Source organism: Mobula hypostoma, chromosome 14 (assembly GCF_963921235.1).
Source record: "Mobula hypostoma chromosome 14, sMobHyp1.1, whole genome shotgun sequence".
Lineage (NCBI taxonomy): Eukaryota > Metazoa > Chordata > Chondrichthyes > Myliobatiformes > Myliobatidae > Mobula > Mobula hypostoma.
Genome location: NC_086110.1, coordinates 20,436,134 through 20,724,491, shown reverse-complemented (window position 1 = coordinate 20,724,491; position 288,358 = coordinate 20,436,134). Strand labels below are relative to the sequence as shown.

The 288,358-nt window shown below is 44.1% G+C and overlaps 4 protein-coding genes across 13 annotated transcripts; 1 reads left to right on the top strand and 3 right to left on the bottom strand.

The window, feature by feature from the left end:
• Positions 1-23,105: 23,105 nt before the first annotated feature.
• LOC134356463 (tubulin polymerization-promoting protein family member 3-like) lies at positions 23,106-36,478 on the bottom strand. 2 transcript variants are annotated; one of them, XM_063067419.1, is made up of 4 exons: positions 36,458-36,478; positions 35,179-35,330; positions 30,286-30,439; positions 23,106-23,294 (listed from the first exon to the last, which is right to left on the bottom strand). In XM_063067419.1, the coding sequence occupies exons 1-4, from the start codon at positions 36,476-36,478 to the stop codon at positions 23,106-23,108; spliced, it is 516 nt and encodes a 171-aa protein (XP_062923489.1). The 2 variants fall into 2 exon arrangements, with proteins under 2 accessions (XP_062923489.1, XP_062923488.1); XM_063067418.1 differs by lacking the exon at positions 36,458-36,478 and having other exon boundaries at positions 35,179-35,369.
• A 19,127-nt stretch (positions 36,479-55,605) lies between these two features.
• Positions 55,606-67,486, bottom strand: LOC134356462 (tubulin polymerization-promoting protein family member 3-like). The gene is made up of 3 exons (XM_063067417.1): positions 67,293-67,486; positions 59,194-59,347; positions 55,606-55,917 (listed from the first exon to the last, which is right to left on the bottom strand). The coding sequence occupies exons 1-3, from the start codon at positions 67,484-67,486 to the stop codon at positions 55,729-55,731; spliced, it is 537 nt and encodes a 178-aa protein (XP_062923487.1). The 3' UTR covers positions 55,606-55,728.
• Positions 67,487-91,066: 23,580 nt separating this feature from the next.
• LOC134356133 (palmitoyltransferase ZDHHC1-like) lies at positions 91,067-183,856 on the bottom strand. Of its 9 annotated transcripts, none has more exons than XM_063066778.1 (8): positions 181,644-183,856; positions 136,552-136,755; positions 131,924-132,099; positions 129,907-130,008; positions 125,735-125,859; positions 119,683-119,838; positions 116,531-116,631; positions 91,067-91,343 (listed from the first exon to the last, which is right to left on the bottom strand). In XM_063066778.1, exons 2-8 carry the CDS (start codon positions 136,753-136,755, stop codon positions 91,155-91,157), a joined length of 1,053 nt encoding a protein of 350 aa, XP_062922848.1. In that variant the 5' UTR covers positions 181,644-183,856; the 3' UTR covers positions 91,067-91,154. The 9 variants fall into 9 exon arrangements, with proteins under 9 accessions (XP_062922848.1, XP_062922849.1, XP_062922845.1 ...); XM_063066779.1 differs by lacking the exon at positions 181,644-183,856 and adding an exon at positions 181,160-181,233; XM_063066775.1 differs by lacking the exon at positions 181,644-183,856 and adding an exon at positions 180,785-181,151.
• On the top strand, positions 180,440-278,146 carry LOC134356132 (11-beta-hydroxysteroid dehydrogenase type 2-like). The gene is made up of 5 exons (XM_063066774.1): positions 180,440-180,851; positions 237,130-237,342; positions 241,994-242,179; positions 272,959-273,096; positions 274,348-278,146. Exons 1-5 carry the CDS (start codon positions 180,551-180,553, stop codon positions 274,698-274,700), a joined length of 1,191 nt encoding a protein of 396 aa, XP_062922844.1. The 5' UTR covers positions 180,440-180,550; the 3' UTR covers positions 274,701-278,146.
• The last annotated feature ends 10,212 nt before the right edge of the window (positions 278,147-288,358 follow it).

The following is a 288,358-nucleotide window of genomic DNA, read 5'->3' as shown; positions in this document are numbered from 1 at the left end:
GAAACATTCTGAATGTTAAAAAGCCTGAACAGATTAGATATGGCAAAGTGATTTCCCATGGTAGGGGAGGCTTGGACAGGGGGGCACAACTTCAGGATTGAAAGACGTCCTTTTAGAACTGAGATGCAGAGAGATTACTTTAGTCAGAGGGTGGTAAATCTGTGGAATTTGTTGTCACAAGCGGCTGTGGAGGCCAAGTCATTGGGTGGATTTAAGGCAGAGATAGATAGGCTTTTGATTAAGCAGGAAATCAAAGGTTCGGGGTGAAAGCAGGGGACTGGGGATGATTGGAAGAACTGGATCAGCCCATGATTGAATGGTGGAGCAGATTCGATGGGCCAAATGGCCTACTTCTGCTCCTATATCTTAAAGTCTTATGGTCTTTTACCTTTTCCTTGTCATACACATAAAAACAATGAGACAGAAGACACACTGTAGGAGCAGATTTGGGCACCTTGGTCCATAGAGTCTCCTCTGCCCTTCTATCTGGTGGGATAAAATCTTTCCTGACGAAGGGAATCACTCTGCTTGGCAGGTGAAGCTTGTGGCTGTGAAACAACCTCAGGTTCTGGGGCCTCCTCAGTGGTTATAGGAGTTGATTCTGGGACTGCTGGAAGTGGTTCTGATAGCAGTAGCGAACTTTCTTCTCTAACAATTGACTCTGCCCTCCTCAACTGACTGACGTTTCCTCTCCAGATGGTATCAGACACAACCTCCACTGTGTAGGAGAGTGGTCCAGTTCTATCCTTAATATTTCTGAGCACCCACCTCCGGTCAGCTCTACAGTCCCTCGCCAGAATGGCTTGTCCAGGACAGAAACATTGAACCTCAGTGTTTGAGGGGTCTTCAGTCTGACTGAGCTACTTGTCCTGTATACTCCTGACATTATGCTTGAGCAGATCCAAGTGTGAGTGCAAGGGACGACCCAGGAGCAGAATAGCTGGTGAGTTGTTGGCTGTGCAGAGGGTGGCATCACAATGTGCAAGGAGGAAGTTGGAAAGCTTCTGATTCAGTGTTGGTGTAGTGTGTTCTGCTGACATTGCTTGCAGTGTGTTCTTTAAGTTCTGAACAAAGCTTTCTGCCAAGCCAATTGTAACTGGGTGGTATGGTGCAGATGTAATATGTCTTATTCCATTTATTTTCAGGAATGACTGAAACTGTTCCACAACAAACTGTGGTCCATTGTCACTGACTAAATGTTCTGGAACACTAGTCCTTGAGACGAGGCATCTCAATGCATGAACAGTGTGCAAGCCTGTAGCGGAGGCTGTCGGGAGCACTTCTGGCCACTTTGCAGCTGCAAGAAATTTGTGCCCATGAAAGGTCCAGTAAAATCCACATGAATCCCCTGCCAGGGGAGTGCAGGCCAATCCCAGGGCCGGAGGGGTGCTGCACTTGGCATCTTCTGGACGTGTTGGCATCCTGAATGATGCATGACAAGCCAGGCAATCTGCCAGCAACACTTCCATTTTGACCACACCTAAAGTCATAGAAATGTACAGCACAGAAACAGGCCCTTTGGCCCATCTAGTCAGTGCTGAACCATTTAAACTGCCCGGGACCTGCAATGGGACCAGAGCCATCCATACCTCTACTATCCATATACCTATCCAAATTTCTCTTAGATAGTGAAATCAATTGTGTATGTACCACTTGTGCTGGCAGCTCATTCTACAAAAGTTCCCCTTCATGTTCCCCTTAAACTTTTTACCTTTCACCCTTAACCCATGACCTATAGTTGTAGTTCTAACTAACCTCAGTGGGAAAACCCTGTTTGCATTTAACCTACCCATATCCCTCATAATTTTGTGTATCTAATCTCCCCTCAATCATCTACAATCCAAGGAATAATGTCCTAACTTAATTAATCTTTCCTTATAACTCAGGTCCGCCAGTCCCAGCAACATCCTTGTAAAGTTTCTCTGTGCTCTTTCAACCTTATTTACATATTTCCTGTAGGTAGGTGAGCAAAACAGCACACAATATTCCGAATTAGACCTCACCAATGTCTTATACAAATTCAACATCCTATCTCCTGTACTCAATACTTTGATCGATGAAGACCAACATAGCAAAAGCTTTCTTTATGACCCTATCAACCTTTGATGCTGCTTTCAATGAATTAGGGACCTGTATTCCCAGATCCCTTTATTCCACAACATTCCTCGGTGCCCTACTTTTCACTGTGTGAGACCTACTCTGGTTGTGCAACACCTCGCACTGTGAGCATTAAATTCCTCCTGCCATTTTTCAGCCTATTTTCTCAGAATTTCTGGCAAACTGTGAAGGTCTTCCTTGCTGTCCACTACACCCCCAATCTTGGTGTTATCTGCAGATTTACTGATCCAGTTAACCAGAATACATCCAGATCATTGATATAGATGACAAGCCACAATGGACCCAACACCCGGTCTCTGCAGCACTCCACTAGTCTCAGGCCTCCAGTCAGAGAGGCAACCATCTACTACCAATCTCTGGCTTCTCCCAAAAAGCCAATGTCTAATCCAATCTACGACCTCATCTTGAAGGCCAAGCAACTGAAACTTTTTGACCAATCTCCCATGTGGGACCTTGTCAAGTGCCTTGCTAAGGTCCATGTAGACAACATCCACTGCCTGGTCTTCTTAACTTACCTGATAACTTCTTTGAAAACCTCTATAAGATTGGTTAGACAAAGCCACGCTGATTATTCCTAATCTGTCCAGGTCTATCCAAATATTCATACACCTCGTCCCTTAGAAAACCTTCCAATAACTGTCCCACTACTGATGTCAAGCTCACTGGCCTATGATTCCCTGCTTTATTTTTAGAGCTTTTCTTAAACAGCAGAACAATATTAAAGATTCAAAGTATGTTAATTATCAAAGCATGTATAAATTATACAACCTTGAGATTATACACCATTGGCTATCCTCGAATCCTCTGGTACCCCACCTGTCGCTAAGATTGATTTAAATATCTCTGCTAGGACCCTTGCAATTTCTACACTTGCCTCTCACAGGGGAGTCTCAAGACAGCAAACATCTCCTCCTCCTCTGTAATCTGTTAGGGTCCATGAAGTTGATGCTGCTTTGCCTCACTTCTAAAGACTGTGTCTGTCTTCTGAGTCAATACAGATGCAAAAAAAGCCATTTTTGATCACCCCATCTCCTTTATTGCCACACATTCTGATCTTCCAGTGGAGCATTTTGTTCATTTGTTCTTAACATACAGGTATTGTATGTTCTCCTTAGGATTTTCCTTTACCTCGTCTACTTGGACAACCTCATGCCTTCTTTTAGTACTCCTGATTTCTTTCTTAAGTGTTCCCTTTCATTTCTTATAATCCATAAGCACCTCATTTGTTCCTACCTGCCTACACCTGCTATGCACCTTCTGTTTTTCTGACAGGCACATACAAGCTTTGTACTCTCAAAATTTCACTTTTGAAGGCCTCCCACTTACCAAATACACCTTTATCAGAAAGCAGCCTGTTCCAATCCACACTTGCCAGATCCTTTCTAATACTATCAAAAGTGGCTTTTCTCCAATTTAGAATCTCAACTTGTGGACCAGACCTATCTTTTCCATTTTTACTTTGAAACTATGGCATTAAGATCACTGAATGTAAAATGTTCCCCTACACAAACTTCTGTCACCTGCTCTGTCTCATTCCTTAATAGCCAATCAAGTATTACACACTCTCTCATTGGGACTTCTATGTACTGATTAAGGAAAGTTTCCTGAAGACAGTTGACAAACTCTATCCCATCTACTTTTACCATGTTCTTTTACAGTATGGGATTCCCAGTCAATATGTGGAAAGTTAAAATCAACTACTATAACAATCTTATGTTTCTTGCAATAGTCTGTGACCTGTCTACAAATTTGTTCCTCTAAATCCCTGGGACGGTTAGGAGGTCTGTAATATAGACACATTAACGTGGTCATTCCTTTCTTATTTCTCAGTTTCACCCATAACGCCTCACGAGTCGAGTTCTCCAATCTGCCCTGCTGTGACATTTCCCTGACTAGTAACGCCAGCACTCCTCCTTTAATGCCTCCCCTCTATCACGCCTAAACCAGAATCCCAGAATATTGAGCTGCCAATCCTACCCCTCCTGCAACCAGGTCTCAGTACTGGCTACAATATCAGAATTCCATCTGTTGATCCATGTCCTAAGCTTATCTGCCTTTCCTGCAATACACATTGCATTGAAATATACCCAGCCCAGGACATTAATCGTACTATTCTCAAACCTTTCATTCCTGACTGTGTCTGAGGTCTTAACAACATCTGTCTCCACAACCCCTTCTCTACCTGACCTCCAGCCGTTCACCCTCCCACTTAAGAATGCTGAGGATTTGATCCGAGACGTCCGGAATCTTGGCACCCAGGAATCATGTTCTCATTTGCACAAGTTCCTTTTTGTTCCCCTAAGTAATGATTCCCCTATCCCACAGCTCACGCTCTCTCCCACCCCCAGCCCGAGTCACGGAGCCAGACTCAATGCCAGAGACCTGAGGGTTGGGACTTTGCTCTGTCAGGTTATCTCCACTGACAATATCCAGAGTGATATACCTGTGGTTGGGGCAGATGGCCACAGGGGTAGCCTGCACTGATGTTTCATCCCTTTCTCCTTCCTGACTGTCACCCACTTTCCTGTGTTCTGCACCTTGTGTATAGCTACCTCTCTATATGTGCTATCTATCACCCCTTCAGCCTCCTGAATGATCCAGAGTTCATCCAGTTCCAGCTCCAACTCCTCAACACAGAGTGTTAGAAGCTGCAACTGGATGCACTTCCTGCAGGTAAAGTCGTCAGAGACACTGGAGGTCTCTCTGCCTTCCTACACCCCACAAGATGAGCTTTCAACTATCCTACCTGGTATCCTTACTGTTCCAACTGAGCAAATATAAAGAACGAAAATCAATAAATAGACTGTGGGGGATAAAAATCTACATACAGCTTTTTCACCTTCTCTCACTCAAGCCTCTGGTTGTTGAAGCCTCGAAGAACTATAGCCTAAAAGTCCCCACTCTAATCCTATCCACTCCAACAATGGCCACTCCACTTGCTCTTGCCTTATTTTAGTTTGTTCTTGCCAATCAATCTGGCATGTAGTTCCTTCAACACTTTTGCTCTCAGCTTGGATGGTGCAACAACTCTCAATCTCCACACAAGGCAACCCTGGTGCTGGTAAAAATGTGGAACTTGGATTTCTGCTGTACATTTCTGCCATTTTGGTGGCCATGTAGACCTGAGACAGCATGGAGTCTTTTCTGGTTTCCCTTTGTATCATCTCCACCTCAAAATGGAGACTTTCAATTTGCTTCAGGGAGAATACGTCAAGGGGTGTGTCTTTGTAAACGGAATAATCCTTCAGAATTTCCATGATTAGTCGCTATCCTGAATTCAATCTTGTAATTGTGTCCTGGAAGAGACAGGGCCCATCTCTGCGACCATGCTGCTGCTGTCTATGGATTGAAAATGGACACTGGTGGTTGATGGTTGGTAATAAAGGTAAACTCTTTCCCTTACAAGTATTGGTTGAAACATTTTACATCCCAAACAGGACTCAAGGCCTCTCTGTCAATCTGCGCATAATTTTTTTCCTGCAGTGGTAAGGGAACATGATGTAAAGGCTATGGGGCATTCACTTCCGACACTCATAACACGTGGCATGACTGCATTTACTCTACTATAAGGCAAGGCATCACAGGCAAGTTTCACTGGACGATGTGGAACATTATCTGTGAGTAGTGTCTGATGTTCTGTACCTTTTTGAAAGCCATCTCATGCTGCTTTGTCTATCGCCGTTTCTTCCTGATCTGTGGCAATGATTTGAAAGGGGTGGAACACAGTAGCCAGCTTTGACAGGAGGCTTTTATAGTAATTGACAAATCCTAAAAATGACCACAAGTGTGACATGTCCTTTGGCCTTGGGGCATCCACCATTGCTTGAATTTTCTCAGTGCACTTGTATAATACTTGTGCATCAATTGTGTGACCACAGTAAGTGATGCTTGGTTTAAAGAATTCACTATTGTTGCATCATGCTCTTAACCCATAATCTTCTAATCATTTTAACTCTGCCAAGATTTTGAAGATGTTCTCTGCATCGTTCCTGGTAACAATGATGTTATCCAGGTGACACTGAGTGCCTTGGCAGTCTTGCAGCACCCGGCCCATAGCTTTCTGCCAGAGTCCAACTGCAATAATAAGCCTATTACAGTGGTAAACCCCGTTGTGAGTGTTTATGGTGAGGAACACTTCAGACTCATCTGTAGGTAAGCCTCAGCTAAGTCCGCTTTGCTGAAGTGTTCCCCTCCAGAAAGGTTTGCACAGATATCGTCTCTCCTGGGCAGAGGGTATTGACCCACTTCCACTACTAGGTTGATGGTAACGTTAAAGTCGGCACAGACCCTGACAGACCCATTCCTCTCGGCTACTGAGACCACTGACACTGCCCATGGGCTCCACTCAACCTTGGAGATAGTTCCTTCAGCCTCCATGCAATCTAGCTCAGTGGCTCCTTTATCATGGATGGTATAAGCAACTGGACAGTCTTTGTAAAACTTTGGTGCGGCATTTTAATTTAACACTATTTTACCCTTGATATGTTCAAGCTTTCCAAAGCCACTCTGGAGCACCGCTGTGGCGTCATCCAGTACCTTTCCTAATTTGCTTTCAGTTGACTCTGTTGCAGGGGATGTTCCGTGCAAATGGTGGATGGATCTCCACTCAAGTTGTAGTTGTTACAGTCACTCACTTCTTCACTATGCCTGCCCTTTTGTTTTTACCACATACAAGCCTAGTGTAGCTTGTTGGTTGTTGTATTTCGCTGTTACAACTGTTGTTCCCACTAGCACTCTCTCTCTCCAGTTTAGGGTCTTAGGTGGAGATCTGCAGATTTCACTTCAGTATCTTAGAAAGGCTGTTCAAACTCATTTGTGGAATGACTGAAACAGCCGAGCCAGTATCTATTGTTATTTTTCACATTGCGTCTAGTCCTGTGTCACTCTCATCATCAGATTTTTTCATCAACAGCATGCAGATCAGTGCTCTTTTTGAAACTGCAGCTTGATTTTTTCACTTTTCCTCTTCTCTGTTCAGTCCATTTATTTTTGTCTGCCCAACATGCTCTTTGTATGTGAATTACTTGGTTGCATTTCTGCAAGTTTCGCCTTTAAACCTGCATTGATCGGGTGTTTGGCCAGACAAGTTTCTGCTTAGACTTTGCAATTTTGTTTTGTTTGTTTTTACACTCATTCCTGACTGCAACTCAATTCCGTCTCTGTTTCCTGTTTTCATTGATACAGTGATTTCAATTGCTCTTTTAAAGGTAATTTGTGCTTCAGTTCGAAGCTGTTTTTGAATGCTTTGTTTGTAAGATACCGCAAACTAAATGATCTCTCAGTGCATCATCAAGCTCGTCACTGAACTGACAATGCCCAGATAATCTCTTCCATTCAGCCACATCCACTGAAAAAATTGACTCCCTTTCCTTTTGATTCCACTTGTGAAACCTAAAGTATTCCGCAATCACAATGGATTTGGCTCTAAATATTCCTGCATTACTTTCATGATATCAGCAAAGCTCTTTTTGGCTGATTTGGTTGTAGCAGTCAGACTTCTAAATGAACTAAGCCTTTAAACCCAAAGCATTCAGCAAAACTAGCACTTGTGTCTCATTGGCTACTTCATTTGCTTCAAAATACTGTTCAGTTTGTTCCATATACAGCAGCCAGTTATCTCTGTGCAGTTGAACTCCTCTGTCTTTCTGACGTAATCAGCCGTTTCTGCTCTTAGATTAAATTTATGCTTATTATCACTCAGTACTCACTGTTTATGAACCAGTGAATTTGTCCAGTTTTTTGTCTTTTTTAACTTTCTTCCAGAGAGAGACATGCTGTACTGTTTTTTTATAACTTCAAACTTCTCGCTGCATTTCAACAGATAGGCAGCTATCCTGGGTTTGTTTTAAAAATATCTTGTCGCCACTGTCACGTTTTGTAACTGCAAGACATGAAAACTAAATGTGGCACAGTGACTTACGCCATTCATGTACTAGTACATACAGTGTTGGGAAATGTATTGTTAATGCAGCTCGGTAAAAGGAACAATAATGCAGACTATTATCTAAATGGGGAGAAGGTTCAAACATCAAGAGTGCAGAGGGACTTAGGCATCCTCGTGCACAAAACGCCCAGAAGGTTAATTTACAGGTTGAGTCTGTGGTAAAGAGGCAATTGCAATGTTGGCATGTACTTTAAGGGAAATAGAATATAAAAGCAAGGAGATAATGCTGAGCCTTTATAAGTCACTAGTCAGGCTACACTTGGGGTATTGTCAACTGTTTAGGGCCCCATATTTCAGAAAGGATGTGTTTTCATTGGAGAGAGTCCAGAGCAAGTTTATGAGGATGATTCCAGGAATGAAGGGGTTAACATATGAGCAGCATTGGGCAGCTTCAGGCCTGTACTCACTGGAATTTGGAAGAATCCAGAGGGTCTCATTGAAACCTATCGAATGTTGAAAGGACTAGATAGGGTGGATGTGGAGAGGATGTTTCCTATATTGAGGGTATCCAGAGCTGGGGGGCACAGCCTCAAAACTGAGTAGTGATCCTTTAGAACAGAGGTAAGAAGGAATTCTTTACCCAGAGAGTAGTGAGTCCGTGGAATGCTCTGCCACAGACTGTGGTGGAGGCCAAGTCCGTGGGTATATTTAAGGCGGAAGTTGATTGTTTCCTGATCAGTCAGGCCATCAAAGGATATGGTGAGGAAGCAGGTGTATGGATTTGAGTGGGATCCGGGATCAGCCATGATGGAATGGTGGAACAGACTTGATGAGCTGAATGGCCTAATTCTGCTCCTTTGTCTTATGATTATGGGAGGGAGAAGGGGAGGGAAGCGAGGAGGAGAGGGGAAGGAAGGAAGGAAGGAGGGTGGGGAGAAGGAGAATAAGGGGGAAGGGAGGGGGATGGGAGAACCAAGGAAAGGGGAAGAGAGGGGGAAGGTGGAGGGGGGAAGGGGAGAGAGGGGGAAGGTGGAAGGGGAAGGGGAGAGAAGGGGAAGGTGGAAGGGAAGGGGAGAGAGGGGGAAGGTGGAAAGGAAGGGGAGTGAGGGGAACAGTGGAAGGGAAGGGGAGAGAGGGGGAAGGTGGAAGGGGAAGGGGAGAGAGGGGGAAGGTGGAGGGGAAGGGGAGAGGGGTAAGGTGGAAGGGAAGGGGAGAGGGGGGAAGGTGGAAGGGAAGGGGAGAGGGGGGAAGGTGGAGGGGAAGGGGAGAGAGGGGGGAAGGTGGAAAGGAAGGGGAGTGAGGGGAACAGTGGAAAGGAAGGGGAGAAAGGGGGAAGGTGGAAGGGAAGGGGAGAGAGGGGGAAGGTGGAGGGGAAGGGGAAAGAAGGAGGGTGGGGGGAAGGGGAAGGAGAGCAAGGGGGAGGGGAGGGGTATGAGAGAACCAAGGAAAGGGGAAGAGAGGGGGGAAGGTGGAAGGGGCAAGGGGAGAGAGGGGGAAAGTGGAAAGGAAGGGGAGAGAGGGAGAAGGTGGAGGGGAAGGGGAGAGAGGGGGCAGGTGGAGGGGGAAGGGGAGAGAGGGAAGGTGGAGGGGAGAAGGGGAGAGAGGGGGAAGGTGGAAGGGGAGAGAGGGAGAAGGTGGAAGGGAAGGGGAGAGAGGGAGAAGGTGGAAGGGGAGAGGGGGAAGGTGGAAGGGGAGAGGGGGAAGGTGGAAGGGAAGGGGAGAGAGGGGGAAGGTGGAAGGGAAGGGGAGTGAGGGGAACGGTAGAGTGAGGGGAACGGTAGAAGGGAAGGGGAGAGAGGGGGAAGGTGGAAGGGAAGGGGAGAGAGGGAGAAGGTGGAAGGGAAGGGGAGAGAGGGGGAAGGTGGACGGGAAGGGGAGAGAGGGGGAAGGTGGAAGGGAAGGGGAGAGAGAGGGAAGGTGGAAGGGAAGGGGAGAGAGGTGGAAGGGAAGGGGAGAGAGGGGGAAGGGAAGGGGAGAGAGGGGGAAGGTGGAAGGGGAGAGAGGGGGAAGGTGGAAGGGAAGGGGAGAGGGGGAAGGTGGAAGTGGAGAGGGGGAAGGTGGGGGGCAAGTGGAGAGAGTGGAAGGTGGAAGGGGAGAGGGGGAAGGTGGAAGGGAAGGGAAGGGGAGAGAGGGGGAAGGTGGAAGGGAAGGGGAGAGAGGGGAAGGTGGAAGGGAAGGGGAGAGAGGGGGAATGTGGAAGGGAAGGGGAGTGAGGGGAAGGTGGAAGGGAAGGGGAGAGGGGGAAGAAGGAAGGGAAGGGGAGAGTGGGAGAAGGTGGAAGGGAAGGGGAGTGAGGGGAACGGTGGAAGGGAAGAGGAGAGAGGGAGAAGGTGGAAGGGGAGAGAGGGGGAAGGTGGAAGGGAAGAGGAGAGAGGGGGAAGGTGGAAGGGAAGGGGAGAGAGGGGGAATGTGGAAGGGAAGGGGAGAGATGGGGAAGGTGGAGGGAGGGAGGGGAGGGGGGGAAGGTGGAAGGGAAGGGGAGGGGGGGAAGGTGGAAGGGAAGTGGAGTGAGAGGGAAGGGGAGAGATGGGGAAGGTGGAAGGGGAGAGGGGGAAGGGGAGAGGGGGAAGGTGGAGGGGGGATGGGGAGAGGTGGAAGGTGGAAGGGAAGGGGAGAGAGGGAGAAGGTGGAAGGGAAGGGGAGAGATGGGGAAGGTGGAAGAGAAGGGGAGGGGGGAATGTGGAAGGGAAGGGGAGAGATGGGGAAGGTGGAGGGAGGAAGGGGAGGGGGGGAAGGTGGAAGGGAAGGGGAGAGGGGGGAAGGTGGAGGGGGGAAGGGATGGGGAAGGTGGAAGGGAAGTGGAGTGAGGGGGAAGGGGAGAGATGGGGAAGGTGGAAGGGGAGGGGGAAGGGGGAGAGGGGGAAGGTGGAGGGGGGATGGGGAGAGAGGGGGGGGAGGGGAGAGGTGGAAGGTGGAAGGGAAGGGGAGAGAGGGGGAAGGTGGAAGGGAAGGGGAGAGAGGGGGGGAAGAGGGAAGGGGAGAGAGGGAGAAGGTGGAGGGGGAAGGGGAGAGAGGGGGAAGGTGGAAGGGAAGGGGAGAGATGGGGAAGGTGGAAGAGAAGGGGAGGGGGGAAGGTGGAAGGGAAGGGGAGAGAGGGAGAAGGTGGAGGGGGGAACGGGACAGGGGAAGGTGGAGTGGGGAAGGGGAGTGAGGGGGAAAGTGGAAGGGAAGGGGAGAGGGGGAAGGTGGAAGGGAAGGGGAGAGAGGGAGATGGTGGAGGGGGAGAGGGGGAAGGGGAGTGAGGGGGAAGTGGAAGGGTAGGGGAGAGAGGGAAACATCGAAGGGAAGACGAGAGAGGAGGAAGGTGGAAGGGAAGGGGAGAGGGGGGGAAGGTGGAAGGGAAGAGGAGAGAGGGGGAAGGGGAGAGGGGGAAGGTCGAAGGGAAGGGGAGAGGGGGAAGGTGGAAGGGAAGGGGAGAGAGGGGGAAGGTGGAAGGGAAGGGGAGAGAGAGGGAAGGGAGAGAGGGAAGGGGAGAGAGGGAAGGTGGAAGGGAAGGGGAGAGAGGGGGAAGGTGGAAGGGAAGGGGAGAGGGGGAAGGTGGAAGGGGAGAGGGGGAAGGTGGAAGGGGAGAGGGGGAAGGTGGAAGGGAAGGGGAGAGAGAGGGAAGGTGGAAGGGAAGGGGAGAGAGGGGAAGGGAAGGGGAGAGAGGGGGAAGGGAAGGGGAGAGGGGGAAGGTGGAAGGGGAGAGAGAGGGAAGGTGGAAGTGGAGAGGGGGAAGTTGGGGGGCAAGTGGAGAGAGTGGAAGGTGGAAGGGGAGAGGGGGAAGGTGGAAGGGAAGGGAAGGGGAGAGAGGGGGAATGTGGAAGGGAAGGGGAGAGGGGGAAGAAGGAAGGGAAGGGGAGAGTGGGAGAAGGTGGAAGGGAAGGGGAGTGAGGGGAACGGTGGAAGGGAAGAGGAGAGAGGGAGAAGGTGGAAGGGGAGAGAGGGGGATGGTGGAAGGGAAGGGGAGAGAGGGGGAAGGTGGAAGGGAAGGGGAGAGAGGGGGAATGTGGAAGGGAAGGGGAGAGATGGGGAAGGTGGAGGGAGGAAGCGGAGAGGGGGGAAGGTGGAAGGGAAGGGGAGAGGGGGGAAGGTGGAGGGGGAAGGGATGGGGAAGGTGGAAGGGAAGTGGAGTGAGGGGGAAGGGGAGAGATGGGGAAGGTGGAAGGGGAGAGGGGGAAGGTGGAGGGGGGATGAGGAGAGAGGGGGAAGGTGGAGGAGGGAGGGGAGAGGTGGAAGGGAAGGGGAGAGAGGGGGAAGGTGGAAGGGAAGGGGAGAGAGGGGGAGGGGGAAGAGGGAAGGGGAGAGAGGGAGAAAGTGGAGGGGGGAAGGGGAGAGAGGGGGAAGGTGGAAGGGAAGGGGAGTGAGGGGGAAGGGGAGAGATGGGGAAGGTGGAAGGGGAGGGGGAAGGGGGAGAGGGGGAAGGTGGAGGGGGGATGGGGAGAGAGGGGGGAGGGGAGAGGTGGAAGGTGGAAGGGAAGGGGAGAGAGGGGGAAGGTGGAAGGGAAGGGGAGAGGGGGGAAGAGGGAAGGGGAGAGAGGGAGAAGGTGGAGGGGGAAGGGGAGAGAGGGGAAGGTGGAAGGGAAGGGGAGAGATGGGGAAGGTGGAAGAGAAGGGGAGGGGGGAAGGTGGAAGGGAAGGGGAGAGAGGGAGAAGGTGGAGGGGGGAACGGGACAGGGGAAGGTGGAGTGGGGAAGGGGAGTGAGGGGGAAAGTGGAAGGGAAGGGGAGAGGGGGAAGGTGGAAGGGAAGGGGAGAGAGGGAGATGGTGGAGGGGGAGAGGGGGAAGGGGAGTGAGGGGGAAGTGGAAGGGTAGGGGAGAGAGGGAAACATCGAAGGGAAGACGAGAGAGGAGGAAGGGGAGAGAGGGAAGGTCGAAGGGAAGGGGAGAGGGGGAAGGTCGAAGGGAAGGGGAGAGGGGGAAGGTGGAAGGGAAGGGGAGAGAGGGGGAAGGTGGAAGGGAAGGGGAGAGAGAGGGAAGGGGAGAGAGGGAAGGTGGAAGGGAAGGGGAGAGAGGGGGAAGGTGGAAGGGAAGGGGAGAGGGGGAAGGGGGAAGGGGAGAGGGGGAAGGTGGAAGGGGAGAGGGGGAAGGTGGAAGGGAAGGGGAGAGAGAGGGAAGGTGGAAGGGAAGGGGAGAGAGGGGGAAGGGAAGGGGAGAGAGGGGGAAGGTGGAAGGGGAGAGAGAGGGAAGGTGGAAGTGGAGAGGGGGAAGTTGGGGGGCAAGTGGAGAGAGTGGAAGGTGGAAGGGGAGAGGGGGAAGGTGGAAGGGAAGGGAAGGGGAGAGAGGGGGAATGTGGAAGGGAAGGGGAGAGGGGGAAGAAGGAAGGGAAGGGGAGAGTGGGAGAAGGTGGAAGGGAAGGGGAGTGAGGGGAACGGTGGAAGGGAAGAGGAGAGAGGGAGAAGGTGGAAGGGGAGAGAGGGGGATGGTGGAAGGGAAGGGGAGAGAGGGGGAATGTGGAAGGGAAGGGGAGAGATGGGGAAGGTGGAGGGAGGAAGCGGAGAGGGGGGAAGGTGGAAGGGAAGGGGAGAGGGGGGAAGGTGGAGGGGGAAGGGATGGGGAAGGTGGAAGGGAAGTGGAGTGAGGGGGAAGGGGAGAGATGGGGAAGGTGGAAGGGGAGAGGGGGAAGGTGGAGGGGGGATGAGGAGAGAGGGGGAAGGTGGAGGAGGGAGGGGAGAGGTGGAAGGTGGAAGGGAAGGGGAGAGAGGGGGAAGGTGGAAGGGAAGGGGAGAGAGGGGGAGGGGGAAGAGGGAAGGGGAGAGAGGGAGAAAGTGGAGGGGGGAAGGGGAGAGAGGGGGAAGGTGGAAGGGAAGGGGAGTGAGGGGGAAGGGGAGAGATGGGGAAGGTGGAAGGGGAGGGGGAAGGTGGAGGGGGGATGGGGAGAGAGGGGGGGAGGGGAGAGGTGGAAGGTGGATGGGAAGGGGAGAGAGGGGGATGGTGGAAGGGAAGGGGAGAGAGGGGGGGAAGAGGGAAGGGGAGAGAGGGGGGGAAGAGGGAAGGGGAGAGAGGGAGAAGGTGGAGGGGGAAGGGGAGAGAGGGGGAAGGTGGAAGGGAAGGGGAGAGATGGGGAAGGTGGAAGAGAAGGGGAGGGGGGAAGGTGGAAGGGAAGGGGAGAGAGGGAGAAGGTGGAGGGGGGAACGGGACAGGGGAAGGTGGAGTGGGGAAGGGGAGTGAGGGGGAAAGTGGAAGGGAAGGGGAGAGGGGGAAGGTGGAAGGGAAGGGGAGAGAGGGAGATGGTGGAGGGGGAGAGGGGGAAGGGGAGTGAGGGGGAAGTGGAAGGGTAGGGGAGAGAGGGAAACATCGAAGGGAAGACGAGAGAGGAGGAAGGGGAGAGAGGGAAGGTCGAAGGGAAGGGGAGAGGGGGAAGGTCGAAGGGAAGGGGAGAGGGGGAAGGTGGAAGGGAAGGGGAGAGAGGGGGAAGGTGGAAGGGAAGGGGAGAGAGAGGGAAGGGGAGAGAGGGAAGGGGAGAGAGGGAAGGTGGAAGGGAAGGGGAGAGAGGGGGAAGGTGGAAGGGAAGGGGAGAGGGGGAAGGTGGAAGGGGAGAGGGCGAAGGTGGAAGGGGAGAGGGGGAAGGTGGAAGGGAAGGGGAGAGAGAGGGAAGGTGGAAGGGAAGGGGAGAGAGGGGGAAGGGAAGGGGAGAGAGGGGGAAGGGAAGGGGAGAGAGGGGGAAGGTGGAAGGGGAGAGAGAGGGAAGGTGGAAGTGGAGAGGGGGAAGTTGGGGGGCAAGTGGAGAGAGTGGAAGGTGGAAGGGGAGAGGGGGAAGGTGGAAGGGAAGGGAAGGGGAGAGAGGGGGAATGTGGAAGGGAAGGGGAGAGGGGGAAGAAGGAAGGGAAGGGGAGAGTGGGAGAAGGTGGAAGGGAAGGGGAGTGAGGGGAACGGTGGAAGGGAAGAGGAGAGAGGGAGAAGGTGGAAGGGGAGAGAGGGGGATGGTGGAAGGGAAGGGGAGAGAGGGGGAAGGTGGAAGGGAAGGGGAGAGAGGGGGAATGTGGAAGGGAAGGGGAGAGATGGGGAAGGTGGAGGGAGGAAGCGGAGAGGGGGGAAGGTGGAAGGGAAGGGGAGAGGGGGGAAGGTGGAGGGGGAAGGGATGGGGAAGGTGGAAGGGAAGTGGAGTGAGGGGGAAGGGGAGAGATGGGGAAGGTGGAAGGGGAGAGGGGGAAGGTGGAGGGGGGATGAGGAGAGAGGGGGAAGGTGGAGGAGGGAGGGGAGAGGTGGAAGGTGGAAGGGAAGGGGAGAGAGGGGGAAGGTGGAAGGGAAGGGGAGAGAGGGGGAGGGGGAAGAGGGAAGGGGAGAGAGGGAGAAAGTGGAGGGGGGAAGGGGAGAGAGGGGGAAGGTGGAAGGGAAGGGGAGAGATGGGGAAGGTGGAAGAGAAGGGGAGGGGGGAATGTGGAAGGGAAGGGGAGAGATGGGGAAGGTGGAGGGAGGAAGGGGAGAGGGGGGACGGTGGAAGGGAAGGGGAGAGGGGGGAAGGTGGAAGGGAAGGGGAGAGAGGGGGAAGGTGGAAGGGAAGCGGAGAGAGGGGGAAGGGGAGAGAGGGAAGGTCGAAGGGAAGGGGAGAGGGGGAAGGTCGAAGGGAAGGGGAGAGGGGGGAAGGTGGAAGGGAAGGGGAGAGAGGGGGAAGGTGGAAGGGAAGGGGAGAGGGGGGGAAGGTGGAAGGGAAGGGGAAAGAGAGGGAAGGGGAGAGAGGGAAGGTGGAAAGGAAGGGGAGTGAGAGGGAAGGGGACAGAGGGGAAAAGGTGGAAGGGGAGAGAGGGAAGGTGGAAGTGGAGAGGGGGAAGGGGAGGAAGGGGAAGTGGAAGGAAAAGGAAGACAGGGGTAAGGTGAAGAGGGGGATAGGGAGGAGGGGGAGGAGGGAAATGGAGGAGGATGGTGAAGGGATATGGAGGAGGAGGAGGAAGGTAGGGAGGGAGTGGTGGGGGGGGGTGAGGACAGACACTCCTTTCTTTCCCCCTGCCTTGCCAACACGAGTATGAACATGTCCTTTAATGGCTGCAAGCCGGCTGCCGGTTCATCCTGAAGTGAGTGGGACAGCAGGTGTGCAGTATCAAGTCACTAATGATCATATCTCGCACGCTAACAACTTAAAGGGAGTGTTGCACACTCAAAAAGTAAGACACTTTTATTAGGGTTGTGATTAAATGCTGCATATAACCTGAAATGGCATACATAGGAGGTGCTTCAGTTTCCTCCCACCTTCCATAGATGTACGGTTAGGGTGGGGTTAGAGAGTCATGGGCATGCTATTGTGGAATTCTTCATCAAGATGGAGAGTGACATAGTTAATTCAGTAACAAAGGTTCTGAACTTAAAGAAGAGTAACTTTGAAGGTATGAGACGTGAATTAGCTAAGATAGACTGGCAAACGATACTTGAAGGGTTGACGGTGGATATGCAATGGCAAGCATTTAAAGATCGCATGCATGAGCTACAACAATTGTTCATCCCAGTTTGGCAAAAAAATAAACCAAGGAAGGTAGTGCACCCGTGGCTGACAAGGGAAATTAGGGTTAGTATCAATTCCAAAGAAGAAACATACAAATTAGCCAGAAAAAGTAGCACACCTGAGGACTGGGAGAAATTCAGAGTCCAGCAGAGGAGGACAAAGGCTTAATTAGTAAATGGAAAAAAGATTATGAGAGAAAGCTGGCAGGGAACATAAAAACTGACTGTAAAAGATTTTCTAGATATGTGAAAAGAAAAAGATTGGTTAAGACAAATGTAGGTCCCTTACAGTCAGAAACAGGTGAATTGATTATGGGGAACAAGGACATGGCAGACCAATTGAATAACTACTTTGGTTCTGTCTTCACTAAGGAGGATATAAATAATCTTCCGGAAATAGTAGGGGACCGAGGGTCTAGTGAGATGGAGGAACTGAGAGAAATACATGTTAGTAGGGAAGTGGTGTTAGGTAAATTGATGGGATTAAAGGCAGAAAAATCCCCAGGGCCAGATGGTCTGCATCCCAGAGTGCTTAAGGAAGTAGCCCAAGAAATAGTGGATGCATTAGTGATAATTTTTCAAAACTCTTTAGATTCTGGATTAGTTCCTGAGGATTGGAGGGTGGCTAATGTAACCCCGTTTTTTAAAAAGGAGGGAGAGAGAAACCAGGAAATTATAGACCGGTAAACCTGACATCGGTGGTGGGGAAACTGCTGGAGTCAGTTATCAAAGATGTGATAACAGCACATTTGGAAAGCAGTGAAATCATCGGACAAAGTCAGCATGGATTTGTGAAAGGAAAATCATGTCTTACGAATCTCATAGAATTTTTTGAGGATGTAACTAGTAGAGTGGATAGGGGAGAACCAGTGGATGTGGTATATTTGGATTTTCAAAAGGCTTTTGACAAGGCCCCACACAGGAGATTAGTCTGCAAACAAAGCACTCTGTATTGGGTATATGGTATTGATGTGGATAGAGAATTGGTTGGCAGACAGGAAGCAAAGAGTGGGAATAAACAGGACCTTTTCAGAATGGCAGGCAGTGACTAGTGGGGTACCGCAAGGCTCAGTGCTGGGACCCCAGTTGTTTACAATATATACTAATGACTTGGATGAGGGAATTAAATGCAGCGTCTCCAAGTTTGTGGATGACACGAAGCTGGGCGGCAGTGTTAGCTGTGAGGAGGATGCTAAAAGGATGCAGGGTGACTTGGATAGGTTAGGTGAGTGGGCAAATTCATGGCAGATGCAATTTAATGTGGATAAATGTGAGGTTATCCACTGTGGTGGCAAGGACAAGAAAACAGATTATTATCTGAATGGTGGCCGATTAGGAAAAGGGGAGGTGCAACGAGACCTGGGTGTGATTGTACACCAGTCATTGAAAGTGGGTATGCAGGTACAGCAGGTGGTGAAAAAGACGAATGGTATGCTGGTATTCATCGCAAGAGGATTCGATTACAGGAGCAGGGAGGTACTACTGCAGTTGTACAAGGCCTCGGTGAGACCACACCTGGAGTACTGTGTGCAGTTTTGGTCCCCTAATCTGAGGAAAGACATTTTTGCTATAGAGAGAGTACAAAGAAGGTTCACCAAATTGATTCCTGGGATGGCAGGACTTTCATATGATGAAAGACTGGATCGACTCGGAGTATACTCTCTGGAGTTTAGAAGATTGAAGGGGGGTCTTATTGAAATGTATAAAATTCTAAAGGGATTGGACAGGCTAGATGTAGGAAGATTGTTCTCGATGTCGGGGAAGTCCAGAATGAGGGGTCACAGTTTCAGGATAAAGGGGAAGCCTTTTAGGACCGAGATGAGGAAAACTTCTTCACACACACACAGAGAGTGGTGAATCTGTGGAATTCTCTGCCACAGGAAACAGTTGAGGCCAGTTCATTGGCTATATTTAAGAGGGAGTTAGATATTGCCCTTGTGGCTAAAGGGATCGGGGGGTATGGAGAGAAGGCAGGTACAGGGTTCTGAGTTGGATGATCAGCCATGATCATACTGAATGGCGGTGCAGGCTCGAAGGGCCGAATGGCCTACTCCTGCACCTATTTTCTATGTTTCTATGCTATGTGGTGCCGGAGGTATGGCGACACTTGCGGGCTGCCCCAGCACATCTTCATCGTATGTTGGTTGTGGACGCAAATGTCGAATTTCACTGTATGTTTCAATCTTTTGATGTACATGTTACAAATAAAGCTAATCTTAAATCTTTAATTTTTAATAAAAAGAACTCCCAGTTTTAACCAAGTAAATCAGAGTTGCTGTGAATAATTATTATGATTAATCTCAAAGTAGCTGGCTTAGGAACAGATCTTTTCTTAGAAAGTACATTGTTTGCTCTTGTTGATGTTTATCTCCATGAAAATAAAGGGGGCATACGTTAATTTCAGATCGCTGCCTGGCGAGGTTTATTCATCTCTGCACTGAACTGCGGCTGTGGCCTGCAACTTTCACAGTGTGAACTTCAGTTCTGAATGCTATTTGCTTACTTTTATTGTTGGTATGTTTTTTCTCACTTCACACTGGTTGTTTGGCTATCTTCTTTTGTTTCAATGAGTTTTGTTGGGTTTCTTTGCTTTGAGGCTACCTGTAAGATGAGGCTCAAGGTTGTATAATGTACGCATACTTGATAATCAATGTACTCTGAACTTTGTCATCTGTCATAATCAGGTTGAATATGACTGGTTTTTAATTTTCTGCATTATTGTATTTATTTTAAAATTCCACCACAAAGAATTGTGTAAATACTATGGGCCCCTGCTGTTGTAAAAGAGAGTTATTGATCAGCATTTTTCACAAGCGAAGGGAAGTACTTGTACTTTCTCCACCACAGCAGATCATGTCATGTCCAGTCTATTGCTCAGTGCACTTTCAGCATGGCTGGTGTCAGGGTCAGTTCCCGAGTCACGCTCTTGATTTATTTTATTGGAGCTCTCTTATGCTGATGCCATGGACAGAGTCACCGATCAGGCTCTGGAATCCAGCTCCTTTGTCTAAGTTTCGACCAAGACCATAATGTGATCTGGAGTACATGAGTCTGCAGATGCTAGAATCTGGTGGAACAAACAAAATGCTGGAGCAACTCAATGGGTCAGGCAGCATCTTAGGAGAGAAATGGATAAGTCAACATTTCAAGTTGAGACCCTCACATGTACTGCCTGTCCAGACCCAGTTCAGATGAAGGATCTCAACCCAAAACATCAACTGTCCACTTCACTCCACAGTCCCACCACATTCTCCAGCATGTTGTTTGTTTCGCTGGAGCTCGGTAACTTCTAGCAACACCCAAGTGATAACTCATCTTTTTTGGTTGGTTTATTTTTTTTGTTTCCTCCCACAGTCCAAAGATGTGTCGGTTTGTAGGTTAATTGTTATAGTAGGTTGTCCTGTGATTAGGCGAGCATTCAGTCAGGGGATAGCTGGGTGGTGGGGCTCGAAGGGCCTATTCCACACTGTATCTTAATAAATAATAAATAATTTTTTAAACATTTGAAGATACAGCACAAAACTGGCCCTTCTGGCCCAACAAACCGCACCACCCAGAAACCCACCGATTTAACCCTAGCCTAATCACAGGACAATTAACCGACTAACCAGTAAGTCTTTGGAATGTGGGAGGAAACCAGAGCACCCGGAGGAAAGCCACATGGTCATTGGGGAAGACATACAAACTCCTTACAGGTGGGGCTGGAATTGAACTCTGAACTCCGATGCCTCACACTGTAACAGTGTCATAATAACACTTTCCATTACTTTGGTGTTCTGATTGGGTGGTAATTAACTGGATGGATTTTTAATGATGATCTAGTAGTTTAATGGTTGCTATTACTTAGACTAACTTATTCTTTTGAAATTCCAGATTATTTGGCTAACCATATTTAAAAGTCACAACCACTGTGATGGAATTTGACCTCTTGTCCACAGGTCATCAGTGCAAGATCCTGGTCTCGGCCCAAAACATGGACCGTTTATTGATTTCCGTAGATGCTGCCAGACCTGCTGAGTTCCTCCAGCATTTTGTGTGCATTGCTTTGGATTTACAGCATCTGCAGAATCTCCTGTGTGTATGATCTGCTGCTCCACTGTGAAGGCTCTACAAGGGACTTCTACCCTGAAGAACTTTAGATTGTTTCTTCAACATGAGTTCAGTGAAACACTTTCTGACCGCTCCCCTCTTCTGCTCTCCAAGTCTTTGACCATGTACTCACCCAAAGCCGCCACTCCCCTATCAGATTCCTTCCTCTCCAGCCCTTGACCTTTCCCACCCATCTGGCTTCACCTATCACCTTCCAGCTAGCTCCCTACCCCTCTCCACCTGTTTATTCTGGCATCTTCCCCCTTCTTCTTCCATCGTGAAGGAGGGTCTCGGGCTGAGACGGCCACTGTTCCGCCCGCATTTTGTGTGCCTTGCTTTGGCTTTCTAGCATTGGCAGACTTTCCTGAGCTTCTGGCTAATCCTGTTATTTCACCAGCATACTATTTGCTTAATATCCTCTGTTAATAAAAAGTGATCAAATTTAAAATTGGCATTGCATCATCCTTGCATTAATGGCATATACTTGCAGGATTTATTTATTTTACTTAATTGACACCCAGCGTGGAGTTGCTCCTCCGGCCTTTCAGAGCGCACCACCCTGCAATCCCCTGATTTAATCTCAGCCTAATTAATCCAATTACAATGATCAATTAGCCTACCATAACACCCCAGGAAAAGTTTTACTGCTAACGTAATGGTCTTTCAGTGGAAGCAGTGTTTGGTTTATGGTTGGAGATAACGGGGGCTTTGGAATGTGAGCCGTCCGATCAGGGGCGTGGTTTTTTGTGTTGTGTGCCTGACGCCGTTGTGAGCTGGGTCCTTTGTTTGGCGGGAGAGGAAGAGAAGACGCTGGAGAGAGCCGGTCGTAGGGTTCGATCCGGTGGGGGATCATGATTCGATGGAGCAAGGAGCTGAGGATCGGTGAATCTTACTTTTGGGGAAGAACTGAGCTCCAACTTGTGCACATTTGACTGTTCAAGTACAAGGGGTGATTGATAAGTTCATGACCTAAGGTAGAAGAGTCAATTTTAGAAAACCTAGCTCATTTATTTTTCAACATAGTCCCCTCCTACATTTACACACTTAGTCCAACAGTCGTGGGTCATACGGATCTTGGACCTCCAGAAAGTGTCCACAGCAGGGGTGATTGACAAGTTCGTGGCCTAAGGTAGAAGGAGATGCGTTATTGACTTCAATCTTCCTGCAGTATCACTGAAAGAGTCGAACTGCACGTGCATGTAAAGAGAGCTGTATATCTCCTTCTACTGTAGGCCACAAACTTATCAATCACCCCTGTTGTGGACCACCTGGAGGTGCAAGACGCTCTCAGTACATGCACGTGCATCTCAACTCTTTGAGTGAAAATGCAGAAAGCTTGAAGTTAATAACTGATCTCCTTCTACCTCAGGCCACGAACTTATCAATCACCCCTGGTATAATGGGCCCTTTTCTTTACTGACCCTTTAGTTATGATTCATAAATATAATTCCTTTAATCGTATACAGTCAGCGTGCTCTCTGTTGTTTGTAACAGGGTAGCAAATTGCACAGTGTCCACACAAACTGGAGTTTGGGATGGGAGAACTGTCTCAAAGTCGTGGAATTGATGAGACTGGAGTGTCTCTTACGCAGCCCAAGGAAACCAAGCTTCCACCAGCTGCTACATCTTTGGACTGCGGGGGGACCTAAAGAAAACACACATGGTCATGAGAAGAATGTACAACCTCCTCACAGGCATCAGCGGGAATTGAACCTGGGTCATCTGCACTGTAAACTGTTGTGCTATGCACCGCCCTTGTGCTACGGTGTTTTAAAATACTGTTGCCATAGGGACAGATAGGTTCTCCAAAACTTCTTGACTCTCATGTAGAATTCACACAAAGCTCTGTCCCCTCTGTTGCTACATATTATCTGCTCCTGGTTAGGCTTTTTTCCCTCAGTTACGTCATTCCTATGCCGTCAACAGTAGGAGCACAACCAGGCCACCAGGAGAATGGGCAAACACTGTACAGGTGAAATGGGGTCAGTCTGAAACCCAAGCAGTGAGGCAGGAGCAATACCTGTTGCTCCACACTATCACTCCCTCCCCTGCATCACTGAGCTGCCTTTATATTCTTCCATATTCCTCTCAGCCTGTTTCCCACTCCCCCAGCTGTCAATGATCTCCCTTATGTACACAAAGGCATTCTTCCTTCTGTCTGGCCTGGTACTTTTCCTCAATCCTGTTTCATGTGGCAGACTCCTCCTCCCCTCAGCTCGCACTGGTATTCCAACCCCAATCTTTTAATCGCATGGTGACATTCTCTATTGCCCTCAACCTCCATGTTTGCTAGCATTTACGATTGTTGCCATTGTGGGTGAAAGTGCATCCTTGCCATTGTGGGTGAAAGTGCATCCTTAAAATATTTCATCCCTTGGAACAGAATCAGAACAACAGAGCACAGCTCGCCGCCTTAGGACAGGAATGATGAACCAGGAGCAGTGAGTCACACTTTCTACCAGTAAAGAAGGCACTTAAAAGTAAAAGTAGAAATGTAATTTATTCCTTTAATGTAAACGCTAGAGAAGTTAAGCAACTGAAGAGGGTGCAGAGAGTGCAGGTGTCCTTCTGTCCTTTAGTGGAAGCATCTAATCGACTTCTACTTCTTCACTTTCCGGTCATACGTTCCAGCACCCTGGTAGTTTGCAACGTAACCTGTATTTTCTGCTATGTACTCCCTGCCACTGATCCCTTTGCCTTTTCCGCTTTCGTCAAAGCGTTCTTTGTGGGAACCCGTGTACTTAGAGGTGTCTGTCAATCTTTCAATGCCACCTCCTTTAGTTGCAACCTAGAAGGAGAAACGACATTGAAAAGGTTAGATTTTTAAAAAATATCTGTCGTTTTCACCATAAATTTGCATTGAGGTCACTGGTCAAATGGGTGAGATTACATTTTTATGTCCGAAACAGATGAAGAGGGACTGCAAACTGCTGCATTCATACAAGTTCCACAGGAGATTATGATTACATTTGAGGAAAGGTTTGAAGATAATGGAAGTATTAGGACCTTGTGCTTCACCAGGGTTATTAAAATGGGAATATATGATGCAGGAGCCTCAGACGGTTAAAGCAATTTATGGTCAAGGGGAAGTTTTGGCCAATCAGCCAAATGTTCTCGTCATTGAATACTGCCAATGAGTAAGGAGGGATTCAAACACCACCTGCTATTGACAGTACTGGGATGAGCCTTCAGTGTCCAGTGTCCAGTGTCCGGATCAATATTGTGAGGAGAGATTGAGAGACTGAATGGAATATTCCATCCACTAGTCTTTCAGGAAGTATAATGTGTGATATGGAAAAAGTATGTTTGGAATATGCTGCAAATGAAACAGTAGGAGTCAAACAGTGAGGTACTGTACTTAATGAAATTGGCCGGAGGTAACTAGGAGTGATATCAGTAAGTTTTTATTCCCGTGCCAAGCCTAGTCAGCGTTTGGGAGAAAGAAACAACATTATCAGGCAATGAGTGAGTTTAGGGTTTTGAATGAATAAATTAAAATGATCCAGGACATTTTCAAACTCTCACCTCTATGGGTAGAAGTTCCCACTTGCTTCAAAAGGACAACAATTCTACCAGTGCCTAAGAAGAATAATGTGAGCTGCCTAAATGACTATTGCCTGGTAGCACTCACATCAACAGTGATGAAATGCTTTGAGAGGTTGGTCATGACTAGACTGAACTCCTGCCTCAGCAAGGACCTGGACCCATTGCAATTTGCCTATTGCCACAATAGGTCAATGGCAGATTCGATCTCAATGGCTCTTCACACAGTCTTAGACCACCTGGACAACGCAAACACCTATGTCAGGATGCTGTTCATCGACTATAGCTCAGCATTAAACACCATCATTCCCACAATCCTGAATGAGAAGTTACATAACCTGGGCCTCTGTACCTCCTTCTGGAATTGGTCCTTGACTTCCTAGCCGGAAGACCACAATCTGTACGGATTGGTGATAACATCTCCTCCTCGCTGACAATCAACACTGGTGCACCTGAGGGGTGTGTGCTTAGCCCACTGCTCTACTCTCTATATACACGTGACTGTGTGGCTAGGCATAGTTCAAATACCATCCATGAATTTGCTGATGATACATCCATTGTTGGTAGAATCTCAGATGGAGACGAGAGGGTGTACAGGAGCGAGATATGCCAACTAGTGGAGTGGGGTTGCAGCAACAACCGAGCACTCAATGTCAGTAAGACGAAAGAGCTGATTGTGGACTTCAGGAAGGGTAAGACGAGGGAACACATACCAATTCTCACAGCGAGAACAGAAGTGGTGAGAGTGAGCAGCTTCAACTTCCTGGGTGTCAAGGTCTCTGAGCATCTAACCTGGTCCCGACATATCAATGCAGTTATAAAGAAGGCGAGGCAGCGACTATACTTCATTAGGAGTTTGAAGAGATTTAGTATGTCAACAAATACACTCAAAAACTTCTACAGTTGTACCGTGGAGAGCATTCTGACAGACTGCATCACTGTCTGGTATGGGGGTGGGGGTGAGGAGCGACTACTGGACAGGACTGAAAGAAACTGGAGAGTTGTAAATTTAGATGGCTCCATCTTGGGTACTAGCCTACAAAGTACCCAGGACATCTTCAAGGAGCGATGTCTCAGAAAGGCAGCATCCATTATTAAGGACCCCCAGCACCCAGGGCATGCCCTTTTCTCACTGTTACCATCAGGTAGGAGATACAGAAACCTGAAGGCACACACTCAGCAATTCAGGAACAGCTTTGTCCCCTCTGCCATCTGATTCCTAAATGGACATTGAATGCACAAACACTACCTTACTTTTTTGAATATATATTATTTCTGTTGTTTGCATGATTTTTAATCTATTCAATATATATATACTTTATTGTCGCCAAACAATTGATACTAGAACGTACAATCATCCCTGTGATATTTGATTCTGCACTTCCCGCTCCCTGGATTACAAATACTAAATATTAAAAATTAGTAAATTAGTACTGTAATTGAGTAGCTTATTTATTTATTATTATTTTTTCTTCTTCTTCTATATTATGTATTGCATTGAACTGCTGCTGCTAAGTTAACAAATTACACAGCACATACCGGTGAGAATAAACCTGATTCTCATTCTGATTCGTCCTCATCCAATGTATTAAAGCAGAACAAAGATCATGAAGCAGAAGGTTATTTTTCCAGAGTGCTAAATAAGAAGGAAGAATTCTCCCTGTCCAGCAGGGGAACACATTCCCAACTTTTTTATGTCTTTACCCTGCCTGGGTGGAGGTTGCTTAAGGACCATGGGCTCAATTACTGTCAAGGGGTGAGGAAGAAACTAGTAAAATCAGTCAACCTTCAGTTTGCCTGATGTACTATTTGTGGATAAACTACTGGCGTCCCAAGTCGGTGAAGGACCATGAAAGGTTAATACACTGCAATTTGTGACTTTGCAAATGTACCGATGGGCCTACATTTTGGCAAGGGACTCTCTGTTGAAGCCATGCTTTGGACCGTTACCTATTACATATGGCATCCTGAAGAATACTGAGCATGTATTCAAATCAAAACGTACAACTGCAGCAGATTCAGGGATGGACAATGGTTCACTGATAGGGGGGATTGTTGGGTCGCACACTTACATTCCTCTATCAAATTCTCTTATTCAAGAGAGGGAGTAGAGATAGCCCAGGAAATTATAGACCAGTGAGTTTTACTTCAGTGGTTGGTAAGTTGATGGAGAAGATCCTGAGAGGCAGAATTTATAAACATTTGGAGAGGTATAATATGATTAGGAATAGTCAGCATGGCTTTGAAAAGGGCAGGTCGTGCCTTACGAGCCTGATTGAATTTTTTGAGGAAGTGACTAAACACATTGATGAAGGAAGAGCAGTAGATGTAGTGTATATGGATTTCAGCAAGGCATTTGATATGGTACCCCATGCAAGGATTACTGAGAAAGTAAGGAGGCATGGAATCCAAGGGGACATTGCTTTGTGGATCCAGAACTGGCTTGCCCACAGAAGGCGAAGAGTGGTCGTAGATGAGTCATATCCTGCATGGAGGTCGGTGACCAGTGGTGTGCCTCAGGGACCCTTACTCTTCGTGATTTTTATAAATGACCTGGATGAGGAAGTGGAGGGGTGGGTTAGTAAATTTGCTGATGACACAAAGGTTGGGGGTGTTGTGGATAGTGTGGAGGGCTGTCAGAGGTTGCAGCGGGACATTGAGAGGATGCAAAACTGGGCTGAGAAGTGGCAGAATGGAGTTCAACCCAGATAAGTGTGAAGTGTTTCATTTTGGTATGTCAAATATGATGGCAGTATTAATGGTAAGACTCTTGGTAGTGTGGTGTATATCAGAGGGATCTTGGGGTCTGAGTCCGTAGGACACTCAAAGCTGCTGCGCAGGTTGACTGTGTGGTTAAGAAGGCGTACGGTGTATTGTCCTTCACCAATTGTAGATTTGAATTTAGAAGCCGAGAGGTAATGTTGCAGCTATATAGGACACTGGTCAGACCCCACTTTGGAGTACTGTGCTCAGTTCTGGTCACCTTACTACAGGAAGGATGTGGAAGCCATAGAAAGGGTGCAGAGGAGATTTACAAGGATGTTGCCTGGATTGGGGAGCATGTGTTATGAAAACAGATTGAGTGAACTCGGCCTTTTCTTCTTGGAACGACGAAGGATGAGAGGTAACCTGACAGAGCTGTATCAGATGATGAGAGGCATTGATCGTGTGGATAGTCAGAGGCTTTTTCCCAGGGCTGAAATGGCTGCCACAAGAGGGCACAGTTTTAAGGTGCTGGGGAGTAGGTACAGAGGAGATGTCAGGGGTAAATTTTTTACTCAGAGAGTGGTGAGTGCATGGAATGGGCTGCCGGCAACAGTGGTAGAAGCGGATACGATAGGGTCTTTTAAGAGAGTTTTGGATAGGTACATGGAGCTTAGAAAAATAGAGGGCTATGGGTAAGCCTAGTAATTTCTAAGGCAGAGACATGTTTGGCACAACTTTGTGGGCCGAAGGGCCTGTATTGTGCTGTAGGTTTTCTATGTTTCTGTGTATCTAATATGTATAGTTCTTAATGTTGATCCTCTTCAAGGATAATGCTGGAAGTAGCAGGGGATTCATTCTGTCCAATATATCTGTATTTGATTCTCCAAATAGTGAGCTGGCTAAGAGACTGAGTGAGTGGTGGGTGGAAATGGCTGGAAGACGCAGAGAATCCATAAGCTCATGCCAATCATTAGCCTTTCTTCTAATATTTGACTTTCCACTTGTATTTTTTTCTCTCTCTGACTTACAAGTCTGCAAATCTGCTGTTCAGCACCCAAGAGAATCTTTCCAAAGCTTCGTTACAGTGCACATTTATTTGGCTGCTTTCAGAAATATGGTTTTGTCCATCTTGGGGCTGAAGATGGTTTGCCCTGTATGAAACATTTCATGGTCACGCACACAATGGCAAGCGCACAGTCCAGGGGATTCAGGGGCGGGATGAATTCAGCAGCACAGGAACATGGACGGACACATGGAGGTGGAAAGAAATGCTGTAACCTATTTTCTGGAGGATATATTACAGGTACTCGTGAGCAAGCGTTCCAGTGGGTAGACTCGATCTTCAAGCAACCACCTACCACACGACTTGCTTTGTGAAACCACAGAACTATAGCCTGGTGGAATCATGCAGTTACCGGAGTAACTAGTACTTGTTTGTGGGATATGATACACTATGGTCATGTGGCAGCTGAGTTTCTCTGGCATGGGAAATATTGTTGTTCCCGAGCGGGGTATCATTTAGATGGATCTCCACATTTCCACTCAGGCCCACACCCTTGAACGCTGCTGATTCCTTCAACACGTACACGCAGCCAATAAAATCACTTGGTTTGGGAAGAGCCACCAGCATTGTAAAAGTGGTGTAGATGGCCGGTTTCCATGGGAAATGGCCAACATTCTTGGCCTGACTAATCAATGCATCTGGCATCTTGTGTGTTACAGCTGTCGACTTCTTACAATGAGATTTTACAGATAATTCCTAACCTTTCCATGGATAGAAAATGCAACAGAGAAAAAAATCACTGAACTGAAATATCCTTGTACTCAAATTAGATTCAGAATCTGGATCTTGGGGGGGGGGGGCGCTGGTGTGCTGGTTTTAGATCCCATCCGATGTGTTGTTGCAGAGCCCACTGTCAGCTTGGACAGTGTTCTCAAGAATTCAAGGTGATTTCATTTAAAATTTATTCATTGAATGCCTGTTCTGATGTTCATCCACAACATCTTATGTTCTGTTGGCTGAAACACCCAAGATTACCATTGAATCTTTGACCAATTGCACCCAAAGTGTTGGAGGAACTCAGCAGGTCAGACAGCATCCACAGAAGGGAATAATGAACTGACGTTTCGGACTGAGACCCCCTCATCAGTTCATGAGTCCTGATAAAGATCTCAGCCTGAAATGTCGATACTTCATCTCTTTCAATAAATGCTGCCTGATCTGCTGAGTCCTTCCACATTTTTCTGTGTTACTCCGGATTTCCAGCATCTGTAGAATCTCTTGTGTTTTTTTGACTAATTGCAATTGCTGGCAAGTACTCCCAAGTGATTTGAGCTTTAAGAATTCCCTCAAAGTGAAGTCAAAGGATGGCAACAAATACATTCAAAAAATCTTGGAGCATTTCATCGCATATTGTACTGGGCAGACTTTTCAAGAAGGAGTACACAACATATTTTGAGTAACTACTGTTCAATGCTCTGCCTCCATTGAGGGTGGGTGAGCACATCAGTCGTACAGAAGCTCAACACTGTAGGAACTTCCCTACAGCTCAAAGAGCAGTACACTGATGCAGTGGGTAGAGCTGCTGCCTTCCAACGCCAGAGACCCCGGTTCAATCCTAGTCTTGGGGAATTTGTTTATACTCCAGGTGCTCTGCTTTCCTCCCACACCCCAAAGAAGATTAAGTGGCCATCACTAATTGCCCCTAGTGATCGGGAAAGAGTGAATGAGTCCAAGCAATGCAGGGATAATAGGATCGATTAGGATTGGAATAAATGGGTAGTTTATGATTGAAGCTCACCTGATGGGCTGAAAGGCCTGTAACCAAGCTCTGAACCACTTTGTAACATGCTTGATTGTAGTGTGTCCTGGGTGTAAGCTGGCTAAATTACCAATCTGCTTGGAGGGACTTCATCTGCCCACCATGTAAAGCCTGCCATAGCATAGTTTGATGGTTTGACCTGAATGGAAAATAATGGCCCCAGAAGTCTCTTTACAGAGGGATTGATTTAAGCATTTCATAAAAAATAAGTTCCACGTCTCATTTCAAGCTCTCTGCTGGAGAGTGCTCTCCAGTTGAACATTTCATCCATTAGAAATTATGATCGCGAATTGGGTTGCCCAGTATTTTGCTGCAAACACACACATGGTTGTTTTGAATTGATACCATATACAAATGTGTCTGTGACAGATATATGTTTCTGTGAGCACATACAGATGTACAAATGTGTGTGATGTGATCTATATTATCTCTGTGTTCTGAGTATACATACAGTAGATAATATGCTCAGGAAGTCGATGACATGGCTGTATATCTTCTGAGAATCTGACAGAAATGAACCAAAGTCTGCTTCATTCATATTGGTTCCAGTTAGAAGAAGAGAATGAGTTCAGGAATTTTAAGTGTTCAATATCTCAATATAAAAGCCAAAAACTCGAGGGAAGTTAATGGAATCTTATGGAGACATTTGAAACTGCATGATTCAACTTCAGATCTGAGTTTGTAATTAGGTTGGGTCAAGACACTTACTGTTACTCCGAGGTTAGCTGGGTCTTTTCCAGCTATTAAACCATAAATTGACTGAAGTGCATCTTCTTGACTTTGTCCTTTGAACCTCTTTGGAGCGAGTTCTCTCAGAGCCGCATTAAACTCTTCAAAGTTGATTACCTGAGCTGATTTGGCCCTGGAATTAAAACATAATTGTAGATTAACTTTCTCTTATTGTTTCCGGATTGGACTGGCATTAAAAATTGTAAATACAAAGCAGGAGATGTTTTAAATACTGAGCAAGTCAAACAGCGTTTATGGAGAAAAAAAACTGAAATATGATTATTGCTCAAGAATCTATAATGTTAAATCTGTTTCTCTTTCATTTGATGCAACCTGATATATTGAATGTAACCAGTAGTTCTAGACTCATTTTTCTAACATCTACAATATAATTATTGTTCAGCAATAACAACTGGACAAACCAGCAAGGCCAATATTTATTGGAAATCCCTGTTGGCCATTCAGAAGTCACCTTGTTGAAATGTTGCCGTTCTTCAGGTGATGAGATTCCAGCTGTGCTGTTGGATAGAGAGAAACAAGATCCAGCTGCAAAAAAGAAAACGTTTCCAAAGCAGGTTGGTGTGCAATTTGCCAAGGAACCTGGAGTTTGAGATGTTCCCATGTGGCCATGGAGACCGAGATAGCCTGTCTGGAAGGTGCAGTCAGAGTAGATTAGAGCAGTAACGACTGTACTTTCTATAGATGGACAGACTGTGTCCTCTTTGAGACTGTTGTTATTCCCCTACGCACCTTATGGCAACCTTGCCCTTTTTTTTAGCATTTAGATAGATAGATAGACATACTTTATTGATCCCGAGGGAAATTACCCTCAGTCTGCTGCCCCAGCACACAACAGCAAACATGATCGCACTAGCCACCACAGACACGTAGAACATCCTCAGCATCGTCCGGCAGATGTTAAAGGACCTCAGTCTCCTCAGGAAATAGAGATGGCTCTGACGCTTCTTGTAGACAGCCTCAGTGTTCTTTGACCATTTTGTCTGTTGTTTATGTGGCCGAGTTGCTAGCTTGACGCTCAACCCAGCACGGATGGAAAGCGTGCAAGGAGCCGGCCGGATTCGAACCGGGGACCACTCACCTCAAAACCTGGTGCTGATGCCACTACACCACCGGCCAGCACATGATCCTGTGGCAGAGGGAATAAATATTTAAGGTGCTGGATACAGAACGAATCCAGTGAGCTGCATAGTCCTGAATGTTGTTGAAATTCTTGAGTGTTGTTGGATTTGCATGAACCTTGCTAAATTCTGGTAGGTGATGGAAGGACCTTGGGGTATCGGAATGTGTTTTGTTTGTTGCGGGATACTTGGCTTCTGATGAACGGACTTCTTGAAGTGTCTCAGCTCAAAACACTGACTGTTTATTCCTCTCCACTGATGTGCCTGAACTGCTGAATTCCCCCAGCATTTTACGGTGCGTGTTGCTCTGGCTTTCTAGCAACTGCAAAATCTCTTGTGTTTATTAACTTTTTAGCCTGTTCTCACAGCTGTAGTATCTATGTGGCTGGTCAAATTCAGCCTCGAATCGATGATGACCTCCAGGATATTGATGGGAAATGTGTTGCTGAAGATAATGCCTTTCGATATCAAAGGTGGATGATTGGGCTCTGTATATGGAAGATATTCATTGCCAGGTGCTTCAGAAGCATAAGTGTCTCCTGATACCTGCGCCTGACGTTTGTCCAGATCTTGCTGCGTACAGACAAGGATTGTTTTGTATGCTGAGGAGTCGTGAATGGAACCGAACATTGTGTGGTCAAATAAAGATACAAAGATTCAAAAAAACTTTATTGTCGTTCTAACCGTACATCAGCTCTGCAGGGCAGAATGAGACAGCGTTTCCCAGGAGCAGTGCAATCATAACATAACAAACGCAACACTAAATAATAAACATAACAGTAAATAGTAAAACACAACAGCCACATGTCAGTTAAAATCAAGTTATAGTTGTCCAGTGCAAGTTAAAAGTGTCCAAAGCAGAGTCAGGTAGAGCAGCTATTTAGCAGTCTGACTGCCTGTGGGAGGAAGCTGTTTAGTAGCCTTGTGGTTTTAGTTTTGATGCTCCTGTAATGTTTGCCTGATGGCAGAAGAACAAACAGTTCATGGAGAGGGTGTGAGGGGTCTTTAATGATTTACCGTGTCTTCTGGAGGCATCGACTCTGAAAGAGGTCTTGGACTGAAGGTAAGGAGACCCCAGTAACCTTCTCTGCTCCCCTAACCACCCTCTGCAAGGCTTTTTTGTCAACAGCGCTGCAGCTGGGGTACCAGGTTGTGATGCAAAAGGTCAGCACACTCTCAACCACGCCTCTGTAGAATGTAGTTAAGATGTTAGTGGGGAGTGATGCTTGTTTAAGCTTCCTCAGAAAGTGCAGTCTCTGCTGGGCCCGTTTCACAATCCCAGTGGTGTTCCTGGACCAGGTGAGATTGTCCGAGATCTGCACCCCAAGGAACTTGATGTTTTCCGCTCTTTCCACTGTGGGGCCGCTGATGCTGAGGGGTGTGTGCTCAGGCTGTGACCGTCTGAAATTGACGATCATCTCCTTGGTTTTGGTGACATTAAGCATCAAGTTGTTATCACTGCACCAGCTCTCTAGGTGTTTGACCTCCTCCCTGTACATTGTCTCGTCATTTTTGCTGATGAGCCCCACCACTGTGGTATCATCAGCAAATTTAATGATTAGGTTCCCCTTGAATCTGGCTGCACAGTCATGTGTTAGCAGTGTAAACAGCAATCGGCTAAGCACACAGCCTTGTGGGGATCCAGTGCTCAGTGTGATGGAGTCAGAGATGTTCCTGCCAACACGGACTGATTGTGGTCTCTCTGTCAAGAAATCCAGAATCCAGCGACACATGGCAGTGTTAAGGCCAAGCAGCGACAGTTTCTCCACTAGTTTCTGCGGGATGATGGTATCGAACGCTGAACTGAAATCAATATACAGGATTCTGGCATAAGTGTCTTTGTTGTCCAAGTGAGAGAGAACTGTGTGCAGTGTGGTGGATATTGCCTCCTCCGTAGAGCGATTTGGACGATAAGCAAACTGTAGAGGATCCAGCGATGAGGGGAGGCTGGCTGTGATATGAGGCTTGACAAGCCGTTCAAAAATAGACCTCTAGACTTTATGATGCAAGGAATGCCTTCAAGAAAGCTGTTGAAGATGGTTGGGCTGAGGATACTCTCCTGCAGAGATATCCTGGCACATCACAATTTTTCTCAAGCTGCCCTGGTAATTTTTTGCCAATGCCTTAAATATTGAACCATCTGCTAATGGAAATAGCTTCCCCATATTTACCTTACCTAAACCAGATGAAACCTTGTACACCTTTAACAAAAGCCCTCTCCACTGAGTGCAGAACCAACAATTTCTTCAGTCAAATCTTGAGGCCAAAGGTCCCTCCTCCCTAGAACCATTCCAGTAAATCTCCGCTGTATTTTCTCCAGAATCTCCATCTGTGTGGTTATCAGAATTGGATGCATGATTATAGTTGTGACCTAACTGGTGTTCTGTATTGTTCAACATTGCTTTGTATTGCTCTATGAATTCTGAATCACAGATGTTTACCACTCTCAAGGATAGGCGGCCATCTACACCCAGGTCCTTTGGTACCTGCATATCCCTTTGAAACCTGGCTGGATTTATCCCTGCAGTCTATCATTTCTCCCCAGACACAGCACTAAAATAAATGATGTTGCATAGTACAGGTGTATATGCAGACAAGTAAACACTCTACAGCGCACATTACAGGGAGTTTTTCTGATATTTCATAGTCTGCATCTTCGCTCACTGTCCCTATAGTTCAAACGCTGAATACTCTATGAGACCGAACGTCCAAATCGCTAAAGCGTTTCTATAGTCCACAAGGCACAATCAGATGATAAATGAAGCATGAAGGTTGGCAACATCCAAGACAAGGTGACTGACAGTTTGCTCTCTCAACCCTATGTTGTCATCATTGACCTCGATGCTTGGTTGATTGCTTTGCTGGAGTGGGTGGATTAAAATGATGGATAGGTTAAACTTTGAGAAGTGAAATAATTTTATTATTTACTGTCCTCAGGTATTCCGTTCTGTTGGTGGCCTTCAATTGCTCAGGACTTTATGATTGTCTCAGGGCTCCTGGGAGTTGTAGACTACTGCGACTACAATATTTAGTCCAATCTGATGGGAATGGAATTGTAAGTGCTATCCTCGAGGATAAACTGGATGATAGAGAATTATGTAATAACATTTAATTAGTATTTATTACTGTCACATGTACCGAGGTACAGTGAAAATCTTGTTGTGCATACCATCCATACAGATCATTTCATTACAGCAGTGCACTGAGCGAGTATAAGGAAAACAATAGCAGACTAATCATCACATTGCTCGGTCCAAGATTTGCATTGTCAAATTGGCTTGTTGTACTTTCTATTGTGAGGAAAATTTCAGCAAATTTATGCAATAAAATGAGTACAAGCAGTTTTATTGAGCTTCACCCAGGGCATGCCCTTTTCTCACTGTTACCATCAGGTAGGAGGTACAGAAGCCTGAAGGCACACACTCAGCGATTCAGGAACAGCTTCTTCCCCTCTGCCATCCGATTCCTAAATGGACATTGAACCCGTGAATACTACCTCACTTTTTTTTAATATACAGTATTTCAGTTCTTGCGCTTTTTAAAAAAATCTATTCAATATATGTAATTGATTTACTTGTTTATTTATTATTTTTATTTTATTTTTTTTTCTCTCTCTCTCTGCTATATTATGTATTGCATTGAACTGCTGCTGCTAAGTGAACAAATTTCGTGTCACACGCCAGTGAGAATAAACCTGATTCTGATTCTGACTCTGGAAGTGGCTGCTACCTACTTTACTTTGGAAAATAGAATATCCACATCGGTTGAGGTGACTATTTTACCATCGATTATGTTGCAGTCTTTGCACAGTTTGCACCAGTTTTTCCCATTCATTTCATTCCCAGTTGACTTAGTATCCCCATGCATTGCAAATTTTTTGAAAGACTCATGCAGAGCTTGCGTATTTGTTGATGTTCCTGCCATTCTTCAGTTTCTGTGGTTTATTCAGTTATCCTGTGTAAAATAAAAAGAGGGATTTGAAAGGAAATTATCTAAAACTATTGGAAAAGAAATTGTATTCTACAACTGAAGAGATGGAAATATTTCCAATCTTTACACTGAAGTTGCTTTACTGAGTAGGGAGTGCTGATGAATGGGAAATACTGTCCCTCCACCAAAACGGCTGATTAAACGTTAGCAAAGTTTAAAAGGCATTTAAACAGACACATGATCAGGTATTCCTTGAAGGGTAAGACGTGACATTAGAATGGCATTTAAAACTAGTGAATAGATGTATGTTAATTGGAGGGATATAGGTCATATATGCCCACCATTGAGAACATCTACCATAAACGCTGCCTGGGCAGGGTGAAAAGCATTATCAGGGATGCATCTCACCCTAACCGTGGACTTTTTACTCTCCTCCCATCTGGTAGGCGCTACAGGAGCCTCCGCTCCCACACCAGCAGGCACAGGAAGAGCTTCTTCCCTGAGGCTGTGACACTGCTGAACCTCACATCACAGCGCTAAGCAGTATTGCATCCGTATTGTACTGTCTCAGTACTTTTATATTTGTGTGCTGTAGCACTTTTTTATTCGCAATTATTTTGTAAATAACACTATTCTTTGCATTTCTGATCAGATGCTAAATGCATTTCATTGGCTTTGTATCTGTACTCGGCACAATGGCAGTAAAGTTGAATCTAATCTAATACACAAATGAATGTGCTGTTTAAATGAGCGTCATGGTTGGCACAGATATTGTGGGCAAATGGCCTGTTTCTGTACTGTAGTGTTCAGTATTTCGTGTTCTGTGCTAACTGGTCAGACCTGTTCGAATGAGCAAGTACATCAGCGAGGAGCCTTCCTGCATTCCTTTGCTATTCAGCAGTGTTTGAAGAATTCTCAGACTCAGCCAAGCCAAAAAAGAACTACAGTATAACTTAATTCTTTAATTTTAAAACCGATAAACTTGAACTATATTTTATACCCCTGAAATGGCTCACCTAATATCCTAAAGCGTCTACAGAAGGATCATTCCTCTTGTTTGAATTTTTAAGGGCAGCATTGACCTTCCTTGCTTCTGCAGCCATGGCAACATCAAAGCTGTGCAATAAAGTCAACAATGCCCATTATTATCATCTGAATCCTGAGATCTGATTGGTGGAAGGATTTTTTAATAAATATTATGATTTGATTTTTGCCAAATAATTTTCCAGATTGTATAATATTTAATAATGATAATGGTGATAAAGTCAAAGGTCACCCATTAACCTTCAATTGGCCCAGTATTGCTAGTAATCTCTTCAATGTTCAACCTCCTTACTTCACTGCCCAGAGAGGTTATTGTAAATCAGATTGAGGGCTTATGCACTTATTTGGTTTCTGAAAAAAAGATGCACCCTGTTTTCTTAGTAGAGAGTGCAGAAAGGAAGCTAATGAGCTCCAAACCCATCCAGATAATAAAGAAATCAACTTCATTGTCATAGAGTCATCTCTCTGTCTCACCACCCACAGCTCCAATCTGCTAATTAAATTTGCTGACAACACGACACTGATTGGCCTAATCTCAAACAAGAACAAGGCAGCCTACAGAGAGGTAGTTATCACCCTGACACAGTGGTATCAAGAAAACAATCTCTCCCTCAATGTCGCAAAAACAAACGAGCTGGTTGTGAACTAAAGGAGGAATGGAGACAGGCTAACCCCCTATTGACATCAATGGATCTGGGGTTCAGAAGGTGAACAGCTTTAGGTTCCTCAGCATAAACGTCACCGAGGATCTCACGTGGTCTGTACATAACGGCTGTGTTTTGAAAAAGGCACCACAGCAGCTCTTTCATCTCAGACGGTTGAAGAAGTTTGGTATGTGCCCCCACATCCTAAGAACTTTCTACAGGGGCACAATTGAGAGCATCCTGACCGGCTGCATCACTGCCTGGCATGGGAACTGTACTTCCCTCAATCGCAGGACTCTGCAGAGAGTGGTGCTGACAGCCCAGCGCATCTGTAGATGTGAACCTCCCACTATTCAGGACATTTACAAAGACAGGTGTGTAAAAAGGGCCCAAAGGATCACTGGGGACCCAAGTCACCCCAATGACAAACTGCTCCAGCTGCTACCATCTGGGAAACGGTACTGCAGTATAAATGCCAGGACCAACAGGCTCCGGGACAGCTTCTTCCACCAGGCCATCAGACTGATTAATTCATGCTGACACAATTGTATTTCTATGCTATATTGACTATCCTTATTTTCACTCCTCATGTATTTGAAGGAAGTTAGTAATAAAGTCAATTCAATTCAGTAAACCATTTGTAAGATGACCACTTTTTCCATCTGCACTAATCTTCATTTGCTGTACTGTAGGTCCAAGTCTCTCTGTGCCCTGCCCTGTCCAGGTCCCTCTGAAACAGGATTATTGCAATCAGATACACTGCCTCCTGTGACAGTGTGTTCCTGATATCAATCGTTACTATATATATCAAAAACTTTCTCCTCAGATCCCCTTTAACATGCCTTCCTCTCACCTTAAACCTATGCCTTCTTGTTTTTGATGCCCTGTCGATGGGAAAAAGATTCTGAATATCTACCCTATCTATGCCTCATAATTTTATATCCTCCAGATACATACACTCAAGATTATTCAGGACTTGATCCTGCATACAAAAAAAGCACTGAAATGGAGTAAATCAATTACATTTAGGAAAAATTGCTTCACGCGTGATTAATCTATCAATAGTGTAATCATTTTTCAGTCAGCTTGTATTGAAATTCAAAGGTTCAAAGGTCAAGTTTAATGTCAGAGAAATGTATACAATGCACATCCTGAAATGCTTTTTCTTTGCAATTGGTCATGATAATAGCTATGACAGCCTGCAATATTTTAGTCGAATTGCCAGAAAGGAATCAAAAAAGATAAATTTTTTACTCCCATATTTTATGATGGCACAGACAGAGAGCATTCATCCCTCTGACTTTCTACTGGCCGATAGAGCAAACCCTTTCCTCCACTGATCTCCTCTAACCTATCCTCCCCACTTTCCCGTCCGTTCCCCACAGATTTCAACATTGTAGGTGTGATTTACGGGGCCGCTTAACCTCCCAATGAGCCGTCGTTGGGATGTGGGAGAGAGCACGGGAGATGATGCAGACAACGGACCACAGCGGAGGTCAGGACTGATTGTAGATCACTGGGACAGTGAAGCAGTAGTACTGCAAGCCACTCATGCTCGCATTGAGAAAAATCCAAAACCTGAGCTTATCTAAAGAATCATCTCTTTCTGCCTCCAGTCCTGCCAAAGGGTCTCGGCCTGAAACGTTGACTGTACTTTTCTCCATAGGTGTTGTCTGGCCTGCTGGGTTCCTCCAGCACTTTGTGTGTGTTGGTCAGAATCAGAATCAGTTTTATTATCACCGGCATATGTCGTGAAATTTGTTCAATTAGCGGCAGCAGTTCAATGCAATACATGATAATATAGAAAGAAAAAAAATAAGTAAATCAATTACACTAAACATGTATTGTGTATTAAATATTTAGATTAAAATAGTGCAAATCAGAAATAATATATATTTTTTAAAAGTGAGCTGGTGTTCATGGGTTCAATGTCCATTTAGGAGTCGGATGACAGAGGGGAAGAATCTGCTCCTGAATCGCTGAGTGTGTGCCTTCAGGCTTCTGTACCTCCTCCCTGACGGTAGTAATGAGAAGAGGGCATGTCCTGGGTGGTGGAAGTCCCTAATGACAGTCACCGCGTTTCTGAGGCAATGCTCCTTGAAGATGTTCTGGATACTATGGAGGCTACTCCCAACATGGAACTGACTAGATTTACAACTTTCTGTAGCTTCTTTCAGTCCTGTGTAATAGCCCACCCCGATACCAGGCGGTGTTGCAGCCTGTCACAATGCTCTTGTAGAAGTTTTCGAGTGTTCTAGGTGACAGACTTTACTACAAGTTTTACATTAACACTCATCAGTTGCAGTTTTTTTCTTTTGGTTGATGATCACAGAAATCTTACATTACATTTGGCAGCAATTTTTACTGGTAGCATCTCACCATCACTGCTTATTCCTTGGCAACCGGCTGTAGACCTTACATTCAATTTCCAAACTAGGAGTACACATCCATTTTGAAGTACAACATAAACTATGTACCATGATAAGCCTGATTAGGCAGGGACCAACCCTGTGTTCAAAGTTCAAAACAGATTTATTATCAAAGTATATATGCAGTATACAACCCTGATATTTGTCTTCCCACAAGCAACCACAAAACAAAGAAACAGCATGGAACCCGTTCAAAGAAAAACATCAAACACCCAACGTGCAAAAGAACAAATCGTGCTGTGGAGGAAGATATGAGTTAAAGATTTTGATGGACAAAGGGTTAATATTGGTTTTTTGAGTCTGGAAACCCATTTGCAGTTTACTTTCTTACAGATATGGCCGAGCTTTCAGCAGAGATGATTCTTTTAGAATAAATACTTGCAGTTGCCCATCTTGTAAGAATTAGACTCTGGGATATGAGAGAAATTGTTTGTTGATATATAGTTGCACACAGGACTGTTGTAATGGGTATAGTTTATCACAAGAGAACTGCGTGTGAACCGAGCTTTTCTAATTCACTAGGTTAATCAAACAGCCTTTGCTTTGGCAATCGATTTGTACGTGCAGAACAGGAGCTGTGCTCTCTGTATTATTTGGAGTTCAAACCCACTGTTAGTGGTTCCACTCCCCATGATACAGTGAATAAATCTCTCTTTACTTCATAGTCCATGTCTAATTTACTTGCGATCAACTTCAGTCAAATTTCCTTAGTAAATTAATTTCCCTAACATGTGCAAACGGCAAAAATCGAGCGAGAAACACAGAATAAAAACCATTAAGCCTCAGAGTCAATTAAACAGTCTAGGGATGTTCAGTTTAATTTCATGCTGTGTTGTTTGTTGACTGCAGGTCACAGAACCACCCCACCCACATTAAAATAGGACAAATAGCCATAAAAAAGGGGTAATCAGAAACACATAGAACATGAACTGCAGAGTCCAAACCACAAACCATCTCAATTAAACCTTGCCCCAGACCTAGGACTCCGGGAGCTGAGAGTGAGAGGGAGAGAGAGAGTCCTGTCAAACGCAGGCAGCTGCCACTGAACACCCACTTGCCTTCCGTTTTTGTCCTTGTCAATTTCAATCTTGCTCAACGCTTTAATTGGCAAGAAACGGAGTTGATCATGGGCTGACACCTCATCTCTAGGCTTTTTGGTCTCCAGCCCATTCACTTTGCTCGAAATCTCGCCAAACTCCCTCGGAGATAGCAAACCGCCAGATTGCTCAATCGACCGGAAAACACACCATCAAAAAATGTAAATCACAGGTTCCAACTGCTGCTTAGTAGCAGAATCATATTTGAAAGAAGATGTGTCAAAGTAGTTTTGCAAACAGTCTGAAGGGAGTCGCCTTTGGTCATGATGTTTGCAGGCACCATCTTCTTCCATATCCAGAGAGAAGACCTACTCATGCCTTCATTGACCAAGTGTGTTCGTCACAATGCATTTTCACTTGTGTTGAGAATAGTTGATTAAACAAATGGAGACAAATATGTGAATCATAAACACGAGGTAGTCTGCAGATGCTCGAAATCCAACGTCCATGGCCTCCTCTTGTGCCAAGATGAGGCCACCCTCACGGTGGAGGAGCAACACATCATAGTCCATCTGGGTAGCCTCCAGCCTGATGGCATGAACATCGATTTCTCCTTCTGATAAATAAATGTGCCCTCCCATTCCCCTCTCTGACCTTTTACCTCTTCTAACTTGCCTATTCCTTCACCCTGGATCCCCTCTTCTTTCCCTTTCTCCAATGGTCCTTTCTCCTCTCCAATCAGATTCCTTCTTCTCCAGCCCTTGACCTCTCCCACCCAGCTGGCTTCACCTATCACCTTTCAGCCAGCCACCTTCCCCCACCTTTTTATTCTGGCATCTTCCCCCTTTCTTCTCAGTCCTGAAGAATGGTCCAGGCTTGAAACGTCGACTATTGATTCATTTCCACAGATGCTGCCTGACCTGTTGAGTTCCTCCAGCACTTTGTGTCTGCAGCTGGACATAACTACGTGGTCTATTTTGAGTGGGAGCTCACACCTGGCATTAATCAATTTCACTCTGCCAAGGAGTTCCTGGAATTAATATGGTAATATCTTGTTTATTACGTTGCTTCCAGCTATGAATTTTGATATAGATACCATTTGTGAAATTGTAGCCCATTGTAAATTATGAATTATATCATATAAAGGAATAAAGGAATATATGCAATAAAGGAACAGCAGTTATAATGGGTGACTTCAATCTACATATAGACTGGGTGAAGCAAATTGGTAAGGGTGCTGAGGAAGAGGATTTCTTGGAATGTATGTGGGATGGTTTTTTGAACCAACATGTCAAGGAACCAACTAGAGAGCAGGCTATTCTAGACTCGGTATTGAGCAATGAGGAAGGGTTAATTAGCAATCTTGTTGTGAGAGGCCCCTTGAGTGAGAGTGACCATAATATGGTGGAATTCTTCATTAAGATGGAGGGTGACATAGTTAATTCAGAAACAAAGGTTCTGAACTTAAAGAAGGGTAACTTTGAAGGTATGAGACATGAATTAGCTAAGATAGACTGGCAAGTGACACTTAAAGGGTTGACAGTGGATATGCAATGGCAAGCATTTAAAGATCGCATGGATGAACTGCAATAATTGTTCATCCCAGTTTGGCAAAAGAATAAATCAGGGAAGGTCGTGCACCCGTGGCTGACAAGGGAAATTAGGGATAGTATCAATTCCAAAGAAGAACCATACAAATTAGCCAGAAAAAGTGGCTCACCTGAGGACTGGGAGAAATTCAGAGTCCAGCAGAGGAGGACAAAGGGCTTAATTAGGAAAGGGAAAAAAGATTATGAGAGAAAACTGTCAGGGAACATAAAAACTGACTGTAAAAGCTTTTATAGATATGTGAAAAGAAAAAGATTGGTTAAGACAAATGTAGGTCCCCTACAGACAGAAACAGGTGAATACATTATGGGGAGCAAGGACATGGCAGACAAATTGAATAACAACTTTGGTTCTGTCTTCACTAAGGAGGATATAAATAATCTTCCGGAAATAGTAGGGGACAGAGGGTCCAGTGAGATGGAGGAACCGAGGGAAATACATGTTAGTAGGGAAGTGGTGTTAGGTAAATTGAAGGGATTAAATGCAGATAAATCCCCAGGGCCAGATGGTCTGCATCCCAGAGTGCTTAAGGAAGTAAAGACCTTTTCAGAACGGCAGGCTGTGACTAGTGGGGTACCACAAGGCTCAGTGCTGGGACCCCAGTTGTTTACAATATATATTAATGACTTAGATGAGGGAATTAAATGCAGCATCTCCAAGTTTGCAGATGACATGAAGCTGGGCGGCAGTGTTAGCTGTGAGGAGGATGCTAAAAGAATGCAGGTTGAGTTGTATAGGTTAGGTGAGTGGGCAAATTCATGGCAGATGCAATTTAATGTGGATAAATGTGAGGTTATCCACTTTGGTGGCAAAAACAGGAAATCAGATTATTATTTGAATGGTGCTTGATTAGGAAATGGGGAGGTGCAACAAGACCTGGGTGTCATTATACACCAGTCATTGAAAGTGGGCATGCAGGTACAGCAGGCGATGAAAAAGGCAAATGGTATGCTGGCATTCATAGCAAGAGGATTTGAGTGCAGGAGCAGGGAGGCACTCCTGCAGTTGTACAAGGCCTTGGTGAGACCACACCTGGAGTATTGTGTGCAGTTTTGGTCCCCTAATCTGAGGAAAGACATCCTTGCCGTAGAGGGAGTACAAAGAAGGTTCACCAGATTGATTCCTGGGATGGCAGGACTTTCATGTGATGAATGACTGGATCGACTAGGCTTATACTCGTTGGAATTTAGAAATTGAGGGGGGATCTTATTGAAATGTATAAAATCCTAAAGGGATTGGACAGGCTAGATGCAGGAAGATTGTTCCCAATGTTGGGGAAGTCCAGAACGAGGGGTCGCAGTCCGAGGATAAAGGGGAGGCTTTTTAGGAGCGAGATTAGGAAAAACTTCTTCACACAGAGAGTTGTGAATCTGTGGTATTCTCTGCCACAGGAAACAATTGAGGCCAGTTCATTGGCTATATTTAAGAGGGAGTTAGATATGGTCCTTGTGGCTAAAGGGATCGGGGGGTATGGAGGGAAGGTTGGTACAGCGTTCTGAGTTGGTTGATCAGCCATGATCATACTGAATGGCGGTGCAGGCTCGAAGGGCCAAATGGCCTACTCCTGCACCTATTTTCTACGTTTCTATGTTTCTATGTTGCAACATGTGTTAGATTCTTCATATCATCAGTGAGGCCATGTGGAGTTGATTCAACACAACTCTGTTCCACTGTAAGGGAGAGGTGGGATATGCTGTGCAATTGGACAAAAATAAGCAGCATGGATGAGCTGGTGAGAGAGTCTTTTGTTGTACAGTGTACAAAATATATTATCAAGCCGTTCAATTTACAATGATTAGAAATGGTCCTCCAGTCCTGGCAACATCCTTGTAAATTTTCTCTGCTCTCTTTCCATCTTATTGATATCCTTCCTGCCAGTAGGTGACCAAAAATGCACACAGTACTCCAAATTAGGCCTCACCAATGCCTTATACAATTTCAACATAACATCCCAACTCCTGTACTCAGCAAATTGACTTACAAAGGCTTCCTGCCTGTCCCTGTTCTACAGCTCCTTCATTTTCTTAATCAGGGCCTTCGTATCTGTTCTAAGCCAAGGTTTCCTAAAGCTGTCATCCTTGCCTTTAATTCTGTCAGGAACGTACAAACTCTGTACTCTCAAAATGTCACTTTTCAAGGCCTCCCACTTCCCTGTCCCAATCTACACTTACCAGATTGTTTCTGATACTATCAAAGTTGCCCTTTCTCCAATTCTGAATCTCCACCCAAGGACCGGACCTCTCCTTTTCCATCATTACCTTGAAACTGACGGCATTATGATCACTAGATACAAAGTGTTCCTCTACACAAACTTCTGTCACCTGCCCTGCCTCATTTCCTAATAGGCAATCTAGTATCTCACTCGCACTAGTTGGAAACGGAAACAAGAGAGTCTTGGATGAACAGGAAGGGATTTTATGTGTGTTGGAGCAATGTAAGTCTGGTGACCAAAGCACAGTGATAATCATTTTTTCAGAGATGCACAGGTGATTTGGGGGGGGGGGCAGGGTAGAGGTGTAGGTGGCAGGAGGTAGGCAGATGGAGGTTAGGGTGCATAGAGATTGTCTTGGGTGGGGTGCAGTGTGGCAACGCATGGTACTGGAGCGTGATCTTCAGAATGATCTCAGGTACAAACAGCGTGATCCCAGGCTTGGACTGAAGTCATACTTAACCGATTATCATCTCCTGGTCAGTTAAACCCAATAAATGTAGAAATGCTATGCTTGTTCACCGTTTTAACTAATCTTGGCCCAGCAGTTTCATTATCCAGCCATAAACCCGGCACAGTTCCTCTGGATCAGATAAATCGGTGCAGATACAAAGTTCAAAGTGAAGTTTATTATCAAAGTACATACACATTCCACATACAAACCTGAGATTCCCTTTCTTGTGGGCATACTCAACAAATCTATAGAATAGTAACCATAACAGGATCAATGAAAAACCACCCAACTAGGGTGTTCAACCAGATTGCAGAAAACAACCAACTGTGCAAATGCAATTATAAATAAATAGCAATAAATAACAAGGATATTAGATGAAGAGTCCTTGAAAGTGAGTCCATTCGTTGTGGGAACATTACAATGATTGGACAAGTGAAGTTGAGTGAAGTTATCCCCTTTGGTTCAAGAGCCTGATGGTTGAGGGGTAGTAACTGTCCTGAACCTGGTGGTGCGAGTCCTTAAGCTCTTGTACCTTCTACCTGAGGGTAGCAGTGAGAAGAGAGCATGGTGGTGGGGATCTCTGATGAGGGATGCTGCTTTCCTACGACAGTGTTTCATGTAGAATCGCTGTCTTGCCTCCCTTATAACTGCATCGATATGTTGGGTCCAGGTTAGGTCCTCAGAGATCTTAACACCAAGGAACTTGAAACAGCTCACTTTCTCCAATTCTGATCCCTCTATGAGGATTGAGATATTTTCCTTCATCTTACCCTTCCTGAAGTCCACAATCAGCTCTTTTGCCTTACTGACATTGAGTACAAGGTTGTTGCTGCGACACCACTCTACTAGTTAACATATCTCGCTCCTGTACACCCTCTCGTCACCACTTGAGATTCTACCAACAATGGTTGTATCATGAGCAAATTTATAGATAGTATTTGAGCTATGCCTAGCCACACAGTCATGTGATATAGAGAGTAGAGCAGTGGGCTAAGCACACACCCCTGAGGTGCACCAGTGTTGATTGTCAGTGAGGAGGAGATGTTATCACCAATGCACACAGATGGTCTTCCAGTTAGGAAGTTAAGGATCCAATTGCAGAGGGAGGTGCAGAGGCCCAAGTTTTGTAACTTCTCAATCAGGATTGTGGGAATGATGGTATTAAATGCTGGGCTATAGTCGATGAACAGCATCCTGACATAGGTGTTTGTATTGTCCAGGTGGTCTAAAGCCGTGTGAAGAGCCATTGAGGTTGTATCTGCCATTGACCGATTGTGGCGATAGGCAAATTGCAATGGGTCCAGGTCCTTGCTGAGGCAGGAGTTCGGTCTAGTTATAACCAACCTCTCAAAGCATTTCATCACTGTAGTGTGAATTCCACAGGGCGACAGACATTAAGGCAGCTCACATTATTCTTCCTAGACACTGGTAAAATTGTTGGCTTTTTGAAGCAAGTGGGAACTTCTGCCTGTGGCAGTGAGAGGTTTAAAATGTCCTTGAATACTCCCGCCAGTTGGTCGGCACAGGTTGTCAGAGCCTTACCAGGTACTCCATCGGGACCTTCCGCCTTATGAGGGTTCACCCTCTTTAAAGACAGTCTAACATTGGCCTCTGAGACAGGGATCACAGGGTCACTGGGTGCAGCAGGGATCTTCACAGCTGCAGTTATATTCTCCCATTGTAATAGCATGTTGTAATGGCCAGGAAGAGGCTATTGAATACCTCTTAAACACAGACAAGGTATTTCTGATCCGTTAAAACATAGAAACATAGAAAACCTACAGCACAATACAAAGTAGGTGATTGGAAATTTCAATTCCAAATTTCACAGATGTTGCTGGGTAATTTCAGGGATACTTTGGCTAGAATTATTGCCTTACCACAGAATATATACTGTATAGAGGAAGAAGAAGCCTTCACCATTCCTTTTGTAAATGGTCTGTTGAATGTGTATTCAGAGCGTAATGCAAAGACATAATGCTAAGACTTTATAAGGCACTGGGCAGAGAGCATTTGGAGTATCATGACCAGTTCTGGGCCCTTATTTAAGAAAGGGTCTGCTGGCATTGTAAAGGGTCCAGAGGAGATTCACGAGAATGATCGCAGGAATGAGAACCGTTTGATAGCACTTGGCCTGTACTCACTGGAGTTTAGAAGAATGAGGGGCGATTTCATCGAAACCTATCAACAATCGAAAGGCCGAGATAGAGTGAATGTGGAGGGGAGGTTTCCTACAGTAAGGGAGTCTAGGACCAGAGGGCACAGAGTCAGAATTGAAGGACATCCCTTTTGTAGAGATGAGGAAGAATTTCTGTAGCTGGTGGGTGATGAATCTGTGGAATTCATTGCCACAAATGGTAGTGGAGGCCAGGTTATTGGATATATTTAAATTGGAGTTTGATGGGTTCTTGATTAGCGGGGGTGTCAAAGTTTATGGGGAGAAGGCAGGAGAATGAGGCTGAGAGGGAAGGTAAATCAGCTGTGATGGAAAGGCAGAGCAAACTTGATGGGCTGAATCACTTAATTCTTCTCTTTCGCTTTATGAATTACTGAACACTTATAGATAGTTGCACCATTGTTATTGTTCTGAAGAGAGGAAGGTACTTTCCTGAAGGAACTACTGAGTCTATTAACCATCTACAGGTGGTGGGCAACCTTAAGCACAAATGATTTTCTAGCATGCGTTATTCATTAATTTGAGACCAAAAATAACCAGATGTATTTAAATGGATAATTCCCATATTTCAAGTTCTTTATGGCATTTATCTGGCCCACGGTCTGCTCATTAATATGTGATCCGGCCCACAGAGGCAAAAAGGTTGCCGACCCCTGACAGTCATTCATGAACTGGAAGCCAGTTAATTCCTTTGTATACAATCAAGATAGCTTGTGTAAAGGGGTTCAGCAACATTTAGAAGTGAACACGCTCCAATGTTATTCATGGTAGTTTTCTGTTTTCCACTTAGCCATTTATCTGAAATATTGTGAACTCTGTTGTTGTTCGTCCTTCGTAGTCGAAGATGACCATGGCTTCAAAGTCAAATGGGAGATTGGTGGCTGTGGGTCCGGAGGTGACTGATGAGGCCAATCCGGGCCCTGAAGGCTCGCCCACATGTGGGACACAAGTGGGTGGGTGCTGTGGTGGCAGTGGATGCTGCTCGGGCCTTGCGCACAGCACGTTTTCGTTGCGCCTCGATGATGCGCCTGACTTCAGCTGCACGGGCTCCTGTGGTGATCTTGCTGCGCCAAGCTGGACGGTTGAGGGCAAGCGTCTCCCACATGTTAATGTCGACACCCAGGCCTTTGAGAGACGCTTTCAGGCAGTCTTTGTAACGTTTCTTCTGCCCCCCGACCGAGCGCTTGCCCTGACACAGTTCTTCGTACAGCATCTCCTTAGGCAATCGGCTGTCTGGCATTCTGACCACATGTCCAGCCCTCCTGGCTTGGCCTTTCAGCAGGAGGGTGTAGACGCTGCAGAGCCCAGCTCGTTCCAGGATTTCCGTGTCGGGGACTTTGTCCTGCCACCTGATGTGGAGGAGTCTGCGGAGACAGCTCAGGTGAAAGTGGTTGAGCTGTTTGGCGTGTCTGCTGTAGACAGTCCAGGTCTCGCTGGCGTAAAGGAGGGTGGTAAGGACCACTGCACAGTAGACCTTCAGCTTGGTGGTAAGGCTGAGTCCTCTCCGCTCCCAGACGTTCTCACGGAGTCTCCCAAAGGCGGCGCTGGCTTTGGCAATCCTGTTGTTGACCTCAGCGTCTATGTTCACTGTGCGAGAGAGTATGCTGCCCAGGTAGGTGAAGTTGTCGACTGCCTGGAGGTTCTGGCCCTTCACCGTGATGCGCGGCTCCTGGTATGGCTTTCCTGGGGCAGGCTGGTACATAACTTAGGTCTTTTTGGTGCTGATAGTGAGACCGAAGTTGTCGCAGGCTTGTGAGAAGCAGTCCATTTCACGCTGCATCTCCTGCTCTGTGCTGGGGTTGAGTGCGCAGTCATCAGCAAACAAGAAGTCTCTGATGACAGTCTCTCGCACCTTTGTAACTGCCTGCAGGCGCCTAAGGTTGAACAACCTGCCGTCAGTCCTGTACCTGACGTGGATTCCTTCTTCATAGTTACGGAAGGCATCTGTCAGCATGGCAGAGAATACCATACTGAACAGAGTCGGGGCAAGAACGCAGCCTTGTTTGACGCCATTTGTCACTGGGAAGGCCTCCGACTCGTCGCCGTCATCCAGAACTATCACCATCATACCGTCGTGGAACTGCTGGACGATTGTGATGAACTTGCTGGGGCAGCCAAACTTCTCCATGATCTTCCACAAGCCTTCTCTGCTGACCGTATCGAAAGCCTAGATTGACAAAGGTCACGAAGAGGTCGCTGTGTTGCTCCTGGCATCTTTCCTGGAGTTGGCGCGCAGCAAAAATCATGCCCGCGGTCCCACGTTCAGCACGGAAGCCGCACTGGCTTTCTGGGAGCAGACCTTGCTCAAGATGTTGGAGAAGGCGGCTGAGCAGGACGCGGGCCAGAATCTTCCCCGCAATGGACAAGAGGGAGATGCCTCGGTGGTTGTCGCAAGACTGGCGGTTGCCTTTCCTCTTGTAGATGTGGACTATGCTGGCATCTTTCAGCTGTTGCGGGACCTGTCCCTCTTTCCACATGGACTGGAAGAGTACAGTCAGCTTTTGCATCATGACAGGGCCTCCTGCTTTGTATACCTCAGCAGGGATTGCATCGGGTCCTGGCGCTTTGCCACAGGAGAGTTGCTTCACTGCCTTCCTGACTTCATCTACTGCGGGGAGGGTGTCGAGGTTCTTGTTGATCTCTCCCTGGGGCAGGCGGGCAATGGCCTCGTCGTTGATGTCGGCAGGGCGGTTAAGGACGTTGTTCAAGTGCTCAGCCCACCGATCCAGAATCTGCTTCTTCTCTGTCAGCAGCTGCGTCTCATCTGCGTTGAGGAGGGGTGAGGAGCCGGAGGACTGGGGTCCGTATACAGCCTTAAGCGCATCGTAGAAGCGCTTTATGTTGTGGCTGTCTACATAGCCCTGGATTTCATCGGCCTTCTTGCTGAACCAGCTGTCCTGCATCTCGCGAAGTTTTTTCTGCACCTTTCTTCTTGCGTTGGTAAAGGCATCTTTCTTGGCTAGCGACGTGGGGTCGTTCTGATGCGCTCTGTAATGTTGATGTTTCTCCGTTAGTAGTGCCTGTATTTCTTCATCATTCTCATCGAACCAGTCTTGGTTTCTTCGGGTTGCTGGTCCGAGATGTTCGAGGGCAGTAGTGTAGACAGCGTCTCTGAAGGCCGTCCACTGTTCCTCAACGCTGGTCCCGTCATCCTGTGGTGTGTCTGGCAGTCTGCCTTCAAGGTCATCGACGAGTTCTTCTGCAACCCTGCCGCTTTTCAGCTTGGAGACATTCAGCCTCTTTGCAGTCTTCTGCCCTTGGGGTCTTCTCATGGGCAGAATGCGAAGCCTGAACTTGGACACAATGAGGCGGTGGTCGGTCCAGCAGTCGGCACCACACATGGCTCTCATCACTCTGACATTCATCCTGTCCCTCTTCCTGGTGATGATGCAGTCAATCAGATGCCAGTGCTTCGAGCGTGGGTGCATCCATGACGTCTTCTTACGGGTGGGTAGGCGGAACAGGGTGTTGGTGAGGACAAGGTCGTGTGTGGCACATGTCTTGAGGAGCAGAAGGCCGTTGCTGTTACACTTGCCAGTGCCGTGTCTTCCAATGATCCCTTCCCAGGTTTGGTAGTCTGTCCCTACTCTGGCATTGAAGTCCCCGAGAATGATGAGCTTCTCTGACTGTGGGATTGCTGAGATGAGGGCGTCGAGTTCTTCATAGAACTTGTCTTTAATGTCACCTGGGTTGGTCATGGTGGGAGCGTAGGCACTAATCAGCGTAGCGCTCTTCTTGTTTGCAAGTGGGAGCTGAAGTGTCATCAGGCGGTCGTTGATGTTCTCTGGGTGCTTGTTGAGTTTACGGGCGAGGTTAGAATTGATGGCAAATCCCACGCCTGCTTCTCGTCGTTCAGCGCTGCTGCGACCGCTCCAGAAGAACGTGTATCCACCACTACGTTCTGTCAGCTGGCCCTTGTCTGCCAGGCGCGTTTCGCTGGGAGCTGCTATGTCCACGTTGTAGCGAGCTAGCTCTTTTACAACCAGTGCGGTTCTTCTCTCTGGTCTGTCTGCCTTGATGTTATCTCGCAGAGTTCTCACGTTCCATGTGCCGAGGTTGAGCACCATCACTTTCTTCTTCACTGTTGTAGGCCGACCGCTATGAGGGATCCCCACCAGCCGCGGTAAGCTGGCCAGGGTGAAGTGAAGCAGACTATGTTTGAGGCACCTTTTCCGGCCCCTTCCTCCATGGAGGTGAGCAGAGCGATCCTAAAGAGGGCTGCTCAGACACCCAGGGGGCTGCCGAACTCAACTGCTGCTTCAGTCCAGTAGAGAGCGACCCTATGCCCTGGGCCGCCTGTGTGCAGGTTTGTGACTACAGCTTCCAGTGTCTCCGTACCTGCTGCTTCGCCACTCCCCCATCGCCACAGGACTTTAGGTTGCGCGTTGGGTTTGAAGTCATGACTTGCGCTTGACTTGGAATAAAGTGAGGGAGAGTTGCTCAGGTCGTCAGCCTCACTCTCTCGTCCCGGCCTATCTGGACCCAGTGGCAAGACATAGTCGAGACGGCTGGAGATAGGTCAGGATGCAGTGGATCCCAACGGCGGAGCAGGCGGAAGAGGAGACATCTCCCAATGGCTGCAAAGGCGGATGAGGATGCCCAACAATGGGTAGGGTGAAGCCTGGATTCGGCGGACTGCGCGGAAGAAACGGGCAGAAAGGCGATTCTCAGCAATGCGTCGTGGAGCGCTGAGGGCACAGTGAGACACACAGAACACTGCTGGCCATCCACTGCATCCTGACCTTGTGAACTCTAGCGTGAGAATAATAGGCATAATTCCAGACTGGTCAGGCATCTTATCGGATCCTTGAGGAGTTTTAATGTGGTGAAATAATTGTTTACTTTTCTTGTCCCCACTAACAAAATTAAAAGGTTAAAAATTGGACAGCTTGATGGTTTCATTAGCTGTTTACAATGGATGGATAGGAAAATATATTGCTTGACTTGTGTATTGAGTAAGTCCTTCCTTAAGTCAGTCTCTGTACTGTTCGAAACAAAGATAACTTTATTCATTATGCTGGTGTAATTGTATAGTCCTAGGAAGCCTTAGCCAGTTAAAGTTAATGTTGACGATTATTATTGTACATTATAGCACGGCAACGGCAGGCTGCAAACAACGGGTACTTTGAAACCATGCTCGGCTGTAGACGAAACTTTATTAAAAGCAGCTGTTTTATTGTTTAGATGAACGTGCAGTTTCCATGGAGAAACATGTGTTTACCAGCGTCACGCCCTGGATGTAGCTGAACTTTGATTTCCTTTGGGTGCTTCACCCATAAGTATCAAAGATGCCAAGGAATCTCATACACTTTACTGATTCTTCAAGTACCTTATCTTTGAAAAATTCTCCTAGAACAAGATATACTTAGCTTTGAACTGACACTACAGTCGCTGGGTTAAATGTTCCCATTCTGGATGCCATGGTGAAATCACAGATGCACTGCCAAGTGTTTCCTGTAAGCTGCCTGCTGCCTGCAAGGAGGTGTTCATGATGGATAACGACACCACAATGTAAATTCATCCTGCTGTCATGTGAACATTTCCAATCATTTATAAACAATAATTATCAATCCAGGTTGTTAAAAAAACAGGGCAAGAACTCTTGGTGAATAGTACTGTGGTTTATTAGCATCATAGTAATGTTTGTGTATGTCATTTTTTAATTCAAACTTATTTAGATGAATAACATCAGGGAAGCAGCAATACAGTTGATTATACTGCACGCTATTTTAGCTTTCTGTCCGTGTGATGTTATGGAATAGGATACATGGTGACAGCAGAAGCAGATACACTCGAGACTTTTCAGAGATGTTTAGATGGGCACACGAGTGTGGGGAAAATGGAAGGAGACAGACATTGTGTGGACAGAGAGGATTCACTTAGTTAGCCATTTAGATTACTAATTTAACTGGTTCAGCATAACATCATGGCCTGATCCTGTGCTGTACTGTTCTCTGTTTTATGTATTTTGTAGTTTTACTCTGGACACAAAGCATTTAGGATGTGCAACAGAGCAGTCTATTTCCAAACTTAAAGTGTGCCAAAGAGGGCGGAAAGTACTTGTACAAAGTTTCAATACTAAAAGTATTAATTGATCCTACTATGCTCCTATATGGTTATCAGTCAGTCAGCGGGTGCCGTCCCGAATCCGGGATCGGCGGCTGTGCACCTCCATCTTCTTCCATCTTGCGCTCTTTCTCTGGCCTCAGCATCACTCAACCCAGTCCATTGCCTCACATTCTCGTACCAAGTGGCTGGCTGCCTTCCTCTTTCCCTCTTTCCTTCTATCATTCCTTCCAATAACAACTTCTGCAGTCCACCACCTCTTAACAAATGCCCGGCATATTCCAGCTTCCTTTTCTTCACATTCTTCAGCAACTCCTTTTCTCTCCTCGCTCCCTTCAACACTTCCATATTACTGACCTTCATCACCCATCTAATTTTCTGCATTCTCCTTAAACACCACATCTCAAATGCCTCCAGTCGTCGTTGCGCTTCCTTGCATAAGGTCCACGATTGGACTCCATACAACAGACTGCTCCAGACGTAGCATTTCCAAGTTCTACAACACAGCCCAAAGTCCAACCTCTTGCCACACAGCACGTCACTCAGGCTCCCGATCGTTGATCTTGCAATCTCAATTCTTCGTCTAATTTCTGTATCACATTTCCCATCCTCTGTGACCATCTGTCCCAAGTACACAAACTTCTTGACTTGCTCTATGCCTAAGCCATTAATTTTGATACTGATTTTGGGGATTTCTTTCTTCCGTGATACTACCATCATCTTCGTCTTTGCAGCATTTATTTTCATTCCAAATCGTTCTCCTTCAGCATTTATCTTATCTACTATTCTGAGTAACTCGTCCTCAGTCTCGGCTAACAACACTGAGTCATCTGCATACCTCAAGCTGTTCACCGTCACTCCACCAATTCGGACACCAGCTTCATTGTTCAACACCCTGAAGATTACCTCTGAGTAAATGTTAAGTAATAAGGGGAGATAATGCAGCCCTGGTGAACCCCTTTTTGGATCTCAACTTCCGGTGAGGTATCAGGATATCGTCATCAGAAAGATTTAATTTTCCGTAAAAACTATCACTATCGAAAATCTAGTTAAAGTAGTATAACTCATTAATCTACTAATAATCTTATTAACTGGGTGATGCCAGGTTATGGTATCTCACTGAGTCCCATTCCATTTACAGAGGCATACTTATGAGGTTCCCTCCCAGTGATTTCTGGTGATTATTCATTACACAATGGCTAGAGCATGAACTTTATTCTCACATGTCTGTTTTGGTATCCAGTGCGATACCATTATTTGATGTTAATCTAAAAAGGGTGCAAGAAATGAGGTGAGGACATTAAAGATAGTGTACAAGGGGGATTCAGATTTTTGGAATTGGACTCTATTCCAGGGGAGCTGGGACCTGTGCAGACGGAGTAGTTTGCACCTGAACTGGAGGGGGACCAATATCCCTGAGAGAACGTTTGCTTGTGCTACACAGGGAGATATAAACTAGAGTTGCAAAGGACTGGAAAGCAGAGTGCCAGGGCAGGTAGTAGAGTGGCTGTGGGGAAAGTAGATGTTCAGCCCACATACAAAGACAGGTACTGAAAGATTGAACGTGGCAGGACTAATATTCTGAGTTGCACCTATTTCAATACAAGGAGCATTGTAAATAAGACAGGCGAGCTTAGTGGCCTCACAGATAGACAGGGGTGTAAAGAGATCTTTTGTTACATCAGCCTTCATAAATCAGAGTACTGTGTCCAGGAGTTGGGATGTTATGTTGAAGTTGTATAAGACATTGGTGAGGCCATATTTGGAGTATTGTGCACAGTTCTGGTCACCTACCTACAGGAAAGCTATCAATAAATCGAAAGAGCACAGAGAAAACTTACAAGGATGTTACCAGGACTTGAGGACCTGAGTTGTAGGGAAAGGTTGAATAGGTTAGGGTTTTATTCCTTGGAGCATGGGCAAATGAAGAGAGATGAGACAGAGGAATACAAAATTGTGAGGGGTATAGATAGGGTAAATGCAAGCAGGCCTTTTCCACTGAGGTCAGGTGAGACTAGAACTAGAGGTCATAGGTTAAAGGTGAGAGGTGACATATTTAAGACGATCTTGAGGGGGAGCTTTTCTACTCAGAGGGTAGTGCAAGTGTGTAACGAGTTGCCAGCAGAGTGGTGGATGTGGGTTCAACGGCAGACTAACAGTTCAGCACAGACCGGATGGGCTGAAGGGCCTGTTTCTGAGCTGTAGTGCTCTATGACTCTAGCACTCTATTCTGCTGATGCTGGAAATACTGAGCAATGCACAAAACGTGCTGGAGGAAACCAGCAAGTTGGGCAGCATCCATGGAGAGGAATACACAACTGACGTTTCAGTCTGAGAGTCTTCATCAAGACAGATCATCAGTCCTGATGAAGGATCTCAGCCTTAAGCATCGATTGTTTATGCTCCTCCAAAAATGCTGGCTGACTTGCGAAGTTCCTCCAATAGCTTGTGTGTGTTGCACAAAAACATTCCATTTATGTTTAACATAGGCATTAAATGTTTATTTTTAAAGGACTAATTTTTACATAAAATACAGAAAGATTTAGTATAAATCTGGTGTTTCCATACTGAAAATCATGTTATATATTATAATTACTTTCAACTAAAAGCTTGTTAAAGCTGAATGATTATACATTTTACTAAGTCTTCAGCAGGTTAACCAAGCCAAATAAACCAGAAATCACGTTTAACATTTTGCCTTTCCATCATATGTTCCAGCTCCTTTGTAGGCTCCCACATAACCTGTATTCTCCAATACGTCCTCTCGACCAATCTTCCCTTTGCCTTTTCCACCTTCATCAAATCGTTCCTTGTGGGATCCTGTATACTTGGACGTGTCAGTCAGCCTGTTAACAGCACCAGTCTTCGTTACTTTCTAAAAACAAAATAAAACTTGGTTAAAAGAAGAAAATTAAGTTAGAAGTTCATTTCATCCACTTTGTTATTTTCTGATCCAGTCAGGCCCATACCTGAGTTCATGACCAGCTCATAAGATAGTGACAATTATAGAACCATCATAATCAGAATCAGGTGTATTAACTCCGACATAAGTTGTGAAATTTCTTGTTCTGCGGCAGCATTTGGCTCTTTGAGCCTGTTCCACCATTGAATACGATTGATTATTCAGTCAACTGATAAGGGATTTTGATCCAAAATGTCAACTGTTCATTCCCCAGTTCAGATGCCACCTGACCTGTTGAGTTCCTCCTGCAATTTGCTTCTTGTTCTAGGTTCCATCATCTGCAATCTTTGTGTTGCTATCCAAATTCAGTAAGGTATGTATTCCGTTTTCTCCCTATATACCTTGACCCCTCAAGCCCCAAGGAGAATATCTAACTCCTTCTTAACTCTGTTTAATGATAAGACTTTGGCTATGCTGCAGAATTCCTTTGTCTCTGAACAGCCTGTACTCATTCAAATAATAGATGCAATGTACATGTATTTTAATCCATCATCGTAGGGATTTTATTACGAAATACAACGTCTGTTTGATGAAATCACATAAAGAATTGGCAACAAATGTCACGGATACATGATTTCTAAAACTGACCAGCCTTTATGAACTTGCAATTTTAATTTAAATAATATCTAATCTTATTTTAACATGTGAATGAATTGAACACACACAAAATGTTTGAGTAAACAGTCGACGTTTTGGGCTGTGACTCTTACTCAGGATTTCCATCATCTGCAGATTTTCGTCTGTTTGTTGAGTCACAATTTGATATTTTCACACTGTAACCAACAGAAGTGATCCATTTTTGATCAATGCAATTTTAATTATATTTCACATACGTGAATATGTCGGGTTCAGAGTAACCAATCATTTAAACATACATAAACACAAGAGATTCTGCAGATGCTGGAAATCCAGAGCAGCACACACATAATGCTGGAGGAGCTCAGCAGATTAGGCAGCACCTATAGACAGAGTAAACAGTTGATGTTTCGTGCCGAGACCCCCCCTCATCATTATTTAAATATATATTCACGTTTGCCCAGACAATGATGTGCAGGTTATATTTTTTCTAGCCGTAAGAAAACAGCAGAGAACAACAAGAGAATCGAAGCTCAGCAGACCGAAGGTGAAACAAGATGCATGTTTCAGCTCCAAAGACCTTCATCAGAACTCAAAGAGCAACAAGATAAGTTAGTTCTCAGTAGTAGAAAAGATAATGGGAGGATGGGTAGAGCAAGGGGAGTCTTTCCAATCGGGAGAGAGAAAATTGATGAATGGGGCAGTATTTGAGCTGCTTTGTCTGTGTTTAGTGTTGTTAATAGTGAGGTCATAGAGTATGCCCAAAAGGAGATATTTCTTCTGCTTTCATATAATTCATGCTTAAAAAGTCCTGGAAAATAAAGGAACTAAAAGCAAACTCCCTGTGAAAGATGAAGCACACACCATAAAATTGCCGTTTGCTGATGAAAGGGAGGATTAGATGGCCAGAAGGCTAGATATTGTTCTGACCTGAAAAAGGCAATACTGCTCAGGCAACAACTCTTCTGTGGGTCAAAACATCACCGCAAGATGAAGGAGATGCCCCGTGCTGTGGCAACCCCCTGCCAGTCACCTTATGCGGGCACCCGGAGATGAGATGGGTGAAGGATGGTCCACTATAGACAGTGAGTTGAGGAAGATCAGCGGCTCCATCAGAGGGGATTTGGGATCACGACCTGAATATCGAATTACGGAAATGGGGTGAGTTAACATTCACCTACTGTTGGGAACGTCATAATCTTACAAGATCTGGTCACAATGTTCGTGGTGTGGGCAGGCAGCAAAGATGATGAAAGTGTCAAGGTAGACTGGTGACACCCACCTTCCCACTCACCTGGTTTCGTCTGTCATCTGCCAGCTTGTACTCGTCCCCCTACCCCCAGCTTCTTATTCTGACTTCTTCCTCCTTCTTTTTCAGTCCTGATGAAGAGTCCTGGCCCAAAACTCTGAATCTTCATTCCAGATGGTAGCAGACCTGCTGAATTCCTCCAGTATTTTGTGTGTTATTGGTGGGAGCCTCCATAGATACCCACAGAACAGACAGAATAAGTCAGTTAAAGGGGACCTACCCATCAGTCCCAAGCGCCAAACTCTGCTGCCTCCACAGCCTCAGGAACCGCATGAGACCTGTTATTCAGACTCAAACTCATTGTGTTGATCCCCTCTGTATGAATAGTCTCTGCTGTTAGCAAACCATACACGTACAAAGCAATGTGGAGCTAGTGTCCCTATGAGATCTCATCTCAAATCTTCTTGGGACACAGAGGGAGAGAGAGCAATTGGAAAGGTGGGGAGGCCTATGTAGCCAGAGAGATAGTTTCTCTGTATTTTATTTGATTTCATGGTGCTAGCAAATGTATCTTTAGAAGTGTCCAAAACTAAGCATTTGGACGTACCCTCTCAGGGGATAGATAAACCAGTGCAACACCTCCTAAGACTTTCGTGGGTACTTTTATAGAAGCTACCTAAGCTAACAGTTTCATATGATGTAGGAAGCACAGTGCTTTCAGTTATTTCAGGATAGCAGGCCAGCCAGCCTTGGGGAGCTATAGATGCAAGGGGGACAGAATGGTGTGTTTAAAGTAATGAACCTGATTGCAGTTATATGTTTGTATGGATGTAAACTTACAAAAAGACAAGGCAAGATTGTTCGTCAGCCTGTTCTTTTCCAGCTAAATGCCATTAGACACAGTTATCATACATGTGGATTCACTGTTCATCTTTAACATAGAAATGGACAAGTTAATGTCTGTAAAAGATATACTGTGCATAAAATTAAGATAAAACTAGATAAATCGATCACGATTAATGTGGTGTACTTTGATCATCTTACGAATTTTTCTGCACAGAACCATTCAGGGTATTTTTTTTTGCAACTGCAGTGAGAGTGGATCATCAGAAATTCAGATGCACAAGGCACTAAGGCAAATGATGACTGTAGTCAGAAATTCAAATTCACAAAGCATTCAAGACTTTGCGGGGCAGTTTTGGTGAACCGCCTTACGTTTTCCTGCCCTATTATTTGATGTTGCCTCATCCCCTGTCCTCAACAACAATGGCCTGTGTCTGCTGATCCCATGATGCACGAAAACAGTTCAGACTTGCTAGCTGGCATTCTTTCCCTCACTGGAGAATCTCTGCAGATTCACTCACCGTCACACCAACATTTGCTGGATCTTTCCCTGCAATCAGCCTGTAAGCTGCCTCGGTAGCTTCCTCCTTACTTCGGGCTTTGAATCTCTTTGGGGCCAGCTCTGCCAGAGCATCTTTAAACTCTTCAAAGGTGATTATGCGAGCTGTTTTGGCCCTGTGTGCATATGTAATTAAAATACTTCATTTCTGGTTTTTTAAATGGCGATAAGAATTAAATCATTATATCATTATATTATGTTTAAAATGTGCATCAGTTAAACTTCCTCATGTATAGAATTTGGAATTTGCAAATCACTTGAACAATTAATACTTTTCTTTATTGTATACACTTTTCAAATGAGACATCCATCATACTATTATAATAGACCAATTTCAGAAATAGTATTTGAAGTTTTAAGGAATATGATCTGATTTATAGATATTGACCCTAATGTACAGATGAAGAGATAGAATCTGAGGGGAGATAATGGGAAATTAGAGAGAAAAGGTAAAGATTGAAAACCTTTAAAGATTAACTTTATTTGTGTAAGGGAAATTAATTGGTAAGAAATTTCAATTAAAGTTGGTCACTAATAAGTTGGACATGAATATTGAAGTGACTAGAGAATATCTTTATTCGTGAATAAAGGAAGAATGGTTCGCTAACAGTGCGATTGACAAGTCTTCAAAAGAAAGATAGTCACAGCCTTTTCTATACTGTGATGCACACAGAAAGTCAATTACAAAGGTCAAACAAAATTGATCTTGTGTGTTTTATCAATTCCCTTGAAAATGCTAGAGACAGTCTCTTTTCTGCCCACAACACACACAGATAGGTTATCAGAACAGCCTTGAAACTAAGATAGGTTATTGCAAGCATCCTGAGAACCCAGGCCAAATGGTGAGTCGTTATTTATGATATAAAGAAGGTTTATTAAATCCTTAATTGGACTAAGTCATCAAAGTCATCATCATCAGGTGCCATGCCCAGTTTGAGCTTTGACTGCCGTGGCCCACACACTCCTGTTTCGGGTCAAGTGGATCAATTCATTGGTATTCATTTCCAGTTCTCTGGCTGCTGTCTCCATCATCATTGGCCTTTGCCTTCCCTTTGCTTTCTTCCCTTCAATCTTTCCCGTAATTACCGTGCATTTTAACTCCTCTTTCCTAATCACATGTCCGATGAAGTTACGTTGCCTTTTCATGATCTCATACATTATTTCTCTTTTTGTGCTTGCTCTGTTCATGACATCCTCCTTAGATATTCATTTTGTCCATGATATTCTTTGCATCCTCCTCAAAAACCACATCTCTGCTGCTTCAATTCGTTTCCTCATTACTAGATATTGCCCAACATTCTGATCCATATAACATAACTGGGTAAACGTAACATTTCAGTACTCTGAAGCAGATTGTCATGCCTAGTTTAGTATTGGTCAGTATACTCTTCATTCTCGTAAAGGTGTCTTTTGCCATCCCTATTCTTCTTTTGATATCCATGTCGCACCTGCCATCTGATTTCACCCAGCTTCCTAAGTAGCAAAAGTTCTGTACTTGTTTGATGTCTTCCCTGTTTATTTTCAGCCTGCAGATAGGATTCTCCTTCTTTGTGGCTATCACTATACATTCTGTCTTTTTGCAATTAATAGATAGACCCATTTTTGCACTTTCTTCAACAAGTATATCAATTAAGTTTTGCAGTTCTTCCTCTGTACTTGCAATTAACACAGTGTCATCTGCATATCTGATATTATTGATGTTTTCATCGCCAACTTTGATTCCCAAGATGTCTCTTATTTTTTGTAACATTGTTTCACTGTACACATTAAACAAATCAGGGGAGAAAACATGCCCTTGTCTAACACCTCTCTTGATTTTCGTAAACAGACTAACTTCTCCATCTATTCTTACAGTGGCAGTTTGTTCCCAGTACAGATTTCTGATTAGATGGAGGTCTTTCGAATCTAGATCTAGAGTTTCCTGTAATATTTCAAATAATTTATTGTGCTTCACTTTATCAAATGTTTTTGTGTAGTCGATAAAACAAACAAATAAATCTTCTTGCACTGGAATAGCTCGTTCTGATAGCATCCTTCACATCAATATCGCATTTCTTGTACCTTCGTCTTACACAAAACCACATTGTTCTTTACCTATTTCAGCTTGTGTCTTACTTTTAGCTCTTGTCATCAAAATTCTTAGAAGTATATTAGTGATATGAGACATAAGTATAATTTGTTTTATATGTTTGTACTGCACACATGAAGGAAAACCAAACTGTTTAATTGTCAGAAACTTGACTGCCCACAGGGTCCTCCCTGCAATGTACGACCCTCACTGTCTCCATCTTGTTTATACTGATGTGTTATGCGCTAAGATCAGCACTAGGCGTATTGCTAATTAAACGAAGGTGCAGGGTGGTAACAACCCTTGATTCAGAATTTTCTTCCACAATTAAGTCACGGAGCCTCGTGGTGTACAGCAGGAGGCTGGAGGGCAGTACTGCGTAGTCTTGTGTTTACAGCAGTAGACTAGAGGGCAGTACCATGTAGTCTTGTGTTTACAGCAGTAGACTGGAGGGCAGTACCACGTAGTCTTGTGCTTACAGCAGTAGGGTAGAGGGCAGTACCACGTAGTCTTGTGTTTACAGCAGGAGGCTGGAGGGCAGTACCACGTAGTCTTGTGTTTACAGCAGTAGACTAGAGGGCAGGACCACGTAGTCTTGTGTTTACAGCAGTAGACTAGAGGGCAGGACCACGTAGTCAAGTGTTTACAGCAGTAGACTAGAGGGCAGTACCACATAGTCTTGTGTTTACAGCAGTAGGCTAGAGGGGAGGACCACGTAGTCTTGTGTTTACAGCAGTAGGGTAGTGGGCAGTATCATGCAGTCTTGTGTTTACAGCAGTAGGGTAGTGGGCAGTATCATGCAGTCTTGTGTTTACAGCAGTAGACTAGAGGGCAGTACCACGTAGTCTTGTGTTTACAGCAGTAGACTAGAGGGCAGTACCATGTAGTCTTGTGTTTACAGCAGTAGGGTAGAGGGCAGGACCACGTAGTCTTGTGTTTACAGCAGTAGACTAGAGGGCAGTACCACATAGTCTTGTGTTTACAGCAGTACGCTAGAGAGCAGTACCACGTAGTCTTGTGTTTACAGCAGTAGGCTAGAGGGCAGTACCACGTCGTCTTGTGTTTAGAGCAGTAGGCTAGAGGGCAGTACCATGTAGTCTTGTGTTTACAGCAGTAGACTAGAGGGCAGTACCACGTAGTCTTGTGTTTACAGCAGTAGACTAGAGGGCAGTACCATGTAGTCTTGTGTTTACAGCAGTAGACTAGAGGGCAGTACCATGTAGTCTTGTGTTTACAGCAGTAGGGTAGACGGCAGTACCACGTAGTCTTGTGTTTACAGCAGTAGACTAGAGGGCAGTATCATGATTCTCTGCTGATCTAGGCATTAAGCAATCCAGACACCCAATTCTTTCGTCTCGCAAATGTTTTTACCCGACCCAGTTAGCCAAGATCCTCCATCATTTGTCTCATGTACATCAAAGCATACAAGTAAGCGTGTCATTTACATGAAATCAGATCAGTGAGGATTGTGCTGTGCTGCCTTCAGGTCTCGTAATGCCTCTGGCAACAGGATTGCATGCCCACAGCTCAGTAACTCTAACCACACGTCGTTGGTATGTGGGCGAAAGCCAGAACACATCGTACAGTTGGCACTGACTGCCCTGCTTCCAGGGAAACGTGGTGTGGGAATAGCACACCTCTGGAAGTTAACATTGTCAATGGGCTGAATGGCCTTCTGTGGTGTTGAAAGGAGATACAGATAAGTAAATTAGGCTATTGTATCAGTCATGATCAACTTTTATGCTAACCTCAGTAAATATAACCTCAGTCTGTTTGGTAACAGGGAGAGAATGTGCATACTCTTAAAACACGTCGTGCTGAAAATTTACAGAGGATCAGGCATCAGCTCACAGAGCAAGGAGGATTATTTTCATCAGATAACGCTTTATGCTCTGCTTTGTCAGACACACTGGAGCATGAACTACTTTTGGTCAACTGCTGATATTTCTCCTTGACCCTTTAAGTTACTTGTAAGAATATGAAATACTGGCATACAGAACAGACAGTGCAAGTTTTATATTTTGGGTGGTGGGTTGCAGAGTTATCTCTACCATAAGACACAGGAGCACAATTAGGCCATTTAGCCCATCAAGTCTGCCCTGCCATTTAATCATAGCTAATCATTTCCCCCCCCTCAGCCCCACTCCCCAGCTTTTTCCCCATAACCTTTAATGCCACATCCAATCAAGAACTGATCAAGCTCTGCCTGACATACACCCAACGACCTGGCCTCCACAGCTGCCTGTGGTAACATATTCTAGGAATTTATCACCCTCCGGCTAAAGAGATTTCTCTACATCTCTCTTTTAAATGGGCGCCCCATTTTCTTCAGCTGTGCGCTCTTGTCCTAGACTCCCCCACCATGGGAAACATCCTTTCCACATCTACTCTGTCGAGGTCTTTCAGCGTTTGAAAGGTTTCAATGAGATCCTGCCCCCCCCCGCACCAATCGCTCTAAATTTCAGCGAGATATAAGGAGGTACAAAGTGGTCCTCCCTCCATTAGCCTGCAGGTCTCCCTTGGGCAGGGAGTAGCAGTTGCTTAGCCCCCACCCAACAAAATATCAGGGTCACATGAAGCCATGAGACCAGGTAGTGGATGGTCGTATGAGCAGCTGGTGCATATCACAAGTCCTGGTTATGCGACCACTGACACCAGGCAGACAGTCTCTGAAGAGTATTGATAATGGCTGGGGTCACCTGTCTTGCAAAGGCACTGTCCAGAAGGAGACAATGGCAAGCCACTTTGATCGAAAAATTTATCAAGAACAATCATGACAGGACAAAGGGTTTCAGCTGAAATGTCAACTGTACTCTTTTCCAAGGTGCTGCCTGGCCTGCTGAGTTCCTCTAGCATTTTGTGTGTGTTGATAGGAGACGAGATTAGCTCATGGGAGAAAGGAAGGAGGAGGGACATCAGAGGCAGGTTAGAAACATAGAAACATAAAAAACCTACAGCATAATACAGGCCCTTCAGCCCACAAATGTCATGGTCCGGTCCGTGAAGTCCGCATTCCGGTTCACGGTCTGGTCCATCGACCCTTGCTCCAGGTTTTCCTGTCGACCCTGTTTCTGTCCCTGTTGAGCACTAATTGAGGCAGCTGATCCTGGTTGAGGTTGGCTGCATAAATACCTCCAGAGACCAGGGCGCGGCAGCTGGATTGTTCTTGCTCCTTGTATCCCTTCCCCTGCCTTCTGTTTCCTCGCCTGAAGCCTGGCCTTGCCTGGTCTGTAACTCTCGCCTCACCTGAAGTCTTGTCTTGGAGCCATCCTGTATCTATGTCCCTTCCTGTCCCTTGCCTCCGTTGGGTAAGTCAGGCCAGTTTGCCATTACCCTGCGGTGGGTTCTGTCCCTCGCCTGTGTCAGGAGGAGTACTGCGCCCTGCCCAGGAGGAGCTGCAAGACCTCAAGACTCTAGCCGAGCCTCACCCCAAGCGAAGCTTCAAGACCCCAAGCCTTGAGCCTCGCCCTAAGCCAAGCCCCGAGTCTCTAGCCCCGCCTAGTTCTGGGGTCTGAGCCAGAGGCAAGACCCAGGTACTGGGTCCTTGTCCAGTCTCTGGCTCAGAGTCCAAGCCCGGGCTCCTAGCTCTCTTGTCCAGTCCTGTTCCGGGTTCCCAGTTTTCGTGTCCATGTCCTTGCCCTCACCCTGTATCCTAGTCCTGTCCCTAGTACTTCAGTGTCTGTGTCTTGCACTTGGATGGGTTCCCTGCCGCCTCCTTATGACAACAAAGCTGTGCTGAACATGTCCCTATCTTAGAACTACCTAGGCTTTACCCATAGCCCTCTATTTTTCTAAGCTCCACGTACCTATCCAAAAGTCTCTTAAAAGACTCCATCGTTTCTGCCTCTAACACAGTCACCGGCAGTCCACTCCACATACTCACCACTCTCTGCGTAAAAAAAACTTACCCCTGACATCTCCTCTGTACCTGCTTCCAAGCACCTGAAAACTATGCCCTCTCGTGATGGCCATTTCAGCCCTGGGAAAAAGCCTCTGACTATCCACGCAATCAATGCCTACCAGTATCTTGTACACCTCTATCAGGTCACCTCTCATCCTCCGTCGCTCCAAGGAGAAAAGACCGAGTTCACTCAAACTATTCTCATAAGGCATGCTCCCCAATCTAGGTAACATCCTTGTAAATCTCCTCTGCACCTTTTCTATAGTTTCTATGTTCTTCTTGTAGTGAGGCGACCAGAACTGAGCACAGTACTCCAAGTGGGGTCTGACCAGGGTCCTACATAGCTGCAACATTACCTCTCGGCTCCTAAACTCAATCCCATGGTTGATGAAGGCCAATGCACCGTATGCCTTCTTAACCACAGAGTCAACCTGCGCAGCAGCTTTGAGTGTCCTATGGACTTGGACCCCAAGATCCCGCTGATCCTCCACACTGCCAAGAGTCTTACCATTAATACTATATTCTGCCATCATATTTGACCTACCAAAATGAACAACTTCACACTTATCTGGGTTGAACTCCATCTGCCACTTCTCAGCCCAGTTTTGCATCCTATCAATGTCCCACTGTAACCTCTGACAGCCCTCCACACTATCCACAACATCCCAACCTTTGTGTCATCAGCAAATTTACTAACCCATCCCTCCACTTCCTCATCTAGATCATTTATAAAAATCACAAAGAGTAGGGTTTCCCAGAACAGATCCCTGAGGCACACCACTGGTCACCGGCCTCCATGCAGAATATGACCCATCTACAACCACTCTTTGTCTTCTGTGAGGAAGCCAGTTCTGGATCCACAAAGCAATGTCCCCTTGGATCCCATGCCTCCTTACTTTCTCAATAAGCCTTGCATGGGGTACCTTATCAAATGCCTTGCTAAAATCTATATACACTACATCTACGACTCTACCTTCATCAATGTGTTTAGTTACATCCTCAAAAAATTCAATCAGTCTCGTAAGGCATGACCTGCCTTTGATAAAGCCATGCTGACTATTCCTAATAATATTTTGGCCTCTCCAAATGTTCATAAATCCTGCCTCTCAGGATCTTCTCCGTCAACTTACCAACCACTGAAGTAAGACTCACTGGTCTGCAATTTCCTGGGCTATCCCTACTCCCTTTCTTGAATAAGGGAACAACATCCACAACCCTCCAATCCTCCGGAACCTCTCCCGTCCCCATTGATGATGCAAAGATCATTGCCAGAGGCTCAGCAATCTCCTCTCTCGCTTCTCACAGTAGCCTGAGGTACATCCCATCTGGTCCCGGTGACATATCCAACTTGAAGCTTTCCAAAAGCTCCAGCACATCCTCTTCCTTAATATCTACATGCTCAAGCTTTTCAGTCTGCTGCAAGTCATCCCTATCATCGCCAGGATCCTTTTCTGTAGTGAATACTGAAGCAAGGTATTCATTAAGTACCTCTGCCATCTCCTCCATTTCCATACACCCTTATCCACTGTCACACCTGATTTGTCCTGTTCTCTCACATCCTATCTTCTTGCTCTTGATAGGCAGGGGAGGAGAAGAGGAGGGGTAGGATGGAACCAGAATGGAGAATGGGAAAAGAGAGAAGGGGAAGGAGGCAGAAATTAAAGGGAATCAGAGGAATGGATGTTTATGCATCCGGCTACCTAGAGAGATTATGGGACGTTGCACCTCCAACCTGAGAGTGACCTCACTGTGGCAGTAGAGGAGGCCACGGACCGACATGTTGGGTTGGGAATGGGGATTGGAATTAAAGTGGTTGGCCAGTGGAAAATCCTGCTTGTTGTGGATGGAGCCACAGTGTTCCTCTTATAGCAGCTGGTTGATACTTTCACAAATGTTTAGCACTGGTAAAAGAGTAACAATGGGTTTTCCTTCCAGCTGTTTCAACTGAACAAGCATAGCCTTATCAAATTTAAAAGTACTATTTCGTATCGCGGAGGTTTGTCAAAAGACTCAGCTCGGCCATGTGGGCAATACATAATTAGTCAATGCAGGGAGTGGTGTATTTCTGATTTGTACATTATCAGCTACTTACTTCACTTTCGAAAAGACTATGTCAATGTCTGTTGAGGTGATGTTTTTGCCATCAATGATTTTGCAGTCTTTGCACAGCTTGGCCCAGTTTTTTCCAGTCATTTCATTGCCGGTGGCTTTGGTGTCTCCATAGGCCGCAAACTTCTTGAATGACTCATGTAGCATTTGCATGTTCACTGTGCCTCCCTCAGCCATCTTCCTGATGAATACAGAAAGAAATGAAGTCGTCTACTGCAGAGCCTACTGCCGGAAATGCACAAGGCCACTGTCAGACCCCTCCCGTACCTAATGAAGAGGCCACTCAGTGTGTGCTGATGGTCTTCTGCTGCTGCAGCCCATCCACTTCCAGGTCCAATGTGTTGTGCGTTCAGAGATGCTCCTCTGCACACCACTGTTGGAACGTGTGGTTATTTGGGTTATAGACACCTTCCTGTCAGCTTGAACCAGCCTGACCTCTGATTCGCATGATGTTTTCACCCACAGAACTGACACAGTTTGGAAGTTTTTAAACCGTAGAGGCTGTTTTACACGAAAATCCCAAAATTTCATAGTTTCTGAGATACTCAAGCTACCCCATCTGGCACCAACGGTCAAAGTCACTTAAATCACATTTCTTTCCCATTCTGACATATGGTCTGTAGAACAACTGAACCTCTTGACCATGCTTGTATACTTCTATGCAATAAGTTGCTGCCACATGATTGTCTGATTAGATATTTGCATTAATGAGCAGCTGTAGAGGAGTATCGGATGAAGTGGCTACTGAGTGTAAAAACCTTATTTCACCGCCTTTCCAGTGAAAAGCCAAATTTATTCAAGATCCACAGAGAGTGTGAACAGCTTGCTGTTCATTTGTCAGCAGAGAAGCATAGGTCCAGCACTTGGCCACGTGGTGTGCCGACAACAACCTGGCCCTTAACACCCAGAAGACCAAGGAGATCATTGTGGACTTCAGGCATGCTAGGAGCCACACTCACATCCCCATCTACATCAACGGAGCTGTAGTGGAGTGTGTAGCAAGCTTCAAATTCCTTGGTGTCCACATTTCTGAGGATCTCACTTGGGCCCTGAACTCCTCCATCCTGATCAAAAAGGCACAACAGCACCTTTATTTCCTGTGGAACATCAAGAAAGCTCACCTCTGTCCCAGGATACTGACGGACTTTTACCACTGTACCATTGAGAGCATACTCACCAACTGCATCTCAGTGTGGTGTGGCAATTGTCCCGTATCAGACCACAAACCACTCCAGCGTGTGGTGAAAACTGCCCAGCGGATTATCAGCACCCAATTGCCCACCATTGAGAATATCTACCATAAACGCTACCTGAGCAAGGTGAAAAGCATTATCAAGGGTGCATCTCACTCTAACCATGGACTTTTTACTCTCCTCCCATCCGGTAGGTGCTACAGGAGCCTCCGCTCCCACACCAGCAGGCACAGGAAGAGCTTCTTCCCTGAGGCTGTGACCCTGCTGAACCTCACATTACAGCACTAAGCAGTATTGCATCCGTATTGTACTGTCTCAGTACTTTTATATTTGTATGCTGTAGCACTTACTTTTTATTCGCAGTTATTTTGTAAATAACACTATTCTTTGCATTTCTGGTTAGATGCTAACTGCATTTCATTGGCTTTGTATCTGTACTCAGCACAATGACAATGAAGTTGAATCTAATCTAATCTAATCAGCTCAGCAGAAATGGAGAGAGGGTCAGACCCGGAGGACAGCATTGAAGAGAAGATTTCACCAGAACCCCAGCGGGGCAGTGGAAGTCAGTCCTCGAGACTAGCAGGATAATAAGGATCGGATCAGGAGATCACCAAGTCATTGATTGTTGCACTGGAAATAAACTGTACCTTCATTATTTCGACCTTTCACCAACTGAAAGCTACTGAGAATAACCAAATAAATGTGTTCTGGGAGGAAAAGAGCTAAAGCTTTTCTAAACAGAATGGATTCTAAACTGATGCAAGTTCAAACGTGATGGGGAGAGTAGATCTGAGCCTACTCCTCATTTTACTGAGACTCTGATTTAATTTACTGGATAAAACTAGATGTGATTCATGTTTGAACATATTTATTGCTCTGCTGAACGACAAACAGTTCTCTAAGTGCAATCACTTCCTGGAAATTACTTATCCCTCTGAACTGGTAACTTCTTTTCCATTGACACAAGAGTGTAATGCCGTACAGTGTCAGTGACCTGGGTTTATCGCTGCCGCTGTCTGCAAGGAGTTTGTACCTTCTCCCCATGACCGTGTGGCTTTCCTTGGCGTGCTCCAGTTAACTCCCACATACTAAAGATGTACCGGTTAGCAGCGTAGTCAGTCACGTGGTTGTAATCGGGCAGTGCAGGCTCACTGCGAAGGAAAGGGACCTGCTGCCGTGCCCTTCCCTAAGTAAACAAAAACATTTCAAAATCAATAAGACTCCAGATCCTCAGTCTGGGCTGTAACTGTGTCTACTCTTACGTCTGTTTCTAACACGTGCACTGCTTCTCCCTACAAACGGTTGCTGGATCTCCAGAGTACAGCTGGCATTCTTCACTACGACTTCCACATCAACAAGGCTGAAGTAGCAGAATGGCTGGCATAGATTTAACAACAGTACTCCCTAAGCTAACACGTGTAACATAAGGACAGGACATTCAGAAAGCATTGGCCATTTTATCTGCATTTAGCCTGCAAGCATTTTTGTCCCTCCAAGTATCACTTGCTGTCTGATGTACCAAGTATGTACATCTCATAAGTGTGTACAGCACCCAGCATCAACTGCATGCCCACTGCTGCCAACAACATCACTTGGCACCAACTGCATGGTCACTGCTGCCAACAATATCACCTGGCATCAGCTGCATGCCCACTGCTGCCAATGTCTGTCCTAGTTTAAGAAACAATGAATACACAGCATAGGAAACAGCCCCTTGGCCCACCCTCTCCCCCCTCTCTCGACCTCCCTCCCTCTCCCCCTTCTCTCACCCTCCCTCCCTCCCTCCTCTCTCGTTCTCCCTCCCTCCCCTCTCTCTCTCGCCCTCCCTCCCTCCTTCTCCGCCTCTCCAGCCCTCCCTCCCTCCCCCTCTCTCTCTCCCTCCCTCCCCTCCTCTCTCTTGCCGTCCCTCCCTCCCCATCTCTCTCACCCTTCCTCCCTCTCCTCCCCTATCTCTCCCTCCTTCTCCTCCCTCTCTCGCCCTCCCTCCCGCTCTCTCCCTCGCCCTCCCTCCCTCTGCCCCCCTCACCCTCCATCCCTCCCTCCCCCTCTCTCTCCTGCCGTCCCTCCTTCTCCCCGACTCTTTTGCCCTCTGTCCCTACCCCCTCTCTGGCCCTCCATCCCTTCCCCTCTCTGCCATTCCATCTGGTGGGATAAAATCTTTCCTGACGAAGGGAATCACTCTGCTTGGCAGGTGAGGCTTGTGGCTGTGAAACAACCTCAGGTTCTGGGGCCTCCTCAGTGGTTGTAGGAGTTGATTCTGGGACTGCTGGAAGTGGTTCTGATAGCAGTAGCGAACTTTCTTCTCTAACAATTGACTCTGCTCTCCTCAATTGACTGACGTTTCCTCTCCAGATGGTATCAGACACAACCTCCACTGTGTAGGAGAGTGGTCCACTTCCATCCTTAATATTTCTGAGCACCCACCTCTGGTCAGCTCTACAGTCCCTCGCCAGAATGGCTTGTCCAGGACAGAAACATTGAACCTCAGTGTTTGAGGGGTCTTCAGTCTGACTGAGCTACTTGTCCTTTATACTCTTGACATTATGCTTGAGGAGATCCAAGTGTGAGTGCAAGGGACAACCCAGGAGCAGAATAGCTGGTGAGTTGTTGGCTGTGCAGAGGGTGGCATCACAATGTGCAAGGAGGAAGTTGGAAAGCTTCTGATTCAGTGTTGGTGTAGTGTGTTCTGCTGACATTGCTTGCAGTGTGTTCTTTAAGTTCTGAACAAAGCTTTCTGCCAAGCCAATTGTAACTGGGTGGTACGGTGCAGATGTAATATGTCTTATTCCATTTATTTTTAGGAATGACTGAAACTGTTCCACAACAAACTGTGGTCCATTGTCACTGACTAAATGTTCTGGAACACTAGTCCTTGAGACGAGGCATCTCAATGCATGAACAGTGTGCAAGCCTGTAGCGGAGGCTGTCGGGAGCACTTCTGGCCACTTTGTAGCTGCAAGAAATTTGTGCCCATGAAAGGTCCAGTAAAATCCACATGAATCCTCTGCCAGGGGAGCGCAGGCCATTCCCAGGTTTGGAGGGGTGCTGCTCTTGGCATCTTCTGGACGTGCGTTCACCAGCAACTTCGATGTGTGTTGGTTGATCAGAAACAACTATCATTCCATGGTCTGTCTGTCTGTCTGTGTCTTGTTTTACGGCAGTTGGCATCCAGCTTAATGGTGCATTACCGCCACCTGCTCTGGAATGTGCACTGGACATATATTCTAAATCCCTTCACCCAATCTCGGTCGTGCGCGCGCGCCGCGCGGACACACACACACACTCACCCCTACACTTTACCCTCCCATCTTTGACCATCCTAGTACCCTATTCCTGTTTATCCGTCATATCCTATAAAAAAAACCCTGTACCCCTTCAGAACACCGTCACTGTATGCTTTTCTGAATTGATTTACTGGCATGATTGGCTGTTTAGATAATTGCATTAAGAAGCTGGTGCAATGTGTACCTAATAAATCAGCCACTGAGTGTATGATCTGTGTGTTGGGCCTCGGTTGTAAATTTTTCTTTGTGCCTGTACTTCACTGTTTCTGTACATGTGAAAGTAAACTTAACTAAATATAGCAGCAATTTTTTAAAAGTTCAGTTTTATGAACATGCTGCTCAATATTATAAATTTCCTGGTAAACCTGTAACCAGGGACTGTAGGAAATGGAACCACACATTGAAGCAGAATGTGAGAATCAGGACCAAACTGAATTGAACAGGAAGACGGGAACGAGACACCTAAAAACAAAGGGAATCCGGCAAACGTTACCTGTTGAGCTAGATGTCAAATCATCAGGACTCTTCAATTGTCAGATTATTGCAGTTTTAATGTAATTAAACTGGGGTCTGCTAGTTTCACACCAATCAATGCAAGCACAATTTCAAACAGTAATTACTGAAGAACATGCGTAATATGTTACAGGTTCACATCTTGTATCAGACAGTTTGATGTTGAATAGCTCGTGCTTACACAGTTTCATCAAGTTTGGTAACAGCTGAATTACATACTGTCTATCGTCTTCCTCACTCCTGGTAACTGGATTTAGCCTTAAATCTTGCTCTGTTAAATTGATCAGATGACGCAAACTAGAAATTTTTCAAAGCTGGCATGTTATTAAGGTCGCAAACAACAGGAATTATGCAGATACTGGAAATTCAAGCAACACACATCAAAGTTGCTGGTGAACGCAGCAGGCCAGGTAGCATCTCTAGGAAGAGGTACAGTTGGGTACAGTCGACATTTCAGGCTGGGACCCTTTGTCAGGACTAACTGAAGGAAGAGCTAGTAAGAGATTTGAAAGTGGGAGGGGGAGGGGGAGATTCAAAATGATAGGAGAAGACAGGAGGGGGAGGGATGGAGCCAAGAGCTGGACAGGTGATTGGCAAAGGGGATATGAGAGGATCACGGGACAGGAGGCCCAGGGAGAAAGATAAGGGGGGGGGGGAACCCAGAGGATGGGCAAGGAGTATAGTCAGAGGGAGAAAAAGGAGAGTGAGAGAAAGAATGTATGTATAAAAATAAATAACGGATGGGGTACGAGGGGGAGGTGGGGCATTAGCGGAAGTTAGAGAAGTCAATGTTCATGCCATCAGGTTGGAGGCTACCCTTACGGAATGTAAGGTGTTGTTCCTCCAACCTGAGTGTGGCTTCATCTTACCTATGCTCTGTCCGCCAGAGAAAGCAGGATCTCCCAGTGGCCACACATTTTAATACCACATCCCATTCCCATTCTGACAGGTCTATCCACGGCCTCCTCTGCTGTAAAGATGAAGCCACACCACACAAAAGCTCAGGTCAGACAGCATCAGTAGGAGCAGAAAGAGTTAATACTTGAAATTGTCAATCCTCCATCAGCTCACTGACCTGAAACACCATCTCTGCTTCTCTTCCCAGAGATGCTGCCCAACCTGCTGAATGTTTCCTGAAATCTCTGTTTCTAATTCACAATCTGCCACATGGTGCTGCATACAGTTCAATATTCCTTCTATTTTTTTTGCAGCTGTGCGGACCAACTATTGTTCTGGGCAGGAAATTTTTGCACGTCCTGAAAACTGTGTGACATTTTGCATGTTAAGGAAATTCCAGCTGCACAGCAACAAAACTGCAGGGGAGTATTTCAACCATCAGTCTCTTGATCCAGAGGGGATAACTTCACTCAAATTCACTCAGCCCATCACTGAACTGTTACCACAAACTGTGGGCTCAGTTTCAAGGACTTTTCACCTCATGTTCTGATATTTAATTATTGCTTGCTTATTTATCTATCTGTCTGTCTATTTTTATTTTATTTATTTATCCAATTCAGTAATTATTTAATATTCCTTCTTTTTGCATTTGCAGTTTGTTGTCCTGAACACATTGGTTGATGCTCCGTCCTGTTGGTAAACCTTTCATTGATTCCATTGTGTTTCTTGTATTTACTGTGATTGCCCACAAGAAAATGAATCTCAGGGTTGTATGTATGTTCTTTGATAATAATATTTACTTCCAAGTTTGAATTCTGAACTTTGAACTTTGTATCTTTAAAATTTCACTCCTCAATCATGTCATGCCTGGAGGTTTACTGGCAGTAGGCTGTTTGTATGTTTGTGTTATTTAAGCTGGAGTAATTTATTTTTTCCCTGTGAGAAAGAAACCAGTTAAACTCCAAAACTCTGGCTCGCTCGGGATTTTAATGGTGCAGAACTAGTTGGATTTCAATATTATTGAAAGTTATTTCTAGTAATATTATTCCAACATACTTTTAAGCATTTTATTTGGTGAAACACAGGATTATAATAAATTTTTCAGGAAAAATTAAAGTGGAACATGCAAAGCTGTTGGGTCAGGGAGTGGAAAAGAAAATGTGACGAATATCGCTTGGTGAGCCAGATGTCAAACGGTGGGAACTTCTGAACCATTGAGTGGTAGATGGTCAGATGTTTGACAGTTTCCTGGTGGTTTTGCATCATTTGGAAGATTTGAGCAGACCCTTCCTGTCATTGAATAGCCACTGCTCGAGAAATAGAAGTAACTTTTGTTGTACGCAGTTTAAATTACAAATGTGTAATCTTGTCCAGAATCTCTTTGAATTATTACTAAAATCGTTTTTTCTCTCAATGTGGTTTGCTGTGAAACTGAGACTTTGTGAATAACCTCTCTACCAAGCCTATTCTTCAACTACTAAATTGGAAGAGTATATCCAGAGAATATTAAGTACGAAGTATGTTAATGACAGTTAAATAATATGAAAAGGGAATGATCCTAATTCAACAAGGAGCATGATTTCCCTTGTCTTCAACAATCATTCATTATGAAATCTTTTGGATATCTGCACTATCAAGCTGTGCTGGGTTCTCTTTTATATTGTTTTTGTGTGAGTTTTCTAGCTTTTATTTAATTGTGAATACTAATTCTAATTACCTAAAGGGCAAAAAGTATTTGTTTTTCTGTTTTTTAAGAAATTTCTTAACGTTTTCTATTATTAATTTGTATCGTATTGGCTTGCTTAAAACTGAATTATTTAAATATAATTGGTAACTAAAATTGATACATATAAAAATGTATACTAAACAAAGTAGTTTGCCGAACAAAAACTTAAATGAAGTTGTGAACTTCTAAGAATTTTCTATAAAGTAGATGATATTTTTGAGGTATCCCCTGCAACAAGTATAAAGTTATAAAGTTAGTAAAATACTATAAAGTTATTTTTGCAAAGTATTGAAAGTAATTACTGAAACAGTTAACAATTTATATTGTTTTAACTGGATTTTAACACAAGATGAATAGAAGCAACATTTTTGTTTGCTCTACTACTGATTTTTAAGACTAGTTTAAAGGAAAAGCTGATGTTTCTTTCTGAAGTTAGATGTATCAGGATATCTTAACCAAAGCTGTAAAGGTACAAAGCCTTTCTAGAAAAATGTAAAATAATGTCCGAATATTTTTCAACTTAGTAGAAACTTTAGTTTATAGTTAATTAAATATTTTGGTCAGATATCATGCAAACCTGATAAAAGTCTTGTTTTTCCTCATTGAACACATAACTAATTGAATGTAACTTTATTCATTGAGCAGTACCGTGGTAGAAAAGGACCTCAGAGAAAGGAGTGAACTGAAATAAGGAAAGCATTTTCTTTACAAGCACACCGAGGAAAGTTCACCACAGCTTCTCTCAAAAAATTCATGAACGTTAGTAATGTAAATGATCAAGAGTTGAACTGCACTGCCAGAGCAATCACATATTCATTTCCAGAGGTTTAAGAGCAGTGATGTGATGTTGAGGCTCTATAAGGTACTCGTGAGACCACACTTGGAGTATTGTGTGCAGTTTTGGGCTCCTTATTTTAGAAAGGATATACTGACATTGGAAAGGGTTCAGAGAAGATTCACGAGAATGACTCCAGGAATGGAAGGTTTACTGTATGCGGAATGTCTGGCAGCTCTTGGGCTGTTTTCTCTGGAGTTCAGAAGAATGGGGGTATCTCATAGAAACATTCTGAATGTTAAAAAGCCTGAACAGATTAGATATGGCAAAGTGATTTCCCATGGTAGGGGAGGCTTGGACAGGAGGGCACAACTTCAGGATTGAAAGACGTCTTTTTAGAACTGAGATGCAGAGAGATTACTTTAGTCAGAGGGTGGTAAATCTGTGGAATTTGTTGTCACAAGCGGCTGTGGAGGCCAAGTCATTGGGTGGATTTAAGGCAGAGATAGATAGGCTTTTGATTAAGCAGGAAATCAAAGGTTTGGGGTGAAAGCAGGGGACTGGGGATGATTGGAAGAACTGGATCAGCCCATGATTGAATGGTGGAGCAGATTCGATGGGCCAAATGGCCTACTTCTGCTCCTATATCTTAAGGTCTTATGGTCTTTTACCTTTTCCTTGTCATACACATAAAAACAATGAGACAGAAGACACACTGTAGGAGCAGAATTGGGCACCTTGGTCCATTGAGTCTCCTCTGCCCTTCTATCTGGTGGGATAAAATCTTTCCTGACGAAGGGAATCACTCTGCTTGGCAGGTGAGGCTTGTGGCTGTGAAACAACCTCAGGTTCTGGGGCCTCCTCAGTGGTTGTAGGAGTTGATTCTGGGACTGCTGGAAGTGGTTCTGATAGCAGTAGCGAACTTTCTTCTCTAACAATTGACTCTGCCCTCCTCAACTGACTGACGTTTCCTCTCCAGATGGTATCAGACACAACCTCCACTGTGTAGGAGAGTGGTCCACTTCCATCCTTAATATTTCTGAGCACCCACCTCTGGTCAGCTCTGCAGTCCCTCGCCAGAATGGCTTGTCCAGGACAGAAACATTGAACCTCAGTGTTTGAGGGGTCTTCAGTCTGACTGAGCTACTTGTCCTGTATACTCCTGACATTATGCTTGAGGAGATCCAAGTGTGAGTGCAAGGGACAACCCAGGAGCAGAATAGCTGGTGAGTTGTTGGCTGTGCAGAGGGTGGCATCACAATGTGCAAGGAGGAAGTTGGAAAGCTTCTGATTCAGTGTTGGTGTAGTGTGTTCTGCTGACATTGCTTGCAGTGTGTTCTTTAAGTTCTGAACAAAGCTTTCTGCCAAGCCAATTGTAACTGGGTGGTACGGTGCAGATGTAATATGTCTTATTCCATTTATTTTCAGGAATGACTGAAACTGTTCCACAACAAACTGTGGTCCATTGTCACTGACTAAATGTTCTGGAACACTAGTCCTTGAGACGAGGCATCTCAATGCATGAACAGTGTGCAAGCCTGTAGCGGAGGCTGTCGGGAGCACTTCTGGCCACTTTGCAGCTGCAAGAAATTTGTGCCCATGAAAGGTCCAGTAAAATTCACATGAATCCCCTGCCAGGGGAGTGCAGGCCAATCCCAGGGCCGGAGGGGTGCTGCACTTGGCATCTTCTGGACGTGTTGGCATCCTGAATGATGCATGACAAGCCAGGCAATCTGCCAGCAACACTTCCATTTTGACCACACCTAAAGTCATAGAAATGTACAGCACAGAAACAGGCCCTTTGGCCCATCTAGTCAGTGCTGAACCATTTAAACTGCCCGGGACCTGCAATGGGACCAGAGCCATCCATACCTCTACTATCCATATACCTATCCAAACTTCTCTTAGATAGTGAAATCAATTGTGTATGTACCACTTGTGCTGGCAGCTCATTCTACAAAAGTTCCCCTTCATGTTCCCCTTAAGCTTTTCACCTTTCATCCTTAACCCATGACCTATATTTGTAGTCCCACCTAACCTCAGTGGAAAAAGCCTGTTTGCATTTAACCTACCCATATCCCTCATAATTTTGTGTATCTAATCTCCCCTCAATCAACTACAATCCAAGGAATAATGTCCTAACTTAATTAATGTTTCCTTATAACTCAGGTCCGCCAGTCCCAGCAACATCCTTGTAAATTTTCTCTGTGCTCTTTCAACCTTATTTACATATTTCCTGCAGGTAGATGAGCAAAACAGCACACAATATTCCAAATTAGACCTCACCAATGTCTTGTACAAATTCAACATCCTATCTCCTGTACTCAATACTTTGATCGATGAAGGCCAATATGCCAAAAGCTTTCTTTATGACCCTATCAACCTTTGATGCTGCTTTCAATGAATTAAGGACCTGTATTCCCAGATCCCTTTATTCCACAACATTCCTCAGTGCCCTACTTTTCACTGTGTGAGACCTACTCTGGTTGTGCAACACCTTGCACTGTGTGCATTAAATTCCTCCTGCCATTTTTCAGCCTATTTTCTCAGAATTTCTGGCAAACTGTGAAGGTCTTCCTTGCTGTCCACTACACCCCCAATCTTGGTGTTATCTGCAGATTTACTGATCCAGTTAACCAGATTACATCCAGATCATTGATATAGATGACAAGCCACAATGGACCCAACACCCGGTCTCTGCAGCACTCCACTAGTCTCAGGCCTCCAGTCAGAGAGGCAACCATCTACTACCAATCTCTGGCTTCTCCTAAAAAGCCAATGTGTAATCCAATCTACGACCTCATCTTGAAGGTCAAGCAACTGAAACTTTTTGACCAATCTCCCATGTTGGACCTTGTCAAGTGCCTTGCTAAGGTCCATGTAGACAACATCCACTGCTTGGCCTTCATCAACTTACCTGATGTCAGACTCACTGGCCTATGGTTCCCTGCTTTATTTTTAGAGCTTTTCTTAAATAGCAGAACAATATTAAAGATTCAAAGTATGTTAATTATCAAAGCATGTATAAATTATACAACCTTGAGATTATACACCATTGGCTATCCTCGAATCCTCTGGTATCCCACCTGTCGCTAAGAATGATTTAAATATCTCTGCTAGGACCCTTGCAATTTCTACACTTGCCTCCCACAGGGGAGTCTCAAGACAGCAAACATCTCCTCCTCCTCTGTAATCTGTTAGGGTCCATGAAGTTGATGCTGCTTTGCCTCACTTCTAAAGACCGTGTCTGTCTTCTGAGTCAATACAGATGCAAAAAAAGCCATTTTTGATCACCCCATCTCCTTTATTGCCACACATTCTGATCTTCCAGTGGAGCATTTTGTTCATTTGTTCTTAACATACAGGTATTGTATGTTCTCCTTAGGATTTTCCTTTACCTCGTCTACTTGGACAACCTCATGCCTTCTTTTAGTACTCCTGATTTCTTTCTTAAGTGTTCCCTTTCATTTCTTATAATCCATAAGCACCTCATTTGTTCCTACCTGCCTACACCTGCTATGCACCTTCTGTTTTTCTGACAGGCACATACAAGCTTTGTACTCTCAAAATTTCACTTTTGAAGGCCTCCCACTTACCAAATACACCTTTATCAGAAAGCAGCCTGTTCCAATCCACACTTGCCAGATCCTTTCTAATACTATCAAAAGTGGCTTTTCTCCAATTTAGAATCTCAACTTGTGGACCAGACCTATCTTTTCCATTTTTACTTTGAAACTATGGCATTAAGATCACTGAATGTAAAATGTTCCCCTACACAAACTTCTGTCACCTGTCCTGTCTCATTCCTTAATAGCCAATCAAGTATTACACACTCTCTCATTGGGACTTCTATGTACTGATTAAGGAAAGTTTCCTGAAGACAGTCGACAAACTCTATCCCATCTACTTTTACCATGTTCTTTTACAGTATGGGATTCCCAGTCAATATGTGGAAAGTTAAAATCAACTACTATAACAATTTTATGTTTCTTGCAGCCGTCTGTGACCTCTCTACAAATTTGTTCCTCTAAATCCCTGGGACGGTTAGGAGGTCTGTAATATAGACACATTAACGTGGTCATTCCTTTCTTATTTCTCAGTTTCACCCATAATGCCTCACGAGTGGAGTTCTCCAATCTGCCCTGATGGAGCTCTGCTGTGACATTTCCCTGACTAGTAACGCCAGCACTCCTCCTTTAATGCCTCCCCTCTATCACGCCTAAACCAGAATCCCAGAATATTGAGCTGCCAATCCTACCCCTCCTGCAACCAGGTCTCAGTACTGGCTTGAACATCAGAATTCCATCTGTTGATCCATGTCCTAAGCTTATCTGCTTTTCCTGCAATACACATTGCATTGAAATATACCCAGCCCAGGACATTAATCGTACTATTCTCAAGACTTTCATTCCTGAGTGTGTCTGAGGTCTTAACAACATCTGTCTCTACAACCCCTTCTCTATCTGACCTCCAGTCGTTCACCCTCCCACTTAAGAATGCTGAGGGTTTGATCCGAGACGTCCGGAATCTTGGCACCCAGGAATCATGTTCTCATTTGCACAAGTTCCTTTTTGTTCCCCTAAGTAATGATTCCCCTATCCCACAGCTCACGCTCTCCCCCACCCCCAGCCCGAGTCACGGAGCCAGACTCAATGCCAGAGACCTGAGGGTTGGGACTTTGCTCTGTCAGGTTATCTCCACTGACAGTATCCAGAGTGATATACCTGTGGTTGGGGCAGATGGCCACAGGGGTAGCCTGCACTGGTGTTTCATCCCTTTCTCCTTCCTGACTGTCACCCACTTTCCTGTGTTCTGCACCTTGTGTATAGCTACCTCTCTATATGTGTAATCTATCACCCCTTCAGCCTCCTGAATGATCCAGAGTTCATCCAGTTCCAGCTCCAACTCCTCAACACAGAGTGTTAGAAGCTGCAACTGGATGCACTTCCTGCAGGTAAAATCGTCAGAGACACTGGAGGTCTCTCTGCCTTCCTACTCCCCACAAGATGAGCTTTCAACTATCCCACCTGGTATCCTTACTGTTCCAACTGAGCAAATATAAAGAAAGAAAATCAATAAATAGATTGTGGTGGATAAAAATCTACATACAGCTTTTTCACCTTCTCTCACTCAAGCCTCTGATTGTTGAAGCCTCGAAGAACTGTAGCCTAAAAATTCCCACTCTAACCCTATCCACTCCAACAATGGCCACTCCACTTGCTCTTGCTTTATTTTAGTTTGTTCTTGCCAATCAATCCGGCATGTAGTTCCTTCAACACTTTTGCTCTCAGCTTGGATATTGTCTCTCCTGGGCAGAGGGTATTGATCCACTTCCACTACTAGGTTGATGGTAACGTTAAAGTCGGCACAGACCCTGACAGACCCATTCCTCTCGGCTACTGAGACCACTGACACTGCCCATGGGCTCCACTCAACCTTGGAGATAGTTCCTTCAGCCTCCATGCAATCTAGCTCAGTGGCTCCTTTATCATGGATGGAATAAGCAACCGGACAGTCTTTGTAAAACTTTGGTGCGGCATTTTAATTTAACACTATTTTACCCTTGATATGTTCAAGCTTTCCAAAGCCACTCTGGAGCACTGCTGTGGCATCATCCAGTACCTCTCCTAATTTGCTTTCAGTTGACTCTGTTGCAGGGGATGTTCCGTGCAAATGGTGGATGGATCTCCACTCAAGTTGTAGTTGTTACAGTCACTCACTTCTTCACTATGCCTGCCCTTTTGTTTTCACCACATACAAGCCGAGTGTGGCTTGTTGGTTGTTGTATTTCGCTGTTACAACTGTTGTTCCCACTGGCACTCTCTCTCTCCAGTTTAGGGTCTTAGGTGGAGATCTGCAGATTTCACTTCAGTATCTTAGAAAGGCTGTTCAAACTCATTTGTGGAATGACTGAAACAGCCGAGCCAGTACCTATTGTTATTTTTCACATTGCGTCTCGTCCTGTGTCACTCTCATCATCAGATTTTTTCATCAACAGCATGCAGATCAGTGCTCTTTTTGAAACTGCAGCTTGATTTTTTCACTTTTCCTCTTCCCTGTTCAGTCCATTTATTTTTGTCTGCCCAACATGCTCTTTGTATGTGAATTACTTTGTTGCATTTCTGCAAGTTTCGCCTTTAAGCCTGCATTGATCGGGTGTCCTGATGAAGGGTTCCGGCCCGAAACGTCGACCAATCTTTTCCACTGATGCTGCCTGACCTGCTGAGTTCCTCCAGCGTGTTGTAAAGTTTCTGCTTAGACTTTGCAATTTTGTTTTGTTTGTTTTTACACTCATTCCTGACTGCAACTCAATTCTGTCTCTGTTTCCTGTTTTCATTGATACAGTGATTTCAACTGCTCTTTTAAATGTAATTTGTGCTTCAGTTAGGAGTTGTTTTTGAATGCTTTGTTTGTACGATACCGCAAACTAAATGATCTCTCAGTGCATCATCAAGCTCGTCACTGAACTGACAATGCCCAGATAATCTCTTCCATTCAGCCACATCCACTGGAAAAATTGACTCCCTTTCCTTTTGATTCCACTTGTGAAACCTAAAGTATTCTGCAATCACAATGGATTTGATTCTAAATATTCCTGCATTACTTTCATGATATCAGCAAAGCTCGTTTTGGCTGGTTTGGTTGGAGCAGTCAAACTTCTAAACAAACTAAGCCTTTAAACACAAAGCATTCAGCAAAACTAGCACTTGTGTCTCATTGGCTACTTCATTTGCTTCAAAATACTGTTCAATTTGTTCCATATACGGCAGCCAGTTATCTCTGTGCAGTTTAACTCCTCTGTCTTTCTGACGTAATCAGCCATTTCTGCTCTTAGACTAAATTTATGCTTATTATCACTCGGTACTCACTGTTTATGAACCAGTGAATTCGTCCAGTTTTTTTGCCTTTTTTAACTTTCTTCCAAAGAGAGACATGCTGTACTGTTTTTTTATAACTTCAAACTTCTCGCTGCATTTCAACAGATAGGCAGCCATCCTGGGTTTGTTTTAAAAATATCTTGTCGCCACTGTTACATTTTGTAACTGCAAGACATGAAAACTAAATGTGGCACAGTGACTTACGCCATTCATGTACTAGTACATACAGTGTTGGGAAATGTATTGTTAATGCAGCTCGGTAAAAGGAACAATAATGCAGACTATTATCTAAATGGGGAGAAGGTTCAAACATCAAGAGTGCAGAGGGACTTAGGCATCCTCGTGCACAAAACGCCCAGAAGGTTAATTTGCAGGTTGAGTCTGTGGTAAAGAGGCAATTGCAATGTTGGCATGGACTTTAAGGGAAATAGAATATAAAAGCAAGGAGATAATGCTGAGCCTTTATAAATCACTAGTCAGGGTACTCTTGGGGTATTGTCAACTGTTTAGGGCCCCATATCTCAGAAAGGATGTGTTTTCATTGGAGAGAGTCCAGAGCAAGTTCATAAGGATGATTCCAGGAATGAAGGGGATAACATATGAGCAGCATTGGGCAGCTTCAGGCCTGTACTCACTGGAATTTGGAAGAATCCGGAGGGTCTCATTGAAACCTATCGAATGTTGAAAGGACTAGATAGGGTGGATGTGGAGAGGATGTTTCCTATATTGAGGGTATCTAGAGCTGGGGGGGACAGCCTCAAAACTGAGTAGTGACCCTTTAGAACAGAGGTAAGAAGGAATTCTTTACCCAGAGAGTAGTGAGTCCGTGGAATGCTCTGCCACAGACTGCGGTGGAGGCCAAGTCCGTGGGTATATTTAAGGCGGAAGTTGATTGTTTCCTGATCAGTCAGGCCATCAAAGGATATGGTGAGAAAGCAGGTGTATGGATTTGAGTGGGATCCGGGATCAGCCATAATGGAATGGTGGAACAGACTTGATGAGCTGAATGGCCTAATTCTGCTCCTTTGTCTTATGATTATGGGAGGGAGAAGGGGAGGGAAGCGAGGAGAGGGGGAAGGAAGGGAGGAGGGTGGGGGGAAGGGGAAAGAAGGAGGGTGGGGGGAAGGGGCAGGAGAGCAAGGGGGGAGGGGAGGGGCATGAGAGAACCAAGGAAAGGTGAAGAGAGGGAGAAGTTTGAGGGGGGAAGGGGAGTGAGGGGGAAAGTGGAAGGGGAAGGGGAGTGAGGGGGAAGGTGGAAGGGGAGAGAGGGAGAAGGTGGAGGGGGGTAGGGGAGACAGGGGGAAGGTGGAAGGGAAGGGGAGAGAGGGAGAAGGTGGAGGGGGAAGGGGAGAGATGGGGAAGGTGGAAGGGAAGGGGAGAGAGGGGGAAGGTGGAAGGGAAGGGGAGAGAGGGAGAAGGTGGAAGGGAAGGGGAGAGAGGGAGAAGGTGGAGGGGGGAAGGGGAGAGATGGGAAAGGTGGAGGGGAGAGAGGGAGAAGGTGGAGGGGGAAGGGGAGAGAGGGAGAAGGTGGAGGGGGAAGGGGAGAGAGGGGGAAGGTGGAGGGGGGAAGGGGAGAGAGGGGGAAGGTGGAAGGGAAGGGGAGAGGGGGAAGGGGAGAGAGGGGGAGGTGGAGGGGGAAGGGGAGAGAGGGGAAGGTGGAAAGGAAGGGGAGAGGGGGGAAGGGGAGAGAGGGGGAAGGGGAGAGAGGGAGAATGTGGAAGGGAAGGGGAGAGAGGGAAGGTGGAAGTGGAGAGGGGGAAGGGGAGGAAGGGGAAGTGGGAGGAAAAGGAAGACAGGGGTAAGGTGAAGAGGGGGACGGGGAGGAGGGAAATGGAGGAGGATGGAGGAGGGATATGGAGGAGGAGGAGGAAGGTAGGGAGGGGGTGGTGGGGGGAGAGGACAGACACTCTTTTCTTTCCCCCTGCCCTGCTAACACTAGTATGAACATGTCCTTTAATGGCTGCAAGCCAGCTGCCGGTTCATCCTGAAGTGAGTGGGACAGCAGGTGTGCAGTATCAAGTCACTAATGATCATATCTCACACGCTAACAACTTAAAGGGAGTGTTGCACACTCAAAAAGTAAGACACTTTTATTAGGGTTGTGATTAAATGCTGCATATAACCTGAAATGGCATACATAGGAGGTGCTTTAGTTTCCTCCCACCTTCCATAGATGTACGGTTAGGGTGGGGTTAGAGAGTCATGGGCATGCTATTGTGGAATTCTTCATCAAGATGGAGAGTGATAGCGTTAATTCAGTAACAAAGGTTCTGAACTTAAAGAAGGGTAACTTTGAAGGTACGAGACGTGAATTAGCTAAGATAGACTGGCAAACGATACTTAAAGGGTTGACGGTGGATATGCAATGGCAAGCATTTAAAGGTCGCATGCATGAGCTGCAAGAATTGTTCATCCCAGTTTGGCAAAAGAATAAATCAGGGAAGGTAGTGTACCCGTGGCTGACAAGGGAAATTAGGGATAGTATCAATTCCAAAGACGAAACATACAAATTAGCCAGAAAAAGTGGCACAACAGAGGACTGGGAGAAATTCAGAGTCCAGCAGAGGAGGACAAAGGGCTTAATTAGTAAATGGAAAAAAGATTATGAGAGAAAGCTGGCAGGGAACATAAAAACTGACTGTAAAAGCTTTTACAGATATGTGAAAAGAAAAAGATTGGTTAAGACAAATGTAGCTCCCTTACAGTCAGAAACAGGTGAATTGATTATGGGGACCAAGGACATGGCAGACCAATTGAATAACTACTTTGGTTCTGTCTTCACTAAGGAGGACATAAATAATCTTCCGGAAATAGTAGGGGACCGAGGATCTAGTGAGATGGAGGAACTGAGGGAAATACATGTTAGTAGGGAAGTGGTGTCAGGTAAATTGAAGGGATTAAAGGCAGATAAATCCGCAGGGCCAGATGGTCTGCATCCCAGAGTGCTTAAGGAAGTAGCCCAAGAAATAGTGGATGCATTAGTGATAATTTTTCAAAACTCTTTAGATTCTGGTTTAGTTCCTGAGGATTGGAGGGTGGCTAATGTAATCCAGGTTTTTAAAAAAGGAGGGAGAGAGAAATCGGGGAATTATAGACCGATAAGCCTGACATCGGTGGTGGGGAAAATGCTAGAGTCAGTTATCAAAGATGTGATAACAGCACATTTGGAAAGCGGTGAAATGATCGGACAAAGTCAGCATGGATTTGTGAAAGGAAAATCATGTCTGACGAATCTCATAGAATTTTTTGAGGATGTAACTAGTAGAGTGGATAGGGGAGAACCAGTGGATGTGGTATATTTGGATTTTCAAAAGGCTTTTGACAAGGTCCCACACAGGAGATTAGTGTGTAAACTTAAAGCACACGGTATTGGGGGTATGGTATTGATGTGGATAGCAAATTGGTTGGCAGACAGGAAGCAAAGAGTGGGAATAATCGGGACCTTTTCAGAATGGCAGGCAGTGACTAGTGGGGTACCGCAAGGCTCAGTACTGGGACCCCAGTTGTTTACAGTATATATTAATGACTTAGACGAGGGAATTAAATGCAGCATCTCCAAGTTTGCGGATGACACGAAGCTGGCCATAGTGTTAGCTGTGAGGAGGATGCTAAGAGGATGCAGGGTGACTTGCATAGGTTAGGTGAGTGGGCAAATTCATGGCAGATGCAATTTAATGTGGATAAATGTGAGGTTATCCACTTTGTTGGCAAGAACAGGAAACAGATTATTATCTGAATGGTGGCCGATTAGGAAAAGGGGAGGTGCAACGAGACCTGGGTGTCATTGTACACCAGTCATTGAAAGTGGGCATGCAGGTATAGCAGGCGATGAAAAAGGCGAATGGTATTTTGACATTCATAGCAAAAGGATTCGAGTACAGGAGCAGGGAGGTACTACTGCAGTTGTACAAGGCCTTGGTGAGACCACACCTGGGGTATTGTGTGCAGTTTTGGTCCCCTAATCTGAGGAAAGACATTCTTGCCATAGAGGAAGTACAAAGAACATTCACCAAATTGATTCCTGGGATGGCAGGACTTTCATATGATGAAAGACTGGATCGACTAGGCTTATACTCTCTGGAATTTAGAAGATTGAGGCGGGGTCTTATTGAAATGTATAAAATCCTAAAGGGATTGGACAGGCTAGATGTAGGAAGATTGTTCCTGATGTTGGGGAAGTCCAGAACGAGGGGTCACAGTTTGAGGATAAAGGGGAAGCCTTTTAGGAGCGAAATTAGGAAAAACTTCTTCACACAGGGAGTGGTGAATCTGTGGAATTCTCTGCCACAGGAAACAGTTGAGACCAGTTCATTGGCTATGTTTAAGAGGGAGTTAGATATTGCCCTTGTGGCTAAACGGATCAGTGGGTATGGAGAGAAGGCAGGTACAGGGTTCTGAGTTGGATGATCAGCCATGATCGTACTGAATGGCGGTGCAGGCTCGAAGGGCCGAATGGCCTACTCCTGCACCTATTTTCTATATTTCTATGCTATGTGGTGCCGGAGGTATGGCGACACTTGCGGGCTGCCCCAGCACATCCTCATCATATGTTGGTTGTGGGCGCAAATGTCGAATTTCACTGTACATTTCAATGTTTTGGATGTACATGTTACAAATAAAGCTAATCTTTAATCTTTAATTTCTAGTAAAAAGAACTCCCAGTTTTAACCGAGTAAATCAGAGTTACTATAAATAATTATTACGTTTAATCTCAAAGTAGCTGGCTTAGGAACAGATCTTTTCTTAGAAAGTACATTCTTTGCTCTTGTTGATGTTTATCTCCATGAAAATAAAGGGGGCATACGTTAATTTCAGATCGCTGCCTGGGGAGGTTTATTCATCTCTGCACTGAACTGCGGCTGTGGCCTGCAACTTTCACAGTGTGAACTTCAGTTCTGAATGCTATTTGCTTACTTTTATTGTTGGTATGTTTTTTCTCACTTCACACTGGTTGTTTGGCTATCTTCTTTTGTTTCAATGAGTTTTGTTGGGTTTCTTTGCTTTGAGGCTACCTGTAAGATGAGGCTCAAGGTTGTATAATGTACGCATACTTGATAATCAATGTACTCTGAACTTTGTCATCTGTCATAATCAGGTTGAATATGACTGGTTTTTAATTTTCTGCATTATTGTATTTATTTTAAAATTCCACCACAAAGAATTGTGTAAATACTATGGGCCCCTGCTGTTGTAAAAGAGAGTTATTGATCAGCATTTTTCACAAGCGAAGGGAAGTACTTGTACTTTCTCCACCACAGCAGATCATGTCATGTCCAGTCTATTGCTCAGTGCACTTTCAGCATGGCTGGTGTCAGGGTCAGTTCCCGAGTCACGCTCTTGATTTATTTTATTGGAGCTCTCTTATGCTGATGCCATGGACAGAGTCACCGATCAGGCTCTGGAATCCAGCTCCTTTGTCTAAGTTTCGACCAAGACCATAATGTGATCTGGAGTACATGAGTCTGCAGATGCTAGAATCTGGTGGAACAAACAAAATGCTGGAGCAACTCAATGGGTCAGGCAGCATCTTAGGAGAGAAATGGATAAGTCAACATTTCAAGTTGAGACCCTCACATGTACTGCCTGTCCAGACCCAGTTCAGATGAAGGATCTCAACCCAAAACATCAACTGTCCACTTCACTCCACAGTCCCACCACATTCTCCAGCATGTTGTTTGTTTCGCTGGAGCTCGGTAACTTCTAGCAACACCCAAGTGATAACTCATCTTTTTTGGTTGGTTTATTTTTTTGTTTCCTTCCACAGTCCAAAGATGTGTCGGTTTGTAGGTTAATTGTTATAGTAGGTTGTCCTGTGATTAGGCGAGCATTCAGTCAGGGGATAGCTGGGCGGTGGGGCTCGAAGGGCCTATTCCACACTGTATCTTAATAAATAATAAATAATTTTTTAAACATTTGAAGATACAGCACAAAACTGGCCCTTCTGGCCCAACAAACCGCACCACCCAGAAACCCACCGATTTAACCCTAGCCTAATCACAGGACAATTAACCGACTAACCAGTAAGTCTTTGGAATGTGGGAGGAAACCAGAGCACCCGGAGGAAAGCCACATGGTGATTGGGGAAGACATACAAACTCCTTACAGGTGGGGCTGGAATTGAACTCTGAACTCCGATGCCTCACACTGTAACAGTGTCATAATAACACTTTCCATTACTTTGGTGTTCTGATTGGGTGGTAATTAACTGGATGGATTTTTAATGATGATCTAGTAGTTTAATGGTTGCTATTACTTAGACTAACTTATTCTTTTGAAATTCCAGATTATTTGGCTAACCATATTTAAAAGTCACAACCACTGTGATGGAATTTGACCTCTTGTCCACAGGTCATCAGTGCAAGATCCTGGTCTCGGCCCAAAACATCGACCGTTTATTGATTTCCGTAGATGCTGCCAGACCTGCTGAGTTCCTCCAGCATTTTGTGTGCATTGCTTTGGATTTACAGCATCTGCAGAATCTCCTGTGTGTATGATCTGCTGCTCCACTGTGAAGGCTCTACAAGGGACTTCTACCCTGAAGAACTTTAAATTGTTTCTTCAACATGAGTTCAGTGAAACCCTTTCTGACTGCTCCCCTCTTCTGCTCTCCAACACTTTGACCATGTACTCACTCAAAGCCGCCACTCCCCTATCAGATTCCTTCCTCTCCAGCCCTTGACCTTTCCCACCCATCTGGCTTCACCTATCACCTTCCAGCTAGCTCCCTACCGCTCTCCACCTGTTTATTCTGGCATCTTCCCCCTTCTTCTTCCATTGTGAAGGAGGGTCTCAGGCTGAGACGGCCACTGTTCCGCCCGCATTTTGTGTGCCTTGCTTTGGCTTTCTAGCATTGGCAGACTTCCCTGAGCTTCTGGCTAATCCTGTTATTTCACCAGCATACTATTTACTTAATATCCTCTGTTAATAAAAAGTGATCAAATTTAAAATTGGCATTGCATCATCCTTAGACCTAACGTAGAAGGAGTCAATTTTAGAAAACCTAGCTCATTTATTTTTCGACATAGTCCCCTCCTACATTTACACACTTAGTCCAGCAGTCGTGGGTCATACGGATCTTGGACCTCCAGAAAGTGTCCACAGCAGGGGTGATTGACAAGTTCGTGGCCTAAGGTAGAAGGAGATGCGTTATTGACTTCAATCTTCCTGCATTATCACTGAAAGAGTCGAACTGCACGTGCATGTAAAGAGAGCTGTATATCTCCTTCTACTGTAGGCCACAAACTTATCAATCACCCCTGTTGTGGACCACCTGGAGGTGCAAGACGCTCTCAGTACATGCACGTGCATCTCAACTCTTTGAGTGAAAATGCAGAAAGCTTGAAGTTAGTAACTGATCTCCTTCTACCTCAGGCCACGAACTTATCAATCACCCCTGGTATAATGGGCCCTTTTCTTTACAGACCCTTTAGTTATGATTCATAAATATAATTCCTTTAATCGTATACAGTCAGCGTGCTCTCTGTTGTTTGTAACAGGGTAGCAAATTGCACAGTGTCCACACAAACTGGAGTTTGGGATGGGAGAACTGTCTCAATCTCATGGAATTGGTGAGACTGGAGTGTCTCTTATGCAGCCCAAGGAAACCAGGCTTCCACCAGCTGCTACATCTTTGGACTGTGGGGGGACCTAAAGAAAACACACATGGTCATGAGAAGAATGTACAACCTCCTCACAGGCATCAGCGGGAATTGAACCTGGGTCATCTGCACTGTAAACTGTTGTGCTATGCACCGCCCTTGTGCTACGGTGTTTTAAAATACTGTTGCCATAGGGACAGATAGGTTCTCCAAAACTTCTTGACTCTCATGTAGAATTCACACAAAGCTCTGTCCCCTCTGTTGCTACATATTATCTGCTCCTGGTTAGGCTTTTTTCCCTCAGTTACGTCATTCCTATGCCGTCAACAGTAGGAGCACAACCAGGCCACCAGGAGAATGGGCAAACACTGTACAGGTGAAATGGGGGTCAGTCTGAAACCCAAGCAGTGAGGCAGGAGCAATACCTGTTGCTCCACACTATCACCCCCTCCCCTGCATCACTGAGCTGCCTTTATATTCTTCCATATTCCTCTCAGCCTGTTTCCCACTCCCCCAGCTGTCAATGATCTCCCTTATGTACACAAAGGCATTCTTCCTTCTGTCTGGCCTGGTACTTTTCCTCAATCCTGTTTCATGTGGCAGACTCCTCCTCCCCTCAGCTCGCACTGGTATTCCAACCCCAATCTTTTAATCGCATGGTGACATTCTCTATTGCCCTCAACCTCCATGTTTGCTAGCATTTACGATTGTTGCCATTGTGGGTGAAAGTGCATCCTTAAAATATTTCATCCCTTGGAACAGAATCAGAACAACAGAGCACAGCTCGCCGCCTTAGGACAGGAATGATGAACCAGGAGCAGTGAGTCACACTTTCTACCAGTAAAGAAGGCACTTAAAAGTAAAAGTAGAAATGTAATTTAATCCTTTAATGTAAACGCTAGAGAACTTAAGTAACTGAAGAGGGTGCAGAGAGTGCTGGTGTCCTTCTGTCCTTTAGTGGAAGCATCTAAACGACTTCTACTTCTTCACTTTCCAGTCATACGTTCCAGCACCCTGGTAATTTGCAACGTAACCTGTATTTTCTGCTATGTACTCCCTGCCACTGATCCCTTCACCTGCTCCACTTTCATCAAAGCGTAACTTGTGGGAACCAGTGTACCTAGAGATGTCTGTCAGTCTTTCAATGCCACCTCCTTTAGTTGCAACCTAGAAGGAGAAACGACATTGAAAAGGTTAGATTTTTTTTTAAATGTCTGTCGTTTTCACCAAAAATTTGCATTGAGGTCACTGGTCAAATGGCTGAGATTACATTTTTATGTCCAAAACAGATAAAGAGGGACTACAAACTGCTGCATTCATACAAGTTCCACAGGAGATCATGATAACATTTGAGGAAAGGTTTGAAGATAATGGAAGTATTAGGACCTTGTGCTTCACCAGGGTTATTAAAATGGGAATATATGAGGTCTGGTGCTGCCTAGGTTTGTTGGAACTGGAGTTGGCAGTGGGGTCTGAGGTCTGGTGCTGCCCAGGTTCATTGGAACTGGAGTTGGCAGTGGGGTCTGAGGTCTAGTGCTGCCCGGGTTCACTGGAACTGGAGTTGGCAGTGGGGTTCGCGGTCTGGTGCTGCCCAGGTTCGCTGGAACTGGAGATAGCAGTGGAGCCTGAGGTCTGATGCTGCCCAAGTTCACTGGAACTGGAGTTAGCAGTGGAGCCTGAGGCCTGGTGCTGCCCAGGTTCACTGGAACTGGAGTTGGCAGTGGGGTTTGAGATCTGGTGCTGCCCGGGTTCTCTGGAACTGGAGTTGGCAGTGGGATCTGAGGTCTGCTGCTGCCCGGGTTCACTGGAACTGGAGTTGGCAGTGGAGTTTAAGGTCTGGTGCTGCCCGAGTTCATTGGAACTGGAGTTGGCAGTGGGGTCTGAGATCTAGTGCTGCCCAAGTTCACTGGAACTGGAGTTAGCAGTGGAGCCTGAGGCCTGGTGCTGCCCAGGTTCACTGGAACTGGAGTTGGCAGTGGGGTCTGAGATCTAGTGCTGCCTGGGTTCACTGAAACTGGAGTTGGCAGTGGAGTTTGAGGTCTGGTGCTGCCCGGGTTCATTGGAACTGGAGTTGGCAATGGAGTCTGAGGTCTGGTGCTGCCCGGGCTCACTGGAACTGGAGTTGGCAGTGGGGTCTGAGGTCTAGTGCTGTCCGGGTTCACTGGAACTGGAGTTGGCAGTGGGGTCTGAGGTCTAGTGCTGCCCGGGTTCACTGGAACTGGAGTTGGCAGTGGGGTTCGCGGTCTGGTGCTGCCCAGGTTCACTGGAACTGGAGATAGCAGTGGAGCCTGAGGTCTGATGCTGCCCGGGTTCACTGGAACTAGAGTTGGCAGTGGGGTCTGAGGTCTGAGGTCTGGTGCTTCCCGTGTTCACTGGAACTGGTGTTAGCAGTGGGGTGTGAGGTCTGGTGCTGCCCGAGTTCATTGGAACTGGAGTTGGCAGTGTGGTCTGAGATCTGGTTCTGCCCGGGTTCACTGGAACTGGAGTTGGCAGTTGGGTCTGAGATCTAGTGCTGCCTGGGTTCACTGAAACTGGAGTTGGCAGTGGGGTTTGAGATCTGGTGCTGCCCGGGTTCTCTGGAACTGGAGTTGGCAGTGGGGTCTGAGGTCTCAGGTTTGGTGCTTCCTGGGTTCACTGGAACTGGAGTTGGCAGTGGGGTCTGAGGTCTGGTGCTGCCCGGGTTCACTGGAACTGGAGTTGGCAGTGGAGTTTGAGGTCTGGTGCTGCCCGGGTTCACTGGAACTAGAGTTGGCAGTGTGGTCTGAGATCTGGTTTTGCCCGGGTTCGTTGGAACTGGAGTTGACAGTGGGGTCTGGGGTCTGAGGTCTCAGGTCTGGTGCTGCCCGGGTTCTCTGGAACTGGAGTTGGCAGTGGGGTCAGAGGTCTGCTGTTGCCTGGGTTCGTTGGAACTGGAGTTGGTAGTGGGGTCTGAGGTCTGAGATTTGGTGCTGCCTGGGTTCACTGCAACTGGAGTTGGCAGTGGAGTTTGAGGTCTGGTGCTGCCCGGGTTCATTGGAACTGGAGTTGGCAGTAGGGTCTGAGGTCTGGTGCTGCCCGGGCTCACTGAAACTGGAGTTGGCAGTGGGGTCTGAGGTCTGAGGTCTGGTGCTGCCCGGGCTCACTGAAACTGGAGTTGGCAGTGGGGTCTGAGGTCTGAGGTCTGGTGCTTCCTGTGTTCACTGGAACTGGTGTTAGCAGTGGGGTGTGAGGTCTGGTGCTGCCCGAGTTCATTGGAACTGGAGTTGGTAGTTGGGTCTGAGGTCTAGTGCTGCCCGGGTTCACTGGAACTGGAGTTGGCAGTGGGGTTCGCGGTCTGGTGCTGCCCAGGTTTGCTGGAACTGGAGATAGCAGTGGAGCCTGAGGTCTGATGCTGCCCGGGTTCACTGGAACTAGAGTTGGCAGTGGGCTCTGAGGTCTGGTGCTGCCCGAGTTCATTGGAACTGGAGTTAGCAGTGGGGTCTGAGATCTAGTGCTGCCCAAGTTCACTGGAACTGGAGTTAGCAGTGGAGCCTGAGGCCTGGTGCTGCCCAGGTTCACTGGAACTGGAGTTGGCAGTGTGGTCTGAGATCTGGTGTTGCCCGGGTTCGTTGCAACTGGAGTTGGCAGTGGGGTCTGAGATCTAGTGCTGCCTGGGTTCACTGAAACTGGAGTTGGCAGTGGGGTTTGAGATCTGGTGCTGCCCGGGTTCTCTGGAACTGGAGTTGGCAGTGGGATCTGAGGTCTGCTGCTGCCCGGGTTCACTGGAACTGGAGTTGGCAGTGGAGTTTGAGGTCTGGTGCTGCCCGAGTTCTTTGGAACTGGAGTTGGCAGTGGGGTCTGAGATCTAGTGCTGCCCAAGTTCACTGGAACTGGAGTTAGCAGTGGAGCCTGAGGCCTGGCGCTGCCCAGGTTCACTGGAACTGGAGTTGGCAGTGGGGTCTGAGATCTAGTGCTGCCTGGGTTCACTGAAACTGGAGTTGGCAGTGGAGTTTGAGGTCTGGTGCTGCCCGGGTTCATTGGAACTGGAGTTGGCAGTGGGTCTGAGGTCTGAGGTCTGGTGCTGCCCAGGTTCACTTAACTGGAGTTGGCAATGGAGTCTGAGGTCTGGTGCTGCCCGAGTTCATTGGAACTGGAGTTGGCAGTGGGGTCTGAGGTCTCGTGCTGCCCGGGTTCACTGGAACTGGAGTTGGCAGTGGGGTTCGCGGTCTGGTGCTGCCCGGTTTCTCTGGAACTGGAGTTGGCAGTGGGGTCAGAGGTCTGCTGTTGCCTGGGTTCGTTGGAACTGGAGTTGGTAGTGGGGTCTGAGGTCTGAGGACTGGTGCTGCCTGGGTTCACTGCAACTGGAGTTGGCAGTGGGGTCTGAGGTCTGGTGCTGCCCGGGTTCACTGGAACTGGAGCTGGAAGTGGGGTCTGAGGTCTGGTGCTGCCCGGGTTCACTGGAACTGGAGCTGGAAGTGGGGTCTGAGGTCTGGTGCTGCCCGGGTTCACTGGAACTGGAGTTGACAGTGGGGTCTGAGGTCTGAGGTCTGGTGCTGCCCGGGTTCTCTGGAACTGGAGTTGCCAGTGGGTTCTGAGGTCTGAGGTCTGGTGCTGCCCGGGTTCACTGGAACTGGAGTTGGCAGTGTGGTCTAAGATCTGGTGCTGCCTGGGTTCACTGGAACTGGAGTTGGCAGTGGGGTCTGGGGTCTGAGGTCTGGTGCTGCCCGGGTTGTCTGGAACTGGAGTTGGCAGTGGGGTCTGAGGTCTGCGGTTGCCTGGGTTCGTTGGAACTGGAGTTGGTAGTGGGGTATGAGGTCAGAGGTCTGGTGCTGCCCGGGTTCACTGGATTTGGAGTTGGCAGCGGCGTCTGAGGTCTGAGGTCTGGTGCTGCCCGGGTTCATTGGAACTGGAGTTGGCAGTGTGGTCTGAGATCTGGTGTTGCCCGGGTTCACTGGAACTGGAGTTGGCAGTGGGGTCTGAGATCTGGTGTTGCCCGTGTTCGTTGGAACTGGAGTTGGCAGTGGGGTCTGAGATCTGGTGCTACCCAGGTTCACTGGAACTGGAGTTGACAGTGGGGTCTGAGGTCTGAGGTCTGGTGCTGCCCGGGTTCTCTGGAACTGGAGTTGCCAGTGGGTTCTGAGGTCTGAGGTCTGGTGCTGCCCGGGTTCACTGGAACTGGAGTTGGCAGTGTGGTCTAAGATCTGGTGCTGCCTGGGTTCACTGGAACTGGAGTTGGCAGTGGGGTCTGGGGTCTGAGGTCTGGTGCTGCCCGGGTTGTCTGGAACTGGAGTTGGCAGTGGGGTCTGAGGTCTGCGGTTGCCTGGGTTCGTTGGAACTGGAGTTGGTAGTGGGGTATGAGGTCAGAGGTCTGGTGCTGCCCGGGTTCACTGGATTTGGAGTTGGCAGCGGCGTCTGAGGTCTGAGGTCTGGTGCTGCCCGGGTTCATTGGAACTGGAGTTGGCAGTGTGGTCTGAGATCTGGTGTTGCCCGGGTTCACTGGAACTGGAGTTGGCAGTGGGGTCTGAGATCTGGTGTTGCCCGTGTTCGTTGGAACTGGAGTTGGCAGTGGGGTCTGAGATCTGGTGCTACCCAGGTTCACTGGAACTTGAGTTGGCAGTGGGGTTTGAGATCTTGTGCTGCCCGGGTTCACTGGAACTGGAGTTGGCAGTGGGGTCTGGGGTCTGAGGTCTGGGGCTGCCCAGGTTCACTGGAACTGGAGTTGGCAGTGGGGTCTGAGATCTGGTGCTGCCTGGGTTCACTGGAACTGGAGTTGGCAGTGGGGTCTGAGGTCTGGTGCTGCCCGGGTTCTCTGGAATTGGAGTTGACAGTGGGTTCTGAGGTCTGAGGTCTGGTGCTGCCCGGGTTCACTGGAACTGGAGTTGGCAGTGTTGTCTGAGATCTGGTGTTGCCCGGATTCATTGGAACTGGAGTTGACAGTGGGGTCTGAGATCTGGTGCTGCCTGGGTTCACTGGAACTGGAGTTGGCAGTGGGGTCTGGGGTCTGAGGTCTGAGGTCTGGTGCTGCCCGGGTTCTCTGGAACTGGAGTTGGCAGTGGGGTCTGAGGTCTGCTGTTGCCTGGGTTCATTGGAACTGGAGTTGGTAGTGGGGTCTGAGGTCTGAGGTCTGGTGCTGCCTGGGTTCACTGCAACTGGAGTTGGCAGTGGAGTTTGAGGTCTGGTACTGCCCGGGTTCATTGGAACTGGAGTTGGCAGTGGGTCTGAGGTCTGAGGTCTGGTGCTGCCCGGGTTCACTGGAACTGGAGTTGGCAATGGAGTCTGACGTCTGGTGCTGCCCGGGCTCACTGGAACTGGAGATAGCAGTGGAGCCTGAGGTCTGATGCTGCCCGGGTTCACTGGAACTAGAGTTGGCAGTGGGGTCTGAGGTCTGAGGTCTGGTGCTTCCCGTGTTCACTGGAACTGGTGTTAGCAGTGGGGTGTGAGGTCTGGTGCTGCCCGAGTTCATTGGAACTGGAGTTGGCAGTGGGGTCTGAGGTCTCGTGCTGCCCGGGTTCACTGGAACTGGAGTTGGCAGTGGGGTTCGCGGTCTGGTGCTGCCCAGGTTCACTGGAACTGGAGATAGCAGTGGAGCCTGAGGTCTGATGCTGCCCGGGTTCACTGGAACTATAGTTGGCAGTGGGGTCTGAGGCCTGAGGTCTGAGGTCTGGTGCTTCCCGTGGTCACTGGAACTGGTGTTAGCAGTGGGGTGTGAGGTCTGGTGCTGCCCGAGTTTATTGGAACTGGAGTTGGCAGTGGGGTCTGAGGTCTGGTGCTGTCCGCGTTCACTGGAACTGGAGTTGAGAGTGCGGTCTGAAGTCTGGTTCTGCCCGGGTTCACTGGAACTGGAGTTGGCAGTGGGGTCTGAGATCTAGTGCTGCCCAAGTTCACTGGAACTGGAGTTAGCAGTGGAGCCTGAGGCCTGGTGCTGCCCGGGTTCGTTGCAACTGGAGTTGGCAGTGGGGTCTGAGATCTAGTGCTGCCTGGGTTCACTGAAACTGGAATTGGCAGTAGGGTTTGAGATCTGATGCTGCCCGGGTTCTCTGGAACTGGAGTTGGCAGTGGGGTCTGAGGTCTGAGATTTGGTGCTTCCTGGGTTCACTGGAACTGGAGTTGGCAGTGGGGCCTGAGGTCTGCTGTTGCCTGGGTTCACTGCAACTGGAGTTGGCAGTGGGGTCTGAGGTCTGGTGCTGCCCGGGTTCACTGGAACTGGAGCTGGAAGTGGGGTCTGAGGTCTGGTGCTGCCCGGGTTCACTGGAACTGGAGCTGGAAGTGGGGTCTGAGGTCTGGTGCTGCCCGGGTTCACTGGAACTGGAGTTGACAGTGGGGTCTGAGGTCTGAGGTCTGGTGCTGCCCGGGTTCTCTGGAACTGGAGTTGCCAGTGGGTTCTGAGGTCTGAGGTCTGGTGCTGCCCGGGTTCACTGGAACTGGAGTTGGCAGTGTGGTCTAAGATCTGGTGCTGCCTGGGTTCACTGGAACTGGAGTTGGCAGTGGGGTCTGGGGTCTGAGGTCTAGTGCTGCCCGGGTTGTCTGGAACTGGAGTTGGCAGTGGGGTCTGAGGTCTGCGGTTGCCTGGGTTCGTTGGAACTGGAGTTGGTAGTGGGGTATGAGGTCAGAGGTCTGGTGCTGCCCGGGTTCACTGGATTTGGAGTTGGCAGCGGCGTCTGAGGTCTGAGGTCTGGTGCTGCCCGGGTTCATTGGAACTGGAGTTGGCAGTGTGGTCTGAGATCTGGTGTTGCCCGGGTTCACTGGAACTGGAGTTGGCAGTGGGGTCTGAGATCTGGTGTTGCCCGTGTTCGTTGGAACTGGAGTTGGCAGTGGGGTCTGAGATCTGGTGCTACCCAGGTTCACTGGAACTTGAGTTGGCAGTGGGGTTTGAGATCTTGTGCTGCCCGGGTTCACTGGAACTGGAGTTGGCAGTGGGGTCTGGGGTCTGAGGTCTGGGGCTGCCCAGGTTCACTGGAACTGGAGTTGGCAGTGGGGTCTGAGATCTGGTGCTGCCTGGGTTCACTGGAACTGGAGTTGGCAGTGGGGTCTGAGGTCTGGTGCTGCCCGGGTTCTCTGGAATTGGAGTTGACAGTGGGTTCTGAGGTCTGAGGTCTGGTGCTGCCCGGGTTCACTGGAACTGGAGTTGGCAGTGTTGTCTGAGATCTGGTGTTGCCCGGATTCATTGGAACTGGAGTTGACAGTGGGGTCTGAGATCTGGTGCTGCCTGGGTTCACTGGAACTGGAGTTGGCAGTGGGGTCTGGGGTCTGAGGTCTGAGGTCTGGTGCTGCCCGGGTTCTCTGGAACTGGAGTTGGCAGTGGGGTCTGAGGTCTGCTGTTGCCTGGGTTCATTGGAACTGGAGTTGGTAGTGGGGTCTGAGGTCTGAGGTCTGGTGCTGCCTGGGTTCACTGCAACTGGAGTTGGCAGTGGAGTTTGAGGTCTGGTACTGCCCGGGTTCATTGGAACTGGAGTTGGCAGTGGGTCTGAGGTCTGAGGTCTGGTGCTGCCCGGGTTCACTGGAACTGGAGTTGGCAATGGAGTCTGACGTCTGGTGCTGCCCGGGCTCACTGGAACTGGAGATAGCAGTGGAGCCTGAGGTCTGATGCTGCCCGGGTTCACTGGAACTAGAGTTGGCAGTGGGGTCTGAGGTCTGAGGTCTGGTGCTTCCCGTGTTCACTGGAACTGGTGTTAGCAGTGGGGTGTGAGGTCTGGTGCTGCCCGAGTTCATTGGAACTGGAGTTGGCAGTGGGGTCTGAGGTCTAGTGCTGCCCGGGTTCACTGGAACTGGAGTTGGCAGTGGGGTTCGCGGTCTGGTGCTGCCCAGGTTCGCTGGAACTGGAGATAGCAGTGGAGCCTGAGGTCTGATGCTGCCCGGGTTCACTGGAACTAGAGTTGGCAGTGGGGTCTGAGGTCTGAGGTCTGGTGCTTCCCGTGTTCACTGGAACTGGTGTTAGCAGTGGGGTGTGAGGTCTGGTGCTGCCCGAGTTCATTGGAACTGGAGTTGGCAGTGGGGTCTGAGGTCTAGTGCTGCCCGGGTTCACTGGAACTGGAGTTGGCAGTGGGGTTCGCGGTCTGGTGCTGCCCAGGTTCGCTGGAACTGGAGATAGCAGTGGAGCCTGAGGTCTGATGCTGCCCGGGTTCACTGGAACTAGAGTTGGCAGTGGGGTCTGAGGTCTGGTGCTGCCCGAGTTCATTGGAACTGGAGTTGGCAGTGGGGTCTGAGATCTAGTGCTGCCCAAGTTCACTGGAACTGGTGTTAGCAGTGGAGCCTGAGGCCTGGTGCTGCCCAGGTTCACTGGAACTGGAGTTGGCAGTGTGGTCTGAGATCTGGTGTTGCCCGGGTTCGTTGCAACTGGAGTTGGCAGTGGGGTCTGAGATCTAGTGCTGCCTGGGTTCACTGAAACTGGAGTTGGCAGTGGGGTTTGAGATCTGGTGCTGCCCGGGTTCTCTGGAACTGGAGTTGGCAGTGGGATCTGAGGTCTGCTGCTGCCCGGGTTCACTGGAACTGGAGTTGGCAGTGGAGTTTGAGGTCTGGTGCTGCCCGAGTTCATTGGAACTGGAGTTGGCAGTGGGGTCTGAGATCTAGTGCTGCCCAAGTTCACTGGAACTGGAGTTAGCAGTGGAGCCTGAGGCCTGGTGCTGCCCAGGTTCACTGGAACTGGAGTTGGCAGTGTGGTCTGAGATCTGGTGTTGCCCGGGTTCGTTGCAACTGAAGTTGGCAGTGGGGTCTGAGATCTAGTGCTGCCTGGGTTCACTGAAACTGGAGTTGGCAGTGGGGTTTGAGATCTGGTGCTGCCCGGGTTCTCTGGAACTGGAGTTGGCAGTGGGATCTGAGGTCTGCTGCTGCCCGGGTTCACTGGAACTGGAGTTGGCAGTGGAGTTTGAGGTCTGGTGCTGCCCGAGTTCATTGGAACTGGAGTTGGCAGTGGGGTCTGAGATCTAGTGCTGCCCAAGTTCACTGGAACTGGAGTTAGCAGTGGAGCCTGAGGCCTGGTGCTGCCCAGGTTCACTGGAACTGGAGTTGGCAGTGGGGTCTGAGATCTAGTGCTGCCTGGGTTCACTGAAACTGGAGTTGGCAGTGGGGTTTGAGATCTGGTGCTGCCCGGGTTCTCTGGAACTGGAGTTGGCAGTGGGATCTGAGGTCTGGTGCTGCCCGGGTTCACTGGAACTAGAGTTGGCAGTGTGGTCTGAGATCTGGTGTTGCCCGGGTTTACTGGAACTGGAGTTGGCAGTGGGTTCTGAGATCTGGTGTTACCCGGGTTCGTTGGAACTGGAGTTGGCAGTGGAGTCTGAGATCTGGTGCTGCCCAGGTTCACTGGAACTGGAGATAGCAGTGGAGCCTGAGGTCTGATGCTGCCCGGGTTCACTGGAACTAGAGTTGGCAGTGGGGTCTGAGGTCTGAGGTCTGGTGCTTCCCGTGTTCACTGGAACTGGTGTTAGCAGTGGGGTGTGAGGTCTGGTGCTGCCCGAGTTCATTGGAACTGGAGTTGGCAGTGGGGTCTGAGGTCTCGTGCTGCCCGGGTTCACTGGAACTGGAGTTGGCAGTGGGGTTCGCGGTCTGGTGCTGCCCAGGTTCACTGGAACTGGAGATAGCAGTGGAGCCAGAGGTCTGATGCTGCCCGGGTTCACTGGAACTATAGTTGGCAGTGGGGTCTGAGGCCTGAGGTCTGAGGTCTGGTGCTTCCCGTGGTCACTGGAACTGGTGTTAGCAGTGGGGTGTGAGGTCTGGTGCTGCCCGAGTTTATTGGAACTGGAGTTGGCAGTGGGGTCTGAGGTCTGGTGCTGTCCGCGTTCACTGGAACTGGAGTTGACAGTGCGGTCTGAAGTCTGGTTCTGCCCGGGTTCACTGGAACTGGAGTTGGCAGTGGGGTCTGAGATCTAGTGCTGCCCAAGTTCACTGGAACTGGAGTTAGCAGTGGAGCCTGAGGCCTGGTGCTGCCCGGGTTCGTTGCAACTGGAGTTGGCAGTGGGGTCTGAGATCTAGTGCTGCCTGGGTTCACTGAAACTGGAGTTGGCAGTAGGGTTTGAGATCTGATGCTGCCCGGGTTCTCTGGAACTGGAGTTGGCAGTGGGGTCTGAGGTCTGAGATTTGGTGCTTCCTGGGTTCACTGGAACTGGAGTTGGCAGTGGGGCCTGAGGTCTGGTGCTGCCCGGTTTCTCTGGAACTGGAGTTGGCAGTGGGGTCAGAGGTCTGCTGTTGCCTGGGTTCGTTGGAACTGGAGTTGGTAGTGGGGTCTGAGGTCTGAGGACTGGTGCTGCCTGGGTTCACTGCAACTGGAGTTGGCAGTGGGGTCTGAGGTCTGGTGCTGCCCGGGTTCACTGGAACTGGAGCTGGAAGTGGGGTCTGAGGTCTGGTGCTGCCTGGGTTCACTGGAACTGGAGCTGGAAGTGGGGTCTGAGGTCTGGTGCTGCCCGGGTTCACTGGAACTGGAGTTGACAGTGGGGTCTGAGGTCTGAGGTCTGGTGCTGCCCGGGTTCTCTGGAACTGGAGTTGCCAGTGGGTTCTGAGGTCTGAGGTCTGGTGCTGCCCGGGTTCACTGGAACTGGAGTTGGCAGTGTGGTCTAAGATCTGGTGCTGCCTGGGTTCACTGGAACTGGAGTTGGCAGTGGGGTCTGGGGTCTGAGGTCTGGTGCTGCCCGGGTTGTCTGGAACTGGAGTTGGCAGTGGGGTCTGAGGTCTGCGGTTGCCTGGGTTCGTTGGAACTGGAGTTGGTAGTGGGGTATGAGGTCAGAGGTCTGGTGCTGCCCGGGTTCACTGGATTTGGAGTTGGCAGCGGCGTCTGAGGTCTGAGGTCTGGTGCTGCCCGGGTTCATTGGAACTGGAGTTGGCAGTGTGGTCTGAGATCTGGTGTTGCCCGGGTTCACTGGAACTGGAGTTGGCAGTGGGGTCTGAGATCTGGTGTTGCCCGTGTTCGTTGGAACTGGAGTTGGCAGTGGGGTCTGAGATCTGGTGCTACCCAGGTTCACTGGAACTTGAGTTGGCAGTGGGGTTTGAGATCTTGTGCTGCCCGGGTTCACTGGAACTGGAGTTGGCAGTGGGGTCTGGGGTCTGAGGTCTGGGGCTGCCCAGGTTCACTGGAACTGGAGTTGGCAGTGGGGTCTGAGATCTGGTGCTGCCTGGGTTCACTGGAACTGGAGTTGGCAGTGGGGTCTGAGGTCTGGTGCTGCCCGGGTTCTCTGGAATTGGAGTTGACAGTGGGTTCTGAGGTCTGAGGTCTGGTGCTGCCCGGGTTCACTGGAACTGGAGTTGGCAGTGTTGTCTGAGATCTGGTGTTGCCCGGATTCATTGGAACTGGAGTTGACAGTGGGGTCTGAGATCTGGTGCTGCCTGGGTTCACTGGAACTGGAGTTGGCAGTGGGGTCTGGGGTCTGAGGTCTGAGGTCTGGTGCTGCCCGGGTTCTCTGGAACTGGAGTTGGCAGTGGGGTCTGAGGTCTGCTGTTGCCTGGGTTCATTGGAACTGGAGTTGGTAGTGGGGTCTGAGGTCTGAGGTCTGGTGCTGCCTGGGTTCACTGCAACTGGAGTTGGCAGTGGAGTTTGAGGTCTGGTACTGCCCGGGTTCATTGGAACTGGAGTTGGCAGTGGGTCTGAGGTCTGAGGTCTGGTGCTGCCCGGGTTCACTGGAACTGGAGTTGGCAATGGAGTCTGACGTCTGGTGCTGCCCGGGCTCACTGGAACTGGAGATAGCAGTGGAGCCTGAGGTCTGATGCTGCCCGGGTTCACTGGAACTAGAGTTGGCAGTGGGGTCTGAGGTCTGAGGTCTGGTGCTTCCCGTGTTCACTGGAACTGGTGTTAGCAGTGGGGTATGAGGTCTGGTGCTGCCCGAGTTCATTGGAACTGGAGTTGGCAGTGGGGTCTGAGGTCTAGTGCTGCCCGGGTTCACTGGAACTGGAGTTGGCAGTGGGGTTCGCGGTCTGGTGCTGCCCAGGTTCGCTGGAACTGGAGATAGCAGTGGAGCCTGAGGTCTGATGCTGCCCGGGTTCACTGGAACTAGAGTTGGCAGTGGGGTCTGAGGTCTGGTGCTGCCCAAGTTCACTGGAACTGGAGTTAGCAGTGGAGCCTGAGGCCTGGTGCTGCCCAGGTTCACTGGAACTGGAGTTGGCAGTGTGGTCTGAGATCTGGTGTTGCCCGGGTTCGTTGCAACTGGAGTTGGCAGTGGGGTCTGAGATCTAGTGCTGCCTGGGTTCACTGAAACGGGAGTTGGCAGTGGGGTTTGAGATCTGGTGCTGCCCGGGTTCTCTGGAACTGGAGTTGGCAGTGGGATCTGAGGTCTGCTGCTGCCCGGGTTCACTGGAACTGGAGTTGGCAGTGGAGTTTGAGGTCTGGTGCTGCCCGAGTTCATTGGAACTGGAGTTGGCAGTGGGGTCTGAGATCTAGTGCTGCCCAAGTTCACTGGAACTGGAGTTAGCAGTGGAGCCTGAGGCCTGGTGCTGCCCAGGTTCACTGGAACTGGAGTTGGCAGTGTGGTCTGAGATCTGGTGTTGCCCGGGTTCGTTGCAACTGAAGTTGGCAGTGGGGTCTGAGATCTAGTGCTGCCTGGGTTCACTGAAACTGGAGTTGGCAGTGGGGTTTGAGATCTGGTGCTGCCCGGGTTCTCTGGAACTGGAGTTGGCAGTGGGATCTGAGGTCTGCTGCTGCCCGGGTTCACTGGAACTGGAGTTGGCAGTGGAGTTTGAGGTCTGGTGCTGCCCGAGTTCATTGGAACTGGAGTTGGCAGTGGGGTCTGAGATCTAGTGCTGCCCAAGTTCACTGGAACTGGAGTTAGCAGTGGAGCCTGAGGCCTGGTGCTGCCCAGGTTCACTGGAACTGGAGTTGGCAGTGGGGTCTGAGATCTAGTGCTGCCTGGGTTCACTGAAACTGGAGTTGGCAGTGGGGTTTGAGATCTGGTGCTGCCCGGGTTCTCTGGAACTGGAGTTGGCAGTGGGATCTGAGGTCTGGTGCTGCCCGGGTTCACTGGAACTAGAGTTGGCAGTGTGGTCTGAGATCTGGTGTTGCCCGGGTTCGTTGGAACTGGAGTTGACAGTGGGGTCTGGGGTCTGAGGTCTGAGGTCTGGTGCTGCCTGGGTTCACTGCACCTGGAGTTGGCAGTGGAGTTTGAGGTCTGGTGCTGCCCGGGTTCATTGGAACTGGAGTTGGCAGTGGGGTCTGAGGTCTCATGCTGCCCGGGTTCACTGGAACTGGAGTTGGAAGTGGAGTCTGAGGTCTGAGGTCTGGTGCCGCCCAGGTTCACTGGAACTGGAGTTGGCAGTGGGGTCTGAAGTCTGGTGCTGCCCGGGTTCACTGGAACTGGAGTTGGCAGTGGGGTCTGTGGTCTGGTGCTGCCCGGGTTCACTGAAACTGGAGTTGGCAGTGGCGTCTGAGGTCTGAGGTCTGGTGCTGCCCGGGTTCATTGGAACTGGAGTTGGCAGTGTGGTCTGAGATCTGGTGTTGCCCGGGTTTACTGGAACTGGAGTTGGCAGTGGTGTCTGAGATCTGGTGTTACCCGGGTTCGTTGGAACTGGAGTTGGCAGTGGAGTCTGAGATCTGGTGCTGCCCAGGTTCACTGGAACTGGAGATAGCAGTGGAGCCTGAGGTCTGATGCTGCCCGGGTTCACTGGAACTAGAGTTGGCAGTGGGGTCTGAGGTCTGAGGTCTGGTGCTTCCCGTGTTCACTGGAACTGGTGTTAGCAGTGGGGTGTGAGGTCTGGTGCTGCCCGAGTTCATTGGAACTGGAGTTGGCAGTGGGGTCTGAGGTCTCGTGCTGCCCGGGTTCACTGGAACTGGAGTTGGCAGTGGGGTTCGCGGTCTGGTGCTGCCCAGGTTCACTGGAACTGGAGATAGCAGTGGAGCCTGAGGTCTGATGCTGCCCGGGTTCACTGGAACTAGAGTTGGCAGTGGGGTCTGAGGTCTGAGGTCTGGTGCTTCCCGTGGTCACTGGAACTGGTGTTAGTAGTGGGGTGTGAGGTCTGGTGCTGCCCGAGTTTATTGGAACTGGAGTTGGCAGTGGGGTCTGAGGTCTGGTGCTGTCCGCGTTCACTGGAACTGGAGTTGACAGTGCGGTCTGAAGTCTGGTTCTGCCCGGGTTCACTGGAACTGGAGTTGGCAGTGGGGTCTGAGATCTAGTGCTGCCCAAGTTCACTGGAACTGGAGTTAGCAGTGGAGCCTGAGGCCTGGTGCTGCCCGGGTTCGTTGCAACTGGAGTTGGCAGTGGGGTCTGAGATCTAGTGCTGCCTGGGTTCACTGAAACTGGAGTTGGCAGTAGGGTTTGAGATCTGATGCTGCCCGGGTTCTCTGGAACTGGAGTTGGCAGTGGGGTCTGAGGTCTGAGATTTGGTGCTTCCTGGGTTCACTGGAACTGGAGTTGGCAGTGGGGCCTGAGGTCTGGTGCTGCCCGGTTTCTCTGGAACTGGAGTTGGCAGTGGGGTCAGAGGTCTGCTGTTGCCTGGGTTCGTTGGAACTGGAGTTGGTAGTGGGGTCTGAGGTCTGAGGACTGGTGCTGCCTGGGTTCTCTGCAACTGGAGTTGGCAGTGGAGTCTGAGGTCTGGTGCTGCCCGGGTTCACTGAAACTGTAGTTGGCAGTGGGGTCTGAGGGCTGAGGTCTGGTGCTGCCCGTGTTCACTGGAACTGGAGCTGGCAGTGTAGTCTGAGGTCTGAGGTCTGGTGCTGCCTGGGTTCACTGGAACTGGAGTTGGCAGTGGAGTCTGAGGTCTGAGGTCTGGTGCTGCCCGTGTTCACTGGAACTGGAGTTGGCAGTGGAGTTTGAGGTCTGGTGCTGCCCGAGTTCATTGGAACTGGAGTTGGCAGTGGGGTCTGAGATCTAGTGCTGCCCAAGTTCACTGGAACTGGAGTTAGCAGTGGAGCCTGAGGCCTGGTGCTGCCCAGGTTCACTGGAACTGGAGTTGGCAGTGTGGTCTGAGATCTGGTGTTGCCCGGGTTCGTTGCAACTGGAGTTGGCAGTGGGGTCTGAGATCTAGTGCTGCCTGGGTTCACTGAAACTGGAGTTGGCAGTGGGGTTTGAGATCTGGTGCTGCCCGGGTTCTCTGGAACTGGAGTTGGCAGTGGGATCTGAGGTCTGCTGCTGCCCGTGTTCACTGGAACTGGAGTTGGCAGTGGAGTTTGAGGTCTGGTGCTGCCCGAGTTCATTGGAACTGGAGTTGGCAGTGGGGTCTGAGATCTAGTGCTGCCCAAGTTCACTGGAACTGGAGTTAGCAGTGGAGCCTGAGGCCTGGTGCTGCCCAGGTTCACTGGAACTGGAGTTGGCAGTGGGGTCTGAGATCTAGTGCTGCCTGGGTTCACTGAAACTGGAGTTGGCAGTGGGGTTTGAGATCTGGTGCTGCCCGGGTTCTCTGGAACTGGAGTTGGCAGTGGGATCTGAGGTCTGGTGCTGCCCGGGTTCACTGGAACTAGAGTTGGCAGTGTGGTCTGAGATCTGGTGTTGCCCGGGTTCGTTGGAACTGGAGTTGACAGTGGGGTCTGGGGTCTGAGGTCTGAGGTCTGGTGCTGTCCGGGTTCTCTGGAACTGGAGTTGGCAGTGGGGTCAGAGGTCTGCTGTTGCCTGGGTTCGTTGGAACTGGAGTTGGTAGTGGGGTCTGGGGTCTGAGGTCTGGGGCTGCCCAGGTTCACTGGAACTGGAGTTGGCAGTGGGGTCTGAGATCTGGTGCTGCCTGGGTTCACTGGAACTGGAGTTGGCAGTGGGGTCTGAGGTCTGGTGCTGCCCGGGTTCTCTGGAATTGGAGTTGACAGTGGGTTCTGAGGTCTGAGGTCTGGTGCTGCCCGGGTTCACTGGAACTGGAGTTGGAAGTGTTGTCTGAGATCTGGTGTTGCCCGGATTCATTGGAACTGGAGTTGACAGTGGGGTCTGAGATCTGGTGCTGCCTGGGTTCACTGGAACTGGAGTTGGCAGTGGGGTCTGGGGTCTGAGGTCTGAGGTCTGGTGCTGCCCGGGTTCTCTGGAACTGGAGTTGGCAGTGGGGTCTGAGGTCTGCTGTTGCCTGGGTTCATTGGAACTGGAGTTGGTAGTGGGGTCTGAGGTCTGAGGTCTGGTGCTGCCTGGGTTCACTGCAACTGGAGTTGGCAGTGGAGTTTGAGGTCTGGTACTGCCCGGGTTCATTGGAACTGGAGTTGGCAGTGGGTCTGAGGTCTGAGGTCTGGTGCTGCCCGGGTTCACTGGAACTGGAGTTGGCAATGGAGTCTGACGTCTGGTGCTGCCCGGGCTCGCTGGAACTGGAGTTGGCAGTGGGGTCTGAGGTCTAGTGCTGCCCGGGTTCACTGGAACTGGAGTTGGCAGTGGGGTTCGCGGTCTGGTGCTGCCCAGGTTCACTGGAACTGGAGATAGCAGTGGAGCCTGAGGTCTGATGCTGCCCGGGTTCACTGGAACTAGAGTTGGCAGTGGGGTCTGAGGTCTGAGGTCTGGTGCTTCCCGTGTTCACTGGAACTGGTGTTAGCAGTGGGGTGTGAGGTCTGGTGCTGCCCGAGTTCATTGGAACTGGAGTTGGCAGTGGGGTCTGAGGTCTAGTGCTGCCCGGGTTCACTGGAACTGGAGTTGGCAGTGGGGTTCGCGGTCTGGTGCTGCCCAGGTTCGCTGGAACTGGAGATAGCAGTGGAGCCTGAGGTCTGATGCTGCCCGGGTTCACTGGAACTAGAGTTGGCAGTGGGGTCTGAGGTCTGGTGCTGCCCGAGTTCATTGGAACTGGAGTTGGCAGTGGGGTCTGAGATCTAGTGCTGCCCAAGTTCACTGGAACTGGAGTTAGCAGTGGAGCCTGAGGCCTGGTGCTGCCCAGGTTCACTGGAACTGGAGTTGGCAGTGTGGTCTGAGATCTGGTGTTGCCCGGGTTCGTTGCAACTGGAGTTGGCAGTGGGGTCTGAGATCTAGTGCTGCCTGGGTTCACTGAAACTGGAGTTGGCAGTGGGGTTTGAGATCTGGTGCTGCCCGGGTTTTCTGGAACTGGAGTTGGCAGTGGGATCTGAGGTCTGCTGCTGCCCGGGTTCACTGGAACTGGAGTTGGCAGTGGAGTTTGAGGTCTGGTGTTGCCCGAGTTCATTGGAACTGGAGTTGGCAGTGGGGTCTGAGATCTAGTGCTGCCCAAGTTCACTGGAACTGGAGTTAGCAGTGGAGCCTGAGGCCTGGTGCTGCCCAGGTTCACTGGAACTGGAGTTGGCAGTGGGGTCTGAGATCTAGTGCTGCCTGGGTTCACTGAAACTGGAGTTGGCAGTGGGGTTTGAGATCTGGTGCTGCCCGGGTTCTCTGGAACTGGAGTTGGCAGTGGGATCTGAGGTCTGGTGCTGCCCGGGTTCACTGGAACTAGAGTTGGCAGTGTGGTCTGAGATCTGGTGTTGCCCGGGTTCGTTGGAACTGGAGTTGACAGTGGGGTCTGGGGTCTGAGGTCTGAGGTCTGGTGCTGTCCGGGTTCTCTGGAACTGGAGTTGGCAGTGGGGTCAGAGGTCTGCTGTTGCCTGGGTTCGTTGGAACTGGAGTTGGTAGTGGGGTCTGAGGTCTGAGGTCTGGTGCTGCCTGGGTTCACTGCAACTGGAGTTGGCAGTGGAGTTTGAGGTCTGGTGCTGCCCGGGTTCATTGGAACTGGAGTTGGCAGTGGGGTCTGAGGTCTGAGGTCTGGTGCTGCCCGGGTTCACTGGAACTGGAGTTGGCAGTGGGGTCTGAGGTCTCATGCTGCCCGGGTTCACTGGAACTGGAGTTGGCAGTGGGGTCTGAGGTCTCATGCTGCCCGGGTTCACTGGAACTGGAGTTGGAAGTGGAGTCTGAGGTCTGAGGTCTGGTGCCGCCCAGGTTCACTGGAACTGGAGTTGGCAGTGGGGTCTGAAGTCTGGTGCTGCCCGGGTTCACTGGAACTGGAATTGGCAGTGGGGTCTGTGGTCTGGTGCTGCCCGGGTTCACTGAAACTGGAGTTGGCAGTGGCGTCTGAGGTCTGAGGTCTGGTGCTGCCCGGGTTCATTGGAACTGGAGTTGGCAGTGTGGTCTGAGATCTGGTGTTGCCCGGGTTCACTGGAACTGGAGTTGGCAGTGGGGTCTGAGATCTGGTGTTACCCGGGTTCGTTGGAACTGGAGTTGGCAGTGGAGTCTGAGATCTGGTGCTGCCCAGGTTCACTGGAACTGGAGATAGCAGTGGAGCCTGAGGTCTGATGCTGCCCGGGTTCACTGGAACTAGAGTTGGCAGTGGGGTCTGAGGTCTGAGGTCTGGTGCTTCCCGTGTTCACTGGAACTGGTGTTAGCAGTGGGGTGTGAGGTCTGGTGCTGCCCGAGTTCATTGGAACTGGAGTTGGCAGTGGGGTCTGAGGTCTAGTGCTGCCCGGGTTCACTGGAACTGGAGTTGGCAGTGGGGTTCGCGGTCTGGTGCTGCCCAGGTTCACTGGAACTGGAGATAGCAGTGGAGCCTGAGGTCTGATGCTGCCCGGGTTCACTGGAACTAGAGTTGGCAGTGGGGTCTGAGGTCTGAGGTCTGGTGCTGCCCGGGTTCTCTGGAACTGGAGTTGGCAGTGGGGTGTGAGGTCTGCTGTTGCCTGGGTTCGTTGGAACTGGAGTTGGTAGTGGGGTCTGAGGTCTGAGGTCTGGTGCTGCCTGGGTTCACTGCAACTGGAGTTGGCAGTGGGGTCTGAAGTCTGGTGCTGCCCGGGTTCACTGGAACTGGAGTTGGCAGTGGGGTCTGTGGTCTGGTGCTGCCCGGGTTCACTGAAACTGGAGTTGGCAGTGGCGTCTGAGGTCTGAGGTCTGGTGCTGCCCGGGTTCATTGGAACTGGAGTTGGCAGTGTGGTCTGAGATCTGGTGTTGCCCGGGTTTACTGGAAGTGGAGTTGGCAGTGGGGTCTGAGATCTGGTGTTACCCGGGTTCGTTGGAACTGGAGTTGGCAGTGGAGTCTGAGATCTGGTGCTGCCCAGGTTCACTGGAACTGGAGTTGGCAGTGGGGTTTGAGATCTCGTGCTGCCCGGGTTCACTGGAACTGGAGTTGGCAGTGGGGTCTGGGGTCTGAGGTCTGGTGCTGCCCGGGATCTCTGGAACTGGAGTTGGCAGTGGGGTCTGGGGTCTGAGGTCTGGTGCTGCCAGGGTTCACTGGAACTGGAGTTGGCAGTGGGGTCTGGGGTCTGAGGTCTGAGGTCTGGTGCTGCCCGGGTTCTCTGGAACTGGAGTTGACAGTGGATTCTGAGGTCTGAGGTCTGAGGTCTGGTGCTGCCCGGTTTCACTGGAACTGGAGTTGGCAGTGTGGTCTGAGATCTGGTGCTGCCTGGGTTCACTGGAACTGGAGTTGGCAGTGGGGTCTGGGGTCTGAGGTCTGAGGTCTGGTGCTGCCCGGGTTCTCTGGAACTGGAGTTGGCAGTGGGGTCTGAGGTCTGCTGTTGCCTGGGTTCGTTGGAACTGGAGTTGGTAGTGGGGTCTGAGGTCTGAGGTCTGGTGCTGCCTGGGTTCACTGCCACTGGAGTTGGCAGTGGAGTTTGAGGTCTGGTGCTGCCCGGGTTCACTGGAACTGGAGTTGGCAGTGGAGTCTGAGGTCTGGTGCTGCCCGGGCTCACTGGAACTGGAGTTGGCAGTGGGGTCTGAGGTCTAGTGCTGCCCGGGTTCACTGGAACTGGAGTTGGCAGTGGGGTTCGCGGTCTGGTGCTGCCCAGGTTCACTGGAACTGGAGTTAGCAGTGGAGCCTGAGGTGTGATGCTGCCCGGGTTCACTGGAACTAGAGTTGGCAGTGGGGTCTGAGGTCTGGTGCTGCCCGAGTTCATTGGAACTGGAGTTGGCAGTGGGGTCTGAGGTCTGGTGCTGTCCGAGTTCATTGGAACTGGAGTTGGCAGTGGGGTCTGAGGTCTGGTGCTGTCCGGGTTCACTGGAACTGGAGTTGACAGCGCGGTCTGAGGTCTGGTTCTGCCCGGGTTCACTGGAACTGGAGTTGGCATTGGGGTTTGAGATCTAGTGCTGCCCGAGTTCACTGGAACTGGAGTTAGCAGTGGAGTCTGAGGCCTGGTGCTGCCCAGGTTCACTGGAACTGGAGTTGGCAGTGTGGTCTGAGATTTGGTGTTGCCCGGGTTCGTTGCAACTGGAGTTGGCAGTGGGGTCTGAGATCTAGTGCTGCCTGGGTTCACTGGAACTGGAGTTGGCAGTGGGGTTTGAGATCTGGTGCTGCCCGGGTTCTCTGGAACTGGAGTTGGCAGTGGCGTCTGAGGCCTGAGGGTTGGTGCTTCCTGGGTTCACTGGAACTGGAGTTGGCAGTGGGGTTTGAGATCTGGTGCTGCCCGGGTTCTCTGGAACTGGAGTTGGCAGTGGGGTCTGAGGTCTGAGGGTTGGTGCTTCCTGGGTTCACTGGAACTGGAGTTGGCAGTGGAGTCTGAGGTCTGGTGCTGCCCGGGTTCACTGGAACTGGAGTTGGCAGTGGGGTCTGAGGTCTGAGGTCTGGCGCTGCCCGGGTTCACTGGAACTGGAGTTGGCAGTGTGGTCTGAGATCTGGTGTTGCCCGGGTTCGTTGCAACTGGAGTTGGCAATGGGGTCTCAGATCTAGTGCTGCCTGGGTTCATTGGAACTGGAGTTGGCAGTGGGGTTTGAGATCTGGTGCTGCCCGGGTTCTCTGGAACTGGAGTTGGCAGTGGGGTCTGAGGTCTGAGGTTTGGTGCTTCCTGGGTTCACTGGAACTGGAGTTGGCAGTGGGGTCTGAGGTCTGGTGCTGCCCAAGTTCACTGGAACTGGAGTTGGCAGTGGAGTTTGAGGTCTGGTGCTGCCCGGGTTCACTGGAACTAGAGTTGGCAGTGTGGTCTGAGATCTGGTATTGCCCGGGTTCGTTGAAACTGGAGTTGACAGTTGGGTCTGGGGTCTGAGGTCTGGTGCTGCGCGGGTTCTCTGGAACTGGAGTTGGCAGTGGGGTCTGAGGTCTGCTGTTGCCTGGGTTCGTTGGAACTGGTGTTGGTAGTGGGGTCTGAGGTCTGAGGTCTGGTGATGCCTGGGTTCACTGCAACTGGAGTTGGCAGTGGAGTTTGAGGTCTGGTGCTGCCCGGGTTCATTGGAACTGGAGTTGGCAGTGGGGTCTGAGGTCTGAGGTCTGGTGCTGCCCGAGTTCACTGGAACTGGAGTTGGCAGTGGGGTCTGAGGTCTGAGGTCTGGTGCTGCCTGGATTCACTGGAACTGGAGTTGGCAGTGTGGTCTGAGATCTGGTGTTGCCCGGATTCGTTGGAACTGGAGTTGACAGTGGGGTCTGAGATCTGGTGCTGCCTGGGTTCACTGGAACTGGAGTTGGCAGTGGGGTCTGGGGTCTGAGGTCTGAGGTCTGGTGCTGCCCGGGTTCTCTGGAACTGGAGTTGGCAGTGGGGTCTGAGGTCTGCTGTTGCCTGGGTTCGTTGGAACTGGAGTTGGTAGTGGGGTCCGAGGTCTGAGGTCTGGTGCTGCCTGGGTTCACTGCAACTGGAGTTGGCAGTGGGTCTGAGGTCTGGTGCTGCCCGGGTTCACTGGAACTGGAGTTGGCAATGGAGTCTGAGGTCTGGTGCTGCCCGGGCTCACTGGAACTGGAGTTGGCAGTGGGGTCTGAGGTCTAGTGCTGCCCGGGTTCACTGGAACTGGAGTTGGCAGTGGGGTTCGCGGTCTGGTGCTGCCCAGGTTCACTGGAACTGGAGATAGCAGTGGAGCCTGAGGTCTGATGCTGCCCGGGTTCACTGGAACTAGAGTTGGCATTGGGGTCTGAGGTCTGAGGTCTTGTGCTGCCCGGCTTCTCTGGAACTGGAGTTGGCAGTGGGGTCTGAGGTCTGCTGTTGCCTGGGTTCGTTGGAACTGGAGTTGGTAGTGGGGTCTGAGGTCTGAGGTCTGGTGCTGCCTGGGTTCACTGCAACTGGAGTTGGCAGTGGAGTTTGAGGTCTGGTGCTGCCCGGGTTCATTGGAACTGGAGTTGGCAGTGGGGTTCGCGGTCTGGTGCTGCCCAGGTTCACTGGAACTGGAGTTAGCATTGGAGCCTGAGGTCTAATGCTGCCCGGGTTCACTGGAACTAGAGTTGGCAGTGGGGTCTGAGGTCTGAGGTCTGGTGCTGTCCGTGTTCACTGGAACTGGTGTTAGCAGTGGGGTGTGAGGTCTGGTGCTGCCCGAGTTCACTGGAACTGGAGTTGGCAGTGGGGTCTGAGGTCTTGTGCTGTCCGGGTTCACTGGAACTGGAGTTGACAGTGCGGTCTGAGTTTTGGTTCTGCCCGGGTTCACTGGAACTGGAGTTGGCAGTGGGGTCTGAGATCTAGTGCTGCCCGAGTTCACTGGAACTGGTGTTAGCAGTGGGGTGTGAGGTCTGGTGCTGCCCGAGTTCATTGGAACTGGAGTTGGCAGTGGGGTCTGAGGTCCGGTGCTGTCCGGGTTCACTGGAACTGGAGTTGACAGTGCGGTCTGAGTTTTGGTTCTGCCCGGGTTCACTGGAACTGGAGTTGGCAGTGGGGTCTGAGATCTAGTGCTGCCCGAGTTCACTGGAACTGGAGTTGGCAGTGGGGTTTGAGATCTGGTGCTGCCCGGGTTCTCTGGAACTGGAGTTGGCAGTGGGGTCTGAGGTCTGGTGCTGCCTGGGTTCACTGGAACTGGAGTTGGCAGTGGAGTTTGAGGTCTGGTGCTGTCCGGCTTCACTGGAACTAGAGTTGGCAGTGTGATCTGAGATCTGGTGTTGCCTGGGTTCACTGGAACTGGAGTTGGCAGTGGGGTCTGGAGTCTGAGGTCTGAGGTCTGGTGCTGCCCGGGTTCTCTGGAACTGGAGTTAGCAGTGGTGTCTGAGGTCTGCTGTTGCCTGGGTTCGTTGGAACTGGAATTGGTAGTGGGGTCTGAGGTCTGAGGTCTGGTGCTGCCCGGGTTCACTGGAACTGGAGTTGGCAGTGGAGTCTGAGGTCTGGTGCTGCCCGGGCTCACTGGAACTGGAGTTGGCAATGGGGTCTGAGGTCTGAGGTCTGGTGCTGCCCGGGTTCACTGGAACTGGAGTTGGCAGTGGAGTCTGAGGTCTGAGGTCTGAGGTCTGGTGCTGCCCGGGTTCACTGGAACTGGAGTTGGCAGTGGAGTCTGAGGTCTGAGGTCTGGTGCTGCCCGTGTTCACTGGAACTGGTGTTAGCAGTGGGGTGTGAGGTCTGGTGCTGCCCTAGTTCATTGGAACTGGAGTTGGCAGTGGGGTCTGAGGTCTTGTGCTGCCCGGGTTCGTTGGAACTGGAGTTGGCATTGGGGTCTGAGATCTGGTGCTACTCGGGTTCACTGGAACTGGAGGTGGCAGTGGGGTCTGGGGTCTGAGGTCCGAGGTCTGGTGCTGCCAGGGTTCTCTGGAACTGGAGTTGGCAGTGGGGTGTGAGGTGTGGTGTTGCCCGAGTTCACTGGAACTGGAGTTGGCAGTGGGGTCTGAGGTCTGGTGCTGCCCGGGTTCTCTGGAACTGGAAGCGACAGTGGGGTCTGAGGTCTGAGGTCTGAGGTCTGGTGCTGCCCGGGTTCACTGGAACTGGAGTTGGTGATGATTGTATCCCTGGAATGAAGGTGTCCAGGGCTATTGGAACCGGGGTCGGAGACAACTGGATCTGTGGTCTGGAGTACTGAGATCTGATACTTTGTGAAAGCGAGAAAGGCAAAGAACTGGCAGTTGGAGGCATGGATATGGTGGAAGATGAAATGTTGGATGTGTCCATGGTAGGTGAAGGAGAAAGAGGCCTGCAGCTTTGGCAGAGACTGAGACTGGACCTGCAGGTACCTCTGCAGAGTGGAGAGGGTTTACGTGACAAATAGACCTGTTTCAGATTTTATCTTTTTGTACATTAAACTTTAAATATGTTTGCCAATCTCATCCCCTTAAAACTGTATCATTTAGGGCATACTCTAAATTTTTATTTAACATGGTCCTTATATGGCCATTAACAAGCTCTTATTATCTTCAATTACAGCAACGCTCGTATAAAAAAAAGTCTCCCCATTGATACTGTGGGACATTTAGTTAAAACACCACTGACCACCTTTCATCAGCTGGTGCCTTTTCCATCAACTCTTGAAGTTCATCCATAATGAGCAGAAACAAACTGATCTACTATTTTATCGAATTCACGTCTTCATCAGTGGTTAGTGATTTTCACTCTCCCGTCTTTGGAAACATTTTCATATTTAAAGTAATTTCAGGAATATAATGGTGAGTGATCTTATTATCAATTTTGTCAAAATAAACTTGGACAGTAATCGGTGCAATACTGGAGGAAGGGGTGCTATGTGAGGGAGATTTGATCTACCCGCTCAAAAGTACCGACAAAAGATACTTTGAAAATATCTTTAAGCCCAGTGCTGATCTCACCGCTGTACAAGAAACTTGCCATGTAAACTCTTCTGAACTCTCCTCCCCCACCCCTACCATCACCTTAAAGCTATCCCTCTTAGCATTTAACATTTCCACCCCGAAACAAAGACTGTTGAAGGGTCTTGGCCTGAAATGTTGACTGTTTAATTCCTTCTCCAGCTGCCACCTGACCTATTGAGTTCCTCCAGAACTTTGTGTGTTGTTCAGGATTTCCAGCAACCGTACACTCCCTTATGCTTCTGACTGTCTAGATTATCTGTGCTTGACAAGTTTACATTGGAAATCGGTTTATGATTGTCCCATGTACTGAGATACAATGCAACATTTTTGCTTCAGTGCCGTCCCAACACGTCATTCCATTCAGTCAGGTCTTCCCGAGTCCAAGCTTGTTCATCCTCTCCTTATAGCTGATCTCTTTAATCCAGACAACATCCCGGTGAACTTATCTGTACCCTGTTCAAAGCCTCTACATCTTTCTTGTAATGAGGCAAGCAGACCTGCACACAATTCTCCAAATTGTCGCAGACCAGCTGCAAAGTGACTTCCCCTCTTGTACACTGAGCACCACTGCCGACGACGGGAAATCTGTCCTGCCTGCTCTATCACCTTCGCACCATAGGTGCTACTTTTAGGGAGCTATGGACCTCCTCCAAAATCCCTCAGTACATCAATCCTCCCAGAAACTCTATCCCTTCATCTTACGTGCAAACTCCCAAAGTGTAGCACCTCACACTGGTCCAGATGAAGCTCCAGCCATCATTTCTCTGAGAACATTCCTGATTGGTTAAGATCCTGCTGAATCATTGGACAACCTTCCTCATTGTCCATAACTGGAGCACAGATGTACTGTACGTTTTCATGTTTCCTAGCACCATGTCTCAATGTTTAGTAGACCTCCACGTTACTGTTTTTTCACTGTTACTCAAACCTTCCCAGACTATTTATATCCTAACTTCCAACCCTTGTCAGTTTATTAGTTAGAATCTATTAACTTCTATTCATTTCTCTACATACAAGATTCTTCCTGTTTCTGCCACTCTTTCATGATTCACAATCCAGTGTCAATATCTTAATCAGCTTAACCCGAGAACATAAGCAAGGTTTTCTGAACAGGCACAGGACAGTATCAGAAGTTATAAAATGCACATATCATTTATAGAAAACTGGCACCTTGCTACCTGAATAGGTCTCAATTGTGGAGCTTCTACTTCATCATTTTCCAACCTTTGACGTTGAGAGTGAAAAAGTTTGTATTCGTAAGTGCTTAGTCGGTTCCACACTGTCAGAGAAAGAACATGTCCAAGTTATGTGCCGCCTGCAAATTCTGCACTGAATCTCTAACAATGTCTTGCAAAACGAGTAATACTATTAAGTTCATTTTGGATGTTAGTGCTGGGCTTTAGACATAAATGAAAAACAAATTTCGAAGTAAAATTTATTAAGATAGCAAACTGAAAAATACATGTAAAATGTTTTAAAAGCTTTTGACACTTTAGAAAGAAAATCAAAATGTATTTTTTAATGCTGAACACCATTAGAACCTACTTTTATCAAGAAAACATTGAGAAGTTTATCTGATAAACGCTAAAATGTTCATTTTTGCTACTATGTGATATATCAGTGGTTTTGGATACAATGCACTGTTTTTGCAATTATTCTTAAAGCCTGCTTTCTGAATTGCCAAGCACATTGCTTTCATATAAAAAACACAATTAGGCAGAATATTAGCAAGATATTTTCTGGTTATATGCTTATGGCTGGAGAATTGGCACACGTGCATGCGGTATATCTTGAAAAACAAGAAGGTACCTCTGGCCTTAATTTAATGGACAGAAGAAACACAGGCAAAACATATGAGCCATCAGTAAATCAGAAACACAGAAGAGATTCTGCAGGTGCTGAAAATCTAGAACAACGCGCATAAATGCTGGAGGAAGTCAGCAGGCCAGGCAGTATTCAATGGAGTAGAATAGACAGTTGCTGTTTCAGGCTGAGACTCTTCATCAGGATTAGAAGTGGGGGGGGGGGGAGACGCCAGAATAAGGTGGTGGGGGATGATAGGTGAAACAAGGGGAGAGAGTAAATGGGTTGGGGAAGGGTAATGATAGACAAAGAGGTGGGAGGTGATACATGGAAGAGGTAAAGGCAAACGGAGTCTGATCGGAGAGGGCAGTGGACCATGGGAGAAAGGAAAGGAGGAAAGACACCAGAGGGAAGTAATGGGCAGGTGAGGAGAAAAGAAGGGGCAGCGGGGAGCCAGATTGGGGAATGCAAGAGGGATGGGAGAGCAGAAGAAATTACCATAGGTTAGAGAAATTAACGCCCATGTCATCAGGTTGGATCCAACAACCTTTCTGAAATAAAACTTGTATTTCTTTAATTACCACAGCTACTGCAATCTAGAATTATTCAATTGTCTTCAAGTTATAACCCAAGGCTGTAAAAGATGGTACAAAAAACATCTGATTTTCCATATCCATCACATCATTCTCCCTAACTTCTGCCCTCTTCAACACGATCCGAGCACTAGGCACATCTTTACCTCTCCCAACTCTCCATGACTCCCTGGGGCACTTACTTGTCCCCACTCATCTTCTTCCTGGCACTTATCCCTGCAAGCATGACCAGTTCTATACTTGCCCCTCCCTCACCTCCATTTAGGGTCCCAAACAGTCCTTCCAAGTGAGGCGACATTTCACCTGCAAATCTGTCAGGGTCATCTACTGTATCTGGTGACGCCCCCTCTACATTGGTGAGAGCCGATGTAGGTTGGGTGGCCACTTGATGAGCACTGTTGCTCCGTCTGCCACAAAAGTTGGGATTTCCCCATGGGCACACATTTCAATTTGACTTCCCATTCCCATTCTGAAATGTCAGACCATGGCCTCACAGACTGTCATGAGGCCACTCTCAGACTGGAGAAGCAACAACTCATATTCCTTCTGGGTAGCCTCACCAGATGGATATATTTAAAGTGTAGTTTGATGGTTCTTGATTAGTCGGGGCATCAAAGGTTATGGGAAGAAAGCAAGAAAATGGGGTTGAGATGGAAAATAAATCAGTGATGATGCAAAGGCAAGCAGACTCATTGGCTGAATGGCCTAATTCTGCTTCTGTGTCTTATTGTCTTCAATTACTATATTTTGATTTCTATAATACATTAATTTCTTTATTCGAAAAAACTCAATCTCAGAATGTCCACTTTGCTAATAATGAATTGGCTTTGCAATCTGAATACAACCAAGAGCCACAGAACTATGAGACGCAAGTGATCTGTCGGTCAATTGAATGTGGATGAGAAGTGCAAAGGCCATTTCTATTTACCTTCATTTCTACTTTCTTTGAATCGTTTCCAAATTTTGAACCTGTCCTGTCAGAATCAGGAATGATTAACTGTGTTTGTTCAGGCATCAGGCTTCTAGATTAGTTTGCTAGTTCATTTATTCTGTACTGTGTCGTATGACCTGTGGCATCATGGTTTGTCTATGACCACAATTGTTCTTGGTAGATTTTTCTACAGACATGGTTTGCCATTGCCACCTTCTGGGCAGTGTCTTTACAAGACAGATGACCCCAACCATTATCAATATTCTTCAGAGATTGCCTGGTGTCAGCAGTCGCATAACCGGGACATGATACGCACCAGCTGCTCATATAACCTTCCATCACTGCTCCCATGCCTTCATGTCACGCTGGTCTTGGGTTGGGGGGGTGCTAAGCAGGTGCTACACCTTGTCCAAGGATGACCTGTAGATCAGCAGAGGCAAGGAGCGTCCTACACCTGCTTTGGTAGAGACGTTTCTCCACCCTGCCATTCATCTAGATTAGTAATCCAATTAAATATTACATTTATGCTGCCCTCTGGGTGAGGTTAACAAAGTGCCCGTCTTCCTTTCAATTATTTCATGAGAATAAATGTAAAGAAATGCAAGGTTTGAGGTCTGCACCCTTGAAGCAGAACAGAAGTGGTAAAACTAAAACTATGGAGCACTACCTTGGTGCTGATAATTACAAGGAACAGTCCAGGACAACCAACGTTTTAGTAAAAAAAATGGAGTCCTCTATTGGAAAAGTAGGATTAGTTTGCTCGACTGTGTAAATACTGTATGCCAAGCCTATTTTATCATCTGTCATAATTTCTATGATCTGTCAGAGTAGATACTTTCCATAGTAGAGAACTGATCAAGTTCAACTTTTAAATAATCATTTGCTTGTAACAGAATCTTTAAGACATAATTTAAAGAGGCCTTAATTTCTTTTAGAAAAAACAATACTAGCGGTGAATCTTACTGATGTTAAAACTGGAGCAGACATTTCGTACATTACTTACTGAGGTAGAAGTGGAAGAACAGAAGGTAGCACAAAAGTATCAGTGCAATCAGACTTAGTCCAATAGTGACCACAGCGAGAACAAGAAGAGTAGGTGCGTTTATACGAACGGAAAAATATGGCAGAAATGCAAGCCAGGTATTTGCATCATTTACCGCTGTTGGAATAAAGAGTACAAGTTTAAACTGGATTTAAGTTCCACCAGATCTCTCCCAATCTACCCTTCATTTAAAGGTTCGAGGTATAATGCTGAAGATTCAGAGCAGTAATTGCTCTGAACGATCTACTGACATTCAGCCTGCCTGATTCCATTAAAGGACTTAAACTGGATAAAAGCCCTCATTGTTTCTTTCGTGAAATGTGCTTGGGGTATAAAACTATACAAACTTGATCTGCAATGCATGTCCTTTTATCCATATTTCCACAAACATAACGTTAACGTTTTCAAACATTTTAAAAGCTCAATGACTTTCTGATTTTTATAAAGTACCTAAAGTGATAAAATAATTCCATCAGAGCAATATAATCAGTGAGAATTACAAATGTTCAAAGAAAATAAATACACTAACATAATATAAGCTTTTTAGTCACTGTGTGTACACTGTATGCACTAATATACAACAATATTTCAGTCACTGTCGGGGGGGTGTGTACACTGTATACACTAATATACAATATTTCAATGTTCTGTTTAGAGTCAAGGAATTATTATAACAATGAGAAATAACTGAGTATAAATAAATATTGATAATGTAGTGTTCTCGTGCATACAGTAATTGCATGAAAGCCAGAAACTCCTAATGCCTTAGTTAATATGGATCTCCAAAACACACTTAAATCAAGATGCAGGAGTATTGTTTACCATTAATATTTCAAAATACTTTTCCGCAAAACATGAACAGAATTAAGAATTTCAATTCAGGATTTTAAATACCTCTGTCTTTACAGTTTATATTCAAATTATCAAGTCATTTGAATTAAGTGTTTAAAAAAACTTGAACTGATATTGATTTTTGAAATTTATTCCTTACTTCAATTGTAAATTTTTGTCTTTAAGTTTTCTTCTTTAATTAATTGCGAGTAGTCAAGGGATTGTCCAGGTTTTTGCTTCTTTAGTTTTTCAAGTTTTACTTTTACATGACATACTACTGGGTTACGGTCACTATTATAGTCTGCACCTGGATACGTTTTGCATTGAGTCACTGAGTTTCTAAATCTTTGGTTTACAGTAATAAAGTCAATTTAATTTCTAGTGTTATCAGCTGGACTTCTCCAGGTCCACAAGCACCTTGGATGGTTTTTAAAGTAGGTATTCATAATGACCTGATTATTCATCTTGCACCATTCTACCCATTTCTCACCTCTTTCATTTCTTTCCCCTAGTCCAAATTTTCCTGTGGTATTTCCATCAGCACCTTGTCCTACTTGAGCATTTAGATCTCCCATGACAATAACAATATCTTGAGATTTGCATCCATTCTTTGCTTGTTCAAGCTCTTCACAGAATTTATCTATATCCTCATTTGTTACATCTGTTGTTGGTGCATATACCTGTATAATTGCTAAACCAAATAGTTGTCCTGTGAATCTAACAAGGAGCACTCTTTCTGATATTGCTCAATGTCCTAAAACACTTTTTGCCATGTTTTCATCCATAAGAATATCTACTCCATTAGTATGGGATGTTCCACAATAATAAATTAGTGTTTTATTTCTATTCTGACAAGTTCCAGCACCTATCCAATGAACTTCGCTAATTCACATGATGTTAATCTTTAATCTTTCCATTTCATTTATCACATAGTTCAATCTTCCTGCTTGATATAGGGTTCTTAAATTCCAATTGGCAATAATTTTCTTTTGTGTTACTTGAATTTTGTGAGCACTAGCTTGATGACGGTCGGGGATCCCCTGCTGACCAGAATCAACCCTATCGAGCAAAGCGTCTTCAGAATTGTCTTGAAGATCCTCTTGACGCTGGTGTTGTGTGATACATTTTGTGAATTTGACCATGGTTTTCTTAGCAAATAGATTCTAGGAAACCTAGTATCTAGCAAAGCTCTGAAAATCCCCAATCAGAACCCCATCACCGGTTGCAGTTTAGAGTCATACCCAGGACACTATTGTGGGATAAAGTTGGAAAATTATAAATATGCATTAGAATCGACAATCAAACTATTAATTTTCCAAATCTGTAGCTGGTGAATACAGGCAAACCTGTGTTATTTGGTGGGAATGTGGTGGAGCTAGGGTTCTGCTCCTAGAAAGCAATCCACATGACTATCCTACATAATACAAAGAAAAACAGGCATAAAGAACTGAGAGATGAATATAATTGCTTATATGTTTGCCATCCCCGCCATACATGAATTTCTTAAGAACAAATTCTTACTCCGCATCAGATTTTAGGGTGATACTTATGAATTCTGCAAGGGAGAATTTCCATTACCCAAGCTGACCTAACAAGTGCTGCCTATATGGGGCTGCAATGCACTCATTCCCTTTGTAAACATAATGGTCTGAATTTAAAGTCACCAACCATAGACCTCACTGCTCTTCGCCCAGAAATATTTCCATAAGAATCAGAATCAGGTTTAATATCACTGGAGTACACTGCAATACATCGTTATAAAATTATAATTTACATGAGGTATATATACAGTACTGTGCAAAAGGCTTTGTATTTATAAATATATAAATAGGGTGCCTAACGCTCTTGGACAGTGCTGTAATTTGTCAACGTGGAGTGGTGAGCAAACTTGTAAATCTGCAGAAGCAAAGGATGCTGGAAATGGTGAGCGGGGAGTACGGCAGGAGGGGTCTGGGACAGGTGGCAGTGCAGGAGTGCTGGGGCAGGGGGTGATGTGGGTGCAGACACACCCGGCCCTGAGACACCAGGCAAGGTCACTTGATTCCAAACAATTGGTTTATTGATCATTACAGAATGTCTCCCTCATGCTTCCTGCTCTCTTCCCTCCCCTTTTCCCCAACCACGATTCCACTCTTCCTGTCCCCTTCCCACTCTCAGTCCACAATAGGGACTCACGTCAGAATCAGGTTTATCAGCACTTACATATGTCATGAAATATTTTATTTTTGTGGCAGCAGTACAGTGCAATAAGCTTACTACAGTACTGTGCAAAAGTCTCAGACACCCCAGCTATACATGTGTGCCTAAGACTTTTGCACTGTACTGTAGTAAGTATATCTCTCTGTCTCGCTGCCTATACAATTAAATTACGTCAGTAACGTAAGAAGTGAAGGAGGGTTCTTGGATTCATTGTTCATTCAGAAATATTGTAACAAAGGGAAAAAAGCTTAAACGTTGAGTGTGTATCTTCAGGCTCCTGTACCTCCTTCTTGATGATAGCAATGAGAAGAGGGCATGTCCTGGGTGATGGCAGTACGTATGATGGATGCTGCCTTCTTAAGGGATCTATAAAGATCCCACAGTTAGAACCTCTTCTCTTTTGACATGTACAGGTGACCTTGTATTTGGGTTACAAGCCACTTAGGTTACAGAAATTCACTTACAGATTTCACAAATCAGTATCCAAAAATCTTGAGATACAGAATAAATTTCGCTCATACAGAGGTTATGTCAGGAAAAAAACAAAATGTTTAAAAGAAACAAAAGAATATTGTCAGTTTTTATTCACACAAAGGGGTGAGGGAATAAGATTTGCTATAATGTCAATTGTATTTAATATTATTGCTGAGTTCCTCCAGTCAGCTGACACAGGAACACACAGGTCAGAGTGCAGCGCTGCCAAGCTCAGCACCTGCAAAGCATTGTGGGAAGATGCAGTACCATGGCCAGCTCCTTAAAGTACAGGTGTCCCCCGCTTTTCGAATGCTCGCTTTACGAAACCTCACTGTTACGACATTAGTACCTTGTTTTCGCTTTCAGAAGGTGTTTTCACTGTTACGAAAAAAATCAGCGCACGAAAAAATCAGTGCCCGCCCCGAGCAGCCGCTTTCCCCCGGATTCAGAACGGCATTCTCACCGGCATTGCTGAAACACGTGCCTGTGAGCAGCCGTTTGCAATATGAGTACGAAGGTGTCGGAAAAGCCTAAAAGTGCTCGTAAGGGTGTTACACTTAGCATAAAACTAGACATAATTAAGTGTTTCGATCGTGGTGAACGAAGTAAGGACAACGTGAGTTTCACAATGTTTGAACCCATTATCCCCCCCAATCTGCTTCTATTTCTTCCATGATCCCCAATCCTTGAATTTCATCCATTTCTGATAGCCCCATTTGTTGAACCTTTTCCTAATGCCCCAGACTTATGCGCCAGGGAAAATGTGCCTCACAGGGGAACACAGTACTATGAACCACCTCTTCTCATCTTCGCATCCTTGGACTGGAGAGAGTGTGGCAAAGGAGAGACTGGCCTGTGGCTGTTAACCCGCTCAAAGCAGTGACTCATGTCCAAATCTTATGGATCCACAGCACAGTCACTAGAAGTGAAATCTGACAATTTGTGTTGTTTCTTCCGCAGTAGTCTTGCCCAATCCCAGAGTCTACTAATAAATAAGTTATTTTAGCCTCAACTAATAAATAACGGCAGTGGGTTATTTTGTCCTCTCTGATAAAATGGCTTAATGCAAGAGAAAATATTGTGTAAGTATACATCCCCACTTGTAACATGTGTGAGGGGATCCAGGAGTGCCCCTATTAACTGTTTGGAGAGAGACATTTATCATTGATGGTTTGTTTGGAAAGGAGAGAGAGACAGAGTTATTTACCACCAATATGTTGCTTTTGGAAAAGAGAGAGAGAGAGATGAAGATTAACAGTTGGACTGTCACTTTAAGGCATTGGAAGTAACTTTGGATTTTTACTGAGTTGGAGTTGGAGACAGCACCGAGCAGCTCGAAGGTTGCTATGGTGACCAAAGGCTGGTTGTTGATGTTACTTCCAAGGACTTGTTGCCTGCTTGTGCACTCCTTTACAGACAAAGGAAGGGGGGACTCTTTGAATGGCAGGTGATGCTCAGCCTGGTGAAATAAATGGGAGGTCAGATGATACAGACCTCGGGACACATGATCTGGACGCTGAATGGGCATTGTTGTGCCCACAGAGAAAGTGGGTTTTGGAGGATCGATCAGGCCGATTGATCCTAGTTGCTATTCCAGTTTGAGGAGAAGGGGTTGACTGGTGGGGAGTTGTCTATGTGTCCACCCTCGCCTGGGTGATAGCTCCACCACAGAAGACCGGTCCCCCTGGTTAAAGTCACAGTCGGTGACTTGGAAATGATTTCGGAGGACGACGAGAAGATCGACAGCATCAGCTCACCTGAAGACTCAACTCACTCTCTCTCTCTCTCTCTCCATCACTACTCAACTAAATACCAAGAACTGAACTGAACTGAAATTTACTCAACATGTTAAGACTGTATCTTTTTACCCCTAGACTTAAAGAAGCTTGGTTTTTTTATACATATATATTCCACACTTATTTTTATATATAATCATTGCTAACTTGTTTGATTTATCTACATTTATATTACTGTATTGCGTAGTTACTAATAAATATTATTAGTTTATAGCGATACGAGCCTCCAAAGTGTTCTCCATCTCTGCTGGTTCTTTATTCCCGTCACGGGGTCCGTGACACATGGGATTCATAGAAATTACAGCACAGTAAAGGCTCTTCAGAGTCAACCATTGAACCACAATCTAACCCTTCCCTCCTTCAATCATCCATGTGCCTTTCTAAGTGTTGTTTAAATGCCCCTATTGTACCTGCATCTACCACTACCCCTGGATAGGGAAATTGAAATCATCTCTGGAAAATTAGCTAAAATAAGCCAATGGAACTGCAGTGTCTTTATACATGGTCTTGGGCTCCTGCCTAAAGGAGGCAAAAACATCAGACATCTCTATTCATGAACACACAAGAAAAAGATTGAAAACAGAAGTGACTCCTGAAAGAATCCTCACATCATTCAGACACAGTCAATTCAAACAGGGAGCAAAACAACTTGCCTTGTACAAAGCATCCGAAACATAACGTCATTGAAATTAAAATTTAGCAAATAAACTTACATTCAAATTTTGGGTTGCTTCGAAGCAGGTTTGGATTGATGAAGAATGCAACAAGCACAAAGCCTGAAATGATGACGATTACCACACTACCAAGGAGAGCAATGATAACAGAGTTCAGGAAGTACCTGCATGAGAAAGCAGATTCAAAACATCAAGTGAATGAGTATTAAAGCATGCGCACTGTAAAGACATCAGTGACCAAAACTGTTAAAATTCTACTGATTTCCTGCCCTCAGAGCCTATTGAACAGGTGTGTGCAGAAGGGATGGCTGAGCAATTCTAGCAAAGATTAAGAAAATATGAACTTTTTCTTCAATAAACAGTCAAGCGAGTCCTGAGGGGCCTCAGGCTGAAAAGTTGACTGTTTATTTCTCACCATGATGCTGCCTGACCTGACCAGTTCCTCAGGCATTTTGCCTGTTACAGCCGCTCTCCATCGACACCAATCTTGCAGTACTCTCACTGTTGATCCTCCTCATATTCTCACCAGCTCCCCGGATCAATCTCTCACCTGCACATTCGGGGCAATTTACAGCAGCTCATTAACCCACCTTTGCCATTTGGGAGGAAATGGGAACACCTTCCTTAGCTTTTGGTCTTTGGCAAGAGTCTACAGTGGTGAGGTCCACCTGACACAATCAACATGGCAGCCAATCTGTTAACCTTTAATCAGCTCGTTATTGCCTGTGAATATTCTCCAAAACCTTCTGTCGCTGTACAGCAGAGCCATCAGATCATCTGAATGCATCATGTCTTGGCTTTGATTGCAGAAACTGCAGAGAGTTGTGTTCAGGGCTCAGCACATCACGGGAGTCAGTCTCATCTCTATGAACTCTGTCTATACCTCTTGCTGCCTCTGTAAAGCAGCCAGCATTATCAAAGACTCCAACACCCCAGCCATTCTTTCTTCTCCCCCTCCCACTGGGCAGAAGATGCACAAGTCTGAAAGCAACTACAACAGGCTCAAGGTGGCTTCTATCCTGCTGTTATAAGACAGCTCCTTTGTGAAATAAAGTAGATTCTTGGCTTTGCAATCTTCATTATGATGCTGCACTATACAGCTTACCTGTACTGCACTGTCTCTGTAACTTTCTATTCTCTATCATCATCTTGTATAACCTTGTTCTACTTCAAAGCATTTGACTATATGAACAGTATGCAAGACAAACTTTCCTCTGTATCTCGGTACATAACAATAAAAAACCAATAACCAAAATCTGGACACTGAAGCAAATGCCGAGATGGGATGAGCTTAATCAGGGAAAGCAAAATAATATTGAACTGAAAAATGAAACGTTATGCTTGTCCCACAATCAAACAGGAGGTTAAATATCCTCATCCAGTGGTACCTGCAACACTGATCTCAAAAGCAAAGAGGCATTCATTTTCCAGCTCTGATTTCCAATATTCAAAGCGTTCAGTGCATAGTGAATAGTACATTCTGTAAATTTCCTTCTACATTATATTTCTGTACATCCTCACAACAAACACAGCTTTTAAATGTCAAGGTGCAAAGTACAGTTACACGATTTTTAAACATACTTTGGAGATCTATTTGGTACCCAGCACTCCCAAACGTGAGTAAAACTGACAGCAGTGAGTCCAGTAACACTAGTTTAAATCATCTGCACCTTACTGAATGAAAACCTTAACAGATGCACTGAAATAAAATTTCTACATAAGTCAGCACTCGGAATTAGGCAAAACCATCGATACACCACTTACTACTGCACATCAGGACCATTACATCATACCTCCAATCAATAGCATATACGAGACTTACACTCACAGTGATGGTCAGGGTCTGGCTGAAAATTTAAGTACTTTAGCTTGGTTTGTGTTTGAACGGGCTCTGATTGGACCAAGTTTCAATTTACTGATGTTAAAACAGGACCACGTGACTATACATTGTCGTAACAGTTTAATTTCAATTTTTGTTCCACTCAAAAATATTAGGAAATAGCAATGTATATTTTTTCTTATTGACAAGCATGAGAAACCTACTGGCTGCCGATGGAGTAGCAGCATTTTTATAGTTGCTCCTACTCTACTTAATTTACTGTTTCCAACTTGTTTTGAAAACTTACTTTTAAACGCAATATTGCTTTACTATGAGGGGTGCCAAAGCTACCAAAAAAGAAGAGGACCCTTATATAACTCTGGAATCTTTTATGGAGACACTTCGGAAGCAGAAAAATGAACTTTCAGAGGAGTTCCAGCAGAAATTCCGGCAACTCAGCACTGAATTTAAACAAATGGATGTAAAATTGGATTCTATTCAAAAAACTTTAAGTGAACACAATAAACAGATAAAAGAGAATGAAGACACTTTGAAGATGTTGGATACGAAGACTGATGACTTGGAAAAGAACTGTGATGAACAGTCAAAGGTTAATGAAAAATTAAGACAGAAAATTATTGACTTAGAAAATAGAAGCAGAAGAAATAATTTACAGATTCTGGGTTTTAAAGAGTTAATGGAAGGCAATCAGCCTTTGGAATTTTTTGCAAACCTTTTGGCTAACTTATTTCCGAATATTTTAAAATCTCCACCTAAAGTAGACCGAGCTCATAGATCACCAGTACCAAGACCTCCTCAAGGAGAACGACCTCGTTCAGTGTTAATTTGTCTTCACGACTTTCAAACAAAGGAACTTTTATTTTGTGAACTTCATTGGAATGGTATGATTGATTATGAAGGCCAGAGATCAGAATTATGGAGGATTTTTCATCCCAGGTGTTGAATGAACGCTTCAAGTTTAAAAAGGTTATGTCGGAATTGTATAATAAAGTTTTAAACCCTCTCTCCGTTGCCCCGCTCGTCTTAGAATCATTTTGAAAAAGGATCCTCAATTCCTTTATCTTTAAGTAATTTAACTGATAATTTTGTAGTTAAACACACATTGAGGACTTGGGTACAATTTAGAAAATATTTTGGCTTATTGAGTTTTTCACTTTCAAGTCCCATTTTTTCTAACTTTTTTTTAAACCTTCTATGACTGATGTAGTTTTTAAAGAGTGGAATAGATTGGGTATTTAATGTTTTTAGGATTTGTTTGTTGGAGATAGTCTCTCTTCATTTGAACAACTGTCAGCTAAAACCCACATTTTTCGATATTTACAAATTAGACACTTTTTGTGTTCTCAAGTACATACATTTCCTAAAAGTCCAGATAAGAATTTACTTGATACAATTTTTAATTTGAAACCTTTTCATAATGGATCTATATCTAATATTTATGGTATGTGGTTGGGAATGAGAAATATTCCTTTAGACAAAATTAAAAATCTCTGGGAACAAGATTTACAGATTCCAATTTCTGAGGATACTTGGAATGAAATCTTTAAATTGGTTAATACCTCATCGTTATGTGCCTGTCATTCCCTTCTACAATTTAAAGTGGTTCATAGGGCCCACAGGACTAAAGATAAGCTGTCTCGTTTTTATTCAGATATATCTCTCTATTGTGATAGATGTAACAATGGAGACGCTTCACTAACTCATATGTTTTCGACTTGTCCGAGTCTTGAAAAATATTGGAAGGAAGTATTCCAAACTTTTTTGGTGCTTTTTAAAGTAAATTTTAAACCTAATCCTTTGACTGCCTTATTTGGTATTGTTGGAGGAAATGATATTATTTTGAAGACACATGATTGTCATATTTTGGCCTTTATTTCTCTTACAGCCAGGAGGACATTGTTGCCTCAGTGGAAGGATGCCACTCCGCCTACTCATGCTCAATGGTTAAATGATGTTACGTCAGGCTCACATTTAGAGAAGATCCGCTGTTCAATCTCTGAACCTAGACAAGATTTTTTAACATTGTGGGGACCGTTTTTGAAGTATTTTCAAAATTTATGATTTGCTATTAAGCACAGATGTTGGCTAATAATATGTTTTAATATATGATAAGGATTTTTTCCTTTTTTTTTTAACCAAACAGCTGTTTTTTTTTCGGTAGTGGGTTTAGATTTTTTTGTATAATAAAATTATCTCTTTTCAATATTATGTTTAAATTTAATTAATATGGATATGGAGTAATTAGACTATATTTGTGATTCCAATATATTGTAATCGATATAGATATCTCCTACTGTACTCTATTCTTTTATGTAAGAAATCAATAAAAATATTGAAAAAGAAAAGACAAACATACAAAAATCTGACTTACCGGTAATTTCTGCTTCCTACACAATTGTTGAGCCACTTACAATGATGATCAAAATTACAGACACACTTGTTGCATTGTTTGCAGTGCTTGGACCTGTAACCCCTGTGAATCAGATATACAAACAAAATCTATAATGATCTATCATCCTAAAATTACAATAAATATGAAAAAGTAGGAACTTCTATACTTTTCCCACAGAGAGATAACTGTAGGGTCCTTGTGTACTTCTGGTTTGGTCAAAATATGAATAAATTGCACGAACACTGCAGTTCAAATAGCCTACCAATTGTAGAGCATTCTAAAACAGCATCTGTAACGAAACTACATGGCGGGAAGTTGTAACAGATGAACAGTCAAAGTCTCAAGGAGAGCACAGATCAGGATATTCATTGGGGAGCTTCAGAAGAGGTTCACAAGAATGATCCTGGGAGTGGAGGGGTTAATGAAGAGGAGTTTGATGGCTCTGGGCCTGTACTCATTCGAGTCCAGAAGAATGAGGAGGAATCTCATTGAAATATCGGAAGGCCTAGATAGATTGGACATGGAGAGGATGTTTCCAGTAGTGGGGGAGTTTAGCCTCAGAATAGAAGGACTCCATTTTGAACAAAGATGAGAAGGAACTTTTTGTTTAGCCAGAGAGTGGTGAATCTGTGTAATTCATTGCCACGGATAGCTATGGAGGCCAAGTAATATTTAAATCAGAGGTTGACAAGTTCTGGATTAGTAAGGGTGTCAAAGTTTATGGGGAGTTGGCAGGAAAATGGGGTTGAGCGGGATAATAAATCAGCCATGATGGATGGAAGAGCAAGCTTGATGGGCCAAATGGCCTAATTGTGCTCCAATGTATTATGTTTGATAGATAATACATTACCGTGCTGTTTTACCCTGGATGTTCTGAATATCATACTTTCTAAAACCAGCAGGAAGGTGCAGGAGCCTCAGGGTCCACATCACCAGATTCAGGTACAGTTATTGCCCCTCAACCATCAGGCTCTGGAACTAGGGGAAACTTCACTCGTACCATCACTGAACTGTTCCCACACAACCTATGGGCTCACTTTCAAACACTCCTTCATCTCATGTTCTCGACATTTATTGCTTAGTTATATATTTCTTTTCTCTTATATATTTGCACAGTTTGTTGCCTTTTGCACGAAGGTCGTTTGACCTTCCTATTGGTTGCAATCTTTCATTGATTGTATTGTGTTTCTTGCATTTACTGTGTATACAGGCAAGACAATGAATCTCAGGGTTGTATATGGTGACATACTGCATATGCATGCACTTGGATAAGAAATTTAATTTGAACTTTGAAACAGTAGTGCAGTGAACTTAAAGAAATAATTTCTTTGTTGCAAGTTTTTTCAATCAGTTTTACAATTCTAATGCAATAATTTGCAGTTACTAGAAAGGTATCAAATAACTACTGGTTGGAGGCCAAAACTGTTAATATTAATGGTGTAGACATAAAGAGATCAGATTAGACAATTTTATATCTGCATTGAATAATATACTTAATCTTGTATTATTCTGATGGCTTACGACATCACAGGTCTACAAAGACATAAGGTCGGAGGTTAGGTATAAAGATCTTCAAACCTGATCTGATCAGTTTTATTTGTCACATGTACATTGAAACATCAAACCATACAGTAAAACGCACTGTTTTGTCTCAGCGGCCAACGCAGTCAGAACAACTCCATCACATGTGCTGGGGGCAGCCCTCAAGTACCAGCATGCTTCGGACACAAATGTAGCATACTCACAATTTAGTAACCCTAGCCCATACATTTTGGAATATAGGAGGTACCAGAGTACCTGGAGGGAAGCCACGCAGTCACGGAGAGAGCATACAAACACCTTACAGTGTTGGGAATTGAACCCCATCTTACAGCTGGTGCTATAAAGTGTTACTCCAACTGTCACACTGCCATTGATCAAATGAGCCTCACCGATCCTCTACTTTGTATATTTTTCAGTTCTACGCAACAGAAGCATTACTCGGTTCGGTACTTACACGTCAACCTCACAAAGCAGGCAGTAACGATTCTGGAGTACAGGTTTGTGTGTTCGGCAGCGAAACACTGGGGGTAATTTTTTACGTCTCTTGAGCCGAACGTTATCATCAGCTGGGTCAACGGTGGCCGCAATCACATAAAAACCTAAGTGCCAAGTAAAAGCAGCACCAAAATACTGAAACGGGTTAAGGTTAAAATGTTCTGAATGCTATGGATGAAATTTTGTAACTCTTTGCACATCAGTTTTAAAACACTGAAGTAAAATTAGACATGACCAAGCCAAATAACAACCAGCCATAATTGTAAAGCTGGAACTATGAAATACAGTAGTTTTATACACGTATTAAGACACGCAAGTCAGCTATTTCAGCTTTGATCCAAATTAAATGACTTGCATTATTGGTGTTAAGCTGGTCAAACCAACACCCAAGTAAAATAATTTAATCAATTTGATCCATGCTAATATTTCTTAGGACTGTAAAAGTGAATAGTTCCAAAATATATGCATGAATATTGAAAAAACATTTGTAAGTTCTTCTAAGGTGGTAAAATCATTAGGCTGTTTGTATTAAACCCTGCTCCACTAAAGAATCGATGTCTCAGTCCTAACTAAGGGCCTCAGCCCAAAGCACCAACTCTTTATTCTTTTCTATAGATGCTTTATGGCTTGTTGAGTTCCTCCCGGGGGGGGGGGGGGGGGTGACTCATTTTTTGTTTACTATTATATTCTTTAATGTAGTTTCCCCCAACTTAGGTTGCATGTTTTGTAGTGTATGCAGATTTAAAGCTTAGATTTAATATTGAAGCAAATCTCTGATAATACTGACCATTCTTCCTTAATATTCTGTCATTAATTCATGCTTTTCCCATTAAACAAAAATACTTCCTTGTGAGTTTTTCAACCTAAAGGTTCTCATAATTCATAAATTTGTCCTGCATGTCTTTGCAGCTCAGTCACTTTGCCCACCCACATGCAAATGAAGGTGCACCATGATTATATTATAACTGTTGCTGCATATAAGGAGGAGGGGTAGGATTTAGATCAGCCTTAAGGGGTTAAACACAAGTATAGTTGTGGTTCAGAAATTGCTGATGCTGCTGATATGTTTGCACGACACTCACACCAGCGGGAAAAATAAAGAGAAAACCCCTTCTTCCAGACAGAAGGTGTCTGATCCAGTAGACTGGTAAGAAATTTCATGGTGTTGTACCTGAAGAAATTTAAACAAGTTAAAGTAGTACGGTTTAAGAGCGCCACAATGGGGGAGAGGGGAAGAAGGAGTTTTAGAATTGGAACACCACGTTTTAGGTGGACTCAAGGTGTACAACAAACAGTGAGCAACAAAGTTCAAAGTTTCACCAGAATGAATTTGGGGAGTAAACCCATGGAGGGATATGAAAGTTACACTGGACTCAGAAGTCATGCAGACGCTTTATAAACATATGCATCACATTCAGTAGTGGTCATCTCATGACAGCAAAGATGTGAAGGTTTTACAGAGTGCAATAAAAAAAAATTTATGAGAATGATTCCTGGAATGTGATACAACAATTAGAGATATTACAAAAGTTTGCACCACTTTTCTTAGAGGACTCTTGAGTGTAGATTTGATAGTGATGAGGTGTCTGGACAGAGGGGATAGTAGGAGGCTGTCCCCTTTGGTGAAGGGGTAAAGAACTAAAAGTCACAGGTATAGTTGAAGTCAGAAGTTTACATACACTTCCAAACATAACGACGGTCATTATGGCCAAACAGTTCAGTTTTTTGTTTCATCAGACCAGAGGACATCTCTCCAAAAAGTAAGATCTTTGTCCCCATGTGCACTTGCAAACTGTAGTCTGGCTTTTTGATGGCGGTTTTTGAGCAGTGGCTTCTTCCTTGCTCAGCAGCCTTTCAGGTTATGTTGATACAGCACTAATTTTACTGTGGATATAGATACTTGTCTACCTGTTTCCTCCAGCATCTCACAAAGTCCTTTGCTGTTGTTCTGGGTTGATTTGCACTTTTCACGCCAAAGTATGTTCATCTCTAGGAGACAGAATGCGTCTCCTTCCTGAGCGGTATGACGGCTGCGTGGTCCCATGGTGTTTATACTTGCGTACTATTGTTTGCACAGATGAATGTGGTACCTTCAGGTGTTTGGAAATTGCTCCCAAGTATGAATCAGACTTGACATCATTTTCTGACCTCAATCTGATAGAAAATTTGTGGGCAGAACTGAAAAAGCGTGTGTGAGCAAGGAGGCCTACAAACCTGACTCGGTTACACCGGTTCTGTCCGGAGGAATGGAACAAAATTCCAGCAACTTACTGTGAGAAGCTTGTGGAAGGATATCCAAAACATTTGACCCAAGTTAAACAATTTAAAGGCAAAGCTACCAAATACTAACAAAGTGTACGTAAACTTCTGACCCACTGGGAAAGCGATGAAAGAAATAAAAGCTGAAATAAATCATTCTCTCTACTATTATTCTGACATTTCACATTCTTAAAATAAAGTAGTGATCACTAAAGTTGTGAAAAACAGACCTAAGACACGGAATGTTTTCTAGGATTAAATGTCAAAAGAATTGTGAAAAACTGAGTTTAAATGTATTTGGCTAAAGTGTATGTAAACTTCTGACTTCAACTGTATATAACTAAGGGAAAATCAATTAAGAGTTAATTAATTAAGTGAATTAATCAATGAAGTTGACACTCAGCCCAAACATCAGAAAAGGGAAGAAATGTGAATGGCCAGACTGGTTCAAGCTGACAGGAATGTGACAGCAACTCACGTAGCCATGCATTACAACAGTGCTGTGCAGAAGAGCATCTCTCAATGCACAACATGTCTGAACCTTGAAGTGGATGGGCTCCAGCGTCAGAAAGCCACACTAAGTTCCACTCCTGTCATCAATAAAGAGTAAAGCCCCAGCTCCCTTAATCTTTGATCATAATCCATAGTCTCTAAACCAGGCAACATCCTGGTAAATCTCCTCTGTACCCTTTCCAATGCTTCCACATCCTTCCTATGGTGAGGCGACCAGATCAGGACACAGCACTCCAAGTGTGGCCTAACCAGAGTTTTATAGAGCTGCATAATTACCTCACAACTCCTAAAACTCTATCCTTTGACTTATGAAAGCTAACACCCCATAAGCTTTCTTAACTACTCTATCTACCTGCGCGGCAACTTTCAGGGATCTGTGGACATGTACCCCGAGATCCCTCTGCTCCTCCACACTACCAAGTATCCTGCCATTTACTTTGTAATCTGCCTTGGAGTTTGTCCTTCCAAAGTGTACCACCTCCCACTTCTCTGGGTTGAACTCCATCTGCCACTTTTCAGCCCACTTCTGCATCCTATCAATGTCTCTCTGCAGTCTTCAACAATCCTCTACACTATCTACAACACCACCAACCTTTGTGTCATCTGCAAACTTGCCAACCCACCCTTCTACCCCCACATCCAGGTCGTTAATAAAAATCACGAAAAGTAGAGGTCCCAGAACAGATCCTTGTGGGACATCACTAGTCACAACCCTCCAATCCGAATGTACTCCTTCCACCATGACCCTGTGCCTTCTGCAGGCACGCCAATTCTGAATCCACCTGGCCAAACTTCCCTGGATTCCATGCCTTCTGACTTTCTGAATATGCCTATTGTGTGGAACCTTGTCAAATGCCTTACTATAATCCATATAGATCACATCCACTGCACTACCCTCATCTATATGCCTGGTCACCTAATCAAAGAAATCTATCAGGCTTATTAGACACGATCTTCCCTTCACAAAGCCCTGTTAACTGTCCCTGATCAAACCATGATTCTCTAAATGCCCATAGATCCTATCTCTAAGAATCTTTTCCAACAGCTTTCCCACCACAGATGTAAGGCTCACTGGTCTATAAATACCCGGACTATCCCTACGACCTTTTTTGAACAAGGGAGCAACATTCGCCTCCCTCCAATCCTGCGGTACCATTCCCGTGGACAACGAGAACATAAAGATCCTAGCCAGAGGCTCAGCAATCTCTTCCCTTGCCTCATGGAGCAGCCTGGGGAATATTCCGTCAGGCCCCTGGGACTTATCGGTCCTAATGTATTTTAGGAACTCCAACACCTCCTCTCCCTTAACATCAATAAACGTTGAGGAAAATCTTGTAAGGCTGCAGAGAAATGGCCAATGTGTAGAACTAACAAGCTACTCGAATGGAAAACGAGCATGAACACAATTCTCCAAATGATCTCCTCCTATGCTGTAACCATTCTATGATAGGGTACCCTTGTCTGTTTGCCTGCAGGGACAGGCAGTCCTTGCTCGCCATTTGCAATAACATTTCCTGCTCTTGTAGTTACTTTAATACTTTAGACTCTATTACAGGAAAATGTGCTAAATCAGAAGAATAAACTTAATTGTAAAATTCATGCAGTATATTTTTACACAATGATTAATACCCACTTCTACTACAGTTCTTTATCAGTTCAAATGCACTTACATTTCCATGCTCACCAAAACTGAAACCAGCATCTTTGCATGATGCAACTTGCACATAAAATCACTGCAAGGAAACAGGTTAGACTGCGCAATTACTTCCTTAAACGTGTGCTAGTAAGGTCTTACAGTCCTGTTAAAAAGGATACAATGTAGCCAGCAGGTATCCAATGCCTTGGAAGAAGAGGGATAAGTACACCAACTACAACGATAAGAAAATACAAGTAGGCTGACCAAGTCAATATCTGATAGGGATGTGGTGGCCAGCTCCAACCATTGAGCTTTGGGCGCCTGGGGGTGCAGCGTCTTCCAGTACGATGATTTTCCTCTGGTCCAGTTTCACTACCCTCCATCTGCAATGTAACATCAAAAAGTCATATCTAAGCTAACGTTGAAATAGCAATGAAGGTTATGTAGTTCCACTGTCGAGGCAATTCAGTTTACACTGCGTTAATTTTATACCCAGTCATGAGTGTAAAATGAATTCTTATAGTAGTTCCTATGTAGTTTCAATTCACTTTCCCTCTGCATACACCTTGATATTATTTATTATGTGAGATGGCTTTCTTTACACAAACATTTTCACATCTGCCACACCCTCACCTTTTAGTTTTTTTTCTTCTCCTCTGGCTATATGGCAGCTTTCAAACAGCTTTGAAATGCATTACCACCACCTTCTGAACTGGAGTGTGGGTCAGGATATCGAAATTTTATATACTTATATACAGTATATCTCAAATGCTATAAAAAGGCCTGTATTCTTTCTTTCTTTATTAATCTTTTTATAGATTTTAGAGAAAACAATTATACAGACAACAGGAGAATTATCTCAAATATAGATATCAGCAACAATATAAACAAAAGATGAAATAGATATCATAATTATACATAGCAATAAGCAAATACGCTTATATGCAATATATAATAAAAAAGGGACAACTAATTCTCCTCTTATCAATTCATGAAGAGAGGAAAAAAACCTTTAAATTTTAAAATGAATGGAAAAAAACCCCACTGCACTAAAAAAAAGAAAAAAACGAAGGGGGACTGGGCATTCCATTTGGAGGATACAATGAAGAAAAAAGGAAAGACTTTCTGATCAAATCTAACACTTTGAGAAAAAAAATTGGAAGAGTAATAAATCAACTCAAATGAAAATATAGAATAAAAGGTTACCATATCTGCTCAAACTTAAAGGATGTATCAAATGTCTGACTTCTTATTTTCTCTAAACTTAAACAGGACATAATGGAGGAAATCCAAAAAACAGGACCGTAGGTGGATTAGAATCCTTCCACTTCAATAAAATGGCTCTCCTAGCCAATAAAGTCGAAAAGGCTATCATATGTTGAGCGGAGACAGGAATATTTCTTGCTTCTGAAGGGATAATCCAAAAATTGCCTTAAGTAAATGAGGTTGTAAATCCAGATCCAAGAATTTTGATAGCATTTTAAAAATATCTCTCCAAAAGTTATCTAGCTTTATACAAGACCAAAACATATGAGTTAAAGTGGCCTCCTCAATATTACATCTGTCACAAATAGGATTAATGTTGGAAAAAATACGCGCTAGTTTATCCTTTGACATATGGGCCCGATGGATTACCTTGAACTGTATCAAGGACTGACGGGCACACATAGATGAATTATTAACCAAATGAAAAATTTTACTCCATTGATTATCTGAAAATGACTCTTGAAATTCCAATTCCCAAGCACATTTAATTTTATCATTAGATATCATTTGTGAATTCAATATCTGTTTATAGATTATAGCTATCAACCCTTTTTGAAATGGTTTAAACTGAAAGAGGGTATCTGTCATATTAGGTGGATAAGCAGAAGGGTAATTTGGCAACAAACCACGTAAAAAATCCCTAATTTGTAAATATCTAAAATAGTGTATGTGAGATAAATCATATTTATCCACTACCTGAGAAAAAGACATTAAACAATCCCCTAAAAACAAATATGGAAAAGTTATTATTCCCTTGGTTTTCCAAATTAAAAAGGCCTTATCCAAGATCGATGGTTTAAAAAAAAATTAAGATGGATATTACTAGAAAGAATAAAATTACTTAACTCAAAAAATCTACGAAACTGAAACCAAATTCTTAATGTATGTTTAATAATGGGATTAAAATCTTGTCTACTAGTCTTACAAAACAAAAAGGGAAGAGGAGCTCCCAGTAAAGAGGCCAAAGAAAACCCTTTCACCGAGTTTTCCTCCAAATCCAACCATGAAGGACATTCATGTATATCTGAATAGTGAATCCAAAGAGTAATATATCGAATATTAATTGCCCAGTAATACATTCTAAAATTTGGCAAAGCCATACCACCATCCTTTTTTAATTTCTGCAATAAGGGTTTACTCAATCTAGGATTTTTATTGTTCCAAATGTAAGATAAGATTATGGATTCTATTCTGTCAAAAAATGTTTTAGGAACAAAGGAAGGAACTTCCTGAAATATATATAAGAATTTGAGTAAAACTATCATTTTAATAGCATTAATTCGACCTATTACTGATAATGTCATAGGCGACCATTTAGAAAGCATTTGTTTGGTGTATTCAATTAATGGAAAAAAATTATATTTATAGAGGTCCTTAAAATTTTTAGTAATTTTAATACCAAGATAGGTAAAGTAATTTATAGCAATACTTGATGATTTGGATCTGAGTAATTATTAATAGGAAATAACTCATTTTATGTAAATTTAATTTATACTCAGAAAATCTACTGAATTCAGAAAATATAGATAACATAGAAGGAATAGATTTCCTAGGATCTGAAATATAAACTAACAGGTCATCTGCATATAATGAAACCTTGTGTATTTTGTCCCCTCTCTTAAAACCCTGAACAGTATTAGAATCTCTAAGAGCAATAGCAAGGGGTTCTAAAGCCAAGTTAAATAATAAAGGGCTAAGAGGACATCCCTGCCGAGTACTCCTATATAATTTAAAATAGGGAGATCTTTGATTATTACTTATAACTGCAGCCATAGGGGCATGATAGATCAAACTGATTCAGGAAATGAATCCCGGGCCAAAAGTAAATCTTTCCAAAGCGTCAAATAAGTAAGACCACTCCACCCTATCAAAGGCTTTTTCTGCATCAAGGGAAACAACACATTCAGATTCTTTGGATGGAGAAGAGTAAATAATGCTTCATAATCTTCAAATGTTAAAATGTGAATATCTATTTTTAATAAATCCATTTTGGTCACTGGAAATAACAGTAGGTAAAATACTCTCAAGTCTATTAGCCAAGATCTTAGAGAGAATTTTAAAATCCACATTCAATAGAGAGACTGGTCTATTGGAAGCACATTCAGATAATCTTTATCTTTTTTAAAAATTAAAGAGATTGAAGCTTCATAAATAGTTTTCGGTAGAGTCCCAGAGGATATAGAATCAGTGAAAATTTGACATAAATGAAGTGTAAGTATGTCAGTGAAAGTCTTATAAAATTCCACTGTATATCCATCCGGTCCCAGAGCCTTAGCTGATTGGAAAGAGGATATAACCCTTGCTATTTCCTCTTGTTTAATAGGTGCATCTAATGTATTCATGCTGATCAACTTCTATCGGACAACTATAGAGAGCCTCCTGACGTATTGCTGTGCAGTGTGGTTTGCCAGCTGCACAGAACAGAACAGGAAGGACTTGTGGCGGGTGGTGAGGGTAGCAGAGCGGGTTACTGGCACAACATTACCCTCCCTCAGAGACATTTATACTGGCAGACTTCAAAAGAAGGCTATTTGTATTTCAAAGGATCCCACTCATCCTGGACATCACCTGTTTTCCCCTCTACCTTCTGGGAAGAGATACAGAGCATTAAGGACGAAAACAAAGAGACTCCTTAACAGCTTCTACCCACAAGCAGTGAAATGTGTAACACCCCCTTCCCTTCTCCTGCCCCCCTCCTAAGATGGCAGCAGCTAAATGCATCACACTTCCAGGAATGGCAGGTGTGCAATAGTCCTGCCCCTCCATCCATATATTATTAATTTTGGACTGCACTCCTGATGTTTTAGAGTTTATTTTATGTATATATTCTTTGTCATGTTGCAAAACGTTGAGCTGCTAAACTGTGTTTCATTGCTCCACAACAATGACAATAAAGATATTCTTATATTCTTATTCTTATAACTGGAATAGAAATTTTAGGTATATTCAATTTTTGCAAAAATCTATTCATAAAAGTAATATTGCTCAAAAATTCAGATTTATAAAGATTAGAGTAGAAATCCATAAATATCTTATTAATTTCATAAGGATCTACCATTTCAGTTCTATCAGCTCTTCATATTTTCAGGATCTGTCTTCTAGCCATATTTGCCTTTAACTGACCAGCTAATAATTTGCCTGACTTGTCTCCATGTATCTAGGATTGGCTTTTGGATTTAAGAAGTTGCTGTTCAATGGGAAAAGTCAAAAGCAAGTCATACTGTGTTTGCAGTTCCACCGTTTCCTTAAAGAGATCTTCACTAGGCATTACTGAATAAACCTTATCTATTTTTTAAATCATATTAGTAATCAGTAAAAGTTCCGCCTTAGTTTTCCTTCTTAAACCTACTGAGTATGAAATTATCTGTCCCCTAAGAAAAGATTTCATCGAATCCCAAATAACCAAATTTGACATTCCCTCAGTTGTTTTTAATTCAAAAAATAGAGTAATTTGCTCTTTAATAAAATTTACAAAGGTTGAATCTTGTAACAATGAAACATTAAGTCTCCACTGAGGTATCTGAATATTATCAGAAAACTTCAAATTTAGTTTCACAGGTGCATGTTCCGACAACGCAATCACATCATATGTACACTCAACAACAGAGGGCACCAATCGCATGTCCAGCAAAATATAATCAATTCTTGAATATTTGTGGTATACATGTGAAAAAAAGAAGTCTTTTTCTTTAGGATGTTTAAATCTCCAAATATCCACCAAACCGTACTCTAATAAAAAAGAATTAATACAAGTCGCAGCTTTATTAGGAAGCAACAGATTGGTGGACGATCTGTCAATCGACGGATTGAGACAGCAGTTAAAGTCACCGCCCATAATCAACTTATATTCATTTAAATTCGGCAATACAGAAAATAGCTTCTTTAAAAATTCAGGGCTATCTATATTAGGTGCATATACACACGCCAAAGCCACCATCTAACCACATAACAGACCAGTGACAATTAAATATCTTCCAATTAAATTAGTAACAGTATTAAAATGAACAAAAGGGATTTTAGAATTAATAAAAATAGATACCCCTCTTATTTTATTTACTGATAAAGATTGAAATAAGGGTCCCTTCCCAAATTAAAAAAAAACGATTTTCATCCTGTCTGCGGACATGAGTCTCCTACGCAAAAATAATATCCGCACGAAGTGCTTTTAATTTCTTAAAAATCTTTCTGTGCTTAATAGGTTGGTTCATACCATTTAAATTCCAAGATATTATACTCATTTTATTAAGATCCATATTTAAAGTTTGTGACAAGAATACACATAGATTAAGATGTTAGCTGTCCTGTGCTGGCACCAGTGGGATCAGCAGTTGGTCTGCCACTTGTCTTCAGAAGAGAGAGAGAGATAAGGAAAACAATGGAGCAGCATTTGGAGATGTTAATGAAGGGACGGGAGAGAGTAACAGAAGGAGAGAGCTGTCAAGATCGGCTCCCCCTTTGAACCCTGAACTGTTTGAAGTGATGGACAGGCGATACCCCAGCAGGGGGATAAAAAGGGACAGGTGCGCTAAGGCAAGGCACACACGACACCCGAGGTAACGAGACCCTGGAAGCGGTGCATCTCTCACAAGTCGGTGGGAAGTTTTGGAAGGCCGGTTGCGGGACCAGGCCATAGACGCACAGGGTGGAAAGGCACGATCGGCGGGAACCTGGTGTGTGTCCACCCTTGCCTGGGTGCCAGGTTCACCGCAGAGAAACGGTCGTATCTGGAAACGGAGGGGTCACGGTCGGTGACCTCAGATGACATCACAAAGGACTCGCCCGAAAGCTGACTGCGAAGGTCTGTGTGGAAGCCGTTTGAATATTCATTCGTTTTTGCTCTCTCTCTCCTTCCCCCCACTGTCCATCGCTACGGCAGCGATTACTGCAAACTGAACTGAACTAAATTGAACTGAACTTGGCGTCACCTTGAAACTGGTCATTTACCCCTAGACAACGATAGAGCTTGATTGATTCATCAGACGAGCCGTATAATGCAGAGAAGGGCAACAGTTAATCTTAAAAAGTTCAGCCATAACTTCCCGATATTTAATTCTTTCAGCATAAATCTCTGGGGTAAAATCTTCAACTACACAAATCTTAACTTCGTTATAAATTAGCTTTCCCTTTTACTTGCATTCCGAAGAATAGCTTCTTTGGTTGTGAAATAATGCAAGCACAGAATTACAGGACGTAGTTTCATTTCAGCTGAAGGTTTAAGACGTGGAATTTGGTGGGCTCTGTCCAATATCAGATAGGCTTCGAAAATGTCACTAAAGAGTGAGTATAACATATTCAAAAAAAACTTTAATGGCTCACCGAATTCCGTATTTTCAGGCAAACCCAGTATGTGTAAATTCATCCTGCAATTTCTGCTTTCCAGATCAATCGTTTTCTTCTTAATTCTTGATAATTCCGAAGTAGTCTCATTAATTTTCTTTTCCATAAAAGCCATCTTCAAATCCTGCTCTTTAATAGTTTGAGACATTAACTCCTGTTCTCTTTCAATTCTGTGAGCGCTCTGCTTAAGCATGAGATATCGATCTTCCAGATTCCTGAACAGCGAGAATAGTTTTTTCAAGCATTTCACTACCGTTTGTCAATTTATCAATTTTGGTATCCAGCGTACCGATCTTCGCATTAATAGCTTCTATTAAAGAGAGCATTCTTTCTGAAGTAGAAACTTCCTCTGATTTCTTTGTTTGTTGAGTTTTGTGAAGAGTTTTGCCACTTCTTAATTCGGTTCCAGATCAAATATCAGCCATCGTAATTAAATCGTAAATCCTTCAGCAAAATTAATAAATCTTCAAACTTGAAACGAATCTAGCAGTGGAAAGTAAGTTGTAAAAGATGGAGCTATGACAAAAACGTCTTACTCCATGAGCTGCCAAGTGGAGACTTGGCCTGTATTCTAAGGAACTGCACTATATATTTAAATCAATAATCCTGAGACCCTTTCTGCAAAATACTGCTAATGTTGTTGTATTTTATTCCATGATAACTTTAAAATCAACCATGCTCACTTAACTATATATTGGGCACCATATATGTAGAGGCCCCAAGTCTAGATCTGGCACTCAGCAGCCCCCCATAAGAGCATTCATGGACAATCTGACAGTGATGGCAACATCCGTCCCCGGGTGCAGATGGCTCTTTTAAGGGCTGGAACAGCTCATCTCATGGGCAAGGATGAGCTTTAAACCAGCCAAGTCCAGGTCTCTGGTCCTGAAGAAGGAAAGAGTGGTCGACCGGTTCCGCTTTACCCTGGGAGGGAGCCAGATTCCAACGGTGACAGAAAAACCAGTCAAGAGCCTAGGCAGGATCTTTGACAGTTCCCTGAAGGACACAGCCGCACTTCAGAAAACTAGAAGCAACTTGATAACCTGGCTCACTGCGATTGACAAATCGGGGCTTCCAGGAAAATTCTAAGCCTGGATGTACCAACACGGAGTCTTGCCAAGGCCACCCTGGCCCCTTCTAGTCTACGAGGTGTCAATGTCAACAGTGGAAGCTCTAGAGAAGACCATCAGTCAGTTTCTCCGGAGGTGGTTGGCACTGCCCCGGACCTTGAGCAGCATTGCCCTGTATGGGCAATCCATCAAGCTGCAGCTCCCCATCAGCGGCCTATCAGAGCAATTCAAAGTCACTTGAGCCAGGGAGGTTATGATGTACCGAGACTCCTCTGACGTTAGAGTTGCTTCGGCAGAAATCCGTGTAAAGACCGGAAGGAAGCGGCAGGCACAGAAAGCTGTTGACAGAGCGGAAGCACGGCCGCAGCACAACATTTTGGTGGGCACTGTGGTGGTGGGGCGAGCAGGACTGGGCTGTCTTCCCAAACTATGCTACAACAAAACCCACGGAAAGGAGAAGCATCAACTTGCTCAGGACGAGATAAGAGGAGAAGTGGAGGAAGAACGATACAGCAAGATGGCCGGCCTGGACTAGATGGGAGCAAGTTCACCTAGACAGAGCTCTGGAGAGCTGAACCATTGCGCATCAAGTTTTTCATCCAATCAGTTTATGACGTTCTCCCAAGCCCGGGCAACCTGCAGAGGTGGGGCATGGCAAACACTCCAGCATGCCAACTGTGCCAGAAGAGGGGCACTTAGGAGCATATCCTCAGTTGTTGCCCGAAGGTGTTGGGGGAAGGGTGATACCGCTGGCGCCATGACCAAGTCCTAAGGTCCATGGCAGATACGATCAGCATAGCTATTCAAGACAGCAAAAATCAGTATGCTCCCAAACAGCCCATCACCTTTATTAGAGCGGGGGAGAAGGCTCAGCGTCGGCCTAGCTCCTTGGGAGGGCTTCTTACCACTGCACGAGACTGGCAGCTCCAAGTCGATCTAGAGAGGCAGCTCAAGTTCCCAGAGAACATTGCAGCTACTATGCTCTGCCCAGCCATGACGATAATATCGGTATACAAAGCAAGTGTCCTGCTGGAACTTACTCTCCCCTGGGAAGACCGGATTGAAGAGGCCAACGAGTGCAAGAGGGCTAAATACACAGATCTTGTTGCAGAATGCTGGAGCAATGGCTGGAGAGCTTGCTGTGAGCCAGTCGAAGTTGGGTGCCGGGGCTTTGCTGATCATTCATTACAGCAGACTCTTAAACCCCCTGGAGTCAAAGGACTGCAGTGCAGAAGAGCCACCAAGAACATTCTGGAGGCTGCTGAAAAGGCCTCTTGGACACAAGTGGGGGGCTGATCCCCCCCCGGCTGGGTTGACTGGGCGAGGGTGTCTGATGATTAAAGATCCAAAACACCCTATGACCCTGGGTTCATCACTGAAGACATGTCCAAGTAGCACCAGAAGGTGCATTCTACAACTGGACACCTCACCAGTATATGCTCAACTATTTCTTACTGATTACAATATTCACACCTCCCATTATTGTGGTTTCTTCATTAAAAACAATGTATTACTTAACCTTGTGTGCTCAAACCTCACTCTTATCTTGATATAATCACCTCCTCCCCACTGCAATCCTCAGCCATCCCACTTCTTTCTGGATATTATAAGGATGTCTTCCTCTTCTCTTTTCGTCAAATTGTTTTCTCCACATTTTTTAAATTTCATTTTTAATAATGTTTTCATTTCTCCTTTACTTTAATTTATTTGAATGTCCGCTTCAGCTTGTCTAGTTGCCTCCTTTGCTAATTTATGCACCTGCTTGTTCCCTCTAATACCAACATGTACTGGAATTGACATAAAACATACAGAGTCCCATCATTTGAAGTCTAAACAAGGTTGTACTATCTCACACATAATGTCTGGTCCTGCCTCTAACTGTAAATCTCTTAGACTGCTGATTGTTGTTCTAGAATCAGAAAATATTCCAACTTTCCCTAGTCGCACTTCCTCTACCCACTGCAAAGCCGTCATTTCACCTGTATACACTGAGAAAACATCATCTATCCTTACCTGCTTTTTCATGTTAAAATCAGGCACCACGGGTCCTACCCCTCAACAATTATTACTATTTCTGAAGTATCCGTGTACATATCCATTAACAATTCCTGCTTACAGAAGATTCAACTATATTTTGATTTAAAATCACTTTGCTATTTTTCTGTTTGCTTTTGAATAATTTATGATCTACCTCTGGTGCTTACCACACACCCCAGGGAAAGGCACTGTACCATTCACAATCTTATTACTAATCCCTGTCCTTTCTGCTTTTCCTTCAATAATCCATGCAAAACTTTTGATTTTCTTTCTTTCCTTTTCACAGCATGAATCTAAAAGCTTTGTAGCTGGATGATTTTCTCCAGGTTCTTGTCGGTGTACCCAATATGTTAACACAAGCTCTGTTCTTCTCAGTTTCAGAGGCGTCTCTCCCAACTCCACCTACATTGCCACCACTGGTGTTGTCCTTATTGCCCCACTGGTTAACCTTAATGCTTGATTTTGAATTATATCCAGCTTATTGAGCGCACAGTGTGATGCGGATCCATATACCATACTTCCATAGTTTGGTATTGATCTTATTAATCCCATATAGCTTGCTGTCAAGGATTTCCAATCAGCTCCCTATTCCTTTCCTATTAAACACCTCATAACATTTAGCCCTTTCTTACTTTTGGTTGTTATTCTTTAATATGTGTTGACCATGCGAGTCTTTTATCAAACCAAATTCCTATAAATTTAAAGGCATTCACTCTTTCAAATTCTGTATCATAAAGTTTTAGTTTTAAGTGTTGTTTTATCCTCTATGAAAAACACTACTTTGGATTTCTCTGCTGGAAATCTGAACCCCCATTTTCATGCCCAATCTTCCACCTTAACTTTTGCCTCCTGAAGTCTCCATGTTATAAATTCTACGTTCCCACCCCTTTTCCACATCACTCCATCATCCACAAATAATAATACTCCAGTGCTGCTATTTATATTAGAAAATATATCACTTATCATCATAGCAAATAATGGTGGTTGTCCATCGTAATACAATGATGACAGGAAACCCGTGCAGGAGAGTTTTTAAAATGGAAGAACTGTTGCACTGGGACAGTTCCACTCTCTTGACCTCAGAAGTCTGGGTCCAGTGCTACAAATAAGTGTCATAAGCTGGGGTCTTCCTTGGTTGTAGTGGACGACCATCACATCTTCTGTGCTGTGTCATACATTTTGCACTCCACGGAGTGTTGCAGTACCACATTCTTAGCTGATGGATCTCACTGTAGATCTCATCTGCTCCGGCTGCTGCAGCTGACTTTGCATGCTAGGACGGGCATGTCCCTAGCAAATAATAGTGGACTAACAACACTTCCCTGAGGGGCTCTATTTTCTAATTTGTTTACCTGACATAGATTTCCCTACAGCACCACAATGGATCTACTAATTAAAAAACCTTCTATCCTATTTAGCATTCAACTTCTAATTCCCAATTTATATAATTTAAGATCAAACCTTCCTTCCACATCACTTCATATGCTTGCTCTACATCAGAAAAGACTGCTCCTATGCTTTCTCTGTTCAACTGAGCCCTCCTCACCTCATGTCTTAGGCATCAAACTGAATCCATGGCTCCTCTTCCACTCCTAAATACACTCTGATATTTACAACTACCCCATCTTGTTTCAATGTTATATGTCAATCTCTTATTAATGATTTTTCCATGTTTTACATAAACGTGAGGTTAATCCTATTGGTCATTTTCACCATGGACATCTAGACCCTATACACCTCTATCCCCCACAAGGAAGGCCTCAAACTGTTTGTTCTTTTCTGGGCACTTCCACCCTGCCCTCAAATTCACCTGGTCCACTTCTGACAACTCCCTTCCCTTTCTCGATCTCTGGAGACAGCTTATCCACTGATGTCCATTACAAACACACAGACTCTCACAGCTACCTAGACTACACCTTGTCCCACCCTACTACTTGTAAAAACGCCATCCCCTTTTCATAATACCTCCGTCTCCACCACATCTGCTCTCAGGATGAGGTTTTTCATTCTAGAATGAAGGAGATGTTGTCCTTTTTCCAAGAAAGGGGCATCCCCTCCTCCACCGTCAACACTGCCCTCAACTGCATCTCTTCCATTTCACACACATCCGCCCTTACCCCTCCCTCCTGCCACCCTACCAGGGATAGGTTCCTCTTGTCCTCACCTACCACCCCACCAGCCTCCACATCCAGGACATAATTCTCTGAAACTTCCGCCAGCTCCAACAGGATCCCACCACCAAACACTTCTTTCCCTCTCCCCCCCCCGCCCCACTTTCTGCTTTCTGCAGGGATCTCTCCCTACGTGACTCCCTTGTCCATTCGTCCACCTCAACTGATCATCCTCCTGGCACTTATCCTTGCAACCGGAACAAGTGCCACACCTGCCCCCGCATCTCCTCCCTCACTACCACCCAGGGTCCTAAACAGTCCTTCCACGTGAGGCAACACTTCACCTGTGAGTTTGTGGGGGTCATTTACTGTGCCCGGTGCTCCCCGTGTGGCCTCCTGTATATCAGGGAGACCGCTTCGTTGAGCACCTACACTGTCCGCCAGAACAAGTGGGATCTCCCAATGGCCATCCATTTCAATTCCACTTCCCATTCCCATTCCAATATGTTAATCCATGGCCTCCTCCACTGCTGGGATGAGGCCACACTTAGGTCGGAGGAACAACACCTTATATTCCATTTGGGTAGTCTTCAACCTGATTTCTCTAACTTCCAGTAATGCCCCCCAACCCCCCTCCCCTTTTCCCTCTCTCACCAATCCACTTCTCAGCTCTCCCCCTCCAGGTTTCACCTATCACCTGGCGGTTCTCTCTCCCCTCCCCACACCTTTTAAATCTACTCCTCAGCTTCTTTTCTCCAGTCTTGCTGAAGGGTTTCAGCCGAAATGTTGACTGTACTTTTTTTCCTAGCCTGCTGAGTTCCTCCAGCATTTTATGTGTGTTGCTCAGATTTCCAGCAAATGCAGATTTTCTCTTGTTTGTGCTCTATAACTTTCTGTATAGTTAGGATTTTTGCTTAGTTTATGTATTGGAACTATGATTGCTTCTTTCCATGCTTTAGGAAGTTTCTCTTCTCCCCCATACATGACTAAATAAGTTCCTTCCCTTTCTCAGTCTAATTAGATAACTTAGTTGATGCTTCCCGGGGATATTTCCTTTGTCTCTCTAAAAACACTACTAAATTCTGTCATGGAGAACATCATATTTAATGTACCTTCAAAATTTCCACCCATCTCTAATGTTTTTGTGCTTAATGCTCCCAAGTTCTCTAATAATCTTTCCTCTCTTCTCCGTTTCCTTCATCACTCCTATTGTCAGAACTGTGTATTTTAACAAAAGTATGTACTAGCATTTCAGTTTTCTCTATCTTTGATACTACAGCTCTCTCTCCATCTTAAAACACTGGGAATCCAATTTCCCTGGTCAGATTATTCATTCTTTTATCACCTCCCAAACTCTCTCAGTATGTGTCTGTATTCCTCAAGTTGCAAAACCTACTCCAATTTCCATTTTTTTTTACTACTGTTTGCATCTTTCTGCACTCGAGTTAATTTTTGCAAATTGTGCCTCCTCTTTAAACACTCTAACTGGTCTATTGCAATGTCTTTCGTTTGAGCTGTACTCTACTTCCTTGGTATACTTATTGCTGCCGCTGTCATTATCCCTTCTACAATCTTGTCACATAAAAGATCTACATGCAGATTGATTTCAATATTCTGTAATTCTTTATCACTTAAATCTTTAAATTTTCCCCAGTCAGCCTTTTCAAAAGCCAGCATTCCAGCATACTTCCTGATCTATCATGATCTCTATTCCGATTTGACATAATGATAACTGCCTATTGTTGTTACTTTCAAATCCTCCCATCAACATTTTCCTGATAAAGGTGCTGTAACTAATGTTAAATCGATTGTTGGTTCAGAACCTGCATTAAAATTTACTTTTGCCCCACTTCCTACATCTAATCATGCCAGATTTTCCGCTTCCATAAGCTCTATCACTGTTCCATTAACGTTATCATGCTTCCCACATATACTGTACTTCCCTGGGTACCAATTTGCTTCTCCAAACCTTTTCCTAATTTTTTACAAGGACTATTGACATTAATGATTTTAATTGTAATTTCCTTTGGCCATTCTTTGGTTACTAGGTACTCCAGCTCTTCTCCTTTCTTCAGCTGTCAATATTGTAAAAGCTTTTTTAACAGAAGTTGAACAGACAGACAGGCAGACAGACAGACAGACAGACACACACACACACCCGCCCGCCCCCCTTGCATTAACTCTCTCATTTCTTACACTATCATAACCATTAATTACAAAATCTAGTGTTGGGTTAAGCCAACTTTCTTGCACACATATCACACCTGGCGACTTAGCAAAATCTCTCACATGACTCTTAAATTCCTGTCCAACAGTTATTCAACTTCCAGCATTCCTCGGAAGAGTTTACAGGATGAGCATTAGTTACCATGCAAATAAACCTCAAAACTTGGATCATTCCAACCCAGTTCTACCTGCACTTGCTCCCATGATAGCTCTCTTATATTCAAAAACCTCACTACCGCCTTCACCGTTGTTTTTATCTTCTCCAATTTAGTTTTTGCTGTTCATAACATTTACCATGAAAACTAATTTATCTGCACTAATCACTAATGCTGAATTATTTGACTGACCTTGTCTTGCATTTGCATTATTTCCCTTTTTATGCAACACTCAGTTATATTGGCTGGTATATGTCTAGCGGAAATCCCGCCGAGCACCTGCCTGAACGCTTCCCACTGAGTCGGTTGCTGCAACCCTACCACCCGAATCAATCGAATCAATCCCAAACATCAATCATCAGCCAGCACACACAGTACATTTTACCCAGTACACTTTATACATATCACCAAGTCTATGAAATTAATATAAATTCCATACAGAAAAGGAAGTAATGGAAAGAAAGGCGCCACACTTATCAAAGTCCAAGTTCTTCGTGCACAACCGTTGGAGCTCAGTAAATTCCTGACGACCACCAGGATCCCGTCGACTCGCGGCTCAGGACCACCCGGAGTGATCGACCGGAGCCTTTCGCACGTCCACCGTCCTCTCCGTCTCTCCTCCGACTCCCCGCCAAAAACCTCAGTTCCCAGTCATATGAGACAGCATTATCACCCGAAAAAAACGATAACATGAATACCCATTGGCTAATAGCACCTTGCTATCTGTAGTAACCCAAGCAAATGTCTAGCTAGAGACTTTTTCAGCAGTTAACATAACAAAGAAGCATTTCCAAGTATAACATAACAAGGAAGCCATTTTAAATATACAAAAAAAACCCCATAATTTTAATTCTTCTCTTGTTGTTCACTATCCAAACCTTTTCAACATACGACATATTACACTGTCCCTTCAATTGTTGGACTTCCATTGCTTTTTTTCTAATTTCACATCCCTCATTGGACACTGTCTGGGCCCCACCACAATGACATTTTACCAGTTCACCTTGTCTGCACAATTCATACATGCGTTCCCCTCCACATCTACCACATCTCTGCCTTCCTTTACATACCGCTGCTACATGCCCATTTATAACACCTAAGTGGCAGTGGAACATAGGCTCTGACACTAAAGCATATGAATCCAATGGTTTGTTTTTCTGCTAAGATTGAACCCTGAAATATTAATATAACAGACGTGCTAGCAACCTTTTCTCCATTCCTCACTGCTTTTAATCTCTTAATTTCAGTCATCAATCCTGCTTTAATATTTTTCTTTAGTTCCTCTAAGTTTTCTCTAATTGTCACCTCTTCAATACCATTTTTCCACTACACTCTCTTTTCTATAACCTCTCTTTTTGACAATATTTAGTACCTTCATTACTTTGTCCCTCTGTTCCATCACACAGAACCTTTGCAATACTTACATCTCCTGTTACCTTCTTTAGATTGTTAGTCACTGCTAGTGGACTCAATGCATTTACTTCACTGCCTTGCTTAGACTTACACATTACTTTACACTCCTCTCCTGTCACCTTCTTTCAAGTTGATCATTGTTCTCATCATCCTTATCATTTTCTCCTCTACTTCCACTTTTCCTATCTGTCTGCACTTTCTTCCACTCCACATGTCCCTGACATCCTTCTCTTCCATTCCAGAAAGAATATCTGCCAGCCCGACCCACTCACAGTTCAGATTATGCCAAACCGTCACACCCTTCCTTCTAGTTTGGTTGTCTTTCACCCAGTTTGATTCCTTCTACACCCATTTCTGTTTAACGCATTATGTCATTGATCATTAGCCCCTGTTGCTATCTTTGTTTAGTCATGTGCTGAGCTATATGCCTACAAATTAAGTTTTTACATGGTCCTTTTGTTAATAAAACACCGAAAAAAATCTGTGTAACCTTTAATTTTTTTGGGAAATGAATCTAAAATTCTCTCTTTTCTACTGGCACACTAACACAGAAGACAAAATAAATATCTAAATCAAAATTTATATTAAAAACCTCTAGGGTACCCAAGACCTTTGGACAGCACTACAGGAATGAGGAGAGAGGTTATGAAGGGATATTAAGTTAAACTGAGAACTGGCTGAATGCTTAACCAAACAGCCCTTTGTGCAGAAGAATCTAGTATAATCTCCCCATGTTCTTTTAGTAATCTGAAAATGAAAGGCAGGAGGGAGTGAGGTACACCAGCTGTTTGAGAAGTGATGTCCAGCAATCTCGTGCTCAACGTCAGCAACACCAGGGAATTAACTGTGCACATCAGGAAGGGGAAGCTGGGAGAACCCACACCAGTCCTCAACGAGGGGTCTGCAGTGGAAAAGGGTACGCAGCTTCAAGCTTCTGTGTGTCAGAGAATCTATCCTGGGCCCAAAATATTGAAATAAAGCACCTTCGTGGCTATACTGCATTAGGAGTTTGAAGAGATTTGGCATGTCACAAATTTCTATAGTTGTGTGGTGGAGAGCATTCTGACTGATAGCACAGGATCGATAGAGGACACGGAGAGATGTAGACTAAGCCAGCTCCATCATGGGCACAGGCCACCTCGCCATTAAGGATATCTTCAAGAGATGGTGTCCCAAGAAGGCAGAAGCATCCATCATTAAGGACTCTCACCACTCAAGCATGCCCGCTTCTATTAATTACCACCAGAGAGGAGGTACAGGAGCCTCCTGCCTCTGCCATCAGCTTTTTGAATAGTCCACAAAGACAACTTCATTAGTTCTATTTTTGCACGATTTATTTTGTAACTTATAGTAGTCTGTATCTTTGTGTTGCACTGTTGCCACGAAACAACAAACTTCATGACTTAGCAGTCAGTGGCAATAAACCTGATTCTGATTTTTATCTTTGTCAGCCACACTCCTGTTTTACTAAAACCTCCCAAATTCAAACAACATATTTAGATTTCATTTAACATACTCTTTGTGAAAACAAGTTATTTTTAAGTCTATCATAATATATAAAGCCTTTCATTCTGACAAATCATTCTTTTCTGTGCCTTCTCCTTAGCTTTAACCTCTTTCTAAAAGCATCCAACACTTTCCTGTTTCTGGAGATAAGGAAATTATTCCATATATCCAAACAGGCCCATCCCATTCAGTTTAAAGAAGCGAGTGGTGACCACACTGAAACATTTTTGCAATAGGCTTTAAGAATCTATGAGCCTTGATGTATATTCTGAAAATAAAGACCTAAATCTAAGGAGATGACGATCACTTAGGACTGAGTGACAAAGACCTTTTCACTGAGAAGGTAAGAAATGTTTGAAATTTCCCAGCCCATCAGCTTGTAGGCACTCAGTGTGACTGATAGCATTTTGAAATGGAAGGTATTATCATGTAGGTAGCAACTGGAAACTGTTTTAAATATATAAAGTAATTTAAAATTATTTCTGAAGACTGCTGAGATTGAACAGTTGATATAAAGACTGAAGAACTATAACATGTAATCATTCTGCCAAAAGCTGTCAGTCTCAGCTATGAAGATAGTCGATCAGCTCCAATGCATTGGGACAATGGAGAATCTCATTGATTTAGAAGTACTGCAATGAAAAGGCTAACTCCTGACCCAGTCCAAGATGTGAGTGAAGAACTACAAGAGTTCCACTACGGGGCACATATTCCTCCCCTCTTCACTTTCTGCAGTGATCACTCACCACAACTCCCTTGTCTGCTCCTCCCTCGCTAATTCCCCTCCAGGCTCTTATCCCAGCAACCTGCCCCTACTCATCGTCCCTCGCCAGCATTCAGGGCCCTAAACGATCTTTCCAGGAGAGGCAGCTTTTCACATGTGACTCCATCAGCGCCATTTATTGCATCTAGTGCTCACAGTGCGACCTCCTCTACATTGCAGAGACCCAAAGCAGACTGGGGGACCACTGCATTGAGCACCTTCTCTCCAGCTGCCCCAATGGTCAGGATATCCTCGTGAGCAGCCATTCAATTCCACTTCCAATTCTCACACTGATGTATCTGTCCAGAGCCTCCTCGACTACCACGTTAGAGTGTTAGGCTTGCTAGAAGCAATACCATCCTGATAGTCTCCAACCTGCATCAGCATCACAGCTCACCAACTTCATATTCCTCCGATTCCTCACCTCCTTCCCTTTATTCCACAGTCAACTGCCCTCTCCGATCAGATTCCATATTGTTCAACCCTTTGCCTCTTCCACCCATCACCTGACAGTAACCCCACTTACTTACCTTCCACCTGGATTTGCCCATCACCCATCAACACCTCCTCCCCTCTCGCCCTTTCCTTCTGGCTCATGTCCTCCTCCTTTCCAGCCCTGATGAAGGGATTGTCCATTTCCCTCCGAGCTGCTGCCTGACCTCTGAACCCCTCCAGCATCCAGCACACGTGTTGCTGCAGATTTCCAGCACTCCTAATCCCTACTGTCTCTCTATTGTCCCTTTGATCAAAGGTCAAAGTATATTTATATAAAGATTGCATGCAATGGTCAACCCTGAGACTTACATTCTCCACAGACAGCCACAAAACCCATTAAAAAAAACAAACATTCCCCCTGCAAAAAAAATCCCCTGAACAGCAACAAGAACATCGACCTGAGCAACATACACAAAATGCTGGAGGAACTCAGCAGGTCAGGCAGTATCTATGGAAAAGAGTACAGCGGGCCAGAAACATCAACTGTACTCACTGCCTGGCCTGCTGAGTTCCTCCAGCGTTTTGTGTGTGTCGCTTGGACTTCCAGCATCTGCAGATTTTCTCCAGTCTGTGACTGGACATCAACCTGAGGTGGCATTGTTCACTGGCACTAGCTGGGCCAGAACAGTGATGCCAGCAGGCTTCAAATGTACCAGGACTCCTTGATACCACAAGCCATCACAGACCCTGAACTGCCTCAATGTTGGTCACTCTCACCTCACTACTGGAAAATTGCTGTCTCATCTACATTTGCACCTAGGCTGGGTGATCCAGGCAAAACCAGGCATGGGCACCCAAGCCCAGGTTACGGGAGACTGTCCCATATGACAACACTAATACTTTGGCTGACACGGCATATAACGATGATGAAGATGAATACTTGTGCTGACAATTGAAAGAAAACTTGCTAGGGTAGTTTACACCGTTTCTGTGAACGTCATACCTGGTCACTTCTTCACGCGTTCGGGAAAGTATTATAGTAGACGAGGTTGGCGACAAGGCAATTGCAATGCAAGTTTACGAAGTGCGACACTCCTACCTTGGGCCGTGACATTGGCTCTGGGTCTGATATCCTTACAGAGCGCGAAGCGGATCATTATGGTTAAATCCGTTACCGTGAAAAATAACTCGGTTCAGCAATACACAACCATCCCCTTCCCACGGACAGGCAGCCCGACCCGGGGCTCGGCACTGATTGCAATCGAACCGGCCGGACGACCACCCGCACCATCCCGGAGGGCGGGTTAAATGACCAGCAATGATTTCACCTGGCATGAACCCTGGCACAGCGGACAGTGACTGCCCGCCCTCTCTACTCCCCAAGTGGAAAACACATCCAACCTCCATACCTCTCAACGGTGTTCTGAGCTCTTAGAAATGTAAACACCCACGGTCACCACGGTCGACGTTTCAAACTGCCTTCCATCGAGACGCGACAATGCAGTGGACTGCGCCTTCCGACGCTCGCGGGGCGTGGGAGAATTTGGGTCGTTGGGAGAGGGATTGTGTCGAGAAAGAATGTTTTCTTTTCTTCTTCCAACTCCTTACCCTCTCTGATCATCTGCCCGCTCCTCCCCCTCCCAAATAGTGCCAGTGTTTTCCGGCCCTTTCTTAACCCTAGAGCACTTTCATACTTGCCAACGCCCCTCTTAGGCACAATATACTTTCCGGCGCCCCCATAGTGTAAAAACAAGTCTACCCTAGGCTAAAGTGATTCTGCTTTAAATTTTTATCGGTCTTTAAACCTATCTTACACACTACGTTGTACAGCATCTTCGCTATCATTGTGACCTTTGAGCTTCAAGCTTCTCTTTCATTTCATATCTTTTTATTGTATATATAGGAAAAATAACATGAGTACATCGAAGTAACAACACTTACAATGCCTCAAAAAAACCCCATCATCTTAAAGATTGAAAACAAAATTTTGTGATAACAAAAAAAACCTACTGAGCAGAAAAGTGAGAAAAAAAAGAGAACCCATTAGGTGTACAACCCCGGAGCCATGCATCATATAAAAAGCTTCTAAAAATAAACATCAAACCACCAGCAAAAAAAGAAAATATACTAAAGGAATTTACAATTAGATCGTGGAAAAATTATATCAATTAACTCAAATGATAATAACCAGCAAATAAGCCCCATCTTTTCTCAAATCAAATAAAGGTTCCAAAGTTTGACTTCTACTAAGACGTAGCATCACTTGAGAGAACCATTGTGACAAAGTGGGAGCTGATGTATCCTTCCACTTCAACAAAATAGCCCTCCCAGCTATCAATGTAACAAATGCAATAACATGCTGGTCAGACACAGAAATACCATGAATATTTTGAGGAACTATTCCAAAAAGCACAGTTAATTTATTAGGTTGTAAATTAATTTTAAGTGCTTTAGAAATTGTTGAGAAAACCGACTTCCAGAACTGTTCCGATATAGAACAAGACCAAAACATATGTGTCAGTGTAGCTATCTCAGTTTTACATCTATCACAATGACTATCAACATTAGGAAAGATTTTAGAAAGTCTCTGCTTTGTCACATGATAACGATGTACAATTTTAAATTGAATCAATGAATGGCTAGCACAAATTGAAAAAGAGTTGACCAACTTCAATATCCGCATCCAATCCCCCGTCATAAAAGTCAAATTAAGTTCCTTTTCCCAATCCTGTTTAATCTTAGACAACGGACGCTTATCCCATTGTAATAGTAAATTATAAATTCTTCCAATAGAACACTTATTCAAAGGATTTATACTCATAATAGTATCTAACAGGTCAGCCTCCAATATGTAAGGGAAATTACTTAAATATTTTTGTAAAAAATGTCTGACTTGAAGGTATTGCAAAAAGTGTGAGTATGAAAGAGAATATTTATCGATGTTCAAAGGACATCAATCTATCTTCTTTAAATAAATCCAAAAAAGAATTAATACCTTTATTTTTCCAAAGTAAAAAAATTGGATCACTCAAAGGTGGCTTAAAAAAGCAATTTCGGTAAATTAATCTACAAAGTTTAAATTTTTTAAGCTTAAAAAAATTGCGGAACTGGAGCCAAATTTGTAAAGAATACTTAATCACAGGATATAGGTTTAAATTAACAACTTTACTTAATTGCATAGGTAAAGGAGCCCCCAATAACGAGGTTAAATAGAACTGTTTTACAACTTTTAGTTCCAGGTCTACCCAAATTGGCTGATCACTCTTATCAACCCAGTATAACCAAAAAGACATATATCGCTGATTAACAGCCCAATAATACATTCTAAAATTAGGCAAAGCAAGACCTTCATCCTTTTTCAATTTTTGTAAATGACATTTACTAATTCTTGGTCTTTTATTATTCCAAATAAAAGATAAAATAATAGAATCAATCCGATCAAAAAACTTCCTGGTCAAAAAAACAGGAATATTCTGAAATAAATATAAAAATTTCGGTAGAATCATCATTTTAACTATATAATACGACCAACAAGTGAAAATGTAAGTGGACTCCATCTACTAAATAAATACTGCATAGAGTCTACGAAGGGAACAAAATTAGCTTTATAAAGATCCTTATATTTTTTAGTAATTATAATACCTAAATATCTAAAAGAGTCTGAAACTTTAAAAGGGGTATTATCATATATAGAAACAGAATCATATAAAGGAAACAATTCACTTTTACTAAAATTAATTTTATATCCTGAAAAACCTCCGAATTCATTAAATAATTTTAGCAGGACAGGAATGGATTCGTCAGGGTTAGATATATAAACCAATAAATCATCAGCATAAAGAGAGATCTTATGCATGGTCTCATTCACAAATATCCCATGGATATTTTTAGCCTCACGAAGAGCAACAGCAAGGGGTTCTAATATTAAATTAAACGACAAAGGACTTAATGGACAGCCTTGCCTTGTTCACCGTGAAAGCTGAAAAAAAGGAGACCTACAATTGTTAGTAACAACAGTAGCAATAGGGGCTTTATATATCATTTAATCCAATTATTAAAATTAACACCAAAGCCAAATTTCTCTAAAACATTGAATAAATATTTCCATTCAACTCGGTCGAACGCTTTTTCAGCATTCAAAGATACAACACATTGTGGAATTTTAGAAGAGGATGAATATATAATGTGAAGTAGTCTCTGAATATTTGAAAAGGAATAGCGACCCTTTACAAAGCCTGTTTGATCTTTACAAATAATTTTACCCAAAATACTCTCCAACCGATTGGCCATTATCTTTGACAAAATCTTAGCGTCAACATTCAGTATTGAAATAGGTCTATATGAAGCACAGTCAGTAGGATCTTTATCTTTTTTAAGAATTAAAGAAATAGAAGCCTCATAAAAAGTAGAGGGTAAGTCACCTTTCACAAAAGAATCCTTAAACATTTCCAACATATACGGAGAGAGCAACTTCCCAAATTTTTTATAAAATTCTATGGGATAGCCATCAAGTCCTGGGGACTTACCAGATTGCATTGAAAAAATAGCTTCATGAATTTCTGCTTCAGTAATTTGAGCATCAAGAGTTTTTCGATCCTCAGCCGAAATTTTAGGAAAAACAATCTTTCGTAAAAAAGCATTCATTTTAGAGGAATCTAACCGACATTGAGATTTATATAGCTCAGCACAAAAGTCTTGAAAAATCTTATTAATTTCCTCATATTCCTGAGCTAAGGTACCAACTTTCCTACGAATTTTCATGATTTGCCTTTTGGCTGCAGCCATTTTTAATTCAGATGCAAGCAGTTTATTATTTTTATCTCCAGACATATAAAATTGGCTCTTTAACTTAAGCAATGTTTAATCTTTAACCTTCAATGGGATGAGTTAATAACAGGTTATATTGTGACTGAAGTTCCACCCTTTGTTTAAATAAATCAGTATTGGGGGAAATTGCATAAATATTATCTAAATCTTTAATTTGTTTTGAAATTCTATCTAATTCTGCTTTAGTTTGCTTTTTAAGTTTAGCTGAATAAGAAATAATCTGACCACGTAAAAATGCTTTAAATGTATCCCATATAACTAATTTAGACATACCCCCATATCATTAAAAAGAAAAAATACTTTTATCTGGGTTTCAATGACAGTGACAAAGTCAGAGTTTTGTAATAATGTCTGAGACATGTGCCAAGGTGGGCGGGCAAGAGTGACATTATCAAATTCAAAAGACAAACTCAGAGGCGCATGATCAGATATAGCAATAGCGTCATATTTGCAGGTTTTAACACTAGGCAAGAAGTGGGGATCGATTATAATATAATCGATCCTCGAACATTTTTTATAAACGTGTGAGAAGAAAGAATATTCTCTATTGTCGGGATTAAGATACCTCCACAAATCAATCAACCCAAAATCAATCAAAAAAGAATTAATAAATGATGCGGATCGATTTGGAAGTCGCTGATTGGTTGAGCTCTTATCAATCATAGGATTTAAACAACAATTAAAACCCCCACCCATTATGAGCATATATTCATTTAAGGCAGGCAGTAAAGCGAATACCTTTTTAAAAAAAGAAGGATCATCTAAGTTAGGACCATACAAATTAACCAAAACAACTTTTCTGTTACAAATTGTTCCTTTAACAATTAAAAATCTACCATTAGAATCTGATTCAATATCCTCTTGAATAAATATATTGTTTAATGAAAACAGACACGCGTTTTGTTTTACTCTGAGAGGTAGAGTGGAATTGCAAACCATTCCACCATCTAAAAAATCTATTTTGATCTCCTGCCCTGATATGTGTCTCTTGTGCAAAAATTATATCAGGTTGGAATCGGTTAATGATTTTAAAAGTCTTCTTTCGTTTAATAGGATGATTCGAACCACGTACATTCCAACTTATTATATTAATCCGTTTGAACAGCATACTATAATTTCATTCTACTTTATACATGCACAAAGCACATACCAATGCAGGATGATCAAAGATGGCGGTGATGAAGAATACAACCAAATAAAAAACACGCATGCTCCGGAACCACCCACTGGGAAAAAACGAACTCTAAACTCACCCACCCACACCCGGAAACCCGAAAAAGGCAAGCAATCTACGATAGAATTCAAAGCTGCTGACTGCTCTGTCTGTGTTTTCTTTCCCTCCCCCCAGTTAGTAAAAAAGTAGAGTGACCTTGTGAAAAAGACAATAAAGTCTCAGCAAAGAAGGTATTTACATTCCATCGACCGATAAACAAGAAAGAACCAAAATAATGTTATCTCTTAGAGAGAAAAACCAGCACCATGTTTAAGTTTAATATTAATTCCCTAAAAAAGCTTTAAATTCAATTATAAAATGTTATTATAGAACAGAAAAATATATAAAAAGCCCTATTAATAGGAAAAACTACCAATTAGCTACGAAGTATTAAATTAAAGGAACAAATCACCTTATCTTCTTCCCTCAGTCATAAAATGTCCAGAGATCATTTGAGCAGAGATACTTAAACCATAAATCTTTCCAAAGGAAAACCAATAATATGCAATAAAAAACAACTCCCCGTGTTCTTTAATTAGTCTCTCGATGAAATATACAAGTGGCCATCATAAATCTTCTTTCCAAAATGCGAATAATACACAAATAGCCAAACAGCCTTTCGGATGGATCATTCAACAACAGCGTCAGTGACAGTGGCAGGCAAAGCCTGAACAAAATCCAGCGCAGCTTTTGGATCAAAAAAAGTACGAGGAGGAGAATTAGGAGGGAAAATTTTAAGTCTTGTCGGATACCTGAAAGATGGGAAAAGATTCTTATCATATGCTTGTTTCATTACCAGGGCAAATTTTGATCTTTGTTCCATTATCTCTCTTGGATAATCTTCGTAGAAGCGGAGCTCAGATTCCATAAATCTAAAAACTCTCTGTTTTCTTGCCTGTCGTATTATTTGATCTTTAATTTTAAAGTGATGAAAGCAAACCAGAACAGATCTTGGTTTGCTAGAGTGCTTCAATTTCGAGATAACCGCTCTGTGTGTCCTTTCTATAGCAGACGGCTTTGATAGAATGGTAGGAAATAAAGTGTGGAAAAGCTTACCAAAGTAAGCCATTAGATCTCCATCTTCAGCTCCTTCCTGCAGCCCAACAATTCTTATATTCCTTTGTCGAGACCTAGTTTCCAGGTCTATAATCTTATTCTAATATCTTTCCAAACGAGTTGTAGCTTCAGACAGCTTTTGCTTAGTTATCTTCAATTCCTCTTTGTGTGAAATAACTTGAGTTTCCAGGTCTTTAAGTTTTCCCAGAAATGACTTCATTCCATTACTATTCTTTTCCAGTTGGTCTTTAATTGATCCATTCTGATCCTTAATTGAATTCAGTGTCGGAACGATATCTTCAGCCCACGATGGCATTTCATCAGATCTTTCCTTTCCCATTACCTTTATCACCAGGTTCAGGTAAATTCTTCCCACTTCTTGTAGACATAGACATATTGATCCACCTCAAGAATCAACAAGTAAAAATTTTAAATTCAAAGCTTAAACTAGGGGGAGAGAAAGAAAACTAAGAGCAGCAGAAAAATACTGCTGCAGCCATTGGCAGATGGGGCAGTCCTTGAGCTTCAAGCTTCTTAGCAAGAGTTGAAATATCTGGTTCAAGTTGTGACAGCAAAAGGCTTAAGTCCCCACGTGTAACAATGTCCAAGCCGTTTCTCTCTTTTTTTGTATGTGGTTCACTGCACTGAAACCTCTTTCAACAAGGTAGGAGGATGGAAATGCAATGAAGAGCAGTTTGGCTCTTCTCCAAGGACCAGAAAATTTTGTACGACAGTGTAACCACACACCACAAAAGCCAACATTTTTGAAAAAAATTACTTATCATTCTGAATTTTGATCATTTCTTCTTGCAAGCGCTCTCCCTGTTCTTCCACCTTGCAAAGAAATGGGTTAATTACCCAGTCCAGAATTTCCAGATAGTTCAAATCCTTGAATCAATTCGGAAAATCCTTCTTCAGTGACTGCAGATGTAAGCAGTACTCTTGCAAATCACAATATGTGAAAGAGGGTGCCAGACTTTCAATGCAGGGAAACTGTGAGAACATTCTTCTCCTATTGTTTTGCTTATTTATTTCCAAATTTCCAACTCCTTACCCACAGTGGACACTGCTTTTTGCCTGGATTAGGTTAAAATTCTCACCTTACTGTTTCATATTTAGAAAGTTCATTTCATCACACAGATCGGCTTGGTGTGCCACAGCTCCATATAGAAGTTTAATCTTGCTTCCCAAGCTCTTGTTGAATTGGAGCAAAGATTGAAGCTCTGTGTCAAAATGATCATAGAAACGTGTTAAGCAGCAGCCTTTTGACAGCCAATGTGAAGAAGCAAGAGTTCAAACACATTATCTTAGGGTAACTGGCGAAATATTCTGCTGTTTAATGGATGAGCTTGAAATTTTATGATAACAGATAATAGTTTTAGCAAAAGTTGGCTGAGGTTTTAGAAAAAGTTGGCTGAGGTTTTTGGCTACGATGTGATGATGATGAATTACACAATGAATTGCAAATTACTTGGAATATCCTTCTTCATAAATGCCACTAAACCAGCATTGCTTCCCTGTTATATATGGTGCTCCATCCGATGCATAAGAAATCATGTTCCTAATTGGAATATTTTTATCCTCAATTTACCTTTTGAATTCGTCCTAAATTGATTCCCCATTGATATTCGTTTTTAACTTTTTACAAAACACAATCTCTTCATAAACTTCTCCAATTTTGACAAACAGTGCATATGCCATTAGCAATGCCTCATTGCCTCGCACTGTTTATTCACCCAACTGTATCACAAATACTGTTTTTGTTCCTCTGTGCATAAATGATTCTCAATGTCGTCACTCATTTTGTCAATACAACGAGCTACAGAGTTATTACTCAGAGGAATTGATTTTAAAATACTGGTATCCATTTTGAGAACAGTGGTGAGCATTTCTGATGCAGTGGCATTATTAACCTTTCACCTATTGCATGAGTTTTTCCACACTTTGCTGTAATTTTGGAAATGTTATAAGAAGCAATGAGACCAATATCAAGGTCATTTTTAGTTTTCTTGGGAAATTAACTGAGTGTGCAATGCTTTCCAAATGCTTCTTTCATCCTCTAGAACTGAGTAATACCATAAGTGGTCTTTTCAGGGTGTCTTTTACAGAAGTGTTCCTGCAATCTTGATGGTTTCATTCCTTCATTAGACAATACAGATAAGACGCATGGAGCATTGCTGATCTGATGAGAATGGAATAAAACCGTACTCCAACATTGTATTGACGCACTTTCTATTTCTCAGCAGGATACTTATCCATCGTTATCAGGAATAAGCTAAAATTAAAAAATGAACACAATCTGGAAATGCCTATTGGATGTTGACGACAGCAGCGAGTTGACATGGACGAAACAATGGTAGCGGCATGCAAAGGAACGGCGAGGCGAAGTTGAAGATGATCACAACAGTGAAAATTACATTGACGAGGATTCAGATTGGAATCTGAATGTTAGTCGGGACAGAGCTGGTGTTCGGCAAGCTACCTTTCTACCACTCCAATTAGCGCGATTGATCAATCACGTAAGGTCCCATAAAACCATAAGGTGGTCGTTGACCGCCCATATGCAGCCGAGGTCGCTTTGAACACCTCAAGAGGAATCCTCAGGGTAGGCAGGTTCTATTTCACCTGTTTCCGGTAGATCTGTACTTCACTTACCAAATGTTAAATTGCATGAACTAGTTCAGTGCCGCGAGTCAAGCAGAATTGTTGGGCACCGTGGTTGCTAATTTATGCATCACCAATAACGTCTGTTTGGTCGGTAAGGTCGGATGAGATTACCGAGTTTCAGACGCGTTGTGACGACGAGTGCTCACCGCCTGCAGAGCTGTGGTTCTTCCCGTGTTCCAGTGGCTCATCCCTTTGTTTGGAAGTGCCTCAAGTTAGGGCGCCGCTTACCACCCCCCCCCCACCCACCCAAGAATCCTTAGGACAGGTAGCCACTCTCATGTGGGGTGGTACCGCCCCCACTGGGAATCACTGGTCTAAGCTTTCCACCACAGCTAAATCTGATTTTCATCCAGCAACTTCTGGAGACCACTTCCTAGCACATACCAGGCCATGACCTCCTACTGCTCATTTCTCTCTCGCTCACTGATTTAGCCAGAGCAGGCTGAGTAATAGATAAAGTACTAACGAGCTTCTTGTTTAAACCTTTCCACCACCGTCTCTTTAATGTTTTATTTACTGAAGAAAGCTAATGGCATGTTGGCCTTCATAACAAGGGGAGTTGAATATAGGAGCAAAGAGGTCCTTCTGCAGTTGTACAAGGCCCTGGTGAGATCCCACTTGGAGTATTGTGTGCAGTTTTGGTCTCCACATTTGAGGAAGGACATTCTTACTATGGAGGGAGTGCAGCGTAGGGATGGTGGGAATGTCATATGTTGAAAGATTGGAGCATCTGGGCTTGTATACTCTGGAATTTAGAAGCATGAGAGGGGATCTGATTGAAACATATAAGATCATTAAGGGATTGGACACGCTAGAGGCAGGAAACATGTTCCCGATGTTGGAGGAGTCCAGAACCAGAGGCCACAGTTTAAGAATAAGGGGTAGACCATTTAGAACGAAGTTGAGGAAAAACTTTTTCACACAGAGGGTTGTGGATCTGTGGAATGCTCTGTCTCAGAAGGAAGTGGAGGCCAAATCTCTGGATTCTTTCAAGAAAGAGTTAGAGCTCTTAAAGATAGCGATAGGGATATGGGAGGAAGGCAGGAACAGGGTACTGATTGTGGATGATCAGCCATGATCACAGTGAATGACAGTGCTGGCTCAAAGGGGTGAATGTCCTACTCCTGCACCTATTGTCTAGTGTCTATTTTATTCTATTATCCCGGAGCTGCTCCACACCAAGCTAACCCTACAGCATCTGTCAGTAGATTGCAAACATACTGACAGAAAGTAAGCAGTTAGAAAAGCTGAGGTCCAACTTGTCCAATCCAATGTCTGTAAGCACAGGCTGTCCCCAGGACTGTGTTCTTTACCCCTCCTGTTCTCACTTTATACAAGTGACTGTACCTCCACACACAAATCCATTAAAATTCTGAAGTCCGCTGATGACAGGACTGTAGTTGGCTATCAAAGAGAGCTAGACCACTTTGCTGCATGGTGTGCTCGTAACAACTCAGAGCCTAATGTATAAAGACAGAGGAAATGAAGATTGACTTTCGTCGACAACACCCTACCCTCACCTTGGAAATTAACATCCAGGCGGTGTCTGGACAAGTCATTCCAATTCCTGAGGACTACCAGTACCAATATATTGAACTGGTCTTCTCATCGCTAGGAAAGACCAGCAGATTTTGCTTTTCCTACGCCAGCTTAGGACGCATAACAACTCAGGGCATATCCTGATGACTTTTTTTTACTCAGCCATCATTGAGAGTGCTGTGACCACCTCTATCACTGTTTGCTTTCCGGCCACGTCCTGCTTCTCCAAAACCTTTCCAGTGAATGGTCTACTAGGCAGAGAAGATCGTTGGCTATCGGGTAAAATACTCCCAACCTTTAAGTACGTCCACGCTAAACGTTGCCGTAAAAAAGCAGCATCCTTCATCAAAGATCCTCACCACCGAGACCATGCTTTTTTCTCGCTGCTGCCATCAGATAGAAGGTACAAGAGCCTCAAGACCCGCAGCACCAGGTTCAGGAACAGTTACTACCCCTCGATCATCAGGCTCTTGAACAAACGGGGTAACTACACTCATTCTATTTTTACTGTTTCCACAAGCAATGATCTCACTTTAAGGACTCTTCATTTAGTTATTTCATGCTCTTATTATTTATTGCTATTTAGTTATATTTGCATTTGTACAGTTTGTTATTCATTGATCCTGTTTACAGTTAATGTTCTGTAGATTTGGTAACTATGCCCGCAGGAAAAAGAACTCAACGAGTTGTACATAGTACATAGATATCTACAGCAATGTTGTGCTGACCATATAACCTACTCTGGGAACTGCGTAGAATTTCGCTACATAGCTCTCTATTTTTCTAAGCCCCATCTATCTTTCTAAGAGTCTCTGAAAAGACCAAATTGTAAATGGACAGGTGTCCCAGAGATCATGCTTCATGGCTGCACTGTTGTAAAAATTGCATACAGAGTCGTGGAGGCAATCAGTTTCAAAAGTTCAAAGTACATTACTTATCAAAGTATCCATACTATATTGAGCCATGAGATTCCTCTTCTCACAGACTGCCACAAAACAAGCACCATAGAACCCATCTGAAGAAAAATTCCACACAACACAGACCACCAAATGCACAAAAAACACATAAAAAAGAATAAATCATGCAAATAACAAGAAGTGAGCAAGTAACACACAGAATAATAAACATCATCAAATTGCAGAGTCCCACAGAGTTCCCAAAGGTGGTTGCAGGCCACGGTCGCAGAGCTAGGTCCGTGCTGGTGCCTCGATCAAATCGCGCAAATAGTGAAAAAAAAGTAAACAAAAACACATGGAATATGAATTGCCGAGTCCCCAAAAGCGAATCCACAGCCGCGTACAACGCTGAGGAGATTAAACATCAAACTGCAGAGTCCCCAGTAAAATGAATCCGCAGTCATGAGTCACTGAGGCGATCAAACCTTGAGGTGTGGGACCCAAATCTCCAGCACCTTCCGCTGGCAGCGGCAAGGAGATGGATCAAAGGCAGACAGACAGCGCTGAACACCCATTCATTTTCCACTCTTGTCCTCACCAATTTTAATCTTGTTCGACACTTTAATCAGCGCGGAGTAATGCAGCAAACCCAAGGTTCACCTCTCGCTGTTAGGAATTGATTGCCACCCTTGCACACTTCACTTTCAACCTTGCCGAATTCTCCAGGAGATCGCAAAGGCTCAAAAAACACATTTCTTAAAATTGAAGTTACAGGCTGCAATCAATCGCAGTTCAGGAAAAGATACATATTTAAAAGAAGAAGAATATCTAGTAGTTTAGTGAACTGCCTGCAGGATGTTGCCATTGGTCGCTGGCGCCGTCTTGCAAATCACCATGGAATCCAGCCCTTATGCCCACAGAGTCTATACGAAACATCAGTTATCCAGTTACACTAACTCTATATTAATCCCATTTCTTTTTCCAATATTCTCATCAATTTTCCTGAATGTAACATTTACCCACATGTAAGGGGGTTTCGATTTTTATGTTACTGTGGAGGCTAATTAAAATGGGGTCTTTGTTATGTTAATCTGGGGAATGCGGCTTTGTTGTGTTAAATGCTGAGAAAGTTTGCGCTAGCAGCTTGTTGTGGTTTAGAGGGTGATAAGAAAAACGTTATTAACCAATTGGGATAGTTGTTATGGTTTTGGTGTATTTGAAAATACTGTATGCGCGGGGTTTTGGGGCAGAAGGCGGGAGAGCGAGACAGAGGATGGACGAGGTGCTGTGAGTCCACTAACGGGGTCGGACCCCGAGCGGGACGTTTGGCGAGGAGATGGAGATGGACTCGTGTGGAGCGTCTGGTCGACCACCGTTGTTGGTCCCAGGCAGTCGGTCGAGGTGGTCCGAGGGGATCGCAGGGTGAAGAAGAAGGTCCTTGAGCTCCAATGGTTTCGTTCACAAAGAGATTGAACTTCGATAAGTGTGGCGCCTTTTATTTTCCTTTTATATTTTATTCTTTTTTAATTATATAGTTCCAGTAATATCTATAAACTGTAAATCATTTAATTGCATCTGGTGTATTGTCTGTTATTTGGGCAGGGTGGGGTACCTCACACAGCATCCACACAAATGAATTATCCAGTTTGGCGGGGCCGGGGCTGTTTCCCTAGACGACAGCGAGCCGAGCGACCCTGAGGGTGGCCAGGGGGGCTACATTGTGGGGGCTCGTCCAGGATTGAGTCTGCTGGTATGCTGTGTGGGTGCCCTGTTTAAATCTGTAATGTGTGTCTCTGTGGGTTATTTGCTGGTGATTGCTGTATGCGTGGTGGGTGAGGTCTTTGTTCGAGTTCAGGGTGGCATTGACGAGTTGGAGGTGGCACTCAGGGCTGTCCATGCGGTTGGGAGAGCGAGGGAAGAGCGGTCTGATTTGGAGGTAGACTCTGCGAATAAATGTTCTAGCTCTGGCAGGCTCCGCCTGGCACTTGGGATAGTGTCCACCCCAAGAGGGGCGGAGGCGTGCGAGACGTGGACGGAGTGGATCTCTCAGTTGTTAGATGAGTGGCAGTGCTCGGTTGAGGGAGAGCGACAGGGATTGGTTGAAAGTTTAAGTAGGCGGGCTGGTGACGGTGTTAGAGCTGTCAGGTTCACTTACACCGTAGTGACAGCTGTCAGTTATTTGAAAGTGGGGGGGAGTTTTGAGTGTGTCTTCTCTGGCTAGGAGGGCAGCTAAATTGCTTGCAGTGCCAGGGGGATCATTTCAGGGGATCAGCCCCTCCTTCAGTTCGGCTGATCAGAGAGGTGTCGGGAAACTTAGTGGAGGCCCAGTGGGGGAACAGCTTGGGGTCTCTGAGGAAGCACGTTCCCAGTAATGTACCGATGAACTTCCAAAAGAAAAAGACCCTATTCCTGAAGGCTCAGAGGGACCACGCCGCAGGGTGTCATTACGGATAGAGGGAAGCGATGCTAAAGCTATCCCCGACCCCGGGGCACAGGTCAAGTTGTTGCACAGTTCATTTTACAACCGGTGTCTGAAGCATGTATCCTTGACAACCGCTAGTGGCAATATACAGAGGCCAATTAATCTCTAAAACTAGAATGAGTTTGAGTGTGTGGGGATACTGGAACTGGGATCTGGAGAAAGCCTAGGCAGTCACAGGGAGTAAGGGTAAACTCCACATAGACAACAACCAAGGTCTCTGGCTCTGTGAGTTAGTGAGAATGAGATTCCAGAATCTCTATAACCTAACAATGTGAGGAAACTGCACAAAGATACAAATTTGAGACCAAAATCAAAGGCCATGTGGTGTTGAAAAATCATTTGCCACCTTCCTAAATCAAGAGTTGCAAGGCTAATTTGTGTGTAAGCGTATTGAACCTAAGTGATTACATATGCAAGTTTTAACATTTAGATTATGAGGACACGTAGTCCTCTTTTATTGTCATTTAGTAATGCATGCATTAAGAAATGATACAATATTTCCTCCGGTGTGATATCACAAAACACAGGACAGACCAAGACTGAAAAAACTGACAAAACCACATAATTATAACATATAGTTACAACAGTGCAACAATACCATAACTTGATGGAGAAGTCCATGAGCACAGTAAAAGTTCAAAGTCTCTCAAATGTCCCACATCTCACGCAGACGGGAGAAGGAAGAAAAACTCTCCCTGTCATGCCGACCACAGTCTGACTCTGAGGCATCCGAAAACTTCGAGCTCTGATCAGCTCTCCGACACTGAGTACTGAGCGCCATCTCTGCATGAATGATTCGACCTCAACCTCGGTCACCAAGAGCAGGCAAAGCCGGGGATTTTGAGGCCCACCCTCCGAAAGATTCCCGACCACGCAGTAACGACAGCAGTGAACGAGTGTTTCAGAAATTTCTCCAGATGTTCCTCTGTGCTTTCACGTCCATTCTCCATCAAATCAGAATTGTCCACGGCCCCTATTTAACAGACACAATATCATTTTTCAGGGAGGGGGCTGCGCATGCACAGGCACACTGCTTCTCTTCTCCTCCCGCCGATTGAGTACGGATATAAAATTGCCATAACAATGGGGGAGGCTTCCAAAAGTCACCAAAGCATTTTGGCCAGTTTATAATGTCAGTGTTAATACTGTATATCTTAACTCATACATACTTCCATACAACCTTTCGCAAATTCAGAATATCCTGGATATTTTACATACTATGGGACCAAAACACGATTTTCAGCACACACTAATGGATGCCTTCTGAAATAAGCTACAGTCGGGAAATGGGAGCTTGGAGAAGAAGCCTGCATTATGAGAGTCAAAGACAGAATTGGTGGGAAAAGCTGCTGTCAACTTAATGGAACTAACCATCAAAAATAGCTGTGAAATGATTCATCTTAGCTCAGTGTACAAGAGTTGACCCAGTGCAGTAAAAAGTGAGTTGCAATTTAATCAGTTTTTATGACTGATGGGGAGATGAAATGAAATTAGGAAAATCTAACTGGGACATAATTCAAAAACGTTAAAGACAGCTTTTCAGGAAAGAAGCTAGCACATAGCTTGACAACCAAAGAATACCACCAGTTCAAAACTATTTACCACAAACAGCAGTTGATGCCAGGCCAGTATTCATAGAACCAAAGAAATGTAAAAAAAGTACAACACAGTATAGGCTCTTCGGCCCATAACACTGTGCCGAACATGTACTTACTTTAGAAATTACTTCGGCTTACCCATAGCCCTCTATTTTTTCTAAGCTCCATATACCTATCCATGAGTCTCTTAAAAAACCCTATCGTATCCATCTTCACCACCATCACCGGCAGCCCATTCCACGCACTTACCACTCTCTGCATAAAAAACTTACTCCTGACATCTCCTCTGTACCTACTCCCCAGCACCTTAAAACTGTGCCCTCTTGTGATAGCCATTTCAGCCCTGGGAAAAAGCCTCTGACTATCCACACGATCAATGCCTCTCATCATCTTATGCACCTCTATCAGGTCACATCTCATCCTCTGTCGCTCCAAGGAGAAAAGGCCAAGTTCACTCAACCTATTCTCGTAAGGCATGCTCCCTAATCCAGGCAACATCCTTGTAAATCTCCTCTGCACCTTCTCTATAGTTTCCACATCCTTCCTGTAGTGAGGTAACCAGAACTGAGCACAGTACTCCAAGTAGGGTCTGACCAGGGTCCGATATAGCTGTAACATTACCTCTCGGCTCTTATAATCAATCCCACGATTGATGAAGGCCAATGCACTGTATGCCTTCTTAACCACAGAGTCAACCTGCTCAGCAGCTTTGAGTGTCCTATGGACTCGGACCTCAAGATCCGTCTGATCCTCCACGCTACCAAGAGTCTTACATTAATACTATATTCTGCCATCATATTTGACCTACCAAAATGAACCACTTCACACTTATCTGGGTTGAACTTCCTCTGCCACTTCTCTGCCCAGTTTTGCAACCTATCGATGCTCTGCTGTAACCTCTGACAGCCTTCCAGACTATCCACAACACCCTGACCTTTGTGTCAGAAAATTTGCTAACCCATCCCTCCACTTCCTCATCCAGGTAATTTATAAAAATCTCGAAGAGAGACAGTCCCAGAACAGATCCCTGAGGCAAACCACTGGTCACCTACCTCCATGCAGAATATGACCCGTCTACAACCACTCTTTGCCTTCTGTGAGCAAGTCACTTGTGGATCCACATTGTCATGTCCCCTTGGATCCCATGCCTCCTTACTTTCTCAATAAGCCTTGCATGGGGTACCTTATCAAACGCCTTGCTGAAATCCATATACATCTACTGCTCTACCTTTATCAATGTGTATGGTCACATCCTCAAAAAATTCAGTCGAGCTCGTAAGGCATGACCTGCCTTTGACAAAGCCATGCTGACTATTCCTAATCATATGAGCTCGTGGTACATATAAGTACCAATGACATAGGTAGGAAAAGGGATGAGGTCCTGAAAGGAGAGTATAGGGAGCTAGGAAGGGAGTTGAGAAAAAGGACCGCAAAGGTAGTAATCTCGGGATTACTGCCTGTGCCACGCGACAGTGAGAGTAGGAATGCGATGAGGTGGAGGATAAATGCGTGGCTGAGGGATTGGAGCAGGGGGCAGGGATTCAAGTTTTTGGATCATTGGGACCTCTTTTGGCGCAGGCGTGACCTGTACAAAAAGGACGGGTTACACTTGAATCCTAGGGGGACCAATATCCTGGCAGGGAGATTAGCAGGGGCTACTGAGGTGACTTTAAACTAGAATGGTTGGGGGGTGGGAATCAAATTAAAGAGGCTAGGCGTGAGGAGGTTAGTTCACAACAGGGGGATGGGAACCAGTGCAGAGAGACAGAGGGGTGTAAAGTGAGGGTAGAAGCAAAAAGTACTAAGGAGAAAAGTAAATGTGGCAGGCCGACAAATCCAGGGCAAGCATTAAAAAGGGCCACTTTTCAACATAATTGTATAAGGGCTAAGAAAGTTGTAAAAGAGCGCCTGAAGGCTTTGTGTGTCAATGCAAGGAGCATTCGTAATAAGGTGGATGAATTGAAAGTGCAGATTGTTATTAATGATTATGATATAGTTGGGATCACAGAGACATGGCTCCAGGCTGACCAGGGATGGGAGCTCAACGTTCAGGGATATTCAATATTCAGGAGGGATAGACATGAAGGAAGGGGAGGTGGGGTGGCGTTGCTGGTTAAAGAAGAGATTAACGCAATAGAAAGGAAGGACATAAGCCGGGAAGATGTGGAATCGATATGGGTAGAGCTGCGTAACACTAAGGGGCAGAAGACGCTGGTGGGAGCTGTGTACAGGCCACCTAACAGTAGTAGTGAGGTTGGAGATGGTATTAAACAGGAAATTAGAAATGTGTGCAATAAAGGAACAGCAGTTATAATGGGTGACTTCAATCTACATGTAGATTGGGTGAACCAAATTGATAAAGGTGCTGAGGAAGAGGATTTCTTGGAATGTATGCGGGATGGTTTTTTGAACCAACATGTCGAGGAACCAACTAGAGAGCAGGCTATTCTGGACTGGGTTTTGAGCAATGAGGAAGGGTTAATTAGCGATCTTGTCATGAGCGGCCCCTTGGGTAAGAGTGACCATAATATGGTGCAATTCTTCATTAAGATGGAGAGTGACATAGTTAATTCAGAAACAAAGGTTCTGAACTTAAAGAGGGGTAACTTTGAAGGTATGAGACGTGAATTAGCTAAGATAGACTGGCAAATGACACTTAAAGGATTGACGGTGGATATGCAATGGCAAGTATTTAAAGGTTGCATGGATGAACTACAACAATTGTTCATCCCAGTTTGGCAAAAGAATAAATCAAGGAAGGTCGTGCACCCGTGGCTGACAAGAGAAATTAGGGATAGTATCAATTCCAAAGAAGAAGCATACAAATTAGCCAGAGAAAGTGGCTCACCTGAGGACTGGGAGAAATTCAGAGTTCAGCAGAGGAGGACAAAGGGCTTAATTAGGAAGGGGAAAAAAGATTATGAGAGAAAACTGGCAGGGAACATAAAAACGGACTGTAAAAGCTTTTATAGATATGTAAAAAGGAAAAGACTGGTAAAGACAAATGTAGGTCCCCTGCAGACAGAAACAGGTGAATTGATTATGGGGAGCAAGGACATGGCAGACCAATTGAATAATTACTTTGGTTCTGTCTTCACTAAGAAGGACATAAATAATCTCCCAGAAATAGTAAGGGACAGAGGGTCCAGTGAGATGGAGGAACTGAGCGAAATACATGTTAGTAGGGAAGTGGTGTTAGGTAAATTGCAGGGATTGAAGGCAGATAAATCCCCAGGGCTAGATGGTCTGCATCCTAGAGTGCTTAAGGAAGTAGCCCAAGAAATAGTGGATGCATTAGTGATAATTTTTCAAAACTCGTTAGATTCTGGACTAGTTCCTGAGGATTGGAGGGTGGCTAATGTAACCCCACTTTTTAAAAAAGGAGGGAGAGAGAAACCGGGGAATTATAGACCGGTTAGCCTAACGTCGGTGGTGGGGAAACTGCTGGAGTCAGTTATCAAGAATGTGATAACAGCACATTTGGAAAGCGGTGAAATGATCGGACAAAGTCAGCATGGATTTGTGAAAGGAAAATCATGTCTGACGAATCTCATAGAATTTTTTGAGGATGTAACTAGTAGAGTGGATAGGGGAGAACCAGTGGATGTGGTATATTTGGATTTTCAAAAGGCTTTTGACAAGGTTCCACACAGGAGATTAGTGTGCAAACTTAAAGCACATTGGGGGTAAGGTATTGGTGTGGGTGGAGAATTGGTTAGCAGACAGGAAGCAAAGAGTGGGAATAAACGGGACCTTTTCAGAATGGCAGGTGGTGACTAGTGGGGTACCGCAAGGCTCAGTGCTGGGACCCCAGTTGTTTACAATATATATTAATGACTTGGATGAGGGAATTAAATGCAGCATCTCCAAGTTTGCGGATGACACGAAGCTGGGGGGCAGTGTTAGCAGTGAGGAGGATGCTAAGAGGATGCAGGGTGACTTGGATAGGTTGGGTGAGTGGGCAAATTCATGGCAGATGCAATTTAATGTGGATAAATGTGAAGTTATCCATTTGGTGGCAAAAATAGGAAAACAGATTATTATCTGAATGGTGGCCGATTAGGAAAAGGGGAGGTGCAACGAGACCTGGGTGTCATTATACACCAGTCGTTGAAAGTGGGCATGCAAGTACAGCAGGCGGTGAAAAAGGCGAATGGTATGTTGGCATTTATAGCGAGAGGATTCGAGTACAGGAGCAGGAAGGTACTACTGCAGTTGTACAAGGCCTTGGTGAGACCACACCTGGAGTATTGTGTGCAGTTTTGGTCCCCTAATCTGAGGAAAGACATCCTTGCCATAGAGGGAGTACAAAGAAGGTTCACCAGATTGATTCCTGGGATGGCAGGACTTTCATATGAAGAAAGACTGGATGAACTGGGCTTGTACTCGTTGGAATTTAGAAGATTGAGGGGGGATCTGATTGAAACGTATAAGATCTTAAAGGGATTGGACAGGCTAGATGCAGGAAGATTGTTCCCAATGTTGGGGAAGTCCAGAACGAGGGGCCACAGTTTGAGGATAGAGGGTAAGCCTTTTAGGACCGAGATTAGGAAAAACTTCTTCACACAGAGAGTGGTGAATCTGTGGAATTCTCTGCCACAGGAAACAGTTGAGGCCAGTTCATTGGCTATATTTAAGAGGGAGTTAGATATGGCCCTTGTGGCTACGGGGATCAGGGGGTATGGAGGGAAGGCTGGGGCGGGGTTCTGAGTTGGATGATCAGCCATGATCATAATAAATGGCGGTGCAGGCTCGGAGGGCTGAATGGCCTACTCCTGCACCTAATTTCTATGTTTCTATGTTTCTATATGAGTCTGATAATAAATTTTACATTGAACTTTATCGACATTTAAAAACCTGTTCCTCGACCGAGCAAAGAGAGGAGCTAAAAAAAAATACTGCTGACTCCATCCACCGGACATACATTCACCAATCTGCCATCACGAAGATGCTACAAGTCCATCACCACCAAGACTACACATCATCTCCGAGGCTTCTTTCCTGTAGCTATCCAGCTTCTCAACAAATCTCACTCAGGTATAAAATCCCAAATGTCCCAACCCAACATCTGTTAAATAAATGGTCTTTCCTGCTCTCCTTGTTCTGTTGATAATTATTGAATTTGTTCATATGTTCATGTTTACTGAAGTTTGATTATTGACGTTTGCAAATACGTTAGAGGATTTTAAGAGGCGTTTGGATGTAAGGGAGATGGAGGAATATGGACATGGTGTTTTTGAAGGGATTAGTGTTTGGGTATTTTTGATTTGCTTTTTAGCTGGGTCGGCACAACATTGTGGGCTGAATAGCCTGTTCCTGTACTGTACAGTTCTATGTTGTATGTTTGCACATGTGAACATTCTGCCAGTTGTCGATTGCTCGTGGCTGTTCACATTATTGTCTTGTAAATTGTTGGTTGCCATTGTGTTGTCTGCTATGGTATCGTCCTGTTTTTATGCTTGGCACCAAACCACAATCAATTCTGCTAGGTTTTATATGATTCTGATTCTGATTTATTTAGAGGTACGTCCTTTCGGTTCACCAAGCTGCCTCGCCCAGCAACCCACCGATTTACCCCCTAGTCTAATCAGGACAATTTACAATGACCGATTAACCTACGAACCGGCACATCTTTGGACTGTAGGAGAAACCTGGAGCTCCCGGATAAAACCCACACAAGGAGAACATACAAGCTTTCTTACAGAGGATGCCGGAATTGAACCCCAAACCACGACTCCCTTAGCTGTAGTAATAGCGTTGCACTAAAGGCTACGTTACTCTGGCCACAATTAGGTTTAATAAACTCTTCAAACACATGTCTTCCAGACATGGAGTCAAATACGTATTTTATTATACGCTAAGTCATGGATAAACTAATGGCCTAGACTTCAATGGCCATCTTCTCTGATTCCGGCCAAAATGTTTTAATCGGATGACGCATCCATAATTATCGTTAGCCTAATCAAATTATACTTCTGACTCCCTGCTAAATGATGTTAACAGTCTGCCTCAAGCATTCCTTCACAGACGAACGCCCTTAGCAAACCAAGAATATTCTTCTACCTCTTCCTCTTCAAACTTCTCCAATAGGATGTCGCTTCTCCAATTATTGCTCTCCTCTCTCAGAATTATTGTTTGAATCTCTCCAACTGTATGTCTATCTTTCAGCGTTCAACAAGAACAATCCCAGAAAAGTACAATTCCTCCTTTGTTCCGTCTTAGCTCATGTCCTTTCTTGTTTAGCTCCTTTGCTGTTGTCTACTAGGACGGTTACATTTCATCTACCAAAAGTTTACCCTACATTTTACCAAGTTAAATTAACCGAAGTGTCACCTAAAATACTAGTGTCTATTTCCCTAAGTCTGCTAACGATTTCCAGTTCTGTCATAAGAGGGGTGCTGGGAGCAGACCCAAATGCAAGACACTGACACTGAAGTACTAGGAACAGGACTAGGTTTATCGAGATAGCAAGGTCAGTAAGGAAGAAACAAGGCTGGACATTGACACAGTCCCTGGACGAGACTAGGATTCAGGGCCTGGGCTAGGACTTGGACTGGAGACATGGGACCTGGATGGGGAAATCCAGAACCAGAGCCTGGACTAGGACCTGGAACCTGGATCTTGGTTGGGACTCAGAATCAGAACCCGGGTCTAGGCTAGGACTTGGGACTAGGATCTTGGCAAGGACAGGACGAGGTACTCCAGCACAGGATGAGGAATCTCCAGCACTGGGCTGGGCGAGGCACCGGAACTAGATGAGGACATGAAGCTCAGATTTGGACCAGGCTGGAACACGGTACCTGGACTTGGTCTTGCAACACAGAAACACAGAGACTTGGATGTGGACTGGACGCTCAGAGCCTTGGACGTGGACCGAATGCTCAGAGCCTTGGATGTGGACTGGATGAGGTACTCCAGGGCAGGACGAGGTACTCCAGGGCAGGGCGTGGCTCTTGGACTAGGTTTGGCTCGGCTCTTGGACTCGGCTTGGTTAGACTCTTGGGTACGGAACCGGGACTCCTCCTTGGAGTGCAGGGCCGGTACCCTTTCTAGGACGTAGGGCTGGGAACCTTACTAGGACGCAAGGCCAGGGTGACTGCTGAGGGACTCCTGGACTAGGCGAGAACACGAAGCTTTGACTTGGACAGGACTGGAACACGGCGCCTGGAACTTGGAACACAGGAACACAGAACACAGAGCTGGGACCAGGAACAGGAACTTGGGAGCTTGGAAACAGGACCTAGGGCCGGGACTCTTCTTTCACATGGACACTAAACATGAGGACACAAAGAGATAGTTCTAAACTCAACGATAGATAGTTCCTTATCTTGGCGTGGCAAGGCTCCGGTCTCACTCTGGTGGTTGAATTTTACGGGGATTCAGGCGAGGCTTTAGAAGGAAGGGGAACAGTCCAGCAGGGAATCCTTGGTTTGAGAGGCATTTATGTGCCAGCCCAAAACGAGAATCAGGTGCCTCAATTAAGGCACCCAATGGAACAAGGGAAAACTGGAAAACCCGGAATAATGAATCGACGGACTGAACCATGAACCGGTATGCGGACTTACCGGACCATGACAGTACCCCCCCGTCCTCTATGGGAGTCGCCTGGCGACTTAACAGGCTTCCCTGGACTATGGCAACACGGGTGGGGGGGGTGGTATTCAATAGGAGGGAACCCAGGATGGCGAGAGTTAAACGATAGTGTCTGTGTTGTTGGGTCCATGTATGACTGGACTGTTCTGTCATGGGGGGGGGGCATTGATGGCGGACCCAAATGCAAGATACAGACACTGACACTGAAGTACTAGGAACAGGACTAGGTTTATCGAGATAGCAAGGTGAGTAAGGAGGAAACTACGCTGGACATTGACACAGGCCCTGGACGAGACTAGGATTCAGGGCCTGGGCTAAGACTTGGACTAGAGACACGGGACCCAGACGAGGAACTAGGAATGAGGAGCCTGGACTAGTGACACAGAACTCTGGAACCAGAGCCTGGACAAGGACCTGGAACCTGGGTCTTGGTTGGGACTCAGAATCGGAACCTGGGTCTTGGTTGGGACTTGGAACCGGAACCTGGGTCTAGACTAGGACTCAGGACTAGGATCTTGGCAAGGACAGGACGTGGCTACAGGACAGGACGAGGTATTCCGGCACAAGGTGAGGTACCCCAGCACAGGACGAGGAATCTCCAGTACTGGGCTGGGCGAGGCACCGGAACTAGATGAGGACACGAAGCTCAGATTTGTACAGGGCTGGAACACGGCGCCTGGACTTGATCTTAGAACACAGGAACACAGAGCCTTGGACGGGGACTGGACGAGGTACTCCAGGGCAAGACGAGGCTCTTGGACTAGGTTTGGCTCGGCTCTTGGACTCAGCTTGGTTAGGCTCTTGGGTACAGAGCCAGGACTCTTCCTTGGAGCACAGGGCTGGGACTCTTTCTAGGATGCAAGACCAGGATGACTACCGAGGGAACTGCCGAGGGACTCCTGGACTGGACGAGAACACGAAGCCTTGACTTGGACAGGACTGGAACATGGCACCTGGAACTAGGAGCACAGGAACACAGAACACAGATCCGGGACCCCTCCTTGGGAACAGGACTTAGGGCTGGGACTCTTCTTTGACACGGACACTAAACACGGGGACACAAAGAGATAGTTCCAAACTCAATGATAGATAGTTCCTTATCTTGGTGTGGCAAGGCTCCGGTCTCACTCCGGCGGTTGAACTTGACGGAGATTCAGGCGAGGCTTCAGAAGGAAGGGGAAGGGAACAGTCCAGCAGTGAATCCTTGGTTTGAGAGGTATTTGTGTGCTAAGCCAAAACGAGAATTAGGTGCCTCAATTAAGGCACCCTACAGAACAAGGGAGAAAACAGGAAAACCCGGAACAAGGATCGATGGACCGGACCGTGAACCGGAATGCAGACTTCATGGACCGGACCAAGACTATTCTAATTTGAATAGCAAAACGGATGAACAGAAATTTCTTCCAACAATGAATTGAGAATAGTGAGGCAGCCAACCGTATCCTACCCCAGCCCTAAGGCCGATAAAGACTTCACAATCTTTGTGTCATTTCTGACCCACAGTTCACTTTTTCATCCGGAGGGTCTTGTTTCCATTTGCATTTCATTGTACAACTTCACCGCAGCCGAAACTCGGCCGTTGTCCAAATTTCTAGCGGTTGCTCCAGTTACCTGTAACTCTTCGTCAAATTGGCTGGATTCCCTGCTGCTGATTTCTATGAACTAGTTTAGACAAACGTTTATTTCTGGCTCCCAAAACATCACTCACCCCTAAATCCTCCTCTTTTCAGCTGGACTCTGTCTTTATTGATTGTAAATACCGTCTAATCTCTGCCCTTCAAATATTTGCAACGTCAATCCTAGTCCGATTGCACAATTTTACTGAGGGTGATAACAACAAAGTATTTTCCTGTACTCATGCGAAATTTCAGCGAAGGTCGGAGAGGCGCTGTTTACGCCCCGGAACTGCCCTTGCGGAAGGCAATTAAAAGCGATACTTCGGGTCAGCCGTTTGCTTTGCGATTAATGTTGGTTTTGAAACTTCTGAAATGCCAATTTTGGAAGAAACCGAGAGCGGCAGCAGTTTAGTTTTAGGCTTGTATGGGTTCATAGTCGCATCTTTCGCGGCGGCAGTCGTCATTCACTTCCTGAGAACTAACGCAAGTTTGAATTTAAACTACTCCATTTGTACAGAACTGCTGCTGTTATTTGTCGGTTCACGTCTGTTTTACACTTATCTACCGCAATACGCTGGAGTCGTACTTTTCGCTCTGTGTTGTTACCTGGTTTTTCGATCCATCCGTTCCAATGCAATTCTTTCTCCACATGGGAAGGCTGTTTTAATAACAGGTAGGCAAAACCGGCACGGTACTGTTCTATTCGCGTCTCGCAGGATATTGCTGTAGACTGTCGTGTTCATTAACACCTAACTTTAGCTTTGTTAAATTAAGTAACAACCTACATTTATTCATCTATTTATGCCAAATATTTCACAGACTAAAACTAACGACCTCTATCCCTGGCATAATCCCATTTCTTAGATCCTGTTTGAATCGGAGCCGCACCTTTTGTGGTTTATGATTTGTGTCACTGAGATGTGCTTTCGATTACGTGTCTGCTATCTGCGTTTGGGAAAATTTTTTTTATTGGTACAGTACCTTATTTTTGTGCCTGATCAGAGCAGCCTATTGCACGGATTGGTGTCTATAGTGGAGAAGACGGTAGCGTCCTGAATATCTGAAGGGAACTAATATCTAACCCGGGACCGAAGCTGACCAAGCGCAATGTAAACAAAGCAACATGACGAAGGGGCCGGGGGTGGGGACTGGGAGGGCAGGGTATAGATCCCAGGAAAGGCGTTGTGAAGGGTTTGTTGCGAACTCTGCAGACACCCTAGCAGTTTTCCACAGTATGTGTGCATAAATCTTAGGGGCTACGCCTTTCTGATTATTTTATGTCTCCGCCAATGTTGCCCACATTGTGATAATGAAAATGAAAGGCATAGCGAAGCTGCAATCAAAGTTAGAAGTAATGGGTTATTTTAGTAGACTAATTCAGTATAAATCAAAAGACCCTTTCTGTTACCATACAAGTTACTTGTTAAGCAACAGTCATTATATGCCCGAAACACAGACATCCCACCTCTCCGGGAAGTTCCGGCAGTCTCCCGCATATCGATAGTGGCTCCCTGACGCCCGGAAGTTATATACAATATTCCGGAAATGGATTTTTTGAGAGGGAGAGGGAGAGCGAGCGTCCTGTTTGGTCTCTCTTCGTGCTAAGAGCGGTTCCCAACCACCGGGTCGCAAGGAAACAATTTGATTTGGCGATATGAAACGATATGAGTCAGCTGGACCTTTTCTCATTCCCTGTCACGCACTGTTGAACTTGAACGCACGTGAGGTCATTACGCCCACGTCATCCGTGTCAGCGCGGGAAGACCAACTCCTCGAGCTTGCAAATGACGACGGGCTGAAAAGTATGTTTGACATAACATCTCTGCCGGCATTCTGGATCAAAGTCAAGGCTAAATATCCTGAGATAGCCACGAAAGCACTGAAAACGTTGCTTCCATTTCCAACATATCTCTGCAATGAATGCAACGAAAACTAAACTGCGGAATAGACTGGACGTCAGGAGGGAGTTCCGCCTGCTGCTCAACGGAGTGACATACAAATCCTGTGGCTGCCTTTAATTCCTCCTTTTCCCCAGTTTAATTCTTGAATTATTCAACTTTTATTTTCTGGATCTTGGAGGGAAATAGTGGTCATTATGTCGTATCCTTTAAGAAGTGGAAAACAGCCATTTGAACCCAGCAATGGAAAGGGAAAAACTTCGAAAGAAAAATCAGAAGACATGCCTGTCTGGGCTGAGCGTTTGGAACGTGCGTTGATGGATCTCGATAACAAAGTGGATAATAACACTTCTGAGTTGAAGTCGTTACGACAGAGTTTACAGACCACTGAGGAAAATTTCTCTCCCTAAATACTGAGCTTAAACTGTTTGGGTTAATAGTATTGTTTTGGCACCTTTGCAGACTGTCGTTGCATTCTTTTAGCTTTTGTTTATTGATTAAGTATAAACATTTTTTTCTTTGCTGGGCTTTTTTTATCTTAAGGTTACGTATTTTCTTTGTAAGGGAGAGGGGAGAATTGGGAGAAAGAACTTTTAATCGTTATTTAAACTGAGCGGCACGCGGAACCCCGTCTTATATCTTTTTCTTAGGGATGCTTTCCGGCTCTTTTTTTCTTTCGCCGGATTTTCTTCCTTGGGAATGGTGGGGTGTCTGGGGGTATTTTTGTTTCTTGGGGTTTATCGTGGGATTTTTATTTACACACTTTTTGTATTTTTCCCTAGTATGGAGTTCCGGAGCATGCGCATTTTCTATGTGGTTATGTTCATCACCGCCATCTTTGATTAGCCCGCGATGGTATGCGTGTATTGTCGGGTTCAGAATATTTAAACAGATAAACGTTATTAGTTGGAATCACCCTATTAAACGAAGGAAGACATTTAAAGTTATTAATCAATTCCAGCCCGATAAATTTTTGCTCAAGAAACGCATATCAGAACGAGCGATCAAAATAGATTTTTTAAAACATGAAAGGGCCTTCAATATCATGCTACTTGTCATAATAAAACAAAGGGAGTATCTATTTTATTAAATCTAATATTTTATTTATTCATGAAGACATTGTTTCAGATAATAAGTGTAGATTTTTAATTATTAAAGGAACTATTTGTAATGGAAAAATTGTCCTGGTTAATCTATATCGACCTAATGTAGATGATCTTTCTTTTTTAAAAAAATGTATTTGGTTTATTACCAGACTAAAATGAATATGTGCTGCTGATGGGAGGTGACTTCAACTGTTGCTTAAATCCTTTGATTGACAAAAGTTCATCCAATCAGCAGCCTCTGAGTCGTTCGGCAACACTTACTAATTCCTTTTTAATTGATTATGATTTGATAAAATCTGGAGAAATTTACATCCTAATGACAGAGATTATTCTTTTTATTCACATGCTCATAATAATTATTCGAGAATTGATTATTTTATAGCTGAATTCCGATTTTTGTCCAAAGTTCAGAAATGTGAATATGATGCTATTGCAGTATCGGATCATGCGCCTTTAAGTTTAACTTTTGAGTTAAATGATGTTAGTAATGTAAACTTGCCTTGGCGCTTTCCAGAAAATTTATTACAAAATTTGGACTTTGTTAAATTTATAGAGATTCAGATAAAAGATTTCTTTTTTTTAATAATACGGGAGATGTTTCGAAATTGATTATATGGAATACACTCAAAGCATATTTGCGAGGTCAGATAATATCTTATTTGGCTAAACTTAAGAAACAGACAAAAATAGAATTAGATGGAACTTCCAAACTAATTAAAGATCTAGATAATACTTATGCAGTTTATTTTAATGTTGATCTATTTAAACAAAGGGTTGAACTTCAATCTCAATATAATTTACTATCAACTTATCCGATTGAAAGAAATTTGGTTAAATTAAAAAGTTAATTTTATATGTCTGGAGACAAAAGTAACAAGCTATTAACATCTCAACTTAAAGCAGAGCTAAAAGACATTTTAAAAATTCGTAAGAGAGATGGTAGTTTAGCTTGTAGTTATGAAGATATTAATAAAACTTTTCAGGACTATTACAGTGAACCTTATAAATCTCAGTTTCCAGCTGACCCTCCTAACATGTATGCCTTTTTACAAAAGATTGATTTTCCTAGAGTATCTGTTGAAGATCAGCAAATTCTTGATGCGCCTTTTACTGAAAGAGAAATTCAGAAAGCTATTCTTTCAATGCAATCTGGTAAAGCTCCCGGACTGGATGGTTTTACTGTAGGATTTTATAAAAAATTTGAACATTTGCTTACTCCTTATATGTTAGAAATGCTTAAAGATTCTTTTATGTCAGGAGAGTTACCTTCCACATTTTATGAAGCTTCTATTTCCTTAATCCTTAAGAAAGATAAAGATCCTACTGATTGTGCTTGATATAGACCTATTTCATTATTAAATGTGGATGCCAAAATTCTTTCAAAAATAATGGCTAATCGGATGGAGAATATACTAGCAAAAATTATCTCTCAAGATCAAACGGGTTTTATAAAAGGCCGTTATTCTTTTTCTAACACTCGGAGATTGTTAAATGTTAAATACTCATCCCTCTCTAAGACTCCCCAATGTGTTGTTTCTCCAGATGCAGAAGAGGCATTTGATAGAGTTGAATGGAAAGATCTATTTAAAGTTTTAGAGAAATTTGGCTTTGGTACTAATTTTAATAAATAGATTAGATTGATATATAAAACCCCTGTTGCCACTGTTATCACTAATAACTGCAGATCCCCCTTTTTCCAACTTTCTTGGGGTACGAGACAAGGATGTCCATTAAGTCCTCTGTTATTTAACTTGATGTTGGAACCCTTGGCTATTCCACTTAGTGAAGCTAAAAATATTCAAGGAATTTCTATAAATGGACTATTCATAAGATCTCCCTTTATGCAGATGATCTTTTGGTTAATATTTCGAATCCTGAAAAATATATTCCTAGCTTATTGAAATTATTAAATGAATTTGGATTGTTTTCAGGATATAAATTAACCCTGCATAAAAGCGAATTATTTCCTTTAAATGATTCCGCTTCTATATATAACATTCCTTTAAAAGTTATGGATTCTTTTAAATATTTAGGTATTACCATTACTAAAAAATATGGAGACCTTTATAGAACTAATTTAGTTCCCTTAGTGGATTTTATGAAGCAATTGTTTTTCTAGATGGAATCCACTTACACTTTCCTTAGTAGGTCGAATTCATGCAGTTAAAATGATTTTACCAAAATTTTTATATACATTTCAAAACATTCCTATTTTTCTAACTAATAAGTTTTTTGATCAAGTTGACTTTTATTTCATCTTTTGTTTGGAATAATAAAAGACCAAGAATTGGAAAATGTCATTTACAAAAATTAAAAAAGGATGGAGGTCTTACTTCACCTAATTTAAGAATGTATTATTGGGCGGTTAATATATGTTATGTGTGTTCTTGGTTGTATTGGACCGATAAAGAGGAATGACCATCTTGGGTTGACTTGGAATTGAAAACTGTGTAACAGTTTCATTTAGCTTCGTTATTAGAAGCTCCTTTACCTGTACAATTAGCCAAAATTTCTATTCTAAATATAAATCCTATGATTAATCAATCACTACGAATTTGGTATCAGTTTCATAAGTTTTTTAATCTTAAAAAAATTAACCTTCTTAGTTTAATTTATCAAAACTATTTATTTAAACCTTCACTTAATGATCCTACCTTTTCTCTTTGGAGGAATAAAGGAATTTTTTCCTTTATGGATTTGTTTCAAGAAGGTTGATTGATGTCCTTTGAGAAATTAGTAACTAAATACTCTCTCTCATATTCACATTTTTTGCAATATCTTCAGGTCAGACATTTTTTACAAAAATATTTAAGTAATTTTCCATATATACAAGATTCTGACCTGTTAGACATTATTTTAAAAATGAACCCTTTAGTGAAAGGCTTTATTGGGAAAGTTTATAATTTACTATTACAACAGAACGGTTATCCTTTACCTAAGATCAAGCAAGATTGGGAAAGAGAGCTTAATATGACCTTGATAACAGAGGATTGGTTGCAAATTTTGAAGCTGGTTAACTCTTCAATTTGTGCCAGTCATTCTCAAATTCAATTTAAAATTGTACATCGTTATTATTTGACCAAGGAGAGATTGTTTAAAATTTTTCCTAATGTAAATAATCAGTGTGATAGATGCAAAACTGAGATAACTATATTGACACATATGTTTTGGTGTTCTGTATTGAAACAATTCTGGAAATCTATTTTTTCTATAATCTCTAAAATTTTAAGAATCAATTTACAACCTAATAAATTGACAGTTTTGTTTGGCATAATTCCTCAACATATTCATGGTATTTCTATATCTGACCAATATGTAATTGCATTTGTCACATTATTGGCTAGAAGGGCTATTTTATTAAAATGGAAAGATGCCTCTGCTCCCACTTTGATACAACGGTTCTCTCAGGTGATGTTATGTCTTAGTTTGGAAAAAATTAGAAGTCGAACTTTTGATCCTAAATTTGACTTTGAGAGAAGGTGGGGTTCTATTGCCCGTTATCATCATTTGACTTGAGTTAATTAAGATGGTCCTTTTCTGATGTTTGGTTATATGAATTTGGTTGGCGGTTTGATGTCTTTTTTAATGGAAGCTTATATGGCGCATCGCTCCGGGTTTGTGCTCCAAATGGATTTTTCCCCCCCTTTTTTTTAGTTATTCAGGTTTTTTCTCTGTTTTAGTTAGTAGGGGGTTCTTTTTTTTCCTTATTTCCTTTTTTCCATGAAAAAAAGCTTTAATACTTTGTTTTTGATTATTATTGATATACTGTTTAGCCTGGTTGATAGTTTAACTTTTACTCTACATATGGATATGTTATCTTGATTATTTTGATGTATTTTTTTCTGTTGTTGATTTTCAATAATAATTAATAAAAAGATTTAAAAAGAAATAAAGACATAGGGAACCAGCTTCGAGTACCGCTGTCTCCCATCACCCCTCTATGGCACCGTCTTGTTGCAGGGAAACAAGCCCAGGGCTCCCACTGATTCAGTGATACTGGTGTGTTGCAATGATTTTATATGTTCATATGAGGAAAATATGCGCTGTGTGTTTAATATCCAAATGTTATGATGCTATTGACTTATAATTGACTTATCACTATTGTGACGAATACACATTGATAAGATGTTAGCTGTCCTGTGTGATCAGCAGTTGGTCTGCCACCTGTCTTCAAGAGAGAGATAAGGGACACAATGAAACAGCACCTGGAGATGTGTGGAGAGCTGTCTGGAGCGGCTCCCCCTTTGAACCCTGGACTGTTTGAAGTGATAGACAGGTGATACCCCAGCAGGGGGATAAAAAGGGACAGGTTCGCTAAGACAGACACACACGCCACCCGAGGTAACGAGACCCTGGAAGCGGTGCGCCTCTCACGAGTGGGTGAGAAGTATCAGACAACGGCCAGGGTGGAAAGGTACGATCAGCGGGAACCCGGTGTGTGTCCGCCCTTGCCTGGGTGCCGGGTTCACTGCAGAGGATCTACCGCATCTGGAGGAGGGGTCACAGTCGGTGACCTCAGGTGACATCACCAAGGACCCGCCCAAAAGTTGCTTGTGAGCAATATCGCCGGTCTGTGAGTGAAGCCGTTCTGAATGATCAGTCGTTCCCGTTCTCTCTCTCCCTCCCCCCACGTTGTCCATCGCCATGGCAACGATTACTGCGAACTGAACTAAATTGGACTGAACTTTTGTGTCACTTTGAAATTTGGTCATTTACCCCTAGACAACGATAGAACTTGATTGATGCTGTTATCTTAATTCTGTGCACATGTGTGGTTATCATTGCTGAACTGTTGCATTTATTATCCTTTCGATTACTGTGTTGCTTGTTTCTTTAATAAAACTTTCTTAGTTCTGGTAATCCAGACTCCAACTGAGTGAACCATTTCTGCTGGTTTGGCAACCCAGTTACGGGGTACGTAACATAAGTGGGGTTCTCGTCCGCGATTTTGAACGCTAAATTTGGGACAGAGTAAATTGATTGGGTTAAAATTCCCGAAAGAAAGAAAAGACAAACAGCAGAAATGGAGGCTGAGGAATTTATAAAGGCGCCGACCTTGGAGGCATTAGAGGATGCCAGGAAATCGGAATTGATAGCTGTGGCCAAACGGTTGAATCTTGCTAAGGTGAAGTCGACAATGAGGAGAGAGGAGATACACAGAGCTATTGTAGAGCACTATGTATCTAAAGGTGTGTTTCCCCAAGGTGAGCTGGGGGTGGTGTCTATTGAAAAACCTGCTGGAGACGCGGTACAGGTACAGCTTGAAAAACTGAGACTCGAGCACGAGTTCCGGGTAGGACAGTTAGAACACGAAGAGAAGCAGTTAGAAAGGCAGGAGAGAGAGTTAGAAAGGCGGGAGAAAGAGAAAGAGGTAGAAAGGCAAGAGAGAGACAGACAGTTGGAGAGAGGAGAAACAGAGGGAAAGGGAATTTGAGCTGGAGAAGTTAAAGATAAGGGCCGAGCAGGGGCCCGTGCCGAACCAAGGTGGAGGGTTCCGGGCGACCCAGGAGGTTAGGCTGGTTCCCCCATTTGACGATACCGACGTGGATCGGTACTTTCTCCACTTCGAAAAAGTGGCTATAAGTCAGGACTGGCCGAGGGATAAGTGGGTTGTTTTACTTCAGAGTGTACTGAAAGGGAAAGCCCAAGAAGCTTACTCCGCTTTGTCCGCGAAAGATGCCCAGAGGTATGAGGTGGTAAAAGAGGCCATCCTCAGGATTTATGAGTTGGTCCCGGAGGCATACCGGCAGAGGTTCCGGAATGCGAGGAAGCACGTATTTGGAGTTTGCCCGTGAGATGCAGACATATTGTGAGCGTTGGTGCGCCTCGAAGGGGATAGAGGGGGATTATGACAGACTGTTGCAGCTGATTCTGATTGAGCAGTTTAAAGGTTGTGTCCCTGAGGGTATGAGACCCTACCTCGATGAGAAAGAGGCAGCCACGTTAGCCGCAACTGCTAAGTTAGCGGATGAGAATGCGTTGACGCATAAAATGAAGTTTGCCCCGAGTAAAGGCTACCAGAAGGGTAGTCAGGACGGCGGGGAGAGTCCGCCGGAAAAGTCAGAAAGCAAGCGGGGGACTAGTGAGAAGGATAAGCTAGACCGGGAGCAGTCTGGTAGGAAGTCTCTTATAATTGTGGGAAAGCCGGACACTTTGCGTCCAGGTGCTTTGCCCCAAAGAAGGAGACGGGAAAAGGGAAAACAGCGATTTTGAATGGCTGTATCGAGCTGTTAAGCGAACCGCTAGGGAAGGACAGGTCTGAAAAAGTTCAGGAAGGGCGCGAGAGGTTTATCTCGGCCGGACTGGTGTCAGTGAAGGAGGGGTTAAAACCAGTTCCAGTGCGGATCTGGAGAGACACGGGAGCATGTCAGTCACTAATACTGAAGAGTGTATTAGAGTTTAGCTCAGAGACCCAGACTGGGGAGGTAGAGATCAAAGGTGTTGGGGAAGGGACAGAGTCAGTCCCTTTGCACCAGATACACTTACAAAGCAACCTGGTCTCTGGACTAGTCACGATCGGGGTGAGGCCCGAATTACCGATGAAAGGCGTGGAAGTCTTGCTCGGTAATGACATCGCCGGAGGAATCGTGTTCCCAGTCGTGAGATTGACAGGTCAGCCTGCCAGCATTGAGGCCCCGCCCATGGACTCACAGGTTCATCACGGGACCGCGATAGTGAATTTAGCTGAAACGTTTCTGCCAACCTTGTATGAGACGGGGTGTAGTGAGACAAGAGGTAGTGAGGGAGCTGGGACGGACGTAGCAGTAGCCAGGAAAGAATTTGTGCAGACGCAGGAGCGAGACGAGGGGCTGATGGTTTTGGCAGAGACAGCTCTCTCTGACACAGCTTTAACAAGGGTATTGTGTGGAGGAGGAAGTGCTAAGGAAAAAAGGGAAATCAAGTACAGTACCCGCAGATGAGGAGTGGGGGGTGGTGCAAAAGAGTTATGGGGATGAGGTTTTTAATATGGCCCACGAGGTACCCCCCGGTGGACATTTTGCGGTGCTGGAGGAAACAGTTGGTGGAATCATGAAAGAGATTTACCGGCTGCCCAGGGGGAAGAATGTTATTGATCATGACCGACGCGAACTGAGACGGTCACCGGCTTTTGATATGCTAACAAACCTAGTCGGTGTTAGCGTGGAAATCAATGAAGCTAGGGGCCCCCTGATAAGAGGAAAAAAACATTTTGAAAAGATTAGTGTGGGATCGATCAGATGGGAGAAGGCTATTGTTTTGGCCAGGTCTACTGATAAGGTCTCTCCCTTAATCTCCGAACAAAGCGAATCTTTAGCAGAAGTAATTAAACGACTCGCACCCGTGTGCTTGATTGTCCCGAGGCGATGTAAAGAACTGGGACGTTCGGTGATGTCTGTTACAATAGGTGAGCCTAGCAAACAACAATCATATATAATGAGTAATTCAGTGACTAAAGGGCTGATGAACACAGGTGTGTATTGGCAATTTAATACGGCTGTCTGAAGCCAGATTGATAGTGAACCTTGAAGAAAATGAATTCGGCCACACGAGGGTCACTTACTTGGGAATTGTGGTGACACAGGGGCAGCTGGCAGCGATGCAAGCTACAGTGCAGGCTATCGCTGACCTCCCAACCCCGACAGACAAGAGAGCCCTCAGAAGGCTCTTGGAGATGGTGGGGTACTGTAGGAAGTTTTGCAATAACCCTGTGGTCAATACCCCTCCCCCTCCTACTAAGCCCTTGCAAGAGAAAACTGAGTCGGAATGGGACGACCCTTGTTATTGTGGTCCGGGACAAAACCAAATTGAGAGGTTACATTGGTCGCAATTCATCAGTGTTTTTGGCCACTATGAAGTTTGCTGAGTTGGAGCCTGGTCCAAGGGATTATTAATAACACGTGTAAAAGGAACAGAAAATGCGATTACTGTCTGTCAAGGTGTTGACAACTTCAAACTCGCTGTGTTAGCCAAATAGCTGATAAAGATGTATATTTGTGCGTGTATCAAATAATGTATTCATGTTTGTAATTTTTACCTCCCGGTAAAAATCCTTAAAGGGGGGAAGTGTGACGAATACACATAGATAAGATGTTAGCTGTCCTGTGTGATCAGCAGTTGGTCTGCCACCTGTCTTCTAGAGAGAGATAAGGGACACAATGAAACAGCACCTGGAGATGTGTAGAGAGCTGTCTGGAGCGGCTCCCCCTTTGAACCCTGAACTGTTTGAAGTGATGGACAGGCGATACCCCAGCAGGGGGATAAAAAGGGACAGGTTCGCTAAGGCAGGACACACACGACACCCGAGGTAACGAGACCCTGGAAGCGGTGCGCCTCTCACGAGTCGGTGGGAAGTATCGGACAACGCACAGGGTGGAAAGGTACGATCAGCGGGAACCCGGTGTGTGTCCGCCCTTGCTTGGGTGCCGGGTTCACCGCAGAGGATCGACCGCATCTGGAGGAGGGGTCACAGTCGGTGACCTCAGGTGACATCACAAAGGACCCGCCCGAAAGCTGCTTGTGAGCCATCTCGCTGGTCTGTGAGTGAAGCCGTTCTGAATGATCAGTCGTTCTCGTTCTCTCTCTCCCTCCCCCCACCCTGTCCATCACCATGGCAACGATTACTGCGAACTGAACTAAATTGGACTGAACTTTTGTGTCACTTTGAAATTTGGTCATTTACCCCTAGACAACGATAGAGCTTGATTGATGCTGTTATCTTAATTCTGTGCACGTGTGTTTATCATTGCTGAACTGTTGCATTTATAATCCTTTCGATTACTGTGTTGCTTGTTTCTTTAATAAAACTTCCTTAGTTCTAGTAATCCAGACTCCAACTGAGTGAACCATTTCTGCTGGTTTGGCAACCCAGTTACGGGGTACGTAACATAAGTGGGGTTCTCGTCCGCGATTTTGAACGCTAAATTTGGGACAGAGTAAATTGATTGGGTTAAAATTCCCGAAAGAAAGAAAAGACAAACAGCAGAAATGGAGGCTGAGGAATTTATAAAGGCGCCGACCTTGGAGGCATTAGAGGATGCCAGGAAATCGGAATTGATAGCTGTGGCCAAACGGTTGAATCTTGCTAAGGTGAAGTCGACAATGAGGAGAGAGGAGATACACAGAGCTATTGTAGAGCACTATGTATCTAAAGGTGTGTTTCCCCAAGGTGAGCTGGGGGTGGTGTCTATTGAAAAACCTGCTGGAGACGCGGTACAGGTACAGCTTGAAAAACTGAGACTCGAGCACGAGTTCCGGGTAGGACAGTTAGAACACGAAGAGAAGCAGTTAGAAAGGCAGGAGAGAGAGTTAGAAAGGCGGGAGAAAGAGAAAGAGGTAGAAAGGCAAGAGAGAGACAGACAGTTGGAGAGAGGAGAAACAGAGGGAAAGGGAATTTGAGCTGGAGAAGTTAAAGATAAGGGCCGAGCAGGGGCCCGTGCCGAACCAAGGTGGAGGGTTCCGGGCGACCCAGGAGGTTAGGCTGGTTCCCCCATTTGACGATACCGACGTGGATCGGTACTTTCTCCACTTCGAAAAAGTGGCTATAAGTCAGGACTGGCCGAGGGATAAGTGGGTTGTTTTACTTCAGAGTGTACTGAAAGGGAAAGCCCAAGAAGCTTACTCCGCTTTGTCCGCGAAAGATGCCCAGAGGTATGAGGTGGTAAAAGAGGCCATCCTCAGGATTTATGAGTTGGTCCCGGAGGCATACCGGCAGAGGTTCCGGAATGCGAGGAAGCACGTATTTGGAGTTTGCCCGTGAGATGCAGACATATTGTGAGCGTTGGTGCGCCTCGAAGGGGATAGAGGGGGATTATGACAGACTGTTGCAGCTGATTCTGATTGAGCAGTTTAAAGGTTGTGTCCCTGAGGGTATGAGACCCTACCTCGATGAGAAAGAGGCAGCCACGTTAGCCGCAACTGCTAAGTTAGCGGATGAGAATGCGTTGACGCATAAAATGAAGTTTGCCCCGAGTAAAGGCTACCAGAAGGGTAGTCAGGACGGCGGGGAGAGTCCGCCGGAAAAGTCAGAAAGCAAGCGGGGGACTAGTGAGAAGGATAAGCTAGACCGGGAGCAGTCTGGTAGGAAGTCTCTTATAATTGTGGGAAAGCCGGACACTTTGCGTCCAGGTGCTTTGCCCCAAAGAAGGAGACGGGAAAAGGGAAAACAGCGATTTTGAATGGCTGTATCGAGCTGTTAAGCGAACCGCTAGGGAAGGACAGGTCTGAAAAAGTTCAGGAAGGGCGCGAGAGGTTTATCTCGGCCGGACTGGTGTCAGTGAAGGAGGGGTTAAAACCAGTTCCAGTGCGGATCTGGAGAGACACGGGAGCATGTCAGTCACTAATACTGAAGAGTGTATTAGAGTTTAGCTCAGAGACCCAGACTGGGGAGGTAGAGATCAAAGGTGTTGGGGAAGGGACAGAGTCAGTCCCTTTGCACCAGATACACTTACAAAGCAACCTGGTCTCTGGACTAGTCACGATCGGGGTGAGGCCCGAATTACCGATGAAAGGCGTGGAAGTCTTGCTCGGTAATGACATCGCCGGAGGAATCGTGTTCCCAGTCGTGAGATTGACAGGTCAGCCTGCCAGCATTGAGGCCCCGCCCATGGACTCACAGGTTCATCACGGGACCGCGATAGTGAATTTAGCTGAAACGTTTCTGCCAACCTTGTATGAGACGGGGTGTAGTGAGACAAGAGGTAGTGAGGGAGCTGGGACGGACGTAGCAGTAGCCAGGAAAGAATTTGTGCAGACGCAGGAGCGAGACGAGGGGCTGATGGTTTTGGCAGAGACAGCTCTCTCTGACACAGCTTTAACAAGGGTATTGTGTGGAGGAGGAAGTGCTAAGGAAAAAAGGGAAATCAAGTACAGTACCCGCAGATGAGGAGTGGGGGGTGGTGCAAAAGAGTTATGGGGATGAGGTTTTTAATATGGCCCACGAGGTACCCCCCCGGTGGACATTTTGCGGTGCTGGAGGAAACAGTTGGTGGAATCATGAAAGAGATTTACCGGCTGCCCAGGGGGAAGAATGTTATTGATCATGACCGACGCGAACTGAGACGGTCACCGGCTTTTGATATGCTAACAAACCTAGTCGGTGTTAGCGTGGAAATCAATGAAGCTAGGGGCCCCCTGATAAGAGGAAAAAAACATTTTGAAAAGATTAGTGTGGGATCGATCAGATGGGAGAAGGCTATTGTTTTGGCCAGGTCTACTGATAAGGTCTCTCCCTTAATCTCCGAACAAAGCGAATCTTTAGCAGAAGTAATTAAACGACTCGCACCCGTGTGCTTGATTGTCCCGAGGCGATGTAAAGAACTGGGACGTTCGGTGATGTCTGTTACAATAGGTGAGCCTAGCAAACAACAATCATATATAATGAGTAATTCAGTGACTAAAGGGCTGATGAACACAGGTGTGTATTGGCAATTTAATACGGCTGTCTGAAGCCAGATTGATAGTGAACCTTGAAGAAAATGAATTCGGCCACACGAGGGTCACTTACTTGGGAATTGTGGTGACACAGGGGCAGCTGGCAGCGATGCAAGCTACAGTGCAGGCTATCGCTGACCTCCCAACCCCGACAGACAAGAGAGCCCTCAGAAGGCTCTTGGAGATGGTGGGGTACTGTAGGAAGTTTTGCAATAACCCTGTGGTCAATACCCCTCCCCCTCCTACTAAGCCCTTGCAAGAGAAAACTGAGTCGGAATGGGACGACCCTTGTTATTGTGGTCCGGGACAAAACCAAATTGAGAGGTTACATTGGTCGCAATTCATCAGTGTTTTTGGCCACTATGAAGTTTGCTGAGTTGGAGCCTGGTCCAAGGGATTATTAATAACACGTGTAAAAGGAACAGAAAATGCGATTACTGTCTGTCAAGGTGTTGACAACTTCAAACTCGCTGTGTTAGCCAAATAGCTGATAAAGATGTATATTTGTGCGTGTATCAAATAATGTATTCATGTTTGTAATTTTTACCTCCCGGTAAAAATCCTTAAAGGGGGGAAGTGTGACGAATACACATAGATAAGATGTTAGCTGTCCTGTGTGATCAGCAGTTGGTCTGCCACCTGTCTTCTAGAGAGAGATAAGGGACACAATGAAACAGCACCTGGAGATGTGTAGAGAGCTGTCTGGAGCGGCTCCCCCTTTGAACCCTGAACTGTTTGAAGTGATGGACAGGCGATACCCCAGCAGGGGGATAAAAAGGGACAGGTTCGCTAAGGCAGGACACACACGACACCCGAGGTAACGAGACCCTGGAAGCGGTGCGCCTCTCACGAGTCGGTGGGAAGTATCGGACAACGCACAGGGTGGAAAGGTACGATCAGCGGGAACCCGGTGTGTGTCCGCCCTTGCTTGGGTGCCGGGTTCACCGCAGAGGATCGACCGCATCTGGAGGAGGGGTCACAGTCGGTGACCTCAGGTGACATCACAAAGGACCCGCCCGAAAGCTGCTTGTGAGCCATCTCGCTGGTCTGTGAGTGAAGCCGTTCTGAATGATCAGTCGTTCTCGTTCTCTCTCTCCCTCCCCCCACCCTGTCCATCACCATGGCAACGATTACTGCGAACTGAACTAAATTGGACTGAACTTTTGTGTCACTTTGAAATTTGGTCATTTACCCCTAGACAACGATAGAGCTTGATTGATGCTGTTATCTTAATTCTGTGCACGTGTGTTTATCATTGCTGAACTGTTGCATTTATAATCCTTTCGATTACTGTGTTGCTTGTTTCTTTAATAAAACTTCCTTAGTTCTAGTAATCCAGACTCCAACTGAGTGAACCATTTCTGCTGGTTTGGCAACCCAGTTACGGGGTACGTAACACTATATTCATGCGAAGAAAATACGCGCTGTGTGTTTAATATTAAATTTGTCGGATAAACCCTTTTAGAAATGAAATTGAGTGTATTAACCACTTATAAGTGACTTATAGTTGACTTATCACCTATATTACAGTCGTGATTAACACCTCCCCCCCAGTCGGCCGGTTCGCGGTGCAAAAAATGTTGGGGACCCCTGCTAAGTAGACCTATCAGCTTTCTCTTGGGCGGGCTTTACAGTTGCCCTCAAAAATAATGATAGTGTTGCTCGCTGCACCATTTGCAACGGTGACTTTTCTATTGTCCATTTTGGGTTAAAATGTAAAAGACATGTTGGGGTGAGTTTAACAGGCGTCATTCGTTCATTAGCATAGCTAACGTTATTTAAACTAGCTGGCTGGCTGCCAAGGAACTACTCTATTGATGTCCTACGTGATGAGGCCAAACTCCCTGTAGCCTTAAAGTTGTAATAGAATAAACATGATAATACAAGTACAAATTTTAATGTCACATTTTCTGCATATACCCAACTTCCCAACTTGGTTTACAGATTTAGACAAAATCACTAAACAAACTATTACATACACCCTTGGAGGTCGACCGGGGTTGGGGTTGCTGGGGGGGGGGGGGGGGCCGGGAGTGCTACCTCCCTGAAATGAGTTTTTGCAGGGTGGGATGTCTGGGAATGTGCTCAGTCCAGTGAAACAGCCTTCAAATTAGTCCCCTCCTTCTGTTTTGATTGTTATTATGCTCCAGTAAAGTTGCCTTTTAATGTGTTCATTCCATTTCCTTCTTCCAAGTTACTTTTGCAAAGCTTCCTGTGCTTCTTTCAGCAAGTGCTTTGTACTGTAGCTAATACAAAGGCTCTCAGTCTTGGCCAAATGGCTTCCCTGGGGACCATGCCAGCCGTCATAAGGGTGACAGATAGAAAAACAGGAAACTGCAGTCACAGGAGTTCCTGAATAGGCCAAGATCAGTTTATTGTTTTAAAGAAATATTACTAAATTATATAAATAAAAACAGAAATGGATATATGTAATTTTATTAGAACCCTAAATGAAATTAATGTAAAAATATACTAGATGATGCAAATGAGGCCACAAAGCAGCTTAGAGTGGGTGTTTGTGTGTGTGTGGGGGGGGGTAGGTGAGGCATAATAATTCTTACGTCTGCTCCTGCTTGACCACACACAAACCACCGTCCCCACCCTGCAGGGCCCCACTCCACTTCCGCCCCCACCCCCAAATCACAAACTGCAGATTTGGCAAGGCTCTCTGCAGCAAGACCAGCCAGCGAATATGTAGCAGGAGGCTGGTTCTGTTTGTCTTCCACAAGTCCACGTGTGTTATAATGCTTATAAACTGTGACACTGTAGCGGTGTGCTACACACAGCGCTAGAATAATGACACATAGTCGGTGAGTTGGAGTTGCGATAAAAGAGATTTATTCAAACTTCGCGGCCCGCTTTAAAACCTTCCCGTTCCCGCCCTCCCTGGGCGGGACTGCTGTGGGGAATGCATATTCCCAGACCCTTTCCACGCGGGATTTTCCCCCTGCTGGTGAAGGTGGCCTGGCGCCCTTTTTGCTGCCGGCCCTCTGCCTGCGCGCGCTGTTTCGTGAGCCGGTTCGTGGGTGCCAGAAAGTGGGTCGCCACATAACCCCCCCCCCAGAACCGGCGATACCTCCCCCAATGTCCACAGTCTGGATCGGCCTCTGTTTGGGAGGTCTGCCCCTGCGCCGCGGTGCCTGAGCCTGGACCGGTTGCGCCAAGTCCACATGGGCCGGTTTGAGTCGGTCCACCGTGAAAACCTCCTCTCTCCCCCCAATGTCCAGCACGAACGTGGACCCGTTGTTCCTGATCACCTTAAACGGCCCCTCGTAGGGCCGCTGTAGCGGTGCCCGGTGTCCGCCCCGTCGTACAAAAAGAAACTTACAGTTCTGCAGGTCTTTGGGTACGCAGGTCGGGCTCTGTCCGTGCTGTGAAGTGGGTATGGGGGCCAGGTTACCGAGCCTCTCGCGTAGTCTGTCCAGGACTGCTGTGGGTTCTTCCTCTTGCCCCCTTGGGGCAGGTATGAACTCTCCTGGGACGACCAGGGGTGCGCCGTACACCAACTCGGCCGACGAGGTGTGTAGATCCCCTTTGGGCGCCATGCCGATTCCGAGCAGGACCCAGGGAAGTTCGTGCACCCAGTGAGGCCCCTCCAGGCGGGCCATTAGAGTCGATTTCAGGTGACGGTGGAAACGCTCCACTAGTCCGTTCGACTGTGGGTGGTAGGCAGTTGTGTGGTGTAGCTGTGTTCCTAAAAGTCTGGCCACAGCCGACCACAGGCTGGAGGTGAACTGGGCGCCCCTGGCGGAGGTAATGTGGGCCGGTACCCCGAAGCAGGCTACCCAGGTTGCGATCAGTGCTCGGGCGCAGGATTCGGAGGTGGTGTCGCTGAGCGGGACTGCCTCTGGCCATCTGGTGAACCGGTCTATCATAGTTAGGAGGTACCACGCTCCTCGTGACACTGGCAGGGGCCCCACGATATCCACATGGATGTGGTCGAACCTCCGGCGGGTGGGTTCGAACCGCTGCGGTGGAGCCTTGGTGTGCCGCTGCACCTTGGCCGTTTGGCACTGCGTGCACGTTTTGGTCCATTCACTGACCTGTTTACGAAGTCCATGCCACACGAACCTGTTGGAGACCAGCCGGACAGTTGTCCTGATGGAGGGGTGCGCTAAGTTGTGAATGGAGTTGAAAACTGGCTGCCGGGACAACAGGGCGGGGTTGGCCGGTAGCTATGTCACACAGTAGGGTCCTCTCACCTGGGCCTACGGGGAGGTCTTGGAGCTGCAAACCGGAGACCGCAGTCCTGTAACTAGGGATCTCATCGTCTGCCCGCTGTGCCTTCGCCAGTGCTGCATAGTCCACCCCCTGGGACAGGGCCTGTATGGTCGGTCTGGATAGTGCGTCTGCCACGACGTTGTCCTTTCCAGAGACATGCCGGATGTCCGTCATGTATTCGGAGATGTAAGACAGATGTCGCTACTGGTGGGACGACCAGGGGTCGGACACCTTAGTGAATGCAAAGGTAAGCGGTTTGTGGTCCGTGAACACGGTAAAGGGCCTACCTTCTAAGAAGTATCTGAATTGCCAGGTATGGTGCCAATAGCTCCCGGTCGAAAGCACTGTATTTGAGTTTGGGTGGTCGTAGGTCTTTGCTGAAGAACGCCAGGGGTTGCCAGCGACCCTCGATGAGTTGTTCCAGCACTCTACCAACCGCTGTGTTGGATGCGTCCACCGTGAGGGCGGTTGGAATGTCCGTTCTGGGGTGCACTAGCATCGCGGCGTTTGCCAAGGCTTCTCTGGTTTTAACGAAAACGGCCGCGGCCTCGTCATCCCAGGTAATATCCTTGCCCTTAACTGACATCAGGGTGAACAGGGGGCGCACGATTTGAGCTGCTGAGGGGAGGAAACGGTGGTAGAAATTCACCATACCCACGAATTCCTGCAGGCCTTTGGTTGTGTTGGGTCGGGGGAAGTGGCGGACCGCGTCTACCTTGGCGGGCAGAGGGGTTGCCCCGTCTTTAATAATCCTGTGGCCCAGGAAGTCGATGGTGTTGAGTCTGAACTGGCATTTGGCTGGGTTGATTGTAAGGCCGAATTCACTCAGGCGGGAGTAGAGCTGGCGGAGGTGGGACAGATGCTCCTGCCGACTACTGCTGGCTATGAAGATGTCGTCCAAATAGATGAATGCAAAGTCCAGGTCACGTCCCACTGTGTCCATTAGCTGCTGGAACATCTGTCCGGCATTCTTTAGACCAAACGGCATTCGGAGGAATTTGAAAAGGCCGAACGGGGTGATGAGTGCTGTTTTGGGGATGTCGTCCGGATGTACAGGGATTTGATATTATCCCCAGACGAGGTCTACCTTGGAAAAGATCCTTGCGCTGTGTAGGTTTGCTGCAAAGTCTTGAATGTGCGGCACAGGGTAGCGTTGTAGCCTCGTTCAGTCTGCGGTATTCGCCGCATGGTCTCCAGCCCCATGTTGCCTTGGGCACCATGTGCAGGGGGGAGGCCCATGGGCTGTCGGACCGTCGTATGATCCCCAATTCCTCCATCTTCTTGAACTCCTCCTTCGCCAGTCGGAGCTTGTCCGGGGGAAGCCTTCGAGCACGGGCGTGGAGGGGTGGTCCCTGGGTCGGGATGTGGTGCTGTACTCCGTGTCTGGGCATGGCTGCCGTGCACTGTGGTGTCAGAACTGATGAGAAATCCGCCAGGACCCTGGTGAATTCGTCGTCGGACAGCGTGATGGAGTCCAGGTGTGGGGCTGGCAACTTGGCTTCACCCAGGAAGAATGTTTGAAAAGTCTTGGCATGGACTAGCTGCTTCCCTTGCAGGTCGACCAGCAGGCTGTGGGCTCGTAGAAAATCCGCCCCAGGAGTGGTTGGGCCACGGCGGCCAGTGTGAAGTCCCACGTGAACCGGCTGGAGCTGAACTGTAGCTGCACCGTGCGGGTGCCGTAGGTTCGTGTTGTGCTGCCATTTGCGGCCCTCAGGGTGGGTCCCGGTTCTCTGTTGCGGGTGTCGTAACTCGTTGGAGGTAAGACGCTGATCTCCGCTCCGGTGTCGACCAAAAAGCGGCGTCCCGTCTGCTTGTCCCAGACGTACAGGAGGCTGTCCTGATGGCCAGCCGCCGTAGCCATCAGCGGCGGCTGGGCCCTGGCGTTTCCCGGGAATTTGCAGGGCGGTCTGCAGCGGCGGGCCTCCGTGCCCCACCGCTGGTGGTAGAAACACCATTGTTCGTTGGGCTCCTCACTCCCATCGCCGGGTTTTGTAGGCTCTGCTGCTGGGCCCGGTCTGGTCTGTCGTTGGGCATGCGGCTTGGTGATCTGTGCGACGGGCGCCCCTCTCTCTTTCCTGGCATTCCACAGCACATCTGCTCGGGCCGCCACCTCCCGGGGGTTGCTGAAATCTGTGTCGGACAGCAGCAGGTATATGTCCTTGGGCATTTGCTCTAGGAACGCCTGCTCAAACATGAGGCAGGGTTTGTGTCCTTCAGCCAGGGCCAGCATCTCGTTCATTAATGCTGACGGCGGCCTGTCTCCCAAACCATCCAGGTGCATTAAGCGGCGTGCTCGTTCGCGCCGTGAGAGTCCGAAAGTCCTTATGAGCAGGGCTTTGAATGCTGTGTATTTGCCGTCCTCCGGGGGCGACTGTATAAACTCCTCAACTTGTGCAGCAGTCTCCTGGTCGAGGGAGCTCAGCACGTAGTAGTAGCGAGTGGACTCCGAGGTTATCTGCCGAATGTGGAATTGGGCTTCTGCTTGTTCGAACCATAGGCGGAGTCGTAGCGTCCAGAAGCTTGGCAGTTTTAGTGAAACTGGATGACCAGATGCGGCGTCGGTCATCTCTGGTCCAAATATCGTTTGGGCCGTCGGGGTCACCAATTGTAGCGATGTGCTACACACAGCGCTAGAATAACCACACGGAGTCGGTGAGTTGGAGTTGCAATAAAAGAGATTTATTCAAACTCCGCGGCCTCCTTTAAAGCCTTCCCGTTCCCGCCCTCCCTGGGCGGGACTGCTGTGGGGAATGCATATTCCCAGACCCTTTCCACGCGCGGGATTTTCCCCCTGCTGGTGAAGATGGCCTGGCGCCCTTTTTGGGGTCGGCCTCTCTGCCGGCACGCACCGTTTTGCGAGCTGCTTCGAGTGTGCTGGAAAGTGGGTCGCCACAACATGAAGGCTGAGTTACTGCAGTGGGGTCATCTACCAGAAATGGTTAATCTGCAGAGAGGAGAGAACTCCTGCAGTTTCTGTTGTAATTTCAACTAGTTGCACGACTGCAAGTTAAGAGGTTTGCTCTGCAAATCGATGAAAGCACATTATGTGATAATAAGGCCCTTCTGATGACTTACTGTATGTTAGGTATTTGAATGATGATCAGGTCAGTAAGGAAATGCTTTTTGCCCAAAACCTTAAGACTGATACCAAAGGGGAGACTATTTTTGAAGAAGTCAAGAGCTATTTCTTAGAAAGCAATATTCCACTGCAAAATATAATGGCTTGTGCAATTGATGGTGCTGCTTCACTGGTAGGAAGATACTGAGGATTCATGGCTTATTTAAAAAATATTGTGCCTGATGTTTTTTTGCATACACTATGTCATCCACCGTCATCATTTGATTGCAAAAAAATTGGGAGGCATTTGAATGACACCTTTGCTGTGGTAATAATGGCTGTGAACATCATCAAAGCAAATACACTTCAAGATCATCTTTTTTGCCAACTTTGTGAGGACAATGAAGGGGAATTTGAATGGCTACTTGTGCATATGGTTATCAAAAGGTAATTGTTATTGGCACTTCGTTGCAATTTGGGATAGTATTGTAGGATTTCTAAGTGATGAGCAGCTTGCAGAACAAATTGTCAATGCCGAGTCTGACAGATTTTACCTGTCAGATATATTTGAAAAACTGAATTTATTAAACAAACAGTTACAAGTAAAAAGACTTCAGTCACATATCATGCAAAGAGGCTATTCTGCTCTCCTGCTTTTCCCTGTTTTCATGCTTTTTTTGCCAGTTGTTTTAGTTTTGTTTTCTTCTGGTTAATGGTCTTTTCATTTATTGAATATAATATTTTCAATTTTGCTACTTTAAAATTCTTAAAGGATTTCTCTGCTTTATGGAGAATAACCTCTGTATCTCCAGTCTTTCCACGTTACTGAACAACTTAATCATATAAAACATTCATGCAAGTCTTCTCCCCATCTTGTATATTTCTTAAATGATAGTGTCTAGAAATAGCTGTAATACTCTAGTTGTGACTGTAGTACTCTTGTTGGGGCCTAATCAGTAAATTATAATGATTTACCATAGTTTCCTTTTGTACTGTGTACCATGAGCTTTAAAGGGTCTTAAACCCTTAAGGATTTTAACATAGTAACATTGTAAGATCTTTAACATAGCAACACTGCAAATATTATATTAAGCAGCGGAAAGGCCAATAACCAGAAGAAAAAAATAAGATCTTATTTATCGAAGTTAGTTATCTTGCTGTGTCCTCCTCTTCATCAGTGTGATCAAGTGTGAACTTTGGGACTGCTTTGCTGGGCATCTGTGCTCAGTGCACTGGGACTTTCTGATGCTTCAAGTTGCTCACCATGTTAACTCCCCTCCCTGTTCCTACACTGACCTGTCTCTTCCATTGCTGGGGTGAGGTTAGATGCAGACCAGATGAACAGTGCCTCAAATTCCACATGGTCGTGTACAACCTGACAAATCCTCCCCTGTCAGGCGACCTGCACCCGCTCTGTCCCTTTTCTCTCTTCTCCTGAACTGTGCGGTTCCTCCTCCATCCCCACTCTTCTCACTAACCCCACCACCCTGTCCCTTTCCCCTCCTCCATCCCCTCCATGTGTCCATCACATACGCACTCTTCTTGCAGTTGGCCCCTCCGTCTCCTCATCTTATTTAAGGTTCCACATTCTTGTCCTTCCTATCATCTGCAGCCTTTTGTTGCCACCATCTAAGATGTCCCAGCCTCTGTTGTCATCTCCATCTTCCCTCCTACGTAGAAACATAGAAAACCTACAGCACAATACAGGCCCTTTGGCCCACAAAGTTGTGCCAAACATTAGAAATTACTAGGCTTACCTATAGTCCTCTATTTTTCTAAGCTCCATGTACCTATCCAAAAGTCTCTTAAAAGACCCTATCGTATCCACCTCCACCACCGTTGCCACAAGCCCATTCCACGCACTCACCACTCTCTGCATAAAAGACTTACCCCTGACATCTCCTCTGTACCCACTCCCCAGCACCTTAAACCTGAGTCTTTTGGTAAATATTTCAGCCCTGGGAAAAAACCTCTGACTATCCACACGATCAATGCCTCTCATCATCTTATACACCTCTATCAGGTCACTTCTCATCCTCTGTCACTCCAAGGAGAAAAGGCCGAGTTCACTCAACCCATTTTCATAAGGCATGCTCCCCAATCCAGGCAACATCCTTGTAAATCTCCTCTGCACCCTTTCTATGGCTTCCACATCCTTCCTGTAATGAGGTGACCAGAACTGAGCACAGTACTCCAAGTGGAGTTTGACTAGGGTCCTATACAGCTGCAACATTACCTCTTGGCTCCTAAATTCAATTCCACTATTAATAAAGGCCAATACACCATATGACTTCTTAACTACAGAGTCAACCTGCACAGCTGCTTTGAACGTCCTATGGACTTGGACCCCAATATCCCTCTGATCCCCCACACTGCCAAGAGTCTTACCATTGATATGATATTCTGCCATCATATTTGACCAACCAAAATGAACGACTTCACACTTATCTGGGTTGAACTCCATCTGCCACTTCTCAGCCTAATTTTGCATCCTAGCAATGTCCTGCTGTAACCTCTGACAGCCCTCCACACTATCCACAACACCTCCAACCTTTGTGTCATTAGCAAACTTACTAACCCATCCCTCCACTTCCTCATCCAGGTCATTTATAAAAATCAAGGGTCCCAGAACAGATCCCTGAGGCACACCACCGGTCACCGACCTCCATGCAGAATATAACCCGTCTACAACCACTCTATGCCTTCTGTGGGCAAGCCACTTCTGGATCCACACAGCAATGTCCCTTGGATCCCATGCCTCCTTATATTTTCAGTAAGCCTTGCATGGGGTACCTTATCAAATGCCTTGCTAAAATCCATACACACTACATCTACCACTCTACCTTCATCAATGTGTTTAGTCACATCCTCAAAAAATTCAATCAGGCTCGTAAGGCACTATCTGCCCTTGACAAAGCCATGCTGACTATTCCTAATCATATTATACCTTTCCAAATGTTAAATATTAAATGATTTTGGAAAATTTTCAGGATATAAAGTTAACTTAAATAAAAGTGAATTGTTCCCATTAAATGCTCCTGTTTTTATATATAACAATATTCCATTTAGAATTGTGAATTCTTTTAAATATTTAGATATTATCATTACTAAAAAATATAAAGATCTTTATAAAGCTAATGTAGTTCCTTTAATGGACTCTATGAAACAATTATTTTCTAGATCGAACCCACTTACACTTCCTTTAATAGGTCGTATTCATGCCATGAAAATGATGATTTTACCTAGATTTTTATATATTTTTCAACATATAACTATCTTTTTAACTAAAAATTTTTTGATCAAGCTGATTCTATTATTTCGTCCTTTATTTGGAATAATTAAAAAAAACAAAAATTAGAAAATATCATTTTCAAAAATCTAAAAAAGGATGGTGGACTTGCACTACCTAATTTAAGATTGTATTATTGGGCTGTTAATATTCGACAATTATGTTTTTGGCTATATTGGCTCAACAAGAGCCAAAAACCAGCTTGGAGTGATTTGGAATTAAAAGCTATTAAACAATTTCATTTAACCTCATTATTAGGAGCTCCATTATCTTTACAACTTGCTAAAATTCCAAAGTTAAAACTCTACCGTGTTGTTAAACAGTCCTTATGGATTTGGGTTCAGTTTCACAACTCTTTTAATTTTAAACAATTTAAATTGTCTAGCTCTTTATATCAAAATTTTCTATTTAAACCTTCAATAACCGATCCCATTTTTCTCTTATGGGGAAATAAGGGGATCTGGGGTTTTTTTTTGCAGATTTGTTTAGTGATGGTCGATTGATGACTTTTGAAGAGTTAATTAGCAAATATTCTCTCTCTCAGACACACTTCCTGCAATATCTTCAGGTTAGACATTTTTTACAAAAATACTTATCTACATTTCCATATATGCAAGAATCTGATTTGTTGGATACTATTTTGAATATGAATCCTTCAGTGAGAGGTTCCATTGGTAGAATTTATAATTTATTTTTACTACAAAAAGATAACCTCTCACTAAAGATTAAACAAGATTGGGAGAGAGAACTTAATATGACCTTTGTTAATGAAGATTGGTTGCGAGTTCTGAAAATGGTCAATTCTTCTTCGATATGTGCCAATCACTGTTGAATTCAATTTAAAATTGTTCACCGCTATTATTTAACAAAGGAGAGACTATCCAAAATATTTCCTAACATAGACAACTATCGTTATAGGTGTAAAACTGAAGTAGCCATCTTGTCACATATGTTCTTCATTAAAATCATTTTGGAAATCTTTATTTTCTACAATTTCTAAAGCTCTGAAAATTAATTTACAACCTAATACATTGACTGTTAACCCATTAGGAACCAACTCCGGGAGCAATACGTCTTACAATCATCTATAGATATAGATGATTGTAAGACGTATTGCTCCGGGAGTTGGTTCCTAATGATTTTTTTCTCATGTAGTTAGTGGGTTTCTTTTCTTTTAGTTAGTCTCTTTTTTCCTTCTTTTCTTTATAAAAAATATTTTTTTTCATTATCATATATTATTCTTTTTTGATAAATTTTTTCAGCTTTATTAACTGTATATATATCAATTTGTTGAAGTCTTGTATCATTTTATAGCTGTAGAAGATTATGTATCAATAAAAAGATGTTAAAATGAAAAAAAAAATCTACACCACTACCAAAGTCTAAGTTGTTTGAGGAAAAAAAAGGGAAAAAAAAACTTACCAAATAATAAAATATATTTATTAACCAACTTCTGTACTTTCACAAGAAGTCAGAGATTATGAAAATAATTTAAAAACGGCCCCCACAAATTTTGAAAATCTTGGTTAGATTCAGAAATTGAACAACGAACCTGTTTTAAATTCAGGCATGCCATAACATCCTGTAACCACTGAGCATGATTAGGCAGAACAGCATCCTTCCATTTAAACAAAAGCGCCCTCCTAGCCATAAGAGAGATAAAAGCCAGAATGTGCAGATCAGATGTCTTCAAAATGATATCTTTCCTTCCAACAATACCAAATAGGGCAGTCAAAGGATTAGGCTTAAAATTTACTTTAAACAGTACAGAAAAAGTTTGGAATGCTTCCTTCCAATATTTTCCAAGACTTGGGCATGTCCAAAACATATGAATAAATGAAGCTTCTCCATTGTTACACCTATCACGGTAGGGAAGATATATCCATATAAAAACGAGATAGCTTAACCTTGGTCATATAAGCCCTATGAACCACTTTAAATTGTAGGAGGGAATGACGAGTACATAACGATGAAGTTTTAACCATTTTAAAAATCTCATTCCAAGTTTCTTCAAAAATTGAGGTCTGTAAATCTTGTTCCCAAAGATTTTTAATTTTGTCTAAAGAATCATTTCTCTTTCCCAACAATATATCATAACTGTTGGATATTGAACCATTATAGAATGATTTCATATTAACAATTTCATCTAATACATTCTTATCAGGACCATTAGGAAATGTATATAATTGAGATCGCAGAAAATCTCTAATTTGTAAGTACCGAAAAAAATGGGTTTTTGGTAAACTATATTTAGTTGACAATTGTTCGAATGAAGAAAGACTTCCTCCCACAAATAGATCTCGGAAACATGTAATGCCCAATCTTTTCCATTGTTTAAAAACTACCTTAGTCATAGAAGACTTAAAAATAATTTAAGAAAATGGGACTGGAAAGGGAGAATCTCAACAAACCAAAGTGTTTTCTAAATTGTATCCAAATCTTCAAAGTATGTTTGACTACCACATTTTCAGTTATCTTACTTAAGGATAAAGGAAGTGAAGAACCCAAAAGGGAGATAATAGAAAATTTATTCACCGAGTTAGCTTCTAACGAAATCCACCTGGGACAGTCCTTGTGATTAATATAGTATAACCAAATCGTGAGAGTCCGTATATTAGCTGACCAGTAACAAAACCTAAAATTTGGTAAAGCTAAACCTCCATTCTTTTTAACTTTCTGGAGATGGACTTTATTCGATCAAGGACGTTTATTTTTCCATATTTAGGAGGATAAAATAGAGTCCAGAGAGTCAAAAAAGGATTTAGGAATAAAAACAGGTAACGCCTGAAAGAGGTATATAAATTTAGGTAAAACATTCATTCTAATAGAATTAATTCGACCAATCAATGATAACGAAAGGGGCGACCAATTTGATAATGTTCTTGTTATATAATTTAACAAAGTAAGAAAATTTTCTTTAAATAAGTGTTTATATTTCTTAGTAATTGTTACACCCAAATAAGTGAACTGGTTTCTTACAATTTTAAAAGGATGGTTAATATCAGTTAATGGCAAAATATTCAACAGAAAAAGTTCACTCTTGTGTAGGTTCAGTTTATATCCAGAAGACTGACTAAACAAGATGGTAAATAAAGCACAGAAGTTAATAAAGTTTCGACCATAGAAATGTAAAGCAATAAATCATCCGCATAAAGTGAAACTTTGTGGATAGTACACTTCTGTAAAATACCAGTAATATCATTAGATTTTCGAAAAGCAATAGCTAAAGGTTCTAAAACCAGGTCAGAAAGCAAAGGACTCAGAGGGCAACCTTGACTGGTTTCAGGTTGAAGTTAAATGGTTTAGAATTCTGAGAATTAGTAAGAACCCGATCAAAAGGGGATAAATACAATAATTTAATCCATTGAACGGGTGATCTTATTGAAACGTATAAAATCCTAAAGGGATTGGATAGGCTAGATGCAGGAAGATTGTTCCCGATGTTGGGGAAGTCCAGAACGAGGGGTCACAGTTTGAGGATAAAGGGGAAGCCTTTTAGGACCGAGATTAAGAAAAACTTCTTCACAGAGAGAGTGGTGAATCTGTGGAATTCTCTGCCATGGGAAACAGTTGAGGCCGGTTCATTGGCTATATTTAAGAGGGAGTTAGATATGGCCCTTGTGGCTAAAGGGATCAGGGAGTATGGAGGGAAGGCTGGTACAGGGTTCTGAGTTGGATGATCAGCCATGATCATACTGAATGGTGGTGCAGGCTCGAAGGGCCGAATGGCCTACTCCTGAAACCTATTTTCTATGTTTTCTTTGAATAAAGTTGGACCCAAAATTAAATTTTTCTAACATTTTAAATAAATAATGCCATTCAACACAATCAAAAGCCTTCTCAGCGTCTAAGGATATCATACACTCCGATATCTCCTTAGAAGGAGAATAAATAACATTTAATAATTGACAAATATTCAAATGAGAATATCGACTTTTAATAAAAACAGTCTGATCATCAGAAATGATAGATGGTAAGATATTTAACATCCTACGGGTCAGAACTTTAGCTAAAATTAAGTAAATTGGTCTATATGAAGAAATTCAGTTGGGTTCTTATTTTTTTTAAGGATAAGCGAAATAGAAGCTTCGTTAAAAGATTGCGGCAACTTACCTGACTTAAAAGAATCTGAAAAAACTGAACATAAATGAGGTATAAGCAAAGTAGAAAAAGCCTTATTAAATTCTCCAGAAAATCTGTCAGGACCTGGAGATTTCCCTGAATGCAGTGAACGTACAGCCTCGGCTATTTCTTCATGAGAAATACATTGATCCAACTGTTCTCGGTCATCAACAGAAAGTGTAGGGATATTTATTTGGTCTAAAAAAATTATCTATTACAGTATTATCTTTAAGAAGATCATAACTATAAAGTTTGGAATAATATTCTCTAAAAGTATCATTTATTTCTAAATGATCATTTGTCCTAATGCTGTTAGCTTTATAAATTTCTTTAATCTGTCATTTAGCACTGGAAGTTTTAATTTGGTTAGCCAATGATTTACCTGTTTTATCTCCATGAATATAAAATTGACCTTTATCCTTTAGGAGTTGAGCTTCAATAGGGTATGTTAATAAATCATATTTAGTTTTAATTTCAACTCGTCTTTTATATAAAACAGGTTTTGAAGTCAAAGCATATTCTTCATCTAACTGTTTCAGCTGATTGGCTAAATTTTATTTATAGGCATCCGTTAGTTTCATGAGACCATGGATTTGCACCTTGGAAGGTTTCCAGGGCACAGGCCTGGGCAAGGTTGTATGGAAGACCAGCAGTTTCCCATGCTGCAAGTCTCCCCTCTCCACACCACCGATGTTGTCCAAGGGAAGCGCATTAGGACCCATATAGCTTGGCACCGGTGTCGTCGCAGAGCAATGTGTGGTTAAGTGCCTTGCTCAAGGACACACACGTTGCCTCAGCCAAGGCTCAAACTAGCGACCTTCAAATCACTAGACGAACACCTTAACCACTTGGCTAAATTATTTCTCTCTTTATCAGCTTTTTTCTTAACACTTGCAGTATAAGAGATGATTTGTCCTCTAATATATGCTTTAAAGGCATCCGATATGACAAGGCTAGAAGTCTCCTTCACCATATTCTCTTCAAAAAAAAGAGTGATTTGCCTCTCCAAGAACTTTAAGAAATTCTTGTCAGATAACAAAGTTAAATTAAAATGCCAGAATCTGTTTGTCTGAGGAAAACCAGGAAGATTTATGGATAAAAGCACAGGAGCATGGTCAGAGATACCAATTTCTTTATATTCACAAGATCAAACTAATGGAATCATTTAGTTATCAATAAGAAAATAGTCAATACTGGAATACCTATGATGAACGTGAGAGAAAAATGAGTATTCTCTATCTGCTGGACGTAAGAAATGCCATATATCAATAATACCACATTTTGTTAAAAATGAATGGATAAACAAAACTGATTTATTAAGTGTCGCTGGTTTAGAAGAGGACCGATCTAAAACTGGATCTAACCAGCAATTAAAGTCTCCTGCAATCACCAATGAGTACAAACTTAGATCAGGCAAAAATGAAAAAAATGGTTCAAAGAATCCTGGATCATCTATATTTGGGGCATAAACATTAGCAAATATCAACAATGTATTCTCCAATTTCCCTGATACTATAACAAATCGTCCATTAGTATCAGAAGCAACCTTGTGTTGAACAAAGGGAACTGTATTTTCTATAAAATCGAAACACCTCTAGCTTTGGCCTGAAAACTGGAATGAAAGTTTAATTCTTTCCGTCGGCTAAAAAAGGCATGAGTTATCAGAATTGCATAAGTGTGTTTCTTGTAAAAAAATAATTGGGACCTTAAATTTTTTAATACAGGCAAAAATCTTATTTCATTTCAAAGGATGATTTAATCCTTTCACGTTACGACTAAGTAATTTAATATTATAATCCATTTTATTATTATTTAAAAGAGAAATTAAAAGGATAATCCTTGAGAAGATTAATAAAACTAAACAATGACCTATGAGATAATAAAACCAAACAACAGGTTTGACTAAAAATCCCAAACAGCTTCCAAGAAAATAAACCCAAACACCCTCCCCCCTCCCAAAGAGAGAAAGTCGACCGAAGAAAGTCGACGCCTACAACTAATAACGACATCCCCCCCTAAAATCTTGCTGGCTTAGCTTTAAATAAATTACTACATTAGAATATTTCAACCTAGTCAAAACAACAGATAATAAAGAGATAGTTAAATCTGGTATCAAAAAAAACTCTAGAAAAGTAAGTATTATATAAAATAATATGGACACAGAATATTGGCTCATTAAGATCTTAATATCAAAATAAAACCTTAAGAAGTTCTAAAAGAAAATTGACTACAAGATTCACCAGAGGCAAAATACACAATTATTCATGTAAGTTTTTGTTAAACATCTCTAACATAACACTCTTAAACTTAGCAGACAAGGTAATAGTACATTAAAATCTTATTCTCAAAATAAATCCTTAAAACGTTCAAAAAGAAAAAGTTGAGTACAAAGTTTAGCAAAGGTAAAATAAACAGTTATTCATGTAACAAATAATAAGCAATCACTTTACTGACTCTAAATATTCCTGAGCCTGGAGACTCGAACGGAACCATTTTTGCGATCCGTCCTGCAGTGAAATTCTGAGCTTCGCCGGATACCATAGAGAAGGTTTAAAATCTTTTTTGTAGAACTCTGACATGACGCTTTTAAACTTAGCCTGTTCCCTCATAACCGCTGCTGAGAAATCTTCAACGACTCTAATCTTTTTTCCATTAAAATCAATCATACCTTTCCGATGAGATTCGCGAATTATACGGTACTTTGAAACTCATGAAAAGCGATTACCACTGAACGAGGTTTGCTTGCAAATATTCTGTTCCCAGGAATTCTGTGCTCTCAGTTGATCATTGGTGTCGATTTTAAAATATTAGGAAATAACTGAACCAGAAAGTTCGCATAAAATTCTGAAGGTCAATCACCTTCAGTTAACTCTTCAAGACCAAGAATTTGTACATTATTCCTTCTACTTCTGTTTTCTAAATCAGTAATCTTCTGTCTTAGTTCGTCGTTAACCTTGGATTGTTTTCCAAAACGCTTTTGCAGGTCGTCTATTTTCTCATCCAGAATTGACAGGAATTCTTCATTCTCTTTTATCTGTTTATTGTGCTCAGTTAAGGTTTCTTGAATAGAATGCAGTTTTGTACTTAATTGTTTAATTTCAGAGCCAAGTTGTTGAAACTCTTTGGAGGATTCCTTTCTGAATCGCTGCAATTCCTCGGACGCTTCCTTTCTGTGCTTTTGCATCAATTCAATAATAGAATCCAAAGATGTAGAAGAATCTTCTTCTTTTTTGCCTTTAGCAGTTCTTGTAGTCATAGTGTCAAATCAGATTGGAAAGTAAAAAATGTAAAGTAAACTAGGAGCGGCTGTAAAATGCTGTTATTCTATACACCGCTAACAGGAAGTAAATGTCCTGAATCATGGGAAGTTCACAACTACAAATGGGCTGGGCTGTCCGCACCACTCTGCAGAGTCCTGCGATTAATGGAGGTACAGGTTCCACACCAGGCAGTGATGCAGCCAGTCAGGATGCTCTGAATTGTGCCCCTGTAGAAAGTTCTTAGGATTTGGGGGCCCATACCAAACTTTCTCAACTGTCTGAGGTGAAATAGTCGCTGTTCTACCTTTTTCACCACACAGCTGGTGTGTATACACCAGATGGACTACACCCCAGGGTTCAGAAAGAAATAGCTGAAGAGATGTGAGAGGCATTAGTCATGATTCTTCAAGAATCACTGGATTTTGGAGGACAGGAAAATTACATGGAGCACTTGATGGTTGGGAGAATGAGCTGCTATCTTGATGCCTGTCAAATACTGTATGGCCTAGATAAGTGTGGGGGGGGGGAGATCTAGGATCAGAGGGCACAGCCTCAGAATAGAGGTACATTCATTTAGAACAGAGATAAGGAGGAATTTCTTTAGCCAGAGGATGATGAATCTGTGGAACACATTGCTGCAGGTGGCTGTGAAACAAGAAATTCGCCATATTTAAAGCAGTGTTTGATAGGTTCTTGATCAGTCATGGCATCAACGATTATGGAGACAAAGACAGGGGAATTGGTATGGGAAAGGATAATACATCAGCCTTGATGGAATGGCGGAGCAGACTTGATGGACAAAATAGCCTAATTCTGCCTTGTTTTTTTTTTATAGCCTTATGGTCTTACTTATGCTGGAAGCTATAGTGAATATTATTTAAAAGTAAACATATTGAATCTGCATACAGGGATTTTTGCTCATAACTATCTGTACTCATGGCTCAATCTGCGTACTGCTCAACTCAACACTGACCCCTCCTGGTATCTTCAAAATCTGTGCTGAACATTTTAACATGATGGCCAGTCGCCCTGACATGACACTCCACTTCACCAATGACAGTGGCAGAACCTGTGCCTCTTAGACACCTCAGGACTACTTTGGAGGAGCAATCTATAAGGAGCACTGCCACCAGAAAGCAGTGTTCACCACCAAGGACCTCACCATTCAGGCCATGACCTCTTCTCTCTGCTGCCATTTGAAAGCAGCAACAGGAACCTTTTGTTCCACACCATGAGGTTCAAAACCAGTTATAGCCTTCATCCATCAGGCTCCTAAACCGGTGTGGATAATTTCACTCACCTCAACTCTGAACTGATTCCACAATCTAAGGACTTGTTTTCAAGCATTCGACAACTAGATAACTTGACAACTCCACAACTCAACTCACATCTCGACAACTCACAACTCTAAATCTCCACAACTCACACCTCGAAAACTCTCAACTCCACAACTCACAACCCCACATCTCGACAACTCACAACTCTAAATCCCCACAACTCACACCTCGAAAACTCTCAACTCCACAACTCACAACCCCACATCTCGACAACTCACAACTCTAAATCCCCACAACTCACACCTCACAACTCAAAAACTCTCAACTCCACAACTCAGAACCCCACATCTCGACAAGTCTACAACTCCAGAAATTGGCAACTCACATCTCAACAACTCATCTCATAATTCACATCTCCACACTCCATAACTCACAACACCACATCCTGACAACTCACAACTCTACAACTCACAACTCACAACTCCACAACTCACAACTCCACATCGCAGCAACTCACAACTCCACAACTCACAACTCCACAACTTGACAACTCACAACTACAGACCTCACAACTCCACAACTCACAACACACAACTCCACATCTCGACTGCTCACAAGTCCTCAACTCTCAACTCACAACTCACAACTCCACAACTACACAAGTCACAGTTGCTTAGCTACATGTCAAACTGTATGATCTTCCTACTTCTGGCCTCACTAGCACGTGGCATGGGTAGCTTTTCTGAGGTCACAACCCTGAAGGTCCTGTCCTTTAATTTATCATCCAAGTCCCCGAACTCATTTTTCAGTACCTTGTCCCTCTTCCTACCTAAGTCATTGGTACCTACATGGACCACAGTCTCTGGCTGCTCAGCTTCCCATCACACACTTAAGACTACTGAGGAGTGGATCCCAGATGTCCCAGACCACAGCACCTGAGGAGTGGGAGCAACATATCCTCCGGGAATCTCATTCTCATCTCCTTTCTGTTCCCATAACTGACAGATCTCCTATCACCACCGATTGCCTCTTTTCTCCCCTTCCCTCTGAGCCACAGAGACAATCTTCGTACCAGAAACCCAGCCACTGGGTATTTCATCTGCTCCAGTTGCTGGTGTTTTGGGGATCAATTCTGACAGTGAAGGACAGATAAATCCTAAAGATGAGGCAGTACTCTGAAGGGAGGATAAGGCATGCATGGTTGACAAGGGAAGTCAAAGATAGAATAAAGCAAAAGAGAGGGCAAATAATATAGCAAAAGAAAAGGAAGTTAGAGGATTGGGGGCTTTTAAAAGCCAACAGAAGGCAACTAAACCACAAACAAGAGAAAATATGCAGATGCCGGAAATTCAAGCAACACACACAAAATGCTGGAGAACATCAGCAGGCCAGGCAGCAGCTATGGAGAAAAAGCACAGTCAATGTTTTGGGCTGAAACCCTTCGGCAGGACACATGAGAAGGCAACTAAGAAAGCCAGAAGGGGAGGAAAGATGAATTATGAAGGTAACATAGCCAATTATATAAAGGGGTTCCCAGAATTCTTCTCAGCGATATAAAGAGTACAAGAGAGGCAAGAGTCAACATCGGACCACTGGAAAATGACAAAAGAAATGACGGACAAGCTTAATGAGTGCTTTGCCTCAGGCTTCACTGTGGAAGACACAAGCAATATGCCAGAAGTTGGAAGCAGTCAGGGGGCAGAAGTGAGTGCTGTTGCTGTTACTAGGGAGAAGGAGCTTGGGAAGCTGAAAGGCCTGAAGGTAGATAAGTTACCTGCACCAGATGGATTACACCCCATGGTTCAGAAAGAGATAGCTGAAGAGATTGTGGAGGTATTAGTAATGATTCTTCAAGAATCACTGGATTCTGAAATGACTTTGGAGGACAGGAAAATTACATGGAGCACTTGATGACTCAGAGAATGAGCTGCTATCTTATTGATGCCTATCAAATAATATATGGCCTAGATAGAGTGGAGGGGTGGGGTGGGATCTAGGATCAGAGGGTACAGCCTCAGAATAGAGGTACATTCATTTGGAACAGAGATAAGGAGGAATTTCTTCAGTCAGAGGATGATGAATCTGTGGAACACATTGCTGCAGGTGGCTGTGGAGGACAAGTAATTCGCCATATTTAAAGCAGAGTTTGATAGGTTCTTGATCAGTCATGGCATTGATGATTATGGGGACAAAGACAGGGGAATTGGTATGGGAAAGGATAATACATCAGCCTTGATGGAATGGCGGAGCAGACTTGATGGACGAAATAGCCTAATTCTGCCTTGATCTTTTATAGCCTTATGATCTTACTTCTGCTGGCCGCTGTAGTGAACATTATTTAAAAGTAAATATATTGAATCTGCATACAGGGATTTTTGCTCATAACTATCTGTACTCATGGCTCAATCTGCGTACTGCTCAACTCAACACTGACCTCTCCTGGTATCTTCAAAATCTGTGCTGAACATTTTAACATGATGGCCAGTCGCCCTGACATGACACTCCACTTCACCAATGACAGTGGCAGAACCTGTGCCTCTTAGACACCTCAGGACTACTTTGGAGGAGCAATCTATAAGGAGCACTGCCACCAGAAAGCAGTGTCCACCACCAAGGACCTCACCATTCAGGCCATGACCTCTTCTCTCTGCTGCCATTTGAAAGCAGCAACAGGAACCTTTTGTTCCACACCATGAGGTTCAAAACCAGTTATAGCCTTCATCCATCAGGCTCCTAAACCGGTGTGGATAATTTCACTCACCTCAACTCTGAACTGATTCCACAATCTAAGGACTCATTTTCAAGCATTCGACAACTAGATAACTTGACAACTCCACAACTCAACTCACATCTCAACAACTCACAACTCCAAATCTCCACAACTCACACCTCGAAAACTCTCAACTCCACAACTCACAACCCCACATCTCAACAAGTCCACAGCTCCAGAAATTGACAACTCACATCTCAACAACTCAGCTCATAATTCACATCTCCACACTCCATAACTCACAACACCACATCCTGACAACTCACAACTCTACAACTCACAACTCCACAACTCACAACTCACAACTCACAACTCACAACTCCACAACTCACAACTCACAACTCACAACTCCACAACTCACAACTCACAACTCCACAACTCACAACTCACAACTCCACAACTCACAACTCTACAATTCACAACTCTACAACTCACAACTCTACAACTCCACAACTCACAACTCCACCTCTCAACAACTCACAGCTCCACAATTTGACAACTCACAACTCCACATCTCGAAAACTCACAACTCCACATCTCGAAAACTCACAACTCCACATCTCGACAACTCACAACTCCACATCTCGACAATTCACAGCTCCACATCTTGACAACTCACAACTCGACAACTTGACAACTCACAACTGTACATCTCGACAACTCACAACTCCACATCTCAACAACTCGCAACTCCACAATTTGACAACTCACAACTCCACATCTCGAAAACTCACAACTCCACATCTCGAAAACTCACAACTCCACATCTCGACAACTCACAACTCCACATCTCGACAATTCACAGCTCCACATCTTGACAACTCACAACTCGACAACTTGACAACTCACAACTGTACATCTCGACAACTCACAACTCCACATCTCAACAACTCGCAACTCCACATCTCGACAACTCACAACTACAGACCTCACAACTCCACAACTCACAACACACAACTCCACATCTCGACTGCTCACAAGTCCTCAACTCTCAACTCACAACTCCACAACTACACAAGTCACAGTTCCTTAGCTACATGTCAAACTGTATGATCTTCCTACTTCTGGCCTCACTAGCACGTGACACGGGTAGCTTTTCTGAGGTCACAACCCTGAAGGTCCAGTCCTTTAATTTATCATCTGAGTCCCCGAACTCATTTTTCAGTACCTTGTCCCTCTTCCTACCTAAGTCATTGGTACCTACATGGACCACAGTCTCTGGCTGCTCAGCTTCCCATCACACACTTAAGACTACTGAGGAGTGGATCCCAGATGTCCCAGACCACAGCACCTGAGGAGTGGGAGCAACATATCCTCCGGGAATCTCATTCTCATCTCCTTTCTGTTCCCATAACTGACAGATCTCCTATCACCACCGATTGCCTCTTTTCTCCCCTTCCCTCTGAGCCACAGAGACAATCTTCATACCAGAAACCCAACCACTGGGTATTTCATCTGCTCCAGTTGCTGGTGTTTTGGGGATCAATTCTGACAGTGAAGGACAGATAAATCCTAAAGATGAGGCAGTACTCTGAAGGGAGGATAAGGCATGCATGGCTGACAAGGGAAGTCAAAGATAGCATAAAGCAAAAGAGAGGGCAAATAATATAGCAAAAAAAAAAGGAAGTTAGAGGATTGGGGGCTTTTAAAAGCCAACAGAAGGCAACTAAACCACAAACAAGAGAAAATATGCAGATGCTTGAAATCCAAGCAACACACACAAAATGCTGGAGCAACTCAGCAGGCCAGGCAGCAGCTATGGAGAAAAAGCACAGTCAATGTTTTGGGCTGAAACACTTCAGCAGGACACATGAGAAGGCAACTAAAAAAGCCAGAAGGGGAGGAAAGATGAATTATGTAGATAACATAGCCAGTAATATAAAGGGGTTACCAGAATTCTTCTCAGAGATATGAAGGCTAGAAGAGAGGCAAGAGTCAACATCGGACCACTGGAAAATGACAAAAGAAATGACGGACAAGCTTAATGAGTGCTTTGCCTCAGGCTTCACTGTGGAAGACACAAGCAATATGCCAGAAGTTGGAAGCAGTCAGGGGGCAGAAGTGAGTGCTGTTGCTGTTACTAGGGAGAAGGAGCTTGGGAAGCTGAAAGGCCTGAAGGTAGATAAGTTACCTGCACCAGATGGATTACACCCCATGGTTCAGAAAGAGAAAGCTGAAGAGATTGTGGAGGTATTAGTAATGATTCTTCAAGAATCACTGGATTCTGGAATGACTTTGGAGGACAGGAAAATTACATGGAGCACTTGATGACTCAGAGAATGAGCTGCTATCTTATTGATGCCTATCAAATACTGTATGGCCTAGATAGAGTGGAGGGGTGGGGTGGGATCTAGGATCAGAGGGTACAGCCTCAGAATAGAGGTACATTCATTTGGAACAGAGATAAGGAGGAATTTCTTCAGTCAGAGGATGATGAATCTGTGGAACACATTGCTGCAGGTGGCTGTGGAGGACAAGTAATTAGCCATATTTAAAGCAGAGTTTGATAGGTTCTTGATCAGTCATGGCATCAACGATTATGGGGACAAAGACAGGGGAATTGGTACGGGAAAGGATAATACATCAGCCTTGATGGAATGGTGGAGCAGACTTGATGGACGAAATAGCCTAATTGTGCCTTGATTTTTTTTTTATAGCCTTATGGTCTTACTTATGCTGGATGCTGTAGTGAACATTATTTAAAAGTAAATATATTGAATCTGCATACAGGGATTTTTGCTCATAACTATCTGTACTCATGGCTCAATCTGCGTACTGCTCAACTCAACACTGACCCCTCCTGGTATCTTCAAAATCTGTGCTGAACATTTTAACATGATGGCCAGTCGCCCTGACATGACACTCCACTTCACCAATGACAGTGGCAGAACCTGTGCCTCTTAGACACCTCAGGACTACTTTGGAGGAGCAATCTATAAGGAGCACTGCCACCAGAAAGCAGTGTCCACCACCAAGGACCTCGCCATTCAGGCCATGACCTCTTCTCTCTGCTGCCATTTGAAAGCAGCAACAGGAACCTTTTGTTCCACACCATGAGGTTCAGAACCCATTATAGCCTTCATCCATCAGGCTCCTAAACTGGTGTGGATAACTGCACTCACCTCAACTCTGAACTGATTCCACAATCTAAGTACTCATTTTCAAGCACTTGACAACTAGACAACTTGACAACTCCACAACTTGACAACTCCACAACTCAACTCACATCTCAACAACTCAAAAATCTAAATCTCCACAACTCACACCTCACAACTCGAAAACTCTCAACTCCACAACTCACAACTCACAACCCCACATCTCGACAACACACAACTCCACAGCTCAACAACTCACAACTCCACAACTCACAACTCAGATCTCCACGACTACACAACTCACAACTCCACAACTTGGCAACTCACAATTCTACATCTCGACAACTCACAATTCTATATCTCGACAACTCACAACTGCACATCTCAACAGATCACATATCCAGATCTCAGCAACTCACAACTCCACATTTCGACAACTCAGAAATCCACATCTCAACAACTCGTAACTCACAACTCACCATTCCATATCTCAACAACCCACAACTCACAACTCCACAACTCATAACTCCACATCTCGGCATCTCACCACTTCACATCTTGACAACTCATCTCATGACTCACGGCTCCACAACTCAGAGCTCACAACTCACAATGCCACAAATCCACATCTTGACAACTCACAACTCACAACTCACTCAACATCTCAACAATTGAAACTCCACATCTCAACAACTGACAACTCAACATCTCAACAACTCACAACTCCACAACTACACAACTCACAACTCCACAACTCACAGCTCACAACACCACTACTCACAACTCATATCTCCACAGCTACACAACTGACAATTCCACATCTCGACAACTCGCAACCCTACAACTCCACAACTACACAACTCACAACTCCACATCTCCACAACTCACAACTCACCACTGCAAATCTGAACAACTCACAATTCCATAGCTCACAACACACAACTCCACAACTCACAACTTACCTCAAGTCTCACAACTCCACATCTCCACAACTCACAACTGCACATCTGCTCAAATCCACAACTCACAACAGACATCTACACATCTCGACAGCTCACAACTCACAACTACACAACTCACAACTCCGCATCTCAGCAACTCACAACTCCACATCTAGACAATTCACAACTCCACAACTAAGAACTCCACATCTCGACAGCTGACTATTCCACCTCTCGACAACTCACAACTTCACAACTCACAGCTCACAACTCACAACACACACGTCACCACTCACAACTCCACAACTCACATCTCCACATCTCGACAACTCACAAATCACTCACAACTCCACACCTTGACATCTCACAGTCCCACAACTCCACAACTACACAACTCACAACTCCGCATCTCAGCAACTCACAACTCCACATCTAGACAATTCACAACTCCACAACTAAGAACTCCACATCTCGACAGCTGACTATTCCACCTCTCGACAACTCACAACTTCACAACTCACAGCTCACAACTCACAACACACACGTCACCACTCACAACTCCACAACTCACATCTCCACATCTCGACAACTCACAAATCACTCACAACTCCACACCTTGACATCTCACAGTCCCACAACTCCACAACTCACAACTCACAACTCCACATCTCGACAACTTACAACCCCACAACTCCATAACTCACAGCTCAGAACTCACAATGCCACAACTCCACATCTCAACAACTCACAACTCCACATCTCGACAACTCATAACTCCACAACTCCACATCTTGACAACTCACAACTCCACAACTCCACATCTTGACAACTCACAACTTCACAACTCACAGCCCCACGACTCACAACTCACAACTGCACAAATCCACAACTTACCACTCACAACTCCACATCTCGACAACTCACAACTTCACAACTCACCACTCCATATCTCAACAACTTACATCTCCACAACTCACAGCTCCACAACTTACAACTCACAACTCCACAGCTCCACATCTCGACAGCTCACAACTTCACAACTCACAACTCTATATCTCAACAACTCACAACTCCATAACTCCACATCTTGACAACTCGCAACTCCATAACTCCACATCTTGACAACTCACAATTTCACAACTGCACATCTCGATAACTCACAACTCCACATCTCAACAACGCACAGTCCCACAACTCACAACTCACAACTGCACAACTCACGATTCACATTTCCACAACTTACACCTCCACAATTACACAACTCACAACTCCATATCTTGACAACTGACAGCTTACAACTCCACTTCTCAACAACTCACAACTCCACAGGTTGACAACTCCAAACTCTACAACTCCACATCTCAACAACTCACAACTTCACAATTCAGAACTCGACAATTCACAACTCCATATCTCAACAACTCACAGCTCCACAACTCACAACTCCAAAACTCCACATCTCGACAACTCATAACTCAAAACTGCACAACTCCACAACCTAACAACTCTCAACTCCACAACTTACACCTCCACAATTACACAACTCCATATCTTGACAACGCACAACTCCATATCTCGACAACTGACAACTCACAACTCCACAACTACACCATTCACAACTCCACATCTCAGCAACTCACAACTCCACAACTAAACCATTCACAACTCCACATCTCAAGAACTTACAACTCCACATCTCAACAACTCACAACTCCACATCTCAACAACTTACAACTCCACATCTCGACAACTCATCTCATGACTCACAACTCCATATCTCGACAACTCACCACTCACCATTCCACAACTGACGCTCTCAGTGTTATCTTTCTATCTGTATATGTATTTGTATTTGCACTGTTTGTCTCCTTCTGCAGATTGATTGTTTGCCAGTCTTTGTGTACAGATTTATAATTAACTGCTCACCTTCTTTCCATCCTAAGGTCAGAAATGAGGATGTCTGTTGAAGATTGCGCAATATTTCAAACCCATTTTCAGCTCTTAAGTAAATAAACCAGTTTGTGAAAACATACTACAAGACATAGACAGGGTTTAGACACTAGCTGAGAAGTAGTGATTAATGTTCATAATACAAAAATGCTATACATTTACAATCTTCAACAAGAGTCTAAGCACTTAGATATGAGTCCAAGTGGTCTGGACAACTCATTGTGACCTAACAACACAGCATCAATGCTGTCCTCATATAGCTGAAGGCATTGTCCTTCCTCCTGATTGATAAAGTGCAGATTAACTTAGGAATTGACAAGGATCACTAAGGAAATAACCTCTTATAGTCTGGAAACACACAACAATATAGAGCTTGTCACATGGGAAGTCAGTATGTGCTTTGGTGAGAACTCCAATGCCTGTGGTTGACTTCTCTTGGTTTACTAAGAGTACAGAGAAGAAAAATGAAAAAATGAAAACAATCTGCAAGTAATTAATTTAAGTGTTTTCATTCAGCGTGAACTTCATAAATGGAATAACTTTAAAAGCATAAAATGTTTTGACACTCAAATAATCAATGAAAATTTGTTTATCACTAGTACCTTTGAGTTTGTCTCACTGTAATGCTACCAAGTCTGCCGCAGAGCTGGCTCTGTCCCGGGCTTGGGGAAAAAGGCATTTGTGAAAGGCTTCTGTCTGAGCAAGGCCAGTTGTAGGAGAAACTCTGACATCCTGAGAAAGGATAGGAGCCTCCGTTTCTACACTGCCACCTCTACTCAAGTAAATTCACACAAGTAATGTTTTGTACTTGGTGTATAGCCCCTCTTTCTGCCGCTGTCATGGGTACCAGAATTCAGTCAATGTGGCAAAATGATGACATGCAGACGCACAGCAGCTTCTCTGCCTTCCAATAGTGGTACAGGATTTTAATTCTTAGGAGGTGCTTCAAAGTTTCTAGTCAGGGATTTCAGTTAATCAACGCTCTGTGCACACATTGCTGCAGAACTCTGGGACAGAATTACTTTTAGTCTGCCAGCAGTAGAGTCAATAGACTATGGAGTCTATGGACATTGGACCCGACGATAGCGACCCGGCCTAGGTGGCTCAGCTGAGGAAGTGCAGATGCAGGAGGTGCGAGAGTAAGTAGTATCACAGCAAGGGAACCGGGGCGCGAGCTGGGCTGAGAGCTAACCCAGCCAGGCTGGTGGCACCATCACTTCTCCTGGCCAACATCTGCTTGCTAGAAAATGAAATAAACTCACCGAGACTGAGAATGAACACACGGAAAGTGATGAGGAACTGGCTTTCACCAAAACACAGTCAAACAACAACATGTCTGACTTGGCAGTTCAGCTCAGTGGGAGGACTGTTCCGCACAGACAGAAACTCCCTGTAAGGGAAATCCAAAGAAGACGGACTCTGTATACATTAACAAAAATTCATGCACAAATTCATCTGTTTATAACATTTACTCTTTTGTGGCAATTGAATGTCTTACAATTAAATGCTGGCCACATTATCTGCTTGGGGAGTTTACTGTTATGTTCTTCGCTGCTGTCTACATACCGCCACCCAACTGCAAATGCCAAGGATACACTGGGAGAGCTTTATAGTGCCGTCGGTTGTCTTCAAGACGAGCATCCGGATGGCCTCTTCATGATTGCAGGAGACCTCAGTCATGTTCATCTGCGGGATATTTCTCCCAAGTCCACCAACACATCACCATGGTCAAAAGGGGGAGAAAACAGGCTGGACCAAGTTTATGCAAACAGAGAAAATAGTTACATAGCCACCCCACACCCTCATCTTGGTCTCTCTGACCACACCTCCACAATCCTGGCATATTGGCCGCTGCTAACAATGGAGAAACCGGTCAAGAGGACCATGGCCTAATGAAGCTGTCTCTATGCTTCAGTTCTGCTTTGCATGGACGTTGTTCATGGCAGATGTTCAAGAGGCAGCAGCTAACGGAGTAGGCGCAGCCTCAGGGAATGTGCCTCAGTTGTCACCGGCTACATCTGTAAATGTGTAGATGACATTGGTACCTCGAGAGCAGCCATCCCTTGACCCAACCAGAAACTCTGGCTGAACCCAGGGGTGCGCTCCCTACTGAAAGCCTCGGCACTGCCTTCATGTCTGGTGACAAAACAGGTCTCAGAGCACCAGGAGAAACCTCATCTCAGGCACGAAGAGAGAAAGACTGCCTACATGCAAAATATTCTGGAAGACTGTGTCTGGGATTCAGGGGCATCACTGTCCATGTAAGTGAAAACATGATTGACTGTCCCAGTGACGCCTCCCTGCTTTCTTTCTTTTTCAATCTTTTTATTAATTTCAAAATATAGAAACAAAACATAGCAATAATACAAATAGTAGGAGATATATTGTTACACTTAAGAAAAGTAATTGTAAAATCAGATAGTGTAAGTTAACAAAGCTCCCGATCATGTAGAACTGACAACGGATAATACAAATAAAAAAAAACTGAAAAAAAAATCATGAAAAAGGAAAAAAAAACAAAAAAAAAATCCCATCCCCAAAGAAAAACAAAATTAGTCAACTAAACTAAAAGACTCGGGCAAAACTAACAACTTAAAAATGGAAAAGAAGAAAACCTCAGCGTCGACGACTCCATTCCCCTCTAACAACGGTACAGAGAGATAAAACAAGTTTGGAAATGATCAAATTACATCAAATGAAAATGCTGAATGAATGGCCTCCAAGTTTTTTCAAACTTAATGGAAGGGTCATAAACTGCACTTCTAATTTTCTCCAAATTCAAACATACCATAGTTTGTGAAAACCAATGAAATACCGTAGGAGGGTTAATCTCTTTCCAATTCAACAAAATGGATCTTCTAGCCATTAGAGTAAGAAATGCAATCATCCTTCGTGATGAAGAGGTTAAATTATTTAAGTATATCATTGGTAGTCCAAAGATAGCAGTAATTGGATGAGGTTGTAAGTCTATATTTAGGACCGTTGAAATAATATCAAAAATATCTTTCCAATATTTCTCCAACAAGGGACATGACCAAAACATGTGGGTTAAAGAAGCTATCTCGGAATGACATCTGTCACATAGTGGATTAATATAAGAGTAATAGCGAGATAGTTTATCTTTGCACATGTGAGCCCTGTGCACTACTTTAAACTGTATCAACCTATGCTTCGCACATACAGAGGATGAATTCACCAACTGAAGAATTTTTCCCCATTTTTCAGTCAGTATATTAATCTCAAGTTCTCTTTCCCAGTCAGCTTTAATTTTATTAGAAGCATCAGGACATAAATTCATAATTATATTATATATAATTGCTACTACACTTTTCTGAGAGAGATTTAAATCTAAGATTTTTTCCAAAGTGTCCATTGGATATGGGTGTGGAAAATTAGGGGAGACAGTAATTAATAAGTTTCTAATCTGTAGATATCTAAAAAAGTGAGATCTGGGTAAGCTATATTTATTAGAGAGTTGATCAAAAGACATAAAACAATTATCCAAAAATAAATCGCGAAAAGATATTATACCTTTGGTTTTCCAATCAAAGTAAGCTTGATCCATCGTGGAAGGTTGAAAAAGAAAATTTGATATAATGGGACTTGCTAGAATAAATTGATTAAACCCAAAAAATCTTCGGAATTGAAACCATATCCGTAAAGTATGCTTAACTATTGGGTTGTTCATTTGTTTATATGATTTAAAAGAAGTAAAAGGAAGTAAAGTTCCTAAAACCGAACCCAAGGAAAACCCTTGTAATGAATTAGATTCAAGATTTACCCAATGAGGGTTTAACGATGCGTCCAAATCTTGTAACCAAAATTTTAAATATCGAATATTAATTGCCCAGTAATAGAATCTAAAATTCGGGAGGGCGAGCCCCCGCTCCTTTTTAGATTTCTGTAGATACCTTTTACCTAACCTAGGATTTTTATTCTGTCAAATATATGAGGAAATTTTTGAATCTACGTTATCAAAAAAAGATTTTGGGATAAAAATTGGAACCGATTGGAATATATACAAAAATTTGGGCAAAATGATCATCTTAATAGCATTAATCCGACCAATCAAAGACAAAGAGATTGGCGACCATTTGGTAAATAAAAGTTTAATCTGATCAATTAACGGTAAAAAATTAGCTTTAAATAAATCTTTATATTTTTTCGTAATTGTTATCCCTAAATATATAAATGAATCAGTAACCAATTAAATGGTAAACGTCCATAAATAGGTACATGCTTATTTAAAGGGAATAATTCACTCTTACTAAGATTCAATTTGTAACCAGAGAAGTTACTAAATTGAGCTAACAGATCTAGGATAGCAGGAATTGACTTCTCCAGGTTAGAGATGTATAACAACAAATCATCTGCATATAATGATAATTTATGTATTTCGTTTCCACGGGTAATACCAACAATATTTGGCGAGTCATGAATAGCAATTGCTAAAGGTTCAAGAGCAATATTGAATAGTAAAGGACTAAGAGGGCAACCTTGCCTGGACCACGAAAAAGACGAAAAAAAGGAGATCTATAATTATTTGTACAAACCGAGGCTACCGGGGGTAATATAACAATTTAATCCAGGATATAAATGTCAAATTAAAATTAAATTTCTCAAGAACATTAAATAAATAAGGCCATTCAACTCTGTCAAAGGCTTTCTCAACATCTAATGAGATAATACATTCCGGGGTAGTAAATGAGGGGGTGTAAACAATATTCATTAACCTCCTAATATTAAAGGATGAATAGCGATTTTTAATAAATTCGGTTTGATCCATGGAAATAATTTGAGGTAACACCTTCTCCAATCTAGTTGCTAGAATTTTTGAAAAAATTTTAGAGTCTACATTCAGAAGAGATATCGGTCTGTATGATGCACAATCAGTAGGATCTTTATTCTTTTTAAGAATTAAGGAAATAGAGGCTTCATAAAACGATTGTGGTAATTTACCTAAACTGATTGCTTCCTTGAATATTCTAGACAACTTAGAAGAAAGAATGGAGGAAAAAAATTTTTTAAATTCCACTGTAAACCCATCCAGACCGGGTGCTTTACCAGAATTCAATGATGAGATTGCAGTTATTATTTCTTCCTCTGAAATGGAAGTTTCTAATGATAGGCAATCTTCGGGTGACAGTTTCGGAAAACTCAATTTACTTAAAAAATCATGCATGAAATTAGAATTATGAGGAAATTCAGAGTGATATAAAGAGGTATAAAATTCTTGAAAGATTTGGTTTATCCCAGCATGATCAACTGTGAAAATATCATCCTGTTTGCGAATCTTAGTAATTTGACGTTTAACCGAATCAAATTTCAATTGGTTAGCCAGTAATTTACCCGATTTATTGCTATGAATATAAAAATCACTTCTAATTCTCATTAATTGATTTTCGATCAAGGATGTTAATAATAAGCTATGTTCCAATTGGAGTTCAACCCTGTGTTTGTACAGTTCCTTACTGGGAGAAATAGCATATTTTTTATCGACTTCTTTAATTTTATCAACCAACAGAAGTATTTCATTGTTAATTCGTCTTTTCAAACCAGCCGAATAGGAAATAATCTGACCACGGATATAAGCTTTAAAGGCGTCCCAAACAATTCCATTGGAAACTTCTTCCGTAGTGTTAGTTGAAAAGAAGAAATCAATCTGCTCCTTTATAAATTGGACAAAGTCCTGATCTTGAAGCAAAATAGGGTTAAATCGCCATTGTCTGCTAGTACAAGAGGTATCCATTAACTTGATGGAAAGTTTCATTGGAGCATGATCTGAAATAGCAATAATGTCATAATTACAATCAACTACATATGGAATCAAATGAGAGTCAATCAGGAAATAATCAATTCGGGAAAAAGAACGATGTACATGTGAAAAAAAGGAGAACTCCTTATCATTTGGATGTAGAAATCTCCAAATTTCTGAAATCCCAGAATCCAACATAAAAGAGTTAATAATAGTAGCCGACTTATTCGGTAAAGCCGGACTACCTATGGATCTGTCCAACATGGGATTCAAACATAAATTAAAATCACCACCCATTATCAACATATACTCGTTTAAATTAGGAAAGGAAGTGAGTAAGTGTTTAAAAAATTCAGGATTTTCCACATTCGGAGCGTAAACATTTACCATAGCGACCTTTTTATTAAAAAGTACCCCAGTAATTAACAGAAATCTGCCATTAGGATCTGAAATAATGTCTTGATGAATAAATGTAATTGAGGGATCAATGAAAATTGAAACACCTTTAATTTTGGCTTGAGCATTTGAATGGTTTTGTTGTTTTTTCCAAAACTTAAAGAAGCGTTGATTGTCCTCTTTCCTTACATGAGTCTCTTGTGCAAAAATAATATGAGCATTCAGTCTTTGGAACACTTTGAAAATCTTTTTCCGTTTTATTGGATGGTTTAAACCATTTGTATTCCAAGAGACAAAATTAATAGTATGAACCATAATTGAAAATTAACCTTTTGGTAAGCAAGGGGTTAACCATACTGTGAGCTCATGAAATCGGAAGAGGAATACATGATTAGAGAGGAACCGGAAATCTCGACACTGCGGACATCTTTGTAGTTCTGAATCAGCCCAATAGAAAAAATTAGAAAAGAAAAAAACTACCACCTCTCCCAACCCCAAGAACCCCGAACTAAGCCAAAGAAGGCTGAAGAAAGCACTAACTAATACTAACTTTAACCCCATTTCTGCAGGGGGCAACTCCAAAAATATATGTTAAATAGGTGACCTCCCGGAGACTAATATATGTAAAAAATAAACAGTATAGTAAATTAGTCTACATAGTAAGAATTACTAAAATATATGAAATAAAAAAACAGTATCAATACGTATAATTAGTTAATTATAAACGAGTAAATAAAAAATCGCTTCCAAAAGAAGAAAAAAGGATTATGGAAAGAAGAAGCATAAGAGCATGGCGTCCCAAAAAAAAACAAAGGAGATTATACAAAAAGTAAGGCAAGTCGCCATTGTAATTATGCGAAAACCAAAAATAGGAAACATATAACTAAAAATGATCGTCGGATCGAATCATTAATAATAACGAAAAAGGAAAAGTTAAAACAAAAGGTTAACGAAAGGAAAATGATGTTATTCACAGGAGATAAATATTCTATATAAGTTATAGAATAACCACTATAGTAATAAACAAAGAACAAAAATCTTGGACTTATGAAAAACCTTCATCCCACGGTAGTAAAAGGTTTATTTTAAAGAAAAACACCAGAAAGAAAAAAAATTGGTGCTGGAAGCACCCGACACAAATTAAGAGAGGGTGTCTGTATCAGATGGGAAATTACCATCCAAAAAGCTTCGAGCGGCAGTTGTAGAATGGAAGACACGACGATTTCCATCGGGAAGAGAGATTCTGAGACGTGCAGGGTACAATAGTGCCGGTTTGAGATTTTTTGATAACGTTCCGACATTAGAGGTTTAAAAGTCAGTCGTTCCTTCATCACTTCAGGACTGTAATCTTGAACTATCCTGAAGGAATGCTGACGATACTCGATCATCCCTTGTCGACGAGCAGTCTGGAGAAGCTGTTCTTTAACATTGACATAATGGAAACGAAGAATAACTGGTCTGGGTTAGGAAACAGCCGCTGCTGACTTTATCCACGGTATACGATGGGCGTGGTGAGTAATGGAGGATCGTTGGGAAAATCTGAACTGAACGAATCCTTTAAAAGTTGAGCAAAGAATATTGCAGAATCTCCAACTTCAACGTCCTCGGGTAAGCCAATTAAACGTAAGTTTTGTCTTCTCGATCGATTCTCAAGATCAATAACTTTGGATTTAAGTTGTTGGAGTTGTTTAGTAGTCGAAGCTGGATTCTTCTCTAAGATCTCAACTTTTGTATCCGTCTTCTGAGATTTAGTATCCAGCTCAGAAATTTTTGCATCGTGTCTTTGAACATCAGAATGCAGGGATTTCAAAGAATCCGTGATTGATTTTAAATCTTCATTGAGGCTTTGACGATGTTGTTCAAATTGAGCAGTTAAACTTTCAGATAATTTTATCCGATGCTGCTCAAACATTTCCTCCAAACATCATAACTTCGTAAGTTAATTCCGTTTGTTTAGAATCACCTTTCTTCTTTCCTCCGTTCCCATCAGCGTCTTTCCCATCTTTGGTTTTAGATCTCGTACTCATTTCTTTAAGCTCAAGAGTTGCAGTTGACAAAAGGAAATCAATTAATCAATAAATCAGGAAGATAAAGTAAGTCTTCTGGTGTACTTAAAGTTGATTAGATCAAGGAGATCATAGGTTAAAAAGGATAACGGGAATGGAGCGAAGCCAGAGAGACGACCTCACTCCATGAGCGCTCCCTGCAGAATCCTCACCTCCCTGCTTGACACTTTTAACAACTATACCGCATGCTTGGAAGCGTGTAACACAACGCTGGCCGTGAAAGTTACCCCGCTTCCAGACACTCTCTGTACAGCAAACATGATAAGGACTCAAGGAGAGTCAGGGGGCTGGGCCAGTCACCACCCCATGCTGAGCACTTGGGGAGTGTGCACACCAGCTCACTGACGTCTTCACAGAATCTTCAACACTTCACTCATCCTGCCTGCTGGCCCCACGTACTTCAAATCAGCCACCATTATTCCCGTTCCAAAGAAATCTACACTCAAGACAGACCTGATGCTCTCGGGACATTGAATATCACTCGGAATGTGAAACGTAATTCATGGCGAATCTTGTCGACCTACAGACTCTTGGAAAAAGTCTTTAGCATAGTCTGGAGAAGCTCAGAATATAGATCCACAACTCAAGACATTCGTTATGTAGAAGCACAACACTCAGAACACAGGCCCAGGACGCGCTGAGAATAGAAGGCACCCTCACCTCCAGCCAACCAATGTCTAAGCTATGAACCTTCACTGGGTCCATTGATTGCGGGGTCCTTCTGACATGATGTGCGCCGGCAACGACTGAGCCCAGGCGTAGAAGAATGGCAGTCTCCCATGTAGAGACGGAAACAAGAATTCAAACTAAGTATCGGTGCCTCAAACGAGAAACAATGCCAGACTAATCGTTCTCCCAAACAAGCACCACTGTGATAAACTGTAATCAGGGATCCACTCTAAATAATCATAGAACATGGAAAGCCCGTGCCAGTCAAAATAAACTTGACAAAATTAAACAGAAAACACAAGGGCTTAAGGACTTGTTAGGACAACAATACAGGTACTCCAGAAACCGTGGAGCCCAACTCCCTGGAAGGGCTGCTGAAAACATCCCCTGCTCACCCGATCTTTCCTCAGAGTTTGTCATTGTCCAATTTTTGTAATGTCCTTATAAGTCTGCTCTGCACCCTTCCCAGTCTAACTATGGTTGAGTAGCAGGGACAGGTGGGAGAGCAATGTGGACGCGGGAAGGGGGAGGGAGCAGCTGGAGTGTGCGTGAGTGAGTGAGTCTGTCACAAGGAAGGACGTTAGGGAAGGCTGACTGGAAGTGAAGGATCTGCGTCGTGAGTAAGTGTTGGGCTGTGAGGATTCACTTTCACCACTCTTGTGAGGCAATGGATTTTTCGCAGTATCTTTTAGCACTCTGGGCAATGTTGTCCGTAGCTGAGATTCCTCACTCAGTCCTCAAGGTTCCCTGCCCCACCGATGTGCACAAGGTGTCCCTCCTTCAGGCACCGTTGACCCCCTTTGCATGAAAGGCCAGAATGCACCCTGCCCCTGAGCCGTTGTAAAGGGAAAGTTGCTGCATGGGTGCTGACAATGCGCAAGAGTGCTGTCAAAGCTGCCTAATGCGGTTGCAGCCGCATGGCTTCTTGCAGCAGCTGCAAGAGATTTTAGTGACACTTCTCAGTCACAGTATCAGCAGAAAAAAACAGAGTAAGGTCAGCTCAAAGTTCAAAGCAAACTTTATTATCAGAGTACATACTTGTCACTACAAACAACCCCGAGATCCATTCCTGTGGGCATACTTGCAAATCTATAGAACCGTAACTGTAAACAAACTGCGCAAATGCAGGTAATGAATAAATGGCAAGAATAACGAGCATGAAATAACGAGATAACAGAGTCTTTAAATGAGTGTAGCTATCCTCTTTTGTTCAAGGGCATGATGGTTGAGGGGTAGTAATTGTTCTTGAACCTGGTGCTGTGAGTCCTGAGGCAGTTGTACTTTCTACCTAATGGCAGCAGTGAGAAAAGAGCGTGTCCTGGGTGGCGAGGGTCGATGCTATCACCTTATTGAACAATGAGCAGACCTGAGGGCCTACTCTGCTCCTAATTCATGCACTTGTACACTCATGTTGACTGCTCCTTCAGCAACACAACAGCATGTGAGGACACTTGACAGTACTAATGAATTTCCCATCTTTCAAGAGCTTTCTAAACACCATTAGGGGGCAATGCAACAATGTTTTATTGCCCAAAGACAGGCACGGATGACTTTGGCTTTTATACCAATGTTCAGGACGCAAGTGGAGGTTAAAAGCAACCTCAAATGTAGAGAAATCAGTTTTCAGAACTTTCCTCTTTTCAATCCACAAACATGACACTCTGTTGTGTATTTAATATTTCAGTAATATTTGAGTAATATATTGTTTGTTTAAGTATTCTTTGTTGAATACATAATGCATTGTGGGTTTTATATAAAAGTACGTCAATGACATACATTATTATGCCGCCATGTCATACGTAAGTGCTTCGCTTCAAGTAAAACTGAAACTAAGACCTCTTCTCTTGAGCTCCCATCTTTTTCTTGCAATTAGTTCAATGTTTTGGAGTTAAATATCATAGCACACTCCTACTCTGATCTCTGTCTTCGACTTCTGACAATGTGCGAATGAATTCAATGCAATGCATCTTGTGACAAACACGCTACAGCTTTCTAAAGTCATAGAGCACTACAGCAGAGAAACAGGCCCTATGGCCAATTTAGTCCATGCAGAACGACGATTCTGCCTAGTCCTGTTGAGCTGCACCTGGACCACAGTCATCCATGTACTTATCCAAACTTGTCAAATGTTGCAATCAAATCTGCATTCACTACTTCCACGCAACACACATCAAAGTTGCTGGTGAATGCAGCAGGCCAGGCAACATCTCTAGGAAGAGGTACAGTCGACGTTTCGGGCCGAGACCCTTCGTCAGGACTAACTGAAAGAAGAGCTAATAAGAGATTTGAAAATGGGAGAGGGAGGGGGAGATCCAAAATGATAGGAGAAGACAGGAGGGGGCGGGATGGAGCCAAGAGCTGGACAGGTGATTGGCAAAAGGGATATGAGAGGATCATGAGACAGGAGGTCCGGGGAGAAAGAAAAGGGGAGGGGGAAAAACCCAGAGGATGGGCAAGGGGTATATTCAGAGGGACAGAGGGAGAAAAAGGAAAGAGAGAGAAAGAATGTGTGTATATAAATAAATAACGGACTGGGTATGAGGGGGAGGTGGGGCATTAGCGGAAGTTAGAGAAGTTACCAGCAGCTTTTACGTGCGTTGCTTGAAATTCCAGCAGCTGCAGATTTCCTCATGTTTGCGTTTTTAAATTCACTACTTCCACGGGCAGCTCCTTACACACTCAACATATTCCAAGTGAAGAAGCTCCCCCTCATGTTCCCCTTGAACTCCCTTAATGCACGGCCTCTAGAGCTAGTCTCACTCAACCTCAGTGGAAAAATCCTGCTTGCATTTACCCGATCTATACCCCTCACAATTTTATATGCCTCTATCATTCTCCGAGACTTAAATTTGAGTTCAACAATTTCAAATCACCTGCAATTCCAGTATTTCAATCTCACATTTTATCTTCTCATACTTTTCTGATTAGCTGATAATTCTACATTTATCTGTTCTCTCTTTGCATCTCCTATAGACCCACCTTTTTCTATTCACATATACCTTGTCTACCATATTTCACTCAACTCCATCACCTCTCCACGTCCTTGCTCTGCATCTTAAATCTCATTTACTCTAACTTTTCTGGCAAAGGGTCATTAACCTGAAATTATCTCTCTGTTTTTGCCTCCATTGATGCTGTCGAACTAGTTGAGTATTTCAGTGCTGCTCTGTATTATTTGGATTTCTAGTATCTAAAGCATTAATTTGTTTTAGGATTCCTACAAGTACAAATTTCCTTCTGGTTTAAAAGTCAATTCCCCATTACTCTCTGCTTTATGATCATCAAATGACTCTACGTCCGAGCTTTAACAGCTATTTGATTCCCTGTTCATCCAAATTACGTGATATTTCAAAAGGCATTTGATCTAGAATGAATAAGACCCAACCATATTAAGCCTACCAATCCTCCCTCATTACTATGTCAAAGCTTCTATCAGCGGCCATCTGACTTGAAGGTCTATGAGCCAAGTTGATTTCTTTTTTTGTAATTTTTTATCTCACTTTTAGAGTTTAATTATTTAGGACACCTGCTTTCTTGCTATCTCTCTGATTCTTTGACAGATTAATTCATTCTATATTGAAGACCAAAAGCTTTAAGTATTCTAAGGAGGACCCATTAAGCCATCTGTGTTGGATGTATTGGAAATATAATGGAATTTGGTCTCAGATAAGCAGTTCTTGAGAGTCTCATAAGCAACATATCCTCAATTTTTTTTAACACAACTGCATATGAACCATTGCCCTGAGCAGGGAGTACTTACACGGCCTGAAAACTGCAAAATGTTTTTTTGTAACATGAATATTTTGAAAAATCACATACTTTTGATTTTATTTATTAATTGAAGGGTATAATGAAATACAGAACAAAGAAAATCTTTCACATTTCATAAACATTTTCTACTCTGTCTTTATTACAGACCCTTTGTCTATGAGCACTGTCCCGATTCATTTCACATCCAGATGAAAGATGCATTTTAATCGTCATTAGGTCATCCAAAGGTTCCACTTCTATCTGGATTTATATTTGATTGAATTCATAAGACTGAATTCATGTTCGCAGTCAGCACTAGAAGCTTGAAATGCTCCAATGATGCAACGAAAATTGACAGTTCTTCAAGTTCTTCATTTCTAAGCACAGACTTCAACATAACAGTAAACGTCTTAATTGAACCAGTCTTAACTTTCTCAGAAACGACAAATTTGAAATCACACTATCACAATAACCAATATTTTTGAGGCAACATTTCCATCATAGTTGTGATAGTAGCTGAGTATTTTTTGTCAGTCACACAAAATTCTCTTTTCCAAATTCAAAATTGGTTGTGTTTTCAATAGCAACAGGGTCAAAAGCTTGCAATTCTATAGGCTCATCATCAGGAAATCTATTAACCAAGTGATTACATACATAGTCATAGTCATAGTCATACTTTATTGATCCCGGGGGAAATTGGTTTTCATTACAGTTGCACCATAAATAATAAATAGTAATAGAACCATAAATAGTTAAATAGTACTATGTACATTATGCCAGTAAATTATGAAATAAGTCCAGGACCAGCCTATCGGCTCAGGGTGCCTGACCTTCCAAGGGAGGAGTTGTAACGTTTGATGGCCACGGGCAGGAATGACTTCCTATGACGCTCTGTGCTGCATCTCGGTGGAACGAGTCTCTGGCTGAATGTACTCCTGTGCCCACCCAGTACATTATGTAGTGGATGGGAGACGTTGTCCAAGATGGCATGCAACTTGGACAGCCTCCTCTTTTCAGACACCACCGTGAGAGAATACATGTTGAATGAATCAAATAATAGGCACAGTATCAACATCAGAACTTATAAACGCAAGCAGATCTCTCACTCTGTCACTCCAATAAACATTATCGCCTAGATACTGTGACCGTAACTTGTTAATTTTTGCTTTTGCATACTGCAGTGCTTCAATTGTATTCAAAGAGCTTCTCTGAAAGAATTTACAAAGGGATGCCAGATATTCTAAAACATCATTGACAGTTAATGCTAGTAATTTCAAAATTACATTAACATTATATAAAAAAAAATTTCAGCTGCACGGCATCAAAGGCTATGTGCATGGGAGCATTTCAGTTACTATGTGGCCGCACACCGGCGCAGCTCAGAGGGAACAGTGCTCATAAACATATTTGTTTCTTGTATTGTGGACATTTATATTTTTGCCTCTTTACAGGCAGCATTAAATTTATAAGCAGGACAGAACAAAAATAACTAAGAGACTGCTTTTTTTTTCCATTGTATTAACATTTGAATAATTACTTACCCCTACTTAATTGTATTGTCTGTCACAGAATCCAGCCTCCCCTCTACTAACTCTGTCTGCATTTTCTGCTGCCCGGGGAAAGGAGCCAACATAATCGAAGACCCCGCTCACTCTGGTCATTCTCTCTTCTGCGCGCCCCCACCCCCCATCATGAAGAAGATCTCACAGTCAACTTCAGCATGGCATCCTGCACCTCATTGTCTCCCTGCACCACACGTCCTTTGTAATTGTAACCTTGCATTCTGCGTTTGTTGCTGCCTTTCCCTTTGTACGACATTGACATACTCATGTTTGCAATGTTCCGCATGCAAACCACTCTATCGTCGTACATCTGCTAATAACAAACCTATCACCAATGTCTTTTCTTTTCATGTTTAGGTTGTGACTCGGGCTTTGGTCACAGTCTGGCCAAGCGCCTCCATCTTCTTGGCTTCCAGGTGTTTGCAACGGTGCTTCATGAAGAGGGAGATGGAGCGCAGGCTCTCAGGCATTTTGGTTCTGATCGACTCTCAGTAATTCAAATGGATGTTACAGACCGGGCCATGGTCCAAGAAGTTAAGAAAAAAATTGAAAAGCAGTTGGGAAACAAAGGTATGTAAACGATGTTGCAGTGTACCATGTTTCATTTCAAGGTCCTGGAAATGTTCACAAAGTTACTAATACTATAGCAATAGAATAAACATTAATCTGTTCTTCTGAAGGACAACAATTGGTTACTGCCAATGACTGCAAATAAGAAACGTTATAACTTCACATCAGGTGATGTAAACATGCGTAACAATTAACATTACCCATTGCCACATGCAAAATCTGTAACATTGGCACTATTACATGTACAAGAGAAAATCTGCAGATGCTGGAAATCCAAGCAACACACATAAAATGCTGAAGGAACTCAGCAGGCCAGGCAGCATCTGTGGAAAAGAGTAAACAGTTAATGCTTTGGACCAAGACCCTTCTTCAGGCATCATGTCATCATTTAGGATAAAGTTCTGACCTAGGGAATGTACTCGTGAAGTCCTTTATTTTTGGAGCATTGTTTCCTTAACTAAAAAGATTAAAACAGAAGAAGAAACATTGGTAGTCTAGTAGTTGATGGAAGAAAGTTCAATTGTTCAGCCTGTCAGTTTTTGGTATATTAACGGCTGAAATGCCTGCAAGAAGATGAAGCTATAGCTAATACAAGGTGACATGAACACACTTCGATAATAAATTTACTTTGACTTTGAAATATTCGCCCAAACATCTTAGCTTTCACAGTATGGTATATAGCTAAAGTCAGACAGGTATAATAGTGATAAACTAATTATTAATCTTGAAAATGATAGAGTCGTACAGTACAGTATGAGGTGTTTCAGCCCTGTGCTCTGTCTGCCAGAGAAAGCAGGGTCTCCCGGTGGCCACATATTTTAATTCCACATCCCATTTCCATTCTGGTATGTCTATCCACGGCCTCCTCTACTGTAAAGATGAAGCCACACTCAGGTTGGAGGAACAACACCTTATATTACGTCTGGGTAGCCGCCAACCTGATGGCATGAACTTTGACTTCTCTAACTTCTGTTAATGCTCCCCCTCCCTTTCTTACCCCATTCCTTATTTATTTATTTATTTATTTATTTATTTATTTATTTATTATTTTTTCCTTTCTTCTCTCTCTCTGTCCCTCTCATACTAACTCCCTGCCTGCTCTCCATCTTCCTCTGGTGCTCCCCTCCCCCTTTCTTTCTCCCTTGGCCTCCCGTCCCATGATCCTCTCCCTTCTCCTGCCTTGTATCCCTTTTGCCAATCACCTGTCCAGCTCTTGGCTCCATCTCTCCCCCTCCTGTCTTCTCCTATCATTTCGGATCTCCCCCTCCCCCTCCCACTTTCAAATCTCTCACTATTTCTTCTTTCCGTTAGTCCTGACTAAGGGTCTCGACCCGAAACGTCGACTGTACTTCTTCCTATTGATGCTGCCTGGCCTGCTGCGTTCCACCAGCATTTCATAAACACAAAATAATCTGCAGATGCTGGGGTCAAAGCAACACTCACAACATGCTGGAGGAACTCAGCAGGTCGGGCAGCATCCGTGGAAAAGATCGGTCGACATTTTGGGCCGGAACCCTGTGTCAGGACCGTAGGGGGAAGGGGCAGAGGCCCTATAAGGAAGGTGGGGGGAGGGTGGGAAGGAGAAGGCTGCTAGGTTCCAGGTGAAAAACCAGTAAGGGGAAAGATAAAGGGGTGGGGGAAGGGAGGCAGGGAGGTGATAGGCAGGAAAGGTGAAGAAAGAATAGGGGAAAACAAAATGGGTAGTAGAAGGAGGTGGAACCATGAGGGAGGTAATAGGCAACTGGGGGAGGGGGCAGAGTGACATAGGGATAGGGGAAGGGAGGGGGAGGGGGAGGGAATTACCAGAAGTTGGAGAATTCTATGTTCATACCAAGGGACTGGAGACTACCCAGATGGTATATGAGGTGTTGTTCCTCCAAACTGAGTTTAGCCTCATCATGGCAGTAGAGGAGGCCACGTATGGACATATCTGAATGGGAGTAGGAAGCAGAGTTGAAGTGGGTGGCTACTGGGAGATCCTGTCTGTTTTAGCGGACGGAGCGGAGGTGCTCGATGAAGCGGTCCCCCAATCTGCGTCGGGTTTCACATAATAATTTAATCTAATTGCACCACATCCCGTAGCAGCCCACTCCAAATATCAGCCATTCTCTGTGCAAAATATATTCTCCTTAAATCTTCTACATCCTTCTTGATTTTAATGCCCTAACGTGGGATAAATATATTTCTATTTGCCCTTCCTATGCCTCTTATATTCCTAGATATTCATGCAACCAAGTTGAACCATTTGGGCCAAATCATCCACATCAAGCAAGTTACCTATCTACACCAATCCCATTTGGTCTGTATCCCTCCTAGCCTTGTCCCTGTCTAAATACCTTTAAACATTGTAACTGTAACTGCTTTCACCAGCTCCTCTGGCAGCTCATTTCATACTCCCACCACCCTCTGTGTGGAAAAATGAGCTCTCACATGCTTTTTAAATCTTCCCCCTCTCACCTTGTACCTATGCCCTCTACTTATTATTCCCTCCCTGGGAAAAGTGCCCCTGATAATTTTAAACCACACACCCTCCTTTGCTCTGTAGAAAGCAGTCCCCATTTATCTAACGCAAACACCTGGAAATCTGCAGATGATGGAATTTCAAGCAACACACATAAAAGTTGCTGGTGAATGCAGCAGGCCAGGCAGCATCTCTAGGAAGAGGTAGACCTAGAGATGCTGCTTGACCTGCTGTGTTCACCAGCGACTTTTATGTGTATTGCTACCATTTATCTAATCTCTCATTATAACTCTGAACATCCGGTCCAGGCAGCGTTCCTGTCAATCTTTGCTACAGCCTCTCTAGCTGAATTACATCCTTCTTATAGCGATTCTAACAATCTGGATTTTACACCTGGATCCTTCAAGAAAATTAGTAACTGATGTTTTTACATGATTGAAGATGTAAAGACCCTCCTACTTTTTATCATTCAGCTTTTTGATTAGAACTGCTGGATTCACAAAGCTTAAACCAAACCAGTTATTAGTTTTAATTCTAACCTACCTTCTCAGCTCTAAATTGGTCCTGTACAGTATCTAAAAGTACAAAATCACCACAAGTCCCACTTTGGAGTACAGTGACTAATAAAAGCTTCTTTCTCTTTGATTTTAAGAATTGCAACAAAGCTTAAACATAACGTAGATAAGTACTAGTATGTAAATTAATAGTGACCTGCACAGTCTTGCAATACAATTGCACCTTAATGATATACACCTGGCATTACCCTTAATTAAGTTTAGTGACTCATACTGTCTGTCTTCCTTTCGCATTAACATTGAGCACAGTTCTGAAAATGTTTACAAAAGACTCCTTCCATTGTTTGTAGCAGTTAAAAACCATTCCAAATTTGTTTTTACATCAGTAAGAACTTTGTTCATAATGCAAAATATTTACAAGAATAAGCAGTGCAATGCCTTTTCGCTCGTACTTTCGTAGTCGATGCTTTAAGCAGAACCTTCCACAGCTGTTGCTTAAGTTCAAAGGTAGGAATGACATCAGCTTTGATGATATTAGTACTCTTACGTTGAGGAAAATCAATTTCCAAGTTCAAGTAAAATTTTAATTGGGTGATTTCATCTGCCTTTCCATTGCTATGTTATCCATAAGATTCCAAAGCCGAGGAGAATTAATTTACAATGCAAAAATAATTAATATCTTTTGATATGAATCTTCAGAACCAGCTGTTTGGCACTACGATTTTTGAGTTCCTGCAGATTTTGAAATGATGTCCAATAAGAAAGGATACTCAATGAACTGGATAAATTCAAACACCTTTAACTCTCCAGTTGAATGTAATTTGTGTTTTGGATTGTACATAAATGCTTTTGAAATGGCAAGACAAGTTTCACTACAACTGTAAAAATAATCAAGTAGAGGCGACTCTGGGCCCTTTCTGTACACAGCCTCTGTGTTGGTGCTCCACTCAGGTCTGTCATCCAGGTGCACCCCCAGGTACTTGTAGGTCCTCACTACATCCACGTCCTCACATCAATAGTACCAGGGAGCAGTGCAGGCCTAGTCTTCCTAAAGTCCATCACCATCTCCTTTGTCTTACTGATGCAGATGATTCAACTTCCACCAGTTGACAAGTCCTCCACCAGGGCCTTGTATTCATCCTCCCGTCCTCCCTTTATAGACCCAACTATTGCTGAGTCATCAGTCAACTTATGCAGATGACATGACTCAGTGTTGTATCTAAGGTCTGAGGTACGCAGGGTAAACAGGAAAGACTTGGCCAAACAGGATATTTTAAGAAGCAACACAGAAAATGCTGGAGAAAATCAGCAGGTCAGGCAGCATCTATGGAAAGGACTAAACAGTTGGCGTGCTCAGGCTGAGACCCTTCTTCAGCACTCAGAGTGTTGTTGTGTTGCTTTGGATTTCCAGCATCTGCAGCTCTTCTCATGTTTATCTTAACAAAAACAAAGTTTAGGGAGGGAATTCCTGAGCTTAAGGTGTTGGCTAAGTCCCAGAGGTGGAGTGATTAAGATTCTGGTGTTCAAGAAACTTGACACCTAGTCGGGTTTAGAGGAGGAAGAGAAGGTTACAGAAATTAGATGCTACCAAATAAACCCAATTTTTATTCCATGGCAGAACAAAAACATCAAAGAATTTTTTTGGAATTCTAATTTTTGCTTTCTGTTTCTGTAGGACTGTACGCTTTAGTTAATAATGCAGGCATCACAACTTGTTTCTGTGATGCGGAAATCATTCCAACAGATGATTTTAAGCAATGCATGAACGTCAATTTCCTGGGAGCAGTTGAAGTTACTAAAACATTTTTACCTTTGATTCGTCGAGCAAAAGGGAGGATAATTAATCTTTCTAGTCCATCAGGTATGTTCTTTATATAGTCATGGAATGCTGTTGGCTTGCAGGAAATTATCAGAATAACAATATGAAAGATCTTATTGAGACAAGAAATTATATCTTATCTGAATAGATCACCCTGTCAAGAACATAGAGTAGAGGTATTGATGGGACCCTGCTTGAAGTAATTGACAGCTACTCATACATTATTTTGCAATGTTCTCCTCAAAATAAGTGTTCTACAATGAAGAGAAATAGAAATAAATTTCTTAAGGTGGCAGTACTCGTCTACAATTGGATTTATTGTTTTAAATTCCAAAGTATCTTGAGGTTTTTCACAAGTTCGGTCACCTGCAGACTACATTAAAATCCAATGCTGCTGTGCTGAAGCTTCACTGATGTTGCATCAGGGTGAATATTCATTACAATAATCAAAGTTCAAAGCACAAAGTAAAGTTCAAAATAAAATTTATTATCAGAGCACATACACGCCACCTCATGCAACTTTGATATTCTTTTTATGGGACATACTTAGCAAATCTATAGAAAATAACTGTAAAGAGGATCTGTAAACTTCAGGAACTATACACTGTAAACATATGGAAAATGCAGGTAATAAATAAATAACAATATATAATGAGCATGAAATAACAATATAACAGATTCCTCAAATGAGTGTAGTTATCACCTTTTATTCAGTAGCCTGGTAGCTGAGGGGTAGTAACTGTTCTTGAACCTGGCGGTGCGAGTCCTGGGGCCTGGGCGGTGAGGTTCTTTGATGATGGATGCTTCTTTTCAACGGCAAGGTTTTATGTAGATGTTCTCAATGGTTGGGAGGGTTTTATCCGTGATTTACTGAGCCGTATCCACTACCATTTGTAGGAATTTCCGCTCAAAGGCATTAGTGTTCCCATACCAGGCTGTACTGCAGCCAGTCTGCACACTTTCCACCACAGATCTATTGAAGTTTGCCAAGATTTTCGATGACATGTCGAACCACTGCAGACTCCTGAGGAAGTAGAAGCACTGTTGTGCTTTCTTTGCAATTATATTTATATAACGGGTCCAGGTCAGGTCCTCTGAGACAGAGACACCCAGGAATTTAGTTACTGACCCCCTCCACTTCTGATCCTCTGATGATTACCGGCTCATGGACCTTTGGTTCCCCTCTTCAGAAGTCGACAATCTGTTCCTTGGTCTTCTTGATATTGAGTGAGAGGTTGTTGTTATTCCACCACTCAGCCAAGTTTTCAATCTCCCTCCACCTTTGATACAGCCCGCAACAGTGGTGTCATCGGCAAGCTTGTATATGGTACGTGGCCACACAGTCATTGGCATAAAGCGAGTAGAGCAGGGGGATTGATGGAGATTGTGGAGGAGATGTTTTTGCCAATCTGAACTGACTGGGGTCTACAAGTGAGGAAATCCAGGCTCCAATTGCACAAGAGAATATTGAGGCCCAGATCGTGGAGTTTACTGATTAGTTTTGAGGGGACGATGGTGTTAAATGCTGAGATGTGATTGATAAAGAACATCCAGAAGTGTGCATCTTTGCTGTCCAGATGTTCCAGGATTCCAGTCAACGAAATAGCATCATCTGTAGACTTGTTGCTTCAGTGGCAAATTGGAACGCTATTCAGACAAGAGCTAGTATGATTCAACACCAGCCTCTCAAAACACTCCATCACAGTAAATGTAAGTGCCACTCATTGACGCAGGTCACCACGCTTTTCTTGGGCACCGGTACGATTGAAGCCTGCTTGAAGCAGGTGGGTACACACACTGCCAGAGCGAGGGGTTGAAGATATCCGTAAACACACCAGCCAGCACAGGTCTTCAGTACTCCGTCTGGGCCAGATCCTTTCCTTGGATTCACTCTCTTGAAGGCACGTCATCTTCAGATTCTGAGACCAAAGAATCATCGGGAGGCATGATAGTTCCCCCCTGTCCTGGTGGTCAAAGTGAGCGAAGAAGGCATTGAGCTCATCTGGAAGTGAAGCTCTGCTGTCCCCCATGTCACAAGATTTAACTTTGCAGGAGGTTTATTTAAGAAATAATGTTTAATTAACAGAAGCAAGCAACTATACATTTTGTTTCAGTTCCAGATCACAGTGATGTATTGCTAACAATAGTGCATTGAGCCAGATGCATAGTTTAGACATTCAGAACGATGATGCAAATGGAATATCTGGCGTGCTGAGGCAATGTAATGAAATTGTACTTAAAGCTGTAGATTAGTAGAATTGAATTTTCCATAACGTACTTTCCGAGCTACTTCTGTAAGCAATCAATGTTCAACTATCTCAACATACTAACTAATGAATAGACCCTTTGTGCTGAACGATAATGAATTACAATTGTCTGGGAGTTGTTTCCGCGGGGCAAGAGTAACGATTCCATATGTAACTAATTTATAGATGGCATTTTCTGTCCTAATGTGAACGTCAGAATTACTAAGGGTCTGTAAAAGTTTATTTGTTCCGTATGTGAAATTACATTTTTAATCGTTTTCAAATCAAAATTAAGTTAATTATTACTAATTACCTTTCTCCTCTAAAATAATATTCATGGGAAATTAAATAGCATTGATATGAATAAGAACAGGAATAGTATTTCAATAGGTTTTCAAAAGGTACATTTAATGTCAGAGAAATGTATACAATATACATCTTGAAATTCTTTTTCTTCGCAAACATCCACAAGGACAAAGGAGTGTCCCAAAGAATGAACAACAGTTAAATGTTAGAACCCCAAAGCCCCCCCAACTCCCCCCATGTACAAGCAGCAGCAAAGCAATGACCCCCCCCAGCCAAAAAGCAACGGCACCCCCCAAGCGAGCACTCAAGCGTGCAGCAAAGCATCAGTAAAGACACAGAATTGCAGTACCCCAGAGACTACTCGTTCACCTGGTGATTTGACATACCACAGGCTCTCTCTCTCTCCCCCTAATAAGGGAAAAAGAGGTGTCCCCATTTCACAGCAAGACGGGAGACATAACAAAACGACTCACCGATTTATGATTTTGAAAGTCTGTTGCATCGCTTTTTCCGAGTTCTGTGCCTCTGGGCACACAGCCAACAGCAAGTCCGCTGCTTGCGATCTTCCTTGTTCTCCCGCGTCGCATCAGTCAGCGGCACCAGACAACTGATTCAGGAATTGTAAAAGCAATATAACAGAACTGCTTCACCTTGAGACTGGCCCAGAAAGTTCAGTGGCTTGGCATGCAAGATTCAACATTGGCTCAGTGGGAGAAGCGAGAGAGTGGCGCTGGATGATTGCCTCTCTTCCTGGAAGCCTGTGACTGGTGGTGAGCTGCAAGTATTGGTGCTGAGTCTGTTGTTGTTTGTCATCTATATTAATGATCTGGATGATAGTGTGGTAAACTAGTTCAGCAAATTTGAGGATGTCACCAAGATTTAGTGGGGGAGGTGCATAATGGACAGCAAGGAAGATTCCCAAAGCTTGTAATGGGATCTCCCCCAGATGGAAAATGGGCTGAAGAATGGTAAATGGAAGTAAATGCAGAGAAGGGCGAGGCGTTACACTTTGGGAGGACAAGGTAGGGTAGGAGATACACAGTGAACGGTAGGACACTGAGAAATCCAGTCAATCAAAGGGATCTGGGAATACAGATCCATAATTCATTGGAACTGGCATCATAGGTAGGTAGGGTTGTAAAGAGAGCTTTTGGTACTTTGGCCTTTATGAATCAAATTATTGAATACAAGAGTTGGGATGTTATGCTGAAGTTGTATAAGATGTTGGTGAGGCCAAATTTGAATTTCACTTACCTACAGGAAAGATTTTAGTGTTATTGAAAAAGTGTTGCCGGGTCTTGAGGAAAGGTTGAATAGGCTATGACTTTACTCCCTTCTGTGTAGGAGAATGGGGGTGATTGATAGAAGTGTACATTATTATCAGGGATATAGACAGGGAAAATGCAACCAGGCTTATTCTACTGCATTTGGGGGTCATAGATTAAAGGTGAAAGGTGAAATGTTTAAGGAGAATCTCAGGCAGAACTTCTTCACTCAAAGGGTGTGTGAGTGTGGAATGATGGATGCGAGTTTGTTTGCAACATTTAAGAGAAATTTGGATAAGTACAAGGGTATGGAGGGCTATGATCCAGGTGGGAATAGCAGTTCAACATGGACTAGATGGGCCGAATGGCCTATTTCTGTGCTATAGCGCACCGTAACTAGAAAATTATAGGCCTTGAATCCTGAAGAAGGACATTATCAAGTAGGCCACTGCATGGATTGAAACAGTCACTAACATACTTTGGGTGCTACATACACAGAGGCACCTAGACATATGTAGTGGATGTCACTTGTGCAAAATTCCATTGTGTGTGCACATGTGATTCGAAAAGATGATTGATGCAGAAGTAGAACTTCCCTTGACATGTGAGGCCTCCTTCAGAACAACTTAAAATGTGACGTAGATGCAAGTCCGTGAGGTCTAGGACTTTGAATCATCTCTGTCAGTCCCTTTAAGTTCTCTACCCATTTCCCTCAGTCACTGCAACTGATTTTAAGCCCAATTATTTTGCCTCCCATCATGCACTGAACAGAAGAAAGCACTTTGTTTGTATGCCCTGTGCAAGGTCAGTTCAGTTGAGCAGGATGCCTTGGTTCTGGTTGCAATAACATTTTATGACAGAAGTCCCACATACAAACTGTACGTTGGTCTATTGCACATCACCTACTTGACATGCATCTCCCGGCTCAGTGTGGTTTCTCAGTCATTGGTATCGTACTGTGAGGAAAAGAAAATATTTTGTCTGGTCTGTGATTGATTAAGTATTGAGTTCCTTCCTGATGGTAGCCATTTACAGAGAATTTCTTTTGGTTGTAGCTTGAGATTTCTCCAGACTGCAGAGAAAGTATATGACAGTCTGGCAGATCCATTGCATTAATTTGCTGAAGAGATTTTTTTTAAATGGGAGAAACAAATGGTTAGTAAACTAATAGTGAGTAAATGAAATTATTGAGGGCAAAACGAAAAGCCCCCGTAGAGCAGATTGAGGTACAATATGACCTTCAAATCTGCTAAATGTGATTTACTAATTTATCTGTAGTTGTAAAATGCTGAATTCCTCAGAGTCATAAAGGGTCACAGCCTTCAAGAGTTATTAGTCCAACCATTGACAATGTGTTGAAAAATCTATATTTTGCAAATCTTGGAAAATGAAGCATTAGAAAAGCCTACAATTATAACTGGTAGAAAGTAGTTTCCAAGTATTCCTGCATTTTATTTTTAAAACTTAGCACTGACAGATGCCTAAGAGGCTGTAATCCTATAAGGTGCAAATCAATCTGGCTGAAAATCTAAGATAACAAGGGTACAGATGTTGTTCTCCATTTCTTTAGGCACTGAAAGTGAAAAAATATTTCTAAACACGTTCTTAAATTGCAAGTTGCTATTTCGGTTCTAGCTGATATTTGAGGTCTGGATACATAATTTGCAATAATTCAGAATTCCTGTTTCTAAACAGTCTTTGAGATGAAGCCTCATAAAAGGGTTGAAGTAGTGAACTCAACGTATCAGTATAATTTGCCGCAGTTGTAAAATCCTTCCTAAAGGAAAAAAAATGTATGAAACCTAAATCTGAATGACAATTGATTAATAATAAGTGTAGTCTGAGTTGTTCTGTTTGGCAAAAGAAAGACTAATTTTATAGAGAAAAATTTACAACTGCAGTGCAGATGTAATATTGCCCAATCTAGTTGGATTGTTAATTGGATTGAATCATTGCTTTACCCTTGGAATATTACATTAAGCCCCCATATGTAGTGTTAATCACACTTCTTGTTCTACAACTCCAGATGTCTCTAATTCTGCATTTTCCTTTCCTAGCCTTTTTTCATATTTATCCTAATTATATTCCTAGAGGCCCTCTCCACTTACACGTTCATTTTTTTCCATGATCACTGGCAACTATCTCGGGCTCTCAATCTTTTCGTCAGTATTTCATAACAGAGTGTTGTAAAACTCTGATTAAACACAGAACAGTAGTGTGGAAGCAGATCTTCCTGCTCACAATGGTGTGCCACATTAATTAAACCAGTAGTTAAATGCCTAAATAAGGTAATCTCTTTTGCATAAATGACGTCCACATGCTTCCATTTTCTGCTTAACCACGAACCTATCTAAGAGCCTCTTTAATGTCTTCATCGTATTTACCTCCATTACCACCCTAGCAGCAGATTTCAGGCATCCACCGCTCTCTGTTTTAAAAAAAAATTCTCCCGAACATCTCCTTTGAAATCACCTTCTCTCACCTTAAATGCCCTCTAGTGTTCGACACTTTGACCATTGGTAAAAATACTGGCATCTCATAATCTTCTAGCCCTCAATCAGGTGTCCCCTCTGCTTTTCCACACCAGTGGAAACAACCCAAGTTTGTATAACCTCTCCTCAAAGTACATGCCCTCTAATCCAGGCAGCCTCCTAGTTAACCTTTTTGCACCCCCTCGAAAGTCTCCACATCCTTCCTATACTGGGGACACCTGAAGTGAATTTAATACTCTGGATGTAGTCTAACTAGAGTTTTAAAGAGCTGCAATAAAACTTCTCATCTCTTGAACTCAGTACTACAACTAATAAAGAGAAGCATGCCAGATGTCTTCATTACCAGTTTATCAACCTGTGCAGCCTCTTTTAGGGACCTATAGACTTGAACCCCAAGGTCCCTCTGTTCATACACTTTGCTATGGGTTTTACCATTGGCAGTATACTGTCCCTTTACATTTGATCTTGCAAAGTGTGCACCTCATACTTGCCAGATTGAACTCTGTCTGCAGGTTCTCTGGCTGTACCTATATCCCGCTGTATCCTTTGACAATCCTCTGCACCATCCCCAACACCACCAATTTTGGTATTGCCTGCAAACTTACTAACCCACCCATTAACATTTTCATCCAGGTCATCCCAGTGTGGATCCCTGCAGAACAGCACGAGTCACAGACACCACCCTGCAGACCCATTGACCATGATCCTCTGTCTCCTATAGGCAACCCAATTCTGAATCCAAGTAGCTATCATCTCAATCGTTGTTATGGTTAAAGTTAATTGCCTGGACATCAAAAAAGTATCTTTCAATGTTAATTTATGCTGATAAAAGACTATTCTGGAAGCAAATCGTGATACTGATTTTCAGGATTCAGGATGCAATAAAGTGTGTGTGTGTGTGTGTGTGTGTGTGTGTGTGTGTGTGTGTGTTTCCTTGCCTCTCTGTATTAACAAGCATTCTTGAACTTTGCTTTCCAACATTTCTTGTATCCCTGTTGAAATTTATGTGTCGCCAGTACTTGTATTCTTATTGTAAAATGCCATTTTTGACTGGTGTATGTGGTCACCATGTGTATGTGTTCCTTCATCTGCTCACTCTGTTGGGGAAACAGAGAAGCAGAGGATGATGATCTGATTTTGACTTCTGAACCATGGCAATTGGATCAATTGATGCTTAATTATTATACTGACTAGCAGGTGAATGGGGGAACTCTCAAACAGCTTTCTGCGATGAGAGCTTCTAAAGAAAAATAATGAGTTTCTTTCGTGATGCAAAAAAAATTGTTGTTCTTACAAAATGACTTCCATGCATTTCCCCTTGAAACAATAACATGCTAAATGTGAAGATAGGTCAACACGTGCAATGTCGATATTCTTGAGATGTGATTTACTGCACGAGATATCATGTTCCCTAAGTACACTTGACTCTACAAGAATTGTGGATTTGGGAAATAATATCCTTTGGAACATAGGTGAAGGAAGTTTTGGAGTTTATCATCAAAACCTGACCCTCTTTGTAAAATACCCATCTCTTGGAGAGAGGGTTTCAGTTTCTACTGTCCTTGCAGTGTTCCAGAAGCCTACCGTTCTCCAGGAGAGAAAAATACTATTCTCCAATTAAATCCTTCTGTCAATAACTTTAAATCTGTACTCCTGTTTTTTTTTAAAGTGTTTTCTAAATGAAATGGATGCTTTGTCTTTTCTCTGTCTGGACTCCTCAATTTTATACATTTCAGTTAGCCTTCTCTTCAACCCCCTCTTTTCCAAAACAAAATCTCCATTCTGTTCAATCTTTTCTCATAAGCACAGTTTTCCAGGCATGACAAGATCCTCTCAAATTTACTCCGCAACTGCTTCAGTGCAATCATGCCCTTCCTATAGTCTAGTGACCAGAAATGTAGGCTATACTCAAACTGTGTCCCGACAAGTTTAGTGCACTATTTCAGTATAAATTATCCCTACCCTTCTATTCTGTACCTTGGCTAATTAGGGAAACCACCCTGCATGTCTTTCTAACTGTCTTCTCTACCTATTCTGTTATCCTTGATGTTGTGAAGATTGTTCTACTTTCTCCACATGTGTATTCAGTGCAGTAATCTATCATGCAATCAAATCTTTCATTATGCCGATCAGAATTTACAAATGAATTTAGAAAGAAAATCAATCCTACGTTGTAAAGAAACGGGATAAAGAAATGAATGAAAGGCTTAGAAATCCTGAATGTGATAGGATTTCTAAGCCTTTCATTCGTTTCTTTATCCCAATTTTTTTAGCTTGCCAATGAGGGAGAAATTTAAATGACAAGTTAAGATGGGCCTGGCCTTGACTTGCAACACTAGCTCTGTGTCAATAGCATGCCCATGGAAGCCATTTAACTAGCATGTCTTTATTCTCAAATTTGTATGCTTTTATATTGGTACTTCCTAAGAGTGATTCTTCCGAAGGTATGTTTTTGGGGCAGATTGCCCTAAAGTCCAGTAAATCATACTGATAGCATGCAGACTTCCTTGAGTGCACTTTTATATCCAGAGCAAAATGCTGTCTTTGGGAGACTGCCAGGAATAATTGACCAGAAATATACATTAGCTCTGCATGATCAGGTTTCAGAAGGGAGACTATTGCCTGTCGCAGTGCCTCGGACTCCACCCTAATCCCTTGCTGATTCTATTTGTGCTTGATCTGGGCTGGCTCTCTTCTGAAGGAATAACGAATGTCCTGGAAGCAGAGATATTAGGGATATGTAGAGGATCAGAGAAAATTATGTTTCAGTGGCCATGAAACTCTTGAGAAATTTAAGTTCAGCAATTTAGCTCTTTGCCCAACTCCCTGGTAGCTATGCCCAACATGATTGGGAATATAAAACTATAAGACATAGGAGCAGAATTAGGCCATTCAGCCCTTTGTATCTGCTCTGTCATTCCATCATAGCTGATTTATTGCCTCCTCAACCCCTTTCTCCTGCCTTCTCTGAATAACTTTTGACACCTCGACTATTTAAGAACCTATCCACCTCTGGTTTAAATATACTCAATGAGTTGACCTCCAGAGCTGTCTGCAGCAATGATCTCCACAGATTTGTCATTCTCTGGCTGAAGAAATTACCAGTCATCTCTGTTCTAAAGGGACATCATTGTATTCTGAGGCTGTGCCCTCTGATCCTCGAGTCCTCGACTACAGAAAACATACTCTCATCACCCATGCTTTCTAGGCCTTTTAATATTCAAAAGGTTTCGGTGAGATTCCCTCCCACCATTGTTCTAAGGTCCAGAAAGTACAAGCCCAGGGACATCAAACACTTCTTATATATCAACCCTTTCATTCACGGAATCATTCTTGTGGACTTCTGGAAATTCTCCAGTGCCAACACATCCTTTCTTAGGTACAAGGCTCAAAACTGCTCTCAATATTCCAAGTGTGGTTTGAACTAAGCCTTATAAAGCCTCAGCAGCATTACACATTACTTTTCTATAATAGTCCTCACCAAATGAACGCTAACATTGCATTTGCCTTCCTTACTACTGACTTCATCTGCATGTTAACCTTTAGAGAATTCTGCACCAGGACACCCAGGTCCCTTTGCACCTTGAACTTCTGCATTTGCTTCTCATTTAGAAAATGCAAAATACTTATTCAGTTCATCTGCCATTTCTTTGTGTCCCATTACTACCTCTCCAGCATCATTTTTCAGTGATCCAATCCACTCTTCCCTCTCTTTTCTTCTTAGCACATTTGAAAAAATTTAACCCTACCATCCGTTCCCTGCCTTAATAGAACATAGCAATGCAGAACTCCATGGAAATGTTCCATGAACATTTGCCACATTTCTGCTGTGCATTTCCCTGAGAACATCTGCTCCAAATTTGTGCTTCCAAGTTCCTACCTAATAGCATATTTCCCCCTACCCCAATTAAGAGTTTTCCCAAATTGTCTGCTCCTATCCCTCTCCAGCACTAATGTGAAGGAGATAGAGTTGTGGTCACTACCTCCAAAATGCTCTCCCACCAAGAGATCTGACATCTGACCAGGTTCATTTCCCAATGCCAGATCAAGTACAGCCTCTTCTCTAGTTAGCTTATCTACATATTGTGTCAGGAAATCTTCCTGAACACACCTAACAAATTCTACCCCATATAAACCCCTTGCGCTAAGGAGATGCCAATCAGTATTAGGAAAGTTAAAATCTCCCATGACAAATACATTATTATCGCACTGTTTCAGAATCTGCCTCCCTATCTGCTCCTTGATATCCCTGTTACTATTGAGAGATCTATAAAAAACACCCAGCAGAGTTATTGCCCCTTTCCTGTTTCTGACTTACTCCCACAGAGACTCAGTAGACCATCCCTCCATGACTTCCTCTTTTTCTGTAGTCATGACACTATCCCTAATTAGCAATGCCATGCCCCCACCTCTTTTACCTCCCTCTCTGTTCTTTTTGAAACACCTAAAGCCTGGCACACTCGGCAGCCATTCCTGCTCCTGAGACAGCCAAGTCTCTGTAATTGCCACAATGCCACAGTTCCACGTATTGATCCACGCTCCAAGTTCGTTTGTCTTGTTTGTGATACTCCTTGCATTAAAATTGCCGCATCTCAAACCATCAGGCTGAGTGCAGCTTTGCTCTATCATCTGCCTATCCTTCCTCACAAAGTCCCTACAAGCTGTCTCTACTTGTGCTCTAACCGCCCCCCCCATCCTCTGCCTCTTCACTTCAGTTCCCACCCCCCTGCAAATCTAGTTTAAACCCTCCCCAATAGCATCAGCAAACCTCCCCACAAGGATATTGGCCCCCTCGGATTCCAGTGCAACCCATCCTTTTTGTACAGGTCACACCTACCCCAGTGATCCAGAAGTCTGAATCCCTGCCCCCTGCTCCAATCCTTCAGCCACACATTTATCCTCCCCCTCACTCTATTCCTATACTCCCTGTCATGTGGCACAGGCAACAAACCCGAGATGACTACCTTTGAGGTCCTGCTTCTCAGCTTCCTTCCTAACTCCCTTTATTTGCTTTCAGGACCTCCACCCTTTTCCTACCTATGTTGTTGGTACCAATATGTACCACGACATCTGGGTGCTCGCCCTCCCATTTCACGTTGTGGACGTGCTCAGAAACATCACGAACCCTGGCACCTGGGAGGCAAACTACCATCCTTTCTTCTTTCTCGTGCCCACAGAATTGCCTATCTGTCCCCCTAACTATAGAGTCCCTTATTACTGCTGCCCTCCTCTTCCATTACCTACCCTTCTGAGCCAAAGGGCAAGACAGTGCCAGAGGCATGGCCACTGTTGCTTCCCCCAGGTAGGTTGTCCCTCCCAACAGTACTCAAAATAGAGTACTTATTGTTAAGGGGGACAGCCACTACCTGACACCCTCCCTTCCCTCTCTTGACGGTCACACACTTATCTGGCTCCTGTGGCCCTGGGGTGACTAGCTGCCAGTAGCTCCTGTCTATCATCTCCTCATTCTCCCTAACAAGCCGCAGGTCATCGAGCTGCAGATCAATGCACCTGGCACAGATGTGGGCCATCAGGGAGGCTGGAAGTGTCCCGGACATCCTACATCTGACACCCAGAACAGAAAACTGCCCTCGCAGTCATACCCACTATTCTAATGTGCCAAGTTCCGCAAAACACTTCTTTTTAAAATGTTGCTCCCCAACCTGTGCGAAGCTCTCTCTCTCTCTCTTCAAAGAGATCCCAATGATCCAGAAATCTGAACATATGCCCCCTGCATCAGTTCCTCAGCCACGTATTTATCTGTCACATGCTCCTGTTCTTACCCTCGCTGTTGCGTGGCATAGGTAGCAATCCAGAGATTACTACCCTATAGGTCTTGTTTTTCAGCTTTCTAGGACTTCAGGACTTCCTTGGCTTTCTTACTTACAGCATGTCATTGGTGCCAATATGTACTAAGGGTTTTAGCCGCTCATCCTTCCCCTTTAGAATGCCCTGGACCCGATCTGAGACATCCCTGGGAGGTAACATACCATCTGGGTGACTCTATTGCGTACACTGTCTTTTCTGTTCTGCAACGATGAGCAGGACACAGCTCCCCACTGTCAATATTAAGTTCAGAATGGAGGATCTTGACTCTTCCAGGCACTTGAACCCTGCAAATTCAGTAAAGTGCTCAATGACATACATTTTGGTCTCTTTTTTGACACTTGTTGTAATAGCCTTCTCCTCATTGATTTGATAATCTAAATTTGAAGATAACATCACTTGTCCATTGCACACCAGTTCTTCATTTTGTTTCCCAATAGGAAGATCTTTAGAATGGTAGGCCTTGAGCATCGTTAAAGCATCCTAGCAGTTTCTGGGAAACCTGGCATATCTGCTCTGGACTATCTGAAGTTTGCAAAGCAGCTGCTTTGGCGGTGGAATGAGATCCATTGAGGCTGGTGAAACTTCTTCACTGATCTGCTGGGTCTTTGGAAAGTAAAGGAGAAGAACACTTGAGGACACATCAGATATCTGGATATCAACTGTGCTTCAAACATTTTGTGGGTTAACTCTTGCATCTGTCATGTCCTTGAAGCTGGTGAGCAATTGAATGTGGTAACAAATACAGTGGAGTTCTCAGAGATGGCGATCCATTGTGTCATCAGGCGTCCTTTTCCTTTACTCATGTTGAACAAGCAGCCAAGAAAGTGCAAGCGCACGTACATATTTTTTCGACCATGTAGTTTAATTACGCAGGCGATTGGCAGTAAAATTTCTCATTTAGATTAACTAGTCTCCATTCCCCAGAAAGGGAATTCTGTTCCCTTTTGATTAATTTTGACAGTGTAATTACTTTGACTGCTGTTGCAGGCACATTGAACAGACTCCACGTTTCGTGCACGTCTGACTGGAGTGCCTTGAGAATTGAAATCATACACAGTTTCAGCTGCAGCTGTGATTTTGTTTTGTGTGGGGAAAGATCACTCACTGGCACTCGGAGTACTGAAAATGCCATCCCTGATAATCCTCATCTAAATCTTAGTAACAACTCCCCAATGGGAAAGTTGATAAGCACACTGAAAGTGCTGAGCTGAAGTATACTGATTTCAGCACGAGCATGTTTACAGAACTATTTAAGATAACAAAATTCCTTTGGCACTTTGCCTGATGAGATCTGGCAATGGCCACATAAGCAGATATTAGGACAGATAACTGAAGACCCGCTGAAAGAGTACTGAACTCTTCAGGGAGGAGAGAGAAAGAGAGAGAGTGAGATAGAAAAGCACAGAGGTTTAAAGCAGAAACTCCAGACCTCATGCCTAGTTAGGTTTCAAACCTGATGCAAAACAAATAGGGAAAGCCAAAAGATTAAGAAGATCCCAGGGGCATGCCAAGTTAGCAGATATTGGCCAGGTAATTCTAGGAGGATCCACTTTGTCTTCATACCTTGAGCTTTTGAAAAGTGTCAATGTCAGTCAGACTCATTACCCTGTTGTTGCTAATAAAATCATTTAAAGCATGATTGACTCAGCTACGAAGAATTCAATTCGTTCCTGGTACAGTATCCAGTTGTTCAGCCGTTTACATGGTTGGGCACCAGAGGGCCACTGCTACCTGCTAAGCGGTGCTTCCAATGCGTTAACAAAGATAAAACTAAAACAAACAAGATTGCCAAAAGAAAGACTGGCTGCGTGATTACACTTCTGGTTTAAAACTGTCAGCTGAAGCTTGTAGACTGTAACCAGTCTAGTTACTCCATCCCCATCTCCTATCTATGACCTCAGTCACTGTACTGCACTTAAAGCACTTTAAACCACTTTCTATAATGCTGTTTAGACTATAAATGCATGCTAGTATTTATGTGTTTATGCACATTTTATTCCATATTTGTATATTAACCTCTAATTTTTATGGAATTCTTTATTCCTTATGATTGTCAAATGTAGTTTTTAGTTGCATGTTGTGCCAACACACCAGTGCAAATTTCTAAAACATGTCAATGTACTGTATATAGCAAATAAAGCTGATGCTTGATTCTGGGCCCTAGAATGGAGCTGGGTCTTATAGAACGGTCAGCCCTGAACATCAGAGTTCTCACTGGGTCCCTCAAGATTTTTGGTGACTGACGTGATGCATTGAAAGCCGGGAGGGTTCTGAATAAGTTTTAAAGTTCTACACACTGTTTGCTTGTGAAATCCATCAATGCACCATTATGAGACAAATTTTCAAAATATGCCCCATGGTGTATAGAAGTTTACGTAAACTTTTCAAAATGTGCACCCAGCTCTTCCCCTGCTGGTGGAAAATCAGATTGTTTCCTTGTGCTGATGTGAGACAGCAAGTAATGATAAGTATTCACAGGATGATTTTTACAGATGCAGGAAATAAATTTGTTAGTGATCATAGCTCTAGTGCACTGTGGGTTTTTCAAAAGGTCTGGGTCTGAGTCTGATTAGCCCTTTCAGTTATTCACTCATTTAAAGAAAGAACATCAAGTAAAGAGAACTGTTTATTGTAGCATTTCATCATCAAAGCTGTAAGTACAGCAGAGGAGTGTTTCAATGATTAACCATGTACCATCATTAATATCACAGCTATTATACACTCTACAATTCTCTCATTGAAAGGGAAGGAAGGAACTAGAGGCGACATATGGGCAGTTAAGTCAAGATAAGAAAATTGTAAACCTGCCTGTTTAGTTGTTTCCAAAAGTATAAACGTGTAAATCTCATTACATACAAGGACTCATTTACTCTGCAACCTTAGTGTTCGTCTGAGCCTTCTCATGACATCCCTTCATCCTGAATCCCCACTTTATACCAATAGATTGTGTCTCCAATTGGGCATCAAGTCTACTCCACCATTGCATCATGATTGATTTATTATCCCTCTCAATCCCATTCCCCTGGTTCACCAGACCCAAGAACAGCATCCAGGGTGGGGGATATAAATTTCAACAGGAAATAGGAAAGGCAGGTAATAAGGCAATGTTACAAAATTCACAGGAGATTTCAATATGCAAGTAGATTGGGAAAATCTGGTTGGTGCTGGATCCCAAGAGAGGGAATTTGTTGAATGCCCATGAAATGGTTTTTTAGAGCAACTTGTGGTTGAGCCCACTAGGGGAAAGGCAATTCTGCATTGGGTGTTGTGTAATGAACCAGATTATATTAGAAAACTTCAGGTAAAGGAACCCTTGTGAGGCAGTGATCATAACATGATAGAATTCACCCTACAGTTTGAGAGGGAGAAGATAAATTCTGATACATCAGTATTACAATGGAGAAAAAAGAGAATTACAGAGACATGAGAGAGGAGCTGGCCGAAGTTGATTGGAAGGAGACATTAGCAGTATGACAGCAGAACAGCAATGGCTGGAGTTTCTGGGAGCAATTCAGAAGGTGCAGGATAGACAATATGGAGAGAAAAGATGAAATATGGTTAAGCTAGCCAATAATATCAAAGAGGATACCAAAAGTTTTTTCAGATAGATAAATAGTAAAACAGAGGCGAGAGTGGATATTGGACCATTGAAAAATGTTGCTGCTGAGGTAGTAATGAGGGACAAAGAAATAGCAGATGTACTTAAGTATTTAGCGCCAGTCTTCCCTGTGAAAGACACTGAAAGTATGCCAGAAATTCGAGAGTGTCAGGAGCAAAAGTGAGTGCATTTGCTATTACTAAGGAGAAGATGCTTGGGAAGCTGAAAGATCTAAAGGTTGATAAAGTCATCTAGACCAGTGTTCTGAAAGAGGTGGCTGAAGAGATTAAGGAGGCAGCAGTAATGATCTTTCAAAAACCACTACATTCTGGAATAGTTACAGAAAATTGAAAATGTCACTCCACTCTTTAAAAAGGGAGGGAGGCGGAACAAAGGAAATTATAGGCCAGTTACCCTGACTTCAGTAGTTGAGAAGATATTGTGTCCATTATTAAGGATGAGGTCTCAGGTTACTTGGAGGCACAAGGTAAAGTCGACCAAAGTCAGCATGGTTTCCTTCAGGAGGAATTTTACCTGAACAATTTATTGGAATTCTTTGAGGAAATAACAGGCAGGAAAGGTAAAAGAGAATCCATGGATGTTGTTCATTTGGATTATCAAAAGTCATTTGACAAGGTGACATACATGAGGTTGCTTAACAAGATAAGGCCCGTGGAATTACAGGACACATACTAGCATGGATAGAAAATTGACTGACTGGCAGGAGGCAAAGTGTCAGAATAGAGGGGGCCTCTTCTGGTTGGTTGCCAGTGACTGGTGGCATTCCACAGGGGTCAGTATTAGGACCGTTTCTTTTCATGTTGTTTGTCTATGATTTGGATGACAGAATTGATGGCTTAGTGGCCAGGTTTGGGTATGATACAAAGATAGGTAGAGGGGCAGGTAGTGTTGAGGAAGCAGAGAGTCGGCAGAAGGACTTGGACAGATAGGGAAAATGGGCAAAGAAGTGGCAGATGGAATATAGTGTAGAGAAGTGTATGGTCATGCTCTTTGATAGAAGGAATAAAATCATAGACTATTTGCTAAACAGGGAGAAAATTCAAAGAACAGAGGTGCAAATGGATTTAAGAATCCTGGCAACATACATCAAAGTTGCTGGTGAACTGCTGCGTTCACCAGCAACTTTGATGTATGTTGCTTGAATTTCCAGCATCTGCAGAATTCCTGTTGTTTAAGAATCCTGGCCAAGGATTCCCAAATCCCGTTGCGCCTCGGTTCTTTGAATTTTCTCTCTGTTTAGAATCCTTGCACAGGTTTCCCTAAAGGTTAACTTACAGGTTGAGTCGATGGTAAAAAAGGCAAATGCAATGTTAGCGTTCGTTGAGAGAGGACTAGAATATAAGAGCAAGGATGTGATGTTGAAGCTTTATAAGGCATTGGTCAGACCACACTTGGAGTATTGTGAGCAGTTTTGGGCCCCTGATCTAAGAAAATATGTGCTGGCATTGGAGAGGTTCCAGAGGTGGTTCGCGAGAATGACACTGGGGAGGAAGGCGAATGCAGTGTTAGCCTTCGTTTGAAGAGGAGTGGAATATAAAGAATGGATATAATGCTGAGGCTTTATCAGGCATTGGTCAGACCGCACGGAGTATTGTGAGAAGTTTTGAGCCCCTACTATAGGACCATACACATAGGAACGGAATTCGGCCATTTGGCCCATCGAGCCTATTTTGCCATTCCATCATGGTTGATACATTATTCGTCTCAATCCCACTCTCCTGCCTTTTCCCTGTAGCCTTGGATACCCTGAGAACCTATCAAACTCTGCTTTAAATATATTCAATGACATGGCCTCCACAGCTGTCCTTGGCGATAAATTCCACAGGGTTAACATACATGGTGTGCTTGATGGTTCTGGGTTTGTACTCGCTGGAGTTTAGAAGAATGAGTGGGGAATCTCATTGAAACTGATCAAATATTGAAAGGCCTAGATAGAGTGGATGTGGAGAGGATGTTTCCTATAATAACTGAGTCTAGGACCAGAGGGCACAGCCTCAATCGAGGGACAACCACAATAGAGGGACGACCATTTAGAACAGACATGCAAAGAAATTCCTTCAGCCAGTGGGTGGTGATTCAATAGAATTCATTGCAATTTCAAACTGAGTCTCCCATTACACCTGCTCCACCAAGTGTTGTGCTTAAATGTAGTAAGTTAGTCAAGTGCTCAAATCCAGTCGCTGCCCAACTCTGCCAGTTTCCTAGTACTGTCACGTACCCTGTGACGGGAATAAAGATCCAGCAGAGATGGAAAACACTTTTTATGTTGAAAAATAAATGTGCTGGGTTTCCTCCTACCTTAGACCACAAATTTATCAAACACCTCTCGTATAACAGGCGAAATATACTGTAAATTATTATGATCTCCTGTCCCCCTGGCTTTCCGTGCTATAATGTCGAATACTTGTGATAGACCAACTATTTCAAACTTTAATAAGATATTCATTTTGATAAAAGACAAAAGCTTATTAAGATTTCCAATGAATGAATTTACTTGGAAGTGAAGTTAGCTGCCCATAGTATTTCCCTCCTTCAATGTTGCTGTTGCTTCCTACAGTGATCTATGAGACAGTCAAAAGTCCAGGCTACCATACTGTGAAGGAAATGCAAAGAGCCCAGAAGGCAAATAGCTGTTAGTAATCTCAGCATGGATCTATTGAAGATGGTTAACAACAGGTGAAGCTATTTGTTATGGAATGTGCCTCCTGGTAAAACCGGAATTGCAGGGAGAGTTAAAATGATTAGTGCACTATAAAGACCATTTTGGTTTAGAAGTAATGTCAGGGCTCAGAGGATCTTAATAGGCACCAGCAAGTTCCCTGCACGTGCTGCTCAGTGTCACTATGGGCAGACAAATTCATTGTGTATTCAGATGAGGAATAGCTGTCAGGCCATAATAGCAGAGTTGTGGCTCACTTACCATGTTACATTTCAGGAAATCATTTACAGATTTAGTATTTCTTGAAATTGCCACTCTGGATTTCAACTTGTGAATTCAAATTTTGCTGTGCATATTTTCTTAGCCAATATGGAGGAAGTAACTCAAAATAACAGGCAGGATTTCTTGTTGAGAGTTGAAGTTGAAATACTACTTCATAAGAAATGATTCACACTAAACCTTGATCATGTCCAAGAAACATTACTCACACCGATCAAAATATACAATTTGTCTGAGCAGACCTTACTAACCCCAGAACTGATTGTTGAAAGTGAAAAACCAATTAAACTGTATGTTCCAGAAACTACATTATGCTCATTACTTTATAAAAAATGTCTTGATAGGTGAAACATGTTCCAACTTCACACATAGGAGTCTGAAAGTTCCTTTACCCAGAGTTTGTAGATTTCTCTACTCACAACCTTATACATAACATCCCCTGCACACATCAGTATAAATACCAAAAGTACCTAAGGAAAAGAAAGTCTTCAAAATTAACACAGGAGGGACTATGATGTGTATTTAATATTTCAGTAATATTTGAGTAATATTGTAAATATATTGTTAATTAAGCATTCTTGTTCATTTAAATAATCCATTACAGGTTATATGTAAAAGTACATAAATGGCATACGTTATTATGCCACCACGCCGTATATGCACATGCCTCACTTAAAGTGAATACACAACTCGGACACTTTCTCCTGGGTTTCTGTCATTTTCTTTCAACGAGTTTTATGTTTTGGAGTTACAAAATATAACAGTGGCAACACGAAAGTTTTAAACAAACCTGAGAGGAGTACCTACCTGTTCAAGTGCAGCAAGATGTTTGAATTTTCTAAAAAGTGCAGTATGCTTTCTTTGCAAGAGAGAAACACTCGAGTTTAAAAAGCATAAATGGACAAATTCATGGGTTCATAAACAGTGTGTAGCCAGTGAAAATAATCATAAATAAGAAAAGAAGAAATGGCTGGTACGTGGGAAGGATAGACACATTCAATTGCAAAAGTGATAACTGGATATTATATGCTGAGCAAATTGAGCAGTATTTTAAAGCACATGAGAAAAACAATTAAAGCGAATGCAAATTTTCTAAGTGCATTAGGTTTAAATACCTATAGTTTGCTTAGAAGTTTAACTACTTTCACCAAACCAACTGAAATGAGCTTTAATTGTCAGGTGAAGCACTATTTTACCACTGCTCAATACTGACAGCAACAACTGATGACAGTCATTAAACAAGTGATTAAGTAAAAGTGATCCTCTGTTCTAGACCATTTCAGAGTAAAACACAATTAACTGCACAAGTCATTTAACTGGAAACATTAGAAACCATCCATTCAGAAAACAACAATGCAGAATAACCACCCAGATGGGATTTATGGAAATTCTTGAACATACCATTATGGAATTGGTTAGCAAGTGAGTTAAATGATGTGAAAATGCATGTCAACTCTTTAACATGCAGCATCTTTATTTTTGAGAAGAGAGCAAAAATTGTGGATTCAATGCAAACATGAATGAAAAATATGACGGAGTTTCAGCCAGCTCAACATAAAGCTGCGTCTTTAAAGGGAAAAGCTTCTAGGTTAAAAGCGGCAGCAGAGGTGGCCATTTTCCCATCAGTACTTCATTACATGGACATAGAGGGCAGTTTCCAACCTGGAAGCCTGATGGGCAGGAGAACTGTGGGTCACAGAACTGTTAAATGCTAGGTTGCCCCATTACTCATGTAAAACAGAAAGAACAACTGGACACCTGCAACAAGTTTGTAGAAGCGAGCAGAATGTGGCTGATATAAAGAATTGTTATCTATTGTGCTTGGAGGCAAGGAATTACACTGACCAAATACATCCAGAGAAATCTTTGCATGCCATTGCAGTTACTGATGTTGCATATAGAATGGTAACATGACAGAAGACTACACACCAACTATTAAGATAAATGGCCAGGTTACGGTGATGGGCATTAATGCAGCAGAACTCTACTCATTCATAGGGTAGGACACCAAAGGCAGCTGAGAGACAAGTCTGGCTAATAGAAGCTCTAAAATCTCTGAAGAACTCTTGTGACCTCTGGGAGGAATTAAGTGGCTCCTGGCCCAAGGCAGTGGGAGGCATGCTACCAATCGATAATTGTGGCAATGTGTACTGTGACGGGGTCCTGAATTACCCCTTTGAACTGTGCTCGATTACCCCTATTAACTGTGCTTTTGAAAAGAGAGAGAGTTATTTAACACCGACATGTTGTTTTGAAAAGAGAGAGAGAGACGAAGACTAACGGTTGGACTGTCACTTTAAGGCACTGGACGTAACTTTTGGATTTCTGCTGAGTTGGAGACAGCACCAAGCAGCTCGTAAGTTGCTATGGTAACCGAGGGTAGTTATTTAATGAACAATTAATGTTGTGATTTTCAGCAGGTTGTTGACACTTCTCAAGGACTTTTGCCTGCTTGCATTTCTTCACAGAGAGAGGAAGGAGGATTCATTTGAATGACAGTTGATGCTCAGGACAGGAAGATAAAATAGGAGGTCAGATGATAGACCTCAGATACATGTTCTGGCCACTGAATGAGCATTGTTGTGCCCGCAGGAAAAGTGGGTTTTGGAGGATCAATCAGGTGGATCGATCAGTCGCTCTTGCAGTGGAAAGAGGAAAAGGGTTGACTGGTGGGGAGTTGTCCATGTGTCCACCCTCGCCTAGGGGATAGCTCCACCACAGAAAACCAGTCCCTATTGTTAAGGTCACAGTTGGTGACTTTTAAAGGATTTCAAAGGACAACGAGAAGATTGATGGCGTCAGCTCACCTGAAGACTCAATTCTCTCCTGCTGTCTCTCTCTCCATCACTACTCAACTCAATATCATGAACTGAACTGAACTGAACTTTACTCATCATCGTAAGACTGTATCTTTTTACCCCTAGACTTGAAGACTTAAAGAAGCTTGGTTTTTCATACATATATTTCCACACTTACTGATATACTTACTTACTTATACTTTATACTTTACTGTCGCCAAAACAATTGGTACTAGAACGTACAATCATCACAGCGATATTTGATTCTGCGCTTCACACTCCCTGGATTACAAATATTAAATATTTAAAATAGTTAAAATTAGTAAATATTAAAAATTTAAATTATAAATCATAAATAGAAAATAGAAAAATGGGAAGTAAGGTAGTGCAAAAAAAACCGAGAGGCAGGTCCAGATACTTGAAGGATACGGCCCAGATCCGGGTCAGGATCCATTCAGCAGTCTTATCACAGTTGGAAAGAAGCTGTTCAAAAATCTGGCCGTACAAGTCTTCAAGCTCCTGAACCTTCTCCCGGAGGGAAGAGGGACGAAAAGTGTGTTGGCTGGGCGGGTCGTGTCCTTGATTATCCTGGCAGCACTGCTCCGACAGCGTACGGTGTAAAGTGAGTCCACAGACGGAAACAACAGGATTTCTGCAGATGCTGGAAATTCAAGCAACACACATAAAAGTTGCTGGTGAACGCAGCACGCCAGGCAGCATCTCTAGGAAGAGGTGCAGTCGACGTTTCAGGCCGAGACACTTCGTCAGGACTAACTGATGGAAGATTGGTTTGAGTGATGTGTTGCGCCATGTTCGCGATCTTCTGCAGCTTCTTTCGGTCTTGGACAGGACAACTTCCATACCAGGTTGTGATGCACCCTATAAGAATGCTTTCTACGGTGCATCTATAAAAATTAGTGAGAGTTTTAGGGGACAGGCCAAATTTCTTTAGTTTTCTCAGGAAGTAAAGGCGCTGGTGGGCCTTCTTGGCAGTGAACTCCGCTTGGTTGGACCAAGTCAGGTCATTTGTGATATTGACCCCGAGGAACTTAAAGCTTTTGACCTGTTCCACTTGCGCACCACCGATGTAAATTGGGTCGTGCGGTCTGCTACTCCTTCTGAAGTCAACAACCAATTCCTTCGTCGTGCTGACGTTGAGGGATAGGTTATTGTCTTCGCACCATGCCACCAGGTTCTTAATTTCCTCTCTGTACTCAAACTCATCATTACCCGAGATACAGCCTACAATTGTTGTGTCATCAGCAAACTTATATATTGAGATTGATGGAAACTTGGCTACACAATCATGGGTGTACAGTGAGTACAGCAGGGGGCTGAGTACACAGCCTTTTGGGGCACCGGTGCTCAGAGTGATTGTAGAGGAGAGCTTGTCCCCTATTTTTACAGCCTGGGTCCTGTCTGTGAGGAAGTTGAAGATCCAGCTGCAGATCTGAGTGCTAAGGCCCAGGTTCCAGAGCTTAGGAATCAGTTTATTTGGAATGATGGTATTAAAGGCAGAGCTGTATCAATGAAAAGGAGCCTTACGTATGCGTCTTTATTCTCCAGGTGTTCAAGGGAGGAATGTAGGGCATGAGAGATGGCATCTGCCGTTGACTTGTTGCTCCGGTAGGTGAATTGCAAAGCGTCGAGGTTGACCGGTACACTGAGGTTGATGTGTGCCATAACCAATCTCCCGAAGCACTTCATAGCAATTGATGTCAGAACCACAGGTCGATAGTCATTCAGGCATGCCAACTTGCTCTTCTTCGGCACCGGGATTATTGTTGCCTTCTTAAAACACGAGGGGATCTTAGACTGAAGCAAGGAGCAGTTGAAGATGTCAGCAAACACTCCAACTAGCTCGCTTGCACAGGCCCGGAGAACCGCGATGCCATCTGGACCCGTCGCCTTCCTTGTATTTATCTTTACTATTATATTTACTAATTTAACTATTTGTAATATTTTTAATATTTAATATTTGTAATCCAGGGAGTGTGAAGCGCAGAATCAAATATCACTGTGATGATTGTACGTTCTAGTACCAATTGTTTGGCAAATATAAAGTATAAGTCTCCCTGGAATTACACAGCTTCCAACATCGTATTGGTTCAGAGTGCTTGTGTAATTAGATGCAAGTGGTTTTAAGTAAAGGAAAACAATGCTTTAGTTGAGATGTATACAGTGCCTTATTAAGATTGCAAAACTATTTGCAACAGGCTCATAAATAAGCTGCTTCATTGCAAACAATAATTTGAATGTTTGAATACTACTTGTTTTGATCTGAACCAGGAGCACATGTTCCTTTTGCTACTGAAGCAGTTTGTAGGATTGGTGGGTCAGCCCAAAGTGACTATAAACACCTGCTGGAACATCTGACTTGTCAGTGAACCAGCTCACGATCTGCTCCTTAGTGCTTCTGCCAAAATGCTCTGTTTTGCATTTAATTGTCAGAGTAGGGAACAATAATTTTAAAAGACATCTGAAAAACAAATTAACACCAATGCATCTGAGTATAACAACTGGTTAAATAGTTTCCTGTGGGATTGCAGATAAATGTAATGCAGGGTAAGGAGGGATTAGAGGACTAGGGTGTAGGCATCACTCTCCTCTCCATTTCCTGTCCTTACTGCTATATTTGCAAAACTCTATAACTTCAGCATGACAAGTTTGCAAAGGCACGTTCCAATAATATCTGGAAACTAAAATTTGGTAGTAAGTGATTACAGATGCATGCTGATCTCCCAAGACTTGTGCAAAATGCACAGGAAACAACTTTATCCTGATGCAGGGTCTTGACCTGATTCACCAACATTTTCCTTCCCTCAACAGATGTTTCTCAAACAGTGGACTTCCTCCAGCGGTTAGTTTTAATTTTGTTCCCGTTTCAGGGTCTGCAGTCTCTTGTTTGTCCACTATTTCATCCCTGCCCTCCATCACCCATCACTCCCGCAGGAGATCTGTCTAGACTGCTATTCAGAGCAGGTTGAAGATATACCTGCTCAAAGCTGACAGGGTCTTTCTTTATTGGTTTCTGCTGTAACTCCAAGTTAGAAAGGTCTACTGTCCATTGAGACACTAAATGGATGTGACCTGTCAATACTTATATAAGTATAAAAAAGGGTCCATCAGGAATGACGGAGGCATTTGGATCAGAAGCAACATGCACGCAAGCCAGTGGTAGGGCCTAGTTAGCGCAAAAAAATATTTTGGAAGGGTGATACCCATTTTTTTTCATGGGGTAAGCAATCCTTCTCCCTTATCCTCTCGCTGTCTCTCTGTCTCCCACTCAGTCTCTTATTAGGGCACAAAAAAAAACATTTGGCTCATTCCAGGTCCCATTTGAGCAATCCCATTCCATTCCTGCCCCACTTTAGCTACATTTCCTTCAGAAGCGTTTATCGTTTGGTTTCACTGAAATATCAGGATCATTTATTGCTCATTAGTACCTTGTTCCTTGCTTTGGGTGGACAGGCACTCTTTCCACATGATGACGTGTTTTAAATGTGCTATCACGTGATGTTTGTTTATGACACAAATACATTTGTTATCTTGGTCTTAAAGAAACACCCATTCATCACCTAGCTCCTATATTTCCACCCCGCAACAGTCACTGTTGCAATCCTGAGCTGACAGCAGTCAATATATGGCAATATGCTACAAGCAGCAATACTTCTGTATCTGTAGTTACACTGTCTGTACCTATGGCCACACCGTTCTGTATCTGTAGTTACACTGTCTGTACCTATGGCCACACCGTTCTGTATCTGTGGCCACAACATCTATATCTGTGGTTACACAGTCTGTGCCTGTGGCCACACAGGCTGTATCTGTGCTTAGATCATCTATATCTGTGGCTACACAATCTGTATCTGTGGCTACACAATCTGTACCTGTGGCTACACAGTCTGTATCTGTGGCTACACAGTCTGTATCTGTGGCTACACAATCTGTACCTGTGGCTACACAATCTGTACCTGTGGCTACACAGTCTGTATCTGTGGCTGCACAGTTCTGTATCTGTGATGTTCACTGAGATGTTGATATCAAGATCATGAAACCATAAGATTTAGGAGCGGAATTAGGCCATTTGGCCCATTCAGTCTGCTTTGCCATTTTGATCATGGATAATCAGTGATGGAGGTGGATACAATAGGGTCTTTTAAGAGACTCTTGGATAGGAGCTTAGAAAAATAGAGGGCTATGGGTAACCCTCTTAATTACTTAATTTCTAAATGTACTTAATTTCTAAAGTAAGTACATGTTTGGCACAACTTTGTGGGCTGAAGGACCTGTATTGTGCTGTAGGTTTTCTATGTTTCTATGTAATCCATTTTCCCTCTCAGCCCCAGTCTCCTGCCTTCTCCCTGTAACCTTTCATGCCCTTTCAAATCAAGAATCTATCTACCTCTGCCTTAACTATACATAAAGATTTGGTCTCCACAGCTGCCTGTGCAATGAATTTCACAGATTCACCACTCTCTGGCTAAAGAAATTCCTCCTCATCTCAGTTCTAAAAGGACGCCCTTCTATTCTGCGTCTGTGCCCCCGGTCTCAGACTCTCCCACCATAGGAAACATCCTCTCCACATCCACTCTATCAAGGCCATTCACCATTTGATAGGTTTCAATGAGGTCACCTCTCATTCTTCTAAATTCCAGTGAATACAGGCTCAGAGCTATCAAATGCTTTTCATATGACAAGCCGTTCAATTTTGGAATCATTTTTGTGAACCTCCTTTGTACCCTCTCCAGTTTCAGTACATCCTTTCTAAAATGAAGGGATCAAAACTGCTCTCAACGCTCCAAGTGAGGCCTCACCAGTGCTTTATAAAGTCTCAGCATTACATCCTTGCTTTTATATTCTAGACCTCTTGAAATGAATGCTAAATTTGCATTTTCCTTCCTCAGCACAGACTCAACCTGCAAATTAACCTTTAGGGAATCCCAAGTCCCTTTGCGTCTCAAATTTTTGTATTTTCTCTCATTTCAAAAATAGTCATCCCTTTTATTTCTTTTACTGAAATGCATGACTGTACACTTCCCGACACTGTATTCCATCACTATTTCTTTGCCCATTCTCCTCCTGTAGTCTCTCTCCTCCCTCAAAACTACCTGCCTCTCCACCTATCTTTGTATTGCCTGCAAACTTTGCAACAAAGCCATCAATTCCATCATCCAAATCATTGATGTTTAGCATTAAAAAAATTGGTCCCAACACAGTCCCCTGCAGAACACCACTAGTCACCAGCAGTCAACCAGAAAAGGCTCCCTTTATTTCTACTCTTTGCCTCCACCCAGTCAGCCAATCTTCTACCTATGCTAGTTTCTTTCATGTAAGCAATGGACTCTTAACTAGTTAAGCAGCCTCATGTGTGGCACCTTGTCAAAGGCCTTCTGAAAATCCAAGTATATGACATCAGCTGATTCTCCTTTGTCTGTCCGGCTTGTTATTTCTTCAAAGAATTTCAAAAGGGATTGTAAGGCAAGATTTTCCCTTGAGGAAACCATGCCGACGACAGCTTATTTTATCATGTGCCTCCGAGTACCTCAAAACCACAACCTTAGCAATCGGATCCAACATCTTCCCAACCACATGATAAAATATTAGTTACGATATAGGGGAGAACTCTGCTGCTTTGCGACAGAATCATACTGTCAGATCTTTTATGTGTATCTGAGTGGGAGGGGGACTTCAGGTTGATGTCTCATCTTCAAGATAGCACCTCTGACAAAACAGCATCCATTTAGTATTGTACAGAAGCTTCGATGCTTTCTGGAGCTGCAATTGAACCCATAAGCATCTTATTCAGAGGCAAGAGTCTCAGCACAGAGCCACTCATTCTAGTGAAACATTATAATTAACTCTCCAGGATGGGCACTGGTTCAAAGAGACACAACCTCCCTTTCCCGCTCTTTCAATGGGAACAGCCTGGCTTTTTAACATTTAGTAATAGGACTGCACACTATCTGCTACAGTCTGTGCCTTTTGGCATTATTTCAGCGGTCTGTTGCCAGTCACAACTTTTTCTTTATTGTTGTGACCACCAAGTAAGTTTATTGATGATACACTGAGTGCAATTTTAGCTGTAAATTCAATCCATTGGCAGAAATAATGCATCAGAGGTCCTACGCCTGGATCCTTCAACTCCAGCCTGACTTGGATTGTATGTTGCAGATGTAATAAGAATTAGGTTTGAGTTGAGAGTATAGCGTATGACGAGGGCACAATCACCCTACGCCACCTTAACTCCCACATTTTTCTTTCATTTTCCAATTTAGGTTGCAGTCCATGGCTGGTAAAAGTGAAGACGGCCAGCAGGTCATTTCAGGCTACAACGACGGCAAGTGATTGAGGGAGGCTTACATCATAATATCGTTTGCAGCAGAAACAATTTACTAATTTTCTTTATTTTATTCATGTTTTTTTATTCCCTCATGTACAATATTTAGTACAAATAATATTTTTATGAGTTACACACAAAACACAGGAATTCCTCTGAGTCTGGATTGCTCTATTGCCCTAACATTGGCAGATTATCATGTTATTGGCCATATATTAAATTCCCTTGTCCTTTAAAAAACATTGTGAGTACAGGACTAAATAAATTGCTTCAGCCTTGCGGGTATAATATTTTACTACATTTGAAGCACATAGACAGCCAAGCTAACTTTTTAGTGTTACTATAATATTTCACCCATTAAATAATTCTGTTTACAACACTTGTATGTTGAAATTAGTCACTTAATAAAACTGTCCGGCTTCTAATAAAATCCCATGAGTACTTTTACATGTGCATTATGTGCCAACACAAGCAATAACCCAAATTTGTATCTGCACTATAATTGAATTCTGTACAAATAAAATGATTCACTGAGTAAATGCCTTCTCAGACGGCATCATAACTTAGCAGGGGGCACAAGTCCAGCAATGGTTACTGTAGTACTCCGACTATGCAGATTTATAGTTTCTTCTCTACAGCTGCTGAGTTAATTCGGTTGATTTATCGTTCTCTGCATTGATAACTCATCCCAGGCATGCACCAAACCTTTACGCAAATGTATCAGCATAATGAAGGCGCAAGGGATTCTGGAGATGCGGGAAATCTTAAGGAACACACAGAAAATGCTGGAGGAACTCGGCATTTCCTCCCCCACTGTTTCAAGGAATACAAGTAGTCTTAACCAGGTGGAAGAGCTGGCTTGTAACTGGCCGGCAGCTTTTGCGATTGTCCCTGGCAGTGCTGCCTCCTGACCATCAGGCTGCTGTTTACGTAAAACCGATGACGCTAATTTAGAATGCGTTTTGTATCCACCTGCGTCCATGCGTTGTGCTCTTCTCCTCAGCTCCCAGACCATTATGTGGCATAAGAATGACATGGATTAGATGATCAGAGGTGGAGAGGGTCAGTAACTTTAAATTCCATTTCAGGCAACCTGTCCCGGACCCATCATATTGCAAAGAAAGCATGACACCACCAGGCTCTTGAACAGGAGAGGATAACTACACTCATCTATTGAAAAGTCCCCACAACCAATGATCTCACTTTAAGGACTCTATCTTGTTTTTTCAATTATTGCTATTTATTTATATTTGCTTTTGCAGAATTTGTTGTCTTCTATGTTCTTGCTCTTTCATTGATCCTGTTTACAGTTACAGTTCTATAGATTTGCTGAGCATGTCCACAGGCAAAAGAATCTCAGGGTTGTATGAGGTGACATGTATGTACTCTGATTATAGATTTCACTTTGAACTTTGAACCCGGGAGGGAGTGGGTGGCACGGATGTGGCACAGGTACAACAGCTGTTCCGTGACCAAGGCTCAGTTCTGACTTCTGTGGCTGTCTTTGTGGATTTTGCTCAGTTTCCTCCAACTCTGTGGGTATGTCCGGGCTCTCCAGTTATTTCCCACATCCCAAAGACATTCTCTTATTAATGGTAAATTGATCATTGTGAAGAGCAAATCAGAGCGGAGACAATGGACATGTAGTGGGTTGCAGAGAACTGATGGGGGTTTGATGGGATTGATCTAAGAACTCAGTTGGCCAAATGACTTGTTTCTGTGGTGTATGGCAAAACAAGTTATTAAATCTAAAACAGTTGGCCACTCGGCAGTTGTTATTGAAATACCTTGTTAATTTACTCTGAACAGCGTATCAGCCAGACTTTTCTTATTCTTTAGCTTCTACCATCAGTAGAATTCAACAAGCTCTGAATGTTAAACCAGCATGGTACAATATAAATATAGACCCTCACTGTTTGATGAACCAATTCCATTATTATAGACTATTTTGTGCATAAGTTGGACAATACATAGACATCATTCAATGTTGCGGTATTGTCATGAATGGCATCGAAAATATCTAAGATTGGTAAGGAAGAATTCTTACTAAATGTAAAGTGAGAGGAAATTAGTTGTAGGAACAAAATTATCTACACACATCAGAGCTTTACATTTAATAATATTTTTGGAGTTTGCTCATATGTAGGGTTGGGCATTCATACGCTCTCGCTAAACTGGAAGGGGCTCGCTGAGAGATAAAGACCTAGAAAGGCACTGATATATTTGTGTAACTCTATATCAACTATCTACATCATTATTTAAGACTTTAAGACCGCATGGCATAAGAGCAAAATTAAGACTTTCAGCCCATCAAGTCTGATCCACCATTTGATCACGTTTCATTTATTTTCCCTCTCAACCCAATTCTTCTGCCTTCTTCCCACAACCTTTGGCATGCTTACTAATCAAGAACATATCCACCTCCGCTTTAAATATACCAAAATACTTGGTCTCCACAGCTGAAGCAATGAATTCCACAGATTCACCACCCTCTGGATAAAGAAATTCCTCTTCATCTCTGTTCTAAAGGGATGTCCTTATATTCTGAGACTATGCCCTCTGATACTAGACTCTCCCACTTCTGAAAACGTCCTCCCCATGTTCACCCTACCTAGACCTTTCAATATTTGGTTGGTTTCAATGACATCCCCTTTCTTTCTTCTAAACTCCAGCGAGTACTGTCCCAGAGCCATCAAAATCCTCATGAGGCCAAATCTCTTCATGCATTAACCCTTTTGTTTCTGGGATCATTTTCATAAACTTCCTCTGGACCCTTTACAATGCCAGTATATCCTTTTTGTTTTACATATACAGCCCAAAGATACTCACAAAGCTCCAAATATGGTCTGACCATGCCTTATAAAGCCTTAGAATTGCATCCTTGCTTTTATATTCTAGTCCTCTTGAGTTAAGTCCAATTTTACTGTGCTCTGACGATAAAATAGAAGTGTATATAGATTGCCTTATTAACGATCTCATGACCAACAGGAGAACTGCCACTTGCAAGAATATCAACGTATGGTACATCCAAAGCAGCACTGGAATATTTTTCAGATATTCTGCGCCAAGAGATGAAACCCTGGGGAGTACAAATATCCATCATCCAACCCGGTGCTACCAAAACAGGTAAAATGCATTTTGATTAATTAGTGCAACATGCCATATCTGGCTAACAACAATAACTTTCATTCATAAACTTTCCATATTCTCCCAAGTAGTTGTAAAATAGTTACCAGCAAGAAAAATCTTCCACTGTTGATGAAGGTGCTTTTTTTTTAGATAATTCAGTTTTTTTTGATAATTAGTTATCTGGAGTTCTGGTTAAAATGGTTAAAAGTTGATTTGCAAAGAAAACAGGGTGTGCACAGGAGAACTGAAGAGCAGCATTGCAAGGTTTAAAGGGGTTCCAGAAAGTAAATACAACACAGTTGTTTTCCTTCTGCAAGGTGGGGTGTAAGGTGAGAAGGTATTTTGCACAGGAATTTGTAGCTAGAGCTGAATATTTTGAATGGTGCTGTGAAAGTTGGCAGAAGTCAGCCACAGAGGAATGATGGACTGTAATGTGTTTCATGGATTCCATTTGTTGAAAAAAGCAGCTTTGTGTCTATCCAGCGTGTTTCAGAATCGCAGACCAAGGCACTTCATAGTGGGATTGTGTACTGTAGAAAACATGGCATCTAATTCTTACAAAGCCAGCACCCACAAACAGTACTGTAGTAAGAACAAGTACATAATTTAGCAAAGTTGATTGAAAAATAGATATAATTCATGACTACAGCTCAGCTTTCCTACTGCTTTTCAGAAGAGTGCCAGTATTTTTTGTCCACGACAGGGCAGATTGACCTTGGTTTAACATGCCCTCAGGACAGCACCTGAAGTAACACTGTACTAGTGTCAGTTTTTTTGCCGAGCCTCTGGAATGGGATTTGACTTCACAACCTTCCTAATCAGGCAAGGAGACTACCAGAGGAATCTAAGATTAGGTATAGAGCTTGAAGGACCTTTTGTGGAATCTGAGATGAAGTATAGATCTTGAAAGACCTTTTGTGGGACCTGAGATGAAATATAGAGCTTGAAGGACCTTTTATAAGAAACATAGATCCTAGATCAACAATATAGAGTTTTCGATAGTCTATGCTTTAACTTGTCTTCAGTACTTAATTGACTCCTGTGACCTGGTGCCAACTTGCTAGCTCTGGTTACATTTGCTTGACTATGAATATTTCTTTCTGATTTGATCATTGCTGATCATGTTTTATCATTAATAATTATTGACACAGGAAGTCCTCATGACATGCAAGATCACCAGTGATGAATAATAATAACAGTAATTACACTATAACATGATGTAAACATTTCTCACATTTTCTGTTTAAGGACAAGTTGGGAATGTTGAAGTCTGGGAGCAACATTACAGAAAACTTTTGGAGAACCTCTCTCCAGCACTTCTGGAAGACTACGGAGAAGACTATCTTGCAGAATTAAAGCAAGCCTTTGTCAAAGTTGGGCCTCTTTTCCGACAGCATGTAGAGCCAATAATTGAAACCATTGTTACTGCTTTGTTAGTACAACATCCTAAGCCTAGGTACACCACAGAATATATAATTGATGTGCTAAAAATTATTTACTATTTCCTGCCTTCCTTTATGAGTGATGGTGTTCTCAGTAAGGTTTTTGTTCCACACAAACTTCTGCCGAAAGGTGTAAGTTCGAGCAACATCAGCCAGTAGTACTCTAATTTTGAAAACCTTGTTATTGTTTTGTTTCAGGCTGCTTATTAATTTTCTGTCATTTTACATCCAATATAGTGTAAGTGTTCAAGTTTATTATTGTCTCAGGCATACAGAAGGTATTAGTGCCATGGAAAGTTAGCTTTTCACAGAACGAGATGAGAATACACGTATGATAAAATAAACTTAAATTTACATAAATTATACCCAAGTTACACATGTGCAAAATAACTAAAAAAACAAACAATGGCACGAGTGAGAGGGAGAAAATAGACGATAGTCCAAGGTATTGTTAAGGTTATATTGGTCAGTTCAAGACTCTGATGGCAGTGGGGGATGACGTTCTTGCTGAACCTTGGCGTGTAGATCTTCAGGGTCCTATATCTTCTACCTTATGGCAGCATTGAGAAGAGGACATGGGTCAAATAATTAGACAGAGGCTGCCTTCTGACACGTAGCCTCATGGCGTTGTTCTCTTTGGTGCAGAGAGCAGAGAGCTGTACCCATGATGGAACTGGCTGAGTCCAGCAGTTTTTGTAGCTCCTTGTGTTCCAGTGCACTGGAGCTTCCAATGACAAACTGTGATGCAAACGTGTTTGGTGTGCACTGAACATGATCAAGAGTAGGGTATCCCTCTCCCTAAAGTCACTCTGCCATTGAATAAGATCACAGTTGATATGATCATTACCTCGGCTTCACTTTCATTTCTCCTCCTCATATTCCCTATGGAACAAAAATCTGTTTTGCAAATGAAAGTAGAAGATAAATCAAATGTTCTGCTCTATCTACGGACACGAACATTGAATTGTGAGTGATGAAAAGGCTTATGTAGTGACATTACAGCATTCATAGTAGTCAAAATGGAATTAAATGTTGAATTGTACAATTGACTGCTCCCAGAGAACTCTTTGTGGCTCGGTTTTAAAATCATCCCACTTGCTTGTGGTCCCTTTGCCTGTCAACAATCTACTCCTGTCAAGCTTTGGACCTTCTGTCTAATACTATAAAATTTTGCCTTGCCCCAATCTAGCAGTTTAATCTGTGGGCCATGTCCGACACTTTCCATAATCAATTTAAAACTAATAAAACAATGGTCAGTGATCACAAAGTGTCACCTCAGTTACTTGTCCCACCCTCTTAACCAAGAGAAGGTCAAGATTTGCTCTCACCCCAGTTAGGCCTTCTATACATTGCCTGAAGAACCTTCCTGAACACCCTTAACAAATTCCATCCCACCTTAGCCCTTAGCACTATGACTGTCTCAGTCCAAATCAAGAAAGCTAAAATTCCCTACTATGCCAACCCTATTGTTCTTGTAACCTTCTAAAATCTCCTTGAATGTTTTTCCCTGAATTCCACATTGACTATTAGAGGGCCTATAGTACAACCCCTACAAAGTGACCATCTCCTGCATACTTCTCAGCTCTACCCATAAAGGGACAACCCCTCAGTCATTTCTTCTCAACTACTGCTGCGAAGTTCTCCTTAATCAGAAATGCAACTCACTCTCCTCTCTTACTTCCATACCTTGGGACACTCCTCCCTCCTGTCAAAGAGATTGGGATTTTCTGTGGTTCCATTTTTGGGACTTTCCTTGGGGCTCAGAAGCCATGAAACTGGGATTTTCTGCTGGTTCATGTGGTTAATATGTGGGGGTTTTGTAGGGATCTCTGATGTCACACAGCTGGGATTTTCTGATGTTCGCTTTGGTCTGGGTTGGGATTTTCTTGGTGATCCTTGTGGTTCTAATGTTTGAACATTACCTGACGTAGCTGAGCATTATGTTAAGCAGGAGGACCAGACCCTTAGCCACCCAGCTCATTTTTTCTCACCACATAACCCCAGTGGACAGATGGTAAAAGAAAGTTGAATTGGACCTTTGGAGGCCCTCGAGAATTTGTGGATCTTCACTATCAAGGGGCTGTCTCATTTTGCTGTAGATTCCCCAGTCATTGCCAAGCCACCACCACTTAAATGAAGCCAGGTCTTCACCATGAAGCAAACTTTCTAGCAGGAATACAGGACACTGGTGATCTACTGGCAACTACAAGGGCAGTTCTATGGCAGTAAATCCATTTAGCCATTAAATAGACAAGAAGAAATCCAGAAAATCTAAATGGCTGAAAACTTTTTCCCCTAACTGATATAACTTGATATGCTGACTGACCTTGTTTTTTTTCTCCCGCACTTTTATCCTTGGTTGTTGTTTTGCATCAAGCAAGTCTTTTATGTGAGTTTCTCAGCAAAAATAAAAGTGACAAAAATGAGCTTGTTTGTTAATCTTGGGGTTTGCCTTACTTGAAAGCAAAGCTCGGAGACTGCTCTTTCCCGCCACATTTAATTAGAATCAAACTGACAGCATGTTTATGATGTAAAAATCATGAAGTACTGTTTTGGAAGAAAAACAGACAAATCCTCAGACTAAGTACAGATAGTTGGAGAACCCCCTTGACTCCATGAGCTTTTTTTGTATACATAATTGATGCATAAAAACAGCTTGTCGTCAATAACATTTATGAAACTTATCATCTGGAAATTATTTAACTTATTGCTGATTTAATAGAGGCAAGATACAGTCCTTCTGTTCCTTAGCAGAAGAGAACCAGCAAGAGCAGAGAAGTTACCTCTGATATTAGGTAGCATTTTTTCTGGTAAATACTGCTGCCTTAATGCATCATGGGCCTCTCGCTCCAGACGCAGATACAGTACCTAATAGAAATGAACCTGAGGAGACTTGAATTCAACAGCAAGATGATAATAGATGTTTGTCTTCCTGAAGTTTCCTAAAACTATAGAACATTAATGTTGTATTGCTTGTAGCCAGGAAAACCAATGTAGCTCTAAACATTTGTGTTCAGGCTCTTTTTAGCTAATACTGGAGGTAGAGGAAGGAGATGGTTTGGTGCCCACTGCTCTCAGAATCAAGTGTGGTGCACTGTTGTGGAATTCAATGGAGCCAACAACTGTATCATCATTATACTTAACGAACTACGCAACGGAAGGCAAGGGCTGCTGACGTTTCTAGAAGCAGAGGACAATTTGTTCATAGGCTTAATTCTTTGTCTTCTGTGTTTGAAAGATCTCTTTACTTTAACAATGTACGACTCCCCTTCTTGTTTTTTTTTACTGTTTTTAATGGAGGTCGGGTTTGAGGACGTGATTTTAAGTTCTTTAACTCCACTTGGTTCCAAGTTAGCCCATTGCTTTGCTTTGCTTTTAGTTAGTTGCACGGTGGGTTTTTTGGGGTTTTTTTTTCCTTTTCTCTATTGATATATATATATATATACAAAAATTAGTATACTATTATGTTACCTTAGTATGTTATGTTTAAATTACATTGCTTGTATCACTTTTTTTTCTGTATTAATATCTCCTGTAATTTTATTATATTCTAACAGTGTATTAGTGCCTATATGGCTTACCTTTTTGTATACTTATTCAATAAAAAGATTTAAAGAACAATGTACAACTCAAGCTGCCTTGAGTGTGAACCTGCCCCTCAGTCTATGACATTCTACAGCGCACTATTGAAAGAATGCAAGTCTGGCATGAGGGAAGCCCCAGGTCCAGGCATCAGAATGTACCAAAGGGGGATATGTTTCCAGTAAAGCTTCGTTCTACAGCAACCAAACACTCCACTGATATTTTAAAACAGAACATGACATGATTAAATCGACTAAGGACAGCTCCTGGAGCATGCCTATAGGATGTCCAAAATTTTTGTTTGTCTCTGCAAAGCCAAGTAGCAAAAATAAAAATGGCAGTAGAATGGTGCAAAGAGACTAGCAGGAATATTAGTTGTCCAGATACCAATTTCAGCATCCTTTGATTAGCACTAAAGCTGCATTAGGCCCAGTGCAGCTTGGTCAACACATTCTTCCTTTGCTATTCAGTCTTTCAGACCCCTACTGCATTGTAACCAAGTGTCCAGTAAGTTCTTTATGGTGTGATAGGGTTCTGAATTACCCCTACAAACTGTGCTTGATTACCCCTATGAACTGTGCTTTGGAAAGACAGAGAGAGAGAGTTATTTAACACCAACAACTTGTTTTTAAAAGAGAGAGAGAGAGATGAAGACTGCTCACAGGTTGTTTACACTTCCTTCAAGGACATTTGCCTGCTTGCATTTCTTACACAGAGTGAGGCAGGAGGAGTTTTTTGAGTGACAGTTGATGCTCAACACGTGAAGATAAAATAGAAGGTGAGTTGATAGACCTCAGACACATGTTTTGGACACTGAATGAGCTTTGTGTGCCCACAGGAAAAAATGGGTTTTTGGAGGATCAATCAGGCAGATCAATCAGTCGCTCTTGCAGTGAAACGGAAAGGGGTTGACTGGTGGGGAGTTGTCCATGTGTCCACCCTTGCCTGGGTGATAGCTTCACCACTGAAAACCAGTCCCCTTTGTTGTGGTCACAGTCGGTGACTTTTAAAGGATTTCGGAGGACAACGAGAAGATCGACAGTGTCAGCTCAACTGAAGACGCAAATCTCTCCCTCTCTCTCTCTCCATCACTACTCAACTCAATACCACGAACTGAACTGAACTGAACTGAACTTTACTCATCATCGTAATACTGTATCTTTTTACCCCTGGACTTGAAGAAGCTTGGTTTTCATATATTTCCACACTTACTGATGTACTTACTTATATATAATCATTGCTAACCTGTTTGATTTATCTACATTTATATTACTGTATTGTGTAGTTACTAATATATATTATTAGTTAATAGCAATACTGGACTCCAAAGTGTTTCCTATTTCTTCTGGTTCCTTATTCCCGTCACAGGGTACGTGACAATGGTTAGTGCAGGGGACTGGTTCCTTCTCTCAATATTGACAGCCTGAGAAGATGAGGTACAGTTGTAGGAAACCACAGTGCTGCTTTCTTTTGATATCCTAGCACGTTGTTGACTTCAGCACTAATACTCTTCAAAACAATGTCAAATTTGGAACAGTTTTACACTCAGAGTGTGAACGCTGAACCAAACTCAGTTGACAGCAACTTCCGAGACTTTGCTGTGCACCAATTCAAAAGGGGATCAGTGTGGAAGCTACATATGGCAGCCATGACAAACCATAGCTGCCATGGCGAACAGGAAATTAAAGAGGGAGGGTGGGGGCTTACAGATTCATTCAATAAGCTGTCAGAGCCCCAGTCAATGAGATACATAATAGGAGGGTGGTCCCATGTGCCAAGAAAGCCATGATAACCGGGGGGCGGGGAGAGACCCTGACAGGAGCTGGCTCAAGCCGCCTCCTCCAAGTCTGAGAATTGAAGCTCTTTGCAAGAGATGTCAGGCTGAGTTGCAGGCAATTAAAAACTATTGTAACAAGTCATTGCAGTAATTAGATCCTGGATTTATTGATGTTGTGTGACCACTGCTGGTTATGCACCACAACATGTGAAGGATCTGTTATGTAGCATTTGAGCTCTGCTAGTAGGTCTTTGCTATATATTGGTGGTAACAAATAGACTGTAGAAAGGATCAAATAGTTTGCATTAACAGGCTCTTTAAAAAGAAGTATCTCTCTATCAGTAGCTCCCTTATTTCATATGTGAACAGTACTTATCTCTTTTGCTTTGGTGAGCTCTCCCCTTTGACCTTAAACTCCAGCTACTCTTCCGCCAGCACTGACTGCTATCTTCAATTCACCCTCCAATAAAATCTCCACATCGGTTGGGCATGTATTGCAGGGCACATCCAGACTAATGAAGGCCACAGAAATCAATTCTGAGCTTTTCTCAAGCCTATTTTCCAGGAGTTTTATAGCCTCCTGTTGTGCATGTACTTAATGGTGTACTTAGAGAGAACACTGCCATAGGCAGCCATGTAAGTAAACATGGCCCGAATCTCCCAGGATTCATGCTCAGGGCTGTAGTGTTCATGCAGTGCAGATTCCCTCAGGAAAGAACCGTGTGTCCTTCCTGAAGATACTGCAATTCACCATCAGGAACACCTTCATGTTGAGGGATCTGAAAGTTCCCCAGTTTGTAGCAATGTCCAGCTGATCACTAGGAGCTTTACTCAAGATTCAAGATTGCTTATTGCCATTCTTCAGCACATTAGTGTAAAGGAGAATGAAATGATTCTTACTCTGCATCTGATGCATCTAAACATCACAATAAGCATAAAAAACACAATAAATAAAAGTATAAAATCAATCCTACAAAACACAATGTACAGTAACCGTTGGGTGTCACCATGCATACCAACGTGAGATTAGCTTATCTAGCATACACAGAGACATATTGTACGTACTTAAAGTATCTGATCTTAAGGTTAGTGCCACTTTATCATTTCCTGTCAAAGTGACTCTTGGCAAAAAGAACTCCTCCAGGTAGCAGCAGGGCCAGTGACTGTGTCAGTGCAGATGGGAGGTGCGGAGTGCAGCATGAAGTGTCGGTGTATGCAGGGATAAAGGGTAGCGAGTTGCTGTGGAGAGGGGTGGCTGATGTGCATGCAATAGTGGGGGGGAGGTGGTGGGGTGGATTAATGGGTGGAGCAGTTTGCCAGCCTGACAGCTTGGGGAAAGTAACTATTTTTGAGTCTAGACCTCCTGGTGTAGGTGCTTTGTAGCCTCCTACCTGACGGGTGTGGGACAACCAGTCCATGAGCAGGATAGGTTCCATGGCCACACTCCCTGAGTATTCACATTGTCAATTTCACCAATTACACTGTAGGTTTCCAAAAAAAAAACAAAGTGAGGCGTGTTATGTTTAACAAAAACCGTAGCTCACTTTATCGAACTCCCTAACCTACACAGCAAAAACACGCTAAAACCCTTTTACGTGACAACATCATCGCTTCAGAGCAGCCTCTTAAGGTGAATCCCCAACTCAATGTCAGTACATTATCTCCTGATTATAATCAGAATATTATCTCCTGATTATATTGCCCTGCACAGGCCCTGCCAGAATTCACTAAAACCGGGACTGTGAGCGTGTCTGGAGCTCAGACGAGCCGCCCGACTCGTGTCCTGTGTTCCAAGGGTGGAGGAACGGCAGGTGCCTCTGGCTCATCCAGAAGTGTGTTGACAAACTGATGGTCACGCTGTGATGCCAGGGGCACGGCAGCAGAACACCCCAAATCTTGGTGGGCCAGTTCAAGGCGATCTACAGAAATACATTCAGCTTTACTCCTCTTATCTATAATAAAAAGTCTTTTCTCCCCATTCCAAAACATGAAACAGACCATTGCAAGAAGGTCAAAGGGGATGTTGGTGTGCATCATGCTGGACAAAAACGAATGGGGTGGAGTGTTCATCAACAGGAACCCAAGAGTGCTGTATCCCATGATGGGAGGTAGGAATTGAGTTTACTGAGGAGGGTACAATGCTGTTGAGAGGCCAACCAGATAGTCGTGGCATCAGGAATGAAATCACCCGGCACTCATAATGGCTGCACATATACCAATTCAGCTGTGGATGACTACAGGTCCTCCTTTGGAGCCATTCCGAGCACCAACAGGACCCATGGGAGTCAATCATACCAACACTCATCGGTCAGGGAAGCCCTCAGAACAGCTTTTAAGGAATGGTGAAACTGGTCGCATAGGTCATTGGACCGTGGGTGATAAGCAGCCTACCACTGAGGTTCTGGGCCATCGCAGCCCAGAAGTCTGAAATGAATTGGGGTCAGAGGAAATACTCTATCAGATGGGGTACCAAACCGAACAACCCAGGTGCTGATGAATGCCCAAGGCATGTCCGCGGCTGTCGTGCATGCTAGAGGGATGTCCTCTGGCCACCTGGTGGTATGGCCCACCACAGAAAGAAGGTGGGAGGGAGAGAGAACAGGACCAACAAGGTCCACATTGACAGGTTCAAACCATTATTCAGGGACCTCAAGAGGTGCCAATGGCGGCTGAATATGACAACTTTTGCCTTCTGGCACCCCACACAAGCTGCAGTCCAATCACACACACCCTTTCTGAGGCCATGTCGAACAAACTTTAGTGCAACCAGTTTCTGTAAGGAGCCACGTGTGGAGTCGAAAACAGTCCGTCTCCAGTTTGTGGGCATATTGGGGCAGGGGTGACCGGTTGAGACAGTGCGCAGGAGAGAAATCCCAGTCTCCCCAAACTTAACATCAGCCAACTGCAGGTCCGTGACTGCTGTTCGGTAAGCTGGAGGGTCAGTGGTTTAGTCGGCTGCCCTGCCAGCATGGTCAACCCCTATGTGTACGGTCTCAGTGGCTGGCCATGAGAGGCAATCAGTCATGTCATTATTTTTCTCCTTGATACGTTGTATATCTGTTGCGAACTCAGATATGTAGGCCAGGTGGCCACCATGTGCATGAGGGTTTTGTGGTCAATGAACACTGTGAAATGGCGACCCTCTAGAAGAAAATGAAAATGGTGGATGGTCAGATAGAGACCGAGAAGTTCATGGTCAGACGTGCTGTACTTCCTTTCAGTGGGACGGAGCTGTCGGCTGAAGAAGGCCAGCGACTTCCACACACCTCTGACCAATTGTTCATGCACAGCACTCGTAGCATAGTCTGAAGCGTCAGTAGTAATGGCTACAGGTGCACTGGGGAGCGGGTACACCAGCAGGGTCGAGTTGGAAAGAACTCATTTGGTATCATCAAATGCCCTGGTCATGCCCGCTGACCAGTCAAGCACTTGACTAAAGGTATTGCCTTTAAGCCGCTATACAGGGGCAGCATAAATTCGGCAACTCATGGAATGAAGCGGTGATAGAAATTCACCAAGCCTAAAAACTCCTGCAGTTTTTTAGTAGTGAGGGTGGTGGGAAATGCATAATAGTGGCTACTTTTGATGGGAGGAGTTTCGCACATTCTGCGGAGATGCGATGGCTGAGTAAGTCAGCAGGGCTAATAGTCAACCCATGTTGGCTTAAGTTCTTGAAAAGTGTGGAGACGAGATACATGCTTGGATTTGGACTCCCTGGGATCAATTATGTCATCCGGGTAAACAAAACAAAAATCTAAGTCTTTCACTGCAGAGTCCATCAGCCGTCGGAAAATCTGCGCTGCGTTTTTCGGTTCAGATGGCACGTACAAAAACTCAAAGAGGCCAAACGGGGTTATCACAGCTGTTTTAGGAACGTCTCCCGAGCACAAGCATCTGATGGTAGCCCCTAACTAGATTGACTTTGGAAAAAATTAACTTTCCGGCTAAACATGCCAAAATGCCTTGGGTATGTGGGACTGGGTAATGATTGGGGGTGGTGGCCTTGTTTAAGGTCAGTAATCACCTCGTGGGTGGCAACCACCATCGTACTTAGGGAACGTATGGAGGGGCGAAGCCCAGGGACTATTCGAGCGGTGTACAATACCAACTCTTTCCATGTTGGCAAAATCAGCCCTCGCGGTTGCCAGCTTTTCTGGGTCCAGTCTACGCACATGGGCATGGACTGGCGGGCCAGTTGTGGAAGTATGGTTCTCGACCCCATGTTTTGTTACTGTAGTGGAGAACGTGGGATTGATAAGGATTGGGAATTCACCCAGCAGTCCAGTAAACTCACATACGGTGGTGCACGTGCTTGACGGAGTCATTGTGGGGAACTTACTAGGGGAGCAGGGTGATGACCCTAAGCCCTTGACATCCACAAGCCAGCAGTTCTTACGACTGACTTATAGACCTTGGGCACACAGGAAATCTGCGCTGAGCTGAGGTCTAGCCACTTTAGCCAGGACGAAGTCCCATGTGTATCGTTGCCCACTGAAGCAGAGTGTCACCCATCATGTCCCATAAGTCTGGATGTTGCTCCCATTGGCAGCCTCCAGTGAGGTTTTGTCACTCTTTGCCTTCTCATCAATAGGTGATGCTGGCTGCACACTCACTTGACCACCCATGTCACACATGAAGTGTCGCCCTGAAAGGGTGTCTGTAATGAACAGTAGACGACCCTGGCAACTGGAACCCATGGTGTTCTCAGACCTCTGATGTCCCAACGCGCTGGCACTGTCGAAGCTGCAAGGCAGTCGGCACTTCCGAGCACTCCTACCAAAGTGAGAGTGGTTAAAAGCATAGGCCCAGCCAAGTGTGTTTTGCAGCTGCAGGTGTCCTAGTGTTGGGCACCTTGCTGACTGGGCTTATTGAGGCAGGAAAAGGAGGAGGAGTGATGCACCGTGGCCTAGCTGAGTGTAGACTATCAGCCATTTTAGCATGTTCCCTATAGTCCATCACAGATGCATTAGCGAGGGCTATGTGAACTTGATCAGGCATTTTCTGCATGAAGAGTTCTTTAAAAATAATACAAGGATGGTGATTTCCCAGGAGAGACAGCACATGGTCCATTAGCTCCAAAGGCTTAGCATTGCTAAGGTTGGGCATGGAGAGCAACTGCTTGGCGCGCTCAGACTTCGATAGTCCTAAAGTCTGTAGAAGGTGAGTTTTCTGCGATCAGTATTTATCATTTTCAGGTGGGTGTTCTAGTAGATTCGCCATTCTCGCAGCTGTGGAAATGCTGAGTGATGCTGCCATGTCAAAATATATGGTGGTGTTGGCGAAGATTTCTCGCAGAGCGAACTCGGCTGCTGCTTGTACCAAACAAGTGATGACATTTTGCTCCCAAAACTCTGGCAGTTTTGAAGTGACTGTGTAGGCCAACATGTTCCATAACTCTGAAATTGTTCTAGCATTGGGGTCACTAATGTAGGTGTCCACAAATACAATGAAGTGAGGCGTTTTATGTTTAATGAAATCCATAACTCATTTTATTGAACTCCCTAAACTAAATGACAAAAATGAGCTAAAAACCTTTTAGGTAATAACCTCATCACGTCAGACCAGCCACTTAAAGGGAAACCCCAACTCAATGTTGGACGTTGTGAAGTGAATGACGTACATTTCTCCCAATTACGTTACCCTACAACACGACAGCTGACTCATCGCCAACAATGGAAAGACAGCCTACAGAGAGGAAGTGGAAGAGCTTGAGGCCTGGTGACAGGCAAATACCCTCTTCCCCAATGTCAACAAGGCAAAGGAGGTGGCTATAGACTTAAGGAGAATTTGCACCAATCACACCTCTCTGCATTGTCGACACAGCAGTGGAAACTGTAAGAGGTAGCAAACTCCTGGGAGTGCACATCATGATCCCAGAACACATCCTATACAATCATGAAAGTTTGCCAATGCCTTTACTTTCTGGGGAGGCTGATGAGAGCTGGGCTATGCACATAAATACTCGCATCCTTCCACAGACGCACAGTAGGGAGCATCCTCACATGTTGTATCACTGCATGGTACAGAAACTGCAGTCTGGCTCTGCAAAACTGCCTCGCACATTACCAGCACCAGCCTACCCACCAGCAAGGACGTAGATGCAGAAATATTCCGGAAAAAGATCAGCAACATCATGGAGAATCCCACCCACCCAGCTCACGGACTGTTTGTCCCATTCCCATCAGGGAGGAGGCTACGTAGCATCTATGTCAGGACTACTAGATTCAAAACCAGTTACTTCCCCCAAGCAGTAAGGCTGATCAACACCTTCCCCTACTAACCCACCTCACCACACCCCCACCACCATTACTTTAACATTTCCTGTCAGTCACCTTATGTACAGACATGCCTGTGCCTAGTGTCCATTTATGGACATGCAATCAATCTATGTATGTATATAAGCTATCTTATGTATTTATATATATTGTGTTTTTATTATTATGGTCTTCTTTGCCTTATTCTTATACTGCATTGGATTTGGAGAAACAATTATTTCGTTCCCCTTTACACTTGTTTACTGCAAAATACCGTTAAAACTTGTGAATCCTTCATGATATTTCTGGCCTTTTTCCGGCACCTTATATGTCCTTGCTGGCAGGTTGGCTGGTGCGGGTGATGTTGGGCGGTTTCATCTACGTAGCTGTTGTAGAGCCCTCCTGTCTGATGCAGTGCAGTTTCCGTACCAGACAGTGATGCGGCATGTTAAGGTGTTTCAAACGCACTTAAACTCGTAAATGCAATCAAGCTGAAAGTGGATCAGGTAACACTGATTTTAAGTTTAACTGTACCCCCAGAGGTTTGCAGATTAGTAGAACCTAAACTGACTAGCAGCAATTTCAACAAAAATTCTACGTAAAGGTATTAGACAAATTCTATTGATGTCTGAAGAACATAGAATTACAAAGTATAGTTTGCTTTAATTTACAAGGTATTGGTGTGCCTCACTGGGATTCATAAGGAGCTTGATATGAAACTAATGTTTTAACAAACATTTAATAAATTTCATATCTCACTACAGTAGGCAACCATTCTTTTAACAGAAACTTTCTTGAACAACCCATTCTCTACCCTCTATAAGCTTGAGCTCATTGAAATTAGCACCAAGATTCATTCACTCATCACTCCTAGGCTCACTAACATACAGTGACAACTAGTTCCTGAACATCCCAGTCGTAAAACTTGGTGTTAGTATCTTGCACCTCATCTCCTCTTCTGATCATCGCTTCTCTCACTAAGAAAATTTCCAACAAACATTCACAAACTTTGTATGCCTCATACCTGATCACTTTTATTTTTCATTAGACCATTGACACCTTCGCCAACGGTCTCCTTGCTCAAGCGCCAGAACCTGCCGTATATACCTCTGCTCCTTTAATACAGTCATCTGGCTAACCTGGCTGACCTCAACCTAATGTAACCTCTTTGTTTTGGCTCCGTTTCTTTGACTGTACTTTCAATTTATTCAAGGGTTTCAATAAGGATTTGTTCAGTGATCTGACTCCTGTAACTTGAAAGCTTATCAGTGGAGAGCCAAATGTGTCGGTGTTTCTAAAGGGCATATGACAGCCCAGTGCTGTGGAGCTTCAGGGGTTTGTTTAACTTTGCTGATCGGGTTAATGGATTCTTGAGGTTGATCTGTACAATATGTATTTGATTTTAAGGAATTTAAGAAATTAATTTGACACTTTTATATTAAACATTAAAATGCAAATAGTTGTAAATAGTGCAGGCTTTTAAACCCTAGAGTATCACCTCAGTTTATTAATTGCTACCTCCCTTGATAATGCATTCTGCTTTGCCAGTATAGCTCAGTACAGAACTGGATGTTCTTTCACCTTCTTGACTTGGCTTCATTACAGATACTGAATCCTTCATCTCTGTATGCAATCCCACAATGGAGCCAAATTATTTTAAAATGTTTAACTGTTGCACATTACTGATAAACTCTGGGAGTTTGCTGTTAAACTCTTGTGTTTGTAGTAAGCGTGCTGAAACATTGAACAAAATGTATTTGCTTTGACTTTGGCAAGGACTTAGGAGGGTTCCATCATACAGAGATGAGTTTAGTCTTGTAGTTTCAAACCAGTGCCATATAAAATTCAGTCACAGCCATTTTCAAACATAGCTAATGTGTACCTTGTAAGGAATATATTAAGTGCAACACATACAAAGTGTTGGAGGAACTCAGCAGGCCAGACAGCATCTGTGGAAAAGAATAAAGAATCAAACTATTAGGACACTTCATCAAAACTTGAAAGGAAGGGGAGAAGAAGCCAGAATAAGAAGGTGGGGTAGGGGGAGGGGGAGGGGTACAAGCTAGAAGGTGATAGCTGAAGCCAGGTGGGCAGGAGATGCAGGATGAAGTGAGAAGCTGGGAGGTGATAGGTGGAAAAGACAAAGGGCTGAAGAAGAAGGAATCTGATAGGAGAGGACAGTGGACCATGGGAGAAGGGCCACA

Coding starts and splice junctions, on each gene's coding strand:
- LOC134356462 (XM_063067417.1), bottom strand. CDS start 67,486: ATGGCTGAGGGAGGCACAGTGAACATGCAAATGCTACATGAGTCATTC. Junction 59,348..67,292: donor ATAGTCTTTTCGAAAGTGAA/GTAAGTAGCTGA, acceptor ATATGCACACAG/GGCCAAAACAGCTCGCATAA. Junction 55,918..59,193: donor CAGCAAATGTTGGTGTGACG/GTGAGTGAATCT, acceptor TTTTGTTTTTAG/AAAGTAACGAAGACTGGTGC.
- LOC134356463 (XM_063067418.1), bottom strand. CDS start 35,369: ATGGCAGGAACATCAACAAATACGCAAGCTCTGCATGAGTCTTTCAAA. Junction 30,440..35,178: donor ATTCTATTTTCCAAAGTAAA/GTAGGTAGCAGC, acceptor TTTTAATTCCAG/GGCCAAATCAGCTCAGGTAA. Junction 23,295..30,285: donor CAGCTAACCTCGGAGTAACA/GTAAGTGTCTTG, acceptor TTCTCCTTCTAG/GTTGCAACTAAAGGAGGTGG.
- LOC134356132 (XM_063066774.1), top strand. CDS start 180,551: ATGCCAATTTTGGAAGAAACCGAGAGCGGCAGCAGTTTAGTTTTAGGC. Junction 237,343..241,993: donor AAAGCAGTTGGGAAACAAAG/GTATGTAAACGA, acceptor CTGTTTCTGTAG/GACTGTACGCTTTAGTTAAT. Junction 242,180..272,958: donor TAATCTTTCTAGTCCATCAG/GTATGTTCTTTA, acceptor CATGACCAACAG/GAGAACTGCCACTTGCAAGA.
- LOC134356133 (XM_063066775.1), bottom strand. CDS start 180,829: ATGTGGAGAAAGAATTGCATTGGAACGGATGGATCGAAAAACCAG. Junction 136,756..180,784: donor CGGATGGATCGAAAAACCAG/GTAACAACACAG, acceptor GTTACATTGCAG/ATGGAGGGTAGTGAAACTGG. Junction 91,344..116,530: donor CACAATTGAGACCTATTCAG/GTAGCAAGGTGC, acceptor TTCTCCTTCTAG/GTTGCAACTAAAGGAGGTGG.